General features: G+C 42.3%; 1 protein-coding gene, 2 long non-coding RNA genes and 6 other non-coding genes across 11 annotated transcripts; 2 read left to right on the top strand and 7 right to left on the bottom strand.

The window, feature by feature from the left end:
* Positions 1 to 65,374: 65,374 nt before the first annotated feature.
* mib1 (MIB E3 ubiquitin protein ligase 1) lies at positions 65,375 to 242,344 on the bottom strand. 2 transcript variants are annotated; one of them, XM_067980727.1, is made up of 21 exons: positions 241,980 to 242,344; positions 228,545 to 228,716; positions 226,654 to 226,783; positions 209,744 to 209,848; positions 204,554 to 204,620; positions 199,299 to 199,503; positions 198,991 to 199,174; positions 194,197 to 194,341; positions 191,254 to 191,387; positions 179,955 to 180,062; positions 173,770 to 173,967; positions 171,953 to 172,104; positions 111,093 to 111,225; positions 109,509 to 109,595; positions 108,350 to 108,511; positions 87,142 to 87,323; positions 85,713 to 85,905; positions 84,912 to 84,990; positions 77,634 to 77,720; positions 73,188 to 73,288; positions 65,375 to 69,306 (listed from the first exon to the last, which is right to left on the bottom strand). In XM_067980727.1, exons 1-21 carry the CDS (start codon positions 242,206 to 242,208, stop codon positions 69,166 to 69,168), a joined length of 2,994 nt encoding a protein of 997 aa, XP_067836828.1. In that variant the 5' UTR covers positions 242,209 to 242,344; the 3' UTR covers positions 65,375 to 69,165. The 2 variants fall into 2 exon arrangements, with proteins under 2 accessions (XP_067836828.1, XP_067836827.1); XM_067980726.1 differs by having other exon boundaries at positions 77,607 to 77,720; positions 241,980 to 242,343.
* On the top strand, positions 151,581 to 165,479 carry LOC137317135 (uncharacterized). The gene is made up of 2 exons (XR_010961634.1): positions 151,581 to 153,589; positions 162,316 to 165,479. It is a non-coding gene; the product is annotated as an uncharacterized lncRNA (long non-coding RNA).
* Positions 179,397 to 230,658, top strand: LOC137317146 (uncharacterized). Of its 2 annotated transcripts, none has more exons than XR_010961635.1 (3): positions 179,397 to 179,508; positions 180,464 to 180,615; positions 230,307 to 230,658. It is a non-coding gene; the product is annotated as an uncharacterized lncRNA (long non-coding RNA). The 2 variants fall into 2 exon arrangements; XR_010961636.1 differs by lacking the exon at positions 230,307 to 230,658 and adding an exon at positions 198,993 to 199,608.
* An 11,842-nt stretch (positions 242,345 to 254,186) lies between the features above and the next one.
* On the bottom strand, positions 254,187 to 254,301 carry LOC137320337 (U5 spliceosomal RNA). Its single transcript, XR_010962493.1, has one exon. It is a non-coding gene; the product is annotated as a U5 spliceosomal RNA (small nuclear RNA).
* A 6,361-nt stretch (positions 254,302 to 260,662) lies between these two features.
* On the bottom strand, positions 260,663 to 260,777 carry LOC137320318 (U5 spliceosomal RNA). The gene has a single exon (XR_010962477.1). It is a non-coding gene; the product is annotated as a U5 spliceosomal RNA (small nuclear RNA).
* A 6,014-nt stretch (positions 260,778 to 266,791) lies between these two features.
* Positions 266,792 to 266,906, bottom strand: LOC137320330 (U5 spliceosomal RNA). The gene has a single exon (XR_010962487.1). It is a non-coding gene; the product is annotated as a U5 spliceosomal RNA (small nuclear RNA).
* Positions 266,907 to 273,100: 6,194 nt separating this feature from the next.
* LOC137320289 (U5 spliceosomal RNA) lies at positions 273,101 to 273,215 on the bottom strand. Its single transcript, XR_010962451.1, has one exon. It is a non-coding gene; the product is annotated as a U5 spliceosomal RNA (small nuclear RNA).
* Positions 273,216 to 279,189: 5,974 nt separating this feature from the next.
* LOC137320317 (U5 spliceosomal RNA) lies at positions 279,190 to 279,304 on the bottom strand. The gene has a single exon (XR_010962476.1). It is a non-coding gene; the product is annotated as a U5 spliceosomal RNA (small nuclear RNA).
* Positions 279,305 to 287,054: 7,750 nt separating this feature from the next.
* LOC137320316 (U5 spliceosomal RNA) lies at positions 287,055 to 287,169 on the bottom strand. The gene has a single exon (XR_010962475.1). It is a non-coding gene; the product is annotated as a U5 spliceosomal RNA (small nuclear RNA).
* Positions 287,170 to 288,358: the final 1,189 nt, after the last annotated feature.

Here is a 288,358-nt window from a genome sequence, read left to right as displayed (position 1 = left end):
ACAGGACACACAACCATGCACCAGCACAGATATTCACACTTTGGTGAGTCCTGTTAGGCAGATAATTGGGTTGTCACCTGGTGCTTCACCGCTCAAAAGTGAGCACGAGCAGACACTGGTGGCAGGGACAGTTGTGGAGAGTCTGCGTTGGGGGGGCGCACTCCTCTCCAAGCTCTGAGCAGCTGGACACAGACGTTGAACCCCGGGGGCCATTGTTGAGAAGGAGAATGATTGAGGTACAGCTGCAACTTTGCGAGGTACTGGAAAACATGCCACACACTGTCCACAATAGTGGAGAGGACGGAGGAGTCCAACTCCATCACTAGTGGAGTGGTGGCACAGTTAAGCACAATAATGTCTGCGATGGAGTGAATGGTAGCCTCCATTGAGCTTCAAGCACGGCTCTCAAATGAGTCCATTGAGGCCACGACAACAGCTCTGCGGACTCTGGATGCCAATATGTCTGCCGCCTTAAACAGTCAAACAGATACTTTAGCCGTGGCCTTACAACACGGCACATCTGTTCACTAACCTGCTGTCCAGCAGAGTGGTGGGAGTGATGTTGCACCAGCCTGGGAGAGGGATGATGGCGAAAGGAGACATGGTAGTGGGGACTCCACTCAAAGTGCTCCTACGTTTCATCCATTGTCCCCCCCCTCAACCAGTACCCACAATGCTGACTCCTCTCCCGATGGCCAAGTCTGCCCTACACAGGTGCAGGTGAATCAATCTTTGGCGGGACCCTCACGGGTTCCAAAACCCAGAGGTCTTTGGCCAAGAGCACTCTCTGCAGTCAGGGCAGGGATCTGAGCAACCTGTCACTACTCTCAGCTGCATCATGTAGGAACAGTAGAAAGGGTCGCGACCGCAACCCGGCTTTATTTCCGGGTTTAACGTTGGCGCATAAAAGTACAGGCTTCCCACTGGGAATGCAATGTCTGAAAATTTTGCAGTTGCGACCCAAAAAACCAACTATTTTCAACTCCCACCCGCCCCCAACCCACCCAATCTTGGGGTTTAAAATCACCCCCTTTGTATCCGTTTTCACAGTGGAGGAAGAGGACAAAATACCAGGGAACCTAAAAATAAGTCTAGGGTTATATAAATTTAAGTAAATATAAGTTTAAAAAATGGTAATGGAGAAAATAACGTGACTTAAGATAGTCAAATCTCCAGGATCTGATGGTTTCCCCCTCAGGCTATTAAAAGAAACAGGTGAGAAAATTGCAGATGCAATAATCATAATTTTCCAAAACATTCTAGATTCAGGAATTGTGCCTTTTGGATTAGAAAATTGCAAATGGCACCCCATTATTTAAGAAGGGAGGGAGAACGAAACCAGGTAACTATAGACCCATCAGTTTAACATCACTTGTGGGGAAATTACTAGAATATATTGTCAGAGATAGTGACTGAGAACTTGGACAAGTATGAGCTGATCAAAGAGAATCAGCATTAATTTGTGAAGGGCAGGTCATGTCTGACTAATTTAGGTGAACATTTTGAGGAGATCACTAGCATGGTGGATGGGGGAGTGTCTATGGATGCTGTCTATATGGACTTCCAGAAGGCATTGATAAGATTCCACGCAACAGATTATTAGCAAAAATGAAAGTGCATAGAATTAGAAGTAGCCTTGTGATATGGGTTGGTAATTGGTTGGGAGGTAGAAGACAGAGAGTATGAGTAAAGGGAATGTTCTCTGATTGGCGGGATATGACAAGTGCCATACCATAGGGATCTGGTCTGGGGCCTCAGCTTTTCACCATATATTTTAATGACTTGGATGAAAGAATAGAGAGTTGTATATCCAAGTTTGCAGTTGACACTAGGTTAGGAGGCACAGTAAGTTATGTGGCTGGGAACAGAAAGTTACAAAGGGACATAGACAGACTAAGTGAGTGGGCAAAACTATGGCAGATGGAGTCCAATGTGACATCATCCACTTTGGATCCAAGAAAGACAAATCTGAGTATTTTTCTTAATGATGAGAGGCTAGTCACTGTGGAGGGGTAAAGGGATTTGGGTGTCCATGTACACAAATCATTAAATGCTACTGCAAAGGTACAAAAAGTAAGCAAAAAGGCTAATGGAATGTTGGCCTTTATCTCAAGGGGATTGGAATTCAAAAGTGAGGAAGTGATGCTTCAGTTAGACGGAGCCTCAGTCAGACCCCATCTGGTGTACTGTGTTCAGTTTTGGGCACTGAACCTCAGGAAAGATATATTGGCCTTAGAGGGGGTGCAGCACACATTCACCAGAAAATTACCAGGAGCTTAAATGTTTCAGTTATAAGGACGTTTGAGGATTTTATCGATAACTTTTCAGATAAATAGTCAAAGCTAAACAAGATTTATGAATGTGAAATTGTCCCACAATTTCTTCATCCTCCCCTCCAATTCCTTAGGCCATAGCAAACTGAGATACCTACCATTAAACTGAGATTGTACAATTAGTACCAGCAGACCAATTGTTTTAGCCTGCTCCTGTCCTACCAAACTAATGTCCTCTTATCTTGATTTATCCTTTGCCCCCTTGTTCAGTTTTTACCCATCTTCATCCGTGACTCTGCTGATGCCCTCTGAGACTTTAACAATTCAGTTACACCTAGCTGAACTTGTTCTCACCTTGAGCAACTTCTCTTTTAACTCCACTCACTTCCTTCAAATAATAGGTATTGCTATGGGAATCTGCATGAGTCCCAGCTATGTCTGTCTTTTTGTAGGATATGTCGAATACTCTTTAGGGATAATTGCACAATCCTGCGCTCACAACAGGGACCCATATGCAAAGTGAGTGTGGGTCACAGAATCAGAGTTTCAGCGTTGTAGCCCTATCTCTGTCCCATGCTCCCTGCAAGTGCACAGAAGATCGTGAAATTACCTCTGTAGTTCCAATCCTACTCAGGTCCCCTCCTTGACTTCTTCTTCCTGTTGATTGTGCTGGTGCTGCTTCCAATTTCCACCCATCCATCACCTTTATATGATCCCTCCTTGATTCCTCCCTTTTTGGTTTTCTTTCTCCATTTCTGGTGATGGGTTTGCCACAGATATCTATTACAAGCCCACTGACTCCCATGACAATATTGATTATGCTTCTTTCCATCCCTTTAAGAACTCCATCCTTTCTTCTGTTTCTCCATCTCTCCAGAGCTTCTGAAATGTTCTCCCTTTTCCTCAGATGAGGTTTCCCCTCCACAGTGGTCGACAGGACCCTTGAACATGTCCATCCCATGTCCATCTGTTCTCACCTCGTTCCTCCTCTCACAACAGGGTGTCTCTTGTACTCACATTCTACCCCACCTGCCTCCACATTCGCCAGATCATCTTCCTCCACTTCTGGCTCCACAGCATGAACTCACGACCAAGATCATCTTCCTCTCCATTCCCCTCTCTGCTTTGCGATGGGTTTGTTCCCTCTGGGATACCCTTGTTCATTCTTCCATTAGCCCTGCTTCCAGCTACCCTTCCCCTGACATCTTCCCATGCAACTGCAGGAAATGCAACACCTGCCCATTTACATCTTCCCATAGTACTGTCCAGGGCCCAAACAATCCTTCCATGTGAGACAGCAATTTAGATGTACTTCTTGCAATCTAGTATACTGGATTCGCTATTCAGAGTGTGGCCTCCTCTACATCGGACAGACCAAAATTTGTATTAAATGACCACTTTGTTGAACACCTCTGTTCTGTCTGCAAGTGTGACTCTGGCCTCCCTGTGGCTCACCACTTAAACTCCCATTCCCTCTTCATATTCGACCTGCTAAACTGCTCCAACCAGGCTGAATGCAAGCTTCAGTAACAGTAGGAATTACTCCACGATCCTACGGTACCAGCAGAGAAACCACATCCACAGGGAGTGTGCGTTGGAGAGAGGGCTACAATACAGTAGCTCTGACCTATGTTCCCTGCATATTCCTGCCGGAAGAACGGGATCAGGAATCACCCCAAGTATACCATCTTTATTTTGGATGCCTGTAGTCCTCTAGCCTGAAAATTGATTTCAGATCTTAGCTATATCTTCCTTTTTTGTTGTCGCAGGAACGAGTGCTGTGGGATGGGTCTTTTGGCGTCTGGGAGGAGAGGAGAGGAGGGGGGCTTGACATTTTGCGTGTAGACCCTTCATCAGAGAACAGGCAGTGCTGGCAGCAGGGATATGTGCCTGTGATGTTGGCCTGCTTTTTCTCTTTTCGGGACTGGTGGACCTACTGTATTTCCAGCATTTTTTGATTTTGTTTCAGACTTCCTTCATATGTAGGTTTTTCTTTTTCCGGTTTCCTCCCAATTTTCTTGGCTTTTTGTTTGTGTAAGCCTCTCCAATGTCTTTGCATCCTCTTAACAGTTTCACATTCTTTTGTTCTTTGAATGTCTTTCCATTGCTGCACGGAGACCATCTTTTGTGTCATCTATCAGTTTTCTATTTAGTCAGTTGTAGGTGATTCAACCCATTAGCTCCCTCATTGTGAACATCCGGTGTCTCTGTTGTTTCTATTCTGTTGCCTTTTTTCTATTATTCCAACCGTACTAAAATGTTTGCTTATTGTTTAAGTTTTCAATTCTGATGAAGGGTATACATATTAAGCGTTAACCTGTCTTTTCTCTTTACAGATGCTGACTTACCTGTGTATTTCCGAAATGTTCTGTTTTCATTTCATAGCACCATTTGAAATTCAGTTTCAGTTTTTATTGTTTGTTCCCATTTCAATAAAATTTAAAAAAAATGTTTTATTACTTGTTCCTGTTTCAATAAAATTGTTCTTCATCTCGTCATTGTATTTTTATTGTACATGTAATAGAACAGGTCAATAACTATTCTACTCTTAGCCATCAAAAAACTGTCTACCTTGGCTATCTATCAGGTGGGAAAATAAAACTTATATTGTTATAGGTAGCTGTGTTGAACAGGCTCTGTTTGTGGACTGTGCCACTGCCCTGACAATTTGTTGTTAATGCTTAGCAGATCATGTGCAGGAACAGGGCACAAGAATAGCCACACCCACGGAGGCCTACTCTACCTGGCTGCAAGTCACAATCCTGAAAAAATGATTGCAAAAACATATTTATACAAAAGCTAATTGAACATTGTGACAGCAGCCAGAATTAACTTACACAATCACATTTTTGCCTTTGAAAGCAAAGAAATATATTTTCCCCTCGACACACACAAAGCAAAACAGAAGAGCTCAAACCTTTACATTCCCAGAATGCAATGCATAAATGAACTATTAACCTTGGCGTGCCCACTTTAAGGTTGACACATCATCATTAGAGTTTCAACAAAAAAAATCAATAATGCTGATTTAAGGATTTGTGGGAGCTTTTAACATAACCTATGAGAAACAAACAAATGACCTCCAGAAAAGTTAATAAGTAACACATTTATCAAATTTTATAGCCACGGGCTTGTACCCAAATCAATAGTCATTCTACAAATACCTGAGAGCTGTGGGTATAAAACTATGGAAGGGTCAGTAAAGCTGCTTTTCTAAAAATAAGAAAATAAAACAGCACTGATAAGAATGTTTTATATTTAAGTTTGCACTTACTGCATTCGCTTTACTCATGTCCATTACGGTGCATATATTTTTTTAAAATTACATTGTGTTCCACATTCTCAATTATAAAACTGAGGGGTGTTTAAAAAGCAGTCACTCATTGAAGGAAACAATAAGCTAAAAATACTGCTCAGGAAAAATGCAGCATTAAGATCTATGCAACCTGCTTTAATCTTTTGAGAAACTATTTATGCACTAAATAGCTTAACCCCCCACCCCGTCCACAGTTTGTTCATTATTGTGAAGGAAGAACAAATGTATAAAGGTTGGACCCAGTGTTAAGAAGGGAGAGGGTGTCAAGCTCTCCCTGTTTCCCAACCAACTACCCCACCCCCCACCATATGAAAGAATATTTTCAGCTTCTTGCTTTGGATTCATTTAGGTGTGCAGTCCTACTCATTAATATTTAAATGAGGTAACAATGATAAGTTTGAAGATGTATATCCACATTATATCCATTATGTTGTGCAAACTCTGAAACCCACACCTTGCCAACAGACAATAAACCATTAGTTAATTAAACATCTGGTAATAAAGGTTTATTAAATTCTGCCGTATTTCCTATGGCAGTTGTCAACTGCTATATGGAAAAGGCCAAGTGATAGCTGGCTATAGATCCCACTAGGTTTTGAAAATGGTCCGATATCTTGTGCTTCTATTACATTGCCCATAATTTAAAATTCAGGCAGACTTGGAGAAAAATATTTTGAAAATGGGATACAAATTTAAAATATTTTTTTCTATTTTGCACCCTACAGGAGATCTTCCAACTTGCCTTCATTTTGAGTAAGTTGCCTTTAAACCTATTGGTGTTGGGAATGTTGTCCACTGACATTGGAAGAGGAGAGAAAATAAATTACAAAATGGAGAGTGAGAAAAATAAAAGAGTTACACTTTTTTTACTGGTTATATACCTAAAACCTGCTGAATGTATCTGACAGAAACATTGGATGTGGGTGGCATGTTAGGTTATTTTGGCACTGCTTCAGATAGATATCTAACCAAGGTATGGTTTTTCCTTTCCTTCTCCTTCTTCCCTTCCATCATGCCATCAGCATACAAAGTTCTCAACTATCATACATTGACTATGCCGCTCACCCATTGCGGATAAGTGCCACATAAAATTATATAGCACCACTGATGCAATGACTCAGGCATTATATGAAAAGACACCAGCTAATGAGATGGCATGCATTGTGGCCCACCAGATCCTTCGCAATCTCTCAGGATTAGCTTGGCTGTTCACCATTAAATCTGCCTTGACCAGCTAAAATAAAATATTCCCTCTCCCTCTCTATAGCCAAATCATTACTCCAGAATCACCTGAAGGGAAAGAGAAGTTGCAAACTCTTTTTCTCCACTACAAATCACCTCCTTCCAGCTCCCTTATCATTCTCACATCAGACACTAGTTGTAAGGAGGTCATGGATTTCTTTGGGCAGAAATTTCAACTTCGGCAGGGTAGTAACACGAGTGAGATCGAATTGGCCACCCATTATACCCATCCAATCTTCCTTCCCATTGAAGTCAATTAAAAGAAAAATCGGGCGGGGTGTGTAATGGGCGGCCGATCTGATATCACCCATTTTACGCTTTAGCTCCAGTTGATAGCCCCGACGTTTGACTCCAAAATTAAGGTTATCTGGTCAGCTGCCTCAGCCTCCTCCAGCATCTCTGCCCGTCCCTATTGCTGCCACCACACCCCTGTTCCAGCCTCACAACAGTCTATAGCTTCTCCCCCACCTCCAACCCAGCTCTCACACTTTCAAAAAGTCAAATGTTGGCCTCTCTGCTCTCTCCAGCTATGGCCCCATCTCCAACCTCTCTAAAGTTCTGCAATGAGTCATTGCCACAAAACTCCATGGCCACCTTTCTACCACTCCCTTTTTGAATTCCTTCAGTCTGACTTCCAACCTGCCTGATGCTTCGGTCAAATTCATCAACAACATTCAAGGTAATTGGGCAGCATTATCCCTCCTTGACCTTGTCCTGCTCCACAGCTTTCGAGGATATGGGGAGGGAGGGGGAATGCACATAGACTAGAATTGAAAGAACTGAGGGTGCATGTTGGGGCGTAGGGGAGTGCAAAGCCATAGAGGAATTTGAAGATGAAGATTTTTAAATTAATGCACTGAGGTATGTGGAGGCAAGGATAGGGAAGATAGTTGGGTGGGATTTTGTATGGAATAGGGCAAAGGTGGCAGAGATCTAATTAAGTTGGAGTTTATATAGGTGGAGCTTAAAAGGCCGAGAAAAGGCATTGGAGGAATCGAGTGTGAAAGTAGAAAAAGTGGATGAAGGTTTCAGCAAAAGTGGGGTGAGGTAAGGATGGAAATAGGTAATGTTCTGGAGACAGACTTGGCAATGGACTGGACATGGGGTCTGAAACTACACTCAGGGTCGAGCAGGACACCAAGGTTTTCCACCCATTGGGTTGAGGTTAAATGGGAATCCAGGGAGAGGGATAGAATTAGGAACTAATGTGCAGAGTTTCTGGTAGAGGACAAACAAAATGGCTTCTGGCTCATCCATGACTTGATGTTGGATAGTCAGTCAACAAGCAATAGTCGTGGAATCAAGGGTGGTAGTGGAGAGGTATAGCTGGATATCGCTGCACACATATTAGAGCTGACCCTATGCTTATGGATCATGTCATTGAAGGGCAACATATAGATGAAGAATAAGAGGGGGCCGAGAATGGAACCTTTAGGTGCACTGGAGGTGACCATGCAGGTAAAGGAGGAGAAACTATGGCAGAAGATGTGCTGACTATGTTGGGATAGGTAGGCCTGGAACCATGAGAGGGCAGTAACACCGAGGTGAGACAAGGAGACAAGGTGGTGAAAGAGGATAGTGTGCTGGCCTTCACCTATCTTGCCTTCACACTCTGGAACTCCCTCTCTAGACCTCTCAGCCTTCTTTCACCTTCAAAAGCCTTCTTAAAACCTATCTTTTCAAAAGCACTTTTGGGCTCCCCTAACCTCCCTACTGCTCTTGCTTGGGTCACTTCCCCTACTGTGAAGCACTTTGAGACATTTTGCTGTGTTAAAGGTGCTACATGTTGTAAGTGAACAACAGCTGGATGGAAAGGGATGCACTTTTTCCGGTAGACTAGTTTTGTTTTTAGTACAGCAAAAAAGATAGTTGATTTTCAGGCTAATTTACCGAATCCAATATTCTTTTGGAAAGTTAAATGACCCAAGGCAGCTGAATGTGAAGCTGAATGCCTGAGTTGCTGCATGACAAAGTCCAAATGTGGAAGTTTACGAAACAGTTAAACACTCAATTCCACAAACCAAAAGACATGGCTGCTGTTGCCTCCCTCTGATGGTCATTTCATATTTCCATGCAGCAGATCCCTTCTATTCCACACGCACACCCGCCCCCCAATCCCCCCTCCCCCATTTACATTGGTCACTGTGCAAGGACTTGCAAAAACTGATATTTGAGATCAAAATAATAACACTGTAAACCAATAATCACTGCACATGAGGAAGCACCCTTACTTGGCTGCATACACATGAGGAATACTCTGAATGCACACTCTTTTTTAATTCATTTTTTTAAAAACTTCATAGATTTCTTCAGACAACGCAATAGCCATTGGAAAAAAATCCTCACTGGGCAGGAATATGAAATGACCACAGGACGGAACAAATGAGTTAGGGAGGTGAGAGCATTTTCCCACAAAGTTGTAAACGGGACAGTTTTTGGGTGCAGCAGGTATAAAGACATTGGAATCAAAAGTGAATCTGACATTTAGGTACAAGAGAGCACTGAAGGCCAGCAAGTTCATAATAGAAAAGCAGAATTCAAAACCTTATTATGTGGGTACAATAAAGATAAAAATGATATAAGCAACTTGCTAAATTATGCAGCGTAATAGTTAAATATCAAATGAACTCTGAGAAGCCATGTTTGCCTCAATGAATATTTGACCCTGCCTAACCCTGGCTCCCAGACAGCCCTAATGCAGTGACTCTTCCTGTCAATCACCCTTTGGCATCTTCTCAGCACCTCCTTCTGACAGTATACAGAGATCAAAATTACAATACAAAGGAATCAGCCACATCTCACCTGTGATTGAAGCAGAACATTAAACTATAAAATTCTTTATTTTTTTCATATGAATTTTTAGCAAGGCCAAGGATTGCAAATTTAAAATGGAACTCTGAAAGGAACTCTTTTGTCTTGAGGGTTGAATTTAAGCAATGCGCAATACTGTCTGGAATTAGCAAAAGTGAAATGGACCGTCTGTGTTTATATTATTACCTATAAACAAAACTTAATTAGGTTTAAAAGCAAAATACTGCAGATGCTGGAAATCTGAAATAAAAACAGAAAATGTTGGAAAGTCAGGCAGCATCTGTGGAGAAAGAAACAGAGGTAATGGGGTAAATTTTAACCCCGAAGAACGGGTGGGTTGGGGGCGGGTGGACAGTGAAAATTCTCCCATTTCGGAGCGGGACCTCATCCCGGCTCCAACAAGCCGACTTCCGGGTTTGACCCAGACACATCTGGGTGCGTGTGCGCTTATGAAACCAGGAAACCCCACACAATATTTAAAGGGCCTTCTTGGTGGCAGAGGCAGGGCGCTTCCTCCTGTCAGCGGGGTACAATGTTTCCCTCCTGCACCTCCAGCAAGGGGTAACCGGGGTGCTGGCCTCATCCTTTGCTGTTCCATATCTTCACATTTCTTCTTTCTACCCCAAAATCCATGGTTGCAATGTCCCTTTAAATACTTCAGTTCCCAGCACGTCATTCGGGTGCGCAGTACGCCCGCTGTGCAGCTTGGAGACGCAAAACCCGTAAGTCAAATTAAGGGCCTTCAATTGAGTCGCAATCACTCGAGAAAACAGATGAAAAATTCACCCGGGTTTTCCACCCGTGTATTGACCCCCCGGCTAAATTCCCGGTATGTTAAAATTTACCCTAACATTCAGGTCAATGATCTGACGAAAGTTACCGACTTGAAACCTTAACTCTGTTTCTTTCTCCACAGATGCTGCCTGACTTGACGAGTATTTCCAGCATTTTCTGTTAATTAGGTTTAAATTGTCGAGCTAGTTCCTCAGGTTTGTGAAATGATAACATGTGGAAGCAAGTTTACCAGTGCGAGGAGAAACAGAGCTCACCGTCTGTGATTTCAACCACTATTAAATGGTGTTATGATAGATAGAAGGTCCCAGATGCTTTGTTTCAGACTTGACCTATCAAACATCTCTCCAGATTACGGTTGGGTTACTATTCACAACCACATCTTTACAGGTGTTAGAAATAATTAATATTAAAATCACAAGCCTGTTAAGAAATAAGCAGAACCTTCTTTAAAGAAACATTTGGAGGATGAAACATTTAATTTTTTTTTATTATTCGTTCATGGGATGTGGGCGTCGCTGGCAAGGCTAGCATTTATTGCCTATCCCTAATTGCCTTTGGGAAGGTGGTGGTGAGCCATCTTAATCAGTCTGGCTTGATCGACAGCTCTGTGCTCAAAAGCGACTCTGGCTGGGATGTAGTCTGCAGGCTGACAGCCGTTCTCGGTTGTGTTGATGGCAATAATGGGCCCAATGGAGAAAACAGGAACATCATTGCTCTTTTATACAAAGATTGTATCAGGAAGGCTAGCAGTTTATTGGATGGTGTAAGAAACATACTCTAGAGAAGTAAATTCTTGTGGACTCGTTTAAATCTGTTATTTTTACAGGTATTAATACCACTAGTTTCTTACCATTTTCTTTTACTGTACTGCATATTTTATTCTTGCAATAAATTAGTTTGAACCTGAATGGCAGTGTGATAATTTCCTACTGCTTCCTGTGATATTTTTCAGCACCAAAATTCATTTAAATTTAGCATCATTTTATTAAAAAAATGATGGGCCAGAACTTGCGCAGAACGGCCTGGTAACGATCACTGCAGCTCCTGTGAATTAAATTAACGAATGTTCTTGCTGCGTCGACTTGCTTGATTTCGAACTTTTAAAAAATTGTACGCTATCATCTCGGCCTCTGAGCAGAGTCCGATGATGCACAGGGAACAGTCTGTGAGAATAGAAGACACGCCCACAAAATCTGTCAGGAAGAGAAATCACGCCCGCAAGCAAGCAGACTTCATTCATTTAAAGTAAGTATTCCGGAAATCATTGTAAGAAAATTTTAAAATTTTTTTAAATAAAAAGCCAAAGAAATTATTGAATAATTAAAGAGACAGAAGGGAAAATTTTTTTTAAAAATTAATTTTTTTTTTAAATGACCAAAAACTATTAAAACAAGGAGTAATGTGAGACTCCACATTTTTTAAATTAAATTTTCTAGTTGTTTGGCAATCAGGAAGAGTTATCGCGCTTTTAAAACTTTAGACCTGGTATTTTTAAGCGTACCTGGTTGGTGACATAATTAGTTACTTTCCAGCTGGGCAGATGAGCAAGTTTGCAATTTTTCAGTGATTTCAATGATTGTAGCGTGTGATATCCCTTTAATTTGCAGCTGTCAAATCGCCAGCGAACCAATAGGAGTAAGTTCACAATTTCCGCGTTTTAGTGTGCAAACCCGGGAACTTGCTCCTTCGATTCACCATTAAAAACGAAGAGCGCTGTTGAGCTCCTCCATTATTTCAGGAGCAATTTCTGCCCCGATAAATCCAAGTTACTGCGATGTTGTATCAATCAATCTCCACCCCACTCTCACTCTGACCTCTCTGTCCTCGGCCTCTTACACCTTTCCAATGAAGCTCCACGTAAACTCAAGGAACAGCACTTCATCTTCCGATTAGGCACTTTACAACCTTCCGGCCCCAGCAATGTCAACAACTTCAGATCATAACCACTGCTCCCATTTTTTCGGACAGCAGATGCTGGTAATGGTTCTGCTCTGGACCCATCTTTTGTTTATTTATTGTCCTATTACCACCCACGTTTTGCCTTGCTCCATCATCCCTTTTGTCATTTAATCGCTCCTGCCCTCCATCCTATGACAGACCTTCCCTTTTGTTCTTTCCTCCCCTCTCCCTTCCCCCTGGCTCTGTACTTGCTTATACACTGTTAAATCTCTAACTTCTTCCAGTTCTGATGAAAGGTCATCGACCTGAAACGCTGGGGGTAATTTTAACCCTCAAGAATGGGTGGGCTAGGGGCGGGTGGGTAGTAAAAATAGTTGAATTCTTCAGCTGGACCACATCCCGGCTCCAATGCACCCACCTCGGGGTTTAACCCAGGCGTGTTTGGATGCACGTGCGCAACAGAAACCCAGAAATCCCGTCCCCACTTAAAGCCACCTGGCCGATACTTAAAGGGGCAATGTACCTCATTGCGATAGTTGAGGCACTTAAATTTTTGTGTATTAGAAATGTAAAACGAATTTAACCTAACCTGTTTGGGTTTTCCATTGCTTCTGATGTACGTCAGATGAAAGCAGACGAGAAGGGCCGGATCCATGAGGTGAGTGCCTTTATCGCACTGCTAGTGGGCCCAGATAAGCAGGAGTGGGGGTGACTCCCCACCACCACCCCCCCAATGATGGGGGACCCCCCCGATTGTAATCCCTCCCCCCCAATCTTCTCCAAGACCCACCCAATGTTGTTCATGTCCCCCGCCCCCCCCGTCCCCACGATTACTTTCATGGTCCACAATCTCTCTCTCTCTCCCTCCCTCCCTCTTCTCCAATTCGCAGATCCTATCCCTCCTGACGGGCAGCCAGCCTATCAATCAGAGTGCGACACTCTCACTTGTCTTCCAGGTTCCCCATCCGCATATGTACGCTCATGCTGGGTTCCCAGCTCCGAGTTAAAATCATGCCCTTTAACTCTGTTTCTCTGCCCACAGATGCTGCCTGACCTGCTGAGTATTTCCAGCATTTCCTGTTTTTGTTTCAGATTTCCAGCATCCCCAGTATTTTGCTTTTGACAGAATAGAATTGGCTGACTGCTTGGCCCCTGATCCCAAAACGGTGACCCTAGAAATATTAATGAGAGAATAGATCAGTAACAATTTCTTTTGAAAATAACCGTTGTTTTTTTTCCCCTTCTACTAGAGATGCCACCTCTGTTTGTATTATTGTTAATAAATAAAACCTAATCAAATTTAAGTTGTCTGGCTAGTACCTCAGGTTTGTGAAATGATCACATATGGAAGTTTGGTGCTGTGAGGGAAAGCAGTGTCAGTGTCCGTGATTGCAACCACCAATAATGGGTGTCACACCAGATGGAAGGTCCACCTCGGCTCTCCATTACCTTGTCCAGTGGCTATTCTTCATGTGTAAATTTTGGCAGTTGGTGTCAGCATGTTATTCAATGAAAGAGGGTATCACAGGCAGGACCGATCCTGTTCTTACCCACCATCCGCCAGCACGGGTTATCTTATAACAACCAGGACCAGGAATCCGGGCTGGCTTTAAACAAAAGCCACAGATTAGTGAGACATCTGGCATGATTTTTATATAGAAGTTGGAATGGAGTTGGTGGGAGGGGGTGAAAATTGAACGCGAAACCCAGAAGTGAAGTTGGTGGGTCGCAATCTGCAATCGCGAGAGCAATAAACTTTACTTTTTTTTATTCGTTCATGGGATGTGGGTGCGCTGGCAAGGCCAGCATTTATTGCCCTTCCCTAATTGAGCTTGAGAAGGTGGTGGTGAGCCACCTTCTTGACTGAGTGGCTTGCTAGGCCATTTCAGAGGGTGATTAAGAATCAACCACATTGCTGTGGGTCTGGAGTCACATATAGGCCAGACCGGGTGAGGACAGCAGGTTTCCTTCCCTAAAGGACATTAGTGAACCAGATGGGTTTTAATGAAAATCTGGTAGTTTCGTGGCCACCATTACTAATACTGTTTTTTTTAAATTCCAGATTATTTAATTAATTGAATTTAAATTCCTCAGCTGCCGGTGGAGATTTGAACTCATTACTCCGGATTATTAGTCCAGGCCTCTGGATTACTAGTCCAGTAACATAACCACCATGCTACCGTACCCAGTTTCAAGTTGCATACTATGGCTTTTGGGCGGGAAATGGAGAGGAGGGAGGGAGAGATCAAAGGCCTTGGAAGACATCAGGGAGGGAGGCCATGGAGGACATCACGGGCTGAGAGATTATCAGATCACCAGAGGATCGGAGGACGCCGCCAGAGGATCGGAGGGCGCCGCCAGAGGATCGGAGGGCGCCGCCAGAGGATCGGAGGGCGCCGCCAGAGGATCGGAGGGCGCCGCCAGAGGATCGGAGGGCGCCGCCAGAGGATCGGAGGACGCCGCCAGAGGATCGGAGGGCGCCGCCAGAGGATCGGAGGGCGCCGCCAGAGGATCGGAGGGCGCCGCCAGAGGATCGGAGTACAGGAGGAGTCGGAGGTATGAAAGGGTCTTGGCCATTGCGGGGGGAGGGCGGCAGCCGATCGCGGGGGTCCAATCATGGCAGGTGAGCTTGTTGGGCCTGGATAAAGCACTCCTGCGCCTCTGGGCCAACAAGCAGTGCAATAAAGGCACTCGCCTCGTGGATCCGGCCCTTCTCGCCTGCTTTGACCTTACGTGGATCAGAAGTGATGGGAAACCTGAACAGGTAAGATTAAATTTGTTTTATATTTCTAATACACAAAAAATGAAGTGCCTCAACTATCACAATGAGGTACATTGCCCTTTTAAGTATCGGCCTCCTGGCTTTAAGTGGGGGTGGAACTTCCCGGTTTCTGTTACATGCACGCATCCTAACATGTGGGTTAAACCTGGAAGTGGGTGCATTGGAGCCGGCATGCGGTCCCACTGAAGAATTCAACTATTTTAATAACTAATCCGCACACTCCCCCAGCCCACCTATTCTTGGGGGTTAAAATTTCCCCCATCAAGTCAGTAACATTTTACTAATTTTTATTGTTTAAATACACTGACTTCTGTTATGCAAGAAAAACTGACAGGGATTAGAAATTCTCTCGTTTGCATCCTCCAAACCAGAAATCTGCTCCAGCTAAATACGCCATGACTCACAGCACCAGGCACTGTGCCCTTCATCCCATGTCTGTTTTAGTCACGGGAAAAAGCCTTTGCTGATAATGAAAAAAAGGCCAAAAGAGATGCAAACTTGAAATATGTTGTTTAAATTATTGCAGGAAACTTCCAAATGTACAAATAATACTTATTCAGGTAATTATCAACCAGCTCGCTGGCAGACAAAGAATAAAATGAAAATTATTATACATTATTGCAAAATATAGGACTATTCATTCAAAATGAGCTCTGTTTACTTTTTATTTCAATAAAAATGCATGTGCCCAAGCTTCGTCAGAAAGGATTTTATAAAAATGCTAATTTTTCAATAAAAACATGAGAAGTGCAACCTCAAATCTCAACAATCCTAAACTAGTTACAGTACCAAATATAACAGAAGCCTTTCAACAAAACGCAACTCTCCACAGTTCAGGGATAGGGAGGATTTGAGTGACGGACTTTGGCACCACCACCATCACTGCCCATTCTATAATTAGCCACCAAGAGCTGCACATTCATAATATAGGAGTGGACACTGAACAGCACTTTATTTATGCCCTTTCCTAAGGAGGAAAATACTGGGATTGCAAAGTGCTCCATCTAGCAGTCAAACTAAGAACTGGCAAAGCTCACAGACTGATTGGGCATGATGTTAGCATGGTGGCGGGGACTCAGCGGGTGGGTAATTGGTCGCGTGAGAAACCCAGAAATAATTACAGCGTGTCAGGTTTGAGCGATCGCAACTGAATTGAAGGGAATTAATTTTACTTCTGGGTTTCGTGTCTCCGAGCTGCACAGCGGGCGTACTGCGAACCCGCATGATGTGCTGTGAACTGGAGTATTTAAAGGGCAAAAATGGATTTTGAAGGGGAATGAAGGAGCAACTAAAATGGAGTAACACAGAGATAAGGCAGCACTCAGGTTCAGTGACGTTTCCCTTGAGGTGCTACTGGCTGGTGTGAGAAGCAGGAGGGTCGTTCTATACCCAGTTGACAGGAGGAAGCGACCTGCTTCTGCCACCAAGAAGGCATGGCTGGAGGTGGCAGAGGAGCTGAGCAGCAGGAGCACGGTGCCCAGGTCTTGGATTCAGTGCAGGAAGCGGTTTAATGCCCTAACCAGGTGAGTACATTTGCTCATTCACCTACATCCTGTGAAAAGAACATCCCTCCCTCACTCTGTCTTGCCAAGCCTACTCCATCACATCACTCCTCACTCTCATTTAAGTTTCATCATCAACTAACCTTCACTTTCTGTGCATTTCTCCACCTCCCCATTTGTGAACCCACCACTGTCACTCACCCCAATCCTGATGCAATGTGATGAATCTGTCTGATACTCACCCTCTGATGCATCTGTTTAATTGGCAGCCTTACCTAAAGCAATGCATCCATTGGGTAACCACATCACCTTCAGTCACTCACAGGCCTGTTCGTTCTCTCCTTGTAGGAGTAGAGAGCGCAAAACGCAAGGGAGAGGAGTAGAACTGGAGGTGGACCACCGCAAATAGTCCAGTTGGCAGACGCAGAGGAGGAGGCATTGGACATCAGTCGCACCATTGCATGCCTGGCTGTCGGAGACGGAGAGTCTGGCAACCCACAGATGGCTGGTGACAGAACTTTAACATCCTTCACACATATAATGAATGGATGTTATCAATGATTGACCTGTTCCACATCTCAATATGATCATTGGAAAGATTGTCAGTTCTCTGATGAATAATTAATATTGGTTTATGTTGTCTTCCAGGGCCTTCACGGATTCAAGAAGAGTCATCTGCTATGGAATTATGCAATTCCTCAGAGGAGCTCATTCCTTCTGAGGGTGGACCGTGAAATGACATACAGCCATGCACCAGCACAGATACTCGCACTTCGGTGGATCTTGTTAGAGAGTTAGTTGGGTTATCACCTGGTGATTCACCACTCACAAGTGAGCACAAGCAGACACTGGTGGCAGGGGCAGCTGTGGAAAGTCTGCGTCGAGCGGCGCACTCCTCTCCAAGCTCTGCTCAGCTGGACACAGATGCTGAACCCCGGGGGCCATCATTGAGATTGAGAATGATTGAGTTACAGCTGCACCTTTGCGAGGTACTGGAAAATGTGCCACGCACACTCTCCGCAATAGCGGAGAGGATGGAGGAGTCCAACTCCATCGTTGGTGGAGTGGTGGCGCAGGTAAATGGAGAGAATGCTAGCCTCCATTGAGCTTCAAGCACGGCTCGCAAATGTGTCCGTTCAGGCACTAGCAATGGCCGTGCGGATTCTGGATGCCAACATGTCTGCCGTTGTAAACAGGCAGACAGATATTTTAGCCGTGGCCTTAGAACGCGGCACATCTGTTCACCAACCTGCTGTCCAGCAGAGTGGTGGGAGTGATGTTGCGCTGGCCGGGGAGAGGGATGATGGCGAAAGAGGACATGGAAGTGGGGACTCCACTCAAAGCGCTCCCACTTCTCACCCATTGTCCCCCCCACTCAACTAATCCCCTCAATGCTGCCTCCTCTCCCGATGGCCAAGTCTGTCCCTGCACAGGTGCAGGTGGAGCAGTCTTTGGCCGGGCCCTCACGGGCTCCAATACCCAGAAGTCGTAGGCCGAGAGCATCTTAGCAGTCAGGGCAGGGACCTAAGCAATCTGCCACTACCTCTGCTGAAGCCACAAGGGATGCACCATGTCGAAGCAGTAGGAAGAGAAAGGTAAAGGTATTGTAATTCACCAAGGGTGTTTGACAAAATGTCATGTTATTGATTTATATATTTTTTTCTTTATGTCACATTAAATGTAATAATTATCACCACCACTGCCACATCTTGCCGATTCTTGAGTCCCTTTTGTGAATTCGCCCTTTCATGTGCTTCATCATGAACACCAAGACTTGATGACACCCATTGAGCGGGTGTTCAGTGGGTGAATGTGTGGTTGAAGGACTGGTTTGTGCAAACCGGGGGGTGGGGGTGGGGGGGTTGCTGGTGGTGATGGTGGTTGTTCCAGGCAGCCTGAGTATTTCAAAGTCTTCAATTTTCAGATCTCACTATGAGAACCTGTTAGAGATGAGGGAATCCCTGGCATCACGAACAGCAATGTGCACCACTGCACTGGCGATGGGTTCCCCATCTTCATTTTTCTCCTCGTCCTCATCCATGTCCTCCTCCTCCTCTTCCTCTTCTTCAATGTTGCCGACAGATGAGGATGCTTCATAAGCACATTCCACCTCCTCCACCTGTAACCCTCTCTGCTGAACAATGTTATGCAGGACGCAGCACGTGACGATCATTCTGCACACCCTCGTTGGCAAGCACTGAAGATCGATCCAGGCACCCGAGGCGCATCTTGACCATTCCTTTGGCTTGTTCAATGACAGACCTGGTGGTGATGTGACTCTGGTTGTACCGCTGCTGTGCCTCGTTGATGGGGTTTCTCACAGGTGTCATGAGTCACGTCTGCAGGGGGTATCCCTTGTCTCCAAGGAGCCAGCCCTTAAGTCTGTCTTGTGTATGGAAGCCTGAGTAGGCACTGCTTCTCAGAGAGGTCTAGGAAGCTCAGGCTCTACCTGTTGACCCTCTCACGTGGGTAGTGCCTCCTGCGACCTCGGCCCCTCCATTAGTTCCCTCTCTGCTCTTCTCCAGATCCTTGTTGCGCACCTCTGTCTTGTGCAACTTCAGATCCCAGAAATGCACAACGTGCCTGCCGCAGATGCTGATGTGCCTCCTCCTCAGATGTACTGTGGAATAGATCCATTACGCAACCCCCAACACCCTGATGATGTCAGTTTGAGGGGCTCCAAAATGTAGGTAAATATGTGTGTACATAAGAATTCTCAGTCTCAACAAAGAAATCTCTGTCTAAACACTAAGAACTCCCAGCCAAATGTTTGTCTGAGGGAACTGAGTGCCCAGCTGAAATACCTCACCTTTTATTGAGATGTGTCAATCACTGGTTTAAAGGGCCAAATGAGCTTCGGCTGCAACTCGCCTCCGTTTCTATGGTGTGTTTCAGAAGCCACGGGACACACGTTCAGGAGAAGTTAAATTCAATTCTGTTGCCGAATCCACAAAAAGTTAATCACCTTAAGTCTTTCAAGTACCTGAATTGACCCTTTAAATATCAGCCCACGGCTGGACCTCTGGGTGTTTGTTGCACGCGTATTGTAATCCTGGATTAAACCCGGAAGTGGGCGAGTTGGACCCAGGATGTGGTCCTGCTACAAAAAGCTGTCACTTTAACCTCCCACCCTCCCCAACCCACCCATTCTTGGGGGTTAAAATTGTAACCAGATTATATCAGTACAAATCCTCTTGGATTCAGAAGATAGTTATGCATGAGGAAGGCCTTTCTGTCCATCTTAGATCATCCATCCAGAAAATTCGTACTATCCCCTACTGCAGCATCTAATTTTTTCTTGTGATTCCAGAGTTTTTGCCTCCACTACTCTATACTAAAGTCTATTCAATGTGATCACTTTGTGGGAAGAAGAACTTCTTGATATCAGTCCTAAATTTGCCTTTGACTAGTTTGAATGTGCATCTCCTTGTTCTACTCCCACAGTTTAACATAAAGTAATATCACCAATTTACTTTTCCCATTTCCTTGACTACCTTATATACCTCTATAAGATCACCTCTCAGACACCTCCTTGCCAGGTTGACAAATTGGTTTCTTTAGTCTTTCCTCATAACTCAGACAAGGATCAGCCTCGTGGCTCATCTTTTCACTACTTCCAGTATCTGAATGTTTTTCTTGGTGTCTGGAACCGAACACAATACTCAAGGTGCGGTCTGACCAAGCCACTGTACAATTTGATCACGACTTCCTCTGACTTATATTCTACTGTTTTAACTATGTAGTTCAACATTCTATTGGCCTTCTTGATTGCTATTCTGCAATGGTTGGACATGTTGAGGGTCGAGTCTGCTAAGACACCTGTCATTTTCATCTTCATCCTTAGCTACTTCAACACCATTCACAAAGTACGCGTGTCACTCATTCCTACGTGCAGTACTTCACATTTCACCTGACGTTGTTCAACCTATGTACATATTTCGTCCAGCTCATTCTATAATTTGTGAGCTGCTTCTTCTGATTACACTGCCCCTCTTAGTTTGATATCATCTGCAAATTTCTGAATCCAAATCATTAATGTAAATTAGAAACGGTAATGGTTCCAACACCAGGTCCTGGAGCACCACACTCAGTACTTATTTCCCATTCCAACATAAATCCTCTAACAAGTACCTGCTGTTTTTTTTAAACACTGTAGCCAATTTCTTATCCTTTCTCAAGATTTATCATGAATCCCCACAGCTTTAAGTTTAACGAATGGTGTTTCATGTGGAACCTTGTCAAAAGCCTTTTGGAAGTGACAACCCAGGTGGACTGTGGAAAATCCCACGATTTGGCGTACGCCAAATCGTGGGATTTTCCACAGTCCACCTGGGTTGTCACTTCCTAAAAGAAGTCAAGAAGGTTGGTACAAACTTGCATTTACATAGTGCCTATCACAACCTCAGAACATTCCAAAGCACTTCACAGCCAATGAATTACTTTTAAAGTGCAGTCACTGTGGTAATGTAGGGAAACACAGCAACCAATTTACACACAGCAAGGTCCCAAACGCAGCGGTGAGATAAATGACCAGATAATCTGTTTTGGTGATGTTAGTTGAGGCAGGACACTCTTCTTCGAATAGTGTAATAGGATCTTTTACATCCACCTGAGGGCAGATGGGGCCGTGGTTTAGTAACTCATCTGAAGGACTTCTAACAACACAATACTCTTCAAGTGTCAGCCTAGATCATATTCTCACATCTTTGGGTTTATTATTGTATAGATAATCCTCAAGTTTACTCTAATTCCTGGCCCAAATTAGTTGATTTTAACTCAGTGTCGGAGGTGGTTGCCACAATTGGCCTCAAGCATTGTCCAGCTGTGGAAGGTAAAATTGGCCAGAGCTCCCACTCCAGATTGTTATTCAGTGACTGCCTTTGGAATTGTGTCTGGGTGGCTATTCGATGAGGACAAGTTTGTACTGAGCTGTGGTGATTAGCCTGCTGACACCTACTGTTCAGCTCACACATGACGTTTGAGTGTAGCCCATGGAATCATACACAAGCAATTGTTGCTTTCTTCAAGAGAAGGGTAAGGAGAGATACTGAAAAGGAAAATATGAGAGTCATGGATTGAATTTGTTAATGTTTCTCCCTCTACCAACACCACCAAAAGAAGGTTAACCGGTCATTCATATCATTGGTGTTAGTGGAATTGTGCTGTGTATAAAATGGCTGCTTTGTTTGTCTACATATAAGTCACTGCACTTCAAGTTAATGTATTATATGTGAATCAATCACTTAGAGAGATAGATGAGGGATAATATAATTGCTAATCTGTCGTTCTTTCTTTTAGGACTCAAGTGTGAGTGACAATCTCTGAATGAGAATCCAATGCTCTAAAAATGGAGTCACTTATGCCCTCAGAGTCTGTGCAGTATAATAGTGGTAAAATCATCATATTGAGTTTTACTGTCAACACTATGTTGATGACATTCATTCCTACCAAAACATATGTTAATATAACATACATGACTTTGGGAGACATTGACTCGAACATGCTGTGCCTCTTGAGGGGTAGGATGTAGATTTGTGCCCACAGACCTACAAATAGAAAGTTGCCAAGCCCAACAATTTAAGCAATGGAAGGACATTTCCCTACAGAAAAGAGGGAAATATCAGTGAAACTAGTCACCACGAGGAACTCACTCACATCCTAGTGAATAGGTCAACAGTGATAGTGGTGGAGATTTGGGAACAAGGGTTTCACCATCCCAGGGAATGGTGCCCAGCAGAAGAATTCTAAAATAGAACAAATAAATCCAGTGTTGTTCATGTTTAGTATTTGTTATTTGCAAACTTTATTTAATCTGTAAAAATAGCTTTTGTCATTTCGTTCGAGATGAAGTTACAGCACAAGTTTACATTTTATCTATTGAAAGGCCATTCACTTTGATGTTTTCTAATTTCTTTAATATTTTCCTAATTTTTGTTAAACTCTTTCCATTTATTAATGTGCCAAGGTGAGAGGGAAGGTGCAAGGTTTGATTCTCCCTCTCTGCTGAGTTCCAGTTTCTAGCTGCACTGCACAGGGGAAACTGCTGGAAGAAGGCGAGGATGGGGCTCGGGTAAGAAATCCTATTTTTTTTTATTCGTTCATGGGATATGGGCATCGCTGGCGAGGCCAGCATTTATTGCCCATCCCTATAATGAGCTTAGATGAGCTTTCGACCACATATCCATCATCAAGAGTGCCTACTTCCACCTCCGCAACATCGCCTATCTCCGCCCCTTCCTCAGCTCATCTGCTGCTGAAACCCTCATCCATGCTTTTGTTACCTCTAGACTCAACTATTCCAATGTTCTCCTGGCTGGCATCCCATCTTTCACCCTCCATAAACTTGAGCTCATCCAAAACTCTGGTGCCCGTATCCTAACTCGCACCAAGTCCCGTTCACCCATCACCCTTGTGCTCGCTGACCTACATTGGCTCCCAGTCCGGGAACGCCTCGATTTTAAAATTCTCATCCTTGTTTTCAAATCCCTCCATGGTCTCACCCATCTCTATCTCTGTAACCTCCTCCAGCCCTACAAGCCTCCGAGATCTCTGCGCTCCTCCGATTCTTGCCTCTTGCGCATCCCTGATTTTAATCGCTCCACCATTGGTGGACGTGCCTTCAGCTGCCTAGGCCCTAAGCTCTGGAATTCCCTCCCTAAACCTCTCTACCTCTCTCTCTTCCCTCAAGATGCTGCTTAAAACCTACCTCTTTGACCAAGCTTTTGGTCACCTGTCCTAATAGCTCCTTATATGGGTCAGTGTCAAATTTTGTTTGATAACGCTCCTGTGAAGCGTGTTGGGACATTTTACTACATTAAAGGTGCTATATAAATGCAAGTTGTTGTAGTTGTTGATATGGAATCTCCACTAGTCTGTTCTCATGTGACTCCTGTCAGCAGACTAACAATTTTATTGGCAATGCTTCGAGCACCTTACTCTCTCTGACACATGAATGGCATGGTGCAGAAAGGGCCAGTGAAGGGAGAAAATCTCATTGGGTAGATACCTTGTAAGAACACTGAGATTATATACCCTGACAAGAATACTTATCAAGGGCACCAGACAAAACTTAATTCCTCACCTTAACTCCTAGTCAAGGAATGGTCTGGGTTTGCTACCCAGTTTATGCCTGGGATTGAATGATGCCTAAATTTGGCATGCAGTACTGTTTTACATTAACCAATTTGGATGATAATAGCATTTACACTACCAAGCTCCCATCAGGATCTGCACAAGCTACTGAATGAATTAATCCTTTCTTGCCAATTATCAGTCAGACAATTTCATGAACAAACAATTGTTTATCAATTCTAGAATCAGAATTAGCAGCACTTAAACATTGAGTATGCAAATAATTCATTGTTAGGGTTAATTGATGACATTAATGAGGTAAAAAAAAGGCAGTTCAGTTACGTTATAGTAATTCAGCATTAATTACTTGCTGATTTTCAATTTACAGTTGAAATTAGTGTCTGAGATTGATATAAATTGTGAGAATAATTTAGGATTAGACTTCTTAGATAGCTGACAAGTTAATATTAGATAACCAGTCTTGAACAGATTAAAGTCTCTATGCTTGAAGTTCAAAATGTTTCCAGGAATTATATATTGCCTTTAGGAGCTGGCACAAATGAACTGCTTGCCTCACTTCCTTTGGGAGGATGGTGTGAACCTTATAAAACATCAAAATGATGAACCATTCCTCCTTGATCCTCCGTTCCTGAGTAAATTCACCTTCTGTGCCAGTAGTTGTATCTGGACTAGTTGGCTTAAATCTCACCTCCCTTGATCTCAGGGAAACAGATACGTCTAAGTGACACACTTACATCTGCTTGTATCTAGCTGGTATGGCCATACAATCTTAACTTCTGTAACCCCCTGTGTCAGAAATACACTTTCCAATCTTTCAGACACCCTTCTGTATATACTAAACAAAGTACTACTAAAAGAACTAGAACTAAACTAAGCACGAAGGGATGAAGACGGACAATTGAAGACTGAACTTTAGTGTCAAAAACACGTTTTGTTTGTATAAGCCTTCATGGTTAAATTAGCATTAACGATTTCCTTTCCTAGCATTCAGTCATACTGCTGACCATATTTTGAGGACATATTTAAGGGCATTTCTCCTACAACTTCAAAGAAAGAAAATATTAAAGTAAAGCGTTGTTATGTGAAAAATTAAAAATTTGAAAATTTTAAAATATGTAAGTTTTTTTCTTTTAAAAACAGAATTATATGAACAATTAAATTACTATTTTTGATAAGACTAACAATGCAACATAAGGATGGAATCACAAAGATGATCGATCAAGAATACGTGCAGTGGATGAAATAAATCCTTGGCTAGAAACTGCCTGATCATATGCTGAAGAAGCCAATGTGATCCCTGGAATTAGGGTCACCTCAGGTCCAAGATAAAAATTGCTCTCATTTCCTGGTATCAGAATTTCCCAAGCTATAGCAAGAACAGCCATGAAGGAATACAGATGGAATTGCCAACCCTTTTTTTGGGGGGCGGGGGCAATGAAGCAGTGTGCCCAGTATAAAAACCTTCAATTTGTTAGTGCCAGTGTCCCTGAGAAAGTGTAGGAGGTCTGACTGGGCTATGGGTCTCCTATGTGCATATTGCTCACAGTATTTCAGGAAAGACGACCCGCAAGTCTGGAGGAACTGGTCGTGACAAGGACACAGGAAGCACATATTGTTTTCCGGAATCCTTATCTTGCTTAAATTTCTATTGAATAACCGGTAGTTAAAATGTGCACAATGAGTTATTTTACTTTTAGGATTAAATGTCAAAACAGAGACACCGAAGAGCTATCGTATGTGAGGAAAATAGTTTCCTCCATTGCTGGCTGTTTACTATCAGTAGGGAATAACAGATGCCATTGCCTGCTGACGTCATCGAGGACAAGTTACAAGCTGACCAAAATAAGTTAAAAGGTTCCCCATTTAAATTAAATATAACAATTATTGTGGAAATTCCATGATGTATTTTACATTTAGGAATACAGAAACATACAAGATCAGAAAGGTCCATTGAAGTCCATCCTGCAAATGAATATGGTGAATCTTCCAGACTCCCGTTGTAACAGAAGCATAAATTATCTAACTGCAGTCAATTTAACACGTACTGCAACTCAATGGAGAAACAATTGCAATAACAATAAAGAGGCAGTAGACATGAGGATAAAGGCATCTCTAACAATGCAACTGTCCCTCACTCACTGCTGTGAGAATATCATGTGCTGAAGTCCTGGATTAGGCCTTATACCCACCATCATCTGACTCAGATGCAAGGTTGCTCCTAACAAGGTGAAGAGTATATTAATTTGCTATACTATGCTGGTACTTGGTATGATTAAATAATATGCTGAAGTGCTGAGAGTGATTTGCTTCCTTATTTTGAACTGACTGTAGGTGTTCAGTCCACATCGGTTTCTATAGAGAATTTAGAAGTTTGCATGCACGGAATATAAACAATCTTGACCCAGGTGGTCAAGAAGGCTGGAAAGTGGGTGGAGTGTTATTGGGTTATTCCTGTTGAATCGACCTAGTTTGCATGCAACACATGCTATGCTGCAGAGTGCTTTATATTTAATAACGTACCCATTTTGAACCATTGCAGTTGTTTCAATGACCTGTCGGGTTAAATTTATGATATTTAAGCAAAAAGTTTTGTTGCAGAAATAGTTTGTGCTTTGAAGTTCACCCTCTGAAAGAACACTTCTCACAGAGCTCAGCAAGTTTTCTTATGCACTGCTTGATCAATCTACTGACATTGAATGTAACCGTTTTATCCATTGGCACTGGAACTTTTCTTTTATCCATAAGCTCAAGGGATATAATAATACAAACATAGATTGCAACTTGGGAGCTGTAAATAATAGGTTATTATTTCTTGAGATATATACAAGTTGCAAAGCATAGTATGTGCTCAATCACCCTCTGGGCAACATTTTACTGCTATACCTCTCAGACACAATTAAGATACTGGTATAAAATATAATGACAGCTAGAAAGAGCTGCAAACAAAAATCACAGCTGCCTTCATTAATATAATGCACAAGTACACTCTTCACGGCTGACAGCAAGAGAGACCAGTTCTACTGATCTTCACAGATGATGCAGACTGTTTTGATCAAGTAATTGTAAATATTGTGGGCTTGGCCAAATCATTTTAGCTTTATTTTATTGTCAAAACTTGCCAGTAGAGATAGGCAACTGAGCTTGGATTAGACATAACCCTAAAGGATCGAACTTTAAGACAGGTCCAAAACACGAGCAATTGTGCAAAACTTAGCTCAGCTTCAACCTTTTAGTCAGTTCAGGGGTGGATTAAGAAACAAGGATTCTGTAATTTCAAGAAGAAAAACACTTTGGCTGCTTTTGTTATATATCAGTTTTTTTCTGTCTAACATTTTCAAGTTGCTGTGCAATTCCAAGAAAAACCTGCTCAGTAAACAGAATTATTTTGTGCTTTTCTGGTAAACAGATCATTCTGTTTGGATATAAAATTGCAGACTCCTCCACATCTCTCGTGCCACTCTGCAGGGAAGTTAGCAAGGATTGTGCAATAGAGATGATTAACAGCCCTGTTTGAAATATCCTATAAGAGGACCTTAAATCAGCAGCTTATCTGTTAATAGATATCTAATCACAAATTCAGCATACCTGTCTTTTTCAAATTGAAAATAGAATTTTGGCAACTACATCAGAACGGTATTTAAAATGTTCTTGTACATTTTAAACTCCTTCTGCTCTCTCCTGCAGTCTTCAGTTAGGGTATTCTTGACCGTCATCTTCTTCATGCCCCCTACAAAGTGCCAGCCTTCAACAGCAGACAAATGTGCTCCCCACAAGACTGGACAACATTTACCTATTGAGTTAAGAGTAAATGTTGTTCAAGGCTGCAATTAAGAGTTTGAGTCTTCTCGGTGGGAATCCAGTACTCTGCTACTAGAGCTATTGGAAACAAATGATTCTGAATCACTTAATTAAATTGTGACATGTTAACACATTCAAATATGGGCTCGATTTTCCATTGGATACAAGGGCATAAACGTTATTTTAATTTTAGGTAAATAATGATTGCACCAGGTAGTAATAAATTGTAAAGACAGTTAAAAATATATATACATGTTACATGTTAACTTGCCCTTCTGTTAGGAACCTGTTGTTACTGCTTCAAGCAAGGGGCACACTAATTTTGATCTATATTTATTAGTTTTTGTGTACCATGCACAGTTTCAAAACCTGAGCACAGTCAACTTTGTTTTGAGGGAATAAAGCTTTTACCCTTGGACTACCAGCAATTCCAGTAATAAAACTACTCAACAATGCTCCGCTACCACCAACTAGTGGGAAGGATATAGAGGAACAAATTTGCAGGGAAATTACAGAGAGGTGCAAAAGCCATAGAGTAGTGATAACGGAGGACTGCAACAATCCTAATATAGACTGGGATAATAATAATATAAGGTGCAAAGAAGGGGAGGAATTTTTGAAGTGCGTTGAGGAGAAATTTCTTGACCAGTACGTTTCCAGCCCAACGAGGAAGGAGGCATTGCTGGATTTGCTTCTGGAGAATGAGACGGGCCAAGTGGAGCAAGTGTCAGTGGGGGAACATTTAGGGAACAGTGATCATAGTATCATAAGGTTTAGAATAGCTATGGAAAAGGGCATGGACCACTCTAAAGTAAAAATGCTCAATTGGAGGAGGGCCAATTTCAGTGAGATGAGAACACATCTGGAATTGGAATCAAAGATTGGCAGGCAAAACTGTAATTGAACAATGGGCGGCCTTTAAGGAGGAGATGGTTCAGATACAGTCTAGGTACATTCCCACTAGGGAGAAAGGTACGGCAACTAATGCCAGAGCTCCCTGGATGACAAAAGAGATAGTGAGTAAGGTGAAGCTGAAAAAAGGGGCATATTACAGATGTCAGGTTGATAACACAAGTGAGAACCAGACTGAATATAGAAAGTTCAGAGGGGAAGTGAAAAAGGAAATAAGAGGGGCAAAGAGAGAGTATGAGAATAAACTGGCGGCCAACATAAAAGGTAATCCAAAATCTTCTATAGGCATGTAAACAGTAAGCAGGTAGTAAGAGGAGGAATGGGGCCGATTAGGGACCATAAAGGAAATCTACTCATGGATGCAGAGGGCATGGCCGAGGTACTAAATGTGTACTTTGCATTTGTCTTTACCAAGGAAAAAGATGCTGCCAGAGTCTCAGTAAAGGAAGATGTAGTTGAAATACTGGATGGGCTAAAAATTGATAAAGAGGAGGTACTGGAAAGGCTGGCTGTACTTAAAGTAGGTAAGTCACCCCGTCTGGATGGGATGCATCCTAGGTTGTTGAGGGAATTAAGAGTGGAAATTGTGGAGGTACTGGCCATAATTTTCCAAACATCCCTAGATACGGGGGCCAGAGGACTGGAGAATTGCAAATGTTACACCCTTGTTCAAAAAAGGGTGTAAGGATAAACCTTGCAACTACAGGCCAGTCAGTTTATCGTTAATGGTGGGGAAACTTTTAGAAACGATAATCCGGGACAGAATTAGCAGTCACTTGGATAGAATGGATTTGTTAAAGGCAAATCGTGTTTTTTTTTATTCGTTCACAGGATGTGGGCGCCGCTGGCAAGGCCAGCATTTATTGCCCATTCCTAATTGCCCTTGAGAAGGTGGTGGTGAGCCGCCTTCTTGAACCGCTGCAGTCCGTGTGGTGACGGTTCTCCCACAGTGCTGTTAGGAAGCGAGTTCCAGGATTTTGACCCAGCGACAATGAAGGAACGGCGATATATTTCCAAGTCGGGATGGTGTGTGACTTGGAGGGGAACGTGCAGGTGGTGTTGTTCCCATGTGCCTGCTGCTCTTGTCCTTCTAGGTGGTAGAGGTCGTGGGTTTGGGTTTAACTAAATTGATAGAGTTTTTTGATGAGGTAACAGAGAGAGTAGATGAGGGCAATACAGTTGATGTGATGTATATGGACTTTCAAAAGGTGTTTGGTAAAGTGCCGCATAATAGGCTTGTTCAAGATTGAAGCCTAGGGAATAAAAGGGGCAGTAGCAGCATGGATACAGAATTGGCTAAGTAACAGGAAGCAGAGAGTAGTGGTGAACGGTTGTTTTTAAGACTGGAGGGAGGTGTACAGTGGTGTTCCCCAGGTGTCGGTACTAGGACCACTGTTTTTCTTGATATATATTAATGACTTGGACTTGGGTATACAGGGCACAATTTCCAAATTTGCAGATGACACAAAATTTGGAAGTGTAGTGAACAATGAGGAGGATAGTGATAGACTTCAAGAGATTACAGACAGGTTGGTGGCATGGGCGGGCGCATGGCAGATTAAATTTAATGCAGAAAAATGCGAAGTGATACATTTTGGTAGGAAGAATGAGGAGACACAATATAAACTAAAGGGCACGATCCCCTCCAAGTCACACACCATCCCAACTTGGAAATATATCGCCGTTCCTTCATTGTAAAATTCTAAAAGGGGTATAGGAACAGAGAGATCCAGGGGTATATGTACACAAATCGTTGAAGGTTGAGAAAGCGGTTTAAAAAGCATACGGGATCCTGGGTTATATAATTAGAGGCATAGCACAAAAGCAATGACGTCATGATGAATCTTTATAAAACACTCGTTCGGCCACAACCGGAGTATTGTGCCAAGTTCTGGGCACCGCACTTTAGGAAAGACGTAAAGACCTTAGAGGGAGTGCAGTAGAGATTTACTAGAATGCTTCCAGGGATGAGGGTCTTTAGTTGCATGGACAGGCTGGAGGAGCTGGGTTGTTCTCCTTGGAACAGAGACGGTTGCGAGGAGATTTGATAGAGATATTCAAAATCATGAAGGGCCTAGACAGAGTAGATAGAGAGAATCAGTTCCCATGGTGGAAGGGTCAAGAACCAAAGAACATAGATTTAAGGTGATTGACAAAAGAACCAAAAGGTGATATGAGGAAAAACTTTTTTACACAATGAGTGGTTAGGATCTGGAATGCACTGCCAGAGCGGGTGGTGGAGGCAGATTCAATCAAGGCTTTCAAAAGGGAACTGGATAAGTACTTGAAAGGAAAAAATTTGCATGGCTATAGGAATAGGGCAGGGGAGTGGGACTAGCTGGATTGCTCTTGCCTGGAGCCGGCACGGACTCAATGGGCCGAATGGCCTCCTTCTGTACTGTAACCTATGGTTCTATGAATATATCAGGTATAACTGTTACTGTAATATTAATGCTAAAAAGGGAAAATAAACACAATTTTAATTAATAATTAAATCACTTTAAATCTGTTTACCCAATCATTCCTTTCTCCTAATTGACCACCCCAGCAGTCTACTCTCAATCATCAGCAAAATGATGGAAGGTGTCGTCGACAGTGCTATCAAGCGGCACTTACTCACCAATAACCTGCTCACCGATGCTCAGTTTGGATTCCGCCAGGACCACTCGGCTCCAGACCTCATTACAGCCTTGGTCCAAACATGCACAAAAGAGCTGAATTCCAGAGGTGAGTTGAGAGTGACTGTCCTTGACATCAAAGCTGCACTTGACCGAGTGTGGCACCAAGGAGCCCTAGTAAAATTGAAGTCAATGGGAATCAGGGGGAAATCTCTTCAGTGGCTGGAGTCATACCTAGCACAAAGGAAGATGGTAGTGTTTGTTGGAGGCCAATCATCTCAGCCCCAGGACATTGCTGCAGGAGTTCCTCAGGGCAGTGTCCTAGGCCCAACCATCTTCAGCTGCTTCATCAATGATCTTCCCTCCATCATAAGGTCAGAAATGGGGATGTTCGCTGATGATTGCACAGTGTTCAGTTCCATTCGCAACCCCTCAGATAATGAAGCAGTCCGAGCCCGCATGCAGCAAGACCTGGACAACGTCCAGGCTTGGGCTCATAAGTGGCAAGTAACATTCGCGCCAGACAAATGCCAGGCAATGACCATCTCCAACAAGAGAGAGTCTAACCACCTCCCCTTGACATTCAACGGCATTACCATCGCCGAATCGCCCACCATCAACATCCTGGGGGTCACCATTGACCAGAAACTTAACTGGACCAGCCACATAAATACTATGGCTACAAGAGCAGGTCAGAGGCTGGGTATTCTGCGGCGAGTGACTCACCTCCTGACTCCCCAAAGCCTTTCCATCATCTACATGGCACAAGTCAGGAGTGTGATGGAATACTCTCCACTTGCCTGGATGAGTGCAGCTCCAACAACACTCAAGAAGCTCGACACCATCCAGGACAAAGCAGCCCGCTTGTTTGGCACCCCATCCACCACCCTAAACATTCACTCCCTTCACCACTGGCGCACAGTGGCTGCAGTGTGTACCATCCACAGGATGCACTGCAGCAACTCGCCAAGGCTTCTTCGACAGCACCTCCCAAACCCGCAACCTCTACCACCTGGAAGGACAAGAGCAGCAGACACATGGGAACAACACCACCTGCACGTTCCCCTCCAAGTCACACACCATCCCGACTTGGAAATATATCGCCGTTCTTTCATCGTCGCTGGGTCAAAATCCTGGAACTCCCTTCCTAACAGCATTGTGGGAGAACCTTCACCACACGGACTGCAGCGGTTCAAGAAGGCGGCTCACCACCACCTTCTCAAGGGCAATTAGGGATGGGCAATAAATTCTGGCCTTGCCAGCGACGCCCACATCCCATGAACGAATTTTTAAAAAAATTGACATTTCCATTCTAAAAAAAAACATTCTTTTTTTAAAAAAATGACATTTATTTTTTTTTCAAAAGACATTCTTTCTGTTTCCCATTAATTCTTACCAGCCATTTCAAAGGTGGAATTAATTTTTTTTTTAAAAGATCTTTGGTCCCACTATTGGCGGCCGTGCTTTCAGTCATCTAGGAATTCCTAAACTAAACCCCATTGCCTCTTCACCTATCTCCCCTCCTTTAAGACCCAATTTAAAGCCTACCTCTTTATCAAGCTTTTGGTTACCCCTCCTAATATCTCCTTTTTTGGCTCAATATCCATTTTTTGATTACATCTCTGTGAAGCGCTTTGGGACGGTTTTCTATGTTAAAGGTGCTATATAACTACAAGCTGCTGTTGTTTATACTTGCAGTGATGTTAAAAATGGAGGGGGAAGGGGTTACAAGCATTAAGTCTTGACATATTCTGTGAATAAATGTAAGGATTACAACGCAAAATCATCGAGCAGAAATTGATAGCCAAGTTCCGCACCCATGAGGACGGCCTCAACCGGGATCTTGGGTTCATGTCACGCTACATGTAACCCCACCAGCGAAAAAAAGTTATCTGTTTTTAATACAACTGGTCATTCTCTCTCTCTCTCTCTGTCTTTGTGATTTGACCCGTTGTGTATTCAGTATTCTTGGATGTAATGTTTCCCTGACTAACTTGTATGAACACCATCCACTCCTTTGATTGCTGTGATTATCTCTCTGCCGAGGTGTGATAAAGGGCAGTTAGAAAGATTATCTGTAATCACCAGGCATTGTTCTCTGACTATATATGCTGTGCCTTTATGGAACCCTTCACTCACCTGACGAAGGAGCAAAGCTCCGAAAGCTTGTGATTTCAAATAAAGCTATTGGACTATAACCTGGTGTTGTACGACTCCTTACATTTGTCCACCCCAGTCCATCACCGGCATCTCCACATCACATACTCTGTGAATGGTCAGTCTTGCCATCAATCAAAAAACCATTCTAGAACCTATATGTACAAAAGCAAGAAGCTGTAGCCTGCTACCTTGTTGAGTCTCTTCAGTTAATAGTGATAAATATTTGTACCTGCATAAATATAAAGTTCAGTCTTGCATGGAAAAAAGTTGTTACCGGCATTTCAAACACAGGAAATGGCACACCCCACACCCCCCTTCTTATAAAAGGGGGGCCTAATTTAAAAAAAAAGCTGCTTAACAGGGCAGGAAAATAATCAGAAATAGCTTTTGTCCAAAAGAAAAAAAAACACAGGAAATGCTGTTGTACAGACAATTTTAATTATCTTTTTTTCTAAACGTTGCAACTTATTCTGCATTTCTTATGTTAGTTTATTTTCAACCGTAAGTGATCAGTTTTGTGAGCGAATGAGATGGTGGCCAAAAGGATTTTAGAAAAATATTTGGAGCGATTTAATTGTCTCCCCTTCTCTTTTCTTTTATTGGATATTTTGCTGTCTGCTTTTGCTTTATATGTTGCTTTTATTCATCCCTCATTGTTTCATAGATCCCCAATAGTTTCTCATTTTCTACTAATTTTCCTCATTTTTGATTTGTCCATTCCCTGCCTCTTTTGCTGTTTTACGAACACAAAATTTAAGCCAATAAATTTTCAATATGATGCACTAAATGATAGAAAACTGTAAGATTAATTAAGTCACACAGGAAATAAATAATCACTCCTCTGATGCCTCAGCAAGTCATCCCGTGAGTAGCTAAGCTATACAGACCAGGAAGTTGCCAGGTGTGATGCCCAGGTTGTGCTGATATAACTGATCTTAGCCGGGTTAAGAGCAAGAAAATTACCATCCGATAGCTTTTGCCACAAGTGCGTGGGTGGACATTCGGTGACGGGGGGGGGATTAGACTCGGCTCTGATGCCCTCACAGTAAAATAGCCAGTCAAAACCTACCGTCGAGGCTCAGATGTGAATAATGGCCATTTGGGAAAGGTCCTGGGAAGCAGCCATAGGAAGTTTGTATCTTTAGGAGAGGAAGAGGGGAGGGGAGAAAAATGGAAAAGATAAAAAGTTCTTAAATAGTCTCTGACATTATTCACATTCCAAAATTATAAATTAATTTACAATAATATCAATGCTACCAATTTTTAAAATCTGATCACAGCATGTGCTGAAATTAAAAGTAAAGACTAGTGTTGATACTGAGGACACGTGAGATAATCTAATTTGCTGCTGTTTTTAATGGTTTAATTTTGTGAACTTCTATAATGGAGTTCTATCGGAGTCTCTGGGTGTATTTTTGTATGTATCTATGATTACAGAATAGTTTTGGCATCACAGTATTCAAATAAAAAGTCAGACCTATGCTGGCACACTTGGACATGCTGGCAAAAGCAGGAAACAGCTTAAGGGACCTGGGCAATGAGTGGAAAATAGATGGAGCGAAACAAATGAGTGTACTGTGCAACAGAGTGAGAGTGTGGTGTCCAAGATAGGGATACCACTTTAAGAGCTTGTTGACCTTAATTGCCTTTAATGACTCCCAGCCTGGGAGAATAAAAGGCTACAGAAATAGTTCACTGGGAGAGGAGGGTTTAAGATAATACTGGTGATGATCTTGTTGATTGCTGTAAGTAAAGACCCCCTTGTGGGTGAATAAACTATGCTGGTTTGCATACCATAGTCTGTGTATCTAATGAACCACTGGCTCCTGGCCCTGCATCAGGTTGTTACAATTAGTGTCAGAAATGGGACTGTGTCTCCAAGTAAAAGAAATATTGAGGGAACTGGTGTGGGCCAATTGGACCACTGTGGCACAACAGGAAATCCAATAGGAAACTAATTGGATTATGGAGGCTGAGATCCAGGTATTGGTACTGAGACTAGGGTTGGGAGGATCCAAGGTGACAGACTCACTGCCTATCTGGCATAAGGTGACTCAGGATGATGATGTGGCGATGTATCCTCTGGCCTTTGAATGATGTGCTAAGTGAGAAGAGTGGCCAAAACAGTGGGCAGAAATTGTGCCTCCCTTTTTGGTAGGAGATGCACAAAAAGTGTACTTTGACTTGGACCCAATGAAGACAGATAATTACCAGCTGCTGAAGGTGGAAATCCTGGCCTATACTGGAGTAACACCCATGGTGGGAGCTTGACTGTTTCAAACCTGGACCTTATGAGGTGGGGAAACCTCCAAGGTTACAGATGTATGACCTGATTCACCTGGCCCAGCAATGGCTGCTGCCTAAGACAAATAACCCAGTGAAGATCGTGGAGCTGATTGTCATGGACTGGTTCATCTGAGCCCTACCCCCAAATATCAGGAGAGGGCTTTGGCAAGGAGAAACAACCGACACACAGGAGTTGGTGGCTGTAGTAGAGCGACATCCGGCAGAGGAACTGGCTTGTGATTAAGAGAATGCTCCTTACAGGACCCTTTGCTGCCCTGAAGACATGTGGCGATCTGGGTAAAACAATATGGGGGTACTAAAGTGCAGCAAGAAGCTGTGAAGGGACATGTTAATTGATGTTATTGTTGTGATGGGTTAGGGAATATTGCCAGACAATGTCTTAACATCCCATGGACTGCAATCTGGCAAACCAGAACTCAGCCTCTGAGGTTGATTTTCTTTATTGCACTAGTGCAAACTGTGAGCCAAGTAGAAGCCACCCATTGTTTTTTTTGAAACTCATTAAGTTAAATGGTAAAAGTCACTGCGTTGACTGATTCCAGCAGCGCTGTGACCTTGGTAGTCACCAATCTGGTCTGACCTTCCCAGTTACTTCATGGGTCCAAAACAGGGGTCTGGTGTGTGCATGGGGATGTGTGGTACTATCCCATTACTACGGTGACTAGAGTATGACCGGAAGAGTCAGGTGATTACAGTAGGTGTAATTCCAGGCCTCCCTCACCCAGTGATTCTGGGAAGGGATCTTCTGGAATTTGAAGTCCTCATTCGAAACTAGGTTCAGAATAGGTCCGTGTCGGACACTGACGCCAATGAGGAGTTTGCTTAATTTTCTGCGTGGACCCCGACCTATTTTGGGGTGGGGAAGAAACAAAAATTTAAAGGCAAGCCATTGATGAGCGGTGAGATAGCCTTAGGGCCTGAGATAGATTAACACAAACTCTGGAGAGGACTGAGCAGAACAAGAAGCTGGAAGACTACTTCAAGCTGGACGAAAGAGAGGAAGTGCTCCGGGAGTGTCGGAAAGGCTTTGCAAAAAGTCTTCTGCTGTCAGGATGTGTGTTGAAGACCTTGAGAGAGGAACGAGCTGGCGTAGAAGGTGCAAGAGTTGGACACCGAGATTGCAGAGCTGAACTCTCAAAACCAGAGCCTCTAGTCAGTCTATGAAACCCACAAGCAGACCCACATTGAAGAGATGGTAGCTCTTCAAATAAAGCAAGAGATGACTGACGGTCAAAGGAAGCAATCCATGGTCAATGAGATTGAAGGTGACTTAGAAAAGTACAGGAACAAGTTGGCCAGTCCCAACAAGCATTCTTGGAATAACGAGACTCTCCAGGAGCTGGATGTCAACACTAGTGTCTGCCCCAAGCGAACCAGTAAATCGGATGACACAAGTGAGGAGGAAGATCTTGAACAGGATAGTGGCAGCAACAGCATGGAAGGGGATGGCAGCGAATTCCTGCCAATGTACTTTTCCGAAACGTACATGAAGTATCTTGCAGAAAGTCTGTGGAGCATGAACAAACGGGAATTGATCAGGGTACCCGGAGCTAGAAAAGTGTCTGACTAGGTTTGAAGATGAGAACAACCAGCTGGAAGGGAAGGAGCTAGCCAGGAGTGACAGGCGTCTGACTGCGAACAGAATCTCCAGCTTCACCGGTTCGACAAGACCCAGAAGAAAGCCTTAAGAAGTCAAAGGAGCTGAACACCAGAGTTTTCAGATGGGAATGTTGTGCCCTACGACAGAAATTGTTCGAGCCCTGGCTCTTTGCTGATGGGGGCGATATAAGAATGGTATCTGAGATAGGTTAAGAGGTTGTTGACCTTATTTGCCTTTAATGACTCCCAGCTTGGGAGAATAAAAGACTGGGGAAATGGGTTTAGTGGGAGAGGGGAGTCTGAGGAGGAAGGACCTAAGATAATACCTGTGGCTGTCTTGTTGATTGCTGTAACTAAAGACCAATCATGGGTGAATAAACTATGCTAGTCTGTGTCTAACTTACCACTGGGTCCTAGCCCTGCATTAGCTTGTTACAACCACAATGTATAGGAGAGAGTAACTTGTTCAGAAGTTGTGCCATGGAAGAGGTATGACAGCAAATTGGGCTGAAATGACCAATTTCCATTATTGGTCAAATGTGCTGTGCTTAATTGTCAAATGATTCATGCTAAATTTTAGAGATACTGAAAAGTTTCATTACAATGTTGAGAAAATGGGTGGAACTACACACAGAAGCAATTGCATCTTAGAACAAATAACAGCATAAAGTAATAAATCATTTGTGAATATTATTTGAACATTGAGATTAATTTGTCACTAATTGCTTTCACTTTTTTTAAAATTATGTAATTTGGACATGCCTGTTGCTATGGTCTGTGGGAAGGTACTCTCTTGTGGGTAGATATCATGGCCAATATCAACAACCAGGGCACTCTATTTAAAGTTTGATAAGATTCTCACTGAAGGATTAAATTTGGGACATCACTAAAATTACCAGAACAGAACCTGCACTGGATACTATTGTGCTTTAAATATCTAATAAATTACAAACCTTGCTCTTGAATAAAAATCTTCATTTTATGTTCACTTTCTCCTTGTCCAGCTACTCCAAACTCTGAGCACAGCACTCTAACTGTGATCTAACCAAGATTCTAGAGAAGTTTAACATTAACTTTTCTATTCCTCTAGAAATGAATCCCAGTGCTTTGTTTGTATTTTTTTTAGTGGCCTTGTTAACATGTGTTGTTACTTTTAATTTGTGAATCTGTACCCCCAGATTTTGCTGCTCCTCTACCTCATTTAGACTTATTTTCCAAGGAGTATGTAGCCTCATTTCACTTACCAAAATGTTAACTGATATTGAAATTAATTTGCCATTTACATGCCTATTCTGCAAGTTTATTAATGTCTTGTATTTTGTCAGTCTTCCTCAGTATTAACTATTCCAGCCCCCCCACCACCACCAAATTTGGTGCTTTCTGCAAATTTTGAAATTGTACTCTTGATTTGAGTCCAAATTGTTAATGGCAGTCCCAGTATTGATCTCTGTAGAACACCATGTCCCACCTTCTACCCTACTGTTTTCTGTTTTGTAGCTAGCTTGCTATCCATTCTGCTACTTGTCCTGACTCCCAATGCTCTGACCTTAGTCATTAGTCTACTATGCAGTACCTTATCGAAGGCCTTTTGAAAATCCAAACAGATTACATCTATTGCATTACTAGGTAACTTTTTTTAAACTTGTGAAAATACACTTTACATTTAAAATGTTTTTATTAAAGCAACTTATTTTCAAATCCTTTCTGTGGAAAAATGGTCAAAAAATCCTTATACATGACCATCTTTATCTACATACCCTCATCACCCTCAGTCCATTCCTACCCAGCTTTAAAAAGATTTTCCATGTATAAACTATACAATTTTGGGGGTGGGGGTGCAGAAATCCTTCCACTTTTTGGTTTGTTAAGTTGTTAACTGAGAATTGCAACTGACCATTCAGCAGATGCAAATATAAACAGCTTCCTAGCTCTTGCAAACTAATTTCTGCATCATACATTGAAGTGAAGCATAAACTCTACTCCCTTCCCCATTTTTCTGCTCTCTTATGGCAGTGGGATGGGAAGCAAGTTACCTGGTCCCAGGCCTCTGCTGCTCTCGTCAGCTACAGGAAGTGCAGGAGAGCAGTAACATCTGGCCTCCACTTAGAACTTCTCGACAGCAGTATGGTGGATCAAACCAGAACTTTGCGTGAGGCTGCATGTTGGTGCTCCAATGGTAATGTGTTCTATTGCTATGCCAAGAAAATCTACACTGTCACATATTGCTATTGTAAGAACAGGACTGGTGAATTGATTACAGTACTCAGCTATCACTTTATACTTTTAAAATGTCATTTATTCCACCATTAAAGGTGACTGTTCCTACCTTCATTTTAATAATTCATAATAGCCATTTGAATAAAAGATGTGCATAATCAAAAATGATTATAGAAAAATAAGCAACTTGTGACTTAATAACATAAATAGGAGCAGGAGTAGGCCAATCGGCCCCTCGAGCCTGCTCCGCCATTCAATAAGATCATGGCTGATCTGATCCTAACCTCAAATCTAAATTCATGTCCAATTTCCTGCCCGCTCCCCGTAACCCCTGATTCCCTTTACTTCTAGGAAACTGTCTATTTCTGTTTTAAATTTATTTAATGATGTAGCTTCCACAGCTTCCTGGGGCAGCAAATTCCACAGACCTACCACCCTCTGAGTGAAGAAGTTTCTCCTCATCTCAGTTTTGAAAGAGCAGCCCCTTATTCTAAGATTATGCCCCCTAGTTCTAGTTTCACCCATCCTTGGGAACATCCTTACCGCATCCACCCAATCAAGCCCCTTCACAATCTTATATGTTTCAATAAGATCGCCTCTCATTCTTCTGAACTCCAATGAGTAGAGTCCCAATCTACTCAACCTCTCCTCATATGTCCACCCCCTCATCCCTGGGATTAACCGAGTGAACCTTCTTTGTACTGCCTCGAGAGCAAGTATGTCTTTTCTTAAGTATGGACACCAAAACTGTATGCAGTATTCCAGGTGCGGTCTCACCAATACCTTGTATAACTGCAGCAATACCTCCCTGTTTTTATATTCTATCCCCCTAGCAATAAAAGCCAACATTCCATTGGCCTTCTTGATCACCTGCTGCACCTGCAAACTAACTTTTTGATTTTCTTGCACTAGGACCCCCAGATCCCTTTGTACTGCAGTACTTTCCAGTTGCTCGCCATTAAGATAATAACTTGCTCTCTGATTTTTCCTGCCATAGTGCATAACGTCACATTTTCCAATATTGTATTGCATCTGCCAAATCTCCGCCCACTCACCCAGCCTGTCTATATCCCCTTGTAGGTTTTTTTATGTCCTCCTCACTCTCCACTTTCCCTCCATCTTTGTATCATCTGCAAACTTTGATATGTTACACTCGGTCCCCTCCTCCAAATCGTTAATATAGATTGTAAAGAGTTGGGGACCCAGCACCGACCCCTGCGGAACACCACTGGCTACAGGTTGCCAATCCGAGAATGTACCATTTATCCCAACTCTCTGCTTCCTGTTAGATAACCAATCCTCCACCCATGCCAGAATATTACCCCCAATCCAATGATTCTTTATCTTGAGCAATAATATAACTTGGGTTACAATATAATGTCACATTCTTCTGAAACTATTGATCCCCTTCATTTATCTTTCACTCCCTATAAAATTTTTACAAAAAAGGATTTGCATTGCATTCTGAAATGACCTGTGAAAACTTTAATGTGGAAGATTAACTTTCTCCTTTTGCAATGTTAATTTTTTAATTAACTTATTTTAATTTTACTTTTGTCCTTCAGAGTTACTACATTTGGTCTATCATGAAGATAACTGCTTTCACCTGGAAACCTGAATGGATTATACTTGTCTTCCAGGTCAAAGACACTTATCTGTGCTAATTTTAAAACTGTATCTGTAAAGGGTGTGGAATAACACATTAGGCCTCCTTTCCCTCCCTCCCTCCCCCCACCCATCAGCTAGTTGGCTAGTTGTCGGAGCTGATAGCAATTAGCTATTTGGAACTCTGCCCTATGCAATAAATGCACAGGATCGTGGGAGCCTTAAAATGAAGTACAGGTGCCAACTGTCACAGGTTCAAACTCCAATGATAGCAAAGAAAAAATCCAAACCTGCATAAGCCATGTTAAGCTCAACTGAATAAATTTTCAGATAAAGATGTTTAAATCTCATCCAGGTCTTTGTCACTTTATTCCTACCTCATATGCAACAAAAAGTAAAGGCACAACTATTGTACTTGAAAGTCCCCAGTAGGATTGACTTTACTGCCATCATGTGGAACACACAGCAAACAGTCTCAATTAGAAATGCATGTGAATCAAGCATGTGTCAACCACTTGGCATTCAGTACTGCAAGGCCAGCTATTTTTCATTTGTGATTAATAATTTATCAATCCTTAATGAGTTATTGCTGAGACAGTTGTACTAGGAATAAAATCTCCTGAAATAAGTTAACCTTGGTGTTTTCCATTTATTAACATGATAAATAAACTTGAATCATTTTTTAAACATAAAATGTTTTAGATTTAAATCTATCTATAATTGCTGATTGACAGATGCTTTATAGACACATACAGATTCTTTTGATCCTTTTTTATTCTTGACTTGAAAGGATTTTCCCCTTTTTCGGTCCTCCCATTATGTGTAACTTCCCAAGTAAAGTGGAAAGACGGGAGCTGCTCACAGATCTCTGGTGAGCCAAATCTGTAAAGTATCACTAGGCATATGTGAGTGTGGCTAGGGATATCTCATGGATTTGTTTCTCCCTGTGGTGAAATGTTTAGCCTCCATTGTCCAGCACTCCTAGAAATGCCAACAATGCAGCAACACACAGTTTACAAACTCACACATGAACATATATATGACTATCTGCATTTGATGAAATCAAGCCTAGTCCTTGGTGAAGGTGAGCTCAGACAAATTCCCTTTTTGGGAAGTTGATTTATTAAGTATAAATGCTGTGAGAAGAGAGTGGGCAAATGTGCCATATGGTGAAGCATTAGACCACATAAACCAGGAATGTGCCAGGTATGATTTCTGTTCTGCCATGAGTCTGCCACTCTCAGCAAGGTTGGTGTTATAAATTCAGGCCTGCTGTAGATACCTGCTCAGATCCAGTGGCCTCAGTCACTCCTGCGAGCCATCTGGCGGTCTTACTTTTTGTGGGTGTTGACTCTCATTGCCCTGTATGTACTTGTACGATAATGTAACTGGGGGAGCAACGATAATTCCCCTTGTGACCTGAATCAGATAATCATATCTTTCACATGTATACTTTTTAGATCTATCCAAAAGCAGACTGAGTTAATTTTAGATGAGGTGAGGCTTGATACAAATCATTAAGCTATTTTGTTTCACAGTAGCATACGGAGCAAGAGTTATGATTAGATTCACTTAGTTCAATTGGTACAACTTATTTTTGGGTAGTTATACAAAATAAAGAACATGCATGCTTCCCCACATCATTGGGTGCTCCTACTTGACTTTAACAAAGGTCTTATTATCTTCCAGTATTTTTCTTTGTCATCCTCACTGCTAACATGTAGGTCTTTGTTCCCCTTTTTCCTATCCCCACAGGAAGTTGGAGTTTGGTTTCTGACCTATCCCCCTTGTACAGAGCCCAGAACCTGCTACCACACTCGAAACTAGCTTCGTGCAAAGCTCAACAGGAAGGTACGTTCCATCCCCTATGGTGCAACCATTTTTTTTTATTCGTTCACGGGATGTGGGCGTCGCTGGCAAGGCCGGCATTTATTGCCCATCCCTAATTGCCCTTGAGAAGGTGGTGGTGAGCCGCCTTCTTAAACCGCTGCAGTCCGTGTGGTGACGGTTCTCCCACAATGCTGTTAGGAAGGGAGTTCCAGGATTTTGACCCAGCGACAATGAAGGAACGGCGATATATTTCCAAGTCGGGATGGTGTGTGACTTGGAGGGGAACGTGCAGGTGGTGTTGTTCCCATGCGCCTGCTGCCCTTGTCCTTCTAGGTGGTAGAGGTCGCGGGTTTGGGAGGTGCTGTCGAAGAAGCCTTGGCGAGTTGCTGCAGTGCATCCTGTGGATGGTGCACACTGCAGCCACAGTGCGCCGGTGGTGAAGGAAGTGAATGTTTAGGGTGGTGGATGGGGTGCCAATCAAGCGGGCTGCTTTATCTTGGGTGGTGTCGAGCTTCTTGAGTGTTGTTGGAGCTGCACTCATCCAGGCAAGTGGAGAGTATTCCATCACACTCCGGACTTGTGCCTTGTAGATGGTGGAAAGGCTTTGGGGAGTCAGGAGGTGAGTCACTCGCCGCAGAATACCCAGCCTCTGACCTGCTCTCGTAGCCACAGTATTTATATGGCTGGTCCAGTTAAGTTTCTGGTCAATGGTGACCCCCAGGATGTTGATGGTGGGGGATTCGGTGATGGTAATGCCGTTGAATGTCAAGGGGAGGTGGTTAGACTCTCTCTTGTTGGAGATGGTCATTGCCTGGCACTTATCTGGCGCGAATGTTACTTGCCACTTATCAGCCCAAGCCTGGATGTTGTCCAGGTCTTGCTGCATGCGGGCTCGGACTGCTTCATTATCTGAGGGGTTGCGAATGGAACTGAACACTGTGCAGTCATCAGCGAACATCCCCATTTCTGACCTTATGATGGAGGGAAGGTCATTGATGAAGCAGCTGAAGATGGTTGGGCCTAGGACACTGCCCTGAGGAACTCCTGCAGCAATGCCCTGGGGCTGAGATGCTTGGCCTCCAACAACCACTACCATCTTCCTTTGTGCTAGGTATGACTCCAGCCACTGGAGAGTTTTCCCCCTGATTCCCATTGACTTCAATTTTACTAGGGCTCCTTGGTGCCACACTCGGTCAAATGCTGCCTTGATGTCAAGGGCAGTCACTCTCACCTCACCTCTGGAATTCAGCTCTTTTGTCCATGTTTGGACCAAGGCTGTAATGAGGTCTGGAGCCGAGTGGTCCTGGCAGAACCCAAACTGAGCATCGGTGAGCAGGTTATTGGTGAGTAAGTGCCGCTTGATAGCACTGTCGACGACACCTTCCATCACTTTGCTGATGATTGAGAGTAGACTGATGGGGCGGTAATTGGCCGGATTGGATTTGTCCTGCTTTTTGTGGACAGGACATACCTGGGCAATTTTCCACATTGTCGGGTGGATGCCAGTGTTGTAGCTGTACTGGAACAGCTTGGCTAGAGGCGCAGCTAGTTCTGGAGCACAAGTCTTCAGCACTACAGCTGGGATGTTGTCGGGGCCCATAGCCTTTGCTGTATCCAGTGCACTCAGCCGTTTCTTGATATCACCTGACGAAGGAGGAAGCCTCCGAAAGCTTGTGATTTCAAATAAAACTGTTGGACTATAACCTGGTGTTGTAAGAGTCCTTACAATTGTTGACTGACTTTAATACACATTCTACAAATGTCTTCAGCCTTCCTTTTTAAACCCGGGCAAATCTTTATTGTTTTAAACCCCAATACTTAAAAGTAACACTTTTCCATTTTTTGGAAAAATGGTCAAAAAAATCCTGAAATGTGACAGTTGATGATGGAGCAGCCCAACACAACAAAGACTGATAAACTAACTGGTCAGTCATTTTATTACAACGTTGGGGGATCTTGCTGTGTGCAAAATGGCCTCTACATAATAATCACTGCAGTTCAAAATAGCTCATTGAATGTGAAGAGCTTTGAGAGACACATGATAAGGCACTATTTAATCTAAGTCTTTCTGTTTTTCTTTTCTCAATTGGTGTCCCTGCTCTTGTGTTAGGGAGTAGAAAAATTACCAAGGTTCCTGCTGCTGGTTGTTATCTAAAATACAACTCCCTTTCCTGAAAGTCAGCATAAATCTTGTTCAAACTGTTTGTTACTTCTTTCTACAACATTCTGGAATTTTGAACTCAAAAGTTACCAAGAAATGGTGTATTGAAAGAGAGTGGAGTCTACAATATGTTGAGATCAGATTGAGTTACGTATTTTTTTTTTAAAAAAGCGTAAGACACAGAAATATTACTTATATAAATGCTGCTTTTACCCTATAACGCTACCACTAAAAGTAGCCCTAACTTCAGTAGTAGCACTGTAATGTAAATGGCCATCTCAAAAGGTGGTTTTGCCTCACCTGACACAATGAGCAAAATCAAAGCACCACCTTAAAAAGCTGGTGGCACCAGTCACTTTTTTTGCTAGTTTGGAGTGGGTTTTGTGCTGCTGGCTTGTAAGGACCATTTTCCAACAGTTGGAGAAACTGCAGCTAGAAAATGAGGTCATTGTTGTTTTTGGGTTATTGGTATCTACAAGATAAATGATGCAGCTACTGGGGCCTGGCAACCAATCCAAACGGAACTGCTGCTATTTGAATTGGTTACGTGTAATATAAAAGCGCCATAAGGTTTTCAATGATCCCACCCACAGCTCTATCTCATCTGGTTTTGGATTCAGCAACCTCAATTCATTAGAGTATAAGAAGTTATAAAGCTCTCTAGAGTTGAACTGAATCCAAATGTAATGATTTCATTGACATTCCCAGTTACACTGCAGTTTGTAGCCCATATAACCCAGAGTCCATTTACCTTTGGCGTTATACACAGTCAAGTTCTTTTTTTTTTAAAAACCCAACCCTGGGAGGAATCAACTCTTGCTTTTACAGTAAAAAAAGGAAAAGCTGCAAGTGCTAAAAATCTGATGGAGTATACACCTAAAATGTCTTCACCTCTTTAGAGTCTGATCTGTTTTGTATTTCCAGCATTTTTTGTTTTTATTTCTTTAACTGTGTAGCTTTTATTTCTTGCTTTAACAGTGTAGCTTATCACATTATTTCATATAAACTGCTTTTAATATAGCCTTGATGTGGAGATGCCGGTGATGGACTGGGGTTACAAATGTAAGGAATCTTACAACACCAGGTTATAGTCCAACTGTTTTATTTGAAAATCACAAGCTTTCGGAGGCTTTCTCCTTCATCAGGTGAGCGAGTGTGGGATTCCAAGGAAGGTTACCGCATTTATATTCAGAACAATACCTGGTGATTACAGATAATCTTTCCAACTGCCCGTTGTCAAGGCAATCCAAGTGTTCAGACAGAGAGATGTTACCTACAGGACCACCGAATATGCAAACGGCCAGAACAAAAGACAGAGAGAGAGAGAGAGAGAAACATCCGAAAGGAAGAGAAAGACAGAGAATGACCCGTTGTCTTAAAAACAGATAACTTTTTTTCGCTGGTGGGGTGAGCTATTAACTAGTAATTTGGTAACAATAGGCCATTTGATAGATTATACTAAAACTCAATTTACATGTGTAAGTTAGAAAGTATAGTTTCCTCACGTTTCAAACACAAGTCCAACTTGGAGAGTATGGCTGTTATACAAATAATGGATGCAATGTAAATTTGGTGAACAAAATCTTTACTTGAACAACATGCATTTACATAGTGCCACAGTAAAATGTCCCAAGGTGCTTCACAGGAACATTATCAAACACAATTTGACACTGAGCCACATGAGATATTAGGACAGGTGAAAAAAATTGGTCAATGGAGGTTTTAAGAAGTGTCTTAAAGGAGCAGAGAGAAGTTTAGGGAGGAATTCCAGTGCTTGGGGCCTAGGCAGCTGAAGAAGTGGCCACCAATGGTGGAACGAATAAAATTGGGGATGCACAAGAGGCAAGAATTGGAGGAGTGCAGGGTTGTAGGTTAGAGATAGGGAGGGTAAGGTCATGGAGGGATTTTAGAAAGGATAAGAATTTTAAAATCGGTGTTATTGGACCTGGAGCCAATGTAGGTCAGCGAGCACTGGGATGATGGGTGAACAGGACTTGATGTGAGTTAGGATACGGCAGCAGAGTTTTGGACGAGCTCAAATTTATGGAGGGTGGAAGATGGGAGGCTGGCCAGGAGAGCATTGGAATAGTCATCCAATAGGTAACAAAGGCATGAATGAGGATTTCAGAACCAAGACTCAACCATTGAAGAATATAGGGCCTCTGTTGATCCAAATTTACTCCCTAAGGTATATTGTAATAGACTTAATTTTATGTGATATCAACTGTAGTTTACTGAATTAAATATAGCCTTTATGTATCATTGTCACACAGAAATAATTCTGTTTAATACTAGTAGCCTGCACAAAGTACCACTTTTCAAGAAAAACATCAAAAGTAGGTGATATAGTATTAGCATTTTCACTTTTACATCAGTTACTGTTTCATTTATATGGAGCATTTTTAAAGTTAGTTACTTTTATTATAAATTAAATTGACCTGCATATATATTCCTCCCTCCCTTCTCCCCCCCCCCCCCCCCGCAATTCATTTGTGCTTTAAAATATCTGTACTAGGAACAGGATTAGGCCATTCAGCCCCTCGTGCCTGCTCCGCCATTTGATAAGATCATGGCTGATCTGTGATCTAACTCCATATACCTGCCTTTGGCCCATATCCCTTAATACCTTTGGTTGCCAAAAAGCTATCTATCTCAGATTTAAATTTAGCAATTGAGCTAGTATCAATTGCCGTTTGCGGAAGAGAGTTCCAAACTTCTACAACCCTTTGTGTGTAGAAATGTTTTCTAATCTCACTCCTGAAAGGTCTGGCTCTAATTTTTAGACTGTGCCCCCTACTCCTAAAATCCCCAACCAGCGGAAATAGTTTCTCTCTATCCATCCTATCTGTTCCCCTTAATATCTTAAACTTCGATCAGATCACCCCTTAACCTTCGAAACTCTAGAGAATACAACCCCAATTTGTGTAATCTCTCCTCGTAACTTAACCCTTGAAGTCCGGGTATCATTCTAGTAAACCTACGCTGCACTCCCTCCAAGGCCAATATGTCCTTCCGAAGGTGCGGTGCCCAGAACTGCTCACAGTACTCCAGGTGCAGTCTAACCAGGGTTTTGTATAGCTGCAGCATAACTTCTGCCCCCTTGCACTCTAGTCTTCTAGATATAAAGGCCAATATTCCATTAGCGGAGTGACATGTGCAATTTTCCAATCTAGAGGGACCGTTCCTGAATCTAGAGAACTTTGAAAGATTATAGTTTGGGCATCCGTAATGTGCTCACCTACTTCCTTTTAAAACCCTGGGATGGAAACCATCTGGTCCTGGGGATTTGTCACTCTTTAGTGCTATTATTTTCTTCATTACTGTTGCTTTACTTATGTTAATTTTATCGAGTCCCTGTCCCCGATTCAATATTAGTTTTCTTGGGATTTCCGGCATGCTATCCTCTTTTTCGACTTTAAATACTGACGCAAAGTAATTGTTCAACATGTCTGCCATTTCCCCATTGTCAATGACAATATCCCCACTTTCAGTTTTTAAGGGGCCAACACTGCTCCTGACCACCCTCTTTTTCCTAAATTAACTATAAAAGTTCTTCGTATTGGTTTTGATATCCCTTGCGAGTTTCTTTTCATACACTCTTTTTGTAGCCCTATCTGTTTTGTGACCCTTTGTTGATCTTTGTATCTTTCCCATTCACCAGGATCTGTGCCATTTTTTGCCTTTTTGTATGCCCTTTCCTTATGTCTTATACTGTCCCTTACCTCTTTACTTGCCAAAAAAAAGTAGTCATGGACAACCAGAGTTCTTGCCCCTCAGGGGTATAAACAGATTCTGTATCTCGTTAAATGTTTCTTTAAACATTTCCCACTGATCAGTCGTTTTACCCATTAACAGATTTGCCCAGTTTACTGTGGACAGTCTCTGTCTCATCCCATTGATGTGGAGATGCCGGTGATGGACTGGGGTGGACAAATGTAAGGAATCTTACAACACCAGGTTATAGTCCAACAAATTTATTTTAAAATCACAAACTTTCGGAGATTATCCCCTTCGTCAGGTGAATGAGTGAAAAGGTTCTCAAATCGCATATCTTATACTAGGCTGGGACAGCATCACACCAATCAAAAGGTGTCGTTGTTATTCAAACAGGCCAGTCACTGAGAACAGCACGTCCCAGTACACTGGATATCCATTGTGTCAATTACACAGACAGACAGAAAGAAACCCAAATGGCAGAGAGAGAGGGAATATTAAAAACATAATTTTTTCCCCCTTTTTTTTGCTGGTGGGGTTATGTGTAGCATAGTCCGCACCCATGAGGACAGCCTCAACTGGGATCTTGGGTTCATGTCACGCTACACATAACCCCACCAGCAAAAAAAGGGGGAAAAAATTATGTTTTTAATATTCCCTCTCTCTCTGCCATTTGGGTCTCTTTCTGTCTGTCTGTGTAATTGACACAATGTATATCCAGTGTACTGGGACGTGCTGTTCTCCGTGACTGGCCTGTTTGAATAACAACGACACCTTTTTAATTGGTGTGATGCTGTCCCAGCCTAGTATAAGATATGTAATTTGAGAACCTTTTCACTCATTCACCTGACGAAGGGGATAATCTCCGAAAGCTTGTGATTTTAAAATAAATTTGTTGGACTATAACCTGGTGTTGTAAGATTCCTTGCATTCATCCCATTGAAATCGGCCTTGCCCAAGTCTAGAATCTTAGTTGATTCAGTTTTTTACCTTTCAAACACTACACTGAACTCGATCATGTTATGATCACTATTGGATAAATGTTCACACACAGTTAAGCCGTTAACCAAATCTGGTTCATTACTAAATCTAGTATGGCTTGCCCCCTTGTTGCCTCGAGGACATACTGCTGCAGAAAACTCTCTCAGACACACTCAAGAAATTCACTACCTTTCTGACAGTTGCTAGTCTGCTTTTCCCAATCTATGTGAAGGTTAAAGTCCCCCATTAAGACCACTATGCCTTTCTTACACGTTTGTCTAATCTCTGCATTTATACAATCTAGCACTTCAGAGCTGCTGCCAGGGCTCCTGTATGCAACTCCTACTATAGTCTTAGATCCTTTCCTATTTCTCAATTCAACCCATAAGGTCTCTGTTGGCTGCTTACCTCTCGTTCTATCCCCCTTTATCATTGAAGTGATTTCATCTGTAATCATTAAGGCTACTCCTCCCCCTCTTCCATTTTCCCTATCTCTCCTGTAGACCTTATAACCCGGCATAATTAGTTCCCAATCCTGAACATCCTGCAGCCAAGTCTCAGTAATAGCTATCATGTCATACCCTCCAATTTGAATTTGAACCTGTAGTTCATTTAATTTATTCCTTATACTCCGTGCATTTGTATATAGAACTCTTAGTTGGGCCACACACCCTAGCCTGACCTTCAGCTTTGATGCTGGGTTAATCGCCTTACGCCTTCTAGTTTTTATTTTATCTGTTGTGCCTAAAGTACACTTTCTTTCCGCTGCTCTACGCTTTTCCCTTTCACTTGTTCTTGAACAACTGTTTGTACTATTTGTATTGTAGATTTCCCCTGGGTCTTCCCCTCTCTTGCTGCTCTCAACTTTATTCCCTTCTGACTCCCCGCTCAGGTTCCCATCCCCCTGCCACTCTAGTTTAAACCTTCCCCAACAGCACTAGCAAACACCCCCGTGAGGACATTGGTCCCGCTTGTACAGGTCCCACCTTCTCCAGAACCGGTCCCAATGTCCCAGGAATCTAAATCCCTCCCACCCTCCTCCATCATCCCTGCAGCCACACATTCATCCTGTCTATTCTCCTGTTCCTATACTCACTAGCACGTGGCACTGGTAGTAATCCTGAGATCACTACCTTTTGAAGTCCTGCTTTTTAATTTATCTCCTAACTCCTTAAATTCACCTTGCAGGACCTCATCCCTTTTTTTAAACCTATGTCGTTGGTACCGATATGGACCACGACTACTGGCTGTTCACCCTCCCCCTCCAGAATGCCCTGCAGCTCAGCTACTGGTAATTGTTAGTAGCAGGTCTTGGACAGTATGAGTGGATTGAATATATAGTTAAGCATTCCAGCTTAATGAAAGTATCTCTACTGATGTTGACTCAGCTTTCTCATATCAATAGGTTCAGTAACTCCTCAGACAGAATTTTCCCTAGTGATGTCATTTCACTACTTAAACAAGATTATCCTAAAAATCAACAGAAATAGGAAAAACAAACACAAAATGTTATAACAGGTTAATTTTTTTTAAGGGTTGCTGATGTTGAGACTGACTCTAACCTGAATGTGCTACATTTCATTATTTAGGTATCCAGTAAATAAAGAAAAATACACAATTTATGAAGCCAAAATTGCCTTGTCTCAACAGAGGAAAATTAACCTTTCTATACCTCTGTTACCTTTTTGAGATGGGTAATTTGTTACTAAGTGTGTCCTGTCCACAAAAAACAGGACAAATCCAATCCGGCCAATTACCGCCCCATCAGTCTACTCTCAATCATCAGCAAAGTGATGGAAGGTGTCGACGACAGTGCTATCAAGCGGCACTTACTCACCAATAATCTGCTCAGCGATGTTCGGTTTGGGTTCTGCCAGGACCACTTGGCTCCAGACCTCATTACAGCCTTGGTCCAAACGTAGACAAGAGCTGAATTCCAGAGGTAAGGTGAGAGTGACTGCCCTTGACATCAAGGCAGCATTTGACCGAGTGTGGCACCAAGGAGCCCTAGTATAATTGAATTCAATGGGAATTGGGGGGGAAAACACTCCAGGTGTTAGTCATACCTAGCACAAAGGAAGATGGTAGTGGTTGTTGGAAGCCAATCATCTCAGCCCCAGAACATTGCTGCAGGAGTTCCTCAGGGCAGTGTCCTAGGCCCAACCATCTTCAGCTGCTTCATCAATGACCTTCCCTCCATCATAAGGTCAGAAATGGGGATGTTCACTGATGATTGCACAGTGTTCAGTTCCTTTCGCAACCCCTCAGATAACGAAGCAGTCCGTGCCTGCATACAGCAAGACCTGGTCAACATCCAGGCTTGGGCTGATAAATGGCAAGTAACATTCACGCCAGGCAATGACCATCTCCAAGAGAGAGTCTAACCACCTCCCCTTGACATTCAATGGCATTACCATCGCCGAATCCCCCACCATCAATGTCCTGGGGGTCACCATTGACCAGAATCTTAATTGGACCAGCCACATAAATACTGTGGCTACAAGAGCAGGTCAGAGGCTGGGTATTCTGCAGCGAGTGACTCACCTCCTGATTCCTCAAAGCCTTTCCACCATCAACAAGGCACAAGTCAGGAGTGTGATGGAATACTCTCCACTTGCCTGGATGAGTGCAGCTCCAACAAAACAAGCAGCTCGACACCATCCAGGACAAAGCAGCCCACTTGATTGGCACCCCATCCACCACCCTAAACATTCACTCCCTTCGCCACCGACGCATCGTGGCTGCAGTGTGTACCATCCACAGGATGCACTGCAGCAACTCGCCCAGGCTTCTTCGACAGCATCTCCCAAACCTGCAACCTCCACCACCTAGAAGAATATGGGCAGCAGGCACATGGGAACAACACCACCTGCACGTTCCCCTTCAAGTCTCACACCATCCAAACTTGGAAATATATTGCTGTTCCTTCATCGTCGCTGGGTCAAAATCCTGGAACTCCCTAACAGCATCGTGGGAGAACCTTCACCACAAGGACTGCAGCGGTTCACCACCACCTTCTCAAGGGCAATTAGGGATAGGCAATAAATGCTGGCTTTGCCAGCACCGCCCACGTCCCATGAACAAATAATTTTTTTTAAATTCAATGCATGTACTGGTGTGTCAGTCAGAGCAAGACAGCAGTGGGGAGATTCAAATCGGAAGCCTGCATACTTCCTTAATCCTACCCTAACTGTCAGTAAGTACAATATTATTTTTTTTTTCTGGGTTGTTTCGAAAGTCCTGATCTTCACAAACTAAAATCTTGCAAATCATTTTTTATACTAACCAAAATATAGGGGCAGAAATTGGTATGCGTATGCCTGTTTATCGGGTGTAAAATGGATATAAAACAGGCACATTGCTAACCAATTTAGCAGTGGGATGGCCTGTGCCCAGTCTCTGCAGGCATTTGGCCCACTGCTAAATTTGTTGAGCCTTTTTTTTAGGTAGCTGCAGGTGTTGGGCACTCTGCATATGTTAATCAGGGGCCTAACATCCATTGAAGTATTCCTCTGTAAAATTTGTTTCCAATGAGCGAGGCAGGCGTTGGGCCTACCTGTTCAGGATTCTTCAGTGGCCCTCCACATTCATCGTCATCATCCACCCACCCACCACCGCGCCCCCCCCACCCCAATCTGGAATGCACTGCCCAAGGGGGTGGTGGAGGCAGATTCAATCATGGCCTTCAAAAGGAAACTGGATAAGTAATTGAAAGGAAAAACATTGCAGGGCTACGGGGATAGGGCGGGGGAGTGGGACTAGCTGGATTGCTCTTGCATAGAGCCGGCGCGGACTTGATGGGCCAAATGGCCTCCTTCCATGCTGTAACTTTTCTATGATTTCTATTTTTGCTGGGGTCGAGGGTTAAAATCGACCCCCAAGTTTTTGTAATACTTCACATCTAAGTTCTTTTTAAAAAAAAACTTATGGCAACTCCAACTCCAGCAGGGTAAGAAAACCATTGTAAATTCTGAAAAATTAACCAAAAGTATTGAAAATTTCTTGACAGGGACAATCATCTATCACCACTTAATATCAGTTCTCCTTGTATTACAGCACAATAAGTGCATTTGACTTAATGGAAATGTGGTTAATATTAAATATATACAAGTCAGGGTATAGTTAATTTTTTTGTGCCCCAGATTATATTTTGCTTTACTTTGACTTTAGCACTGACAGGCCAAATAAAGTGTTTTAATTTCAAAATGTTTGCAGAACATCAAGCCAAACTCGTAATTGTACCTAATTCAATTGCATATAGCAAAAGTCTATAGTCATTATTAGAATAATAGGACCATTTACATCAACTGCTTGCGTTTATAGATCATCTTTAATGTAGAAAAATGTCTCAAGGTGCTTCAGAGGCATAATCAGAAAAAAAAATGGATACCGACCCAAGGGAGACATTTGGAGGGGTGACATGTGGGGTTTAAAGAGGGTCTTAAAGGAGGAGAGGGCGGTGAAGAGTCGGAGCAGTTTAGGGAGGGAATTCCAGAGCATGTGGCGTAGGGGGCTGAATGCAAGGCTACCACTGGTTGGAGGAACTGAGAAGTGGCAGGGTTGTAGGGCTGGAGTAGGTTAGAGGTGGGGAGGGATGAAGCCATAAAGAGAGATTTAAACACGATGAGAATTTTAAATTGGAGGCGGCGGGGGACTGGGAGCCAATGCAAGTGAGCAACGACAGGGCCAGTGAGTGGGATTTGGTGCAGGATAGGATACTGGCAGCAGAATTTTAGATGAGCTGAACTTGGAGGGTGAAGTATGGGAAACCAGCCAGGCGAGCAATGGAATAGTCAACATTGGAGGTGACAAAAGCATAGACGATGGTATTAGCAGCAGATGGGTTGAGGTAGGAGTGGAAATGGGCGATATTACGAAAGCAGAAGTAGGTGGTCTTTGTAATGGAGAGGATATGGGGTTGGAAGCCGAGCTAAGGCACTAATAGGGTGACGAGATTGCAAACAGTCTAGTTTAGCCTGAGGTGGTAGGGGAGACGGATGGAATTGATTTCAAGGGTAGGGAGTTTTTGGCAGGAGTTGAAAATGATAGCTGCCCAATATTTAGCTGGAGGAAATTTTGGCTTATCCAAGACTGGATGTCAGACAAGCAGTCTGACAAAACAGAGGCAGTGGACGGGTTGAGAGAAGTAATGCAGAGGTGGGGCTGGGTGTCATCAGCATACATGTGGAATCTGACGATGTGCCTTTGGGTGATGTTGCCAAAGGGCAGCATATAGATGAGAAATAGGAGGTGGCCAAGGATAGATCCTTGGGGGACTCGAGGTAACAGTGTGGGGGTGAGAAGAGAAGCCATTGCTGGAGATGCTTTGGCTATGATCAGATAGGTAAGCGTAGAACCAAGTGAGGGCAGTCCCACTGAGGTGTTAAGAGGATGGTGTGGTGGATAGTGTCAAAGAGGACTAGGACGGATAACGCACCATGGTCATAGAGGATTTCATTTGTTGACTTTGGTTAGCGCCGTTTTGGTGCTGTGGCGGGGATGGAAACCTGATTGAAAAGATTCAAACATGGAGTTGAAGAAAAGATGGGCAAGGATTTGGAAGGTGACAATAGGCTCCAGAGCTTGAGAGGAAAGAGAAGTTGGAGATTGAGAGATTGTCTTTGCAAAGACAGAGGGGTTAAAAGTGTTTTTTGAGGGGGGAAATGACCACAGTTTAGACCGGAAATATTGACTGACTAATTTTTGTTTCTCTACAGGTGCTGTCTGACCTAAATATTTCCAGCTTTTTCTGTTTTGAGTAATGAGTGCTTCACATAGTGATCCCTAAGCACATCCATCCACATTAACAATCCTGAATATCATCTTCCCCAGTCTCTGCAAATATATGCCCTCCCACCACAATCAACAATTACACAGTTGCTAAACAGACCATTCATTTCATCTCAGATTTAAATCTACAATGCCACTACAGCAACACTGAGTACAATGCTAATGAGGTGCCACCACATTTTATTGTCCTACATTGTTTGGTTCCTACTATTCAACAGTGTTTTCCAGTGGTGCCTGATTGCAGTGGTGCTTTAAATTGGTACTTCCCAATGTTTGGGGAGCATGAGAGGTGGCTGACTGCTGTACATCAGTCAAATGTTCCTGAAATGGTGGTAGTCGTCAATCTTCATGAGTATGGGCCTGAGTGTGACTAGCTACAGGCTGCTCCACTTCAGCTCATATTCTTAATTCCCCACATGGCGTTTTCATGAACTACATTAGTCAGCAAGGAAGCACGTCCCCACAAAGGGGAGAGGGAAAGAAAACTGGAATGCAAGTTAACACATAGCATTTTTACACACAAGCTAGTGTATAGTTACAGAGCAAAAGACTTGGACCAAAAGAACTACTCACTCATATGAAAAGAATGATGGGTGACCTGAAAATTGAAAGGCAGGGATTAGGAAGGGGAGGGGAAAAGAGATTTAGAGATAATAAATTTGTACATTTATGTATTTAATACTACAGGGTAACAACTCTGCTGTAGGATGAGATTAAACTCAACAGTCGGCAGCATGTGTTAAGTAATAAATTATGCCTTATTTGGTTGTTCTGTAGACAGTAGAAAATTCTACAAATAATCTTGCTTCTAACTTTATGTGGAAACATTTCTGCAGGAAAATGTACCTAGATTTCTACCAGCAGGTTTCAAATTTCCATGTAAATAGTATCATTCCTCAAGATGGGGTAAAAAGGCAAGCAAAATGAATATTTTATGAAGTATCAATGAAAAAATTTTCAGGAGTATCGAATGAGTATTTGTGGGTACCTTAAAATGTCCATTGTTGAAATATTTCCATTTATTTTGCATATTATTGCACATAAACATACCATTTCATACAAATTATTGTTCATTTTTAAAAAATGTCACCCCATCCTCCCAAATTTTTGGCATCCCATCTTATAAGCAATTCCCAAATCTGCACTCTAGCTGACTTTGTACCAAAAAAAATGGTACCATCCAACGTGTTGTTTGGCGCTATCACTGTGCTAAATACGATAGATTCAGAACGGATCTAGCAGCTCAAAACTGGGCATCCATGAGGCACTGTGGGCCATCAGCAGCAGCAGAATTGTATTCCAGCACAATCTGTAACCTCATGGCCCGGCATATTCCTCACTCTACCATTACCAACAAGCCAGGGGATCAACCCTGGTTCAATGAGGAGTGTAGAAGAGCATGCCAGGAGCAGCACCAGGCGTACTTCAAAATGAGGTGCCAACCTGGTGAAGCTACAACTCTGGACTACATGCATGCTAAACAGCGGAAGCAATATGCTATAGACAGAGCTAAGCGATTCCACAACCAACGGATCAGATCAAAGCTCTGCAGTCCTGCCACATCCAGTTGTGAATGGTGGTGGACAATTAAACAACTAACGGGAGGAGGAGACTCTGTAAACATCCCCATCCTCAATGATGGCGGTGTCCATCACGTGAGTGCAAAAGACAAGGCTGAAGCGTTTGCAACTACCTTCAGCCAGAAATGCCGAGTGGATGATCCATCTCTGCCTCCTCCCAATATCCCCACCATCACAGAAGCCAGTCTTCAGCCAATTCGATTCACTCCACGTGATATCAAGAAATGGCTGAGTGCACTCGATACAACAAAGGCTATGGGCCCCGACAGCATCCCGGCTGTAGTGCTGAAGACTTGTGCTCCAGAACTAGCTGCGCCTCTAGCCAAATTGTTCCAGTACAGCTACAATACTGGCTTGATCGGGTGGATGCGGTAAGGATGTTCCCAAGGATGGGTGAAACTAAAATGAGGGGGCATAATCTTAGAATAAGGGGCTGCTCTTTCAAAACTGAGATGAGGAGAAACTTCTTCACTCAGAGGGTGGTAGGTCTGTGGAATTTGCTGCCCCAGGAAGCTGTGGAAGCTACATCATTAAATAAATTTAAAACAGAAATAGACAGTTTCCTAGAAGTAAAGGGAATTAGGGGGTACGGGGAGCGGGCAGGAAATTGGACATGATTTTAGATTTGAGGTTAGGACCAGATCAGCCATGATCTTATTGAATGGCGGAGCAGGCTCGAGGGGCCGATTGGCCTACTCCTGCTCCTATTTCTTATGTTCTTATGTTCTTATCTACCCGACAATGTGGAAAATTGCCCAGGTATGTCCTGTCCACAAAAAGCAGGACAAATCCAATCCGGCCAATTACCGCCCCATCAGTCTACTCTCAATCATCAGCAAAGTGATGGAAGGTGTCGTTGACAGTGCTATCAAGTGGCACTTACTCACCAATGACCTGCTCACCGATGCTCAGTTTGGGTTCCGCCAGGACCACTCGGCTCCAGACCTCATTACAGCCTTGGTCCAAACATGGACAAAAGAGCTGAATTCCAGAGGTGAGATGAGAGTGACTGCCCTTGACATCAAGGCAGCATTTGACTGAGTGTGGCACCAAGGAGCCCTAGTAAAATTGAAGTCAATGGGAATCAGGGGGAAAACTCTCCAGTGGCTGGAGTCATACCTCGCACAAAGGAAGATGGTAGTGGTTGTTGGAGGCCAATCATCTCAGCCCCAAGACATTGCTGCAGGAGTTCCTCAGGGCAGTGTCTTAGGCCCAACCATCTTCAGCTGCTTCATCAATGACCTTCCCTCCATCATAAGGTCAGAAATGGGGATGTTCGCTGATGATTGCACAGTGTTCAGTTCCATTCGCAACCCCTCAGATAATGAAGCAGTCCATGCCCGCATGCAGCAAGACCTGGACAACATCCAGGCTTGGGCTGGCAAGTAACATTTGCGCCAGACAAGTGCCAGGCAATGACCATCTCCAACAAGAGAGAGTCTAACCACCTCCCCATGACATTCAACAGCATTACCATCGCCGAATCCTCAACCATCAACATCCTGGGGGTCACCATTAACCAGAAACTTAACTGGACCAGCCACATAAATACTGTGGCTACAAGAGCAGGTCAGAGGCTGGGTATGCTGTGGAGAGTGACTCACCTCCTGACTCCCCAAAGCCTTTCCACCATCTACAAGGCACAAGTCAGGAGTGTGATGGAATACTCTCCACTTGCCTGGATGAGTGCAGCTCTAACAACACTCAAAAAGCTCGACACCATCCAGGACAAAGCAGCCCGCTTGATTGGCACCCCATCCACCACCCTGCAGTGTGTACCATCCACAGGATGCATTGCAGCAACTTGCCAAGGCTTCTTCGACAGCACCTCCCAAACCCGCGACCTCTACCACCTAGAAGGACAACACCACCTGCACGTTCTCCTCCAAGTCACACACCATCCCGACTTGGAAATATATTGCCGTTCCTTCATCGTCGCTGGGTCAAAATACTGGAACTCCCTTCCTAACAGCACTGTGGGAGAACCTTCACCACACGGACTGCAGCAGTTCAAGGCGACGGCTCACCACCACCTTCTCAAGGGCAATTAGGGATGGGCAATAAATGCCGGCCTCGCCAGCAACGCCCACATCCCATGAACAAATAAAAAAAAAACATTACACGCAAAATGCAAATACACTTTTTCAACAGGGAAACAAAAGCAGTTTATTTTTACCCTATAGTGCAACCCAGATTTAATACTGACAATTTTATATGGCTGTGATGTAACAGGAAAATGCTGGGAATCAACACTTTCACTCTGGCTATTACAATGGAATTAGACATCAGATGCATAGCCAAAACATAACGCAAAGTAATACATTCCACTGGTTGATAATGGTTTACTTAACATTGTGACCAAACCAAAAATAAAAACCTGCTTAGACTGGCAGATATTCTTGATTCCATCACTCTTGTGCTTGCTGACCTACATTGGCTCCTGGTCCGGCAACAACTCGATTTTAAAATTCTCATCCTTGTTTTCAAATCCCTCCATGGCCTCGCCCCTCCCTATCTCTGTAATTTCCTCCAGCTCTCCAACACTCAGATCTATGAGCTCCTCCAATTCTGGCCTCTATAAGCATCCCCAATTTTCATCGCTCCACCATTTGCTGCCATGCCTTCAGCTGCCTAGGCCCTAAGCTCTGGAATTTCCACCCTAAACCTTACCACCTCTCTTTCCTCCTTTAAGATGCTTCTTAAAAACTACCTCTTTGACTAAATTCTGGTCACCTGTCCTAATGTGTATACTAATACTAGTATGTGGCTTGGTGTCAAATTTCGTTTAATATCACTCCAGTGAAGCGATTTGGGATGTTTCACAACATTAAAGGCATTATATAAATGCATCTTGTTTTTGATCAATTTGAAGCATTTCAAGCTCTTTTAGGGAGTTTTGATAAGCCATATACTCCAAGTTGATTATGTGATGTAGAAATGCTGTGCAAGTACTACTCGTGGATGCCAAATGCTGGAAATCCATAGTTGATGTCCAAATTCAAAGTGGCAAAGCATTTAATGGCACCAAAACCAGAACATCAACAATGAAAGAAACTGCAAAAACAAATAAGCTAGTGATAATTGGTGTAACAGAATATAAGCAAATAACTAAAACATCAAGCAGGTGTCCCTCAATGGCCCTATGGGTAAACTCTATCTGGTTTTGATAAAAGGCCATACTGACCAGGAAGATCCAAGGTGTCATTCGTGGTCTGTATTTATCCGCTTTCAGCAGGGATAACACGAGGGGTACTGTAATTTGCTTCAGCACCCTTTGACAAGAGAGGGGAGAGAAAACCAGCCAGTGTTTCTCATTCCTGATTGCGATCCAATGAAAGTGCATGGGGGTAATTTTGACCTTCACCACTTGAGCACTAAACTGGCGGAGTGGGGTGGATCATCCGCCTAAACTTCATTTTCACTGAAATTGGTAAAAAGTCGGCGATTTCTACAACGGATGGATGATGCCCCAGTGCTGAAGACAAAAATAACACCCCTTGCACCCCCCGCACCGTGTATGGGTGTTGGGCAAGAACAAGCTTGGTTGTGGTCCCTCCCCACCATCAAACATCAGTCACTGTCTGGCACCACACATGAAAAATGACCACTTGAGCCAATTGAATCCTGCCATACCTATGGAATTTTGGCCCAGTACAAGTCAGTAGTTTTAGGAGAGAAAATTGGACCAACTTTAAAAAAAAATACATGGTTGAATAACCTTTCTTGGTCTGAGGCAACAATAACAAACTGAAGTGCAAATCCAAAATAAGGCTTTGTATGCAGTGTACGCTAGGGAGATCATCTGACACACATTACCACCGTAAGAATAAATGTTAGAAGGATCAGTCTCCTCCGCTGACTGTTCATTATATGGAAGATGAATTATTTTCCCACAAGTTCCTCTGAAAATATCCAAAACCATTTTCTTCTGTGTTGTGCAAAAATCTAGTCTGTAACACTACGGTCTAGAAATCTGATCGCCCGGGTGCTTTGGGCTGCACGCCTGTGTGGGGGGAGGGGGGCAGAGGAAGAGAGCCGATAACCAGCGTCTATGGCGCCAATTAAAGGCAGCCAGGACTTCTTAAAGGAGGTGCATTCTGGCTGCAGATACACCAGAGAAACTTTTGGAAGGAGAGATATGGCCTCCTACATAGAGCCCTCCTCCTCAATCTTCTGGCAGTTGCTTCTGCTTTCTGGAGTCTTTTTTGCTGCCCCCATCCTCTAGCCCCTAAGGCTTCCCTACCAAACCGCATTTGGCTTCAGCCAAACTATGCGAGGCAGCCCAAAAAAGTGCAAGATCAGCAAAATCTTGCTCTGTCTGGACAAAGTGAACTTTCCAGAGTGATAAAACACACCACAAAAATGTCCAGAAGGTAACAGTCAGCCTGAAATGATAAACCAGCATGTAACCTGTAAGTACGCCATGATCCCTTTGAATACTGATGGAGAGGGGGTTCTCCCTGCAGGGCGAGTTCAGCACGTGATGAATGAAACATAGAAAAACATAGACATAGAAAACAGAGAATAGGAGCAGGAGTAGGCCATTCGGGCCTTCGAGCCTGCTCTGCCATTCAATATGATCATGGCTGATCCTCTATCTTAATACCATATTCCCGCTCTCTCCCCTTACCCCTTGATGCCTTTTGTGTCTAGAAATCTATCTATCTATCTTAAATATATTCCACAGGCCTCCACAGCCTTCTGTGGTAGAGAATTCCACAGGTTCACCACCCTCTGAGTGAAGAAATTTCTGCTCATCTCAGTCCTAAATGTCCTACCCTGTATCCTGAGACTGTGACCCCTGGTTCTGGACCCTCAGCCAGGGGAAACATCCTCCCTGCATCCAGTCTATCTAGCCCTGTCAGAATTTTATACGTTTCAATGAGATCCCCTCTCATTCTTCTAAACTCGAGTGAATACAGGCCAAGTCGACCCAATCTCTCCTCATTCGACAGTCCTGCCATCCCAGGAATTAGTCTGGTGAACCTTCGCTCACTCCCTCTCTAGCAACTATATCCTTTCTTAGGTAAGGAGATCAAAACTGCACACAAATACTCCAGGTGTGGTCTCACCCAAGGCCCTGTAAAACTGCAGTAAGACATCCTTGCTCCTGTACTCAAATCCTCTTGCAATGAAGGCCAACATACCATTTGCCTTCCTAACTGCTTGCTACACCTGCATGTTTGATTTCAGTGACTGGTGTACGAGGACACCCAGGTCCCTTTGTACATCAATATTTCTCAACCTATCACCATTTAAATAATACTCTGCCTTTCTATTTTTCCTCTTAAGTGATAATTTCACATTTATCCATGTTATACTGCTTCTGCCATGTATTTGCTCACTCACTCAACTTGTCTAAATTACCTTGAAGCCTCTTTGCATCCTCCTCACAACTCACGAACCCACCTATTTTTGTGTTGTCAGCAAACTTGGAAATATTACATTTGGCTCCCTCATTCAAATCATTGATATATATTGTGATTAGCTTGGGCCCAAGCACTGATCCCTGCAGTACCCCACTAGTCACTATCTGCCACCCCGAAATAGACCCATTTATTCCTACTGTTTCCTGTCTGTTAACCAATTTTCAATCCATGCCAGTATATTACCCCCAATCCCAAGTGCTTTAATTCTGCATACCTCTTATGTGGGACTTTATCAAAGGCCTTCTGAAAATCCAAATACACCACATCCACTGGTTCTTCCTTATCTATTCTATTAGTTACATCCTAAAAAAACTCCAGTAGGTTTGTCAAATACGATTTCCCTTTCATAAATGTAAGCATACTACAATGAATGCAAACTATTTATTCCATTTCTCTTACTCTTCTCTCCCTTTATTTCTTCCTCCACTCTGGTTTTTACAATGTATGTATCTCTCAATCCTGTCAATTATTTCAAATATTTTTTTCGTATTGCTCAATATCAATTTTTGTATTGTTTTCTGACCCTTCATCATTCAAGTTCTTATCCATCAACTAAACCCTCCATTGCAGGAACATACATCACCTTGAATCAGTTCAGCAAAGAGTAACTTGCATTTACTTTAATGACACCTTTAATGTACAAAACATCCCAAGACACATCACAGTGGTGTGAGGGAAAAAAAAAAGCTGAGCTAAAGGAGGTGAGATTAGGAGAGGTGGCCAAAGCTTGGTTCAACAGGTGGGTTAAAGAAAAAAAGGGAGGTGAAGACACAATGGAGCTTAGGGAGGGAATTCTAGAAGGTGCAACCTTGGTAGCTGAAGGCATAGCTGCTTATGCTAGGACAAAGGGAGGGGCTGCACAAGTCAGAGGAATGGAGAATTAGGATGGAGTTGTAGGGCAGGTGGTCACAGATATAGGGAAGCCATAGAAATATTTAAACACAAGGAATAAATTTGAGGTGTTGGAGAACCAAAGTAGTTTAGCAAGAAAGGGGCAATTGTGGAGGTTTTAATACAGTCAGCAGAGTTTTGAATTAATTGAAGTTTACAGAGGGTGGAGCAAGGGAGGCCAGCCAGGGGAGCTTTGGAGTAATCGAGACTGCGGGTAAGAAAGGCAGGTATGAGGGTTTCAGCAGTAGATGGATCAGATAGGGAGGAAAAGATGGGTGACGTTATGGTGATAGTAGATTGTCTTTGTGATAGAGAGGATATGGGGTTGAAAGCTCAGTTTGGAATTGAACAGAACACCAAGGTTGCAAACAATCTGGTTCACCAAGGGAGGAAGAATGGTGGTGAGGGTACAGGTTTATGGCAGGAACCAGACAATGGTTTTTCCCAATGTTTAGCTGGAGGAATTTAAGGCTTCTCCAAGACTGGATATCAAAAAAAGCAGTGTTATAACACAGAGGCAGTGGAGGGGTTGAGAGAGATGGTGGAGAGGCAAGGAGAACACTGGGGCTATTGAGTCTAGACTGATAAAAGCATGGATAAGGGTTTCTGTGGCAATATGGCTGAGGAAGAGGTAGAGACAAGCAATGTTACAAAGGTGCAAGTCAGTGGGTCTTGGTGATATGGAGTTTGAAGTTCAGATCTGAGTGAAACAGAACACTAATGCTTTATATGGTCTGGGTAAGTCTGATTGAGTGGCTGGGAAGTGGGATGGAGTTTGTAACAGAAGCAGAATGTATTGTGGGGACCAAATATGATGGCTTCAGTTAGCCCTATGATCAGATCTAGAAAAAGTTCAGCAAAGATGCATGCAAGTAGTTGTCAGCATCAGCACAACAGCAGTTGCTCCACCATTACTACTGTACTTTCATGGTGAACTTTTATGCTCCAGGTGAAGGATGTTAATGCTGGTGTATGAAGCACTATTCTACTTTGGGCACCTAGTGCAACATCAAGTACTCCCAGGTCAGATATAGCCAAGCAACCTTGTGAAAAGCATATCCTATTGCACCAGTGTAATTTTTTCCCACTCAATCATCAACTTGACCTTGCTAAGAATAATAATGTTTCTGAACAGTGGAGAATTTTATATTGTGGAATTGTGCCTATAAGAAATGAACTGACTAGTCAAATTCATTTCATGAGGGACCTTTACAGCTGTCATAGGGAAGAGATTTCATCCCAATAATGTGGGCTCAATGCAAACAATACTCAAATTGACTGCACCATGCTGTAATGAACCATGTACTGAATTACATAAATTTTAAACTTTGTTCTAACTTATTAAAAATACTTTGAAACCAAAATTATATTTTACATTACTTACACCGAGGTAAATATTCAGCTAATTAATTTAATGTGCAAATAATTCAATATTATATGGACAAACTGATATACAGAAGCATGAATAACGGATAAGGTTAGAAGTGGGTCATTTGAGCTCTCAATTTAAAAATGCAGACTATAGTCAGTAATCTGTAAAGGCAGACATGTAAAACATCTCTTGTATTAATTTGAGAAAAAGTGCTCAAATGTTGTTTTCCTTTTTGGACATGCTGTAATCTTCCACAACAATATGCTATATCGCAGGCTTAAAACAGGGGCATTCACATTACTTATATGTTTTTTTAAAAAACATGATTTAATGCAGCGTTCATAAATACAGACTGAATAAATGCAGGGGAGACTCACATGAGGGGAAATGACTAATCATATAAAGTTGAAGTATGTTGTACTGCAAAAGTTATTTAAAATTCTGTTCTGATACAAACATCCTACTTTTGTTCATCCAAGGCACAAGTACATCCCATGTGAAGAGAAGCATCACTTGCCCTCAATGTCATGCTCTTCAACACTTTTTATATTCTTCCTGTAGGTCTGGCTGAACTTCAAGACCACTTACAAATTCTGCACTCGTGATGATGGAACAGTGTTGGTTATGCCTGTGTTATAGTTTTGAAAGGTTTCCCTTGTTTTCTTAGATTTGAAATCATGTCAGGCAGGTTAACCAAGGAATATAAATGAGTCTTTATTTCTAATGCTTTGACTTGGTTGTGCAATTTTCATTGACAAAGCACAGTACTGCTGCATTCAGACACTACACAGCGTAGCAAAAAGATGAGCAGACAGTTTGGTCAGAAATCACCCCTTTTAATGGGCAAGTTCTCAGATTTTTCCCCCCAAAACCAGAATTAGTACTAATAGTTAAATGGGGGCAATTTTCCCTTTAAAACAAATAACAAAGGCAACAAAACATTTATCTCAAAAGGGGGGAAATTGAATTCAAAATGTCCACTTATCCATTAGTAACCAACATTCGAATGACAAAATATGAAGTGATTTGATAAAACAAGAGTACTTTCAATTCAATTAGCATGAACATTACAAAAATTTCATTATATAATTATAAGCAACCCTACTTACTACTACGGCACTATGATGAATAACCAGTAAGTCAAGAATGACTTACTAACTTTACACACAGATCGATTCTATCACGAGTAAAGTAATGTAAGTAATATTAGTGTAAAGTAATATTAGTGTAAGAAGCTTATTGTTGGAGAATAAGCACCCAACAGAAAAAGATACTACGTCACTTGCAGTTAAAGCAAAATACTAAATAAATAAGATAAATACAAAGCAGCTTATCTTGTTCTACAACCAGTTCTTGTTTTTATGAAACCATACTTTTGGAATATGAATATGTTTCACAGTTGATGAATCACCTACACAAAAGGCAAAGCAAACTTGCAGTTACATCTAAAACTGCACAAACCAAAGGCAAAATTAATAAAAGCTTATAGTTTGTGAAATGATTCTCATCTCAATTTGAACCAATCATTTGATAGAATATCTACTGTAAGTAATGGAGCCGGAGTAAAGACTGGGATTTCCCTCACCCTCACTGCAGTCAGACCTTTAGGCTCAATACAGCCACTGATGATGGGGTATATTTCCCACTCCAACATTCACAGAAATCCCTCCATATCATGAGAATAATGGTTGGAATGTTGCCAATCTTTCAATGACAATAAATGCAGCCAGCAAGAGGCATTCACAGACTATTAGAAAGATGTGAAGCTTCCCTGTCTTCAGGTTACCAAGTAGAACCAAGAGTTTAGAATTGGCATCTGAAATCATTAATTTTAATTATGAAATGCAATTTGACAAGAAATGTTATTGTAAAAATCCTCTTATCGCTATCTTAATTTCCAACTGATTTTTTTTAAATGCAAAATATTAGTACGATAAAACTAACTCCTAAAGAGTTAGTTAAAATTATTCAACCATTTTAATATATTGTAAAACATTTCAGAGGTTGCATTATCATATAATCCTAAAAATAAAACTGATTTAGCTGTAAAATTAAAATGAGAAAAATCAGTATCATGCAAGTTGCTAAATTCTCAAAATACCACAAAGCTGTTTAAAAAAAAAAATCGGCTTATACATTAACAAGACACAAAAAAACGGCATACATATCCAGACTTGCTACAGTAATATGGAAAAAGCTTCATCTTGCATTTCAGAAATCACAACACTGATATAAGCTGTGCAATCTGCTGCTAGGCATTCAGTGACCATTTAGAATTATTGTGGTGGTTGGAAGAAGCTTTTCATTTCAAAATAACTTCAAGACAGTAAATCTAGCAATGTTATCAATGTGCGTCCTGAGTCATGATCTGCCTGAACCAAACTACGGAGGTTTGCACACCTCAAAGAGATTTCACGGTCTTTAGTAATTTTATATATAAAACGCCAGCTTATTAAATTGTAAATAGCTTTTAATTCTGTTTCCGAACCGTTTCCTGATCCACTTTCCTTAACTGTGCATTGCTTTCCCTGCCGACTGTTTTGGATCTCCAAGATGTAATATTCTATTTCAGCAGAAAAGAGATGTTAAGCGAGCTATATGAATGTAACAGCAGTTTTTCGTGGCAGAAATCAAATGTAACAGTACATGTAAGACAATAAGTGGTTGGTGTAACAATGCAATGTAGAAGGGTAAACATCAGTTGGTTTGGAGCCAAAATGTACGAATAGCATTAGGAAGGCACAAACAAAACAAGGAAGTGTGAACATCAGTTATCCATCCCCAACTAAATTTCATACAATATACTCCTACATGTTTTTAAAAATTAACTTCTTCCCTAAAAGTCATAGAGCCACGGTGAATTGACTACACAGACAAGATGGTTTGTAATTAAAGATCATCACTGCTTGGGCAGCCCAGTGGTGCAAATGCATTGGTGCACTAATGCATTATGCCATTGATTGCTGGAATTTGGACTGCCAACTATAATTCTACAATGAGCTCCTGATTTTAGTTCGGCTATATAGAGAGGTGCTGCTGAACACAGACTAGGCACTTCATCAGAGAGAGGAGAAAAGAAAACCTGCTCTTGCACACCAGCCTATAAAAAATATCAAACATCAAAATGGCTCTATGATGATCAATGTATGCAAGAATAGAATGGGAGCAAGATCAGAATTCAAATTAGTACATATTAATGCATCTGAACATGCAAAAATCTATGGGATTACTTGGCTCCAGAAATTAACAGAATAATTTACTATTTCCATTGGCTTATGAATTTGCGGTCCAGACCCCAAAACATCTTAAACTCGGTTTTAGAAGAGCAATATTTTCAACCCCTTTCAACTTGCAATTACTATAAACCTCAGATCTATTTTCTTACTTTTACAGCACACATTGTTGCACGCCCTCTTGTAGACTTTACTGCATTTAAACTCAGTCTAAAGCACTACTACTAATCATCTGTCCCAAATTTTGATAAATGCCAACTTGCCAACCCAGAACAGGGGGCTACTAAAGCTAGGTATTGTTACAGATTTCTAATGCAGCCGATCATGTTCCTTTGGAGGATAGGCTCCACAAAATGCACCAGAAAAACTATATAAAGACATTTTTATAATGGATGCCAGTTTTATGTAGTAAAATTGATGAACATACTGCAGTAACAAAAATTCCGTAGCATATACAAAATCCATTTTAGCTGTTTAAAATTCCCAACTATACAGGATAGCGCCCAATTAATTTGCTGAGGTATTATTCAGGCTAAAGCAAGAGACTTTAAACACCTGTATGCAAGATAAGGTAAGGGGACGCTTAACTAAATTGTCAAATTCTAAATGGTAAAACCAATTTAACGTTATATGCTCTTCAACTGGGCTGCTGAACTCCGCATCGAGGAGGATCTGTTGCCTATGTGTATAAGTGATTAACCGCAGAAAATTACTATCTTAGCTAATGGCTTCTAAACTGTGTCATGTATACGGATGTGTTAAGCTCAAAAACAGCAAAAAAAAGCATGCAAGACAGGACAGAAATGTGTCTGAATAGTGAACTTATTTTTCAAGAAGTGATGCATACTTTTTGAAGTTGCTAAAATAATAAGTTTAAACAGCTAGCTTCTGTTGTATTTACTTTCCCACAACAAAAAGACCTTCATTTTCTGCTTTCCTGTTGTAGCCTACAGAACCCTTTTATTCGCCACAGAAATGTAATCAGGTGCTTTAGGACCTAAGCTTAGAGCTGGTAGAATCTTTCCAAACACGTCTCATCAATAAAGCTTTTTAATGACTGCTAGTAGAGCTAGGCATACAAATTTAAGATCTTCCGTATTGTAACATTATGACATAGAAAAGGCTCTAGAGTTTAAGATGATCCAACTGCCATAGCACAAAGAGAAAAGAACTACCCAAAATAATTTATTTGCAAATATGATACAGGTGTGGTTGTTGTAATGTTCTGTTTTGTATTCAGACAATACTCTCTCAGTTTAATACAGTAGAATCCTACGCTCTATGGCTTTGCGGCAGATAGGGCATTCACTCATTCGATCGCCACAAAGCTGACACGTCCCATGTCCGCAGAGGAAGATCATGTTCTTCAAGCGATCGAGGCATACAGGGCACATTGTCTGAAACAGAAAACACTACTTCAATCACTGCTAGCTATTTGTACTTCAGCACACAATACACTGAGCATTTTGACAGAACATTACTTTGACAGTTTAGTTTTTTATAATTTATTGGTATATACTGGGATTATACCAAAATCAAATAAGTGATTGTGCATAATAGGAATTTTGTTGCGTATGTGAAAGACTTACAACTATGAACGCTGCATGAGGATTTTATGGCAATACATAAATGTAGATTGTTTTACAGAGAAATATGCAACTACTTCACATAGGCAAGATGTTCTCAGTAAACTAAACTATTTCATGCAATCTGTAGCCAAACCAGTAGAACCTGTCTGCCACAAACAATTGGGCACAAATTACTTAATGATGATACTGTAATAAAAATAGCCAATATTTCTTGATATTTTATTTCAGATTTCCAGCATCTGCAGTATTTTGCTTTTGATTTCTTGATACTACAGCAGCTTAAAGACCCTTAATGAAACATTGGACAGTCAGTAGGCAAATCAGAAATGTATATTAAAAGAGGACTCTCGCATCTCTCTAGGCTCACATTTGCTTAGCGATATATATCCCTATAAAAATTTTGTAGGATATTTACTTGTTGGCACAAAATTCTACTTACATGTGTTGAGAAAATACTTCAAATTTAGTATCAGTATACATGATTGCAGTAGAAACATTCCACAGAACCTGTTTAAACACATGTAGCTACATAATTGGTAGCCATTTATTACTTATACATACCAATAAATGTTTTAATTTTACAATTCGAAGTTTTAGCATCAAACCCAGCTATTTCTTTTCATCATCTGGGTGTTTGACACATGCAGACATTTGTCACCATGCTTAATAATCTCCAAACAAAGTTTATAGAGAAACCTGCACAGGTAAAGTTTCTGTTTGCCTGAATTGAAGTGCATACTCTCTCTTAGAAAGGATACATCCCATTTAAGTCCAGTCAGCTTAGTAGGGTGGCAACAGCCAAATTGTAGGGACGCCCCCTCAGTGTATACAGAGGTACGGTTAGAGTTTAACAAGCAAATACAATACGGCTAATGATTATCTAGCATTAGTAAGATTCTTGCTGCTTATCCAGCCAAGACACGCTACGCATTGGGGCACTGGCTTGTAGGGTTACCTGGAGTTCATTGGGAAGAATCCAGTCCCCATTCACAGGACTACTCCTTCCACGTCCCATTAATGAGCTAGGCCAGGTGGATCATGGGATGTGGGCATCGCTGGCAAGGCCGGCATTTATTGCCTATCTCTAATTGCCCTAGAGAAGGTGGTGATGAGCCACCGCCAGTTCATGTGGTGAAGGTTCTCCCACAGTGCTGTTAGGTAAGGAGTTCCAGGATTTTGACCCAGTGGCGATGAAGGAACGGCGATATATTTCCAAGTCGGGATGGTGTGTGACTTGGAGGGGAACTTGCAGGTGGTGTTGTTCCCATGTGCCTGCTGCCCTTGTCCTTTTAGGTGGTAGAGGTCGCAGGTTTGGGAGGTGCTGTTGAAGAAGCCTTGGTGAGTTGCTGCGGTGCATCCTGTGGATGGTACACACTGCAGTCACTGTGCACCGGTGGTGAAGGGAGTGAATGTTTAGGGTGGTGGATGGGGTGCCAATCAAGCGGGCTGCTTTGTCCTGAATGGTGTCGAGCTTCTTGAGTGTTGTTGGAGCTGCACTCATCCAAGCAAGTGGAGAGTACTCCATCACACTCCTGACTTTTGCCTTGTAGATGGTGGAAAGGCTTTGGGGAGTCAGGAGGTGAGTCACTCGCCGCAGAATACCCAGCCTCTGACCTGCTCTCGTAGCCACAGTAATTAAATGGCTGGTCCAGTTACGTTTCTGGTCAATGGTGACCCCCAGGATGTTGATGGTGGGGGATTCGGCGATGGTAATGCTATTGAATGTCAAGGGGAGGTGGTTAGACTCTCTCTTGTTGGAGATGGTCGTTGCCTGGCACTTATCTGGCACGAATGTTACTTGCCACTTATCAGCCCAAGCCTGGATGTTGTCCAGGTCTTGCTGCATGCGGGCTCGGAGTGCTTCATTATTTGAGGGGTTGCGAATGGAACTGAACACTGTGCAATCATCAGTGAACATCCCCATTTCTGACCTTATGATGGAGGGAAGGTCATTGATGAAGCAGCTGAAGATGGTTGGGCCTAGGACACTGCCCTGAGGAACTCCTGCAGCAATGCCCTGGGGCTGAGATGATTGGCCGCCAACAACCACTATCACCTTCCTTTGTGCTAGGTATGACTCCAGCCACTGGAGAATTTTCCCCCTGATTCCCATTGACTTCAATTTTACTAGGGCTCCTTGGTGCCACACTTGGTCAAATGCTGCCTTTATCATTACTGCTTGAATCCTGGTCATTAAGTTGTGGAAAAAGTGATCAAGGACACACATCCTTCAGTTTCCCCTCTCCATATAAAAGGAAGCGACATTGATTTGGCCCTTAGAATCACAGAATCTTACAGCACCGGAGGCCGCCATTTGGCCTGTCGTGCCTGTGCCGGCTCTTCGTTCTCTTTTTCTCTTCTACCCCCAGCAAAAGACCGAGAAAGATTTGTTATATATCACATGAATAATTAGGTATAAACCAGCAGCCTACAACTCCACGTCATCAGTATACTCCAATACTTCAAAGGTCAGAGGTGGGGATGTTCGCTGATGATTGCACAGTGTTCAGTTCCATTTGCAACCCCAGATAATGAAGCAGTCCGTGCCCGCATGCAGCAAGACCTGGACAACATCCAGGCTTGGGCTGATAAGTGGCAAGTAACATTCGTGCCAGGCAATGACCATCTCCAACAAGAGAGAGTCTAACCACCTCCCCTTGACATTCAACGGTATTACCATCACCGAATCCCCCACCATCAACATCCTGGGGGTCACTAATGACCAGAAACTTAACTGGACCAGCCACATAAATATTGTGGCTACAAGAGCAGGTCAGAAGCTGGGTATTCTGCGGCGAGTGACTCACCTCCTGACTCTGCAAAGCCTTTCCACCATCCACAAGGCACAAGTCAGGAGTGTGATGGAATACTCTCCATTTGCCTGGATGAGTGCAGCTCCAACAACACTCAAGAAGCTCGACACCATCCAGGACAAAGCAGCCCACTTGATTGGCACCTCATCCACCACTGGCGCACCGTGGCTGCAGTGTGTACCATCTATAGGATGCACTGCAGCAACTCGCCAAGGCTTCTTTGACAGCGCCTCCCAAACCCGCGACCTCTACCACCTAGATGGACAAGGGCAACAGGCGCATGGGAACACCACCACCTGCACGTTCTCCTCCAAGTCACACACCATCCTGACTTGGAATTATATCGCCGTTCCTTCATTGTCACTGGGTCAAAATCCTGGAACTCCCTACCGAACAGCACTCTGGGAGAACCTTCACCACATGGACTGCAGATGTTCAAGGTGGCGGCTCACCACCACCTTCTCGAGGGCAATTAGGGAGGGACAATAAATGCTGGCTTTGCCAGTGACACCCACATCCCATGAATGAATAAAAAAAACAGCTTTCCTCTTTCAAGGCTGCTATCAATTTAGAAGATAGGCTAACCTGTAGAAATCAGCAAGAGCTTTTTTTTTTAAAAAGTAGATGAGGATTGAAGTTGAACTCAGAATGGATAATTGGTAGTCTGTCAGAATCCCCTCTGAATGCACAACTTTCTAATCCACTTTATTGGTGTATTTTACAAAATTATATATGAGCATAATAAAAATACATTTTTAGTCTGTCACAGCAATGCTACTCTTAGTTATTTCTCATCTCCCTAAACGTTTGGTTTTCTGGAGTTCTCAAAGCAGAAATTGCATCTAAATCATTGTTTCATTTTCTGTAGCATTTTACCTGTTCCTTGATATCCTGTAACTGTTGCTGGAGCTTCTGCACATCTGCATTGACATTGGTATTGTTTTTGTCTCGCTGAAGAGGTGTAATGTTTCCACTACCTGCAATACAAGTAAACTCCTAAAGAGCCCATTTTGCACAAAGATTTTCAATATGGCTTTTCAATGGTTTAACAACAGTGGACACATATGACTAATAATAACCACACACAGTATCATCTACAAAGAGCATTACTTGGTAATGATAAAAATATTGAAATTAGATATTTTCACCTAGTTACCTAATATTTCATAGTAGTGATGCAGGACTTCATCTAACTGTGTCAATAGAGCTTTCTCTCATCTTCAAGAATATCCTGCTATTTCTTTTCATCTTACTATGTTGCTAAAGAGGTCTCTTGTCATAGTTTCAAAGATCCTCATTACCTCCATTCATCTCCCAGTAAGCAAATGAAAGCCCTTCCCACTGCTTCAACTCATCCCGTACCATGGTAGAAGAGGTCCTATCGGTACAATATGAATATACAAGTCTCCTCCTGTCTCTGAAGATTCTTTTACTCCCCCATTTACTCCCTAGTGGCCCAAATAAGTTCTCATAACATCTCCAGTGTAGGGTTAGAAAAATCCTTCATTAACCCCATTTGTCCCCAGCTGTGTCTGTTGGTTGACACGGAGCTCTGTCAAGCATGCTGCTTGAACCAGTTTGGTCATCTGGCTTGATGGTGATGGAGGAGTGGGGATATGCCAGGCCATGACGTTGTAGATTGTGTCGGTATACAATTCTGCTGCTGCTGATAGCCCGCCTCACGGATGCCCAATTTTGTGCTGCTAGATCTGTCCTTAATCTATCCTACTTAGCATGGTGGTAATGCCACACGACATGATGGAGGGTATCCTATATGTGAAGACAGAACTTGGTCTCCACGTGAACTGTGTGGGGTTCAGTCCTACTAATGCTGTCATGGACACATCTGCGATAGGTAGATTGGTGAGGATGAAGTCAAGTAAGTTATTCCCTCATGTTGGTTCTCTCACCACCTGCTGCAAGCCCAGTCTGGCAACAATGTCCTTCAAGACTCAGCCAGCTTGGTCAGTGGTGGCCACTCCTGGTGATGGTCATTAAATACATTCTGTGCCCTTGCGAACCTCAGTATTTCCTCCATAGAAGCGTACTGATTCATCAGCTGCGGGAGGGCAGTACGTGGTAATCAGCATAAGCTATCCATGCCCACATACGATCTGAAGCCATGAGACATCATGAAGTCCGAAGTCAATGTTGAGGACTCCCATGGCGACTTAACACACCCCCACCCCGACCGTATACCACTGTGCCCCCACCTCTGGTGGGTCTGTCCTGCTGGTGGGGCAGGACATACCCAGGAATAGTGATGGAAGAGTCTGGGATGTTGGCTGATAAGCATGATTCTATGAGTATGACAATGTCAGGCTCTTACTCGAATAGTCTGCGGGACAGTTCTCCCAACTTTGGCACCAGTTTCCAGATGTTAGTGTGGAGGATTTTGCACAGTCGAATGGGCTGAGTGTGCCTTTGTCGTGTCCCGATTTAATGCCTCGGTTGCAGCTGAGTGGTCCGTCTGGTTTTATTTATACGTTTAACTGAGCATCACATGGTACACCAGTCTGAATTCCTCCATTTCCACACTCTCCATTCTTGTGTCCTCGAAGTGAGATTGCCACTCTGTTAAATTGTGGACAGTTTTGTGCAAATTGCACCCACTAGGAACTGGTTGAAATTTCCAAACTAAGATACAGCTGGGTAGAAATTAGTCTGGACTGGTGTGAATTCAGGCTACAGGTGTGAAAGCATCTGATAAGAGATCCCCAGACTAACATTTTAAAACAATAAACCAGCACTTTTGACAGATAAAGGGGGTGATTTTAACCCCCAAGAACGGGTGCGTTGGGGGTGAGGGGGAGTTGAAAATAGTTGTTTTTCTGGTTCGCGACTGCAAGATTTTACGCGCCCAATTTAAACCAGGAAATAAAGCCGGGTTGCGGTCGTGACCCAAAAAACAACTATTTTCAACTCCCACCCACCCCCAACCCACCTGTTCTTGGGGGGTTAAAATCACCCCCAAAGCCTTTATAAATGTAGCAAAGTATCTGAGGAAGTTGTCCAAAATCAATTTAATGGAACAGGTAATCACGATATTTAAAACTTTTATCTGCCAAAACTATTTCTATATAAAGGAAAGGCTCTCAGTGTGATAGGTTTTCTTCAGGGAAGGCTGACTGGAAAACTCAAGTGATGAAGTTATGAACAAGTCGTACATGTCTAGTGATTTTCCAATTGTTGGCCAAACAGTTTTCTATTAAAAAAAGTTGTTGGTTACTTTTGAAGGAACCATTTATGCACGAGATGGAGAGGACATCGATGTCGTATAGATGATTATTCTTAGTTGAGACTGATTGAAAAAAAGAATCTTGCCACCACAGAAGTGACTGCACGTAACAAAGAGACAACTCAGGGAGAGGTAGAAAACCTCAGTTCAGACTAGAAGACTGTTCTGTGAGGTGTTTTACTATGATAAAGGGTGATATAAATGAAAGTTGTTGTTGGTGGTGTTGTCGAATCAGAGGTGGGACTTGAGTGAAGTGATCTTGTCAACAACAACTTGCATTTATGTAGCGCCATTAATGTAGAAAAACGTCCCAAAACACTTCACAGAAGTGTAATTGTCCAATGATATGTGGCCAATGAGTAGATAAATAAAATGTATGGGCAATGAATCCAGTAACAATGAAAATCCTGGCGAGGCATGGATGACTGTACAGCAAGACCCATACTATATAGTATGTCATGTCATTCTTTGTAGAAATAGTACGAGTTTCTGATCTGTGGCAAGAACAGTACCAGACTGGGCAATGTGGTCAAGAAGAAGCCAGGCTGAGCTCTGCCAAAGGCGATGGAAGAAATTTATGAGGGACTAGGGGGAGCAAGAACCCAATTTTCACAGGGAGTGGCACAAAAGAGTACAATCCAGACTATGATGATGTTAAGCAATCAATATTATTTAACATATATTTACCTTTTATCAGACCATTTGATAGCTACTCAGCTACCTTAAATTGTCAGCTACCTTAAATTGTCAGAAGTACACTGGAGTATGTAATTACAATCACCTTTAATGCACAGGTCCCACTGTAGTTCAATCCCTATTAATGTTGTGCAGTCACGACAGATACATTTTAAAATATTGTATTATAGCATATTTCTAAAAGATTAGTGACATCTAGTGGTTGTGATAGGGTGATACACCAACTTTTTCTCAAATTACTTTGTCAATGGCTACCTTGACAGCTGTTCATTAAAAGGGTAATTATCCACTATTCCTGATGCAAAGTAGCATACACCAGGAGTGTATATCAGAATATCTTGGTGTAAAGGATAGAGCATGTTACATAGCCTGCCTGATTTCCATCCATTAAAGGGCACACTATCCTCCACACCCCATATTCTGATGGGCACATCTGGTATGCGCTGCTCTACACAATGAGCATAAAAGCAGAAAATTACCCGTCATCTTTGATACTTTCATCAACATAAAGATTAGCAAAGCTGGAGCACATTTTGCTACTCATCGTGAGTACATTTAAGACTTAATATGCAGCCATAAAATCACTATACAAAATTGAGGCTGGGGGCGCGGTGAAATCATCCCAGGTTCCCATCCTTCATTGCTAACACCCCTGCAGGAAATATGCATTTGTGGGTGATAGGTGAGTACAGTCTAAGCTCAGTTGTGATGCCCTCTACAACGGAATAGCCCATCGACACTGGCTGTCTAGGCTCACTCATGAGGATCATACTGCAACCTTCAGGAAAGAAGGCAAAGCAATTTTTTTAAAAAGCAAAACTATAGAAGGATCGTTTTTTTTTGTTAAAGGCTGCAATACCTACCAACAACAGAGATTATTAGGTACCCTGGTCCTAATATAAACATACGGTAATCTCTTCCTTCTACATTATGTGGCAGATTCTATTTGTTTGAAAGTAATATTGTGTGACTCACATGGTACCTTGATCAAACAGATAGTCACAAATCTGCAGAAAAACTCATTTTTTAAAGATTTGGTAAACTCTTTCACTTGACCATATTGTGTAGGCAAACAAGCTAATTATAGTCTTGCATTCTTCTAACAAAAAAAATAATTTTGCTTTTCTAAATTAAATTTGATTTTGTTCATCTTTTGATAAAATTGTAACCGAGTTGGTGTCACATACACATTAATACAGTCACATTGCCACATAAGTGAAAATAGGATTGATTGTACAAATTAAGGCTCACATATACATTGGGTTAATTCTTCATTCGTGGACAAAAACAAAATCTGGATTTAATATGCAATGAAAATCATAAAAAAATGAAAAATGGATTGTGGATAAGAAGTCACTCACTAAGATCATCATTGGAATCTTCCGTACCTTTCCCACCACAACACATGATAAAAGGCACTCTTCGCTCCACGACAGCCCGGCACTGTACACACTTTTTCATTAGGCTCGCACAATCTGAGAATATTAAAAATAATATCCATTTAAGTATATATACATATTCTAGTTATGTTAAACTTGTATAGGACTTTGGATAGACCACACTTGGAGTATTGTGAACAGTTCTGATCTCCGTAATAGAAAGGATATAGAGGTATTGGAGAAGGTGCAAAAGAGATTCACAAGGATGATACCAGAACTGAGAGGATATCCTTATCAGGAAAGGCAGAACAGGTTGGGGCTCTTTTCTCTAGAAAAGAGAAGGCTGAGGGGACCTGATAGAGGTCTTTAAGATAATGACAGGGTTTAATATGGTAGATGCGGAGAAAATGATTGTGGGGAAAGAAAATTGCATGAACCGGATCAACGGATGAACATATGTAAAATGAACAAATAATAAATAAATTTCATAATTTTGGGATTTCTGCTATATGTAAGCTATCCCTTGTGTAAAGAGCATTTTCTAAAATGCCATCACATTTATATTCCCCTGTAAATCAATAATAATGGTATTTTAAAGGATTTTTATCAATAATAAATGTTTGTTAAATTGACTCAGTCTGGAAATATCACATTGTTGACACCTGATCATAATGGGACATCTAAGTAAAATCAACAGCTGCAAATTATAAACTTTTGGTTACCATAAGGAGAATGGCCAGAAACTAGATTTCAATTTTACTCAAAGCTAGATTTACTTATGCATGCATTTGATTTCCATAATTAGCTATTTCTGTTTAAAAACTAAATGCAATACAAATGAACTTAAAACTGGCTTGATCTTTACATACTGATCTTGCAGACCTCTGGGTAACACAATTGGTGCAACATTGTTCTTACAACACTGGGTTCAAATCCAGCACTGACCATCCCTATACTGGTTGTTCGATTCAGATGAAAATGAAACATCCAGAAATACAAGACACTGAGCCCTAAACTGGAAACAAGCAGCTCCCATTAAAGCTGTATACTATAACAGATGCTAAATATTGAACCCTTTGTATACAGCATATATCTTGGTGTTAATATTTGAATATAAGAACAATTTTTTTAATAAAGATCAAGGGATGGAAATTCATCTGGGCCCCTTTATCGGGTGATCGTGACAAGTGTGGAATCGGGGGAGCACTCCTGCTCCTCCTGACTTTTTCTAAAAAAAAATGTTTAAAAAACGTACCTTTTGTTGTTGGCCGCAGCAGCCGCTGAAGACTCCTGAGCAAAACAAATCTCCTATAGGGGAGTTAGGCCTCTACTTAACATATGCAAGGGGCCCAAAGCCCATTTTAGGCAGACGCTTGGGACGCCTCAAAAAACAGGCCCGATGAATTCAGCAGAGGCCCGAATGCGCGCAGGCCATCCCAGTGCTAAATTTTTCAGCGTTGTGCCCATTTTCAAAGGCGGGTAAATGGAGTCGAGGGGCAGATCAGCCTTGATCTAATTGAATGGCGGAGCAGGATCAAGGGGCTGAATGGCCTACTTCTGTTTCTAATATTCCGATGTGTTACACCCGAGAAAGGGGAACAACACATACCAATTTCTACCTCTAATTGTCATGACAGCGTGCAGCTGCAGACAATTTTACAACACATATGTATCCTGGTCAATTCATCTGATGAAAGGTAATTGTGGAATTATGGAAAGGGTTACACGAGACCACAAACAGCTTTACTTTATTTAAATGGATTTATGAATGCTCAACCAGTAAAAGAGGGAAAAATGAAAAACTTGTAGAGCGATTCAATCTATCTTTATAACCAAATTGTGGGCAATGCAGGTGAATAAGAATTTCAGAAATAGTTCATATGGCAAGTACTGATATCTATACAAGACATTAGGAAGATTGAAGATGTTGATGAAGCACCAGCCATCAAACAGACCACCTCAAACTAACAGATGATCATCTGATTTCTACATTACCAACTTCCCTATGATTTTAGATATAAGAACTTGCTTGCCTGTTAGAAGTGCATGAGTAGGAGGCAAAGTGAACGGCTCAAATACAGAACAAACATACAGAACGTAACTTTTTATGTGAATTAGTGAGCTCAAAATAAAGACAGCTATATTTTGGAGGTTTAAATTAGAGAGGGACTCCTCCATAGAAGCAAAAAGATCATTAGAATTTCTTGGTTTCAAAGAACTGTGAAAATGTATATTTTATTGCTGCTCAAGAAGTATGAAAAATTATAGTAATTTTTTTTAAAAATGGAAGTGAAAAGTTGACGGAGAAAAGAAAAACTTGTCAATTACAAATATAGAACTTTGTACAACTAAGATCCTCAGTTTTCAGATAAGCTTATAGCGGGATTGTTGTAAAGCATAACTGCTGTATTCCCCATAGATTATGTAGTAATATACGAAGACGCCTTAGCGAAGGTTTTTGCTCAAAGAGGAGGAATTACTGTGCTGGGGTGGATGGCAGAAAACGGGGCAGAACCATTTTTGTTAGGTAAAGGTATCAAGAGATATGGAACAAAGGCGGAAAAATGGAATTGAGGTGCAGATCAGCCGTGATCTATTTGAGAGGCGGAGCAGGCCCGAGGGGCTGAATGGCCTACTCCTATTCCTTTTGTTCCTAGATCCATTATCAAAGGTATAGGAAATTCTGGGGGGCAGGCACTTCTGCCTGCCCTACTTATGTTTCAGCAGCAGTGTGGGGGAGTTCCTAGGCTACAATGGGGAACTCACGGGATAGACCCGGCAGTGCCTATGTCTGGTGAGAGCAAGCATTGGTTTCGTTCTGGGCCACAAATGGGCCTCAGCAGTAGTTAAAAAAGTGGCTCACTGTAATCGGAGTCACGGCGGTTTGAGCAACAACAGGTCTGGTCAGTAGACCTACTAGCACGAGATACTCGTGAAGGACTTTGATAACCCTTTAAGGCTTTGGTCTGTTCAAATCTCTGGCTTCCCTCTCTGGTGCCATTCCGAGATTCTTCTGGACATGTTTGGTGGGCCACCCCCGTTATGCATCAACAGGCTCCTCATATTCAAATAACCCCATCTACGGAATTTGGCATGGGGTCATGGAAGGGTCAAAGGGGCAGGCAGAAAATCTGCCCTGCTCCATTTCCACTAGTGCAATGGCGCCACAAATTTTTCCCCTTTAACTTCTGTGGAAGACACCATGGGCTCGAATTTAGCAGGCCTGCGGGTTCCCAGCGGGTGGTCCTCCGGGAGCGTCGAAAACGCGAACGGCGAAATTAGTGGGTTGCCCACGCGATCGTAGCAGGCAATCCACTAATAGGATCCAATTACCTGCTCCTCCGGGGCCCACGGCGCTGGCCTGTGCGTCGGTCGGGCTGCGCATGCACAGTAAGATCTGTCAGCTGGAGGCTCTCTAGTTAAAGGGGCAGTCCTCCACTGACAGATGCTGCAACCAATGGGACAAATTGCAGCATGGAGCAGCCCAGGGGGAAGGCTGCTCCCAGTTTAATGATGCCTCACCCCAGGTATCATCAGATGGGGTGAGGAGGAGGGGGAGGACACAGATCTTCCCCCCGGCGGGCGGGAGGAAGCGGCCTGCCTCTGCCACCAAGAAGGCCTGGCTCGAGGTGGCAGAGGGGGTCACCTGCGCCACCAACATATCGCCCACCTGCATACAGTGCAGGAGTCGCTGCAATGACCGCAGTAGGTCAGCCGCAGTGAGAACACGAAGTCTTTCCCCTACACTCCGTCTGCCACAACACTGCCCCCACCCCAAATCTCCTTCGGCACCGCCAACACTATTCTGTCACATCACCCTTCATGCCCACTCACACCCCATCCTCATCTTACCTCCACCTACTCACCTCGCCAGTACTCATCCTGCCACTAACACGCGACCCAATCCTCATACAATCTCATGGCTCCATCCCATACTCACCCTCTCGTGCATCTCCCTCACGGCCAGCCTCACTCAATCTGCCACCACCTGTGCTGCAGCCACAGGGCATGCATCACATATGTGCAGTAGGCAGGGTAAGGCAAACGTCTCGTCAGCATGAAGGGGGTGCACAAGGGTGTCTGAGGGTTTGTCATGGGTGTTACCCATATTGAATTTCAGAGCCACAAACAGCACACATTATATTGACACCACCACTGCCATGTCTCCGCGAATCCTGTCCATTGTGTCCAATAATGCCCGCTCCTGGGTATCACTATGAGGACCCACCACTGATGCCACCCATCGTGTTACTGCAGAGTAGGTGCAGGTGTATTTGCAGGGCTCGTCCGCGCAGACGACTGAGAGACATCGGCGGTGTAGCCGGCTGCACCCTGGAAGGATGCGGAGGAGAAGGTGTGGAGGACAGTGGTGACTTTGCCAGCGACAGGTAAGCAGTTGGTGCTGGGGCCAGCCAGGAGCAGCTTGGCATGAAAGAGGCTGCAGATCTCCACGACTACATGTCGAGCGAATCTGCGCCTCCCTGTGCACTGCTGCTCGGAGAGGTCCGGGGAGCTGCGCCTCGGTCTGTGGACCCTGTGGCGAAGGTAGTGCCCTCCCTCCTGCTGTGCAGGTGGGCGTGCAACCACACCGTGTTGGGGGGATCCACGTCTCTGCGGCGGACGGCGTGGACTGCGAGGCTGCTGGTGCTGGTCATGCTCTTCGTCCTCCGAGGGTGTCCACACACCACCCAACTGGCAGGTGTTGGTCTGAGGGGTTGTGCAGGGTAGGTGTGTGGGTCCTCGGACTGGGGCTGCGGTTTCGTGTCGGTCTGTCCTCTGGCTTGGCCGGGGGGTGGTGGGGGGCAGGGGTTGCCCTATGTGACGCGGTGGCCTCCTGCGTGGGTGAGGGCTCTCCCCCGTGGAGCGCACCTTGGCACCTGCCACAGGCTGCTGGCTGCAACACGCCTGGTTTGAAGGGTCCTGTTTCCCCCAGTGTGGGAAACTGACTGCCTTGAACGTAAAATCCCACACTTCCTCTTTTGACAGCTGCTTCAGCTCATTAACTGACCACAACGAGCAAGTTAAGTGCTCTCAAGTGGAACCCCGCTGGCTTTAATTGCCTGCGGGATTCCCACCAGCGTGGCTTTCGCGCGTAGCCCCGCACGTCAGCGCGGTACCCGGAAGTGGCCGGGATTTCGTCCGAATCCGGTCACGTGATCGGAGATCGGGATTTTCGGGGCCCCCCCGCTGGAAACCCGCAGGTAACCCGACCCTAAAATCGAGCCCCATATCTAAAATGAACTTTGTCAGTAAAGCTTATAAGCCATGGGATAGACAAGCACCAGTCAATTGGTGAGATAGTGATGCTGACTCAGTTCTGCCTGGACCACCCTTTTGTACTAGAGGAGATGGATTATCAAGTCTGTCTACCCTGGCAAGTATACTGAAATGAACTGGTATGGTACTAGCAATAATTGATTCTTGGTTTTGTTGAACTTCTTGAAATTTTGCACATGGAGTTCCAAAAAAATAAAAAGGTTTAGACCAGCTGAATCAAAGCTGGTCACATTGGGATACATGGGCGCTTGCCATGGTGTCTTGGAGGCCACATAAAAGGTTTAAATCCATGTTTCCATTAATTGCCTACGTCTCAAAATTCAGTGAAAAAAATAATAAACACAAATATGACTGAGTGTCAGGGCATTGAGGACCAGATTGCCGGGACGTAGAAGCCACAGTTTAGACAGGAAGTCAAAAAATCCCAAATTATTCGCACAGTTTTGTGCTGCACATAAACCTGGAAGTGAGTTACATTTAAAGCATGTCAGACAACCTACACTATAGCAAATCAAACCTGATGAGCTTTAAATGCCTGATAACAGGACCACCATAATTTATAATGTGGCACCAGCACTGGTGGTGACAAGTTTACATAGACAGTTTCCTTATAAATGTGAACGTGGGAATTTATAATGGAAATATATAAAAGTAAAGACTTTAAAGTGGGGACTAAATTAGTCTGCATGCCTTGGTTCAATTATCCTCCAACGTCCAGCTTTGCTTCACCTGAAGAGTACACTGGATCTTGACTCCATGGAGCCAAAGGAGATTAAATACTATCTTCCAACAATTTAGGTAGCGGTATTACAATTCTCAAAAAACATAATCTTAAGAGTTTATCCTTCTCCTCTCTCGAGTTAAAGTTAGGTTAGGTGGTTTGTGTTAATTGTATCCGTATGATTTATATCAATTAGCGTTAATTGTATTCAGGTGGTGCATATCAATTGGGGACTCTCTTGTATCCACTTATATGAGAGCTTATCTAGGGTGTGGGGTGGGTAACGTGGATCTCTGTGAATAAAAGCAACTGAAGGCTAGGCTCTAGTATTCTATCCTTCACCACCTGGCTATCCAATTTATTACAGTTTGGGCAGGAGGGTAGTCGTCCCTTCTTGTGTTCATATTTTCATATAATGCTGAAGCTTCTGTTGCACTGGAGCCTGCCAATTCTATTTGGCTCACGCTTTTAATTACTTCTTGTCCTGTTTTCTCTACCCCTAACCCCAATACCTGGTTGTTTTGTAATCCCTGGCTCCGGTTATGGTAGTGGGATCGGTCCTGGTTCCTATGAGATTATGGCTCTCTATTTTAGGGTTGTTTGCTCGGGGGATGCGATTTATTTAAATGTTGGGGGTTGGGTTTTAGCATTAGGAGTTGGGGTTGGGTGCATATTCTGGATCAGGACAGGAGTAGGGTTAATGGTAGTTAGGGAGAGGGCTAGGATTAGGATTAGGAGGTAGTTTAGGGATGGAGTTTCGGGTTAGGGTCAGGATTAGGATTATGGTTGCGGGTATTTTAGGGTTAGGGTTTTGGGTTAGAGTCCAGATCAGAGTTCAGAGTGGTTCGGATCAGAACAAGGAATACAGGTGGGTGTATATTTTAGAGTTAGGGTTTTGGGTTTGGGTCAGGTTTAAGGGTTGGTATTAAATTTAAGGAAAAGCAGCATTTCAGAAAAAATAACTTTTTTGACTTTTCACCCAATGGTCCACTTTTATCAAATGTATTGCTACAAAAATTAATTTTTCTTTTATAAACTCGTATCGATATTATTCGTAAGGAAACATTTTCTTTGAATTGTCTGCTAAGGGATAATAAAATTTGGTATGCGCTTGTGGAATATTTATATTTGTAGGCTTATATAGTAATCATCACAAACAGGTATATGGCGAGTTAAAACTTCAGTGAGAAGACAATGTTCCAGCTATTGCTTGGTTTACATTCATAGAAACATGTAAATGTTAGAAAATGCCAATTCACAGCATTGAGAATTAAACTCATTACACTCACTCTCACAGGCGCACATGTGACCACAAGGCTGAAAAAGCACTGCTGCCTTCTTGTCAGAGCATACCACGCATTCCTCAATCTGTGGGTAATCAAACACACGTCATGTTAGTATGGAAATTAAGATTTAACTAGCAATTCACCCACTGTGAATTAGCTTAAACTTTTGCAGTATATAATCTGATTGAAAATTACAAGATTTTAATAGGGTTAATGTTTGCATCAAAAAATAATGTATGTCAGGAAAAAGGGGCAATATGTGACAGTTCTTAACTAACTCGCATAACAACCTCATCAGTATAAAGATAACACAGCATAAATAATCTTATGCGAAAAAGAAATAAAAGTACAATTAGGCTTAAATATATATATACCTAATTAATGTAGATCAGATTCAGTGACAACAGACAAAACAAGCTGTGCAGCATGCTAAACCACCAAGACATGGGCTTGCTCCTGCATCCTCAATACTACAAAATTTCAACTTGATTTACATCAACGGAAATAAAGTATGGAGTGGGGCTGGGGGTGGAGGGAGGGGGAGGAGAGAAAAAAGTAAAAATGAATAAGTGTTCAGGAGAGGATGGACAGATATCAATCCATCCCTATGTAATAACCAACCCCGCCTCCCCCGAGGCCTAATTCAGAGTAGCACTGGTGATACTTGGTAGCACTTGCCCTCTCAAATGTAGTCAGTGCAGGGAGATCTAATTGAGAAAGAAGTGGAAAAAAGGACACTACTCTCAGGGGCCAGATGAGGTAGGGTAGACAGACATACAGAAAAGTTACACTAATTCCTTTTACCTTTGTTCGAGACTGAACCTGGTCTTTACAGATTAAGCATTTTTTAACACGTGGTGAACAGAGGGAACAAGTAGCAATGTGTCCACAAGGTCCAAACAAAGTGTCGCGTTTCATATCCGAACAAACCATGCACTCTTCCAAAGTCTCTGTGTCATTGTTAATCATAGAAGGACTACGCGATCCCACCTGTCCACTGAAATAAGAAAACCATTTATTTAAAATTCCTATCATAATTGCATCAGTTCCCTGTTAAGATCAAATATTAAAATCAAATCCTCAAATTCAAGTCACATCAAGCACACTACCATAGGGTAGGTGTTTATCAGCAATCCTTCAAAGCTTGCTCCCCCACGCCCCACAACCCCCCACAATCACTCCTGAAGGCATTGACTCTTTGGCAGGGTATGGATCCTGGGGCAACATTTGCCCTCGGGTATTTTACCAAGTGGTTTTTATTCATTTGCAAACCTTGATATGCGCACTTCCAGCAGGATAGTAATCAGGACTGGATAAGCTGCCTAATTTTCCACTCCCTAACCGTGGGACACTAAAGGCAACTGTAGCACTTCAATCGCCTGCTGAGATTAGCTAATTCAGCACAGACCAGGGATCAAATCTGGGATGCATAGCTCATCTAGTCACTGCATCAACTCATTGAGCCTACTTTTAAAAAATATTGTGTACACAAAATCTCTATTTCTTCCTTTGGTCTCTCAAAGACTTTTGAGAGACCAAAGGAAGTGCCAGTTATGGCGGAGATATCAGGAATTGTTACAGGTATCGGGAACTGAAAAGCATTTGAAATGCAATCTGCATCCTGTGCTGTTATGGCATGAAGCATTGGTGCTCTAACACACCATGCCAATGCACTACACCCGCTTTCACAGTAAATATATTTAAAATTTTTAAAACCCTGCATATTCCAAAACAGTGTAATCTTCCCCCACCTCCCTCCCTCAAATGATCTGGACAAGATTGGGGCTTTGCTGTGCACAGAATCACAGGCACAAACCTTTGCCCCACCACTCCTCTATGGCAGAGCTAACAGGTACATGAATTCTTTGAGCCAAGGAGACGCCTTTATAGGTTTCATTATATGCATTATAAGGATGTGTTCACAAAAAACAACAAATAAAATTTTATTACTGTGCTAGGGCAACAACCTTGCAACATTTGTTGGTACAATGACAAGTCTTTATCTTTATTGCTGAGTACTTAACCCACTACCACCCGATATTTTTAATGGCTTGCCTGGTTCTCTAAACATACTATAAGCTCACTACCAACAATAAAAATCAAAAGTTAATGTTAATCAGTTTTTTAAAAAAAGCTAAGCTTCACAAATATTTAAAATCATTACAGTGAGTTGACAAAATGAATTTATCTTGTGACTGCAACAACTGCGCCAAACTAATATTGGTACACAAACCTGACTTTCTCTTTGTGACATTTTGCCAGGACCTTACAGAGGTTTGGATCTGGGCAAAGGTCAAGTGGTGACTGTCCTTTCTTGTTGCGAATAGCAAGATCTGCTCCATTTGCGGCTAGGAAGCAAGCAATAGAAGCTGCACTCTTTTTATCTGCTCCTTGTGTCCCAAGGCCCATAAGCAACTGAAAAAGGAGGAAATAATTACAAGTTTTCATAAAGCATGATCAAAATGCTAAATATTTGGAGGCTTTTAAAAAAAAGCTGCAGACAAAAAAAAACTTTCTACTTATAACTTGCAGGATTATTTTAGTTTAAAGACTAAATCACAGATACATCCAATTTTGTCTCGCATTACAATAATTTCCTATTGCTTTAGTTGATCAGCTCAATGTAACAATCATAACATATTTGAACAGCTATACGCCAACAATTTATCATTTGATAAGTTTGTGGGCTCCTGTTAAAGGAAATCTCCTCAGAATTAAAATACAAGGTATGGCATAACATCCTATTTAAGTTTTTTTTAAAAAATCAGTTGTGCACATAAAAATTTGATGTGGATCCATTCCGCTATTCATTCATTTCTGTCTTAAATATACATTTATATTCAACAGTGTTGCTGTGTTCTCTAAAAATTGCAAAACCTGTTTCACCACCCAAGCAATTGTAAACCAAGATCAATTACTACTGAAAGCTGTTAGAATAGCATTTCAGTACGATTTGTATACCCAACTCGAATAAGATCATCTGCAATGCAAAGCCATTCACATTACTATTTCCATCTCAGTTGGAAAAATGCTTTAATATACTTTTAGGAAATTAAAATTGCCTCACAAAAACTTTGCAAATATCACATCTGGCTAAAAGGAAAAACAAAGGTAGCTTATCCGCTGACGAGACTACCAAAATTTTATCCTTCATAGAGTCAGTTAAAACAAGAGATGGGGCCCGATATTAGGAGGGTGGTGGGTTCGCAGCGGGGGGTCGACTGGGCGCGTGGGTAACGCGCCCGGTGAAGTCAGGGTGCTCCGCACGCAATCACAGGCTAATTGCAGCCACTTACCTTGGCTTCCGGGTTTCGCGCTGGAAAGCTGCGCAGCTGTGCAGCATAGGCTGTCAGCTGGAGGAGCTCTCTTTAAAGGGGCAGTCCTCCACTGACTGATGCTGCAGACAATAGGAAAAATTACAGCATGGAACAGCCCAGGGGGAAGGCTGCTCCCAGGTTTAATGATGCCTCACTCCAGGTATTATTTGGATGGGGTGAGGAAGAGCGGGAGGACAGAGATCTTCCCCGCGGCGGGCGGAAGTGGCCTGCCTCTGCCACCAAGGCGGCCTGGCTCGAGGTGGCAGAGGTGGTCACCTGCACCACCAACATATCACCCACCTGCATACAGTGCAGGAGGCCCTTAAATGACCAAAGTAAGTCAGCCGAAGTGAGTATACTTACTCATTCCCCTACACTCCGTCTGCCACATCACCGCCCCCACCCCACATCTACCTTCTGCACTGCCAACACTACTCTATCACATCACTCCTCATACCCACTCAAACCTCATCCTCATCTTACCTGCACTTACTCACCTCGCCAGTACTCATCCCACCACTACCACTCAACCCAATCATCATACAATCTCATGGCTCTATCTCATACTCACCCTCTCGTGCATCTCTTTCACGGTCAACCTCACTCAACTTGCCACTACCTGTGCTGCAGCCACAGGGCATGCATCACATATGTGCAGTAGGAAGCGTAAGGCAAACGTGCCGTGAGCATGATGGGGATGCACAAGGGTGTTTGAGGGTTTGTCATGGTTTTTACTTATTTTTAATTTCTGATCAACTCACATAACATATTATATCATCACCACTACTACCACATCTTTGCGAATCTTGTTTGGTTTGTGCAATAATGCCCTTTCCTGAGGATCACTATGAAGACCCACAACTGATGCCACCCATTGTGTCACTGCAGAGTGGCTGTAGGTGTATTTGCAGGGCTCTTTTGTGCAGATGACTGAGAGACGTCGGCGATGTCCCCAGTGGCACCCTGGAAGGATCCAGAGGAGAAGTTGTTGAGGGCAGCAGTGACTTTGACAGCGACAGGTAAGAAGATGGTGCTCGGGCCAGCCGGGAGCAACTCGGCATGAAGGAGGCTGCAGATGTCCACGACTACATGTCGAGTGACTCTGAGCCTCCGTGTGCACTGCTGCTCAGAGAGGTCCAGGAAGCTGAGCCTCGGTCTGTGGACCCTGTGGCGAGGGTAGTGCCCTCTGCGACGCATCTCTCTCTGCGCTTGTCCTCCCCCCTGCTGTGCAGGTGGATGTGTCACAGCACTGTGTTGTGGAGCTCCACGTGTCAGAGGTGGACAGCGTGGCCGGCGAGGCTGGTGATGCTGTTCCTCCTCCGAGGAGGTCATGACTGCAGCTACGGCGGCCACCATCCGTAAGATGTACATCTGAGGGGGTCCGCAAGGTAGGTAAATGTGTCTGGACACCGGAGTAAGTGTGCAAGTTGGTAAATTTTATTGTTAGGAGGAGGGTGGTGGAGGCCAAACTTTATCCAAAGTGACAGAGTGGCCTCCTGCAATGAGCGAGGGTCTCCCCGCCCCACCTGTCAAATGGACCTTTGCAGCTGCCACACGCTGATGGCTGCAACACGTCCATTTCAACTGGGAGCGTTTCCCCTAGTACGGGAAACAATCCCAGTTGTTTGGAAAATCCCACCCCTCCTAAAATATCATGTTAACCAGGTCTGTAAATGACCTGAAGTATCGAAATAATTACCTTAACTGGCATCCCGCCGGCTTTAATTGCCGACGGGAGTCCCACATGCGGGGGCTGCACGCGCGTGTCAGTGCGTCACTGGGGAACCCGGAAGTGGACGGGTTGGAGCCGGGCTCCAGACCCGCCCCGGGAATCGCCGATTTTCGCAGCCCCCCCACCCCCGTCATGAACGCACCCGCTCGGGGGTGTGAAAATCGAGCCCATGATCTCACCAAAATGTCTTTCCTTCAAAAGGAAATTCTGGGCTTTAATTGGGGCCAACTCTTGTTAACAAATAAAGTAACTTTAAAAGGAATAAGAACATAAGAAATAGGAGCAGGAGTAGGCCAATCGGCCCCTCGAGCCTGCTCCGCCATTCAATAAGATCATGGCTGATCTGATCCTAACCTCAAATCTAAATTCATGTCCAATTTCCTGCCCGCTCCCCGTAACCCCTAATTCCCTTTACTTCTAGGAAACTGTCTATTTCTGTTTTAAATTTATTTAATGATGTAGCTTCCACAGCTTCCTGGGGCAGCAAATTCCACAGACCTACCACCCTCTGAGTGAAGAAGTTTCTCCTCATCTCAGTTTTGAAAGAGCAGCCCCTTATTCTAAGATTATGCCCCCTAGTTCTAGTTTCACCCATCCTTGGGAACATCCTTACCGCATCCACCCGATCAAGCCCCTTCACAATCTTATATGTTTCAATAAGATCGCCTCTCATTCCTCTGAACTCCAATGAGTAGAGTCCCAATCTACTCAACCTCTCCTCATATGTCCGCCCCCTCATCCCCGAGATTAACCGAGTGAACCTTCTTTGTACTGCCTCGAGAGCAAGTATGTCTCTTCTTAAGTATGGACACCAAAACTGTATGCAGTATTCCAGGTGCGGTCTCACCAATACCTTATATAACTGCAGCAATACCTCCCTGTTTTTATATTCTATCCCCCTAGCAATAAAAGCCAACATTCCGTTGGCCTTCTTGATCACCTGCTGCACTTGCATACTAACTTTTTGATTTTCTTGCACTAGGACCCCCAGATCCCTTTGTACTGCAGTACTTTCCAGTTTCTCGCCATTAAGATAATAACTTGCTCTCTGATTTTTCCTGCCAAAGTGCATAACCTCACATTTTCCAATATGGTATTGCATCTGCCAAATCTCCGCCCACTCACCCAGCCTGTCTATATCCCCTTGCAGGTTTTTTATGTCCTCCTCACTCTCTACTTTCCCTCCCATCTTTGTATCATCTGCAAACTTTGATATGTTACACTCAGTCCCCTCCTCCAAATCGTTAATATAGATTTTAAAGAGTTGGGGACCCAGCATCGACCCCTGCAGAACACCACTGGCTACTGGTTGCCAGTCCGAGAATGAACCATTTATCCCAACTCTCTGCTTCCTGTTAGATAACCAATCCTCCACCCATGCCAGAATATTACCCCCAATCCAGTGATTCTTTATCTTGAGCAATAATCTTTTATGTGGCACCTTGTCGAATGCCTTCTGGAAGTCTAAATACACTACGTTCACTGGTTCCCCTTTATCCACCTTGTACGTTATGTCCTCAAAGAACTCAAGCAAATTTGTCAGACATGACTTCCCCTTCATAAAGCCATGCTGACTTTGTCCTATTAAATTATGTTTATCCAAATGTTCCGCTATTGTCTCCTTAATAATAGACTCCAAAATTTTACCCACCACAGATGTTAGGCTAACTGGTCTATAATTTCCAGCCTTCTGCCTACTACCCTTTTTAAATAAGGGTGTTACATTAGCAGTTTTCCAATCTGCCGGGTCCTTTGCCGAGTCCAGAGAATTTTGGAAAATTATTACCAAAGCATCCACAATCCCCACTGCCACTTCCCTCAAGACCCTAGGATGTAAGCCATCAGGTCCAGGGGATTTATCCGCCTTGAGTCCCATTAATTTACTGAGCACCAATTCCTTAGCGATTTTAATCATATTTAGCTCCTCCCCCCCGAGAGCCCCCTGTTTGTCCAGTGTTGGGATATTCTTAGTGTCCTCTACCGTAAAGACTGAAACAAAATATTTGTTCAGCATTTTTACCATCTCCATGTTTCCCACCATTAATTTCCCGGTCTCATCCTCTAAGGGACCTACGTTTGCCTTAGCCACCCTTTTTCTTTTTATATAACTATAGAAACGCTTGCTATCTGTTTTTATATTTTTTGCTAATTTATTTTCATAATCTATCTTCCCTTTATTAATCACAGGCAAGTATTGGAGGAGGAATAGCAGAGACAAAGAAACTAAAGCACAGCTTAGCAGCCTTGTCCACAAAGTGATTACATAAAACATCTATTATACATTAAAAACAGTAGGTGGGTCACAGCATTGCACACTTCCTATCTCAACTGGTGCTATTAAAAATCCCATTATAAAAATGCTCAGATTTATCTGCAATAACTGTAGGTGCTGCGATAGGGGTTTTCAATGTTAAGCTTTTCTAACATTAATAATATCATAACGCTTTGCCGATAATACCTTAACTCAGGAACAAACTTGAATAAATTGGTGCCTGTTCAGTAGTGTAGAAATCTTGCCAGTACAGCATTTCATAACTGTTTTTTCTATTAAAAAAAATTGGGACCTCTTCAAACTTGAAATATCAGATCATTTACATCTTCCCCCACTAAGATAATTTCTCCCCACTTCTAACTGAGGTACATTTCCTATTCTTCCTTTCCACCAATAGAGGCAGTTTCCTCCACCCCTGCAATCTTCCCTGGGCCCCTCCCCTTTTTCTATCCTCTCCTCTTCCTCCACCTTGTTCAAATTATCCCACCCTGCTTCACCTGAAAGCAGCACTTGGTCCTGTCGACACCACAGGAGATCAGCTAGTATGTATGAAAAGTAATGAGATAAAGAATTACATTTACATGGCATCTCATCACTTGTCTCAGGAACGTTCTCAAAGTTGTTCATATGCGATGAATTAATTTGAAGTATAGTAACTTACATAGCCAAAAGTACCAGTCATTTTGTACACACGAAGATCCCAGCAATGAGATGAATAAGCAGTTAATGTGTTGGTTGATTGTGAAATGTTAGATCGGGTCCAGGAGAACTCTGTACTCTTCTTCGAATAGTATCATGGGCTTTTTAACATCCAAATGATTCACCAGGTCACTATTTATGGACAGATGCAACTATACATTTGTGAAAGGAAACCAGCATTTAGTGAGTACCTTTATAAAGCTTGTCCAAAAACGAACCCCACGTGTGAGGTAGTAAAGTAACATTTACAGGGGGACAATGTTCCTAACATATGGGTTTTCCAAATAAACCCAGTGTTGGATTACTGGAAAATCTGGTGCAATTGGATATGGACATTTTAATCAAAATATAAAGGAACTGCTCACAAGACTAGCCTCATTCCAGTTTACTTCGGCTTCTGTGGTATGGGGGGACATCTTAAAACTGAAAATGTCAATTTTTCTGACTTGCAAACAGATTCTAAGCCATCATGGAATTATTTCCTGTGCAATGTGGCATCAGCAACAAAAGTCAGTTCTAAAGAGTGTCCTGGATAGAAAATAAAAAGGAACAGATTTTTCATGAGAAGCTTTCAGCTCTACACTCAATCTGTCCTCCAAGTCTCTTACGATGCTGCTTTGTGTAAAAAAAATACCTTCTCACTCAGTGTTACTCCTTGTTCAATATCCAGTCTCTGATGAGTACCTCACACACATTTCTCTCGACCCTTCTACTGCCTCGAATTTGTCAGGCTACTTGTCCAACATCCAGTATTGGATGAGCAGAAATTTCCTCCAATTAAATATAAGGAAGATCGAAGCCATCGTCTTCAGTCCCCGCCACAAACTCCGTTCCCTAGCCACTGGCTCCATCCCTCTCCCTGGCCACTGTCTGAGGCTGAACCAGACTGTTCACAACCTTGGCGTCCTATTTGACCCCGAGATAAGCTTCCGACCCCATATCCGCTCCATCACTAAGACCACCTACTTCCACCTCCGTATCATCACCCATCTCCACCCCCTGCCTCAGCTCATCTGCTGCTGAAACCCTCATCCATACCTTTGTTACCTCTAGACTTGACTATTCCAATGCTTTGCCGGCTGGCCTCCCACCTTGCACCCTCCATAAACTTGAGTTCATCCAAACCTCTGCTGCCCGTATCTTAAATTGCACCAAGCCCCATTCATCCATCACCCTTGTGTTCACTTAATTGCATTGGCTTCTGGTCCAGCAATGCCTTGATTTTAAAATCCCTTCATGGCCTCACCCTTTATTTCTGTAACCTCCTCCAGCCCTACAACCCTCCGAGATCTCTACACTCCCCCAATTCTGGCCTCTTGCGCATTCCCAATTTTAATCGCTCCATCATTGGCGGCCGTGCCTTCAGTTGCCAAGACCTAGACCACTAATTTCCACCTCCGTAACATCACCTGTCTCCGCCCCTGCCTCAGCTCATCTGCTGCTGAAACCTTCATCCATGCGTTTGTTACCTCCAGACTGGACTATTCCAATGCTCTCCTGGCCGGCCTCCCATCTTCCACCCTCCATAAACTTGAGCACATCCAAAATTCTGCTGCCCGTATCCGAACTCGCACCAGGTCCCATAGTCCTATCACCCGTGCTCGCTGACCTACACTGGCCACCGGTCCGGGAACACCTCGATTTTAAAATTCTCATCCTTGTTTTCAAATCCCTCCATGGCCTCGCCCCTCCTTATCTGTGACCTCCTCCAGCCCTACAACCCTCCGAGATCTCTTCCTCCTCCAATACTTGCCTCTTGCGCATCCCCGATTTTAATCACTCCACCATTGGTGGCCGTGCCTTCAGCTGTCTTAGCCCTAAGCTCTGGAATTCCCTCCCTAAATCTCTCCACCTTTCTCCTGCTTTAAGACACTCCTTAAAACCTACCTCTTTGGCCAAGCTTTTGGTCACCTGTCCTAATATCTCCCTATGTGGCTTGGTGGCAAATTTTGTTTGATAATGCTCCTGTGAAGCACCTTAGGACATTGTACTACGCTAAAGACATTATAGAAATGCAAGTTGCTGTTGTTGTAGTAATTTCTTTCAGCTAAATTCTGGGAAAATCAAAGTCTTCGGCCCTTGGCTCAAAGTCTGTACCCTTGCACCGACTCCGTCCTCTTCCTTGCCAACTGTTTCAGGCTGAACAAGAGTGCTTGTAACCTCGGTATCCCGTTCAACCCTGAGCTGACTTTCTGAATTTATATTCCCTCCATCACAAAGACCACCTACTTCTACCTTCATAACATCATCCGTTTCTGTCCGTCTGTTGTTGAAACCCTCACCCACGCCTTTGTCACCATCAGACTCAACCAATCCAATAATCTCCTGGACCGCCGACCATCCTTCATCCTCCATAAATCTTAGCTCTTCCAAAACGATGCTGCCATTTTCCTATCTAGCATCAAATCTTGCTTGTCCACCACCTTGTCCTCGTTGACGTATATTGGCTTCTGGTCCAATAATACTTCAAATTTAAAATTCTGATCTTCATTTTTTTTTGGCAGATATCCAAAAGTGGCCACATGCTAGCTTGTTGAACAGTGTAACAACTTCTTGCATTTATATAGCGCTTAAGTAAAAATAAAAGTCAGAAGTGGTTTACAGCGGTATAGAGAAAAATGGATGCCAAGCTAAAGGAGGAAAGATTAAGATGAGTGACAAAATGCTTAGTAAAAAAGGCAGCTTATAAGGAGGGTCATGAAGGGGGAGAGGGAGATGGAGAAGCAAACGATTTAGAGGAGGAATTTCATAGTGTAGGGCTTAGATGGCTCAAGGGATGGCTGCCAAAGTTGGGGCAAAGGAGGGGGAATGCACAAGAGGCTGGATTCAGGAATGGATTTGGTGAAAGTCTGTGGGGCTGGAGGAGGTTGTAGAGGTGGGGATAGGCAAGGCGATGGAGGGATTTAAACAAAAATCTTACCCAGGCAATATCTGAATGAGGTACAAATTTTGTATTTCGTTCACTTTTCTTCTACATAAAACTACCTCCAAGGGAGCTCATGGATCTTTATCTTCAACATAATCAACATCTGTGCAGCTGCCTTGCTGTATTCTCCCCTTCCTCACTCCCAAGGCCCTGTCCTCCACACAGTCACACCCACTGCAGTCCTGAATTCCCATCTTTTTGCAGCTTCTCCCCTATTTCCTAGTTTGATCTCTCTCAACTCAACCACTCCATAGAATCATAGAAAGGTTACAGCACGGAAGGAGGCCATTTGGCCCATCGAGTCCGCGCCGGCTCTATACAAGAGCAATCCAGCTAGTCCCACTCCCCCGACCTATCCCCGTAGCCCTGCAAATATTTTCCTTTCAAGTACTTACCCAGTTCCCTTTTGAAGGCCATGATTGAATCTGCCTCCACCACCCCCTTGGGCAGTGCATTCCAGATCCTAACCACTCACTGTGTAAAAAAGTTTTTCTTCATGTCACTTTTGGTTCTTTTGCCAATCACCTTAAATATACGTCCTCTGGTTATTGACCCTTCCGCCAGTGGGAACAGTTTCTCTCTATATCTATTCTGTCTAGATCCTTCATGATTTTGAATACCTCTATCAAATCTCCGCTCAACAGTCTCTGTCACAAGGAGAACAATCCCAGCTTCTCCAGTCTATCCACATAACTAAAGTCCCTCATCCCTGGAATCATTCCAGTAAATCTCTTCTGCACCCTCTCTAAGGTCTTCACATCTTTCCTAAACTGTTCCAGAACTGGACACAATACTCCAGTTGTGGCCGAACCAGTGTTTTATAAAGGTTCATCATGACTTCCATACATTGTACATCATGGGCCCGATATTACCATGGTGGCGGGTTTGTGGCCGGGGGGGGGGGGGGGGGTAGATTGGGCGCGTGGGTAACGCGCCCGGTGAAATCAGTCTGCTCCGCGCGCAATCACAGGCTGATTGGATCCACTTACCTGTTCTTCCGGGTTCCCCGCTGCTGATCTGCGCGGCGGGCGGACTGCGCATGTACAGTAAGGTCTGTCAGCTGGAGGAGCTCTATTTAAAGGGGCAGTCCTCCACTGACTGATACTGCAAGAAATAGGAAAAATTACAGCATGGAGCAGCCCAGGGGGAAGGCTGCTCCCAGGTTTAATGATGCCTCACTCCAGCTCCTATTGGATGGGGTGAGGAGGAGGGGGAGGACAGAGATCTTCCCCCCGGCGGGTGGGAGGAAGCGGCCTGCCTCTGCCACCTAGGAGGCCTGGCTCGAGGTGGCAGAGGAGGTCACCTGCACCACCAACATATCGCGCACCAGCATACAGTGCAGGAGGCGCTGCAATGACCTAAGTAGGTCAGCCAAAGTGAGTACACTTACTCATTCCCCTACACTCCATCTGCCACATCACCGCCCCCACCCCACATCTCCTTCTGCAGAGCCAACACTACTCTGTCACGTCAGTCCTCACACCCACTCAAACCTTATCCTCATCTTACCTGCACTTACTAACCTCGCCAGTACTCATCCCGCCACTACCACTCAACCCAATGCTCATACAATCTCATGGCTCTATCTCATACTCACCCTCTCATGCATCTCTTTCACAGTCAGCCTCACTCAACCTGCCACTACCTGTGCTGCAGCCACAGGGCATGCATCACTTTTATGCAGTAGGAAGCGTAAGGCAAACGTGCCGTGAGCATGAAGGGGATGCACAAGGGTGTTTGAGGGTTTGTCATGGTTTTTACTTATATTTAATTTCTGATCAACTCACATTACATATTATATTGTCACTGCAGAGTGGGTGAAGGTGTATTTGCAGGGCTCTTTTGTGCAAATGACTGAGAGACGTCGGCGATGTCCCCGGTGGCACCCTGGAAAGATGCGGAGGAGAAGTTGTGTATGTCACAGCACTGTGTTGTGGAGCTCCACGTGTCAGAGGTGGACGGCATGGCCGGCAAGGCTGGTGATGCTGTTCGCCCTCCGAGGAGGTCATGACTGCAGCTACAGTGGCCCCCATCTGGAAGATGTACATCTGAGGGAGTCCGCAAGGTAGGTACATGTGTCTGGACACCGGTGTAAGTGTGCAAGTTGGTGAATTTTATTGTTAAGAGGAGGGTGGTGGAGGCCAAACTTTGTCCAAAGTGACAGAGTAGCCTCCTGCAATGCGTGAGGGTCTCCCCCCACCACCTGTCAAATGGACCTTTGCAGCTGCCACAGGCTGATGGCTGCAACATGTCCATTTCAACTGGGAGCGTTTCCCCCAGTACAGGAAACAGTCCCAGTCAGTTGCAAAATCCCATCCCTGCTAAAATAACAGGTCAATCAGGTCTGTAAACAACCTGAAGTAGCTGTTCAATTACCTTAAGTGTCACCCCTTTAATTGCCGTCGGGAGTCCCACATGCGGGGGCTGCGCGCGCATGTCAGCGCGTCAGTGGGGAACCCGGAAATGGGGCGGGTTGGAGCCGGGCTCCCGCCCCGCCCCTGGAATCCCCGATTTTTGCAGCCCCCCCGCCACGAACGCACCCGATCGCGGGTGCGAAAATCGAGCCCCATGCCTCTATTTATAAAACACAGGATCCCATATGCTTTTTTAACTGCTTTCTCAACTTGCCCTGCCACCTTCAACAATTTGTGTACATATACCCCCAGATCTCTCTGTTCCTGTAACCCTTTTAGAGATGTGCACTCTAGTTTATATTGCCTCTCCTCGTTCTTCCTACCGAAATGTATCACTTCGCATTTTTCTGCGTTAAATTTCATCTGCCACATGTCCATCCACGTCACCAGCCTGTCTATATCCTCTTGAAGTCTATCACTATCCTCCTCACTGTTTACTCCCTTCCAAGTTTTGTGTCATCTGCAAATTTAGAAATTGTGCCCTGTACATCCAAGTCCAAGTCATATCAAGAAAAGTAGTGGTCCCAACCCTTGGGGAACACCACTGCACACCTCCCTCCAGTCTGAGAAACAACTGTTCACCACTACTCTGTTTCCTGTCACTTAGCCAATTCTGTATCCATGTTGCTACTGCCCCCTTTGTTCCATGGGCCTCAATCTTGATGATGAACCTACCATGTGGCACTTTATGAAACACCTTTTGAAAGTCCATATACACATCAACTACACTGCCCTTATCTATTCTCTGTTACCTCATCAAAAAACTCTCAGTTAAACACGATTTGCCTTTAACAAATCCATGCTGGCTTTCCCTAATCAATCCACACTCATCCAAGTGACTGTTAATTCTGTCCCGGATTATCATTTCTAAAAGTTTCTTGATCAAGGGTGCAACATTTGCAATTCTCCAGTCCTCTGGCACCACCCCCGTGAGGCCCACTTCTTACTCCCTTGATATCCTACCCACCTAACTCCTGACCATCCAGCTCTCCTTCCTGGCCCCCATCCTAGCTGATGTTGTAAACAGTTCGCTCGCCGCACATGACTTCTTCCTCAAAAAATACTGTCAATACTTCCATCCATGCTGGCTATCATCCTATCTCCAAACTCCCTTTTTTCTATTTAAGGTTCTTGATTGTGTTGTTGCCTCCTAGTTCTGTGTCTACATCTCCCAAAACTCTCTGCTCAAATCCTTCCAGTCCGGCTTCCACTCTTTCAGCTCCGAAACGGCCCTAACCAAAGTAATGAATGACATCCTTGATGAATGTGACAGTGGTGTATTCTCTCCCCTCGATCGCCCCAAAATGTCCAGCTCAATTGACTGAGCCATCTTCCTCAAACACCTCTCCTCTGTCGCCTAGCTCTGTGGGACTTCCCTCACGTGGTTCCAATCCTACCTATCCAAATTTAGACAGTGAATTTTCAGCAACTGCTTCTCTTCTTTCCTTCACACAGTCAACTCTAGAGTCCTCCAAGAATCTATCCATGGCCCTCCTTATTCTCATTTACATACAACGCCTTGGTGAATCATCCACAGGCACAGGGTCAACTTTCATATTTACACTGATGACACTGCGCTCTCCCTCTCTCAACTACCCTGACTGCCAATGTGTTGTCAAACTGCTTGTCTAACATTTAGTCTCGAATGAGTCATTATTTCCTCCGGCTCAACACTGGAAAGACTGAAGCTTTATCTTTGGTCCCCATTGCAAACTCCTGATTGCATCCTCCTCTCCAGCCAATGCCTCACTCTGAACTGGGCCATTGGGAATGTTGGTGTCCTGCTCGACTCTGAGCTGAGTTTCAGATCTCATAATCCTTGTCATCAAAAAGACTGTTGATTTCCAGCCCCGTTGGCAACAAAACCTTTACACATGCCTTTGTAACCTCCAGATTCAACTACAACAGTCTTCTTGCTTGGCCTCCCAACTTCCACAACACTAACATGTCCAATGCTGCATATATCCTTGTCCATATGAAGTCCCACTCGCCCACCACCCCACCTCACTGACTTACACTGAGTCCCCGAACCCAGCCCATTAAATTTAAAATCCTCATCCAAATTTTTTAATCCCTTTGTGGTTTCACCCCTCCCTATTTTTGCAATCTGTTCTAGCCCTATATTCCACTAAACACTCCGTTCTTCTGACTCCAGCCTATTACACAGCCCCCTCCCTTTGCCCCACCAATGGTGGCAAAGCTTGGGTCCTGTTCTCTGAAATTCTTCCTTGAATCTCTCCAGCCCTCGCCCTAACTTCGAAAACCTTCTCAAAACCTATCGCTGACCAAGTTTTCGATCACACCTCTTAGTATCTGCCTTTCTGGCTTGCCAGCCATTTTCATTCCGCCTAGCTGTGAAGTGTCTTAGGACCTTTTTTATGTTTAAGATACTGTATAAATGGAGGGTGCTGTTTTTTTTTAAAACAGTGGAATAGATGTTGCATTTGATTTCACCTACAGATACATAGAACAGGTGGCAGTATGGTGCTGCCATGCTACCTTGGTGTCACCTGGCATTGAGTACAAGTAGACGCTTCCAATTCCAAACCATTCCCAATGCTTTCTACTTGTGCTCGCCACAAAAGTTACCTTGTACAGGTGAGCTTGCTCTTCCCATAATCCAAAACCTGACCTAATATACAAAGTAACTAGGATGCAGCATGCTCAGGACAAACAATTAGCACTTTTATTGTTACTGGATAGGAGGCGGGAATGCCACCATGTCTCACATAAGCTACACCAAGCACATTTGTAATAAAGCTAAACTATTCAATAGGTTGTATTACAAACTGAGTTAGTTAGAGTAGCAAACACTATAAATGAGATATGAAAGGTTAAATGAAAATAAGTCAGATGAGCTTCTTTGACTGTTCCTGCAGAACTTGAGAAAAGTACTTTTTCCAGAAAGGAACAAGTCACATAGGCAGAAGTGCATAGAGCAGTTTTGTCCTATATGTTAGCCATAAGTGGCTAATTGAGAATCCAGATGTGGCTAATTGTATTTCTAATTAGTAAATTAAAAAATGAAGAGACAGTCTTGGGTATGCGATCTCAATAGTCGTAATTGCACGGCGTACCAATGTGTGCTTCAAGTTTTTTCTCCACTTGTTGGTAAAATGAGAGAGAGCTTTTTTGATTGTCAGGAGTGCTTTACTTCCTTGGTTACAGAATGGCAGTAGATGTATGTTAAGTAAAAAAACACATGCGAAGTACATTTACCTGTATTGTGAGAGTGCAAGTTTTCTACTAAAATTAGTGCATGTAGCTAGTCAGCAATTTCTATTGGACAAGGCTGGCATAAAGCCATTTTCTGTTCCCAGGCTTCACGGCAACACATAAAACCCTTTGAAAAACAGGTTCTGGCTTTGAAGGTTGTTCTGCGAGACAGAGGTATTCTGCCACACGTTGCCCACCATGATATTCACAGCCTACAAGCACAAAGACCCAAGCACGGGAACATGTGGTGTTTTATGAGCATTGTAAATATACATTGTTTGTGTTTTAAGCCATTGATATATTCTGATGACAGCTGGTTCAAAACAAGCAGCAATTGTCTCTGTAGTACATTCAAACGTAACAACTTTGCAATCAAAATATTGGGCCAAATTTTGCTGTAGGAGGACATCTAATGGCGTCTGCCGTTAGTTAGATTTGCACCTTTAGGTTTGAAAATTTCTTGCGTGGCGAGTTGCTGAACGTGCGAGAGGGTAGTAGTACAGCGAAGGACACCAGGAATCTAGGACCTGAATGAACAGGGCAAGCAACTGTGTATCTCCTTAACCAGATTGAAGGAATGTGAAATTAACAGCACAAGGAATGAGAAGGAAGTGTAAAACAGAGTGAGTGAATTCAATATCAAATCAGGTACAGAAAGTTAGATTAAGAGGAGAAAAAAAAGAGACAGAAAAAAGTAAATAAAAAAGTTTTGATTTTAAATTTGACATTTTTAAAATCTACAATAATTAAAACCTGAAGGAATGAGACTCCACACTTGTCATAGTTCATTTTCAGTCCCAGAAAGGTTGATTGGCAGTAATTAACACTTCTCACGTCATTAAAAGAGTACTTAGGCTTGGACAAGACTTAACTTTTTGTGGCGAGTTTAGTTTGTATCTACCACGCAAATACAGGAACTTCACGCCATTCAATGCACATCAATGGTGAGGCAACAAGATGCTGTTTTCACAAAGCTAATGGCAGAGCGGCGCAACTCAGACATGGACTTTTGGATATTTGAGTTTAACCGTACATTTACCCCTTGCCTGAAGTTGATGTACCATCTGCGCATAAATAACAGCGAGTGCCATTAGCCTCACCATTATCTTGACAGGAAAATCTGGGCCAGTAAGAATACATCGTTGCCATCAAAAGGTTCACTACAGACATCCGGGTCCCGATTCTGCAAGGCCCCACAAGTGCCGCTGGTAGGAAAAATCAGGAATCTGACCTCACCTGACTGATTCATGGTGTGCTGGATGTAATGTGGATAATTTGGAGGCAAATAATGAGCCCAGCAACCAGCATGCCTGCCTGCATGTTAATATTTAAATACCAATGAAAAGGCTCCTATGCCAAATTATGTCTTCTGGCAAGACTCCCTCAAAAAAAAAATACACTCAGGGGAGTCCTACGACCTGGGTTCTTGAAAGGAGGCTTTTGAGAATTAATTATTGTTTTAAAAAAAAATTAGGTGGATTTTGCTGCATTTTGGTTTTGCTGGGTAGTCCTCCATTTTTGCATTTCTTCCCCCAAAATTTTGTTTCATTATTCCTGATTACTGCTGGCTTTGACTTTGCACCATCAGGATGACTAGTCCTTTTAGGGATTCCAAACACACTTTGTAACGAAGATGAGGAAGAGGACTTTATGATGGTCAAACAGCATAATGTTTTCATGCCTACCAAATCCTTCCAAGCAACTCCAGGAGACATGTGCCACATCAGACAATCTGCAATTCACACATGTATCAAAAGCAAGTGACAATTGCTATGTTTGATTGAGGAAACACTTTAATCACTTGTCATGTGGACACCAAAACTGGACAGAACACAGAGCTTTCAATGGGTATCAAAGTTCCCTTGACTGCAAAGAGTAAAACTTGGTACCCATGTGGGCATCAAGCCTCTTAATATCAACCCCATGCCTTCATGAACAGAAAGGTTTTGCATTCAATTTATGTTCAGGTGCAGCTGGTCACAAATACAACAACCTACATGTTAGTGGTGATCATCCAGGAAACAGCCATGACGCCTTGATTTTGTGGTATTTCATGATGCCTGTGTTATTTGGAGAAGAATTACTATACAGATGGCTCTTAGGAGAACAGAGCTTTGGTCTGCATTCACTATTGCTGATCCCACTCAAACTCACCAACAGAGGAGTATCCAGGTCTGGACACCTCAGCAACTTTGGATGCCATCTCCACCTTCAAGCAGCTTAGGCACATGAAGGTGGGCAACGGTTATGTGCAATGCTTCAAATGGTACATCCTTGAGCTTGCAGCAATTCACAACTTAAATTTGTCCCATGTTTGATGGGCCCCACAAGAAATGTGTGCAAAAGTGAGCACACTTATCTTTGCTATCCTGATACCAGAAAACTTCATCCTCATTTGCAGTTATGCATCCAGAGCCTGTGTGACTGCATTGTCTTGGCTGGTGACCTCCCTCAACACAACTGGTACTTATGCTTTCATTGGAGGGTTGCCTTGAACCTCAAATAGAGCTACCCTCTTTTGTGCATCTCCTGCAGCAGAACCTACAACTCTGCTGTGCCATTTTGAACAGTTAGTCCACTTTTCTGCCACTAACACCCTTCCATTTTTATAGTGAGGTGCAGCCCTAAGAGGTGCTTGCCTCATTTGATTTTCCAATCTAGGTCAAAGCTCCCTAAGCAAGTTTCCCTGTGCTAGTGGCCTATTCAAATTGGTGGGGGTGGAGATGGAAAGGCAAGAGAAGAGAAATGGATCCCCATTGCAAAATTTGGTATGACCACACCCTACAGTTGCACCTGTGCCATGGGTGCACACGGACGTAGTTTTGTCAGGATTGCAAAATTATGGCTTATTGTCTCTAAGCCAAAATTGCGGCTTTTTAAATGAATATGACAACAACTTACATATATATAGCGCCTTTAATATAGTAAAATGTCCCAACACGCTTCACAGCAGGGTAATAAGACAAAAAAAACTGACATCGAGCCAAAGAAGGAGACATGAGGACAGGTGGCCAAAACCTTGGTTAAAGAGGTAGGTTTTAAGGAGTGTCTTGAAGGAGGGAAGAGGTGGAGGGGTTTATGAAGGGAATTCCAGAGCTTAAGGCCTAGACAGCTGAAGGCATGGCCACCAACGGTGGGGCGAAGGAAGTCAGGGGTACGTACTTTTTATTTTAAGTGTAATATCTCAAATTTAATTTCAACTAAGAGACAAAGCAAAAACAAAAGAAGAAACCATTTTTTTTGTCACACAGCAGACTCTTCAAACATGGGCGAGAGAATTTCAAGACCAGTTTAAGTGTAGAGGTCAGCCTCCTGCATTTTCCTCAGGCTTTACTGAGAAATTTTGCCCTCATTTAGGTTGATTTTACAAAATTATGCTCTTGGTATAGAGTTTCGAAAGCTAGGAGTGCTCCAGTAATGGCAAAAACGCAGCCCGATTTGAAATAGGAGCAAGTTCTTTGCCTACTTATTAGGCAATTTAAGATTTCAGAGGAATTCAGCTTATCCAAAACTCTGCTGCCTGTAACCTATCCTGTACTAACTCCCACTCACCCATCACCCCTGTGCTTGCTGACCTACATTATCTCCTGGTCCCGCAACACTCCAAATTTAAAATTCTTAGCCTGTGTTTAAATCCCTATATGACCTTACCCCTCCCTATCTATGTAACCTCCTCTAGCCCTGCAACCCTCAGAGAACTTTGCGTTTCTCCAACTCTGGCCTCTTGTGCATCCCAAAGTATCTTCAGCTGTCTAGGCCCTAAAGGTTTGGAATTCCCTCCATAAACCTCAGACTCACCACCTCCCTCTCCTCCTTAAAACCCATCTCTTTGACCAAGCTTTTGGTCACGTCCTCTATTATCTCCTTTTTTGGCTTGGTGGTGATTCTTGTCCAATTACACTTCTGTGAAGCACATTGGAACATTTTTCTTCGTTAAAGGTACGATATAAATGTAAGCTGTTGAACTGACCAGTTATTGAAAGCTGTATACATTTTCTTCTTAATGTAACTATTGAGCTACCTTATCTTCAACATGTGATGCAGCACTGGCATATGGGGATGTTTATAAACTAACTTTTAGTAACATTTAATTTTGATTGAAATAGACCACTCTGTTGAGAGGGGGAAATTTCCCTACAATATGTTGACGGAATGTTGTGAGCTTCAGAGTTCTTGAAAAGTTATTTCATTTTCAGTTGTTGTAGATGCAAAATAAATAATACATCAGAGAAATTGAGACAGTGTTTCTTTAAGTTCTTATGATGTCATAAAAAGAAAAAAAAACTGTAAATATAAGAAATCAGATATAAAAATGTAAAGTTGCATTAAGACAAAAACAATCACCTTTAAGTAATATTAACAGCCTGCAGAAAACTGAAGTCAATATTCAAATAAGATTTTTTTTAAACATAAGTACGTCCATCTTGGCAATTGATGCCAAAGAATGTTTCTGCTAGTGATGTAATCTGTTCACTAATATGTATATTACCCAGAGGAAATGTGCTTATCAAAGCTTTTTATCATTTTAGGCTTCTAAACATTATTCAGGAGACTCTATAAATCTCCTTCTCAGAGTCTGCTATTTTGGATCCATGCCAGCATGGAGACGCAGCAGCTGTGTGTTTTCTCACCCGCCAGCCTGACCCCACTTCCCTGTTGATGCACAGTCTGGGTCAATCACAACAGACTCGCCATCACAACTGAGATTTGATACGACACATAACCTCAAGATGAACCAAAATCAATTTCATGTGCATTTACTCTATTTTAACAGAAAAACTCTGGCAGATAACATTCATAACTAGAGCCATTGAAAACTAAAAAAAATCACTGTAATGCTCCTTTAGGATTAGACTACTGATTGAGTGTTCTTGACAACTTTGCTCAAACCCAGGAGAAGTTAGTTTTAATTGTATTCGTTTGTTTCATGACTGCTTTAATTTTTTTTAAATTGGCTATAGTTTGTCCTACTGAAACCAAAGAAAACAAATTGGACTGTGACAAACAACAAGCTTCTAGAATGCGCTAAACCTAAGGAATGGTGCCAAAAAATGGGGAACAAATACAGAACTTAAAGCCTTGCGGCTGCATGCCCTTTAATATCATGTGCCTCGATTCTCATGTCTTTTTTATGCCACTTCATTACATGCCTTCTGATAATCCATACAGAAAACATACATTGCATTCCCTTTCACTATACTCTTGACAGTGCAACACCTCTGTTCAAGAGAGGAAAAGAATAAACAAAGAAATTCGAGGCCAATTAGTTTTATCTCCGTTGTGGATAAACTTCATGAACCCATAATGTGAGATGAAATTAGTAAACAGGGCATGGACTAAAAAGGGATTCTCAGCAGGATTTGTAACGAGCAGATTGTGCTTGACTAAGATAATTGAATTTTTTGAGGAAATCAGACTGCATAATAAAAGGGAATGGGGTGGACTTCGTACATATGGATTTTTCAGAACGTCTTTGATAAAATGGACACCAATAGTGTCACATCATCCAAATTAATGTTTTATGAATCGCTCGACACATCCACCCGATCACAAAACAGTCAATAAAATTTCCCTTTTCCATACTCAAATCTCAAGACAAGTTTTACTGAATGTCCATCTTACCTATCTAAATTAACAAGTAGACATTATGTTTTAATTTTTATGATTAACTGAACAGCGGAGTTAATATACTGCCTCCCATTACACCTCTTAGGAGCTATATGAACCCATAGGAACAGGAGTAGGCTTTTCAGCCCCTTAAGCCTGTTCCACCATTCTATTAGATCATGGCTGATCTATACTTAAACTCAATTTACTGCCTTTGCTCCATATTCCTTGATACCCTTACCTAATAAAAATCTATCAATCGCAGTCTTAAAAATTTCAATTGACTCAACATACACAGCCTTTTGGGGTAGGGCGTTCCAGATTTCTATTACCCCTTGTGTGAAAAAGTACTTCCTGTTTTCATTCCTAAATGGCCATGGTCTCATTTTAAGATTATGCCCCCTTGTTCTGGTATTGTTATGGTGAATATGCACTATACCCCCTCCAAGGCCAATATATATTTCCTGAGGTTCGGCGGCCAAACTGAACACAGTTCTTCAGATGGGGTCTGACCAAGGCTCTGTATGACTGAAGCTCTTTCCCTCTTGTTCAATCCATCCCTCTGATGCATGGCATGCACCTAAATTGCAGTCCAACTGCATGCCCTCATACATCCAAGTCCCCAAGCATGTCCACTTCATTTGCCTCCATAAAACAGTACTGTTCTCTCCTGCCCTCACAATGACATATATATTCAGGGAATGTTCCTGAGAAGTGGATCTACCTTCTGTGAGAAAATATAGCCTTCTTGCATTCGCAAACATATTGAATAATTCCAGTCATAACAGATTGGTTTCTGAGCATTAAGGCGACATTGTTTTCTGAATATTTATTTTGTCATCGATTGAACAGGTAAATTTATCAGCACATTTTGAAGGAGTGGGGGAAGAAAACTTGACAACTATGAAGCAGGAGGTAACATCTCCAGCCATTGCTTCCCTGCAGCAGTGTGGTTGAAATCAAGAAATTAACACAAGGGAATTACAAGTATAAATTCGAATGCCTTCACTCCATTACATTCTTTGGTACAGAATTTCTGAAAGAAAGATACAGGTAACCTGGACACCTTATTTTCATAAATATTAAACAATAGCTATGTTCTTTGCCATAATATTCAATTTGTTAAAACTGGTCTTACTTTAAAGAAATTAAAGCACATATACTCAAGAAGAGTAGCCATCTATATACATAACAGATATACGATTGAGATATAACATTGTTTTATGCAACTAAAAATTAGAGAAAAAAATGTATTTACTGTGTTCTTGGAGGGCTCCCAGCCACTATCTACTTTGCCCACATCCTGCATATCTTGCAGTTGGCGGAGTTGACATAAGGTATGGTGTCGCAGGGCTTCATGGAGAGGTGTATCTCCATCTTTATCCTGGATGTCCAATTTTGCAGCAGCACGAACCAGTAGCTTAAAAAAAGATTAGAAATCTAGCAGTTATTACTTTTCCTCCTGAAAGCCAATGTTTTCAAATGTTATTTTATCAACTCTAAATTGGATGAATATTGGTTCTGATAATCAAAACTCATTTTATGTTGATATTTTTAAACCCAGCTTTCAGTTAGATTAAAATTGAATTAACAAATTGGAACAGGATATAAAGCAGAGGTGTGAATGAAAATTTCCTATAAATACATACATAGTTCTGCTACACAGAGAGAAACAGAAGCAGTTATATGATAAATAGTGGCATTTTGGTGAGATTTTACTTACATTGCCAATGACTACCACAAGCACTAAAACAGCAATTTGTGGTCAGTTGTTTCATCACAGTAGTTGTTGGGTGCAAGAACACAAAATACTACAGCAATGTGTCTTTGACACAATATTACATTTTGTTGCTCTTGGATAGAAGTTGCATGTGTGTGGAAGGCTAGTAATACATCACAATCACACCTTAAGAGTCCAAAAAACAGCAGCGAGGGGTACTGAGCTCTCAGGTCATGCTTCTTTGAAAACCTGTGGAGAGGAAAGTTGTTGCAGGTATTGTGTCCTGTCCCCCCCCCCATTCTTGATTTATTTTTAATATGATTAATTATAAATTTTAATTATATGGTGCATTGCAGGGAGGCAAGGGGAACCAACAGGGACTGAAAAAAAATCAGTAATGTGATTGGTTTCTTTTTCGTGAATGTAAATTTTCTTCAAGATAGTGAAGTATTTGGTATTTCTGAGAGTTGAAGTTTTTTTTTTAATAGATTTTAGTACACGTACAATTTGAACCAATCAGCATATTTGTGACCTATGGACACAAACATTTGGTCTTATAAATGCATCAGATACATGCCATTATATTACATACATAGTTAGACTATAGAATTATATTATTTTTGAAAACACATCATTTTCCTTAACAGCCAATTTGCACTAATTCACCATTTCTTACATTTTACACAGATTATCTTACCCGAACAATTTGAGTGTGCTGACGCTCAACAGCGAGATGCAATGCAGTTTGCTGGTTTACATTCTGGATATCCAGGTTAGCACTGCCCTGAAACAAAATGCAACAAATATTTAAACATTTGTGACCTGAGTGACAAATCACACCAATTCTGATTATATAATCTCCCAGTTCTCATTTACAGTATTTTTGCATTATAATTGGGTAGCACAAATAAATAATTACTTTTGTGGTAATCCCAATTTTCTAATTTAGTTGTGGCTAACTAACCAAACATTACTTTTATTTCTGGAATAAATGCTTTGTGTTTTACAAATCGTGGAATATTGTAGGTTTCTAGTGCACCATTCATCTGAACAGTCATACATTTAAATAATTCAAGATCAATCAGAAAAGGGTGCACATCAAGCTAAAAATGTGGCCCCCAGCAAAGCTGCTTATGGTCAGTACATGTATGACAATCCATTTCAATAAGCTTTTCCAATCATTGGATCGATAACCAGTACATCAAGTTCCCCATGTTCCACCAGTCAACATAACAGCAGTGCAATTTGCAGCAATTGCCAGGTTACTCCGACAAGTCCAGGCTGCTATTGACTGCACTCGCATGGTGATTAACGTATTGCTATATGAGCCAGCAACTTATGAACAGGAGAGGGTACCACTCCCTCAGTTGACGTGTAAAATATGCAGGTTCTACATAGCACCCTGATAACAGCCATGATGCGTTCATTCTGCATCACTCCAACATCCTCGCTATTTTTGACCAAGACCAGTAGGTCCAAAGGTGGCTATTAGGGGACAAGGCCTACCCATTATTGCCACAGCTGATGATACTCATTCCACCCACGAATCCTAGCTGGAAAGCGATACAATGAAAGCCATGGGAGCACCAGAGCAGTAATAGAGCAAGCTATTGGTATGCTGAAACGGTGTTTCAGGTGCCTGGATAAACCTAGGAGATTCCTTCAATACCGACCCCATCAAGTCTCCCCTATCACGGTCGTCTGCTGCCTCCTGCATAACCTGGCCTTGTAAGGGGGCCAAGACATCAAGCCAACAGCGGCTGAGGTCATCATCGGAGGAAAAGCCCAAGAACAAGAGGATGCAGGTGAAGCTGCTGCAAGATCTGCACAGCAAGCAGCCAGGGATATTAGGTAGCATCTCATAGACCAGTATTTCCAGCAAAAGATCTGAAACAACACTCTGCATCAACAGTCCTTCAACACCAGCCCATCGTTACCCTCCACATTGCAAGAACCCCCCCCACCACCCCAGATTCTAACCACCATTTGCACAGACGCCACCTGCCACTGAACAGACAACTTGCACTGTTCAGTCACTATAATTTTTAATGCCTTCATAGACTAGCCGTTCACCATGGCCATGTAGTTCTCTTAAGTATTTTCTTACCTAACCTACTGCATCTATGATTTAAAAAACTATAAGTTAGCATTTAGTTTTAGTCACAAATCATTATATTAGTGAATCTACACTTAATAAATCTGTCCTTTTTAAATCATAGCAGTTTTTTTCCCATCATAATGTAAATATTTTCAGCCTATAAACTCTAAGATAAGTCCATACCTGGTGCACCAACAATTCTGCCACTTCAACATGATTGTTAAGTGCTGCTAAATGCAGAGCAGTATACCCATCATCCTTTTTCTCATCCACAATCCACGGCCTTGGGAGTTTGGAAAGTAACACACGCATGGCACTAAAATAATGAAAAAAAATTGTTACGTGAACCATTAATTCCAATTGTCTTCTTTTCCTTACATTCAATTTCAGTACAGTTTGTAACGTACATTTTTAACCACTCAACCTTCTAGCCTTTCACAATTAATGAAAAATGTAAAACTCAGGAAGCCAGAATAAAAATATCACTGAAGAATTATATTCAACTTCACTCTACATTCACTTGATAGTTCAGTGAATTTATCCAGTGAGTAGCACATAGACCAGGAAAATTCTAGGTTATGATTTCCAGTCTGTACTGAGATGATTTAAACCAGGGGAACAGTTAGGGAGCTACATCGTCATCTGATAGGTTCCTGACCCTGATTGTTAGCTAGAAAACTGTACGAGAACAAAGAGTTAATGAGAAATTTGCATACAGCAACAATTAGGCTATAGTTAGACTATTATGTGCAATTTGGGCATTGTATTTATAGAATGGGCATTAAAGTTGTAGATTCACCAAAATGATGCCAGAGATGAGAAACTATAGTTACAAGGAGAGATTAGAGATACTGAGATTATTTCCACTGCAGCAGAGAACACCAAGAAGTGATTTAATACAGATTTTTTAAATTATGAAGAGTTTTGATTGGGTGAATGAGGAAATATTATTTCTGTCACTTGTGGAGTCAGTGAGGAAGGGACATGAATTTAATCACTAAGGGAGTGAGAAGTGAGGTTAGAAGAGGGTTGGTGAGGCATGGAATGCTTCGCGACGAAGAATAGCTGATGCAGAGACCACTGCATCTTTTAAGGAGAAAGTGGATAGATATTTGAAGTAGACAAATGTACAGGCCTACAGGAAGAAAGCAGAGCAGTGGGATTAGTTTTAGATAGCTGTAGCAAAGAGCTGACACAGACATGATAGGTCAAAAGGCCTCCTTTTGTGCTGTAAGCTTCTATGTTTCTATAAATCTTCCTGGAATTGTATATGTTCATGTGGAGAGAACAGGATCGGGCTTGGCTATGACATTCCTCCATTGTTGAACAGCCTGTTGATACTCACTGTCCAGGCTCACTCAAACAATGGTAACTTAGGTGACAGCGCCCGTAGAATCATATCCCAGCAAGGAATCAATACCATCGGTAGAAGTGGAAGTTGGCAGTGAAAAGTTTGGAAAAGTGAAAATATGAAAGAAAATTCATTCTCCAGGCACACCACAATCTAGCAATGTAGATATTAGGCTAACTTGTTTGGATCTCTTATTATATCATTCGTACTTCTGAAACATCAGTTAACCACCCACCCCGCCCCCTGAAAGTCACAAAACCTCTAATAATGGCTTTCCATCCATACTACTATAACTTCTGACTAACTTTGAAAAGAGATCAGGTCACCTGCCTCTAAAATTTACTTACATTAAACTATTAGTTAAATTTATCATTTACATAAAACCACTATTTTCCCTACACTCCACAGCATATACACACACACACACACACACACATACGAGGGGATAAAAATAGCACACAACATACCACGAACTTAATCAAAATTTAATAAGATTAATATTTTGTTGGTAACACAGCGCTGATTTAAGAGCGGGGGTTATAATATTAAACTTTGCAAAGACCCAGCTGTGCCATAAGTATCATTTTTTAAAACTGTCATACAGTCCAGAAATGAAACCTCGCCTGACTCTCTTCTCTCATGTCACTTTTAAGTTATAAGTACTGAATAAATCAATGTATGTAATACAGCTATTTAAACTATAACTACTAAATTAAAAGTCAGCATGAAGAAATTTCCGAAATGTCCTAAATGGCCAATTTTCAATATTATTTTGTTTAATTCATCCATTATGAATAAATCTGAATTGTTGCTTGATTTATTCAGGTTAAATTATATACTCTGCTGTTTCCTCAGGATTTTATCATAAACACCTATGCTGGCACAAAATTATTAGAAACTGTCAGTCACACCCATTCTGAAATAAAAATTAACAGTGCACTGCAGACAAGTTCATTTCTGCAATAGCTCCTTCTACAGCATGACCATAGGTTATATCAGTTTGCACTCCTTTGGCTTTCATTTAGCTTAAAAAGCCAACTTTCAGCTCTTGTTTTAAAAAATAATTGCTCCCACCTCCAAAACTCAGGGCAAGTCAGGAGATAGGAGGTTTAAAAGTTCATCAGAAGAATTAAGGAATGGAAAATATAGATTGGATGATAAAAAAGTAAATTCAAAGTTTAAAAAAAGAGAATTAGAAAGGAGAACAGACTAAAAGGACAAGCAGAATGAAACAGTTTTCAATCAAAATGGTTTTTAAGAGTAGAATTATTACGGTAGTAAAAAAAAACATAAATGGGTAGCTTTATTAATATAATAGTATTTCATCATTGCAAGGGCTGAAAATTTGCAAATTTGTCTGACCATGATGATTGTTATTTTCCTGGACCTGCCAGCAGCATCAATTAGTTAAGCACAATTCAAACTATTATTTACCTCATAACATATAGAATTATGGAATGTACACATGCTTCAGTTAATACAATATATTTTAAGTGAACTGTTGGTTACTGATGCTTAATATTTCTCATTTGTTTTTGCTCCTTCTAGAATTATGCCAATAATGTGCCTAAAGAATGTAGAATTTTGATTTCTCCACAGAAAGTTCCATGAGTAAATTGAAAATTAACTGTACAAAGCTTAGGAGGTGATTTAAACCCTACCTTCCCGGCGGAAACCAGATGGGTGGGCAGTTAAAATCGTCCAGGTTACCTACGCGCCCTGGTGAAACACTGGGAGCTGATGGTTCCCGAGTTTAACTGAATAGGCGGTAAAGACATCCGGCCAAAGCTGGTGAGGTCCTTTATTACACATGTATTAACGTGACACGACTGCAATTTTAACTTGTCTGCGTGAGTGGGAAGCCAGTGAGTTTCCCCATAGGTGAAGATGGCGAGAAAGCGGATCGGAGCCAGAAGAGGCCCAAATAGGAAATTTTAAAAAACAATTTTTCTGTGGAGCCCGGAGGAGCAGGACGCGCCACCCTTTCCCGATTGTGAAACCTCCGCGGGACGGCTCCAGCAGCCGATCCTACCACTTACCTGCTGTCTGCGGGCGGCATGTTTCGCTGTTTCACACTGACTTGCCTGCTAGAATAGGTGGGAAGTCGGCAGGCGGGATTTGAATGAGGCCTGGGAATTAAAATACCTCAGGCCTCATTTTTGGAGCAGCAGGTGAATTTTTAACTCTCACCGCTATTCACCCGCCAATAACTGGCCCGGAGTTAAAACCGGGTCTTTAGTCCTGCCAAACTTATTGGTTAAGTCTACAACTTTTCAGTCTTAGATCTGAACAAATGTAAGGAGTCCCCAGTCCATCACCGGCATCTCCACATCATTAGATCTGAACAGCATAGCAATGTAAAAAATCCTTGATGGTAACCATTCTGTTTGTCACAAAATTCTGCTATATATACTCTGAACTAATGTAGGTATTCTTCATAGGTATCAATACATCTGGGATTATTCATCAAGGGCACCCAACATCAAGCACTCTGATTAAGTACGGCATTACCAGTTGCTTCCTCCATACATAACAGCCTGAAAAACTAGCAAATCTGACCAACACTTTAAAAAAACTGAAATAGACAAAATAAAGCTGATAGTTCAAAAACAACCCAAAAATCAAAGCGTATGACACGTGAAAGCAAGTAATTACACTGAAAGCGCTGTGTGCATGAGCATGTAATTTAAACTGTGAAGATACCCAACATTCTTTCACTAAGTATATGAAAACCTGCAAATAGACACAAATGTTGACGGCAGATTTATTTTTTGAGGGAGGGGAATTGGGGGCATGCTTTTTGACTTCTCTCTACCCCCTTCACATTGCTGCTCTGGCTACTCCTCTCACCTCCCCATTATCCAAGTGGACTGGTGTTCCTGGCTTCTCCTTTTCTCTTTCGCTTCCCCTCCCCAAGTGCCGCAATTAGCTTCTCCTTTCTTTCCTTCCTCCCACCCCTCCAGTGCTGCTCCTTGCTTCAATTCTTTCTCCCCACTTCCTGGCTTCACCTATCCCTCCACAAATGCTGCGGCTTTCTATCCAGCTTTCAACCCTCAAGTTCTGTTTGTGCCGTTTTCTCTTTCCCAAAGGGCTCTCAGCTAGATGAAAATCTAGATTCCAGAGGTGGAAGGCCTCATTTAGGGAAGGAAACCCACCGTTCTTACCCACTCTGGCCTAAATATAACTGCAGTCCTACACCAATGTGGTTGACTTTTAACTGACCTTTGAAGTAGTCTAGCAAGCCACTCAGTTATATCAAACCACTAAATTCCCTACCTAACAGCATTATGGAGCACCTTCATCACACAGACTGCAGTGGTTCAAGAAGGTGGCCCACTTTCAGTTAGGGATGGGTAATAAATGCTGGCCTTGCCAGCGATGCCCACATCCCATGAACTAATTAAAAAAAACATGAATTTGCAGCTTTCTCTGTAAACTAGGTTCTACTTCAGTGCCCAAACGGACCACTTTTCAAGAGTATGATTTCAAAATTTCATTGTAATACAAGGCTGAAATACTACAATCAAATTATATATTCTTTAATGCACAGCACGAAGCCTTGAAGGGTCTTTTGGACCTGGAGATCATACTGAGGTCAGTGTATTTTTTTTTATTATTCATTCTTTGATGTGGGCATCGCTGGTAAGGCTGGCATTTATTGCCTGTCCCTAGTTACCCTTGAGAAGGTGGTGGTGAGCCACCTTCTTGAACTGCTGCAGTCCTTATGTTGAAGGTTCTCCCACAGTGCTGTTAGGAAGGGAGTTCCAGGATTTTGACCCAGCGACGATAAAGGAACGGCGATATATTTCCAAGTCGGGATGTTGTGTGACTTGGAGGGGAATGTGCAGGTGGTGGTGTTCCCATGTGCCTGCTGCCCTTGTCTTTCTAGGTAGTAGAGGCGTGGGAGGTGCTGTCAAAGAAGCCTTGGCGAGTTGCTGCAGTGCATCCTGTGGATGGTACACACTGCAGCCACGATGCGCCAGTGGTGAAGGGAGTGAATGTTTAGGGTGGTGGTTGGGGTGCCAGTCAAGCGGGCTGCTTTGTCCTGGATGGTGTCGAGCCTCTTGAGTGTTGTTGGAGCTGCACTCATCCAGGTAAGTGGAGAGTATTCCATCACACTCCTGACTTGTGCCTTGTAGATAGTGGAAAGGCTTTGGGGAGTCAAGAGATGAGTCACTCATCGCAGAATACCCAGCCTCTAACCCGCTCTTGTAGCCACAGTATTTATGTGGCTGGTACAGTTAAGTTTCTGGTCAATGGTGACCCCCAGGATGTTGATGGTGGGGGATTCAGCGATGGTAATGCCGTTAAATGTCAAGGGGAGGTGGTTAGACTCTCTCTTGTTGGAGATGGTCATTGCCTGGCACTTGTCTGGCACGAATGTTATTTGCCACTTATCAGCCCAAGCCTGGATGTTGTCCAGGTCTTGCAGCGTGCAGGCACGGACTGCTTCATTACCTGAGGGATTGCGAATGGAACTGAACACTGTGCAATCATCAGCGAACATCCCCATTTTTGACCTTATAGGATGGAAGGTCATTGATGAAGCAGCTGAAGATGGTTGGGCCGAGGACACTGCCCTGAGGAACTCCTGCAGCAATGTCCTGGGGCTGAGATGATTGGCCTCCAACAACCACTACCATCTTCCTTTGTGCTAGGTATGACTCCAGCCATTGGAGAATTTTCTCCCGGATTCCCATTGACTTCAACTTTACTAGGGCTCCTTGGTGCCACACACAGTCAAATGCTGCCTTGAGGGCAGTCACTCTCACCTCACCTCTGGAATTCAGCTCTTTTGTCCATGTTTGGACCAAGGCTGTAATGAGGTCTGGAGCCGAGTGGTCCTGGCGGAAGCCAAACGGAGTATCGGTGAGCAGGTTATTGGTGAGTAAGTGCCGCTTGATAGCACCGTCAACGACACCTTCCATCACTTTGCTGATGATTGAGAGTAGACTGATGGAGCGGTAACTGGCCGGATTGGATTTGTGCTGCTTTTTGTGGACTTGGGCAATTTTCCACATTGTCGGGTGGATGCCAGTGTTGTAGCTGTACTGGAACAGTTTGGCGAGAGGCGCAGCTAGTTCTGGAGCACAAGCCTTCAGCACTACAGCCGGGATCTTGTCAGGCCCATAGCCTTTGCTGTAACCAGTGCACTCAGCCGTTTCTTGATGTCACATGGAGTGAATCGAATTGGCTGAAAACTGGCTTCTGTGATGGTAGGGATATCGGGAGGAGGCAGAGATGGATCATCCACTCGGCACTTCTGGCTGAAGATGGTTGCAAATGCTTCAGAGCCTTGTCTTTTGCACTCACATGCTGGACTCCGCCATCATTGAGGATGGGGATGTTTACAGAGCCTCCTCCTCCCATTAGTTGTTTATTTGTCCACCACCATTCACGACTGGATGTGGCAGGACTGCAGAGCTTTGATCTGATCCGTTGGTTGTGGAATCGCTTAGCTCTGTCTATAGCATGTTGCTTCCGCTGTTTAGCATGCATGTAGTCCAGAGTTGTAGCTTCACCAGGTTGGCACCTCATTTTTAAGTATGCCTGGTGCTGCTCCTGGCATGCTCTTCTACACTTCTCATTGAACCAGGGTTGATCCCCTGTCTTGTTGGTAATGGTAGAGTGAGGAATATGCCAGGCCATGAGGTTGCAGATTGTGCTGGAATACAATTCTGCTGCTGCTGATGGCCCACAGCGCCTCATGGATGCCCAGTTGAGCTGCTAGATCTGTTCTGAATCTATCCCATTTAGCACGGTGGTGGTGCCACACAGCACATTGGATGGTGTCCTCAGTGCAAAGACGGGACTTCGTCTCCACAAGGACAGTGCGGTGGTTACTCCTACCAATACTGTCATGGACAGATGCATCTGCGACAGGTAGATTGGTGAGGACGAGATCAAGTAGGTTTTTCCCTTGCGTTGGTTCGCTCGCCACCTGCCGCAGGCCCAGTCTGGCAGCTATGTACTTCAGGACGCTGCCAGCTCGGTCAGTAGTGGTGCTACCGAGCCACTCTTGGTGATGGACATTGAGGTCCCCCACCCAGAGTACATTCTGTGCCCTTGCTACCTTCAGTGATTCCTCCAAGTGGTACTCAACATGGAGGAGGACTGATTCATCAGCTGAAGGATGGCAGTAGGTGGTAATCAGCAGGAGGTTTCCTTGCCCATGTTTGACCTGATGCCATGAGATTTCATGGGGTCCGGAGTCAATGTTGAGGACTCCCAGGGCCACTCCCTCCTGACTGTATATCTCTGTACCGCCAACTCTGTCTGTTCTGCCGGTGGGACAGGACATACCCAGGGATGGTGATGGAAGAGTCTGGGACGTTGGCTGAAAGGTATGATTCTGTGAGTATGGCTATGTCAGGCTGTTGCTTGACTGGTGTGTGGGACAGCTCTCCCAATTTTGGCACAAGTCCCCAGATGTTAGTGAGGAGGACTTTGCAGGGTCGACTGGGCTTGGTTTACCTTTGTCGTGTCCGGTGCCTAGTGGTCTGTCCAGTTTTATTCTTATTGTGACTTTCTGTAGTGAGATTGTAAAACAGAGTGGCTTGCTCGGCCATTTCAGAGGGCGATTAAGAATCAACCACATTGCTGTGGATCTGGAGTCACATATAGGCCAGACCGGGTAAGGACAGCAGGTTTTTACAACAATCCGGTAGTTTCATGGCTACCATTACTGATACTAGTTTTTTAATTCCAGATTTTATTTAATTAATTGAATTTAAATTCCCCAGTGGCAGAATTTGAATTCATGACTCCAGATTATTAGTCCAGGCCTCTGGATATTTTTTTCAAAAAATATACTTTATTCATAAAATTTGTAGCAAAACATACAATACAGTTGTCATATCACATTCCAAACGTACACAATACAGATTATACCAGTAACATAACCACTATGCTATCGTATCTGTATGTTCTTTACATAAAGCTGTTCTTCCCAACCTATGAGCGTACTCCTATGTCATATAGTGACAGAATATCAATGGGGCAAAAAGATAATTATTGTTGCTTTTGTATTTTTTCCCTTTTATCTGAAACCAGCAGAAAAACAAATCTGTTCATTTTTTCTTTAAAAAAAGCCCCATACCTACAGGTTGAAGAAAAACAGATTCTGACTTAAAGTCAAAAGTCTAGAATATATATATTTTTTGTTTTGCTTTCCAATTAAATTTGCCTGATACTGACTGGTGAAGAGCTATAGAGATTGATAGATTTATATTCGAGTCACCAGGGAATGGTCCACAGTTCATTGACCACCAGTCTGGGAAGCACTCCAATTCTGGTCAGTAAAAATTTTGAACATTACTCAAAGGACAAACAGATCTCTGTACCCTTATTCCTTTTAATTAGGTCAGAAATAACACAACCATGTATGCACTTTCAAGTAACTCCTTATCCATATGTAAATATACAGCATCTCTTGTTACAGCTTGTACAGAATAGTCTACTAAATAAGAACATGAGAATTGTTAGGAACTGGAAAAGGCCATTAGGCTCTTTTGGATTGATCTCAACTCAGCCTCCATGTCTACTCACCATATCCCTCAATCTCCTCTTTCTCCAGAAACACATTTCATTGTCTTGTGAACCCATTTATAGTATTCATTTGAATGGCCTTCCCCAGCAACTCATTCCATAAATCTATGAACCTTTGTGTAATATTTTTGTAATGCAGTCTTTACTCCCAGGTAATCCTTAGGAGTTTCAGGATATTCTCTTCACACTGAGCTGCCTGGCCTACTTTTTTTGTTGAAGAACCGTGCATTGTGGACTCAAGGAAGCATATGTTAGAAAAGGTTTAGTATAAATACAAAATATTACAACTTAAGTGTTGACTTGGTTCAATGGTAGTATTTTCACCTGAGTCAGAAGGTAATGAATGCAAGCCCTACTCCAGGACTTCAGCAGATAATCCACACTGCTATTTCAGCACAGCACTGAGTCAGTACTGTATTGCTGGCGGTGCCACCTTTCAGGCGAGGCCCCTGCTGCCCTTTCAAGTGGACGTAAAAGATCTCATGGACCAAAGAGAAGCAGGGGAGTTTTCCCAATGTCCTGGCCAACATTTATCCCTCAACCAATACCACCACAAACAGATTAACTGGCCATTCATCTCTTTGCTGTTTGTGGGATCAAGCTATGTGCAAATTGGCTACCACGTTTATCTACATTACAACAATGATTACACTTCAAAAGTAATTCAATGACTATAAAGATGTCCTGAGGACATGAAAGGCACTATACAAATCCAAGTTCTTTCTTAACTTCAGCAGGAAAAAAATCTTTGAAGACTGTGCCGATATAAAATACACTTTCCTTTCCCCACCCCCCCATATATACTTTCTCTTCCCTCCCCCTCCAAATTAGCTTCAGGCAACATGCAAATCCAAAGAGGTTCTGCAGGCTACTTATTCCCAAACAGCTCCAATGGGGCTCTTGTCCTGACCAGTAGGAGGTGCAAGACATAGCACAGTAAAGCACCAAGAATTTGTTCTGTGTCTTCCCTCTACCATGGTAACACCAAAATCAGAACTTCCTCTTAGGATTGGGTTTTCAGAAAGTAGAGCTACAATTATCAGACATGCCATTATTTCCTCAGTGGATATTTTATACAGCACAACTAACAACCTTACTAAACATCTCCCCATTTTATGAGCACTTGGCCAGCAGACTGCAAGGACACCAGTAGATTGAGAGGGACAAATAGTTTAGTAGAAATTTTTGCCTAATATTAGGATAAAATGAAAGATTGCTAACACACACAATGATGCACTTACAATTACCAGCTCTTGAGCACATAATTTAGGCTGGCACTTCAGTGCATTACTGAGGGAGTATTGTAGTATTAGAGATACTGAACTTGAGATGAAACATTAAAGCAGGGCCCTGTCAGTTCAGGTGGTTTAATTGGACAATAGAAATCTTATGGCATGATTCAAATAAAACAGCAGGGAGTTTACCTAGCATCCTGCAAATATTAGGCCCTCAATCCAACACTATATTTATCTCATTACGGTTTGTGGGACCTATGTACAAAATGGCTGGATGTTCGCATACATAACAGTTACTGCACTTCAAAGTAATTTGTTGTATGGAGTGTTTTGGGACATTTGAAAGATATGGCAAAGCATTTTATAAATTCAAGTTCTTTCTTATTTTCCTTTTATTAGTGTGTATAACACTATCGCTGCCTTATAAACACATTACATTCTTGCAGCTATTTTTCATGTTTTTAAGGCTGCATTTGCCAGCTCAAATAGACTTTCACTTTTGTATTAAAATTTTCTGCTGAATGCAGAAGATCTTGCTCATCAAATGGTTCTGTAAGTCTTTTTAATCCTTTTGAATACCTCTTTCAGTATTTCTCTGTACCTAATCAGTTGACAGAAACAAGATTTTTGGGGTGTCAATACCAAATTAGGTGTTTTGAGATTCAGTCTTGGCTTCAATCCATTCCACAAGTGCAAGATATCACTGAAGACAAACAATTAATGTATAAATATGGGCAGTTCATGAAATAACATTTCACAGATGTGGCCAATACACAATCATACAATGTAGTTCAACACAAATGCACTGGTCAGCAAAATATACAAATGAATATTGTCAAAGTACCTCAATGAATTTGCTTATAAGAAGATACATTGGGACTGAACAGTTAGCTGTAATCAACAATTCTAGCTTAAAACAGCAATGGGTAGCAAATGTGAAGCAATTTCTACAAGCAAAAAAATGTTCTCCATTATGATTCTAATTAGCATCCAGTAATTATAAATTCAACAGTGATAGTTTTCATTCTACAGAAACGCAATAGAATATTAGTTTGTAGCACATTGAAGTTTCTATCACCAATTTATGTATGAGATCTTTTCCCCCTCATGCTTCCACAGAGGGCCGAGAGACAATTTTCCACATTAAAGGTGCTTGTTGAATATAAAACTGTAAAGTACCAGAGAAACACTAGCATTCTAGCTTCACTTCTGCAAATCCATATCGCCACAGCCAGCCCATGTGGGAGAGAGAAGCAAAAGCCTAAGGATTGTTTGGCATGTATCCATGCAGTTCAAATTGGTTAGAGTTGGACCAACTGAAGTCTGAGAACAGGTATCTTGTTTACCATTGCAAATGAACAATAATACTTTAAAATGAATTAGATTATCCCATCCATCAGTTTAGAAAGTTAAATCATTTTCAGCACCAAACATTTATTTCAGCACTCTGTAATGAGAAAACTTATAAAATGGGTGGCCTAAATTTTCATTATAGAATAGTGTTTGGCAATTTGTTTTGATAGCCAGCAGTTCTAATGGTACAAGAACAGTTCTCAGCTAAAAACAACAACCTGAATTCCAGTCTAGGGGTCAAAACTTCTATTGGATCAAAGTCTAGGATTCACTGTTCATTTAATTCAGATTCGAAGAAAGTTTTCCTCGGCAGCGCAACAGGATGGCATGAATATGTCTCTTCATTACTGTTGGTTCTGGGCACTGAACAGTGCTGTTCATGCATAACAGCTACTGCATTTCAAAGTAATTTGTTCTATGGAGTGTTTTGGGATATCTGAAAGATATGGCAAGGCATTTTATAAATTCAAGTTTTTTTTAAAAAAAAACTAGAGCTTGCATAGTCTAACTAGCGAATAACTCCTAAGAGGGAGAAGAAAGAGACAAATTGGGGCAAGGACTGTTTTTGGAGTCATTCTTTGGCTGACTCAGTAATCCCATGCTTGAACCAGACAACCTTGTGTTACTCCAAGGTGCTGTTGATAATCAACCAGCTAGTCTGCCTAATTGTAATCCCACTCCAGATAATTTTGTAAATAATTTGGTGGTCATAGCGGATAAGCTTATGAACGCTTTGTGCTGGCACTGGAAAATATATGAAAGGATGGGACTATAAAAGATTTTGTAATTCATCTAGTCAGTCGTAAAAACTAACAATTGTTCACTCCGTCTGATACCTATCCAAATTGTCTGTAAATTTTTCCATGCTATCTGCCTTCTCTGGTAGTCTATTCCACAAGTTTATCAACTTCTGTGTTAATAGTATCCATGTGATTTATATCAATTAGTGTTAATTGTATTCAGGTGGTGCATATAAATGGATACAAGAGAGTTCTCAATTGATGAGAGCTGATGTGGAGTGTGGTGTGGGTGTAATGTGGAGCTTTGTGAATAAAGGCTTGGAAGCAACTGAAGACTAGGCTCTAGTATTCTATCCTTCACCACCTGACTATCCAATTTATAACATGGTAGCAAAGGACGGTTGCCAAAAGGTGGAGGTTGGGAAAGCACTGTAAGAAAATATTAGCTAACCAAGAGAATACATGAGAGACAGACCTAGCTAATGAGATTAAAAGCCCCACAAAGTAGAAAGATATTGACCCTAACTTAATCAGACACTTAAATCAATAGAGAAGCTGCAGACCCTTAGATTACTGCCCGGGTCAGCTATTGGAGAATCTTTGCTCTGCTTCTGTTTAAACAACAGGAAAGCTGCAAACCCTTAGGAAAACTGCTGTAGTCAGCTATTTTAGAAGAGCCTTTGCTTTGCTTCTGCAAATGTGGTAAGGGCAAAAGGGTAACCTTTGGACTGATTCTGTGACTACCCTAACCACTTTTACGCAGTTAAGAAAATATCATCGTATAGCCCCCACCTGCAGATGAGTACGTGCCGAAGTGCACATTCCTCAGGCAAAAATAGGGTATATAAAAAGAGTGGCTTTTAGTCAGAAATCCCACAGTTGGAGGACGAGGAGAGTTAGACGTATCCAGGAGATCCATGCTGGCTTCAGGTCTAACCCTGTGTAACTCTGAGGAATATCTAGGAACGGGTCATCCGCGCCAGCTGTCCAATCGCCAAATAGGTTATATCATGCTTGTGTAAGATTGTTAGTTACTGCTCAATGATTGTTATATAAAATGATCAAATGCTGTCTGTGAACAATAAAAACCTCAATTCTCTAACCAAAATGGTGTCAGGTCGATTAATTGAAAGGAATCACCATACCAGCGTACAAAATTCCAACTGTACGATTTTCTTTGGACTTAAAACAGAACTTGAAAGCCTAGTGGCCATTATGGAAAATGCCAGAAAGCAAGTTTAAATCATCGAGGTACCATTTCCCTCCAATGTTCTTAGAGTTTGAACCGTATGTATGACCAGTGGAAGAATGAGGTTGATATATGGACACGGGTTACTACTCTGCTAAAGAGAAAACTTGGCGTTGTCGCGTACTGAACAAAATAAAATCAGAAGGAAGGTATTTTAAGAGATGGATGCAGATCTTTTGGATAATGATGAAAGTTTTACCTTTCTAAAAGAATTTCGGGATCAAATCTACAAGAAAAATGACCTGTTAAGTGCCTATGAGGCCTAGTCAGCATTTGATTGACAGATTTCAGAAAACAGACTTTCAGTGGAAGAATAGATCATGGACTTCAACAAATTGTACAAAAGGTTGACAAAGTTCAAATTGGGAATCCCTGGATTGGTACTAGCGTTTAGATTACTAGACTGTGCTAAAGTGTCTCATATGGACAGGCAACTGGTCCTAACTGGCGTCCAGTTCTCGGAAAAGGAGATTCTGTTACATAGGAACATAGGGATATAGGAACAGGAGTAGGCCATTCAGCCTCTCGTGCCTGCTCCGCCATTTGCTAAGATCATGGCTGATCTGTGATCTAGCTCCATATACCTGCCTTTGGTCCATATCCCTTAATACCTTTGGTTGCCAAAAAGCTATCTATCTCACACTTAAATAGCTTTTAAATAGCTTGGATCAAATGTCTGCTGCCTTAAAAAAATTCCTGAGGAAACAGACATTCCCTTCAGCCTTCATGGAACAAATGGGGTCTTCAGCTGTGACACAAAGAATAGACGATTCGATGGTTACCAAGTTTCGAAATGTTCCAGATACTAAACGCAGGCGCCAGTCCAGGTTTCAAAATTTTCAAGAGACTGGACATAGGCATCGATATGGTGGAAGGATTAAAGACAGCCAGATTGGTGATGAAAGCAGGTACAGCAAATCCAGTTATCAAGGGAAGACAAAATTGGGACAGTAATGATGGGAGATTGAATTCCAGGAATGCCCAAGGGGGAAAAAAAAAATCAGTAGATGCTTTAGATGTGACTAAGTATCATTATAAGGCGAATTGGCCAGAGCGAAGATGCAAGGTCTTTGAAATGACGCATGAGGAAAGTAGTTCTAAGGAAGAGGTTGAAGATAATGAGGAAGAGGTTGAAGATAATGAGGAATATGAACAGATTACACTGGTCATGAAGAGTTTTAATCCTGTCATGAATATATTAGTCGTGGATTCCTTTAATTGTGCAGTGTTAGTGCATGTACTTCAACTGTATGCGGGGTAGATTGGTTGAAATGTTATTTTGATTCACTAGGTAGTGAGGATCGACGCAAGCTTAAGGAATATAAAAGTTCTGCATGTTTTAGGTTTGGAGATGACAACACCTTGAGGTCACTCAAGAGAGTAGTAATTCCATGTAAGATAGCTGGAGTAAGCCATTTTATAAGTACGGATATAGTTTCTAGTGAGTTGGCTATGCTTTCGGGTAAACCTTCCATGAAAAAGGCAAAAATGAAACTTGACATGGAACACGATGAGGCAATTATTTTTGGGAAATCGATTGATTTGTAGTTTACCCAGTCAGGGTATTATTGTATCTCCTTAATAAAACCTGATGTTTCTCATCAGTGTGTTAGACAAGTATTAATAGCATCAGGCGATAACGATGAGAGAAAAAAAACCAAAATTGTCTTAAAGCTACATAGACAATTTGCCCACCCTACTTGTCAACGTTTAAAGATCCTGCTAAAAGATGCAGGTGTAGTTGATGAGGAGTACACGAGGCTAACAGAAGAGATTAGTGAGAACTGTGAAATCTGTAAGAAGTATAGATGGATGCCCCCACATCCTATTGTAAGTGTTCCATTAGCACATGACTTTAACAAGGTGGTTGCCATGGATCTAAAGGTATGGGACAAAGACAGAAATGTTTTCATCTTACATTTTATCGACCTGGCTACAAGATTTAGTATTTCTACACTAATATATAGTGAGGAGAAGGTGGTTATTCTAGATAAAATTATGGAAAAATGGATAGGGGCTGGACATGGGACACCAGCAAAGTTTTTGACTGATAATGAAGGTGAATTTGCTAATGCGGAGTTCAGAGATATGTGTGAGAATATGAATATAATTGTCATGAATACAGCATCTGAGAGCCCTTTTAGTAATGGTCTTTGTGAAAGGAATCATGCTGAATAAAATTTTGGCTGATCAAACAGTGTAAATTGTCAACTGTCCTAGCATGGGCAGTTCATGCAAAGAATTCTCTTCAGATGGTTGGAGGAAAGAGTCCTTACCAACTAGCCTATGGGCACAATCCCAAATTACCTTCTGTTCTTTGTGATAATCCTCCTGCTCTAGAAGGTATTACAATTAGTGCCATTTTTTCTGAGCATTTAAATGCTATGCACGCAGGGAGACAGGCTTTTATCAAGGCTGAGGTATCAGAGAAAATTTGTAGAGCACTGAGGCATCGTATTAGACCATTTGAGACAGAGTTCAATTCAAGAGATATGGTATAGTATAAAAGTGATGGTCATGGGGAATGGAAAGGCCCTGGTAAGGCAATAGGCATGATGGTAAGACAGTAATTGTCCAACATGGCAATCAAACTGTTACGGTTCATTCCTCACGATTAATTGGAATAAATTATAAAATCTCAGACTCAACAGTCGATAGAAATAAACAAGGGCACCTTGTGCCTCAGTTGTTCAGGAACCTCATCAAAAGAATCATGAGGTACAAACTAAGGTAGGTCAAGGGCTGGAAAGTGGTAATGTCGGTGATCAACACATGACAGAGCTATCACATCTACAGAATCAAAGTGGGTACACGGGTAACCTATTTTCCAGAGCAGACTAATAAATGGAGGGGTGCGACAATTTTGGGACGTGCAGGTAAAGCTACTGGTAGGTTTAAATTTTGGTTGAATGTTCAGGATGACGGCTGTGCATCGAGGTCCGTGGACTGGCAGAATGGGGTAAAAGAGTGGAAATTACGAATGCAGAGTACAAATAGGGAGTCCAGAAGTGAATCTTATGTCAGAAAACGATCACGAACTAAAGATGAAAGAGCGAGATCTCGCAGTAATAGTCTCTACAGATACAGTAGAGGACGTAGCTTGACGAGGTCAATGAAACAAAGACCACAGAACAGTCACGTAACAGAACTAGAAGCAGAAGTCCTCATGATCTTGAAGTTTTGGTGGCTGCCAATAAACTGGAGGATAAACAAGAGGGGCAAAACAAAGGGAATTAGATAGTTGGAAAGAACTGGGAGTTTATTCTGAGGTAACAGATAAGGGTCAGCCAGTTTTGTCGCATAGATGGGTTTGTACTGAAAAAGTCCTTGCGGATGGGACTTAAGGCTAAAGCAAGGTTGGTAGCTAGGGATTTTGAAGAGAAACTGGGTGATACAGATGTTCAAGTGGGTTCTCCCACTGCTGGAAAAGTAAAGTAATCTTAAAAATCTTTTTGGCTCTTTTTACGAAAATTAAATATAGATAAATGTGTATTTAAGTTCCCAACCTTAGGTGACCCAAAGAAAATGAAGCTAGTTATCTTTAGCGATGCTTCACACGCTAATCTTCCTGATGGGTAGTGTAGTGCAGCTGGTTTCATAGTGTTTCTTATGGGTGAGAATGGGAAATGTTGTCCTTTAGCTTGGGAAGCTAAAAAAAAAAAGGGGGTTGTTAAAAGTACTCTGGCCGCTGAAACACTGGCTCTTGTCGACGCAGTGGATATGGGATTCTATTTGGCAAATATTTTGAGTGACATCCTGTACAATGGGACTAATGAAGATCGTATACCCAATGAATGTTATGTAGACAATCATTCATTTTGGGATAATGTACACTCTACGAATTGACCTTGCTGGCTTGAAACAAATGCTGGAGAGAAAGAAAATCTCTAAAATTAAACAGATGGATTCAAGGCATTAACTTGTTTTACTAAAAGTAGTACATGTACAAAGAAATTAATAGGGGTCCTGGAGAAAAGCCACCTCACACTGTAATGCTTTGAATAATAAATTGTAGAGTTTAGAAGTTTTTGAAATTTCTGTTTGTAATATAAATATATAGATATAGTTTATTTTTTTAATTTAGAGAGAAGGGAATCTGTTAAGTGTATCCATGTGATTTATATCAGTTGTATTCAGGTGGTGCGTAACAATTGGGAACTCTCGTATCCATTTATAAAGAGAGCTAATTTAGGGTGTGGTAGAGACGAGAGAGAGAGAGAGAGAGAAAGAGAGAGAGAGAGAACAGAGAATAAAGGCATTGAAGCCACTGAAGCTGAAGACTAGGCTCTAGTATTCTATCCTTCACCACCTGGCTATCCAATTTATAACATTCTGCATTAAGTAATCAAACCTAAACTGTCCTCTATTACACCAAAATTACAACACGGGAACAGGCCGCTCGGCCCAACCAGTCTATTTTGGCGTTTATCCTTCACACGAACAGTCATCCTAAACCCGTGTGCCAGCCCTGTTCCCATATCTCTTTATTTCCCCTTTCCTTCAACCACCTATCTAACCTATTCTTAAAAGCTGACATGGTGTCTGCTTCAAATACTACTCTGGTAGTGCATTCCACAGCATCACAACCCTCTGTGCAAAAAAGTTTCTCCTGCTCTCTGCCCTAAATCTCTTGCACTTAATCCTATGTCTATGTAGTCAATGGAATCAGGGGGAAAACTCTCCAGTGGCTGGAGTCATACCTAGCACAAAGGAAGATGGAAGTGGTTGTTGGAAGCCAATCATCTCAGCCCCAGGACATTGCTGCAAAAGTTCCTCAGGGCAGTGTTCTAGGCCCAACCATCTTCAGCTGCTTCATCAATGACCTTCCCTCCATCATAAGGTCAGAAATGGGGATGTTCGCTGATGGTTGCACAGTATTCAGTTCCATTTGCAACCTCTCAGATAATGAAGCAGTCCGTGCCCACATGCTGCAAGACCTGGACAACATCCAGGCTTGGGCTGATAAGTGGTAAGTAACATTTGCGCCAGACAAGTGCCAGGCAATGACCATCTCCAACAAGAGAGCATCTAACCACCTCCCGTTGACATTCAGTGGCATTACCATCGCCAAATCCCCCACCATCAACATCCTGGGGGTCACCATTGACCAGAAACTTAACTGGACCAGCCACATAAATACTGTGGCTACAAGAGCAGGTCAGAAGCTGGGTATTCTGTGGCGAGTGTCTCACCTCCAGACTTCCCAAAGCCTTTCCACCATCTACAAGGCACAAGTCAGGAGTGTGATGGAATACTCTCCACTTGCCTGGATGAGTGCAGCTCCAATAACACTCAAGAAGCTCGACACCATCCAGGACAACGCAGCCCGGTTGATTGGCGCCCCATCCACCACCCTAAACATTCACTCCCTTCACCACCGGCACACCGTGGCTGCAGTGTGTACCATCCACAGGATGCACTGCAGCAACTCGCAAAGACTTCTTTGACAGCACCTCCCAAACCCGCGACCTCTACCACCTAGAAGGACAAGGGCAGTAGGCACATGGGAACAATACCATCTGCACGTTCCCCTCCAAGTCACACACCATCCCAACTTGGAAATATAATCGCCATTGCTTCATCGTCGATTTCCTTCAAAATCGTGGAACTCCCTACCTAACAGCACTGTGGGAGAACCTTCACCACACGGACTGCAGTGGTTCAAGAAGGCGGCTCACCACCACCTTCTCAAGGGCATTTAGGGATGGGCGATAAATGCTGGCCTTGCCAGCGATGCTCACATCCCACGAACGAATAAAAAAAAATTTTGCTTCATTCTAGACCGCTCAACCACTGGAAACAGTTTGTTTCTATCTACCATGTTGTATCTCTATCAATCATCCTGTAATCTCTTCCATTCTAATGAAAACAGCTCCAATTTTTCAAGCTTTCTTCAAGTATTTCATCACACCAGGCAGCATCCTAAGGAATCTGCAGTGTTCCCTCTCTCTTGCTTCATCATTCACATAGTGAGCGCCCAAAACTGCACATATTTCTACCACTGTGGTCTTACTACGGTTTTATATAGATTCACTATTACCTCTTGACTTTTATATTCTATGCTTGATCCAGTGTCTCCCAATTATAGAACTTATGGCAAAGGAGAATAGGACCAAATGGATAGCATTTTCAGGGAGCCAGTGCAGGCACAATTGGCTGAATAGCCTCCTTCTATGCTGTAAAAATCTAATTTGAAACATAATACTGGGATTCAATTTATTTATTCCCATCAGGTTCTTGAATAATATTGGCCCTCTTCACCAGGGTAAGCAGTCCCAAACTCTTCAACCTCTTTTAAATAGCTTGTATACCTTAAGGTAGGTATCGGTTTGATGCCCTTTTCTTCACTGCCACCGATGGCTGGATATCATTGCTGCAGTACAGTAAGGAAAGCTGCATGGTTTTAGCCAGTAAAACACTTGCAATAAACCTACATTCGCTTTGGGAAAGGGCGAATAAAGGCGGTCCTCGGCTTTTGCCAATCTGCATCTAAATTCTACAGGTTTAGAGAAATGTACATCTATGGGGGAAGAGAGGGGGTGCGGTTAGTTAGAAAAAGAAGAATGTGTTCTCCAAATCAGGCAAACAGAAACTACTTATGCATGGTGATGTCAGGCACCTCGCTGACCAAAAGAAATAACCTAATAATGCATTCTAGACCTGAAGCAGCACAATCCATTAACAAGTTTCAGAGTCTGCAGTAATTATTGAATAGAGTAGCTTCCCTTTATCTTTAAGAGTGATTGGCTCAGTGGATAAATGTCACACCATGAGGCATACTGAGCTTCCTAGATCCAGGAAGGAGCCAGAAGAAAAAATGGTTGCTCTAGAAATAATCACTGGGAATCATAATAATAATTTACATACAGTATATACTGCTGTACACCACACTATAAATGAACATTACACTGCATCCTTCTGTACTAACATACCTCTGCAAATGAAATGAGAACAGAATAATGCAGGCAATAAGATATGAATATAAGCTACTGATTAATTACTATAGGCATTGGCTGAAACGTTTTGTGTTGGCATTTTTAGATAAATTGCTTGACATTTCTCAGCTAACATCCCATTCTTAACACTGCTGAATGAAATGATGAATTACTCTTCCTCCTCCTGTTGTTACCTAAACTGTGTAGTACACCTCTTATCTTAGCACCCCATGTGTTAATTTAAAGTCCCCAGAAACTTTATGGATTGACTAGCTGGGTTAAGTTTTTTTTGTTTGTCACTGAATTTTCAACCATTCAAAAGGAATTAAAAATGTTGGTCACGTTATTTTTCAATAATAATTTGTTTAGGAACACTGCCAAATAAAACTCATTAATCCAGATTTCTGTTATCCAAACAGTTTGATTATCCAGGCTTCTTAATGGGCTTTCACTTCATCCTTTTTATTCTCAACGATAACATTACATTAAAAGGTGCAGTCATACAATCATCAGTGATGCAAAAGTGAAGGTATAACTCCAGAGTTGGATCCCGACCAGACTCAAATGGAGTGATGCGGAACCCCAGAGGAAGTCATCTCATGCTACATGGAGTATAACATTAATGCTGTGTTAAATCAAGTTTATAAACTGCTCAGGGATCTCCGACACATTTCATAAATTTATCTGGAGCTTAATGTATTAGAGTGCAGACACTTCCACCTGCTATCAAAACATTTAATATTCATTCTCCCTTAGCAGAGTTTTGCATATTCATATCTGATACATGCTTGTGTAGATTTACAATAGGAATACAACATTTTTATAAATTTTAAACATGGGAATCAATTTAAAACACGATTGCCGTTAACAAAAGTGGCAAGAATGGAATCCTTCGAAAAATAATCAATTTAACTAAAATCTGTGTCTTTCTCCTTTCCAACAAAGATGAAACTTACAGGTTTTGGTTCAGAAAACTAAAATTAAAAACGAACCAGTAAGAATCTGATCAAAACAGCTATGTCAAACTTATAGTAATGAGTCAAATTTTGAGCAAAAGGAAACCAATGTTCCTCAAATCAGTTGAAAGCTCTAATTACACAGAGAGTATTCTATATCAAACATGTAATATTTGAAGATTTTTGCAAAATAACATTACTTAGAAATTATAACACGGAAACAGGCCGCTCGGCCCAATCAGTCCATGTTGGTCGTCCCCATGAGCAGTAATCCTATTCCCTTGTGCCTGCTCTGTTCCCGGGACCCTTTATTTCCATTTCTTCACCCACCTATTTAACCTATTCTTAAATGCTGACATCGTCTCTGTTTCACTGAGTCTAGTAGCAAATTCCACAGTCTACCACCCTGTGTCTAAAAACATTTCTCCTGCTCTCAATCCTAAATCTTTTACATTTAATTTTATATTTATATCCTCTTTTTCTAGACCCTTGAATCACTGGAAACAGCAATGGAAAACAACATGTGCAAGGATCATTTTCAGTTTCTTCAGAATCAACTATGTTACTTACTTGAATAAAACAATTGTTTCAATGTGAATAGATTGGAGATAGCAAGGAATAAAATTGGCTCTTCTTTCGAAATCTTGACCGAGAAATGCAATTGCAGTACATTCCAGAGTAGACTAAAGTACTTCAAACTTCTAGAGTGAAGTATTGCAAGGTTACATCTAACAATTGACTTTAAGAGCATATTTTAAATATTAGTACAGTCACTGCTTTCTTACTGAAATATATATGTGCAGCATTAACCACAGTGGTACAATTTGAGTACTGAAATTAAAAATGGCGATATCGCAAACATCCATGTTAGTTATAAAGACATTTCAGAACAGGAGGAAAAAATTTGACACCGAAAAGACCATGAACCTTCAGCACATCTCATGTGAGCTACACAAGTGTCACAGGCAGGAATCATTGTCACACATTAAAATAGGAATCAGCTGTCTGCCGAATCAGCTAGGGATCGGGGTACAATAAACAGAGGCCAACTCATGGAAGAGAAGGTTATTTCAATGTCAGTGAAATAAAAAGACACTTTAATGACCTATGCTAAATAATGAGAACAGCGTCAACAGAACTATCAAAATATTTTACCTATTTTGAAAAACACTAGAACAAGCGAAGAGATCTGAGCACATTTATTTTCTACAGCTAATAAACAGCAGATCCCTAGCTGACACAATGTGTTTTCTTAGACGGGTAAGGGCAGCTTTGATTCTAATCTAAAAACCTCAGCCACTGTGATTCAGACTAAGAATGATGAGATACTAGAAGATTGCTGACACCAGTAGAACTGTGCATAAACATGATTGACCACCTTAATGAGAGGAGGGATTAAGAAAGAACATTGGAGGATGAAAAGAATAATGCAGGTGGAGAAACCTGCAACACTTGGTGTAGTGTAGCCTTCTTGATTACTTTATGTACCTGCACACTAGCTTTCAGTGAGTTGTGTACATGGTTCTTAAATCCCTTTGCTCTTTCACAGCGCCTAGTCTCTCACCATTAAGAAAATATTCCAATTTGTCTTTCTCAGATCCAAAGTGGATGACCTCACACTTCCCCACATGAAACTCCATCTTCCACAGTTTTGCCCACTCCCTTAAAGTCTGTTAATGTCCCTTTGTAACTTCCTTCTCCCATCCACATAATTTACCGTGCCTCCTAACTTAGTATCAGCAGCAAACTTGCATATACAACTCTCTATTTCTTCATCCAAGTCATTAATAAATATGGTGAAAAGGTGAGACCGCAGTACGGATCCCTAGGAAACACCACTTGTCACAGCCTGTCAATCAGAGAACGTTCCCTTTATCCTTACTCTCTGTCTCCTACCTCCCAACCAACAACAACTTGCATTTATATAGCACATTTAATACAGTAAAAACATCTAAAAAGGTACTTAAACCAATTACCAACCTACGTCACAAGGTTGCCTCCAGCTCCGTGCGCTTTCATTTTTACTAATCATCTTATCAAACGCCTTCTGGAAGTCCATATAGACAACATACACAGACACTCCCTTATTCACCATGCTAGTGTTTGCTGCTTTAAACCTGTAAGCTTCACAGAAGTAAACAAAGTCTGAGCTACAGTATGATATATTCCATCCTAATCTTTCAAAATAGTCTTTGGAGAAATTTTACCTTGATTTTTTTTTCTATTTTTCTTCATTTAAAATTGCATTTGGGCCATAGCATTTAGGATTGCTGATGAAAAGGATAAAACAGCGACTCTGGAGTCAAAATATAGACTGCAACATCCGAAAATATTGTTGTAGAAGAACGAACGCTCTTCTCAAATATTGTGAGGAGATCAGACACTCAGCATAACTAAGCTCCATAATAATGCATCACTACTCAATCGCTTCATAATAGTGTCAAATACCATGCTGTTCATGGCTTGTACTTATACAAAGAAACTATTACAAAGCAATTAAAGCTTTTTTCTAGTTTTATTAATAGGTAGTTTATGCATTTAACTCTCCTGCAAATGATACCACAAAAATTCCAGCCTAGTAATCTTAGAAGTAAAATGGTTATGCAATTTTGTGACTGTATTATGAAGAATTGCTTTGCGTATTGGCTTTACCTGTTTAGCAACCCAGCAGCTCAGCACTAAATTTTCAGATGGCTGAGTTTTATTTCCACCTGACATTCAAATTCAGGTAGTTCTCAGATAGTCCATTAGATGGAGGTCTTTACTACAGCAGAAATCTCCATTTAAGAAGAGAAAATGGTCAGGAGCAATCTGACCTTGGAGGTGCACACCACCTATTTGTCAATCATTGGAGTAACATAGATGGTTGTCACAGCTGTTTTAATGAAATGCATACCAGTATTTCACTTGTGGTGGCAGATGATGAATTAACACTTAAGTCTCCTGGATGCTCCAGGACACTTAAAAGTATACTAGCACAACTGAAAACACTGAAGGTGCTTACTCTAGTTTAGGCTTTAGTTACAGTCGGCAATGAATCAGCTGACACCTGCCATGCACAATTAGCAAAATTTACCTAAAAGGCAATCTAGCTGATTGATCCTTGACTCCGAGTCAGCTCCTACTGACTAGCAAATAAACCATTAAATAGCCGATTTAATGGCAGGGAAACTCAGCAAAAAAAATTCAAGCCCCCAAAATGCAAAAAAGATCTTGGTTATACAGAGATAGAAATATAATTCCATGTGATAATCCAAATAACCATATTTGTGCTCTAGGTTAGATTTAATATACAAAGGTTACAATGAAAATACAGTTGATATGAAAGTCACATATAACTTGGAGAGCTGATTTTTGAAAATGTGTAAGTTTATCAAATAGTGGTGGGTAGCATAGTGAAGATGTCAGCCCCAGTGTTTCTCTTTGTGGGGAGGTGCTAACGATGTTTAGGTTATACACTTATTTGGACTTGAGGCAGTCTCATTACTAGCATGCTACATTTAACTTTCATTACCAACCAACCAAATACAAAAAGTATGTCAGTGGAAGGTCACCCTAAGCAGTTATGATGCAACTTGCGTTTTCCACATTACTGAATTTCTAACATCAGCTTGCAGTGCTGCAGGGAAGAGTGAAACAAAGGAAAGTTGCTGATATATTGTCTAGTATGCCAAGGGACTGTCTTGAAATGCCTGTTTTGGGCATTTCTGAAGAGTTGCACCACTCCTTTTTGCAGATATTATTGCTGAAGACTCACCTGGGGTTCTAGTGTGCTCTAGTCACCAAATGGAACAAAGGTTAACCATTGAGATATAATGATGGGTGCCTTAAAGTGGGGCACTAGAGCTCTGCACAGCTCAAGAGGGGATCTCGAAGATGTTGATCTACACTGGTACCGACTAATCTTGTGGAACAAAAAGCATTTTGTTGGTTTTTATTCCAATGTAATTTAGTCTTGTGGTGTACGAAATGCATTTAAACAGTCCTCCTTCATGGTTCAGAACCTGAAAGTATGTAACACAAGGGCTCCCTTCGGCCCATATGAGAGATCCAGGAATGAAAGTGAAATGGATTTGTTGCAAAAAGGAGAAAAGGTTGCAGGGAAGGTTGTATACCTATCTGCCACTGAGCACTCTGGAGGAGGAGGCCTCACAGAAGGCTATCTCTCACGAGAGCCTGGATTAATCAGGTGGTGGGAACAAGTCTGGCACAAGTCATTGGACTTGGACATCTGGAACATCGAGATTGCTGACACGTCATAAGCTCTCCATGTGGTTCCATCCACCACATTTAAAGCAGATGTTTGTCATATAGCCAGTGGAAAATTCAGATTTGGGACAAAAGCTGCCAGGTGGTGTTATCAGGAGGCCACATTTGATAACATGTACCAATATGTCCAGGGTTCTTGGCATGATTGGGATAAGAAAGGAAAGCAAGAAGCTGCTGCTGAAGCTTCACACTTCCAACTAATGAAATCACCATTCAATGGGGTACCGGATGCGATATGCTAAGAGGAAAATGGTGACAATGCGCTCACCAGGTCACTTGAAAAGTTCCCGGTACCTGTTGTCCACCCAGCAAAGGTTCAAACCTACACATCGGTAGTCTACTAACAAATTAATGACTACTCTCCCCACAGTGTCTTCTTGAGGTTAAAATGGCTCCACATCTGACAATCGAACCAAGTCAATCCTCTATAGCAGAGTCTAATCAAAGACCTGAGCCAGACAGGTCCACAGCACTCCTTGGCACTAGCTCATCTGTCAGCCTGGCTCATTAACGGAATCAGGAGGGCCAGGCCTGTCACCAAGGACTGAGATTCTTCCAATTTGGCTCCCGATAACCTTGTACGCTAATGTAGAGTTGGCAAATGTAAAGAATCTTACAACACCAGGTTATAGTCCAACTGTTTTATTTAAAAATCACAAGCTTTCGGAGGCTTTCTCCTTCGTCAGGTGAGCGAGTGTGGGATTCCATGGAAGGTTACCGCATTTATATTCAGAGAACAATACCTGGTGATTACAGATAATCTTTCCAACTGCCCGTTGTCAAGGCAATCAAAGTGCTCAGACAGAGTGATGTTACCTACAGGACCACCAAATACACAAACGGCCAGAACACAAAACAGAGAGAGGGAGAGAAACATCCGAAAGGAAGAGAAAGACAGAGAATGACCCGTTGTGTTAAAAACAGATAACGTTTTTTTCGCTGGTGGGGTTACGTGTAGCGTGACATGAACCCAAGATCCCGGTTGAGGCCGTCCTCATGGGTGCGGAACTTGGCTATCAATTTCTGTTCGACGATTTCGCGTTGTCGTGTGTCTTGAAGGCCGCCTTGGAGAACGCTGACCCGAAGATCGGTGGCTGAATGTCCTTGACTGCTGAAGTGTTCCCCGACTGGGAGGGAACCCTCCTGTCTGGCGATTGTTGCGCGGTGTCCGTTCATCCGTTGTCGCAGTGTCTGCATGGTCTCGCCAATGTACCATGCTCCGGGGCATCCTTTCCTGCAACGTATGAGGTAGACAATGTTGGCCGAGTCACAAGAGTATGAACCATGTACCTGGTGGGTGGTGTCCTCTCGTGTGATGGTGGTGTCTGTGTCGATGATCTGGCATGTCTTGGAGGTTGCCGTGGCAGGGTTGTGTGGTGTCGTGGACGCCGTTCTCCTGAAAGCTAGGTAATTTGCTGCGAACGATGGTCTGTTTGAGGTTGGGTGGCTGTTTAAAGGCGAGTAGTGGAGGTGTGGGGATGGCCTTAGCGAGGTGTTCGTCGTCATCGATGACATGTTGAAGGCTGCGGAGAACATGGCGTAGTTTCTCCGCTCCGGGGAAGTACTGGACGACAAAGGGTACTCTGTTGGTTGCGTCCCGTGTTAGTCTTCTGAGCAGGTCTATGCGATTTTTCGCTGTGGCCCGTCGGAACTGTCGATCGACGAGTCGAGCGTCATATCCCGTTCTTACGAGGGCGTCTTTCAGCGTCTGTAGGTATCCATCGCGTTCCTCCTGACAGCTTGAGCATACATGTCAAGCTTAGGGCTTGGGGTAGCTTAGGGGTAGAGTTGGCAAGCAGTAGAAAGTTTAATAAGTGCTACGTGCTGTTAAGCTGTGTGGTTTTAGCTGATTAAACCTCAGCATTGCTCCTGTGCACATTTTTGGATCCCTATGCTTTGGCTCCTGTTGGCAAGAAGCGTAAGCCCTCTGGAATTGGGTGTGCATCTAAACAGAAAGTACACATTCCATATCGTGCAAAGAGCATGGGTTTCTCTGCATGCCAGACACCTGGCTGGCCAAACAAAAGGGTAAGTTACAGGGAGTAATGCTTCAGGGATGCACTTGTTCACTGGATCAAAGGAACATCAATGCATCCTGGAACCAAACAGAGCAAGTGTCCAGATTTTTCTTTGAGTTGCATTCAGTGGACCTACATGTCACATATAAACAATTAGAATACAAAAAAAACCACAAGTTCAATAAATAGTGTTAAAATAGGAAGTTTTCCACACATTTCCTACATGTGTACGGTATACATCAATGTTTTTGCAAACACAAATTAACCTGAAATCCTCAGGTGTAGCAGGCAGTACAAAGACGACTAAATATAGTTTCAAACTAATGGGCAAAAGAACCTTAGTGTAATCCAATAGAAAGCAAGAAAAAGAAAGTAAGGAAGGTGTTTATATATCACCTTATGTATCCCAGAAATGTCTCCAAGAGCTTTGGGTAAATTACTTTTGCCTATGTAACAAAATGCTAGGCTAAAACAACTTGTTACATAGACAAACATAGCAGCCATTTTGCACACAGATAAATCTCACAATAGCAATGAAATGAATGACCAGTTAATTCATTTTGTTGGTTGAGGGAGGAATATTGGCCAAGTGACTGGAAGAATTCCTGCTCTCATTCAAATAGTACCATGGGATCTTTTAATGTGTTTCAGTTTGGCCCAGAGGCAGCACTCGCTCAAGCCAGAAGGTCATGGGCTCATGCCCAGGAGGACAAAACATTAAATGAATCAAATCTGGAACAAAAAAATCTCTATATTCTTGCGATGCTTTTCTACATTAAAGGTGCTATATAAATGCAAGTTGTTCTTGTTATTGTTATATTGTACATTCTTCCACATCACATCCAACATTTTCTACTTCCCCCTCACTAAAATTTACATTTAATAAACTGCTTTTAAAATACTAAATAGGGCAATATAGTTAAAAAAAACACTTCAAGAAAGCGAACTGATGTCCCACCCTGAGGTTTGATTTAAGACTTCATGCATAGGCAACACAGGTGGCAAAAAATAATTCAAGAACTGGCACAATCACAGTCAAGGCCATATGAACTGCCACTCAAGTTACAAAAAGCAGTCGTATATGATGGGGATATTAGGATTTTGGTCAAGTATAATGATGGGTGTTGCCCAACCTTGGGGATCACTGCCCGGCCATCCGCACAAGTCCTTGGTACCCATAATCTGAATCCCATAGATTAATTGCTGCTTTCAAGTTACTAATAAGCACCCAATATCTAACAGCCCTTTCTCCATAACCATCATGGAAACCTTCATCTTGTTTCAAAACAAAAATGCTGAAAAAGTTACGGATGCACAGTTTTTCAGAGAAAAAAAAAGTTAAAATTGAGAACATATTTTTTTAAAAAAACAATTTCAACATTCCTCCTTTGGATCTTCATTTAAAATGATAATGCATAACCCAGTACTTCGAGAAATTTATAAAATAAAGTTCTTAGTGACTTATAGTGTAGCTAACGCTCTAATTCCAGCAGTTCAAGCCAGACAGTGCCTTTTTTTTTGTGCATGGCTGTCAATCAAATTCTCCCAGATCAGACATCTCAGGACATGTGTTCTTATATGTATACACAGAGTTCTGCTCTTGGCATTACAATTTCAAATATTATGACCGCAAGACATTCACTCTCACAAAACATTTTAAACAATTCTGTACAAGTTCATTAAAGTGCCCAGGGCCCTAGTGTTGCAAAAACAGCAGTATAACTGCATCATTATTTCAAAATGGTTAGTTTTATTCCTTCGCCCTTAAACTATTGGCCAGTGAAGATTTACCACATAGTTAAAACAGAAAGATTGGCATTTCTCCATGCTATAAGATGATGGCAAAAATATTATTAGCTCCCATCACACATTTCAACAGCAGTAGATCTTATTTTAAAAATGCATTAAAAACAGAGTTTCATACCTAAGTACACTATTAACACTCCCTCTTATTTTGTTAAACTTGATTCTTGCTCACAAACAAATTAAAATTTACATTTCAGATTAGTTGACAAGATTTAATCAGTCATTTCCGATATGGCAGGAAAATTGTAATCACAAAGCAAGCTCTATTTTGCAATCCACAGTACAAACACATTATGTTATATCAAACATACAACCAAATTCAGAAATACAGATAACATCAAGAAATAATAGGTATTATCTGAATGTTAAGGTCATAAACTCGTATTTGTGGGACTAAAATTCCACAATTTTACAAGCCATATACAAAAGCAACTTGCATTTATACAACATGTTTAATATAGAAAAATGTTCCAATGCACCTCACAAAGTAGTAAAGGAGCAGGTGCTGAACCTTTGCAAGGTCAGTGAAAAAGATGCATTTTGAGAATGCTTTTAATAATGGGGGACAGAAGTAGAGAAGGTTAAGGAGGAAATTCCAAAGAGTGGGATTGAGGCAACTGAAGGTTCTGCCACCAAAGGTTCAGCAGAAGGAGGGGAGAGATGCACAAGAGGTCAGAGTCAGAGGACGCGGCAAGGGATGTAAGTTGCAGAGGTAGGGTCGGCAGGTCCAAGTAAGGATTTGTAGACGAGGAAGAGGTTTTTAAATATAATCCATTGGTCAACAGGGAGGCAACATAGGTCAGTGAGTATAGAAGTAACAGCTGAGTGGAACTTAGTACAGGACAGCACGTGTGCAGTGGAGTTTTAGACAATAAGGAGTTTATGGAGTCAGGAAGTCAGCAAGGAAGAGCACTGGTGAAATTGGGTCTAGATGCAGTGAAGGCACAGATAAGAGTTTTGGTGACAGTGGGGGCGGAGTTTAGTAATCTGAGCAAGCAGAGAGAGGTAAGGAGTTGATGGCAAGGAAGTAGAATATTAGTTGAGGGGCAAAACCTATGGATTCAGTCTTCCAGATGTTCAATTGCAGGAAATTCTGTCTCATTCATCACTTAATGTCAGATAGGCAATCTGACGACAGAGATGGTGATGGGGAGCACTGATAGAGAGGTAAAGCTGTCTGTCATCAGCATACATATGCAAGCTAACACTGTATTTAAAGATGACGTTACCAGGAGCAGCATGTAGATGGGGAGGGTCATGAATGGAACCTTGAGGAACTCAAGAAAAGACTGTGTGGGAACTTGAAAATGCACTAGCTGCATCGAGATAGTTAGGAATGAAACCACACAAGGCCACTAAAGTGGACAATGCAGGAGAAGGTACAAGGCAGTGGAGATCTCTGAAGACAAGGAGGGGGATTTTGAATTCAATGTGCTCAGGGACAGGGAGCCAATGTATGTCGACGAGGATGACAGCAATGGGCAGGTGGGATTTTGTGTGGGATCTTGTGTGGGATCAGATGTGGACAGCACAGTTCTGGATGCATTGGAGTTTATGTAAGGTGGAGCTCGGGAGTTCAAAAAGTAGGGTCTAATGGTGACGAAGTAGTGGATAAGGATTTCAGTGGCAGTGGTGTTGATGTAGCTGTTGACACAGATGATTTTTCCAAGGTGGAAGTAGCCTGTATTGGTGATGAACCAGATGTGGGTTTTGAAGCACAGCTCAGGGTTGCACATGACACTGAGGCTGCGTGGAGTTGGATTGAACTTGAGCAGGTATCCAGGAAGGGGAATAGGATCAGGAGCTAGGTTTGTAGGTAAAGATTACTTAATTTTTTTTCAGTGTTGCTTTTTCACACTACAAATGGATGAGACCATATATTACAAGCAGGTGTTGCATTTCAGAAGCTTTCAATTGCAAACATTCTTATCGAAGTTTATCAAATAGTTTTTGCTCGTGTAGAGGTTAAACACCAACATAGTTGGTGCTCGAGCTCCGGATTTCTTAGCTTGAGCAGCATCTGGCGTCACTGCAGTGTATCCACGAGGCTGAGAGGTACGCGGATAGCATGTTTCAGGAGGTGGTCACCCCACAGCTTAAGAGTGCAGGGAGAGAGGGAATGGGTGACTGCCAGACAGACATGGAGGACCAGGCAGGTAGTGCAGGCTTTTCGAGTGCATCTCGCTCTCTAACCAGTATTCAATTCTGAATACTAGTGAGGGAGAGGGTTCCTCTATGGAGTGCAGCCAGAGCCAAGACCATAGCACCATGGGTGGCTTAGCTGTACAGGGGGTTGGCTGGGGGGAGGGGGAGGGAAAAGAGGAGGAGGAGAAAGGTCAGGAGAGCAGTAGTGATAGGGAAGTCTATAGTTAGGGGAGCTGACAGGTGTTTCTGCGGCCGCTGGTATGTTGCCAACCTGGTGCCAGCATCAAGGATGTCACTGAGCAGCTGCAGAACATTCTTGGGGGGGGGGGGGGGGGGGGGGGGAGAAAAAGAGAGTGAACAGCCAGAGGTCGTGGTCCATATCAGTACCAATGACATAGGTAGAAAGAGGGATGAGGCCCTGCAGGCAGATTTTAAGGAGTTAGGAAATATATTAAGAAGCAAGGAAAGATATTAAGAAGCAGGACCTCAAAGGTAGTAATCACCGGATTACTTCCGGTGCCATGCACTAGCGAGTATAGAAATAGGAGGATAGAGCAGATGAATGCGTGGCTGGAGAAATGGTGCAGAAGGGAGGGCTTTAGATTCCTGGAGCATAGGGACCAGTTCTGGGGAAGGTGGGACCTGTACAGGTCAGATGGGTTGCACCTCAACGGAGCTGGGACCAATGTCCTCGCGGGGAGGTTCGCTAGTGCTTTTGGTGGGGGGGGTTAAACTAATTTAGGAGGAGGATGGGCACCAGGGTGTAACATTGGAAAGGAGAAACAAGGGGCACAAAGGATCAGGAGAGAAAGATAGCACTAGAGCAAGTAATAGTACAGTATTAGGTGGAATCAGACTAAGAGGGAATACAAGAAAGTGTAGGATTGGTTTGCAGTGCATGTGTGTAAACGCACGAAGTGTGGTAAACAAGGTTGTGGCGATAACGGAGACCTGGCTCAAAAAAAGGCAGGATTGGGTACTAAATATTCCTGGATAAAAAGGTGTTCAGGAGAGATAGGAAAGGAAAGAAAGGAGGGGGGTTTGCAGTATTGATTAAGGAGAATATTGCAGTACTGGAGAGGATATCCTGGAGGGGTCAAGGACAGAATCTATTTGGTTAGAATTAAGAAATAAAAGACCGTGTCATTACACTACTGGGTGTATTCTATAGGACACCAACTAGTGGAAAGGATACAGGGGAGCAATTTTGGAGGGAAATTATAAAGAGGTGCAAAAGCCATACAGTAGTGATAATGGGAGATTTCAACTATCCTAATATTGACTGGGATAACAATAATAAGGGGCAAAGAGGGGGAGGAATTTTTGAAATGTGTACAGGATAACTTTCTTGAACAGTACGTTTCCGGCCCAACTAGAAAGAAGGCACTGCTGAACCTGGTTCTAGGGAAGGAGGTGGGCCAAGTGGAGCAAGGGTCAGTGGAGGAGCATTTAGTAAGCAGCGATCATAGTATCATAAAGTTTAGAATAGTTATGGAAAAGGTCACGGACCACTCTAAAGTAAAAATACTCAAATGGAGGAGGGCCAATTTCAATGGGATAAGAACAGATCTGGCCCGGGTAAATTGGAATCAAAGATTGGCAGGCAAAACTGTATTGGAACAGTGGGCAGCCTTTAAAGAGGAGATGATTCGGGTATAGTCTAGGCACATTCCCACGAGGCAGAAAGGTAGAGCAACTAAAGCTAGAGCTCCCTGGATGACAAGAGAGATAGTGAGTAAGATGAAACGGAAAAAAGGGACATATAACAGATGGCAGGTTGATAACACAAGTGAGAAACAGGCAGAATATAGAAAGTTCAGAGGTTCAAGTGAAAAAGGAAGTAAGAGGGGCAAAGAGAGAGTAGGAGAATAGACTGGTGGCCAACATAAAAGGGAATCCAAAAGCTTCTACAGGTATGTAAACAGTTAATGGATAGTAAGAGGAGGTGTGGGGCTGGTTAGGGACCATGAAGGAGATCTACTCATGGAGGCAGAGGGGACGGCTGAGGTACTAAATAAGTACTTTGCATCTTTCCTTACCAAGGAAGAAGATGCTGCAACAGTCTCAGTAAAGGTAGATATAGTTGAGATACTGGATGGGCTAAAAATTGATAGAGGTACTAGAAAGGCGAGCTGTACTTAAAAGTAGATAAGTCACCCAGTCCGGATGGGATACATCCTAGGTTGCTGAGGGAAGTAAGGGTGCAAATTGCGAAGGTACTGGCCATAATCTTCCAAACATCCGTAAATACACGGACGGTGCCAGAGGACTGGAGAATTGCAAATGTTACACCCTTGTTCAAAAAAGGGTGTAAGGATAAACCCAGCAACTATAGGCCAGTCAGCTTAACCACTGTGGTGGGGAAACTTTTAGAAACGATAATCCGGGACAGAATTAACAGTCACTTAGACAAGTGTGGATTGATTAGGGAAAGCCAGCACAGATTTGTTGAAGGCACATCGTGTTTAACTAAGCTGAGAGTTTTTTGATGAGGTAACAGAGATGGTAGATCAGGGCAATGCAGTTGATGTGGTGTATATGGACTTTTAAAAGGCGTTTGATAAAGTGCCGCATGGTAGGCGAGTCATCAAGATTGCGGCCCATGGAATAAAGGGGGCAGTAGCAACATGGATACAGGATTGGCTAAGTGACAGGAAACAGACAGTAGAGGTGAACAGTTGTTTTTCAGATTGGAGGGAGATATACAGTAGTGTTCCCCAGGGGTCGGTGCTGGGACCACTGCTTTTCTTGATATATATTAATGACTTGGACTTGGGTGTACAGGAGCAAAATTTCAAAATTTGCAGATGACACAAAACTTGAAAGGGTAGTGTACAGTGAGGAGGATAGTGATCGACTTCAAGAGGATGGGCGGACATGTGGCAGATGAAATTTAACGCAGAAAAATGCGAAGTGACACTTTTCGGTAGGAAGAACAAGGAAAGGCAATATAAATAGAGGGCACAACTCTAAAAGAGGTACAGGAACAGAGAGATCTGGGGGTATATGTGCACAAATTGTTGAAGGTGACAGGGCAGGTTGAGAAAGCGGTTAAAAAAGCATACTGGATCCTGGGCTTTATAAATAGAGGCATAGAGTACTAAAGGAACAAAGTTATGTTGAACCTTTATAAAACACTGGTTCGGCCGCAACTGGAGTATTGTGTCCAGTTCAGGGCACCGCATTTTAGCAAAGATGTGAAGGCCTTAGAGAGGGCGGAGAAGAGATTTACTAGAATAATTCCAGGGATGAAGGACTTTAGTTGCGTGGATAGACTGGAGAAGCTGGAGTTCTCCTTGGAACAGAGAAGGTTGCAAGGAGATTTGATAGAGGTATTCAAATCATGAAGGGTCTAAACAGAGTAGATAGAGAGAAACTGTTCCCATTGGCGGAAGAACCAGAGGGCATAGATTAAAGGTAACATGAGGAAAACATTTTTTAACACAGCGAGTGGTTGGGGTCTGAAATGCACTGCCCGAGGGGTGGTGGAGACAGATTCAATCATGGTGTTCAAAAGGCAACTAGATAAGTACTTGAAAGGGAAAAATTTGCAGGGTTACGGGGATAGGGCGAGGGAGCGGGACTAGCTGGATTGCCCTTGCATAGAGCAGGCACAGAATCGATGGGCTGAATGGCCTCCTTCCTATCTATGATTCATCGACTGGTTCGGTTGAATGGTCTGTTTCTATGTTGTAATTTCTATGTAATTGCATACTTTTAAAGAATTGTTTGCCTAATCGTACTCTTATATTTGAGAAATCCGAACACCCTGAAGTCACACAAGTCAAAAGTTACCATTTAATTTATATGCATTTATATGGGGGTGTGAAATGAGAAATCAGGATTAACCGGTAGCCTCTCCTCTGTTTATAGATTTTGAACAGCAGACTGCAGAGAAAGGATAATGCAATCAACTTGGAGGTTTTTGCTTCACAAGATAGAAATTTGTGTTTATGCTTTGAGACAGACTTATAGGGCACCCTTATTAACTGTAGGGTGTACATGCCAGATGAAAGTCACATTGTGCAGAATGAAGAATGTGTTAAAAGATTAATGTAAAGGATGCAGTGTGCCTCAACACTTTTCATTTGCTCTTCCAAGAACCAAACCCCTAACAACTGCAGTGTAAAAAATGACAAAAGTCTTACACTAGGGGATTAGATTATTGGCACTGATCTTCTTATGGATTGCAACTGCTGTCATTCCTGGCTGTACTGACTTACGTTGCACAAATTCAGCTGTTAGCTTAAGTTACATTTTTAATAAATTGAACCTGAAAGAAGAATGAACTTGCATTTAAAAAGCACCTTTCAAGACCTCAGGATGTCCCAAAGCGCTTTACAATCAATTAAGTACTTTTTTTTAAGTATAATCACCATTGTAATGTAGGAAACGCAGCAGCCAATTTGTACACAGCAAGGTCCAATGAACAGCGATGAGATAATGACCAGATAATCTGCTTTAGTGATGTTGGTTAAGGGATAATTATTGGCCAGGACACTGGGGAAGATTCCTCTGTTCTTCTTCTAAAAGTGCCATGGGATCTTTTATGTCCCACGAGAGGGTAGATGGGCCTTGGTTTAACATCTCATCTGAAAGACGACACCTCAGATAGTGCAGGCCTCAGTATTGCACTAAAGTGTCTGCCTAGATTATGTGCTCAAATCTCTGCAGTGGGACTTCTGACTCAGAGGCGAGAGTGCTACCACTGAGCCAAAGCTCACTCCTAAACCTGATCCGCCAAACTTCCCCCATACATGCTATCCGCTCCTTCAATACCAGCTTACTCCTTGTTCCATCTATTTCATTAGCACCAATGCCTTTCTCACTTTAAAAGCCTTCTAAAAGCTCTTTGCACCTTGCTTGTGCACCATTAGCTCTCTTTTCCTTTTATCCCTTCTGCTCAACATCCTCCCTTTGCTCATCGCCCTTTAAAGCACTCAAGATGTCCAAGTTAAGATCACTATAGAAATACAGGTTGTTGATTTTACTTCCCAAGATTAGATCTTTTGATTTATTTATGCAGTTAAATCAGTAAAACTTTGAAGTGCCTTTTTAATTTATAAAGGTTGGGTGTTTGCAACCCACAACTGAAACTGCCCTTCTCATTATTACAAGATAGTGCTCTCGACAATCCTGCCCTCTCTCTGTACTGCACTGAATTATCAACTTATATTATGTGCTCAAGTCCTGGAGTAAAGCTTCAACCTACAACCTTCTCAGAGATGAGAAAGCTACCACCTGAGCCAAATTGACACTTTAATCTGATATTTTTTGTTTTCACTTCAACTATATTTATTAAGTGCAAACAAAATATCAAATGATGGAGGTAGCAGTGGGTGTAGTGCAACTAGCTAATGTTCCTGGGCTAGGGAGAAGAAAAACTGGTCAGGAGACATGCTCCCAGTAAACTATACAGCAAACTATGGCCCAGATTTTCCTGGGGACTAGAGCCATTATAATAATGCATCTATGTCATTGGGACCCTTGAACGATACAAAGAAAGAGGGAATTATAGAGTAAATGACTTACGCCATCATGGCGCTCCATATTTTCCTCGGTCTTTTGCGCCACCTCGCAGTCACCCCTTGCTGAAAACAGTTGGAAGCTAATTTTCATAACTCCACCCCCCCCCCCCCCCCCCCAATGAAAACAATGGTGATCGCGATTTTGCTGGATTCTCGCCAGTTAGTCTTAAAAATAATGGCAGTGGTGGCCTGGCAGCAACGTCATTTATAGCTGATACATTGACTTTAAAAAAAATTGCTTGCACGATTTATCATAAGGCTAGGGAACAGACTCAGCAAAACCGAGGAATATGCGTACTCAAATTCATGATACTTTAATAACGTGGTCTTAATGGAAACAAGCCAGCTGATTCCACCGAGATGAGATTGGCCTGGTGAAAGTAGCACTTTTGATGAGTGCCATGTTTCAGCTTTGCATAAAAGCTGGTTTTAAGACTTTGCATTGCCACCCTGTTTATATATTTGTTGAATCGCTGGGAAACAATGACCTCTCCACTTTCAATTCACCGCCATGGCGTATTTTAATTAGAAATGCAGGAAAACTTGGAGGAACTTAGACAGCAAGATGGGCTTGATAGATAGTTAAATTTACGGTGTACGTTGCCGATCTCACCGTGGCAGGAAAATCTGGGCCCATGTTGAATTGCACATATATGCACAATGGGACAAGACAGTCTCGCGATCACTGAAGCTGACCTACATAGTCAAAATAATCTGCTCACATTCACAGCTTCAGGCTCACATATGAAGAATGGACCGAGAATGTTGTATGAAGTACCACAGACATATTTGGACCACAGTATAGGTTGATGCCTTTAGCAGAGAAGTAACAAAATTTGAAGAAAAATAAATATTCAGCAAATGCTGCTTTTTTTTTGCTTATATGAGGGGTAGTGCTGCATGGACACAAACTGTCATGCAGTCAAAGGTTTGCATGTGGAACAGAGTATTAACAGACATAATTCTGCTGTTACCCCAAAAGTGACAATCCCCCGTCCCCCAATTGACACAATTAAGTAATCTATTTGAATAAATACGGACTTAGATTTCTGTGGCCTGTTGTAAGAAAATATCAAAATATCTTTAACATAAAAGTGTCAGCCATAGCTCAGAGGTAGCACTCTGAGTCAGAAGGTGTGGGTTCAAGTCCCACTCCAGAGACTTGAGCACATAATCTAGGCTGACACTTCAGTGCAGTTCTGAGGGAGTGCTGCACTGTCGGAGGTGCCGTCACACTGAGGCCCTGTCTGCATGGTGGACGTAAAAGATCCCATGACACTATTTCGAAGAAGAGTAGAGGAGCTCTCCTGGTATCCTGGCCAATATTTATGCTTCAACCATCACCTAAAACAGATTATCTGGTCACTATCTTATTGTTGTTTGTGGGAGCTTGCTGTGCACAAATTGGCTGCCACATTTCCCATATTACAACAGTGACTTCACTTCAAAAGTACTTCATTGGCTATAAATCACTTTGGGACATCCTGAGGTCATGAAAGGCGCTATATAAATGCAAGCTTTTCATTTTTCTTTCTAAAAAAGGCCTAGACACTTTCTGGATGGGAACTGGAATTGGAATCTGAGCTGGGGAAGAAAGATGAGAAAAGATATGATAAAAAAAATGTCTGGGGATTGAGAACGTTTTTAAAAAGGTGGAGTGAGAAGTGGAACAGCAGAGATGTCTATGGAAAGAGTCAGTAGTAGTCCAGACAGTAGAATTGAGGCAGCTGAAGGGTCTACCACCAGTGGTGGGATGAAGGGGGAGGGGGTAGGGAGAGGTGGGAAAGACTGATGGATGAATGGAAGGAATTAAAGGATTGGAGCATTTCAGAGAGAGCTATAGGCCTGGAGGAGCTTTGCAGAAGTAGAGTGGGGCAAAGCTGTGAATTGATTTAGGAGGAGAATTAGAGCTAACCTGGATATTTTTTGTTAAATTATGAAGTAGAATTTTATTTAAAGATAGATAATTTGGTCCAAAAACGAAATTGATATGACTGGTACAGACTAATTTCAATTTAGTGACCAGATTTTGTTAAAATTTGCTAAATTGTTTAAGACTATAAGCAATAATTGACTTTATAATAAATTTAGGAGTATAGACAAACAGGAACAGGGTACTGAGTTAGACGATCAGCCATGATCATTTTGAATGGCAGAGCAGGCCGAAGGGCATACTCTTGCTCCTATTTTCTATGTTTCTATGAAGACTCATCTTTAGCCCTTTAGTTCAAAAGGAAAACAAAAAACAATGGTTGTAGTTACAGACTGGATGTTTTACAGTTACAAAAAAAAATGAAGGCATGTTGTAAGACTTCTAATTGGTCTAGGGTAGCTTTTGTTGTCTTCAGCCTCTTCCCTCCCTTCCCTCATACGTAAATAGGCTGCAATGCAAATCCACAAAAACTTCCAGGCTGTTTAGTAGTCTGTATTGAACATTTGACTTCCTACTGCAAGAATTTTGTTCTTAATTCTTCCAAGTACAAAAGAGGATATCTTGAGCTGGTCTAGGCAACAGAAAGCATTAGTCCTACAGTATCTTCAATGTTTAAATACAGTCTGCAAGATCTTGTATAATATTGGGTTTCACTTTGTTCTACATCAGCCACTGCTAGACAGCAGCAGATAAATCGACATTCACAATATAAATTTAACCTTCAGCACAGAACCTTTTTTTGCCTCTATAGTAAAATATTGCACATATCTTCAGGGGTATCAAATCCCTAATAAAAAATAAGTTATGATAAAATCCACACCTGATCCAAGGTCAATAAAATAGTTATCCTATGCTTCAAAACGAAAAAAAATGTAAGCCTCAATGATTTATGAAACATCATGTTGCTCTTAGTAGATTTTCATAGCAAACAATATTTAAACAAGAAGGCTGCAAGAATGTTTCTCGCAGCAACTATGCACCTACAAGCTTTAAGTATGCTACAATCCTCACAATAATTTTCAAGATACTTGCTATGGCAAGCAAACGACTTAACATACATTTTCCAGAATCTCTGCAATAGTACCTCTGGACTAGGCACAGTTTTTCACAATTCTTTTATTACTTTACAATGATAAGAAATCAAGTTACACAATCCATTCTCTTGGTGGTAGATTTTTCCCACTTTCTCCCAGCTGACACTTTCCCTTGGTTCTAGCATTCATATCCTCTGCAGTGCTTCTAAGTATAGTGCGGATTGCATCAGACTCTACCATGTGCAGCACAGGAACACTGAAAAGCCAGGAAACATTAGTAGAAACATGAGAGACTGCTTTATTTGGCTCAACTAAAAATAGAAGCCAAATGGCACAGCCTTGTCAGGGATCTGCAGGATAAGCAATCAATAGGCTGAGCACACGATAGAACTCCCCCAGCTCTTGGATCGACAATCGACAGCTGAAAGGCTATTTTTTGCTATGGTTGACTAAATATGGTCAGGGAGGGAGCGATACTGGAGAGCTTGGTTGCCTGGTAGTGCATGTTTCAAATGCTTAGCTGACTATAAAACTAGAGCAGTTTGGTTTTGCCTTCTGAGTGTAAAATGTGTCCAGCAGCTTTGCGTGTATGGAAGCCCTGACCTCAGTAGCAGACCTGACCTCTGAAGAAACATAGTAGTCTCTAACAGATGTTCAATCCATACGTAAAGCCAGAAGTGAGAAGTGACGCAGTGCAGCGTCGAAGCAGGCAGAAGATCCATCTTTCCAACTAAAGTGTCGAACCTTTCTCGGCATCTTTCTCTCTCCCTCTATCTCTATCTGCTTCTCAGCCTCTGTTAATCACCTGAACAACCACCCTGCAGTGTTCAACTTCTGGCAGGGCAAGCAAAAGGTATTTGTTTCCCAATAATGCAGGCAGAGCTGTATAGTTTATTTTTAAAAAGGAAAGCTGTTACGGCTTGTACAAATTGCCCATGTAAAAACCTTTTTTTCAGGTGCATTAATGATAGAATCATGCTGTAATTTTTTTTAAATCAGTGTCTAACTGATTTGTACCCTTCCCCAGCAAAAGATGGGCTGATTCAGCTACTACAGCAAATGGTTTTGGATGAATGATTGCATCCCTCCCGGTTGTTACTTTGTTTAACTGCAAAATGCTGCATGCTTTTAACAAACTTATTTTGCATTATATAGGGAGGAGGTTCATTTGGTGCTGTCAATGCCAGCTGTTAGCTATATGCATGTGTCCCCCAAAATGTCATCCCTGTTCAAGTGCAAATGTAAAGCTGTAAATTCAATTGTATAAGATTTGGGTTGAGCTTAAAACATTTATAAAAATGTGAAAGTCTCAGTCCTCAGTCAACAGTAATTGTAATCTTCAACAAAATTGTACTTTTAACAGAAGAAAGATAATCGGTTCATGCCTACGTTTAGGTTCTGAGCAATAATTTGTTGTAGTTAGTTTTTAAAAAATGAGTTTATATGCATGAAACTAGCAGAAATGGCTGCGACAAGAACAACCTATTTTAAATACGCCTGCTGGATTTTTTTTTTATGCTGCAGTGCTGTGGCTGTCCTGCTATTGTACTAACTACAACTCAGATTTGTTCAGCCTCTTAACTTTTTTAAAAAAATAATGTACTGCAGGAATTTCATTACAATGATTATCCCTCCATTCAATAGTCCGTGAAATTTCTTGAATATGATGCAATTGTCCAGAAGAACACAAGACATTTATGGAAATAATACAGCTGAAAGCACTGTGCTATATACAAAGCACTGTTAGCAGTTTAATGGTTGATAAATTTCAAGTATGTCTGAACCACATATTTGAACACCAACTTCAATTTACATTTTTATGGTCTTCAGTTGATTATTTGAAAACAACGTTTTTGCCTCCAAGGCAGTATTTACTTGTGGAATCTGAGCAACGGAAAAAGTTAATTAGCGGCAAGCTGTTCATTTCAGATTTGTATGCAAATCAGTATTGATCTGGAAAGCCTGGAATGGACTTATGCCTCTTCGTTCTCACCTCCCCCACCCCAAAAAAGAGTGGACAAGGAAAGTGCAATATTAAAGAAATGCTGAAGCAGCATTAAATTTCCATGCTACATATAGTTTGCTTATAGTCTAAATCCCATACATAGTAGCTGCTTATATTGTGTGATCACTTCAAATATCACCAGCATTGAAATATTGGGAGATGTTTGAAGCACAACAACGAGGCTATGCGAAGTAGAAAGACAAATCAGGAATGGACTAATATCTGTTACTCATATTGACACCAAAAGATCAAAGAAGACGAGTCTCTGAAGGACACCACTCCACAGACAGATTCTAAATGGATAGAAGAAGTTCTTTTAACTTTATGTATACAAACAAAAATGGACCATAAGGAGAAAAAACAAGGTTAAAAAAATGATGAAAAAAATCCTCGAGTGCACAAACACAGGCCACATCATAAATGGAACTTTGAAATGCATTCAAAAGGAACAACCTAATTTCTGCAGCAAAGGGCACTCAAAGTTTGGATAAATAGACAACAGAAAGTGAACTACAGCTGCTGGCATTTGATTCTGGGTTGGTGAAAGTTTAACTTCTACGCCTGCCATTTTTCAGGTAATCGACAAAATTGCTTTGGGGCAAGTTGCATTTTTGCCATATATAGTGTAGTAACTCCATTCTGTAATATTTCCGCCATGTTAAGTACAGCTTTTTTATTCCTCGCAATATCTGCTAACAATAAAAAAAAGTGACCTTATTGTGCTTCAGCAAACAGGTGAACCTTATAACAAGATGCATTGTTTTAAGCATTCATATTCAAGACAGATGATCTGCAAATGTCTTCCCTGCCTGGAACACATACTTCTTTATATGCCCATATGAACCTAAACAGCTATGGAATGTAAAGAAGTATGTATTTCTGGTAGGCCGTGAACAACCAAGAAGAACACAAGGGCACATAAAGTGGACCAAAACATACAATGGAAAACACACGGCCCTTGCACGGCTGTTGTGTAGGCAAGATATACTCCAATGCTTTTTTTTTCCCATACTGCATTCAAAACACAATTTACAAGTAAACAAACTTGGTTGAAAAGGAATAAAAGCCACTGACCAATATTTTCTGCTTTATCCAATGCAATTAAATAAAAAGCACAACAGGAAACTGTGGACCTAAGCATCACGCTTTAAACCAGCTGTCCATTAATTTTATCACCCAGTAGAATTGTAAATGCACAAATTGAACACATAATTAAAGACTGTAGCTAAAATTACTATAAGATATACAAATTTATTTTACTCTTAAAATCATACAACAGAATCTAAGATCCAGAAATATTAAAAATTAAATGTTTTCTAGCACAAAAGTGGTAATATCAAACAGAAAATGTTAAGTATATAGGACAATGTGCAGTTTCTTTTAAACTTAATTTAGCTACTGTGCATTTAAGTAAAACATCCAATGGACTCTAAATTACAGTAGTTACTGGGCTGAGAACAAAGTATGCAATTCCAGCATCACAATCTAGAATTCCACAGAACATTCAACACAGTGCAGAATAGGGTAAAGCAGAGCTTGTGTTATTAGTTCTATTCTTAATACACTTACAAAAACTATATATTGGATATTCACAGCAACTGAGTATTTTTAACATATGAATATAGTATTCCTTTGGGTGATTAGATTAGTTCTTGAACTTCTTAAATTGTTTTATTTCTTGTTTGTTCAATACAACCAAGGATTCCTTCCTTTCATTTATTCCCCCAACACACGAAAGTTATTTGAAAGGATGCAGAACAAAATTACAAAATGAAGGCCAGTAATTCTCAGTGGGTAAAATGAAATGATTTGCAAGTTAAACTAAAATCAGAACCTATAATAATGGGTTTAGCTATTTTAGTTTACTTTTAATATACCATTCCATTAGTCTGTATAATAAACCTCACAATGCCTGTGTTAATTTAAAAATCATGAATGACAGATTGCTCTTAAAAAACAGAAACTGCAATATAATATTTTAAAAGTGTGATAAGTTTTTTAATTCATTAAATGGAGAGTTTTTCAAATGTTAGTCACAGCATTTGCATAGAGTTGCAACTCATTCAGCATATTAATAGATTAAACAGTAACTAATAGTTTTCCAGAGCTCACAAGTTTATTAAAAAGCCAAAGTCCAAAAACTTCCAAAATCCAAACAATACTTAAATTTGGAGGAAAGAGATAGGTGAAATAGTCTTAACATACTACTGTTTAGAATACTGTACTCCTTTCTCAGTTTTTACAGTGCATATTAGATTCAGGATATCTGCAGTCTTAATTTTTGAAGGTTGAATTAATGTTGCATCAGTTTAGCTAAGTGTATGTGCAATCAGATTTCAAAATATTTACCAAATAAACCTGAAGTCCCTGTACATTCTTCTGCATGGAAATTAATTGTACAGTTTCTGCAAATTTGAAAACTTCCCATGAAGTTAGTAACTTTTATGATTGAGTTAATGAATGAGTTAACAACTTCAACTATTTGAGGAATTCAAAAATTAGTCCATTCCACAATTCCACATGCCTTCACTGTCCTTCCAACGTCACAATCTGTCCTTCCCTTTTCCTGAAGCTGAAAATGCAGTTTTATATTTTCACAGAACAATTTAAAATTGTAAAATAAACTGCAACTCCAGTACATAAGCATTTTATGACTTAAAATTCTAAAAACAGTAAAATCTGCAATAAATCGCATGCTATTTGTATTTTTAATAGCAATTTGGTTCAGTTGCAGCAGCATAAGATTCTTTAAATGGCTTAAAACATTATATTGTTCCTATTCATGTTTTTCAAAGCTGTTGTTCACTAACATTCACTAATCCTTGTTGAATGTTTCAGTAATTAAGCTCGATTAACAAAAAAGAACTGCACATTTAGCTTTTTTCACCTCCCTCCCCCCACCACCATTTTTGAACTGACAATGCAGACTTTTCCAGGCCATCTCTGCCAGCCAACTGATTTTGATTGTTCATAGCTTCACAGATTAAAAACAAAAAGGGAACTTCTATTGTGGACACCAACTGTTACCATTAACTCAGTTTGAATCAAATTTCAGAACATCAAGCTATGCTTATTAAAAATTGTACAGTACAACCAACTGTGAACAGAGACACTAGGCTGTTAACTTGGTAAATATTTTATAACCTGATTGCACACTCCCAAAGTATGTTCCTCAATAACATATCCACACTAAGTATTGCTTTAAGTTTGTCATACTGACCTGCATAGCATAACACTGCAGGAATCTATCAAGAAACAGACAGAACAGTTTGTCACAAGCCAATTTCTCAAATAGTTTAGCCACTAAAAAGTGTGAAAACTTAAATGCACTGGGTAAAGTGTGAAAAATGAGAGCACAATAATATTTTATACGTCTACCCAAGTACTGTAGCAAGAAGTCAGTAAAATTAAAAGTTACTAAAAAGTAAATTCTAAGAAACACTTAAACAAATTATTACAACCTCTCTCAAGTTCCTGCAACTGACACTCCTGTGTGCAAAAGATGTGCACACTGGATAAACATACATACAAATATAAAGCAAGATGATATTTTCACAGACCAGTTCCAAGATGTTACAAACAGTACACAGAATTTCATGCTAATAAGAGATATTTATAGTTTATATTTCTACAACTGTTCACATTCTTTACTTAATGGCAAGTTTGACATTCTCTAAAGCTTTACAGACTTAGCAAATAAAAGTATTAATTGTAGGAGCTTATCTCACTTATCAATGCAACATAACTAAGAATACTATACTGCTAGTCTGAAGTCAATACAAAGTGATTATATTTAACTGAGAACACTGCAGCAGTTTCTGCATCTTATCAGAAAAACAAGATTGTATTTTCTTTATTACAAATGTACCAGAAACTGAGGTATTTTATTGCATGTACACTTGGCTTGTATTCAAGGAATGTTTTTGACCACCTTAATTGAAAAATATTTTCAGAATCTGAAAAGTACCCTCCAGTGCTCAAAGTCATGAGCTCTGGCTATATTCAAGTTTTGTATGTAATCCCAAACACAAATACAGGGAACTACAAAATAGCACTTTAAAAATCACTGGATTACAGAGGTTGCATGTGGAGAATCAATGATTTTGAATAACTGTGGACACTCCTTTTTTGGAAACAAATACTTCTTTAATAGCATTGTTTCAATCAAGTATCCAAAATGTCACATCTCTCAATCTGACCAATCCATTCAACAGATAAAACAGAAGTCTGAGCATTTGCTGACACCATTGTAATTCAAAGATTTTCAGTCGTCTGATTGACATGGTGAACAGATGTTGACATTATGAAGTATTACACTGTGTGTTCCAATATCTCTTCATGCCCGGATAAGGCCATTGCATGAAAGTGCACTGCTCTTCAACCAGGCACCACAGCAGTCTAAGCTGCCCAAGAACACTACCACAGTGGATATTAATAGCACCAATTTACAGCTGACTTTGTCACTGCTGTTTCAGTTACACTGCACCTATATCAACTGGCAGTGATAGTGTGCCAACAGACTTAATTTAAAAATATGTACACTTTACTAGGACAAGAAATGACTCTAAAAGATGTGATATCAGACATTATGATCCACACAGAATAATGTTTCCATTTATCAATTGAAACATTTTCAACAAAGCAATCCTGTTAAAACAACTGCTAAAGTGATCCAAAGAACCTCTAAGGATGAGGCTGTTTAAGTAAGTCTGAGTTTAAGGCCAAGGATATAGAGATGAACTGTACAAACAGTTCCACCAAGGGGGAGGGGGTGGGGGTTAGCAGGAAACACCATTACAAAATGAAACAAACATTCACCTTTGTAACGCAGCATCAGTATTGATTAAATGGTACTTGTGAGATTTGCTATGATTTTTAGTGTCATTAGTCAATTACGTTAGGACAAGATTTGTGTAATGGATTATATGGACATTCAAATGGTATTGAGGCAGCCACTGGAAATTAAACTTCAACATAACTGCCACCTTCTCCCCCACCACCAAAGTCCAACCTGGATTTGAACTCGGGGAAAAAGTCCAGAGCTTTGATATCGTGTCTGATCCCACGCTGAGCTTCGCACTCCAAACCCGGTCATTTCCTAAGACCAATGTCTTCCACCTTTATAAAAGTTATCTGTTTACACTCCCATCTAAACCTTAATCCATGCTTTAATCACCTTGAGGATTGACTTCAACAAAATCCTGGTCCTCATCAGCTTTGCTCCATGCTAGCTGAGCAACCTTCTCTAGCAGTATGGCCCTGCAGGCACCTCCACTCCTCTGACACTGGATTACCAGTTGCAGCCACTGCCTTTGTTCCAACATTGGAAGCGAATCTCTCAGGCACAATGCCCCTGCCCCTTGGAATTCACTCCCAAAATCACATTGCCTTGCTACTTCCCTCCCTTCAAACACCTCTTCAAATTTTCTCCTTTCACTGCTAGTTGTCCACTTTTCCTTCTTGTTAAGTGTTCCAAGACATTTAAACAAGGAACTCTATATAGATGCAAGTTGTTGTTACTGCACCACAAAGTCCTAAAATGTCTACGTTCTTGCATTTTACATTCAGTACATCTAAAGACGTCCTAATTTATCCCACCTAGCCACCTTAAATAGGTAAATATGATTTTGAACATTTGATTTTAATAATCTTTCACGAAATGTTTCATCTAGTTTCTTCAAACATGAATTTTGAATGTCATAAGAATGATTAAAAACAGATCAAACAATGAAGCTCAATATTTTCTTCTTCAGTGTAACTTTCATCTCCAACCAAAGCACACTTTGGAATAAAATTAAAAAGATACATTCAAAAGTGGCACTTGATATTTTTACATTATCCTATGTAGAATTAAGGACCAAACAATGTACATTTTCAGGTAAAAAAAATAAATCAAGTCTTTGAGGCAAACATATTCAAAGTTACTGACAGAACTAACACAGAGACAATAACATTTAAAAGTCAGAAAATTAGAATATTCAGCATGCTGTGTTTATTGTTAACCAAGCTGCTGTGATACTATTTTACATTTTCAATGAAACACCAAGTAATTAAGGATGGAAACACTTGCAAGGAAAATCAAGTGGAAAAAAGTCCAATGTGTGTGCTGCCTCTCTAGAAGAGATTTTACGCTTTTTGGCCAACTTCTCAACAGCCAATGCTTTGCTAAAGCTGGTAAAATGGAACCAAATCAACTTTTCAATGGATTTGGTCCCCTTCAACCAGCTGTAGCTATGCATTGATCACAACCAGAAGGAGGAGTGCAAATATCTACTCATGTCATTACCACTGGTACATTACCAATTCATCAACCCAGAGGCCTTGGTCAGCTAATGCATTATTTAATGTAAATTATTTCCAAAGATTTGATTTTTATATTAAGATCCAAAACAAACCACTTGTACAAGAAACAACTCCAAACCCAATGCTATGTCCTTGCTTTCATTGCAATTGGTATTTGTCTGTATATTTGTTTATACTGAAAACACACTGTATAGATGTATCGTATTTTAACTGAAATTAACTATGGAGCTAAAAGTCATTCATATGAACTGGTGTCGTGAAATTCCATTGTGTGAACGATTCAATGATAACCATTTTTGTTATGTTCCATTAAAGAAAAAACGACTAAAGATAAAATCTCTACTTTAAAGTTTTTAAAATGCATGATTAAAAAGGTACTGGAATATTTATCACTGATGGTGATCATTATATAAAACATGATACAGCCTCTGAAGCATTAAAACGAACAGAAAAAAAAGCTATATTGGCTGTCCCATCTAGAGGGTGACTGACTGAATGACACATTAATCCATATAGAGAGGATGTGCAACACAGTTTTGACAAGCGCAAAGCATAAACAAAAATCATAACATATCAGACAAGTTAAAGGAATACTACACAGGAGAGCTGAAACATCTTTTATGCAGTACCCCAAATTTTAGATCAAAAGCAAAATGCTGGAACAGTACAATCTTAAAAGTCATTAACTTGAAAAAAATACATTGGGGTTATGACATTTGGATTGATGCAATAGCTGTACTGCCATATGAATACAGCCACATATTTTGCAAAAATTCTTACTGGATTGAGGAAAAAACCTGTCTATAACATTTTTGGAACCAAATATATTTTAATATCAGTACTAAAATGTTCATGAATTTAATACAGCATTCAGTACAAACTACAAATTTTGATTTAGAAAATCTGCCTTTCATTTGGAAAATGATACATATATGCAAAATAACATTATATCTACAAATAAAAATGTTATATTGCATTGAGATCAATTTGAAGTAATTAAACAATACTAGAGTAATGGGAAAATCTTGCTATAATCCCTTCTCCCTAAAATATATACACAACAATAAAATGAAAAATGCTGCTCTTTTCAACAGATTTCAAATCTTGAAACAGCATATGCAAGAAGAGTACTTGACATGCAAAAAGTCAATGTTTAGCTAGCATATCTGGATTCAGAGATAGTAAGTAACTCAAATATATTCCTGCGAATGTGTTAATGGTTCTACAGCAGTACCCTTGAACATCCTTTTGTCACCTTCATAGAGGTACTCTCAGACATCTGCAATGCAGTTACAGCTACTGACTGACACGAGTTGAACAGTGCATTCATTACTCAGGATAGGAACTGAATAAAGCGTATCAGGGAATTAGATGAGTAGCGATTGCAAGTGAAAACATTGGATTTGAGATTAAATTTTAAACAGAATGCGAATAATTCTAGATTTTAGCTAAAATAATGACCCAAATCTTCCTGGAAAAATAACAGCAAGTTCATGACACGTCATTATTAATGCGCCAAATGGCCAGCAAGTTCAGGCGAAGAGGAGATACGGAGTGAATTGCGAATCGCCATAACTTGGTCGATTTACGCCGCTCCACCATTTGCCTCGCACAAACGGCAGCTCACCCTCAACCTCCCCGTTATTTTTAAGAACTTGCTGGATTTTCACATTAAACTCGAATTAAACTCACCACAGGAAATTAGGGCTTGGATTTAACAGAGTAAGTACCCTTTTAACGACGGGATAATTGTTAATACAATGCCAATCAACCTCTCTGGCCCAGGAAGAGAATAATTTTGCTTCTGAAGAAAACAATTTAAACTATTGAATTTCATTGCTGCTTGTGGTAAATTGTTGAGATTTTATAAATCTCTTTTTTTCCTCTCTCTTAGTTCAATCTTTCTTTCCCTCTTGTTCCGTACTAGATTTGACTCTAATTCACCCTTCTCCATCGTTCCAGTTTCTTTCTCAATCCTTAATCTTCATTGGTTAAGGAGATAAGACTGTTGGTCCCGGAATTCACTAATGTTCCAGATGTCCCGTTGCCCTCACCAAGCTGTTATCAGCTCGCACTTCCAGCAACTTACAAAGCAAAAAATGTTTGAGCTTAGGGTGCAGGAAAAAGTCTAACTAATGGCGCATGTCACGAGATGCCCCGCCCCAACAAGATTTGGCCCATTAAAGTAACTACTCTAATTTTATACAACTTTCAAACTTACATATATGGTCAGGCTTACTATAAAGGTAGTGCATTTTCACAGTGCACCAACAAAGAGTGTTTATAAGCTTTGCACCACCCATTCCAACCACCATTACATTGGCTGCCTGGTTCAATTAGTACATTCCACGTGCACATGATATACATGCAATGGATCAAGTGGCAAGCAAAACAGAGGATAGCAACTAAAAAGGAGGCATTTAACAATATAAAGAAGCTTCTATACAACCAACTGTAAAATCAAGCTGATTAGAAGCATGATGATAGTGTTACGGATATTCAAAAGGGGGTGAGGGGAAACACAGACTGTAGCAACTACAGACCCATTAGTCTTTGTTCAATCCAGAGTAAAATAATGGAATTGATCAGAAGTACACTTGATCATCTATACAATAACAACTTTAATTAACAGCAACCAATATGGGTTCAGAAGGGGACGATCCTGCCTGGCCAATCTCCTTGACTTCTTGAGGAAGTTACATCCCAAGTGAACTGAGTTAAGTCCTATGACCTGTTGTATCTAGACTTCCTGAAGGTATTTGACAACAGTCCACACAAAAGGCTTTTAGTTAATCATCAAATTAAGGGGATTCAGGGTAAATCGTGGGTATAAGAAATTGGCAGAAGGTAGAAAACAACTGGTACTTATTAAAGAAGTTACATCCAGGTTTGGTGGAGGAGTGGTGTGCTCCAGGATTCAAGTTGGGGCCACTGCTGTTTCTAATCTGCATACATGATTTGGACTCAGGAAGCCAATGCAAATTATTCATTTTTGCAGGTGACTGACAGATGAAACTAGGAGAGCCAGTAGAATTGGAGAAGGCAGCTCAAAAATTACAGAATGAGCCAGACAAAATAAAGTGGGCAGAACAACGACAGATGAAGTTTAATCCTGACAAATGTAAAGAACTACACAGAAAGAAAAAAGAAAGAAATTGCACTTACATAGTGCTTTTTACAACTTCAAGGACATCCAAAAACACTTCATAGCCAATGAAGAACTTTTGAAGTGTAATCGCTGTTGTAATGTAGGCGAACAGCAGCCAATTTGCACACAGATTTACGACCAGATAATCTGTTTTACTGATGTTGGTTGAGGGATAAATGTTGGCCAGGACACTGGTAGAATTTCCCTGCTCTTCTTCGAATAGTGCCATGGGAGCTTTGATCTGTCGACTCGAGAAGGCAAATGGGGCCTCCTTTTAACACATCATCTGAAAACTGCACTGAAGTATCAGCCTAGATTATGTGCTCGTCTCTGAAATGGGGCTCAAACCCTTGATCTTCTGACGCAGAGGCTAGAGTGCCATCAGTGAGCCAAGCCTGACATCTATAAAAAAAAGAGCGAACTACCAGCATTAACAGAATGTGGTATGTACTGATGCCATGCAAGACAGAACACCTTAAAGCAATGAAAGTATGTTTTGGCTGCGACTGGAGAGATCCTGATGGGATGAGGAATGACGAAAAATGGGCAACACATACTCCATGAATGATGTTGAAAACGCTAAGAATGAAGTTGACAAAGACCCAGGAGTTTTACTAGATTCAGGGCTCAACATGTCCAACCAATATAAAACAGCAATCAACAAAGAGAATGTTGAACTACGTTACCAAAAAGAACAGAACATAAGTCAGAGATAGGACATCAGCTGATGTACCTAAAACTTCAAATTGCTAGCTACAATCCTGGATATTATAATGGGAGTTAGGAGGTTGAACATGGATGGACCAAATAGCCTTTTCTCATCCTTAACTTTTCTTATGTTCTTTTAAAGTCGTTTACATAGTACAAGTCAAGAGCCAAATATTGGGCATTACACATAAAAACCCTAGACACAAATGTCAATCTCAATCCATTACTCCTAGGTCCAGTCCTTAGAATACCTGTACCAACACTAACGAGGGTGCAGGCAGCAACGCCAATCCTGAGGGTTATGGTGTGAGCCCTTCTATACCAGTATAAATACACTATCAGAGTCAAATAAATAATCAGTGATATGTTCAGTATTAAGTTCTAACTGTAAGTATCAAAGTAAAATGCAGGTCATCTTGTCGAAATATGGTACAGAAAAAGTTAAATCCAGAAAGTGAGAGGGTAAATCAGGGGATCGCAGGTTTAATCTAGTAAAAGGTAAATTTAGAATCAGCATCAGGAAGAGGTGATGAACACTTGGAATTGACTCCCATGTAGAGTAGGGATGGTGAAAACCTCGGAATCATTTAAGAAACAATTGGAATTTGCAATGGAGAGACTTTAAGAATTTTCTAGAAGGATGAGCCGAGATGAGCTAAATGGCCTCTCACATCCGGAATTATCTTGTGTACTCAACAACACCGTACAGGTGTACAAAATTGGACCTTGAACACTGAAGAAAAAAAATTGGAGACATTTGAATTATGGTGCTACAGGCATAATGAAAATTAGTTCGATAAGAATAACAACTAATGACAAGGTCCTTGAACTAGCACAAGAGGAAAGAACTGATGGAGGTGGTTATGACAGGAAAAATTACAAATTTTTTCAGGAGTCAAAAGGAAAGATGCTGGTCTTAGATCAAGAGGTAGGAAAAGAAAGAAGCTACATTATGGGAAGGAATATCAGGATCGAGAGAGAGGGGCAAGCGCGAGAGCTTGCGAGGGAACGAGAGCGAGCATATAAATATATTGATCAACTCACAAGTGGCTAAATTACTAGTTAGTTGTATGGATCATCCATCCAAAATGTAAACGTAAATAACGTGGGATGTGAACTTTATTTTTAAATATTAAAAACTGTTTCATTTCATAAGCAATTTGCTATGTATTCAAAACTATCATTATAGCACCATAAAAAGTGGTATTATAGCTGGTGGTGAACAGTTTATATAAAAAACCATGACAAGTCAGTACATTCTACAAATATGAACAGAGTAAATTAATGGAATGTACAAGTTATGCATCATTAATTACACTGCTGAAAACCAGTTTCACTGCAAACACTGTAGCTGGAATGGAAGCACAGGGAATAGAAGTTGATTCAGCTTTGCTTTAAAATGTTACTTATGCGTAGCATCAATTTTTTTTTTACAGCTTAGGAAAAAGCAATGCAGTAAACAAAGCATGAACATGAACCTGGAGTGGAGTGACTTCACCTCACTTGGTTCTCACATTTAAATTCTGTACAAAACATGACCAGCCATTGACTTTTCCTACTATAAACACATCTTGTTCCAACTTAAGTCACTTTTATTGTAAAGTATCTTCACTAAAATTTCTTTAATAAAACTGAGAAGTTAAGAGCTGTCATGTGATATTTCCTGCATGAAAAAACATGGGATTAGAGGCTTCCCCAAATGCTCAGTTGATTAAGGCAGTGAGTAGTCGAGTTATACAGACCAGGAATGTTCCAGCTTTGAACCTTTTGTGTGGGCAGAGTTACCACTGGGAGCAGAAGTAGCACCACTACCTTTGAATGGTCTCAGTCCTCCTGAGTTAGAGGCATAAATTGGCCAGGGATCCCATCCTATTGCTATCCAGTAGTCCCTAATGAAGCGTGCACATGTGGATTAGGCTCTACTCTGATGCCCTCTATGATTGAATAGCCTGATAAACATATTGTTTACACTCAAACATCGGGACCAGGTGCCTGTGGAGTCATGCCCATGCAGAGGACTCAATGCTTTCAGATCGAGAGGACAGGAGGGGAGAGAAAATTGGTGGGAAAAAGGAACAAAAAATACTGTCTTGAATTGTGGTCAAGTATTTTAAACTGTGTGGTGCAGAAACATTTGCCTACCCTGTAGCATTTCATTACCACTATAAATGTTATAAATATCTTTGTCCTGTACTTATAACAAAAAGGCATTAACTCTAGGAAGGGCTGCAACTCTGCTATTTACTCTCAAAATAAGTATGAGTCTCATCTAGATTTCCTTAAAATAAAAACAAAAATGAACTATTTCACTACCTTGGTATGTTTTGTCTGATCTAGCTCAGGTAACTAAATCACAGAATTTAAAGAACAGGAGACGACCATTTCACCCATCTGACCTGTGCCAGTGCTCCTCAATTAAAACTATCCACTCGAGTCACAGATGCCCGCCTTTTTTTCTAGATCTTTTTACATTCTTCCCTTTCAAATACATATCAAATTCCTTTTTACATGATGTTAGTCTCTGCTTTCATAGTCATTTATAGCACATCAGAGACGACTCCATGTTTGAACCTCTCCAATCAGGTTCCCGCCCCTGCCACAGCACTAAAACACCCCAAATCAAATGCACAAATGACATCCTCTTTGTTTGTGGTGTACTATCCCCCGACCTAATGCAGCCTTTGACACAGTTGACCACAGTATCCTCCTCCAACGCCTCTCCTTCGTTGTAAAGCTGAGTGGGACTGCCCTCACTTGGCTCCATGTTTACCGAGACAAACGCAGTCAGAGCATCTCCTGCGATGGCTTCTCCTCCTACCCTCACACCATTACCTCTAGAGTCCCCAAAGGATCTATCCTTGGCTCCCTCCTATTCCCCAACTGCGTGCTGTCCCTCTGCAATGTCATCCAAGGACACGGTATCAGGTTCCATATGTACGCCGATAACACCTACATCTACTACTTCACCACCTCTCTATATCTCCCCACTACGTGTATCGCCAACCTGCTTATCAGACATCAATCCTGGATAAGCACCAGTTAAACACTGGGAAGGCCGAAGGCACCGATTCCATCCCCCTCCCCAGCCAGTGTCTCAGGTTGAAAGAGACTGTTCGCAACCTCAGCGTCCAATATGACCCTGAGCCAAGCTTCGGACTCCATATCCTCTCCATCATAAGACTACCTACTTCCACCTCCGTAACAGAATATTCTCCACTTGCCTGGATGAGTGCAGCTCCAACAACACTCAGGAAGCTCAACACCATCCAGGACAAAGCGGCCCACTTGCTTGATTGGCACCCCATCCACCACCCTAAACATCCACTCCCTTCACCACCGCCGCAACATGGCTGCAGTGTGTACCATCTACAGGATGCACTGTAGCAAATCGCCAAGGCTTCTTCAACAGCACCTCCCAAACCCCCAACCTCTACCACCTAGAAGGACAAGGGAACAACATAACCTGCACATTCCCCTCCAAGTCACACACCATCCCAACTTAGAAATATATCACCATTCCTTCATCGTCGCTGGGTCAAAATCCTGGAACTCCCTACCTAACAGCACTGCGGGAGTACCTTCACCACATGGACTGCAGCGGTTCAAGGCAGCGGCTCACCACCACCTTCTCAAGAGCAATTAGGGATGGGCAATGAATGCTGGCCTTACCAGCGACGCCCACATCCCATGAACGAATAAAAAATAAACATCGCCTGTCCCCGCCCCAGTCCATCTGCTGCCAAAGTGCTCATCCATGCAGTTGTTACCTCCAGACTCGAATATTTCAAATGCTGTCTTGGCCAGCCTCCACCCTCCATAAACTTCAGCTTACCCAAAACTCTGCTGCCTGTATACAAAAATGAGAAAGTCTCACTCACCCATCACCCATCACCCATGTGCTCGCTAATCTACAATGGCTCCCGGTCACCCAATGCCTCGAATATAACATTCTGATTCTCATGTTCAAATCCTTTCACGGCTTCACTTCTCCCCATCTCTAACTCCCCCAGCTCAACAAACCTCCGAGAACTCTGTGTTCCTTCAACTCTGGCCTCTTGTACACCACCCACTCTCTTCACTCCAGCATAGATGGCCGTGCCTGCAGCCATCGGGAATTCCCTCCCTGAACCTCTCCTCCTTCCTCTCTTTCTTTAAAACCATCTTAAAACCTACCTCTTTGACCAAGCTTTTAGCCACCCCTCCTAATCTCTCCTCCTATGGCTTGATGTCAATTTTGTCTGATTACGCTTCCATGAAGCGCCGTGGTACGTTTTTATACGTTCAAGATGCTATATGGAGGAAAGTTATTGTTGTAGTAGTAAAGCAGTCAGTGTTCCAATAATCCCCGTATAGAAATATTTCTTCCAACTTTCACTCTCATTCTTCTCGTGATCATCCTGAATCTATGCCTCTTGACACTAATTTGCCAACCATTAAATCTTTCATAATTCTGAAAGCTTCTAGTAGATCCCCCCTTTACTCTCTGTTCCAGACTTTACATGGTATCTTAACATCTTTTGAAAATCCATATATACACAACATTCCCTGCACTCCCTGTATCTTCACACAGATTTCCTCAACAAATTCAAATGCTGACCATTCTTAATTAGCCATGTCTTTCTAAATGTTCACTAAATTATCCCATATTATCGACTCAAAGTTTACCCAAAATAAGGCAAGACTAAATGGATTATAATTTCCTGGCTTATTCTTTCCCCCTTTTGTATTCTGAGATGCATATCATCACAGCCTTGTGACATTTCTATCTTTAGTTCTATTAAATTTTTAATAGTATTCTTTGGAATATTTTTCTTTAGAAGTGGCTCTTCCTAAATCCTACTCAGTTACTCCTATAATCCTAGTTTCACTTCCCTCTGTAAAAACTGATAAAGTATCAAGTATCCTCATTGTTCCCTCACTCTCAAGTATAGGATGCTCCTCTTCGTCTTTAAATGATACCACCCCTTCTTTGACAATATTCTTCTTATGCTTCTTTTTATTTTGTATTCTGTTTTCTTCTGTATTATTTGTGCTATAGTTTTCATATGGCTCTTTTTGCTCTAACCTCTTTTTTGTTGGAACCCCTGCTTTTAGGAACATAGGAACAGGAGTAGGCCATTTAGCACTTCGAGCCTGTTCCTCCATTCAATGAGATCATGGCTGATCTATGACATAACTCCATGGGCATAATTTTAGCCCGGGTCGGGGGTGGTTCTGGGTTTCTCGGACGCCCTTACAATTTTGACATAAGGACGTCATTTTTTTCTTTTTTTTTAAGACCGGTTTCCCGCCTGACTAGCCAGCCTAATTGACAGGCTGGCTCTCAGTTGGACAGGAGAAGAGCCAGGAAGAAGACGTGTTCAGTTAGGTATTAGATTTTAGGCCGGGGGTGCGGGGGGGGGGGGGGGGGTCGCTGCAAGTGTGCTTGATGGGCCTGGGGAAGTACTCCTGCGCCTCCGGGTCCAAAAGCTGTGCTATAAAACCTGCAGTTTCAGGCCTTCTCGCCTCCGTTCACGTGGCGTAAAGGCGACGGCCCGGGAATCCCAGCCCCCAGTAACTAACATAAAAAATAGCTTTGTCAGATTAGTCAGGCTTGACCTACCTTTTACAAATCCATGCTGGCTCTCTCTGATCAGCTGAAAATTTTCACTGTGTTCAGTCACTCTATCCTTAATTGTAGACTCTAGTAATTTCCTGACAACAGATGTTAGGCTAACAGGTCTATAATTCCTTGGTTTCCCTCTCTCTCCTTTCTTAAACAGCGGCATGACATTTGCAATTTTCCAATCTAAAGGAATGGTTCCTGAATCAAGAGAACTTTGGAAGATTAAAGTTCGGACTTGTGCAATATTCTCATCTACGTCCTTTAAAGCCCTGGGATGGAAACCATCTGGTCCTGGGGATTTGTCACTCTTTAGTTCCATTATTTTCTTTGATGTACCACCTCTATTCCTGGTTGGAATATATTTAACCTGTATCTTATCCATCTCACATTTACAATACCTCCCACTGCTGGTCAGCTGTTTGATTTGCCATTTTTTCCCAATACATAATATGGGCTAGGTTCTCTTTCATGCTAATTTCCAGTCTAATACCTTCATTTTGGGCTCCTCTTTTTCTTCATCTATTTTCGCTTATGGTCACTATTTCTCAAGTGTTGTTTTACCTTCATGTCACTTATTTGGCCATTTCTTCATTACTTAAAACCAAATCTAGCACTGCATCCTTCCTTGTGGACATACAACATACTGAATCAAAGCTCCCTAGATTCAGGAATTGTGCCTATGGATTGGAAAATTGCAAATGTCACTTCATTATTTAAGAAGGGAGTGAGAAAGCAGGTAACTATAGACCATCCATGTAACATCAATTGTGGGGAAGTTACTGGAATATATCAGAGATGAAGTGACGGGGAACCTCGGCGAGTAGGAGGTAATCAAAGATTCAGGAGATCAGAAAAATTTAAATCAGGGCAAAATGCTGCCCAACAATGAGAAAAGAACACATGAAGGGTGGAAAACGAAAGTATCGGCATTAAAAAAAAATTAAAGTGTTAAGTAACTGACAACCTACCTGTTAGCTGGAGTGGAGCGTCAGGTAGAACAGCTCTACAGAGAGACCCAGAGGCCAGAGCATGCAACTGCAAGCAGGCTCGCTTCTCTTCTTGCTATTAAATATCAGGTACTGTGTGACGCCAGGCATTATGCATTGCGACAGGTAAGCAGTGACACCGTTAACATTAAAAACACCTATCAGAGCAGCTACAGGCATCACATCTGGACCTTTTTTAAAAAATATATAATGGAATTTCTCATAGGACCAGGTTGACAAAGAAGTTTTCAAATAAAGCATGTGCCCAATGTACTGAACTTAATATATAAAGATTAAATAACAGTAAATATTTTTAAAGCATTCAAGAAGCTTTAAAGCTCATTTCTATAAATCAGAACTGAATTTTTTTTTTAAATCACAAAAAGTGAAAGCCAGTAATTTCCTGCTGGTTCCAATCATCTTGAGATAATCTGTTTTCTCCCCAAAGAGAGCAGCCCTTAATCAAGGTAGCTGCCAATCGAGAGAAATTAAGAGCTTTTAGCTTCTAACTGACCTCAGAATGTGCCTATCAAGACAACTTTCCCACAGCAATCACCTCAGCAGTGGCCTAAAAAGGGACAGGCTGGGATTTAAAGTAAAGGTCAAAATTATGCTCCCGACCTAGACTACTCATGAGCAACAGAAGAGGAAATCATCTGATACATATACAACAGTATTATGTGTAACTTGTGTCCATCACACTTCACATTGTCAAAGGTACTACAACAACAACTCGCATTTATATTGCAATGTTAACGTAGAAAAATGTCCCAAGGTGCTTCACAGGAGCGCAATCAGACAATAAAATTGACACCAAGCCAAAGAATATGACATTAGGACAGGTGACCAAAAGCTTGGTCAAAGAGGTAGGTTTTAAGGAGTGGCTTAAAGGAGGAGAGAGAAGTAGAGAAGCGGAGAGGTTCAGGGAGGGAACTCCAGAGCTTAGGGTCTAGGCAGCTGAAGGCACAGCCGCCAATGGTGGGCCGAAGGAAACTGGGGATGCACAAGAGGCCAGAATTGGAGGAGCACAGAGTTCTCAGAGGGTTGGAGGGCTGGAGGAGGTAACAGAGATGAGGAGGGGTATAGCCATGGAGGGATTTGAACACAAGGATGAGAATTAATTTTTTTTTAAATCAAAGCTTTCAGGGGCTGGGAGCCAACGTAGGTCAGCAAGCACAGGGGTGATGGGTGAACGGGACTTAGTGTAAGTTAGGATAAGGGTAGCAGAGCTTTTAATGAGCTCAAATTTAAGGTACATAAAAAAAGTTATTTCTCACTGGTTTTCTCTAACTCAGAGCTTTGAAACGTAAATCTTCCAATCTGCAAACTTCTTTCAGCATCAGCAACTAAACTAATCTCAGGCATATGTTTGTTTACAGCAATTAGTCTTTGTGGTCTTAAAAGGATAGCTCAACCTTAGCACACCTTTAACTTCGCAGCACAATAGTACTTAGTCGGTTACATATTTAACACTGCTGTTGTAATAAAACATATCCAACTGACTATGAGCAACACCATGGAACATCCCTGATAGAATTTGAAAAATTTACATCTTCACTTGCAGTCCTGGGGCTGAAAATCACTGTGTTCAGCTCCAGGTGTAGTACTGCACTTGTCAACTGTAACTTGCAATGTTGTGGCAAAGACACAGTACCAGACACAGAGCCTCAGTAAACATCTCACCTGAAAGACAATTTCAAAAATACAGTATTCCCTCAGTACTGCATTGAACTGGCATCCTAGATTTTGCTCAGGTCATAGAGTGGGGTTTGAACCCACAACTTTCTGACTCAAGCCAGGGTGCTACCAACTTAGCCAGTTGACAGTTGAGCTTGATGCTTTGCAAAATTTTTAACAACAGCCTACTCCTTATATGCAATCCTGACAAATTCATAGCAAGATTCAAATATATGCAAATTGTTATGGAGAAGTTGAAAGATATGCAATTCTAAATTTAAGCAATTAGTTTGTTCAACCAGATATATAAAAGAATTCCACTGTATGTTACTGAATGTAATGGAATTCAATAAAAATATCTATAATCTTTATAGATTTTGAAACTTTACTGAATCACCACAACACAAAAACCCACAATAGAGTTTAAATCCTCAGGTCATAAAAAGTCATGATCACTAATTAGGACACACAGAGAATATCCACAATTACCCATAATCAAGAATAGCCATACCTGGGGTTTCCTCGCAGTGCAGCATGATGAAGAGCATTGAAACCATTGTTGTTAGTGATTGTTACATCTGCACCAGATTCTAGCAACACAGAGAGCATATCATCACGTTTTTTGCTTATTGCATCATGAAGAGGTGTGTCACCTTCAGAGTCCTGCCGAAATAACAACAAAAGTTTGTGCTTAGAGAATGGTACAAGAGTTCTCGTGACTAAGCAGTGACATGCTTGTAGAAAAATATTAAAATAGCTTCACTCTCTATTAAGATTTAAGTTCCTTCAAAGAATACTTTCTCAAGATGTAGTAATCTATACTGAGTTAATACTCTAGTCCCTGCTTAAACAAGTTAGATTTAACAAAAATGCATTAATTTACTTTTTAAAAAAAACTACTACTTGAATAAAAGCTTGACAACATATTTGCTAAGCTGAATCCTTTGGGATTTATAGTATTTTGCATGTGAACAGAATATAAGCAACAAGCTTTTATTTTATTTGGAGAATATAATGAACATAGAGATGTTCTATGATGTGCTAATTCTAAATTACATCATTTATTATTCATAATTGACAGCATCAGCTTTGTTACAAATGAGCAACAAAACTGATGCGGTCAATTATGAATAATAAGTAAGTGTAATTTAGAATTAGCACATCATAGAACATTTATTTGAGAACATTATGAGGACCATTCAGTGGAAAGCTTTCAAAACTGGCTGAGATTGTCTACAACATTTTTCACTTATGCTCCAAATATTTTGAATTATTGATGCCAATGAGTGCTGAGACATGGGTGCTCTGAGTTCCCAAATTCAACTGCGTTGTTGAGGGAGTGGAGAGCTGGTTTCAGAACAATGTAAAAGGGAGGCCTAGTGGTATGTGGCCCAAGGATAATACCTACAGGGAAAGAGGAAAGAAAATAAAGAATAAAGGGAATTTCATACAAACTTCTTTTAATCCTCATGGAACCACTTTGATTTACTACTTTTGTAACTTAATGCAAACTTTAAACTCTATGGTTTTAAACTAATTCATACACAGCTCTTAGATAAACATTATTAGACAGTGAAAAGGTAATACCTTTTAGGCAAAACAAGGCTACAGACAGAAGATAGTCAGTATGCTGAATTTTGAAAATATGAATAATTATACTATTACATCTGGAACAGCCCTGCACATTTAAGGATTATGTCTGGATCATGAATCATGGAGAACCAGCAGTGTCTTGGCTCAGATCCTAGGCTTTTAAACTATCACAATTAAAAAAAAGTCAATGTAGTCGATGGAAAGGAAAATCAGGCGGGGTGTATAATCAGCAGCCAATCCGACAACACCAATTTTATGCCCCCACAAAAATGAAAAGTTCTGCCTCGACCTTTCTCAGTGGGAAGCATAATCAACATCACAAAATTCAGGCGAGAACATTTATTATGAAAAACAGGAATTATAAGTGCCTGCAAAGCTTAAGGAATCAAGAATAGTTTTACAAATAAAAAATAACTTAATTCCATATTGATGTCATCCAGAATCCAAGAGAACAAAATTTCAGGTTTAAATTTTTATACTAAATTTGTGCCTTTGTTGGAGAAAATGCAATAAAGGTGCCTCATCCAATCTACAATGTGATATTTAGCATTGTTCAAAAAAAAGTGCCTAAAAGGCATTAAAAATTAACCTAAGTTTTAGAACTATTAAAAATAGAATTTGATAGCATAACATGAAAATAAATGCCAAGAGATGTAACCCAAAAATGGTAAATTAATGAACTCTAATCTTTTACACTTCAATTTGAATATCTAGGTCATACAATCCATTTCTTACCTGAAGACTTGGATGGCATCCAAGATCTAGTAAGGTCTTAACAACTTGTAAATGACCTTTGTTTACAGCAATGTGTAATGGAGTCTGCCTTCGTTTGTTTCGAGCATTTAGATCTGATCCTCCTCGGTGCAAAACATCAATTACAGCTCCTTCATCCCCAAACGCTGCATGGTGAACAGCTCGGTCCCCATCTTTATCCTTTAATTAAAGAAACCCAATAACATAAGCATGGCAAAGAAGTCATGTAGCACACTGCAAAAAATAGCCTTGTAATGCATTGGCACCTGGTACTTCACCTGCTTCAACCACTGCACATTTTATCCTAAATTGCTTTCATCTTTCTCTAGTTTCTCTCCTATCTCCCCTCATGCACTCTCCAAGCTCATCTTGACCACGAGACCCACCTTCTGTTCCCTCGACCCTATTCCCACTAAACTGCTGACCACCCAACTTCTCTTCCTGGCCTCCCATATTAGCTGATATTGTTAACGGTTCCCTCTCCTCGGGTACTGTCACCCTCCCTTTTAAATCTGGCATCATCACCCCCCTCCTCAAAAAACCCACCCTTAATCCCTTTGTCCTTGCAAATTACTGCCCCATCTCCAACCTCCCTTTCCTCTCCAAAGTCCTTGAACGTGTCGTCGCCTCCCAAATCCGTGCTCGTCTTTCCCACAACTCCATGTTTGAATCCCTCCAATCAGTTTTCTGCCCCTGCCACTGTACTGAAATGGCTCTTATCAAAGTCACAAATTACATCATATGCGACTGTGACCGTGGTAAACTATCCCTCCTCATCCTTCTCGAACTGTCTGCAGCCTTTGACACGGTTGACCACACCATCCTCCTCCAATGCCTCTCCTCCATCGTCCAGCTGGGAGGGACTGCGCTCGCCTGATCCCATTCCTATCTATCCAGCCATAGCCAGAGAATCACCTGCAATGGCTTCTCTTCCTGTTCCCGCACCATTACCTCTGGAGTCCCCCGAGGATCTATCCTTAGCCCCTCCTATTTCTCAGCTACATGCTGCCCCTCAGCAACATCATCTGAAAACATGTCAGATTCCACACGTACGCTGATGATAACCAGCTCTAACTCACCACCACCTCTCTCGACCCCTGCATTATCTCATTTGTCACACCGCTTGTCCGACATCTAGTATTAGATGAGCAAATAATTCCTCCAACTAAATATTGGGAAAACTGAAGCCATTGTCTTTGGTCTCCGCTGCAAACTCTCTTCCCCAGCCACCAACTCCATCCCTCTCCCTGGCCACTGTCCGAGGCTGAACCAGACCGTTCGCAACCTTGGCATCCTATTTCATCCTGATATGAGCTTCCGACCACATATCCGCTCAATCACCAAGACCGCCTACTTCCACCTCCATAACAATCGCCCGTCTCCGCCCCTGCTTCAGCTCATCTGCTGCTGAAACCCTAATCCATGCCTTTGTTAACCTCTAGACTCGACTATTCCAAATCCTGGCTGGTCTCCCATCTTGCACCCTCCATAAACTTGAGCTCATCCAAAACTCTGCTGCCCGTATCCTAAGTCGCACCAAGTCCCATTCACCCATCACCCCTCTACTCGCTGACCTACTTGGCTCCCGGTCCGGGAATGCCTCAACTGTAAAATTCTCATTCTTGTTTTCAAATCTCTCCATGGCCTCGTCCCTCCCTATCTCTGTAACCTCCTGCAGCCCTACAACCCTCCGAGATCTCTGCGCTCCTCCAATTCTTGCCTCTTGCGCATCCCCGATTTTAATCACTCCACCATTGGCAGCCGTGCCTTCAGCTGCCTAGGCCCTAAGCTCTGGAAAAGCTTCCCTGAACCTCTTTGCCTCACTACCTCTCTCCCCTCCTTTAAGACGTTCCTTAAAACCTAACTCTTTAACTAAGCTTTTGGTCACCTTTCCAAATATCTCCTTACGCGGCTCGGTGTCAAATTTTGTTTGATAACGCTCCTGTGAAGCCCCTTGGGACGTTTCACTACGTTAATGGCGCTATATAAATGTAAGTTGTTGTTGTTGTGATCTTTCAATCTTTCAACATTTGTGACAGGAGCCACCTAGTCATTTCCACTGCACTATGACCAAAATAAAAATTTACTCTAAAGATTTTCCTGAACATATTCAAAATGTAATGAATGGAAGTTATGTGAAACACTAAAAACATGCATCTCGATTTCTTCCACACACTCCAATTAGTTCAGCACAACCAATGCAGTCATACAAACAGAAACAACTAATTCAGCCACATAAACAGATCAAATACAATTTCAAAAAAACAAAGTCTTTATGGGTTGAGGCAAGGAGTGAAAAGGAGCATGCAACAATACTGGATGTCCTTTAAAAGATTGTCAAATTGTTTTGAAAGAAACTGAAAACAACTGCAGACAATTCAGAAAGGTGTGTAGAAATAATTGGGTAATTAAAGTTCCCCATTACCATCTCCATAAGAGAGTGGGGGTCACATCAGGCAGGGATTTAATGGAGAGGGATTTATAACATGCATTCAAGAATCTTTTCTGAATCAATACATAACAGAAAGTATGTAATACTTGACTTGGCTCTGGGTAATGAACTGGAACAGGTCAGCAACATGAAGTTAGAAGAAAAATTAGGGCCAAGCGATCATAATATAATTAGCGCTAATATTAAGAGAAAGGAAAATAGAAAAAAGGGAAAAATAGTTGATTGATTAGAAAACAGCAAACTACAGAAGAATGAAAGATGACAACCTAAATAAATTGGAGAAAAAAGTGGAGCAACAGCAGGAAGTGTGAGATTATTGAGCACCTTCTAGGAACACTCCAATTTTGAAAAAATTGATCTCCATCTAAGGTTATAGCTCAATAGATAAACAGTCTGATCAAAATGGAACTGGACACTAGACACCATTCCTAGGTGCGTAAATGCATTAAAACCTTGAAGTTAGTAGATGGGTTAAATACAACAGTAAAGAGGTCATGATGACTCTGTACAAAATGACCATTGGGTCACATCTGGAATACTGCATAGTTTTGAGTTCCTCACAATAAGGATTTTAACATCCCTGGAAAAAGGAACTCAGACTTCCCAGGGAAATCTCAGGATAATAGTAAGGTTGAGGAGTCTTGAGTTATGAGGAAAAGCTAGAGCAAATAAGGGTCTTATTTTCTCAAACAGAGAAGATTCAGGGGGAATTTGAAGTGTTTAAAATGGTAAAAGGAGCAGAGAAGATAAAGATAGATATTTTCCTCTGATAATTAAGAAAAAACCAAAATGGCCATGATCTGGAGAAGCACAAAATAGATAAGAGGGGGAAGAGCAGTAGAAACATTTTCACATAGTTACTAGGATATGGAATGTTTTGCCACAGCGAATGATCAATATTCAATTGAGCACAGTACTCAAACAGGTGCGAGATAATTAAATATGAAAGGGTATTTAGAGAAAGCAGGATAATAGGACTGCATAAAATCAACCCACGAAAAGGTCCTGAATTCAGCACAGGAAGGAAGGGCCAAGTGAACTCTTCTTGCACTAAAATTGCTATGTTTCTAAATGTGTGGTAGTGCAAAGCATGGCTGAAATATAAACCAGTGATTCAGATCATAAGAGCATAAGAAACAGGAGCAGAAGTAGGCCATACAGCCCCTCGAGCCTGCTCCGCCATTCAATAAGATCATGGCTGATCTTCGACCTCAATTCCACTTTCTCGTCTGATCCCCATATCCCTTCCTCGTGAGTCCAAAAATCTATCTATCTCAGCCATGAATATACTCAATGCCACAGCAGCCACAACCCTTTGGGGTTGTGAATTCCAAAGACTCACAGCTTTCAGTGAAGAAATTCCTCCTCATCTCAGTCTTAAATGGCTAATCCCTTATCCTGAGACTCCGCCCCCTAGTTCTAGACTCTCCAGCCAGGGGGAACAACCTCTCAGCATCTATCTTGTCAAGTCCCCTCAGAATCTTACATGTTTCAATGAGATCACCTCTCATTCTTCTAAACTCGAGAGAATATAGGTCTATTTTACTCAATATAATCACCAACAAAACAACAAAAGCAAAGATATAAATTGAACCCCCAAATACTGTTGAGCCTCAACATGCTTTTACCATGTTAGTAGGACTGCTTTAATTGGGGAAAAATAATTTACCTCTTGAGCACATTTGCCTTCATTTAGCGGGAAGAACAATCTGAACTGTGAATTTTTTCATGTGGCACTACAGCTCAACATTTGTTGATGGGAAGCATTTTTAACAGGCCAGGATAGGTCACAACTTTTAATTCCCCAAAATGAAATATCCTGCCATCAAGGGGCACTCCTTCAAGCTGGGTCATTAAAGAAACATAATATGGCATGAATCAAATGAATCTCCTTTTACTGATCTCATAGTATTTATGACCCTTTCTGCCAACTCGGGTGCTTCTTCTCCTTTTCTTGCACCTTGCATGTGTGTAGTGTTTCCTCACACTGGCATTGTCGCTCCTTTTCTTCAACTTTGCACTTAAGAGTTCCTTTTTAGCCTCTAATTTAAGCATTAACTGGTGTGCACTGGCTTTAGTTTTCCTTCCCTGCTCCTGCTGGAATGCATTTCATCTTGCTGCTTAGCTGATTCCAGTCTTATTCCAGTTTCCTGTTTCTCCACTACAGAAATTCTGAACATGTGCTCACAGTAATCGCTGTTTGCTTCTGATGATTTACTGAAAAATGTAAACTTTAAACAGCCCTTTTGGTCTGTTAGTGATATTAATCTCACCATGGCTGCTACCAATTATTACAGTTTGTGCTTTCTCCCAACACTTCACCACAAAAAGGCAGCCTAAGTCCCCTATGAACTGAAACTTGTACTTTCATGTCTGCTGTTTCAGAGTGTACAACAGGATTAACAGATACCTTTTTATTGTGATATGGCCATTGGAAATCATGTGGTTTGCTCACGGCATTCTTCAAAAGGTGAAAAGCGCAACAATGTCAGATATAGACTAAAATGAATAGCAGTATTTACTTACAAATATAGATGCAGCAACACATAGGAAGTTACTTAACATACACTATTTAAATTGAAGGAATCAGTTAGAATATCTTTTTCAGAACATATTTCGTACACAGCCTGAAAAATGGCCAGACTCTTGGATGAAACAAATGTTCCATAGACCTTCACAATGAATAGTTGTATGAGGATGATGTGAATGACCAATCCAGAGACTTCAGATCCCTAGGTAGAACTGAAGATATTGAGAGAAGTCTCTAGTGCATAATGGAATAAAAGCCACAAGGGGCAGGAATGGACAAAAACAATGGAGCAGACAATGACCGGTGAGCAGGTATTCATTCACACAATGTTTGTTTACCCAGGGCCTGTTTGTGCTTTGATCAAGTACAACCTAATTACACACAAGGCAAGCCTCTGTATCCTGACTAATATATAGTTCTAATAATCTGGCCTGATCCCACAGACCATCCATCTCCAGCCTCCAATCTGAAATTGGGTTAAGGGAAGATAGCTTCCATTTTACCTCTAAAATCGTAGGGCATAAAATGCAGAACTCTCCTTTGTCACAGTTAATAAATCAAATTTTCATTGTTCCATAATGAAACAGAATATGCCAGAGGCAATATGCTGACTTGAAGGACTGAACATAAAGACAATAGATCCCTTGACTAGGAGAGTCACTGAAGATGTACCACTGAAGTTATTGTGCCAAAGAATTTCAGATTGCTTGATCCTTTAGCCACCTACTAAGGAGAGCAGGTACTGAACTACTATTCAACACAAAAGTAACTTTAAAATACAAACCAAAAATAATACCCAAATTAGAAAAATACGTAACTAATCAGGCCAAACTGCAATATTTTCTGACATATTCCCATTAATCCAGCCTTTCTATCACATTGCCACATCTTGCTGCTCCCATCTACACTTGTATAATCAGTACAAAAATCTCCACTCAGTAGCAACGGCTTCTCGACTCCTGTTAATTTCAGAGCTATTTATACAGCTAACCACTATTCTTTTGTGCTCATATCTGATTTTTAAACCAAGGAGCCATTATTTGCTCTTGTAGCACCATGTGCTGATGTGCCAAGCAGCAGTTCAATGTGGCAGCTAATAAGTTTAGGGCTGATGCTAGAATACAATACAATATGAACAATAATTTTATGTAAATGCCAACAATTTAAAGAATCCAAAGAACCTACCTCAGCTTCCAAGTCAACACTGTGTTTGAGAAGAAGTTTCAGAACATCTACGTGTCCATTCTGGCTAGCTGCCTGCATTGCAGTGTGTCCTGCACACTGACCATTCACCTGCAAGTTTAACACAATAAAACGAACAATCATTTTCTGTCATCATGTAAATTCATAAACACTGTTCTTTCCCAACTCTAAAATAACATTTCCAACTTAAAAGCTTTAAGGCAAATTTCATTATGAAAAATGAAGTTCTACACGGAACTTCAACAAACTATTGAGAAATAATAGCTCCCTTAAATCCACTTTTGGAGAGTCATATTTGGCTACCATAAAATCATTAATATGCTTTAAAATAAATAATTGAAAGCAGTTCCCATAATTAATTACTTTTGATGTACAATAACGATTATATAGCCAAATGCAGCAGCCATTTTGTGCCGAGAATGTTCTACAAACAGCAAAGAGATGAATGACCAGTTAACTTTTTTTTGTGGTCTTGCTTAAATATTGGCCAGGAGACGGAGAATTCCTGCTTTTCCTCGAATAGTGCCATGGGATCTTCAACATCCACTGGGAAGTGGGATTTTGGTTAAATCTCTCATCCAAAGGATAGCAACTCCAACAATGCAGATGGCATCTCTTCTTCAACACTGCACTGGAGTGTCAGGTATGGATTATGAAGTCAAACCCTGATAAGAGGCACTGAAACCCACAAGTTTCTGACCTAGAGGAAAAGGGTACTACCAAATGAGCCAAGCTGGCATCGATGGAAAATGTCTATAGGGCCACCTCCATTAGGGCAGAAAACACTGGTGGGAGTAGTCTACAGGCCTCCTAACAGTAGCTATACTGTTAGAGTATTAATCAAGAAATAATAGGAGCTTGTAACAAAGGTAATGCAATAATGGTGGAGGACTTTAATCTTCATATAGACTGGACAAATCAAATTAGCAAAGGTAGTTTGGAAGACGAGTTCATGGAATGCATTCGAGACAGTTTCCTAGAACAATACGTCACGGAACCAACCAGGGAACAGGCTATTTTAGATCTTGTCTTGTGTAATGAGGCAGGGTTAATTAGTAATCTCATAGTAAGGGATTCTCTGGGGAAGAGTGATCACAATATGACAGAATTTCACATTGAGTTCGAGAGTGATGTACTTAAGTCAGAAACTAGAGTCTTAAACTTAAATAAAGCCAATTACATAGTATGAGGGGCGAGTTGGCTACTGTAGATTGGGAAATTAGATAAAAAGGTATGACAGTAGTTAAGCAATGGCAAACATTTAAATATTTCATAATTCTCAATGAACAAATATTAAATTGAGAAATAAAAACTCCAGGGTAAAAGTGATCCATCCGTAGGAACAGACAGGCGTTTCTGTGGCCGTAAACGTGACTCCAGGATGGTTTGTTGCCTCCCTGGTGCCAGGGTCATGGATGTCACTGAGCGGCTACAGGGCATTCTCAAGGGGGAGGGTGAGCAGGCAGAGGTCGTGGTCCACATTGGGACCAACGACATAGGTAGGAAGGGAGATGAGGTCCTGCATCAAGAATTTAGGGAGCTAGGTAGCAGATTAAAGAGCAGGACCTCAAAGGTTGTAATCTCTGGATTACTCCCAGTGCCACGGGCTAGTGAGTATAGAAATAGGAGGATAGAACAGATGAATGCGTGGCTAAAGAGTTGGTGCAGGAGGGAGGGTTTCAGTTTCCTGGATCACTGGGCCTGCTTCTGGGGAAGGTGGGACTTGTACAAGTCGGACGGGTTGCACCTGAACCAGAGCGGGACAAATATCCTTGCGGGGAGGTTTGCTAGCACTGTTGGGGGGGGTTTAAACTAACTTGGCAGGGGGATGGGATACAGAGTGGAGCTACAATAGGGGGTGATGTGCAGCCAAATATAGAGAAAAAAACAAGTCAGCTTGGAAAACAGGGCAAATATGTGAGGGCAAGGCTGGATGGCATCTATTTTAATGCAAGGAGTCTTGCGAATAAGGTGGATGAACTGAAGGTGTTGATAAACACATGGGAGTATGATATTGTTGCTGTCACAGAGACATGGTTGAGGGAGGGGCAAGACTGGCAGCTCAATATTCCGGGGTACAGAATCTTCAGGCGAGACAGAGGGGGAGGTATAAGAGGAGGGGGGGTCGCAATATTAATTAAAGAATCAATTACGGCAATAAGGAGGGATGATATATTAGCAGGTTCCTCTAATGAGGCCATATGGGTGGAGCTTAAAAACAAAAAGGGGGCAAGCACTTTGATGGGAGTGTACTATAGGCCCCCAAACAGTCAGGGGGAGATAGAGGAACAGATATGTAGGCAAATCTCAGAAAATTGTGCAAATAATAGGGTAATAATAGTGGGGGATTTCAACTTCCCCAATATTAACTGGGATACTCAGAGTGTAAAAGGCTTAGAGGGTACAAAATTCTTAACGTGCATCCAGGAGAGCTTTTTGAGCCAGCATGTAGAAAGTCCTACAAGAGAGGGGGCGGTACTGGACCTAATTCTAGGGAATGTGGCCGGCCAAGTGGAAGAAGTGCTAGTAGGTGAGCACTTTGGTGAGAGTGACCATAATTCGGTGAGATTTAAGGTGGTCATGGAAAAGGACAGGGAGGGGCCGGAAATAAAGGTTCTAAATTGGGGGAAGGCCGATTTTAATAGGATACGGCAGGATCTGGCCAAAATGGACTGGGATCAGCTGCTTGTAGGAAAATCCGCATCGGAGCAATGGGAGTCTTTCAGAAGGGAGATTGAGACCATACAATGGCAACATGTTCCTGTAAAGGTCAAGGGTGGTTCCAAGACCTCCAGGGAACCTTGGATGTCAGGGGATATACGAGAATGGATTAGGAAAAAAAGGAGGGCTTTTGGCAGATACAAAAGGCTAAAGACGGAGGAAGCCCTAGAGGAGTACAAAAAGTGCAGGGGGATACTTAAAAAAGAAATTAGGAGATCAAGGAGGGGCCATGAAATAACACTGGCGAGCAAAATAAAGGAAAATCCTAAGATGTTTTATAAGTATATTAAGGGTAAGAGGATGACTAGGGAAAAAATAGGGCCCATTAGGGACAAAAATGGCAATCTGTGTGTGGAGCCGGCAGATGTAGGAGGGGTTCTAAATGAATTTTTTGCATCTGTTTTCACTATGGAGAAGGACGATGTAGACATAGAAATACGGCAGGGGGACTGTGATATACTCGAACATATTAACATCGAGCGGGAGGAGGTATTGGCGGTTTTAGCAGGCCTAAAAATGGATAAATCGCCAGGCCCGGACGAAATGTATCCCAGGCTACTGTGTGAGGCAAAGGAGGAGATTGCGGGGGCTCTGACACATATATTCAGAACCTCTCTGGCCACAGGGGATGTGCCAGAGGACTGGAGAACCGCTAATGTAATACCATTATTCAAGAAGGGGAGTAGGGAAAAACCGGGGAACTACAGGCCAGTGAGCCTAACATCAGTGGTAGGAAAATTATTGGAAAAAATTCTGAAGGACAAAATTAGTCTCCACTTGGAGAAGCAAGGATTAATCAGGGATGGTCAACATGGCTTTGTCAAGGGAAGATCATGTCTGACTAATTTGATTGAATTTTTTGAGGGGGTGACTAGGCGTGTGGATGAGGGTAACGCAGTGGATGTGGTATACATGGATTTCAGTAAGGCCTTCGATAAAGTCCCCCACAGGAGACTGGTCAAGAAGGTACGAGCCCATGGAATCCAGGGTGCCTTGGCACTTTGGATACAAAACTGGCTTAGTGGCAGAAGGCAGAGGGTGATGGTCGAAGGTTGTTTTTGTGACTGGAAGCCTGTGGCCAGTGGGGTACCACAGGGATCGGTGCTGGGTCCCTTGCTGTTTGTGGTCTACATTAACGACTTGGATATGAATGTAAAAGGTATGATCAGTAAGTTCGCTGATGATACAAAGATTGGTAGGGTGGTAAATAGCGAGGAGGATAGCCTCAGTCTGCAGGACGATATAGATGGGTTGGTCAGATGGGCGGAACAGTGGCAAATGGAATTTAACCCGGAAAAGTGCGAGGTGATGCACTTTGGAGGGACTAACAAGGCAAGGGAATACACAATGAATGGGAGGACCCTAGGCAAGACAGAGGGTCAGAGGGATCTTGGTGTGCAAGTTCACAGATCCCTGAAGGCGGCGGAACAGGTAGATAAGGTGGTAAAGAAGGCATATGGGATACTTGCCTTTATTAGCCGAGGCATAGAATATAAGAGCAAGGAGGTTATGATGGAGCTGTATAAAACACTGGTTAGGCCACAGCTGGAGTACTGTGTGCAGTTCTGGTCGCCACACTACAGGAAGGATGTGATCGCTTTGGAGAGGGTGCAGAGGAGATTCACCAGGATGTTACCAGGGCTGGAGCGCTTCAGCTATGAAGAGAGACTGGGAAGATTGGGTTTGTTTTCCTTGGAGCAGAGGAGGCTGAGGGGGGACATGATTGAGGTGTACAAAATTATGAGGGGCACAGATAGGATGGATACTAAGGAGCTTTTTCCCTTTGTTGAGGGTTCTATAACAAGGGGACATAGATTCAAGGTAAAAGGCGGGAGGTTTAGAGGGGATTTGAGAAAGAACTTTTTCACCCAGAGGGTGGTTGGAGTCTGGAACTCACTGTCTGAAAGGGTTGTGGAGGCAGGAACCCTCACAACATTCAAGAAGCATTTGGATGAGCACTTGAAATGCCATAGCATACAAGGCTACGGACCAAATGCTGGAATATGGGATTAGAGTAGACAGGGCTTGATGGCCGGCGCGGACACGATGGGCCGAAGGGCCTCTATCCGTGCTGTATAACTCTATGACTCTATGACTATGACTCTATGACTCTAAAGAAGTTAAGGATAGTATTAGACTAAAAGAAGAGGCTTATAATGTTGCCAAGAAGAGCAGTATGCCTGAGGATTGGGAGAGTTTTAGAAACCAACAAAGGATGACTAAAAAATTGATAGAGGGAGAAAATAGAATGAGAGTAAACTAGCAAGAAATATAAAAACAGATTGTAAGAGTATGTAAAAAGGAACAGAGTAGTGAAAGTAAATGTGGGTGCCTTCGAGGCTGAAACCGGAAAAATTATAATGGGGAAAAAGGAAATGGCAGAGACTTAAACAAATATTTTGTATCTGTCTTCACAGTAGAAGTCACAAAAAGCATACCAGAAATAGTGGGGAATTAAGGGTCTAATGAGAGGGAGGAACATAAAGTCATTAATATTAGTAAAGAAAAAGTACTGAAGAAATTAGTGGGACTAAAAGCTGACAAAGTGGATGCATTGATTGTGATCTTCCAAAATTCTCCAGATTCTAGAACGGTCCCAGTGGATTGGAGGGTAGCAAATGTAATACCGCTATTCAAGAAAGGAGGGAGAGAGAAAATAGGGAACTACAGGCCAGTTAGCCTGACATCAGTCATTGGGAAAATGCTGGAATCCATTATTAAGGAAGTGGTAACAGGGTACTTAGAAAATCATGATTATGCAGTATCAACATGGTTTTATGAAAGGGAAATAGTGTTTCACAAACCTATTAAGAGTTTTTTTTGAGAATGTAACTAGCAGGGTAGATAAAAGGGAATCAATGGATGTAGTATATTTGGATTTTCAAAAGGCATTTGATAAGGTGCCACACAAAAGGTTGTTACACAAGATAAGGGCTCACGGGGTTGGGGGTAATATATTAACATGGATAAAAGATTAGTTAACGGACAGAAAACAGAGGATAGGAATAAATGGGTCATTTTCAGATTAGCAGGCTGTAACTAGTGGGGTGCCGCAAGGAACAGTGCTTGGGCCTCAGCTATTTACAATCTATATTAATGACTTAGATGAAAGGACCGAATATAATGTATCCAAGTTTGCTGACAATACAAAGCTAGGTGGGAAAGTAAGTTGTGAGGCGGACACAGAGTCTGCAAAGGGATATAGATAGGTTAAGTGAGTGGGCAAGAAGATGGCAGATGGAGTAAAATGTGAGATTAATCACTTTGGTAGGAAGAACAGAAAAACATAATTTTTTAAATGGTGAGAAACTATCATATGTTGGTGTTCAGAGGGATTTGGGTGTCCTTGTCCACAAAACACAGAAAGTTAACATGCAAGTACAGCAAGCAATTAGGAAGGCAAATTCTAGAGGTCAACAACACAGCAAAATTGGTTTAAATCTCAAAACAGGTAGATAGATGTTCTTCAATTTTATCAAGTCCCAACTGATTCTAGGTCTTTATTGCAAGGGGGTTGGAGTACAAGAGTAAGGAAGTCTTGCTACAATTGCACAGGGCTTTGGTGAGACAACACCTGGGACTATTGTGTACTTTTGGTCTCTTTCCCTAAGGAAGAATATACTTGCTTTAGAGGCGCTGCAACAAACGTTCACTAGAATGATTCCTGGGATGAGAGGGTTGTCCAATGAGTGATTGAGTAGAGTGGGCTTGTACTCTCTGGAGTTTAGAAGAATGAGAGGTGATCTCATTGAAACGTATTAAAATTCTTAGAGGGCTTGTCAGGGTAGATGTGGAGAGGCTGTTTCCCGTGGCTAGAGAGTCTAGAACTAGGGGGCACAGTCTCAGGATAAAGGGCGGGCAATTTAGGACTGAGATGAGGAGGAATTTCTTCACTCAGAGGGTGGTGAATCTCTGGAATTCTCTATCCCAAAGGGCTGTGGATGCTCAGTCATCGAGTATATTCAACACTGAGATCGATAGATTTTTGGACACTAAGGGAATCAAGGGATATGGGGATTGGGCAAGAAAGTGGAGTTGAGGTCGAAGATCAGCCATGATCTGATTAAATGGTAGAGCAAGCTTGAGGGCCTATTTCTTATGTTCTTGTGCTCTTAGATTCCAACTAAACACTAGAGATGAAAATTTGACCTTCAACAAAAATTCCCAAATCCATAACATGAAACGGTCCAACAAAGAAGTATTTTAGCATAGTTTCTCGTATTAAAGTCTGCGTATTGGTCAAACTTCTACTTCACAAGACAATCAGAATATGTTTGGTATTATATCACTAATACAAGAATCATACTACACCCAGTTATGTATGTGTTTCTTCACTGCATTGTTACTTACATTAGAATTACGTGGTATGTAACAGGTTAATGTAGCACTTCAATTTTATCAAGTCCCAACTGATTCTAGGTTATTCATACTAATGAATCTTCAGCAAGAAACACCTATGCTTGGAACACTCATGGGGTTCAACTTAATTGATTCACCAACACACAGCACAGTACTATGCAATGATAAGTCACTGGCCTACAAACTCACTAGAATGACAACCATACTATTTTAGTTTTTTTTTTGAAAACATATAGATTTAACGTAGGGCAGGCCAATCGAAGCAGCTCCTGCACAAATTCTAGAGGTCAACAACACAGCAAAATTGGTTTAAATCTCAAAACAGGTAGATAGATGTTCTGCAAGTTACAGAATAGTGTGCAAAAGGAATCTAAAACAGGCCATGGAAACTTTAAAAGGAGGTAGGAAAAATTGGGTGGCACAATGGGTTAGATACTTGCCTTTTCACCTCAGTAACTAAAAGTCTGGGTGGCTGCAAGGTCTCCACATGAAATCGGTTTGAGCAGTCTTAATCCATTTCCTACTGAGCATGGGCCCACATCACAAATTGCCTTAATGTAGGACTCATTGGCAGCGTCACTCAGAAGCCACAAGGCGGCTGATGTGGGAAATGGAAAACGGTCACAATGGTGCTGTAGGGAGTGCTCTAAGCCATGTTACTGAGGAAGTGTATGGCAGCTTTATTCTGCATCGAATTGTGCTAGACCTGGCCTGAGGGAAACGCTGGATCCTGACACTCGGTTTCTGAAATGAAAACGGTCCCATTCCTTGCAAATAATATCCCTTACCTTGATGCGCACAGAAAAAAAAAATCTATATGCCCAAAAATATATTTCTGTAGGATAATTATAAATTCTTACTTTGAAATGGTTACACTGCCACTCATCATATTCTTGCACAACTCAACCAAAAACAATTTCACATTTACTAGATGGACAATATTAAATGAGTTGAGTAACAAAGCAAGAAAAATTAGTAAGCATTTTATACTTTGGTATTAAAAACAATTTGTTTAATCTAGAACCATCTGGGATATAGTTTTGTACTTATAATTCCAAGTAGATTTTTGCTTGAAAAAAATTAAATTATCCAATAATTCAAAAGCTATTTAAATGAAACAGCACAGGAGCCATTTTCTGCTTGAAAGAAAATCAAATTAACAAAATTTGTGTTTAGTATCTTCAAATTAAAAGGAGTAGACTGTACTATTGTTTGATGTGGTAGAATGGAATTCTATACTTGGACGTGCAAGTGTTTATGCAAAGCTATTTCAGAACTATTTGCAAATTGAATAGACTATTTCATTGGGCCTTCTGTAGTAATTCTAAACCCTTGGCTTTCACTTTTATCAGCTTGAACAAAACACCACACTCATGAAAATGAGTTTAGAGTTTACAATTGGAACAAATTCTGTCACCTTGTGGCAAATCTACACCATTACAACTGCAGAATTATTTAATTTATTCAACCCCTGGCTATAATTCCACACACACACACACACACACAGATATTTCAATACATTTTAAACACTTCAAGCAGGACTTTAGTTTATTTAAAATGAGAAATATACAACAATGCTTTGAAATTTTAAAAATTAGGATCCCAGAGATATTTTTTAGTCTTTACTCTGCTCTTGACCAAGTCAATGCAGCATTTTTCTGTGCTGTCTCAAGCTCGGGTTCACTGGATCGAACTTGACTGAAACTGTAGGATGTATTATGAAGGAAAGCGGGTCGAACTGAAGGTAGGTGATAACACTAAGCAAAATGACCTTAGCGTAACGAGATGTTAGATTTCACAAAGTAGCAACTTCATTTTTTATTTTAAAAAAGTGATGCAACATCCACATCCTCCATTTTAACAACTTGCATTTAGATTGCACTTTTAATGTAGTAAAACGTCTCAAGGCGCTTCACAAGAGCAGTATCAAACAAAATTTGACACCAAGCTACAGAAGGGCAGGTGATCAAAAGCTTGGTCAAGCAGGTAGATTTTAAGGAGCGTCTTAAAGGAGGAACGATAAAGAGGCGGAGAGGTTTAGGGAGGGAGTGCCAGAGCAAAGGGTCTAGGCAGCTGAAGGCATGATCGCCAATGGTTGAGCGATGAAAATTGGGGATGTGCAAGAGGCCACAATTGAAGGAGCGGAGAGATCTGAGGGTTGTAGGGCTGGAAGAGGTTACAGAGATAGGGAGGGGCGAGGCCACGGAGGGACTTGAAAACAAGGATGAGAAATTTAAAATCGAGGCATTGCCGGACCAGGAACCAATATAGATCAGCAAGCAATATTATGGCATTTCGCTGTTTTAAATTGAAAGCTTTTTTTAAAAAAATACGTTCATGGGATGTGGGCGTCACTAGCAAGGCCAGCATTTATTGCCCATCCCTACTTGCCCTTGAGAAGGTGGTGGTGAGTCGCCTTCTTGAACCGCATGCCGTCCACGTGGTGAAGCTTCTCCCACAGTGCTGTTAGGAAGGGAGTTCCAGGTTTTTGACCCAGCGACGATGAAGGAACGGCGATATATTTCCAAGTCGGGATGACGTGTCACTTGGAGGGGAATGTGCAGGTGGGTTGTTCCCATGCGCCTGCTGCCCTTGTCCTTCTAGGTAGTAGAGGTCACGGGTTTGGGAGGTGCTGTCGAAGAAGCCTTGGCGAGTTGCTGCAGTGCATCCTGTAGAGGGTACACACTGCAGCCATGGTGCGCCGGTGGTGAAGGGAGTGAATGTTTAGGGTGGTGGATGGGGTGCCAATCAAGCAGGCTGCTTTGTCCTGGATGGTGTCGAGCTTCTTGAGTGCTGTTGGAGCTGCACTCATCCTGGCAAGTGGAGAGTATTCCATTACACTCCTGTCTTGTGCCTTGTAGATGGTGGAAAGGCTTTGGGGAGTCAGGAGGCGAGTCAATCGCGCAGAATACTCAGCCTCTGACCTGTTCTTGTAGCCACAGTATTTATGTAGCTGGTCTAGTTAAGTTTCTGGTCAATGGTGACCCCCAGGATGTTGATGGTGGGGGATTCAGCGATGGCAACGCTGTTGAATGTCAAGGGGAAGAGGTTAGACTCTCCCTTGTTGGAGATGGTCATTGCCTGGCAATTGTCTGGCGCGAATGTTACTCGCCACTTATCAGCCCAAGCCTGGATGTTGTCCAGGTCTTGCTGCACGCGGACACAGACTGCTTCATTATCTATGGGGTTGCGAATGGAACTGAACACTGTGCAATCATCAGTGAACATCCCCATTTCTGACCTTATGATGGAGGGAAGGTCATTGATGAAACAGCTGAAGATGGTTGGGCCCAGGACAATGCTTTGAGGAACTCCTGCAGCAATGTCCTGGGGCTGAGATGATTGGCCTCCAATAACCACTAACATCTTCCTTTGTACTGGGTATCACTCCAGCCACTGGAGAGTTTTCCCCCTGATTCCCATTGACTTCAATTTTACTAGGGCTCCTTCGTGTCACACTCAGTAAAATGCTGCCTTGATGTCAAGGGCAGTCACTCTCACCTCACCTCTGGAATTCAGCTCTTTTGTCCATGTTTGGACCAAGGCTGTAATGACGTCTGGGGCCGAGTGGTCCTGGCAGAACCCAAACTGAGCATCGGTGAGCAGGTCATTGGTAAGTGAGTGCCGCTTGATAGCACGGTCGACAACACCTTCCATCACTTTGCTGATGATTGAGAGTAGACTGATGGTGGTAATTGGCCGGATTGGATTTGTCCTGCTTTTTGCGGAGAGTACTGACAAGCTGTGCCACATTGTGAAGTGCAGATTGAATACAACACACTGCTTTTTTTATTAATCCCTTCCTTTTCCTATCTGTGGGAAGAAGCCTGAACTCCTCTTGGCATCTCTCCACACCAGTGGATTGGGGCCCAGCAGAATCAGAGTCAATGCCCAGACTGCACAAGTGCCTTCTGTTGGCTTCTTCGAAGTGGCCCTGCCAAAGGCCAATTAGCAGGTCATTCAGCCTACTGATCACAGGCAGCACGTTACTCAAGGAAACTAGAAGGATGAAAATTAAAGGGTAAATACCCATTTAAAATATCACTGTGGCAATCTTTTGGACTTTTTTTACATATTTTTAAAGCTACATTAATATCTGCCTCAGAATTTTTTTTTCCTCTGTCCCAACTGTCACAAAATAAAAAATAAATATATTAGCAGGTTTGCACAAAGGAGTAAGATGTGTACTCAAAAGACTCACATCAACATCTGGTCGTCCCAATATTTCTTCCACTTTCGCAACATCACCATTAGCAGCAGCTTTAACGAGTTCTTCATTGATGTCTCCAGACTCCTGCGTTTCAAATAGTTTTTTCAACAGTTGGGACAGACGCTCTGATAAAACAAAAATTTGTAGACAGAACACGTTAAGCCTCCAATCCAACAAAGCATAAAACTTTTTTCCTTAATTTTTTAAATAACTAATTCATTCCCATGGAATTGCTCAAGAGCTGAGAAGCAGAGGCTCAGGAGTGAGCAGGACTGCAATGTCAAGGCAGGGCAGGAAGTGAATGTTAACCAAGGGCCTAGATCGATGAGAGATCATTAGGTGCAAGGACAGTGTCAGATGTAAGATGGGAAGACAGTAGCAACTAAGTGACAACGTCCATCGCACTGGAGCCGCGGGAAGTGAGAAGCAAGGGCAGCAAGTAGTACTGGAAGTCTTAGGGTTAGAAATTTATTGGCAGGTATTGGAGATAAATTATGACTTCCTGCTTGTTTTTGTGGTATGTGCAGATTAAAGCACCAATCTGTAATGCTGGCTGAAAGGGAGCTCTAATTTTTTTTGTCTAGTTTCTGATTGCTTTCCACAGCAAACACTCTGAATCAATCAACCACAAAGGAAAGCTCAATTTCTATTCCCCAATAGGTAACAAGGAGGATCGATGAGGGTAATGCGTTTGATGTAGTGTACATGGATTTTAGCAAGGCTTTTGACAAGGTCCCACATGGCAGACTGGTCAAAAAAGTAAAAGCCCATGGGATCCAAGGGAAATTAGCAAATTGGATCCAAAATTGGCTCAGTGGCAGAAAGCAAAGGGTAATTGTTGAAGGGTGTTTTTGTGACTGGAAGGCTGTTTCCAGTGGGGTCCCGCAAGGCTCAGTAGTAGATCCCTTACTTTTTGGACTTGAATGTGGGGGGGCTTGATTAAAAAGTTTGCAGATGATACAAAAATTAGCCGTGTGGTTGATAGTGAGGAAGAAAGCTGTAGACTGCAGGAAGATATCAATGAACTGGTCAGGTGGGCAGAAAAGTGGCAAATGGAATTCAATCCGGAGAAGTGAGGTAATGCATTTGGGGAGGGCAAACAAGATAAGGAATACACAATAAATGGGAGGATACTGAGAGGTGTAGAGGAACAAGGGGACCTTGGAGTGCATGTCCACAGATCCCTGAAGGTAGCAGGACAGGTAGATAAGGTGGTTAAAAAGGCATACCAGATACTTTCCTTTATTAGCCGAGGCATAGAATATAAGAGCAGGGAGGTTATGCTAGAACTGAATAAAACATTGGTTAAGCCACAGCTTGAGTACTGCGTACAGTCCTGGTTACATTACAGGAAAGATGGTACAGAGGAGATTTACGAGGATGTTGCCAGGGCTGGAGAATTTTAGCTATGTGAAAAGATTGGATAGGCTGGGGTTGTTTTCTTTGGAACAAAGGAGGCTGAGGGGAGATTTAATTGAGGAGTATAAAATTACGAGGGGCCTAGATAGAGTGGATAGGGAGGACCTATTTCCCTTAGCAGAGGGGTCAGTGACCAGGGGGCATAAATTTAAAGTAATTGGTAGAAGGATTAGATGGGAGTTGAGGAGAAATTTTTTCACCAGAGGGTGGTGGGTGTCTGGAACCCACTGCTAGAAGGGGTGGTAGAGGCAGAAACCCTCAACTCATTTAAAAAGTACTAGGAGGTGCACGTGAAGTGCCGTAACCTAAAGGGCTACGGACCAAATGCTGGAAAGTGGGATTAAGCTGGATAGCTCTTTTTCGGCCGGTACGGACACGATGGGCCGAATGGCCTCCTTCTGTGCCATAACTTTCTAATAAAAAGGAACTGGTTCAATGTTTCTGGTGTGAAAAGGCATCAATTACAAAACTGATACATAAGCTGAACAAGCAGAGTCTCTACATATGCACTCCAGTCACATTATGGGGAGACCCCTTAATTTAGATATTTTTCAGGGGCCTAATAAACTTTGCATTCAACTTATGTGCATTCTCCCAGCACCCTCCATGCCCAGTTACCTAGGGAGCAAGGGTCCAATGCAGGACTGTTCTCAAGTCACGCCTGGCAACCTTTGGCACCTTTCTTACTCTTTGCTTCCATCAGACTCCTCTCACCTGTCCTTTGCTCTTACTTGCCATCACTGGTCGGCTGCTCAGCAGCCAGTGCTCGGCACTTTCTGGCTCTTCGCCTCTATCAATCCCTTCCCGCCATTCTCAACATCCCACCCCAGGTGTCGGCCACTCACCAGCACATTCTCGGCCATCAGCCTGCTCCATACAGGCCGGTGACATTTCAGGCCTGGACCTCCTTATTTTGCTGTCCCACTATTTTCTCCTTACATCCAAGGCCTGCATTTCTCAGTCTGAGGGGTCATTTTCACTTTTTAATAGCAGTTCAACATGCACTAAAATTTAAATAGAGTGAAGGGAAATAGGTTGTTCGGGGGCTGGGGATATTAAGGGGCAGAGTGGAATGCTAAATAGGCAAAAGAGGCACTGTCAAATGTTAGGGAGGTGCAGTAGTAAAGAGAGATTTTAGGGGTAATACAGAAACTGATGCTAGTTATATTGCACCAATATTTTTCGAGTTACGTGAACTATGAGCTGCAATGATAATGCACACTCATTGCTCTGGAGCGGAGGGGCAGGGTGAGCTGCACATGCACATACTGAAATGCATGTACGGAACACTGCTTACAAACATTTAACTGTTGGTGACATTGTCAATGATTAAAACAAAATTAAGCAAACCATTTCTTGGAAGTGTTCTCATTTTCACTGATGCTGAATTGCAGGGACAGCAATAAACTGCCCTTTCAGCACCAGTGATCAACACCGACATAGTATAACTGTGGTATACAACAAGGAAACATGAAGAAAAAGACGAACACCACTTGTTCAGAAGCTGATATGTACCACCAGATGCATTGCTCACTGCAGATCCAGCTGATGCCACCTTAGTAACAGCTGCAGGGTTGTATGTCCAAGATGTACCACAAACCTCTACTTTCAGATCACTGTCAGAGTAAATCTGTTGGACGCGCCCAACTTTCCCCAAAGTCTGTGTATTAAAACAAAATTGTTTAACAGTTTAGACAATAAGCTAGTAGCATTGGGTGGTGGAACAATTTCATTATTTTCAATACTGTACTTAATTTGCACTTGTACCCTATAGCAGCCAAATTTGGCAATGGAGCACTTTACTTTCAAAGCATCCTGGTCAGATTGGTGTATTTCTCATTCTCATATCCAAGCTCTACAATGATGTGACAAGATTTCAAAACTACAGTTGGCTTAAGCTGTTACAAGGTCATATACATATCACTATTTCCGTGCGACATATTTTCCAAAAAGATTATGAACATATGACTGAGAACGAACCCAGTCATGTACTCATTTTACCCTGATATTAATGTTTTAACCTCATTACTCTCAAAGTGCTTTTCAAATTTTAGCTGATGTTCACGAGCGTCTAACTAGTTTGACCAAATTTATACAGAAAAACGATAAAGGATTGAAGATAGTTTTTCCGTTCTTGCTCTTCTCTTTTTCATAGCATATTGTAAAGCCTTCCTCTCCTTATAAAAAAATCAGAACCCCTTCTATAGTGGAATAGTATTTCTTCAGAGTATTTTTACTTTTCAATGCTCTGAATTCAGAATTGTTCCTTCTTTCTGGATACTTCACAGCATTTATAATAGATCAGAAACTTGTAAATGTTATATGGACACATTTGCTGCAGTTCCCCTATAGTATATTAAATGCAGAAGGTAGTACAATCACCACAAGTCCTTGCAACATTTTGACAGTTTTCAAAAGCACAACTTTTTCTGCTGCAGCCACACAACTCAGGAAGTAAGAGCATAGTTCTAGAAACATGGAAATGGAGTGCAAATAGCAAAAACAACAGAGGGAGAAAGGAGCAAAACTGCAAGGAATAAAAGAGCAACTGAGTAGCAGACTGGATTCCCAATAAGAGGGCAGCTGTCCTCTAAACACTTAAATTGAGTACATGTTTGACAGCACACTGGATTTATACTCCATGCGGTGTCAAACTGAAGCAGTGAAAGTCTACTCCTTCTAAGGAGCACCTTTCCTTTTTATTCCAGATTCAGGTCAGGCCCCGACACAGAGTTTACACTGCCAGTTCAGCATAAGAACATAAGAAATAGGAGCAGAAGACCATAAGGCCTCTTGAGTCTGCTCCGCCATTCAATACAATCATGGCTGATCTTTGACCTCAAATACACTTTCCCGCCCTATCCCCATTTCCCTTGATGTTCTATCAATCTCCGTCTTGTATATACTCAATGACTGAGCATCCACAGCCCTCTGGGATAGCGAATTCCGAAGATTCACAACCCTCTGAGTGAAGAAATTTCTCCTCGGTCCTAAATGGCCGACCCCTTATCTTGAGACTATGATCCCTAATTCTAGACTTTCCAGCCAGGGGAAACAACCTCTCTGCATCTACTCTGTCAAGCCCTTTAAGATTTTAAACATCTCAATGAGATCACCTCTCATTCTTCTAAACTCGAGAATATAGGCCCATTTTACACAATCTCTCCGATAGGACAACCCTCTCATGCCAGGAATCAATCTAGTGAACCTTCGTTGCACCCCCTCTAAGTATATCTAAGTAAGAATACCAAAACTGTACACAGTACTCCAGGTGTGGCCTCACCAGAGCCTTATATTACTGCAGCAAGACCTCCTTACTCTTCTACTCCAACCCCCTTGCAATAAAGGCTAACATACTATTTGCTTTCCTAATTGCTTTCTGTACCTGCACGTTAACTTTCTGTGATTCGTGTACCAGGATACCGAAATCCCTCTGGCTACTGACATTTTTTTTATTTTTTTTTTTAAGTCTTTCACCTTTTAAAAAATATTCTGCTTTTCTATTTTTCCTACCAAAGTGGATAATTTCACATTTCCCCACATTACATTCCATCTGCCACCTTTTTGCCCACTTAACCTGTCTATCTCCTTTTGCAGACTCTTTGCATCCTCCTCACAGCTTACCTTCCCACCTAGCTTTGTATCGTCAGCATACATTGCACTGGATTCCTTCATCTAAGTCATTGATATACATTGTAAACAGCTGAGGCCCAAGCACTGATCCTTGCAGCACCCGACCAGCTAAAACCTGCCAACACAAAAATAACCCGTTTATTCCTACTCTGTTTTCTGTCTGTTAGCCAATCCTCAATCCATGCTAATATATTAATTCCAACCCCATGAGCCCTTATCTTGTGTAACAACCTTCTGTGTGGCACCTTATTGAATGCCTTTTGAAAGGCATTCCACTGATTCCCCTTCATCTACGTTGCTAGTTACACCCTCAAAAATCTTCAATAGATTTGCCAAACACGATTTCCCCTTCATAAAACCATGTTGACTCTGCCTAATCAGATTATGATTTTCTAAGAGCCCTGTTACTACGTCCTTAATAATAGATTCTAGCATTTTCCCTACTACTGAATGTCAGGCTAACTAGCCTTTAGTTCCCGGTTTTCTCTCTCCCTCCTTTCTTGAATAGCGGGGTAACATTTGCTACGTTCCAAACCACGGGGACCGTTTTGGAATCTAGGGGATTCTGGAAGATCAAAACCAATGCATTCACTTTCTCTGCAGCCACCTCTTTTAAAACCCTAGGATGTAGGCCATCAGATCTAGGGGATTTGTAGGCTTTTAGTCCCATTAATTTCTCCAGTACTTTTTCTTTACCAATCTTAATTACTTTAAGTTCCTCACTCTCATTAGACCCTTGGTTCCCCACAACCAAGGTATGTTTTTTGTGCCTTCTAATGTGAAATAGAAAATATTTCTTTAACATCTCTGCCATTTCCTTATTCCCCATTATAGTTTCTCCTGTCTCAGCCTCTAAGGGACCAACTTTTACTTCCCCTAATCGCTTCCTTTTTATATACCTATAGAAACTATCACATGTTGTTATATTTCTTGCTAATTTACTCTCATATTCTATTTTCTCCCTCTTTATCAATTGCTTCGTCATCATTTGGTGATTTCTAAAACCCTCCCAATCCTCAGGCTTACTACTCTTTTTGGCAACATTGTAAGCCTCTTCTTTTAATCTGATACTATCCTTAACTTCTCTAGTTAGCCACGTTGGATCACTTTTCCCATGGAGTTTTTATTCCTCAAGGGAATGTATATTTGTTGAGAATTATGAATTATTTCTTTAAATGTTTACCATTGCTTATCTACGGTCATATCTTTTAATCTAATTTCCCAGTCTACTTTAGCCAACTCGCCCCTCATACCAATGTAATTGGCTTTGTTTAAGTCCGAAACGAGGGTCTTAAATTTAACTACATCACTCTCAAACTCAATATGAAATTCTATCATATTATGATCACTCTGCCCCAGAGGGTCCTTAACTCTAAGATTACTAATTAACACTGTCTCATTATGCAATACTAGATCTAAAATAGCCTGTTCCTCAACAAATTGTTCTAGAAAACTGTCTTGAATGCATTCCATGAACTTGTCCTCCAAACTACTTTTGCCAATTTGATTTGCCCAGTCTATACCAAGATTAAAGTTGCCCACGATTATTGCATTACCCTTGTTACATGCTCCTCTAATTACGTGATTTATACTCTGACCAACGCTATAAGTACTGTTGGGGGGCTTATAAACTACTCCCACCAGTGTTTTCTGTCCCTTGTTATTTCTTAGCTCCACCCATACTGATTCTACATCCTGATTTTCTAAGCTAAGGTCCTTTCTTACTACTGTCTTTATCTCATCCTTTATTATCAGGGTTACCCACCCCCCCAACCCCACCTTTTCCATTTTGCCTATCTTTCTAAAAGTCAAGTACCCTGGAATATTTAGTTCCCAACCTTGGTCACCCTGCAACCACGTCTCAGTAATGACAACTAGATCAAACCCATTTATCTCTATTTATACCATTAATTCATCTATCTTGTTACGAATGCTTCAAGCATTCAGATATAGCACCTTTAATTTTAACTTTTTACTATTTTTCCCTGATTTGATCTTAGTCACCAATGCCCTATTACCTTTGTTAAACTCTTTGTCCCTTCCTAACACGGCTTGTTTTTAATCCAAATCGCTACTCTGCTATACAGCCTTGACTTTTCTCTTTAGACTTACAAATTTACCCTTACCTGAGCCCTCCCCCCAACTCTTATTAGTTTAAAGCTCTATCTACCGCCCTAGTTATTCGATTCGCCAGGACACTGGTCCCAGCTCCGTTTAAGTGGAGCCCGTCCTAACGGATCAGCTCCCTTTTTCCCCAGTACTGGTGCCAGTGCCCCATGAATTGAAAGCCCTGCTTCCCAAACCACCCTTTCAGCCACACAGTTAACCATCTAATCTGTTTGACCCTACGCCAATTTGTGCGTGGCTCAGGTAGTAATCCAGAGATTATTACCTTTGAGATTCTGCTTTTTAATTTGGACCCTAGCTCCTCAAACTCCCTCAGCAGAACCTCATTCCTAGTTCTACCTATGTCATTGGTTCCTACGTGGACCACAACAACTGAATCCTCTCCCTCCTTCTCCAAGTTCTTCTCCAGCCGCGAAGAGATGTCCTTAACCCTGGCACCGGGCAGGCAACATAGCATCTGTGCAAAACTGAAATTGCTCCACCACTGACAGTAAAATGGCAATGTAAATGCAATCTAAAATGTAGCTAAGAAAAGTAATTTCTACTTACAGGGAGCATAGCTTCAGCCCATTCTCCATGACCTCGCTGAAGAAGCTTGATTCTCTCCAAGTCATAACAGATTTGAACCAGGTCACCAACATTAAACTGTGACGATCCACCTTCCGCTCCCTGAACTGCCTCTCCACTTCTAACCACATTAGCCTTTGTAAGAACTGCAGGATTGAATGTCCACCTATGGATATAAAAATACTCATTTAGAAGCTTAACTTCAAGAACCAAAGTGCTGTATGCTGAAGACCTGTTTGACATATTTCACTACCCGTGTGGTTTACTCTTCTGATACTTTTCCTACATACCTGTTGCCACTTGGATACTGTACTACAATGTCGTGATCTTCATCAATGCCACAGACTGTGCCAGTGGTGGTTAATGTCTCAAACATACCATCAGTCCAACCACCGTGCCCATGTTGCAACGACTGGACAATCTCTAGATCCAGATCAATATTTACAAGATCGCCAATCTGTAAACCACCAGGGTTCCGACTCCCATTTTGTTCACCTGGTGACATCATTTTTACAAGAAGAAAAATAAAGTATCAAAGGATCAGAGTACATACCAATACCTTGAAAAAAGTATATATTCATAGAGCAATGTCTCAAAATAAAACAAACTCAATCTTGTAATAGAAAATGGTCTCAACAATGAAATGTGCATCAATGCTGACACCTGGTGATCAAATTATTAACAAAATATTTTCATTCAAGCCCAGGAATATCACTGATCAAATTACTATTGGCAGTAGAAGATACTCAAGTGAATGGGTTAATAACCTTATAGTACAAAGTGATGTTGAATAGAATTGTATACAAGTGCATGTGCTTTTTAAGAAAAATTTGCACAACCTACAGAGCTAGTGTGGAAGCACTACATTAATTAGGCACCACGAAAACTGCAAAAGCAGCAAAATGGTTTAGCACAATTGGCAACCATTTTAGCTCTCCTATTTGTGAAACTACCTCATACTGTTAACAGGGTTATTTCACATCAGGACAAACCACCAAGTGTACAGCTAAACTAGTTATTAATTTGGACCGAAAGATCAGTAACTCAAACACCTTTTAGACTACTTTCTTTTTGCCAAGTACTTAATAATGGGATTTAAACAGAAGGAAAAAGCTGCAGTGTGGTTGTTTGTCACAAGAGGCTGATATGCAATGTACCACCTAAAGAGACTTAGTTACTACTTAAGTAAATGGTAATGCTAAGGGCAACTGCTTGCTGTTTAATTTGCACCCACATTTCCCCAAAAATACCAAAGGTAACCTCAAAGAGATACCCTCACCCTTTCAGTCTTAGAGACCCATTTGAGGCTTCCGATCTCCTAAGCTGCTCCAGTGATACTGGTTAAAAGCATGTCTTAAAACTGCTCCATTAATTTAAATAGGAGCTATAGATGTGAGCCACCCAGCACACCGAAGTCATCCAAATCTATAAAGAAAACCCTGCCAGCTAAATATGCAACTGTTTTGTTCCTCTCTTCAGCTTATTTCTATGTAGAAGAATCGCCTTTCATACAGGAGTATTGTGCTGAGGGTGGGTGGGGGGGGGGGGGGGGGGGGGAAGACAATTGAATTCCTGGTAAATTTCCAATTTTAATAAAGCTATTACCAGCATCCCTATGGAAACTGGGCACAGCGCAAGAAAGGTTAATTTCAAAAGACACATACTGAAGTCAAAAACAGGGAAGGAAAGACTTAAATTTGCCCGCTAGTAAAATGCATCCTTGGATAAATAAGAAGCTTCTCCACTTATTGCGGAATTCTCACGGCATTACCATTAATACTTGCCAATCATCTCCTTGTGGTGTCTCAAAGTATAATTACCTGATAAGTAACGGTTTAGCACTGAACTTATGCCCATTAGGAAATGCACAAAATTTCACTTTTTTTATTCATTCTCTGGATGTGAGCATCGCTGGCAAAGCCAGCATTTATTGCCCATCCGTAGTTGCCCTTGGGAAGGTGGTGGCAAGCCTTCTTTTTGAACCACTGCAGTCTATATGGTGAAGGTACTCCCACAGTGCTGTTAGGTAGGGAGTTCCAGGATTTTGACCTAGCAACAATTAAGGAACGGCGATATACGGCCACGTCAGGATTGCGTGTGGTTTGGAGGGGAACTTGGAGGTGATGGTGTTCCCAGGTACCTACTGCCCTTGTCCTTCTAGGTGGTGGAGTTGTGGGTTTGAGAGGTGCTGCCGAAGACTTAGCGAGTTGCTGCAGTGCATCCTCTAGATAGTACACACTGCAGCCACTGTGCGCCAATGGTGGAGGCGGTGATTGTTTAAGGCAGTGGATGGGGTACCAATCAAGCAGACTGCTTTGTCCGGATACAATCCCCACCGCTTAGAGCGGGCACGTTCGTGCGAATGCGATTTGCCCACTATACGCAATTGCCAGTATAATGTGGTAGCGTTAATAAAATTAAAAATCATACTGTTCAAAAGTAATTTTGTTGTGTGAAGTGCCTTGACTTTTTGACCTGATGGGTTGCTATGTCGATGCAGTTGTTCTTTTAGTCATTAATGAAATGGGTTTGCAATATGCCTTACACTTTGTCTAGTTTTAAGATTTTGTAGATGTTGCTATTCCGGTCATAACAAATTTTCTGTTTAGATGCTTGTTTAAAAGAAAAGACATGAAATGTATTTTTGTGTCTGGCATAAATAAAATTACAAGTGTTGTATTACTGCTATAATATCCCCACAATATCAACATGTCTGATTTTCTTTCACTAGCTTATGAAAGACTGCTGGAGTAAATTGAACTTAATTTTTTTTTTAAAAAACAATCTATATATAATTCATAAGAAAAATTTGGAGGCAGTGTTCGGGGATACTAAACCTGCATTTTAAATTGTAGCCTAAGGGTAGTGAAGTCTGCCTCAATAAGGCTCTTTTATTACAATAAGTGCAGGAGGTGCTATTTACTTATGCTTGTTCTTGCATTCTGTGCATCTTAAAGAGGTGCAAATAGTGAGTAAACACAGAAGTTTCTGCCGAAATAAATGGAGCACTTAAGACGCTAAAACCGGCAACTTTGAAATTAACGTTAATGCAAATGGATAATGGTTATCACTTTTTTCACCGATGTAAGCGACTGCCCATTTTAAACCTGGATATTTTAAGTGGTGGGGCTGCAGCGTTCAGCTTCTTGAGTGTTGTTGGAGCTGCACCCATCCAGGCTGTGGAGAGTATTCTATCACACTCCCAACTTGTGCCTTGCAGGCAGTAAAAAGGCTTTGGGGAGTCAGGTGGTGAGCCACTCCCCGCAGAATAACCAGCATCTGACCTGCTCTAGTAGCCATGGAACATGTGTGACTGGTCCATTTCAATTTCTGATCATAGTAACCCCCAGGATGTTGGTGGTGGGGAACTCAGTGATGCTGAGGGGAGGCGGGTATGCTCTCTCTTGTTGGAGATGGTCATTGCCTGACACTTGTGTGGTTCTAATGTTACTTATCAGCCCAAGCCTGGATGTTGTCCAGGTCTTACTGCTTGCGGGCATGAACTGCTTCATTATCCAAGGGGTTGCAAATGGGGCTGAACACTTTGCCATCATCAGCGAACAGCCCCATTTCTGACTTTATGAAGGGAAGGTCACTGATGAAGCAGCTAAAGATAGTTGGACCTAGGACACTGCTCTGAGAAACTCCTGCAGCTATGTCCTGGGGCTGAGATAATTGGCCTCCAATGGCCACAACCATCTTCCTTTGTTCCAAGTATGACTCCAGCCATTGGAGAGCTTTCCCTCCAATCTCCATTGACTTCGGTTTTACAAGGACTCCTTGGTGCCACACTCTGTCAAATGCTGCCTAGATGTCAAAGGCAAGCACTCTTGCCTCAACTCTGGAATTTAGCTAGTGTCCACGTTTGGACTAAGACTGTAATGCGATCTGCAGCCAAGTTGTTTTGGCAGAACCCAAACTAAGCATCAGTGAGCAGCTTATTGATGAGTAAGTGTCGTTTGATAACATTGTTGACCACTCCTTCCATCACTTTGCTGATGATTCAGAGTAGGTTGATGGGGCGGTAATTGGCCGGATTGGATTTGTCCTGATTTTTGTGGACAGGACATACTTGTCGTTATTGTTGGGTAGATGCCGGTGTTGTAGCTGTACTGGAACAGCATAGCTAAGGGTACGGCTAGTTCTGGAGCACAGTTCTTCAGCATTATAGGCGGGATATTGTCGGGCCCCATAGACTTTGCTGTGTCCAGTGCATTCAGTCATTTCTTTATGTCACACAGAGTCAATCAGATTACCTGAAGACTGGCATTTGTGATGGTGGGAATCTCAGGAGGTGACAGAGGAGGATCATCCATTCGATACCTCTAGCTGAAAATGGTTACAAACACTTCAGCCTCTTTTTTTGCACTCACATGCTGAGCTCTGCTATCTTTGTGGATGGGGAGGTTCATGGAGCCTCCTCCTCCCATTAGCTGCTCAATTTTCGACCAACATTCGATATGGCAGGACTGCAGAGCTATGACCAGATCTGTTGGTTGTGGGATCACTTAGCTCTGTCCCTAGCATGCTGTTTCTGCTGTTAAGCATGCATGTAGTCTTGTAATATAGCTTCACCTAGTTATACCTCATTTTCAGGTAAGCCTGGTGTTGCTCCTGGCATGCTCTTCTACACTCCTCATTTAACCAGTGTTAGTCATCTGACTTGATGGTGATGGAGAAGTGAAGGATATGCTGGGCCATGAGGTTACAGACTGTGGTGGAATACAATTCTGCTGCTGCTGATGGTCTACAACGCTTCACGGATGCCCAGTTTTGAGTTGCTAGGTCTGTTCTTAATCTATCCCACTTAGCTCAGTGGTAGTGACACGACATGATGGAGGGTGTCCTCAGTGTGAAGACGGGTCTCGTTCTCCACAAGGACTGTACGGTGGTCACTTCTATCAACAGTGTTACAGACAGGTGTATCTGCGACAAGTAGATTGGTGAGGACGAGCTCAAATAGGACAATCATCATCTAAGGTTTTCATCCAATTCATCTGTACTGGATATAAATCCATTGGTTCTTTCTGGAGGTGGCACAGTTACTTAACCGCCGCCGGCACTCGGCATTGACTAGGTCCGGGTAGTACCATCTATTGTTATTACAATAGCAGGTTTTAATACCTGACCTCCAGAAAGTACCAATGGCTTCAGGCAGATGAGCGGCTGCAGGAGGGTGGTGGAACCCTTGATGGAGGAAGTGCCATCAAAAGGTGACGAGCTAATCCTTGAATTGGCCAAAAGCATCTATAACCTGCAAGCCATGATGCATCTGCAGTACATAAGTCAATGAAAGAGCAACCATGGACAGTTCAAAACACAACACCAAGGTTCAGGCCCCTGCCTTAAGAATTAAGATCATGCATGAAGAACAGAGGTGTGGAGCACAGTCATAGGAGCGCAGAAGATTGGCAACTGATGATGGTGGATATAAACCCAGATCCCAGGGGTTAAAAAGTCAGCATACTAAACCACTATGCTGTGCATTCATTCAATTTGCTTGAGTTTTGAGTCCTTCTTATGAAAAATGCCTGTAGTTACATACCTAGCACAGGACAATGATCTCTGTAAAAGGAACCTCCTTTTGCATCCTGGACACATTTCAAGTCAGACTGGTTAAAAGGGAGAAAAAAAATCATATTAATGCTCTTAAATTATATACCTATCATACACAGACACACAAAACAGGTTAAAAATGAAGGTTTCACTCTCCCACCCTAGTTAATAGTAAAATAAAAAGCAGAACTTCCCAGATGGGGCTCAGGGGCTTCATCCTGTATGTGGCTAGGCAAAACAGACCATATAAGCTCCAGGTTCAATTACTGCTCAGTGTTGACTTAGCTGATCTCAGGTACTGTAACAGTACGGGCACTACAATTGCACTTGGCCAGGGTTAAGGAAGGAGGGAAAGCAGAAAAACACAGCAATGGCTTTCAATTATCCAATGATCCAGTTCGAATTGCATGAATGTGGATGTTGGGTTAGGGCTTGTTCAGGCTTGGCTCTGATGCCCTACACAGTCGAATAGACAATCAAGGCTCACACAATTAATAAACGTCCCCAGGACAAGGCACCAAAAGTGATTAAAGCTCCTGCAACCTTCACCATGGGTATAGTGGTGTAATAGTTATGTTACTGGACTAGTAATCCAGAGGCCTCAACTAATAATCAAGAGAGCACGAGTTCAAAATCCCACCAAAGCAGTTTGAGATTTTGAGCTCTTTTAAAAACAATCTGGAAATAAAAAGCTGGTTTCAGTAAAAATGACCATGGAGCTGTCGGATTGTCGTAAAAACCCAACTGGTTCACTGATGTCCTTTAGGGAAGGAAACCTGCCATCTTTATCCAGTCCGGCCTACACGTGACTTCAGTCCCACACCAACACAGTTGACTCATTACTGCCATTTGTTTGAAACCGCTTGCAGCGGTTCAAGGCGATGGCCCACCGTCACCTTCTATGGGCAACTAGGGATAGGCAATAAATGGCAGCCTTGCCAATGACGCCCAAACCCTGAGAATAATTTTTTTTAAACTTAGCAATGTCAACAATGTCAAGAAAATAAGGAAGGAAATGATCAGGAAAAGTGAAGGAAATAAGACCGAAATAATAGTGGGAAAATATTTGCTCTCCTTCTCCACCAAGATGGATTGACTGCAACAGAACTTTTCTTCCAAACAAGCGACCTCAGGCAAAGCTTCTCCGTACAGCTCAAAACTTTCAATAAACAGCCACAGAATGTTGTTTCCATGTCGCAGCTTTGGAATGCAAAGTATCCACCTAGCCATTTTCTAGTGAGAATTTAAAATGTAGCCCTAAATTCACTTCAAACCATGTATGAAGTAAATGCCATTCCTTTAAAATTTTGAGAAGAATGAAGTTTTAACATTTATTTGTTACTTTATTTAGTAGTCTGGGTTTATTAGAGTATGCTGGGTTGACTCTCTGACATTGTGTTTTTACCTTGAATAAACATCACTGAATGCCAACACATGTTTCTCCTGCAATCAAAAGCACTTATCAAAATAAATGGAACAATCGCCACACAGCGGAACAATAGAGAACCACTTTTCCCCGGGCCTTAAATTCTGCGATTGGAATAACAAACCCCTTCTGCGTCCTGCTAAACACCATTCAGTGTTCTGCTTCTTGACACATAGCACCAGTGTCAGTCTCCAACCTCGCTACCTACAATTACAGAGATATAAAGAACAGCAAAGGAAGACAAAAAAGATAGTAAGAGCTACAAAAAGGGAATACGAAAAGAAACTTGCAAGGGTTATCAAGATTAACACAAAGTTTTTACAATTATATTAGAAGAAAAAGGGTAGTCAAGGGTAATGTGGACTCTTTAAAAACAGATACAGGTAATATTGCAAATGAAAATAAGGAAATGGCAGACTTGTTGAATAATTACTGTGTGTCAGTCTTTACAGTAGAGGAAGAGGATATACCTGACATTCCAGGGAAACTAATAATGAATTAAGGACTGGAACTCATTAAAGTTAACATAAGCAAAAAAACAGTATTAGAAAAAATAATGGCACCAAAGACTGACAAATCCCCAAGACCTGATGGTTTCCACCCCAGGGTTTTAACGGAAATAAGTGAGGAAATTGCAGATGCTTTAGCCATAATTTTCCAAAGTTCTTTCAATTCAAGAATTGTCCCTTTAGATTGGAAAATTGCAAAATGTAACTCCATTATGTAAGAAAGGTGAGAGACAGAAACCAGGATATTATAGACCTGTTAGTCGAACATCTGTTGTGGGGAAGTTATTGGAATTTATAATTAAGGACAGCATGACTGAGCACATAGAGAAACTTGAGCTGATTAGAGAGAGCCAACATGGATTTGTAAAGGGTAGGTCATGTCTAATGAACCTAACTGAATTTTTTGAGGAAGTAACTAAAGTAGTAGAGAGGGGAATGTCTATGGATGTAGTTTATATGGACTTCCTGAAGGCATTCAATAAGGTTCCACTTAAGAGACTGTTAGCTAAAATTAAAGCTCATGGAATTGAAGGCAAATTATTGACCAGGTTAGGAGATTGGTTAGGCGGAAGAAGACAGCGTTTAGGGATAATGGGTATGTACTCCAATTGGAAGGAAGTGACTAGTGGTGTCCCACAAAGGTCTGTGCTGGGGCCTCAACTATTCACTATATTTATTAATGACTTAGATAACACAAGAGAGCGCCATATATCCAGGTTTACAAATGACACAAAGTTTGGTGGCATAGTAAGTAGTGTGGACAGGAGCATAAAATTACAAAGAGACATTGATAGATTAAGTGAGTGGGCAAAACTGTGGCAGATGGATTTCAATGCAGGTATTGGTGAGGTCATCCATTTTGGACCAAAAAAGGATAGATCCAAGTATTTTTTATGGTGAAAAGCTAGGAACAGTAGAGGTCCGAAGAGATTTAGGGGTCCATGTACACAGATCACTAAAATGTAGTGGTCAGGTACAAAAATAGTGAAAAAGGCTAATGGAATATTAGCCTTTATATCGAGAGGGCTAGAATATAAAGGAGAGGAAGTTTTGCTACAGCTATACAAAGCCCTGGTAAGACCACGTCTGGAGTACAGTTCTGGGCACTGCACCTTAGAGAGGGCATATTGGCCTTGGAAGGAGTGCAGTGCAGATTCACCAGAATGTTACCATGGCTCTAAAGATTAAATTATGAGGAGAGTACATAAACTAGGCTTTTATTCCCTGGAGTATAGACGATTAAGGGGTGATTTGATTGGAGTTTTTAGGATTTTGAAAGGAATTGATATGGTAAGATAGAGAGAAACCTTTTCCGCTGGTGGGGGGATCTAGGACAAGGAGACATAACCTTAAAATCAGAGCCAGGTCTTTCAGGAGAGAAGTTAGGAAACTCTTCCTCACACAAAGGATGGCAGAAGTGTGGAACGCTCAACCACAAAAAGCAGATGCTTGCTCAATTAATAATTTTAAATCTGAGAGCGATAGATTTTTGCTAGCCCAGGGTAGTAAGGGATATGGAGTCAAGGCGCGTGGATGGAGTTAGGGTACAGATCAGCCATGATCTCAGTGAATGGCAGAACAGGCTCGAGGGGGCTGAATGGCCTACTCTTGTTGCTAATTATTCTCAGCCGGGTATCTATCACATCTAAACCTTCCCGGAGACATGAAGGGGGTGGGGGGCTCCATTTGACTGATCACCAGAAAGCATAGGCAAGATCAAGACTGGCATGAATCCACAATTCCATACTGCCACCACACCTCACCGATGCACTAATCAACCTCAGAATATAAGCAATATTAGGAGTCAGATTTTTGTTTTTCTTCTTGCCTATGAGATGAGAAACAGTTTAAAACTGCAAGAATGGGAGACCTGAAATACACAATAAATTGAAATAAGACAAACAGCATGTGTGTAATTAATCTCAAGCAAATTAATCCAGAACTAAAATAATGTACATTATAAGTTATATTCTAAAGTTTTGCTTGATTACCTCTTGAGGCAGAGAAAAGCTTCCTTCAAAACAATAAATAAATGAGTTGGGGTTCATGAAGGAATGGGCTTGATGGACTGAATATTTGTTTCAATTTAAGAAAATGCCAATCAAGCCTGTGCTGCACTAAAAACTCTCAATTTTGTTGCTTTTAAAAAAAATTATTGCTTTTGTTCCAATCTCAGATAAGCACTTAAACCAATTTACTGATTCCTTTTATGCCACAATGAGATAATTTACCACAGAATAATGCAACATTCACATTGTGTTTTACAATGCACAACGTTGAAGGTGGCAGGGCAGGTTGAGAAAGCAGTTAAAAAGGCATATGGGATCCTGGGCTTTATAAATAGAGACATAGAGTACAAAAGCAAGGAAGTCACGCTGAACCTTTAAAAAACACTGGTTCGACCACAACTGGAGTATTGTGTCCAATTCTGAGCACCGCTCTTGAGGCATGATGTGAAGGCCTTACAGAGGGGTGCAGAAAAGATTTACTAGAATGATTCCAGGGATGAGGGACTTTAGTTACATGGATAGACTGGAGAAACTGGGGTTGTTCTCCTTGGAACAGAGAAGATTGAGAGATTTGATAGAGGTATTTAAAATCATGAAGGGTCTAGACAGTATAGAGAGATAAACTGTTCCCAATGGTGGAAGGGTCAAGAACCAGAGGACATAGATTTAAAGTGAATGGCAAAAGAAACAAAGGTGACATGAGGAAAAACTTTTTTACACAGCGAGTGGTTATGATCTGGAATGCATTGCATGAGAGGGTGGTAGAGGCAGATTCAATCGTGGCTTTCAAAAGGGAACTGGATATGTACTTGAAAGGAAAAAATTTGCAGGGCTATGGGGATAGGGCGGGGGAGTGGGACTAGCTGGATTACTCTTGCATTGAGCCGGCACAGACTCGATGGGCCAAATGGCCTCTTTCCATGCTGTAAACTTTCTATGATTCTGTTTGCTTGGTGTGTGCAAAGGAGTTCAAATATACAAACAGGAGATGGAAAATTTTAACTCTAAATTACAACTATAGAGTATAAACACAAACTTCATTCGTGATTTTTACGAAGACCAATTTTTGATTTGATCAATATGCACGATCCCATTCATTAATGAAGGCTGAATATTACTTTAGTACAGTGCCTTTTTAAGTGTCACATCACAGTCAACACTCTATATAGCACATGCTTAGAACACCCAAACTCTTCAACCAGAAAATGCATAATTGTAGTGCTGACCCTACTTACCATGCCCTCAAACCCCACTCTGTATAAGTTCTTGGCTCCATTGTCCCACAGAACATATGCTGCACTGTGAGGGCTAGAGGCACTCCAATCTTGGATTTCAGTCACCTAGAAAATAAGACAAACAGTCACATCCCTACAGTACTATTAAAACCATTATGCAGAGTTTCAATGTATAAATTGGAGGGGGAAGGACAAAAGGGGTGTAAAAGACTGGAAAATCACTTCAGGGTGGGGGGAAAACACCACAACTACATCGGTGGGGGAAACTGTGAAAATTCACGGGGGGGGGGGGGGGGCAGGATTACCATGGAAGGTGCTAGATGCAAGGAGGGGTTGTGTCAGTGGGAGAGCACAGAAAACTAGCTTGGGGTGCTGGCAAAGTGTCTCAGCAGGGGAGGTAGTGAAAAAGTGAAAGAACTACAACAGGAGAAATAAGGACTTTGACTGGGACGGGGTGTGGGATTCCTGTATGGAAAACAACGTCCTGGATTCTTTGTCTGAATATAAAGAATGCTGATGCTTACACAAATGTCTCTGCTTTTCAAAGGGATTTTCACACGTTCACCACCTATTTTCAGAATTACCTCAATGTGATGCTGTCTCCAAGAGTGATGGTGGCTGTCCAGAGCCAGTGGCAACAAGCTCACAGCCAGTCCAGCGACCAAGGGGAGGAAAGGGAACAAGCTCATTGCAGGCAGTGTAATTTTAAGAGAATTGCAAGATGGGGAGGAGGATGGTTTCGGCGGCAAGGGAAATGAGTTTGAGGCGTGGGCCGAAGGCAATGGCTTTGGTCTATTCAACGATTAACTGGAGGAAATGTCTGCTCATCCAGGACTGAATGTTAGATAAGCAGGCTGACAATACAGAAGCAGTGGAGGAGCTGAGACGGCTGGTGGTGAGGTAGAACTGGGTGTCCTCAGTGCACCTGTGGAACCTGACTTCATGTCTTTGGATGATATCACCGAGGGGCAGCATGCATATGAGAAATAGGAGGGAACCAAGGATGTATCCTGGGGGAACTCGAGATAACTGCGTAGGGGTGGGAAGAGAAAACACTGCAGGAGATTCTCTGGCTACGATTGGATAGGTAAGTGTGGAACGGGTGAAGGCAGTCCACTCAACTTGATAACGGAGGAGAGGTGTTGGATGAGGATGGCGTGATCATCCGTGTCATAGGATGCAGAGAGGTCAAGCAGCATGAGGAGGCATAATGCACCATGGTCACAGTCATAGAGGAAGTTATTTATGACTTTGATTAGGGCTGTTTTGGTGCTGTGGCAGGGTTGGAAACCTGATTGGAGAGCTTCAAACATGGAGTTTCGGGAAATCTAGGCACAGATTTGGGAGATGTAAACTCGTTCAAGGACTGAGGTCCATAAGAACTAGGAGCAGGCTCCACCATTAAATAAGACTGGCTGATCTATGACCTCAACTCCACTTTCCCACCCAATCCCCATTCCCCTTGATTCCCTAAGAGTCCAAAAATCTATCGACCTCACAACTGAGCATCCACAGCTCTCTGGGGTAGAGCATACCAAAGATTTATACCCCCGAGTGAAGAAATTCCTCCTCATCTCAGTCCTAAATGGCTGACCCCTTATCTTGAGACTATGACCCTGAGTTCTAGACTCTGCAGCTAGAGGAAACAGCCTCTCAGCATCTATCCTGTCAAGAAAGTGATGTTGGAGATGGGGAGGTAGTCTGCAAAGACAGAGGAGTCAAGAGTGGGCTTTTTGAGGACAGGGCTGATGATGGGGGAGGGACAGTACCTGAGGCGAGGGAACCATTTACAATGTCAGCTAGCATGGGTGCCAGTTTAGTGGGAATAGGGTCGAGAGAACAGGAGGTGGGTCTCATTGACAAGGTGAGCTCAGAGAGGGCTTGAGGAGAGATTGGAGAGAAACTAGAGAAAGATGCGGGACCAGGGCTAGGGCAGCTGAACGGATAGTCTTAATCTTAGTGACAAAGAAGTCCATAAGCTCCTTGCACTTTTTGCTGGAGGTGAGGGTGGAGGGGGCAGTGAGAGGGGTTTAAGGAGATAATTTGATTACTTGTCTTCCATCTAGTCTCAGGACAAAGGGATTTAAATATGTATTTTCTCAGCTTCCACAGATATTAAAATACGGGATATTTGCTACCGAGGGACTCGTATCTCATGCTCCATCAACAGATTCAATATGAGTGCTTTGGCTCTTTCTTGGGATCAGATTAATCTGCTCCTCCTGGACATGCTGAGAGACTTTATCTCCTCTACTGAATAACCTTACTTGATCACTTTTCAGAACAGACCAAGCAACTGTGTTAAGTGATTTATTCATTCATCCTTCACAAGTTTGCCCTCAAAACATTACGTAACAGGAGCAACAATTTCAGTTCCATGATTATGTTTGCATATTCAGCTAGTATGACAAATTTAACATCTCAAATAGATATTAAAAAGTAACAATCATATGATTCATGTGACAGACATGTCATACCCTCTTTAACGTGGGGGGGGGGGGCATGAAGAAGGGGTCTGGTATGGGGAAATTTAGAAATCTAATGAGAAAGTTAAGACAATAGAACAGTGTAGTGACTTGGGTGAAGATAAGCAGAGTGTGGCAGGAAGGGACAGAGAGTTTACCAATAATAATGCAACAACAAGAAAGGTCAAAGCAGGAAAAAAAATGGGAAAGAGTCAAAATTAAAGGCTCTTTATCTGAATGAACAGAGCATTCGTAACAAGATAAGATGAATTAATTGCACAAATAGAGATAAATGGGTTTGACCTAATAGCCATTACAGAGACATAGTTGCAAAATGACCAAGGTTGGGAACTAAATATTCCAGGGTACATGACATTTAGAAAGGACCGGCAGAATGGAAAAGGAGGGGGTGTAGCCCTAATAATAAAGGATGACGTAAGGACAGTGGTGAGAAAGGATGTTGGCTCGGAAGATCAGAAAGTAGAATCAGCATGGGTGGAAATAAGAAATAACAAAGGGCAGAAAACGCTGGTGGGAGTAGTTTATAGACCCCCAATAGTATCTATATCATTGGACTGAGTATTAACCGTGAAATAATAGGAGCTTGTAACAAAGATAATGCAGTAATCATGGGGGACTTAATCTGCATATAGACTAGGCAAATCAAATTGGTAATGGTAGTTTGGAAGACGAGTTCACAGAATGTATTCGAGACGTTTCCTAGAGCAATACATCAGGAAACTGACCAGGGAACAGGCTATTTTAGATCTTGCATTGTGTAATGAGATAGGGTTAATTAGTAATCGCACAGTAAAAGAACTTCAGGGGAAGAGCGATCATAATATATAGAATTTCATATCGAGTTTGAAAGTAACGTACTTAAGCCAGAAACTAGAGTCTTAAACTTAAATAAAGCCAATTACATAGGTATGAGGGGCAAGCTGTCAAAGGTAGATTGGGAAATTAAACTAAAGGGTTTGACAGTTGAAAAGCAATGGCAAATATTTAAAGAACTATTTCAATATTCTCAACAAATATACATTCCATTGAGAAATAAAAACTCCACAGGAAAAGTGATCCATTCGTGGCTAACTAAAGTTAAGGAGAGTATTAGATTGAATGAAGAGGCCTATAATGTTGCCAAGAAGAGTAATAAGGCTGGGGACTGGGAGAGTTTTAGAAACCAACAAAGGACGACCAAAAAATTGATAAAAAGGGAGAAAATAGAATATGAAAGTAAACAAGCAAGAATTATAAAATCGGATAAGAGCTTCTACGAGTATGTAAAAAGGAAGAGTACCAAAAGTAAACGTTGGTCCCTTAGAGGCTGAGACAGGAGAAATTATAATGGGGAAATCAGGAAATGGCAGAAATGTTAAACAAATATTTTGTATCTCGTCACAGTAGAAGATGCAAAAAGCATATCAAAAATAGTGGGGAATCAAGGGGTAAATGAAAGTGAGGAACTTATAGTAATTAATATCACTAGAGAAAAAGTACTGGACAAACTAATGGGACTAAAAGTCGACAAATCCTATGGACCTGATGGCCTACATCGGAGAGTTCTAAAAGAGGTGGCTGCAGAGATAGTGGATGCATTGGTTATGATTTTCCAAAATTCTCCAGATTCTGTAATGGTCCCAGTGGATTGGAGGGCAGCAAATGTTACCCCACTCTTCAAGAGAGGGAGAGAGAAAACAGCGAACTATAGGCCAGTTAGCCTGACATTAGTCATCGGGAAAATGCTGGAATCCATTATTAAGGAAGTGGTAACAGGGCACTTAGAAAATCATAATGTGATTAGGCAGAGTCAACATGATTTTATGAAAGGGAAATAGTGTTTGACAAACCTATTAAGAGTTTTTTGAGAATGTAACTAGCAGGGTAGATAAAGGAGAACCAGTGGATGTAGTTTATTTGGATTTTCAAAAGGCATTCGATAAGGTGCCACGTAAAAGATTGTTACCCCTAACCCCATGAGCCCTTACCTTGTGTAATATATTAGCATGGATAGAGGATTGGTTAAAGGACAGAAAACAGAGAGTAGGGATAAACAGGTCATTCTCAGGTTGGCAGGCTGTAACTAGTGGGGTGCCGCAAGGATCAATGCTTGAGCCTCAGCTATTTACAATCTATATTAATGACTTAGATGAAGGGACCAAGTGTAATGTATCCAAGTTTGCTGACTATACAAAGCTAGAAGGGAAAGTAAGCTGTGAGGAGGACGCAAAGAGTCTGCAAAGGGATATAGACAGCTTAAGTGAGTGGGCAAGAAGGTGGCAGGTAGAGTATAATGTGGCGAAATGTAAGGTTATTCACTTTGGTAGGAAGAATAGAAAAACAGAATATTTTTTAAAATGGTGAAAAACTATTAAATGTTGGTGTTCAGAGAGACTTGGGTGTCCTCGTACAAGAAACAAAAAGTTAGTATGCAGGTACAGCAGGCAATTAGGAAGCAAATGGAATGTTGGCCTTTATTGTAAGTGGGTTGGAGTACAAAAGTAAGGAAGTCTTACTACAATTGTACAGGACATTGGTGAGACCTCACCTGGAGTACTGTGTACAGTTTTGGTCTCCTTATCGAAGGAAGGAAATACTTGCCTTAGAGGCGGTGCAACAAAGGTTCACTAGATTAATTCCTGGGATGAGAGGGCTGTCCTATAAAGAGAGGTTGAGTAGAATGGGCCTATTCTCTCTGGAGTTTAGAAGAATGAGAGGTGATCTCATTGAAACATATAAGATTATGAGGCGGCTTGACAGGGTAGATGCTGAGAGATTGTTTCCCCTGGCTAGAGAGTCTAGAACTAGGGGGCACAATCGCAGGATATGGGGTCGGCCATTCAAGACTGAGATAGGGAGGAAATTCTTCATGCAGTGGGTTGTGAATCTTTGGAATTCTCTACCCCAGATGGCTGTGGATGCTGAGTCAATGAATATATTCAAGGCTGAGATAGTTAGATTTTTGGACTCTAGGGGAATCAAGGGATATGGGGATTGGCCAGGAAAGTGGAGTTGAGGTCAAAGATCAGCCATGATCTGATTGAATGGCGGAGCAGGCTCAAGGGGCCGTATGGCCAATCCTGTTCCTATTTCTTATGTTCTTATGTAATGTAAGCTGCACAATATGCTTAACATTTCTTGGGCAATAATTTTTTCAAGAAAATAAACCTAGTTAACTATGCTTAGATTTTTCAGTCTTTGGATAACATAGCACAAGAAATTTTCAAATCACTCAGTGATTTTAATGAGGAACTTTTGTGGACTTTCACCAGTTCTCTCCTACAAGTGGTGCGCTGTTTATGATGCCTATGTTTCTGAAAATCTGGGCCATACTTTAGCCTGCACAAAATAGTCTAGCATTGTGAATATTTTTCACTTTGCAAATCAACCAGAAACATTTTACAAGTTCTCCAGTAATCAATTTACCATGAATGAGATTAATCTTAGACTTGGGTGTGCTAACTAAGTGGGGCCAAGAGCAAAATCCGTGAGTTTCAGATTATAAATGGTAGTTTTAAGAAAACAGTTTTCACAAGTGAATTTGTCGGAAAAAAACTGAGCCATAACAGTGAGCATCATCCCTGGATAAGTGAACAACCTGCTCCCAAATCTCTGCCAATGCCATTCTGTAATCAGTATCGCATGGGGTGATCCTCCTACTCAGTCTTTCGTGGGGAAAGAGGGAATTACCCAGGTCTCCTTCCTCCTTAAAAGGGCATATCTGAAATCAATGACAGGCTAAGATTTACAACTCTGTATTCCACCACCTCCTTAACTGAGTATATGGATGTTTCAATACACTGAGCCACCAATCAATTTCCAAGAACACGTTTAGAAATATACATCAACAAAACAAAGCACAAAGCTTGTCTGTTCAAATCTCCACCAATTTTCGATGGTCCAACATGCTTGAGAATTGCAGTTCTATTGCACGTACAACTGCACGATTAGTCTACAATTAGTGTACAATTAGCCTATAGAGAAAGCATTGTTCAAAAGAAATGTAATAGTCATATTTCATCCCAAATTTTCTTGATAATGGGAAGTATTTACTTGGTTATTTGTATCAGAAATCTGGACAGACTGTATTTAATGACTGTAGGTAGCTAAACTGTAAAATGGTTTTATGTGGAAAATACAAAAGCAGCTGTTGGATGCTCAGATTTTCCACGGATAATACAGCACTTAACAAGGAAGGAATTTCTGTCTAAAGTTCCTGCTGTTCTAACTTCCTATCGTTGCACGAATTTTAAATGTATGTAAACTTCTGATTTGTATATATGCAAATTTCCTTTTGTAATTTACAAAGTAGATACTTTGTATATACAAAGTAGAAATTCAACAAAACTTTTAAACATTCCCAGCAAAAGGCACCTGTAGAGAATGTTGTGGAAATCTTAAAATGCGGTGAGAACGGGCACCAAACTGTCACTATAAACTGAAGTAGTTCAATTTGAAGAGATGAGCTTATAAAACAAAATGCACATGCAGCTATCATGACAAGCTTTCATAAACCTCAAGAGTATCCAAACCTCAAACTGTCAGTTTAAACCTTAACAAGTCAGTGTTCCAGCACTTACATGTATGAGTGTACAATTGCTAACTGTGCTAAGAACAGATATCTCCTATGCTGCTAGGACCACCAAACAGACAAATTCATGGACATTGCAACAGCACTGACCGTTCAAACTCCTGGTCCCCTGCTGATTAACTTCTGTTCAGCAAGGAACAAAGGGAGCAGGAGACTTGCAAATTGGCACAGGAGTCAAGAGTACAGAAGGAAGACAAAACATTGATGTCAGGCCAGGTTTAGGAATACAGGTACTGTATTCATAGAATACGCAGGCAGCTTGAGAGAGCAGGAGACTGATGCTGGAGAGCACGAGACAGTGCAAGTGGACCAGGAGCATAAGTCTCCATATTTTGACATCTCACTATGTCAAGATTCTTCCCAATTCACTTGGATTTTAATATATTTAGGCTCCATTTTATAACGTGCATCTGATATCTCACCCATTTTTCAATGTTATGTTGTATACAAACAGACCGCGGTGATTTTTGAAAAGAATAGTATGCATTAACTATTTTTGACCCATTTTCCAACTTAACAAGGTGCATATTATATGCAAAAAAAATCAGTAAATTCAGTAAAAACCAGGAGTTAAATGTAACCTTATGTCCAACTAGATATTTATCATAGTTAAGACACTGTAAAGGCTTGAAGCCGATCAAAAACAAAGTGACACAGTGCAAGTTGCTGCTAAAAGGATAACATACTTACTAAATCATAGAATTTTACAGCACAGAAGAAAGCCATTTGATCAATTTCACCTGCGCCTGCTCTTCGAACGAGCTATCCGACCCCTACCCCTTCCCCATTTTCTTTAAAATAATTTTTCTTCTTCATTTATGCATTTCTCTTTTAAAACTTATGTATTCTGCTTCCACCAACATTTCTCGTAGGGTATTTCATTCCCTAATAACCCCTTTAACAAAAAGAAATCTCCTAAGCTCTCCCTTTGTTCTTTTGTGAATCTTAAATTATACCCTCTAGTTACCAGTAAAAATAGTATAGTTTCAGCTTAGTATTAACTTACCTAAATTTCAAGTTTTTCAATAGAATCCCCATTCATTATGAAGCAATGTTCCAGAATAGCCTTACTATAAATATTTGAGAATAACCACCAATTCTGTTAGAAATTTTGTTAATTTTTAAAAAATTGTTCCTCAACAACTTATTCTGGAAATGTTCTCCCCTCCTATCTTTCCTCTGGGGAAATTATTGACTTCTTGCTGGTGTAGTATAGTCAGTTACCCTCTGGAAATGTGCCCAACTGGCTATTATGCATGCGTAAGCCTCGACAGCAAGCATCAGACTATTAAACCGCAAAATCGGTTGCATCACAGGAAATGCCGGTCATGTCCTCACTCAATATTCACACACGCACTTCCAGCAGAAGCAGCTAAATAGCGATCAAAAACAAGAAGCCTGAACAATTTTCCCCAAACTAGCACAGAAGCCAATTATAAAAAATCCCCCACTGCGGCATAAAACCCACCAACAAATGTTGAGCTGCAGCACAACATGAAAAATTTCACAGTTCAGATTGTTCTTCCTGCTAAATGAGGGCAAATGTGCTCAAGAGGTAAATTATTTTTCCCCAATTAAAGCAGTCCTACTAACATGGTAAAAGTATGCTTAGGCTCAACAGTATTTGGGGGTTTAATTTATATCTCTGCTTTTGTTGTTTTGTTGGTGATTATATTAGGAACATAATTAGGCCATTCAGCCCCTCGTGCCTGCTCCGCCATTTGATTAGATCATGGCTGATCTGTAATCTAACTCCATATACCTGCCTTTGGCCCATATCCCTTAATACCTTTGGTATTGAGTAAAATAGGCCTATATTCTCTGGAGTTTAGAAGAATGAAGGGTGATCTCATTGAAACATAAAAGATCCTGAGGGGGCTTAACAGGGTATATACTGAGAGGATGTGCCCCATGGCTGGAGAGTCTAGAACTAGGGGGCAGAGTCTCAGGATAAGGGGTCGGCCATTTAAGACTGAGATGAGGAGGAATTTCTTCACTCAGAGGGTTGTGAATCTTTGAAATTGTCTACCCCAGCGGGGTGTGGATGCTGAGGCATTGAGTATATTCAAGGCTGAGATAGATAGATTTTTGGACTCCAGGGGATTCAAGGAATATGGGGATTGGGCGGGAAAGTGGAGTTGAGGTCGATGATCAGCCATGAATGGCTGAATTGAATGGCAGTGCAGGCTCAAGGGGCAGTATGGCCTACTCCTGCTCCTATTTCTTATGTTCTTATAAACCACAAAGATGATAATAGACCTGATTAATGAGGCAGCTATGTTATTTTCGATCTAAAAAGAATTATCAACGGGAAACAGAAGAGCAAACTCCCATGAATACTCGAGGCCTTATCCTGGACTATTCCTTTAATCTAAAAGTGTCACTTTTGTCAATTCCCCACCTACTGTGATTTTAATTTGCCTATCTACACATGATTTCTTTGCAACTTCAACTGGTTGTCAATGGATGCAAGAAGATAATAAAGAATTTTGAACCATTTATCATGGATATCGTTTATTATACAAGTAGTATTTTTTTCTTTATCCACAGCACTTCAAATTTTGACAACACTGCTTACACTGGATTCTAAGTTTTATCGTAAAGGAACTATGCCCCGAAGTGTAGCATCTCTTTTCACCCAGTATCTAACCCCCATATAGTTTCTCACCAACACACTTTCTCAGCATTTTCTCTCTCAAGTGATGGACATATCACATTCAATTTCAACAATGAATTTAATTGCATTATCCCACAACTTCCAATAAAATCCATAGAATCATAGAAGTTTACAACATGGAAACAGGCTCTTCGGCCCAACATGTCCATGTCGTCCAGTTTATACCACTAAGCTAGTCCCAATTGCCTGCACTTGGCCCATATCCCTCTATACCCATCTTACCTATGTAACTGTCCAAATGCTTTTTAAAAGACAAAATTGTACCCGCCTCCACTACTGCCTCTGGCAGCTCGTTCCAGACACTCACCACCCTTTGAGTGAAAAAATTGCCCCTCTGGACCCTTTTGTATCTCTCCCCTCTCACCTTAAATCTATGCCCCCTTGTTATAGACTCCTCTACCTTTGGGAAAAGATTTTGGCTATCTACCTTATCTATGCCCCTCATTATTTTATAGACTTCTATAAGATCACCCCTTAACCTCCTACTCTCCAGGGGAAAAAGTCCCAGTCTATCCAACCTCTCCCTATAAGTCAAACGCCTTACTAATGTCTTGTACAACTTCAACAAGACATCCCAACTCCTGTATTCAATAGCTCACTACCATTGGTCTTGCTCCCTTCCTATCAGGCTTTGTCATCTGTAATTTTTGAGTTACAATATAAAAAGGAAAATCACTTCAAACAGGAAGCTTCTCAACATAATTTTAGCTCTTCATAGTTAACTTTTTAACTATCAAGACATATTTTGATCATATTAGCTTCTCCTGTCAGAATTCAGAACAGTTCCAATTAAGTTCCAGTTCAAACAGTACATTTCTTTGATTCGAGGCAGTTGCACTAACACAACAAAATGAATAAATTTCAATAACGCTGCTCTTTTAAAGAAATTGTTACACTAGAGATTTCTTTGTTCTGAAATATTAGCAATGGAAATTAAGTCTCTGCATGCAAGGAAAATATTTTCTGAGAAGTTATACATATGGAAGCAATGAAGCAGAAATTCACAAGATAATTATGGATGTGCAAGGCCATTCAGCCCATCGCAATTCATACATCCAAAGTAGCCTACAGTTCTCCCCACTGCAGTATCCAATTGGTTCTTACACGATTCCAGGGTTTTCACCTCCACTACTCAGGAGGTCATTCCATGTATTGATGACTCTTTACATGAAGAACTTCTTGATATCAATCTTAAATTTATCCTTTACTAGTTTGAACCTGTGTCCCCTGTCCTATTCCCACAGGGTTTTCCGGATTTACCTTTTCCATACCGTTTACTACTTTGTATACATCTAATAAGATCTCCTCTCAGACACCTCATTTTCAGGATGAAAAGCCCAACTTTCTTCATAGCTCAGATAGATCATTGACACTCGTTTCAACCTTGCTTTTCTTCTCTGCGCTGCCTCTAGTGGTTGAATGTCTGCTTTGTGTCTCAGTAACTAGAAATGGATACAATACTCAACAGTGTGGTCTGACCAGAGCTCTATATAGTTTTATCATGACTTCCTCTGACTTGTATTTTGGTTATACAGTGCAAGCTTCTATTGGTTTTGCTGTCAATTGCTACTTTTCATATGTTGGACATGTTGTGCATTAAATCTATTAAGAATCCTAGGTCTCTTTCAACTTCATCCTTAATTATTTCAACACCATTCATGGGGTTTGTGTGTGCTTGTTTTCCTTCCTACGTGCAGTACTTTACACTTATTTTAAATGTATTTATTATTAAATTTCATCTGCCATTTTTTGCTCACAAATATTTTATCCAACTCATTTTGTAATTTCTGATCTACTTCCTCAGGTTTCACTGCCCCTCCTAGTTTGGCATCATCTATAAATTTTACAAGTTTGCGTTGAGATTCTAAATCCAAGATTTGTAGGGTTTATTTATCACTAAATTGCAGATATACGTCTTTGTTGCCCTCTTGAAAGCTACCTGAATGAAATAAAAATGTAATGACAATCCCTTGGTATTCACGTGTTAAGAAATCCCACTTCAGGAAGTCCAATATACAGAGAAGCTGAAAACGTTACATCAGTGTACCGAGGCAAAATGTTTGTACTTAAAAATAGGCAAGCTCCTTGGATAGCTCATTGAGTTTATCTAATGATCAGGAAAGTCCTAGATTCACCCCTTGAGCAATACTGACTTAACTGATTTCAGCCAGTAGAGACACTATAGTTGGCCTCAGCACCCTGAGATATGAACAGGAAATAATCAACTGGAGGAGGGAAATCAGTTAGCATTCCTGATATTAATTGATATCTGTTAATCCCTTCTAGAAAGTATACTTCTATAAATGTCAAGTGAGAGCAGGATCAAGCTCAGCTGTGAAGCCCTCTCCATAGTTGAATGCCCTGCTGACAGCAATTGTCTGCTTTCACAAACAAAGGATGGCCACTTGAGGGCAGCACTGAAGGGTACTGGCACCTATGGAAACATATGCAGTAGACACTTTTGGGAGCAAAGGCAAGAAAAATGGGCATTTTTCTTAACAAAAGGACACAAATATTAAAACACTTCTTTGAATATACTGAAAAAGTCAATGCTAACATTAAAAATATATATAAAAATGGATTAGGACTGTTACCAGAATATTTAAGTGAACAAATAAAATCACTTGTACAAGAGCCTGATATTATAGCTCACATTTTTACACATCTGCACTACTAGCATGTTGGAGAGTCAATGATAAAGAATACATAAGTTGTCTTGTATTAACTAGTTTTTGGATAATGTCATTATTGTGTCACTTATTTTTACTGATCAGGGGCCAAAGATTTGAATACAAGAATTTTGGCAGGAAATTAATTTGGCTCCCAAACTCCTCCTACTCACAATCAAAATGAACAGCTGGGAGGAGCAGCAGTGGTAGCATTTTCTACAGGGAATAAATATACATTACTTCGTTTAGTGCACAGACTTCCTTTAATTTGGAACAGAGTTAAAAATCAAAACCATAGATTATACACCATCGCAGGCCAGAAATTACAGTCTTCACACCCAACTAACATCAAAGTCTTGTCTAGACTTCATTCCTTAAAGTATTAATCATACCACTTGTAATAACAATATTGCATTTAGATATTTCCAGCAGGGTACGGTTATACATTATATAAAAACTATACAAGAACAACTGGATCCAGATCTGACTAGATTACCTATTTCAGTATTCCTCAACGTTCCTCTTCCACTGACCATACCATTCAATTCTGACAACCATGTCTTATCTGACACTGCACACCTTTCACTCCACTATCGCCTCCTCTCCCCATCTAAAACAAGTAATGAGTATTCTTTTTATAAAAGTTGCTCCAATTCATTAGTTATTTGTTTCTTACATATACATTAGGGATACAAGCACTTTTTTTAAAAATTAGTTTATTAAAATAGTGACAATTGTTACCTTTAACTTTCATTCTTCACACCTGCATAAGCATCCATAGATAATGTTAAATACTGAAGCAGATAAAGTTCCCTCGTGTAGAAAATTTCATAGGTTACTGCAAACATGAGAACTTAAAAATGTTCCTACATCATCAGCCGTCATACTGTAGTTTCAGGCTTTGGTCAACAGGCAGTGCTGTGAAGCATGTTTCAGAACTCTTTCCTCCACCCACCACCATTTTGTATATTCTGTAAAACAGTTATATTTTTTAATCTTTAAATGTATATTTTTAATTTTATATAGTTATTTTAATTATTCAGTCTCTTTTCCCCTCTCTTCCTTGCTCAATTTTTATCTGTTTAGCACCCAACCACCTAGTGGACCACCTACTCCGAGCCCAACCACAAATACTTCCAGGTCCACCACTATGGCAGCTTTGCTCAGCCTTTAGCCACTCTAAATCTCTGAACAGTTCTTCGGCCTTTTGTGGGTTGGAGGTCCAGGCTTTATTTTGGACATTAGAAACCAAAATAACGCTTTGAATAAAATTATATATTTCACAATAACATGATTAAATTTACCCATTGGATTGTCTTGTGGGTTTTAACACCTTTATTAAAGTTTTTACTTCAAGGCCTCAGCTCATCTCAAAAGCCTGGGCTTCTACTGGTTATTTTCCCCCCAATAATTAGCTTGAGCTTCCAATCGTATCTGTACATTCTCATCATGCATTTCCAAGCATACAATCTGTGCACTGAGAATGCACATTCTGCAGATTTTCCCAGCATGCAATCTATACATCAACTTGAGTTAATGACTTTCATTTTGTGAGGATTTGACAGCTTCTTTGGTCTTTCCAGAAACGGGAGATTTAATTCTCAAAGATTTATTTTGAGCAAGTGATTGCATTTATCAACAATTGCTACAAACTCCTCACAAATTGAAAACACTTGGACTCAGCAGCACCTGTGATTGTGTTTTTTGCTGATAGATGAGAAAAGAAAAGATGTGTCAAAATCTATTTTTTTTTAAAAAAGTCACTTGTGTTTTTATTGCCGTTGGAAATTCAGTTACAAAATTTCTCTTCTGAACTATTTTGAGGCTTCAGAATTTTTTCATATAAAAACTTGGAAACTGCATAAAACATGAACTAAGAATTCTATGAAGTCATTTTTTTCATGGAAATGTACATTCTTTAAACTGTATTAAATCAGCGAACTCAACAACAGTGCACTAAAAAGGTAAATTTTCTGCTCGTGGCACACCTTAGGAGTGCATATCAGTGATTTGTGCACCCTCAAGTGCATGGTTTTTCATAAAGTGCAATCTCCTAAAATGCACCCTTTTGGTGGTGCCAGAAGCGCAGCTGCAGAACATTTACCCTTAAATGCTTTAAGGCAGGAACATAAAGACCGCTGACGATGGGAGTGGTGGCGGAGGGTACGAGAGCTTAAAGCAGTACATGATCACATAAACTTGTACTTGAAAATGTCTACAAATAACATCCAAAAGTCATGGCAATTATCAAACTGTGTAAGGAATACATCTTAAAGAGTATTTTAACCCCATTGGGCTGACTCTATCTTTGTTTTCCAGTAACATATGTACCTTGATGCATTTCACTGCTTCTGAGTATTCCTCAACTTGTAAATAAATGTATCAGTTTTAGTCTGAGTGCATTGGTCTGATACTGTGGTATTAACTGCCTTTTGAAATATTATGGCTGGATTCCCTTCCAAGTCCTCTACCAGTTCTCCCAGACCTTATACATGGATTTCCCTCCCCTGCCACCACCCCCCCCATCAAAGTGCTGCCAAAACCTGGCCCCCTCTGTTACCAGACCACAGAACCTCTCTTCCTCAGTGGTGCCAAACCCCAAGATCCTATGCTGTCTCTATGAGCTTGTCAGAGGAAGATGCTGATTGGCGGGAACGCAGTATTAGTTTAATGGTCCATAACAGGCCATGGGTAATTTGAGTCCCATTCTCTTCACACCCCCTCCCACAAGTCTACAAGACATTGCTCCACTCCAATAGTGCCAGATCCCAGCAACCCCTAATACTGCCAGACTCTGGCCCCAAGTACTGGAAGTTCAAAATAAGATTTAAACAGAAGAACTCAGAAGAGAGAGCATAGGATCTTGGGGTTTGGTCTGATACCACAATATCAGACCAATGAACTCAGACTAAAACTTTATTTACAGGTTGAGGAATACTCAGAAGCAGTGAAATACAGCAAGGTACTGGAAAACAAAGACAGAGTCAGCCCAATGAAGTTAAAATACTCTAAAATTTATTCCTTACACACTTTGATAATCACCATGACTTTTGTTTGTTAGTTGTACTTGAAAAGGTCAACTATCAACAAGTACAGTAGAACAGCTAAATACTGCAACAACTGATCATGAGAATGGCTCCGAGCGCGCTTGGCTTGAGCCAAGAAGCACTCGAGGCACATAAGCAGGTGACATGGCAGGGGAAGCATTTAGGCCAGACAAGTGAGGTGGACCAAGGAGCACTTGGGCTGAGCAAGCAGATGGGCTGTGAAGAACTTAGGCCAAGTGAGCAAGCAGGCAGGGTATTAGCCACTCAGTCCAGGCAGGCTAAGAAACACTCCATCCAGTTGAATCAAGCACTTGAGGGAGCAAGCAAGTAGACAAGCAGAAAAATACTTGGGCTAAGCAGACAGTCAAACAGGTGAGCCACAGAGCACTTGCACTGGCTGGGCCCAGCGAGCAAGTTGGTTGTAAAAGCACTCAGGCTAGGTGGGTGGGTGGCCAGAAGACATTCACAATGCCCCACCCAGATTCGTTCCGACCATCTTGCCACAGGTTCCCATCCAAGTCCTTCTTTACCTGCAATTTTCTCAAACTGATGTTGCACATTTCAGCTCTTCAAATGTATTTTCAGTTATTAGTTAGCAGTAGAAGGTCTGAACTCTGCCACAGCTGATGAGAAAACCACAGATCAATAGGATTCAGCCGGGACCTCAGCACAGGCTAGTACCAACTCCAGGAGGATTGGGCCATATTCCCAAGGACTCCAAAACAGCTGAGGTCAAGAGTACTGGGATTGAGTCAGGTCAGGTCACTCAGCAGGGCTGGTGGGTGCAGCCAAAATGAATAGTGGATGTGCGTGCCTTAATTAGCATGGACTGCCGTTAAGTGAGAAACCAGGACATTTGCAGGAAAAAAAATTAACAGTTAAGTTAACATGTCAGCCCTGGACATGTGACATCCTGAGATGTGATACTTTCAACTGTGTTGCTTTTCAACCGCTTATGACTGGTGCATTCTAGATCAATTTCAAGATGACATAATTTTCCGTTAAAATGTGAAGAGAATTTTCAAAGTGTAAACATTCTAAAGCAACACCTCAAAGACCATTGATCACTATCTCCAACCTCCCTGAAATCAAACCATAAAGGAACACAGCAAACCATGAAACATCTTTTTACTTCTGTTCTATTTTTAATGAATAGTATAAACAGAATGCAATCCACAGACCCGTGAAATCAAATTTACACATCACTTGAGGTGCCGACCATAATTCAATCTCAACTGCCTCTCATCAGTTACATTACAGTTGATGGCAAAGTGCATTAAATATAAAAACATCAAGCACAGATGTGCATTTTATCCACCATCATTCTGATGCCACCTTGGTGCTAACTCAGCAAAAGAATGACATCAGTTGTAGGTCACCACTGCAACAATACCATCAAATAATCAACTAATACCTTGACTACCGAACAAATCCCAATCATCGTTAAAACAGACTGCTCACCTTTCCCCTGCGTCCATTGCCCCCATCTTGGTCCTCCCACTGCCAGTCCACTCCACGCACCACTCGTGCGCCAGCAAAAATCCCTCTTGCAGTTATCTTCTTTGACTTCCGTCGAGACTCCAGCAAAACTCTAATCAAAAGAAAACAAATATTAAATTCTTGAAAAAAAAAGAAAAACTGGAATTAATTTGGATTTCCATACAGCCCAGAAAGACCATAGTCTCCTCCCTCCCCCCATTATTAAAAAAAAGTGTCTTCTCTTTAGGTCTCCCTACGTCAGGGATATCCATACTTTGGGAGCAATGGGCCACAACTAGTGAGTGGATAATGTACAGTTAAATCGCCTTTCAGTCAGGCAAAATCAAGATTAAACATCATATTCAACTCACAATTTACTTTGGTTTTCTTGAAGTCTTGAGCCATGCCCTTTTCATCTAACAACAAATGATCAGAAGTAGCATATTCTGGACATTAGTAATGTACAAATGCACTTCTCTTTGACAATGCTGAGTGAGTTGCTGCGACCCAGCCAACCAAAAGCCATTGATTGAAAGGAGAATAAGATCAAATGCCACTGCCACCTTCAGGTCCTAGGTTCTCTGGAATGTATTATAAGGTCTCTCCACAGATGGTTCAAAAATACTAAATTCATAACACTCTTCACTTTGGAATACAGAATTATCACATGCAACGGCTCAATGTGCCAAATGGCCTCCTCCTGTGCTGTAACCATTATATGATTAAACCCTCTACCTTTGATCATATAACTGATAACTTCCCACCTGAGACAAGTTCTGAGTCCAGCAAATCTTTTTTGAAAGCCACAAGTGAGCCATATTCATTCAACACGCAATGGATTGGACATCGTAATTCCAAACCATACACCATTCCCTTGTCCAGAGAGCAGGTAGACATTCTAATTTCAAGCCCTAGTTGGTGCAATCTTGATCCAGCAAAAAAGTCCCAGATTTGCTTCTCACTTGGTTAAGAGGAGCTTTTACATGGCCACGATGGAACTGAACCAGTACCGTGGCTATCTGTGCATATTACATGTTTTTGGCAAATAATCAACAGTAATTGAAATGAAATAGGATCTGGTTTACCAATGGAGTTAAGGATGAAGATGTCACACAGTACACTGAGCTTAACAATGAAACCCTGGAAATAAGAATCTGAAAGGGACAAACTAAAAAAAAAACTGAATTTCAGCCACCCTGGTTATAAACACGTTATTTTTCTCCAGATGTCATTCTGATTGTGATGTGGGGAAAGAAATCAGTTTCTACACTATCTAGCAGCTCTGACCTGTTGTAAATACAGATTTAACCTCTACATGTCACTAGACCAGCTTCCTCCCCCTATTTTCTTCTATGGGCAATGACTCCTTGCTGGGGTAGAGTTCCACACATACGAAAGTGGCTATTATCCAAGTACAAGCATCATTAATATGTACTGGCAGATTATGTGACCAGGAATGGAAGACAGCTGATCCCAATCTTGTCCTCACCAAACATCTACACACTACCAATAGAGTGGCTAAATGGTGACCAGGACCAGGAATTTCTGGCTGATTTTCCTCTCCCCAACCAAGGGTCACCAAGACCAATCATAGTGGTCCTAACACAAACCTCGCTGAGGTAAGCTAACTCAGCAAGATCAGGGATCAAACCTGGGACACTGGTGGTCTGCACAGCTCAGCTGCTCGCTGGATGAATTCATCAAGCCATCGGGAAGCTATTTCTACCCATTTTAATAGCGAGGCTAATGGCATGAACTAACCAATTAAAACATTCTAGAGTGCTGAAATTTTGCATGACAGGATAAGATCACCAAAGTATACAGGATGACCAGATAAGGCTTCCACCAACCCACAATTCTTCTGTACACTTACCTCTCACTCCCAGGAATGGTGATTCTATAGAACCTGTGCCTCAGATGGTGCTTATCGCCATGGTAGCAAACTGTGCAAAGGTCATAATTAGTACACTCTGCACACTTCCAGCGAATGCCAATAATCGGCTGCTGACGACACGTATCACACATTGTCCCATCATGCTTGATCCCTTTAAGAAATGTTTAACAAAAAAAAGTGTTAGCCTAAGTTCTGATGTGGGTTGAGTATTAAGACAGCTTTGTCTTTATGTATGCCCAGAAATCTAGAACCACACAGATCAGGAAGATCCCAGATTCCTGGTCTGTGCTGAAATAACTAATCTCAGTCATTTATTGGCACCATAAATAGCCTTAGTATCCCGAGGCTGCATAGAGGGTGGGATTAAAAAGAAAGAACAAATGGGAAAATCAGTCAGGAATTCCACTCCTTCTTGCTATCCAGTGTCCTCCACTGGCAAGTGTGCAAGTGTAGAACTTGAATGTTGAGCCATGCATGCCAGTACTTGTTTGGTCCAGACTATCCTACCCACATCAGACAAAAAAAAAATTGAAAGTTTTAAAAACAGATGCCTGATGGACATCTTTTTAAGCCAAATCATGTTTGCCATTCCATCATACAAGGCATCCACCAATTGAGACCATCTGATGAAATTTAAAAACTGTGCTTGTTTTCACCGCACAAAAATGATCCAGATCTTTAAAAAGTCACATATAGATAAAATAAATTCAAGTAACCAATTTAACCTAAATGATAATTACAGAACTAGGGATCAGGAAGAAACTGGGTGACCCAAAAGAGAAGTTGAAGATTAGAAGAAACTTTGGGAGGATGGGAGAAGAAACAAGTTACTACTCTCAACTCCATTAAATTTATTTTATATAATAAAAAATTAACAACTCACTAAAAAAAGATGCTTTTTCTGGATCCGCAGGTGCCTCTCTGGTTGACTGCCACTGAACTGTAAGATTAGCATCTTTCTTGCTCCTGAATACTGATCCTAGCCCTCAAACACATGGTAAAGGGTCAGCACCAGCTGGGTTTTTGATAATCAGTAGAATTGACATTCTGAGCAAAAAGAATGCTAAACCAGCTCACTTCTATGGTGGCTAACCAGACAGGAAGCCAACGGAGCAATCATCAGAAGAGGCTTTTCCAGCTGAGGCACAATATTGCAGGTCTGAAAATTGCTAACACATATTAAATGTAAATATCTGCCACCAAAAATGAGCAGAGAATGATTCATAAAAAAAGTTTTGTAGGAGAAAGGAGTACTTTACACTGATATCCTCCTGTAAGATCATGTCAATGAATTGCTTTACAAAGGCCCTTGATGAATATCTACAGAATTGAAAGTTATAATGGGCAAATATAGACATAAATGGAACATGATGGTACCAGTCCTATTGGAACTTTGGGAAAATGTATCTTGTTAAGATTGAATAACAGAGAATGTAATGTTAGATCGATATCCTGGACTTTTCACTTAATTACCTATGGGGGAATGGAAGGGGTCAGAGAAATTTCACAGTTATCTTACAATTTAATCTGTGGTTATTGACCTTGCTCAAGAGATCAATAAATGTTACATGACAATACAAACTAAACTTATCTGTTGGAAGGAGGATGCTTGATTTGCTACCTGGCCTTATCTCATTCAGTGCTTACTTTTAAGTTCCACTACAGATAAGTCAATTGAAACGCTGCACTGATTGAAAGGCTGGTTAAGACAAAGAACTAACTACAGTCTTCATTTCTTCAGATCACGAGCCAGACTTGAAACTGAATGCAAACTCTGCTAAAAAAGACACGCGATCCGGATACCCTAGGGTAGAAAAAAAATTGCTGTACTATACCCCTTGTTGTAAGTGTATTAACTTCAGCTGAAATCAGATTCCCTGCGATGTCCTCCATAACTGAATAGCCCATGGAAGTTCACTGACAGGGCCATTGGCAATCACTGAACCATGTTGCAGCACAAGTAACGTCAAGATGATGGGGCGAGAAATACAGATCTTAGGAATGTACAAGAGCAAAGAGACCACCGCAGACCATCTGGCCAGTCCCAAGATATTTAAACAGTGAAGACAACAAACTCTTTCTATGTACCTGAACCAGGACAAACATTTCTGAAACTGAGTTCTGAAACAAGAATTGTTAACTTAAATCATTTGTGGTCTGTCTTCTATTTTGATTTTTTTCCCCAATATCTTTAATAGAGAAAGCTAAAGTTGGGGAAAAACTGTCTGAGAGCAATTACTGAGTTCAACAATGTGATGAAACTAAATTAACAATTAAAATTACAGTGTCATCAGGACAGCTAAAGTTAATGATTATATTGAATCTAATGATGTTAAGATAATTCAGCTCCTGGATAATTTTGGACTTAAATGACCTCTCCCCACTGGCTCCCCCAATGTCCTCATCAACACTCAAAATTTAACAAAAATTAGCTGTACAACTTAGTGTGTTATATTTTTTTCCCCTTGCATCTTCAACCAGCCATGAACATGGAAACACTTAGACAAATAAGAGGGTTTCAAGCCTCTGATAACCTGGTTTTCATCATTAAAATAGGCACCAAGTAAAATTCTCGCCAAAGCCACTCTATACTGCAGAATTGTTTCTAATTGAAGCTGTGGTTCCCAGGGATCCATTTCCATCCTCATTTACACTGTGCAGCCTTTTTTAAAACTCATTTACAATCGCAAGCTATACCCAGTTTAGGTTCCGCCAGGACCACTTGGCTCCAGACCTCATTACAGCCTTGGTCGAAACATGGACAAAAGAGCTGAATTTCAGAGGTGAGGTGAGAGTGACTGCCCTTGACATCAAGGTAGCATTTGACAGTGTGGCACCAAGGAGCCCTAGTAAAATTGAAGTCAATGGGAATTAGGGGAAAAACTCTCCAGTGGCTGGAGTCATACCTAGCACAAAGGAAGATGGTAGTGCTTGTTGGAGGCCAATCATCTCAGCCCCAGGACATCACTGCAGGAGTTCCTCAGGGCAGTGTTCTAGGCCCAACCATCTTCAGCTGCTTCATCATAAGGTCAGAAGTGGGGATATTTGCTGATAATTGCACAGTGTTCAGTTCCATTCGCAACCCCTCAGGTAATGCAGCAGTCCTTGTCCGCATGCAGCAAGACCTGGACAACCTCCAGGCTTGGGCTGATAAGTGGCAAGTAACATTCGCGCCAGATAAGTGCCAGGCAATGACCATCTCCAACAAAAGAGAGTCTAACCACCTCCCCTTGACATTCAACGGCATTACAATCACCGAATCCCCCACCATCAACATCCTGGGGGTCACCATTGACCAGAAACTAAGCTTAACACTGTGGCTACAAGAGCAGGTCAGAGGCTGGGTATTCTGCAGTGAGTGACTCACCTCCTGACTCCCCAAAGCCTTTCCACCATCTACAAGGCACAAGTCAGGAGTGTGATGGAATACTCTCCACTTGCCTGGATGAGTACAGCTCCAACAACACTCAAGTAGCTCGACACCACCCAGGACAAAGCAACCCATTTGATTGGCACCCCATTCACCACCTTAAACATTCACTCCCTTCACCACCGGCACACTGTGGCTGCAGTGTGTACCATCCACAGGATGCACTGCAGCAACTCGCCAAGGCTTCTTCGACAGCACTTCCCGAACCCGTGGCCTCTACCACCTAGAAGGACAAGGGCAGCAGCCACAAGGAAACAACACCACCTGCATGTTCCCCTCCAAGTCACACACCATCCCAACTTGGAAATATATCGCCGTTCCTTCATCGTCGCTGGGTCAAAATCCTGGAACTCCCTTCCTAACAGCACTGTGGGAGAACCTTCATCACACGGACTGCAGCGGTTCAAGAAGGCGGCTCACCACCACCTTCTCAAGGGCAATTAGGGATGGGCAATAAATGCTGGCCTCGCCAGCGACGCCCAATCCCATGAATGGATAAAAAAATCTGAAACTGCTTTCTAACAACCAAGCTTCGCACAGTGTAACCACTTAAAAGCTGCCCTTAAGGAAAATACAGCAAGTTAAAGTTGCTTAATTCAAATTCTGATAATTAAAAAAAAATTAGCATTAAATTCCCACTTTACTGTTATTTAATAAATTATTGGAGAGTTTCATTTTTTAGCACAAACAATTTTGAATCATCAGTCATCAGTTTTGACTTTCACTTAGATCAGCAGCTGTAACTATGTATTTTTTTTCTATACAACCTAACTTACAAACAAAATATAGTTGAACGGGCTGTTCTGCGTGATCAGGTGCTAGTCAAGGGACAAATTTTCAATAAAAATCAGAGCATTTCCATTTATTCCTACAAGGTTGCATACATAAAAGGGCACTAAATTCCAAAGTGTACTTCAAATTTATTATGTGAATAAACTATATCCAAGGGCTTCCAGGAATAAAATTTCTACCAAAGTTGTATGATTATTACATTTAAAATGCTGCTGAATGCAGAAAAAAAAAGGATGCAATAATCTTGTTGGAGCTTGTACAAACAGACTGCATTTGCAGCCTCGCATGCCTAAAAGAAAATGTATTTCAAACTCAAAGTGACATGTATACAGGGTGTAACAAGACTGTTTACAAAAGAAAATTCCAAAGCTCCGGGGTTTGCCACTAATGTCTGTTCTAATTTAACTACAGAAAGTTTATATGGATGGTACAAAACATGAATGGTTTCACTGCTATGTAACAGCTTATTCAAATCTTTACCATAGTTGCACACAAGTTTATTCTATGCTGAAGTTATTCTTTAGGCTCTCTTGCTTGGCAGGAGCAACAATTACTGAAAAAAACTCATTTTTATTTGATTAGCTAGATGTCTGGTATGTGGCAAAACACATCACCATGTAAGCAGTTTCTGTTTGCTTGAGAATTTAAATGCTCTCCATGAAGGGAGATACCCTCGTAGCATGACCAAAGAGCTTATGGAAAGTTGGGAACAGCCATGGTTTAGAGGATTCCACCCCACCAAAGTGTTTGCATAGGGATATTGCTGGAGTTTAACTATGCAGCCTGCCAGTGCAGAGCACCTGTAAGCTTCCTGCTACTTCCAAAATACCAGCCATGTTAATGTTCTAGATATCCAAGTCTAATACTATTCACCAACTGCTTGCTCCCTTTATCCTCACGCAAAGGACTATGACAAAGACATCTTTCCCCCTTGAGGCCGACACCCCTCTCGCGTGCTGAGCAACAGATCAGTATAGGTGGGATCCCCCTCCACAGACATTCCTTTTTTTTTTGCCGTAAGTTCATGTCAGAGTTTATCCTGGATCTAACACAATGGCCAAAGGAAGCCCTTCCACTGCATGGCTTGGAACTCTGAAGCCACAAGCTTAACGTGCATTAAGACATTACAAAAAGTAATCAAAAAGTCTAATGGAATGTTGGCTTTTATCTCAAGAGGGTTGGATTACAAAGGGGAGGGAGTTATGCTTTAGATGTACAAAGCCTTGGTCAGACCCCATTTGGAGTATTGAATTCAGTTCTGGGCACCGCACCACAGGAAGGATATATCAGCCTTAGAGTGTGTACAGCACTGCTTCACCAGAATGATGATGGGACTTAAAGGGTTAAAGTATGAAGACAGATTGCATAAACTTGGGTTGTATTCCCTTAAGTTTAGATGGTTGAGGGGTGATTTAATTCAGGTGTTTAAAACGATAAAATGATTCGATACAGAGAAGCTATTTCCTCTGGCGGGGGAATCCAGATCAAGGGGGCGCAATCTTAATGTTAAAGCTAGGCCATTCAGCAGTGAAATCAGGAAGCACATTTTCACACAAAGGGTGGTGGAAATATGGAAGTCTCTCCCTCAAAAGGCTGTGGGTGCTAGGTTAACTGAAAATTTCAGGACTGAGATCGACAGATTTATATTAAGCAAGGGTATCCAGGGATATGCGTCAAAGGCGAGCAAATGGAGTTGAGGTGCAGATCAGCCATGATCTGATTGAATGGCGAAACGGGGAAATTGTAGCCATAAATCCATTTTTAACAACACTACAATAAATCACAACCAAGAACTGTGCCTTTCAATTAACTGTTCCCTAACTGGTTTATTGTCAAAACTGTTGTTTTAAAGTTACAATATTTCAATAGCACCTCCAATACCACTGTGGTTAACTGCACTCCCTGCTAGTGTCATGAGTTATACAGAGTTGGAAGGTCCCTGATTAATTCCCTATTGTGTGCTAAGCTAACTGATCTTAGCTGGAAAGGCAGTAGAGACACTACAACTGGCCTCAGTGTCACTGGGTTGGAAAGGGGAAGAATTTTTTAAAAATCAGCCAGGGTTCCCACTCATGACTCTGCTAGAAAATGAAGTCTGATGAACACTGGAATGGGTGCCCCAAAGCAAGTTGCCTGCCAACAATCACTGTCTAGATCTGCATATGAAGAACACTCACTTGGACAAGCTACTAGAGGACAGCTGGTCTTTATGGAACTATAAGCCAGCATGGTTCAGGGCATCAGAAGGAAGGAAAGAAGATTGGAGGACAAAAGAAAAGTTATTTCTGAACACCCACACCATCTGTTCAGTGCGAGTTTAGAACTTCAGCCAATAATCAGATAATGCAGAACATCCTCCAGTTACGATTCACATAGGGGACATCATAGCTGATTAGGATTATCAATTGGACTTACAAAACAAAATGTAAACTGATGGTGAGTAACTTCATTTGCAAACGCTGAAAATTTTACTCTCTTTCAAAATGGCATAAATTATATAATTTCAGGACTCAATTGTTGAGTTCTGTAGATTTCTTCAATACAAAAATTGAAGATGGATGCAACTTCGGAACTATTTATACATGACTAAAAATGCAAGATAGCATATCCGAGAGATCACATTTAAGTTCTGCCTCTCAACTGAAATTGATACTTCGCATTTAGTGGAGAGGAAATTTCACAATTGCTCAATGGATTAGTAAAGCCCCTAATAGGGCTGCACTAGGGGAAATGCTGAATTGTGCCCTATCATAAGCGTGCCTGCTGCAAACCAATCAAGGTGTTTTTGGGTTAGGTCACTTTTTCTGTAAAGTTGTGAATCAATGGAAGCACATATCCTCATTGACATTAACCTACTCTCTCGCTACCAGAATGTGTTGTAGGGTTTCTAAAAATGGACCTAGGATATGGATCTCCAGGAAAGTGGTCTGGACTGCTTAATATATTCCCATTTCTAGACTGAGTCCATAAACTGCAAACTCTGACTGGTATATTCCCCACAAGTGCCTAATCCACATGTTTATAGTGGGAAGGGTGGGATTTCATCAAAGTGGGAGGATGCATCATCTTGCTGCCAGCAACAGTAGCTGCGCTAATCTGAGCATTCAAGGCAGATCTTGCTCCCCTGGTCTAGCAGACAGGAGAATGAATCTTAGAGAACATCAGTGCTACTTGTGATCTTTGTAGGATGCTGTGCCATTTCCCAAAAGATGGGACTTGGGGGCAAGACCAGGTGTGTACAGAAATGGCACATCTTCTCTAGCATTCATCTAACGAAATGGGCAGAATCTATCAAGTTGATATTCACCACAAGTACCATATCTCAAGTCCGTGTTGACTCAAACTACCAAGCGGTACTTATAAAGGATTGTTCTATGACTCCCAGTCACTATTATTTTATTTGGTGACCTAAATTTCACACCCCTGCCCCTTTTAGACTTTGAGAGTACTATCCATATGGTGAATGCAAAAGGCAAAGATAAATGCTTGAGTATCTTGGGTGTTGAGAGAGTAGCTCAAGAGGGATACTCCTCAGGCCTGTACAAATATGCACAATTAGGCTATCAGTGTACTCTCTGAAAATACCATGTTGAGAATATACACTAGCACACAACTTCCATTTTTATAAATTACGGTTTTGAAAATTTTAAGTTATACCTGGACCGCTAATTGCTAAATGATTGCAATTCGAAATAGGAAAATTGGCAATCTATTTTTTGTAATGTTTAGTCCCTTGAAATAAAATTACCTTAAAAAAGTCCCGCAGGCAGGCTGTAGTCACTGAATTATATTTGCAATCAAACATGGTGAGTAAATCAACATGCATAGCACCAGGAGCTCAACACATTGACTGATCAAGAGATAAAGAACTGGCATTTACGTAGAGCCTTTCACACCCTCGTAGCCAAGAATTACTTTTGAAGTGTAGCCATTATTGTTTGTAGGTACTCGCAGCAGCCAATTTAAGGACAGCAAGGTCTCAAACAGTAAATGAGATAAATAGCCAGTTAATCTGTTTTTGACGCCGTTGGTTAAGGGATGAATAATGGCCAGGACGACACACCAGCTCCTCTTCAAGTAGCATCGTGACAACTTCTTCAAAGATCCCACGGCAGACAGGGCCTCAGTTTAACATCTCCTCTGAAAGACAGCACCTCTGACAACACAGCACTCTCTCAGTGCTGCACTGAAGTATCAGCATAGATTATGCGCTAAAGTCATGGAGTGGAACTTAAGCCCACAAACTTCTGACTCAGAGGTGAAAGTTATACCAACTGAGCCAAATTGACACTTTGGAAGGGAGAAGGGCTGACTTAGAAAGCATGGCAGGAAGGCAAGCAGGTAAGAAACACTGACACAGTAAGACTTGGCCTGAAAAAATAAACGCAATTATCCCCTTGATTGTCATTGTTTTTTGTCATGACAAATACCTTGCTCTAATTATTTATTGTGCATTATCTGCACAATACTGTTATTTTCTATCAGTTACAGGATATCACTGAAATCCAGAGTAATGCAATATAATTTCTAATCCTACAATAACGACACCTTATATTAACTGCATGAATTGTCCCCATTATCGCTGTCGCGCATCACAAAAAAAAACTTTCCCACCAACTCTACAATTCTTAATCCTTCAATTTTTTTTTAAACATTTCCTCACGGAACATGGGTGACACTGGCAAAGCTTAATTTACCGCCCATCCCCAGTTGCTCTGGTGGTGGGCATTCTTCAACCACTACAGTCCTTGTGGCAATGGTACTCCCACAATGATATCAGGTAGCGAATTCCAGGATATTGACCCAGTGATAATGAAGGAACAGTGATATTTTTCCAAGTCAGGACAACATGCTACTTGAAGTCAATGGTGTCCCCATGATATTGCTGCTCTTGTTCTTGACAGTGGCAGGGGTTGCATGGGAGGATGGTGCTATTACAGTAACCTTGGTGAGCTACTGCAGTACATCTTGTAGATCGTACATACTGCACCCACAGTGCTTTACCGATGGAGGGGGTGGATAAAGTCCAGTGGCAGGAGTGGCAATCAAACAAACTGCTCCGTTATGGATGTTGTTGAGATTTGAGAGTTGTTGCAGCTGCACCCAACCAGGCAAGGGGCAAGTATTCCATCACCCTCCTGACTTGAGCATCGTGGATGGTGGAGAGGCTTTCAGAGGTCAACAGGTAAGCCGCAGAACATCCAGCCTTTTCTCTGCTCTTGCAGCCACAATGTTGATACGGCTGTTGATATGGCTGGTTCATAAGACCATAAGAGATAGGAGCAGGAGTAGGCCATTCGGCCCCTCGAGCCTGCTCCACCATTTGATGAGATCACGGCTGATCTGATTTTTACCTCAACTCCACTTTCCCGCCCTTTCCCCATATCCTTTGACTCCCTTGCTGATCAAAAATTTGTCCAACCCAGCCTTGAATGTATTCAATGACTCAGCCTCCACAGCTTTTTAGGGTAAAGAATTCCAAAGATTCACGACCCTCTGGGAGAAGAAATTTCTCCTCATTTCCATCTTAAACAGGTGACCCCTTATTCTGAGACCATGCTCCCTAGTTTTAGATTCCCTCATGAGGTGTAACATCCTCTCAGCATCTACCCCATCGAGTCCCCTCAGAATCTTGTAGTCAATGGCGTTAGATGTTGCTAGTGGGGGAACTCTTCGATTGTGGTGCTGTTGAAAGTGAGGTGGAGGTGGCTGAGCTTTTTCTTAGACATTGGCTGACACTTATGTGCCATAAGTGTTACCTGCCACTTGTCCTCCCAAGCATGCATGTTATCCAAGTTCCTGCTGCAGACTGTACATGGGCTGCTTCATTGCCACAGGAGTTGTGAATGAAGCTCAACATTGAAATCATTAGCACACAGCCCCATTCCTGACTATAATGGAGAGAAGGTCATTGATTAAACAGTTGAAGACAGTTGAGCTAAGGATGCTTACCTGAGAAACTCTTATAGCTATGTCCTGAGTCTGCATTGATTGGCCCCCTTTGGGGGCATGATTCCAGCCATTAGAGGGTTTACCCTTTGACCCTGCCCCCACCCCAATTGACCTCAGTTTTCCTAAGGCTCCTTGGTGCCACACTCAGTTGAATGCTGCATGTGTTGTGCTCATTCTGCCCTGTTTATAAAGCAGGGTGGATTCAACAATAATCAGAAGACTGGAGAAGGTCCATGGTCAGACTGAGGAAGCCAAATGCGAACAATGAAAAGCTATGCTTGCACACATCTCACACGTGTGCAATTTCATACATCACAAATGTGGCTTTAACAGTTTGACAATGCCTTCTTCAATTTCAGCAGAAAATCCATTCAATCCAACAATGTTGAAAGTGCATTACTAGACTTCACGGGCCAGCTGACAGCTAACCTTCCAGATACTACCACTGCCATCAGAAGCAACTGTGTAGTATAAATGCACAACAGTAGTTTCAAGTCTAACTTCATCTCAAAAGTTCAGATACAATCAACTACCTGAGCAATACACTGATGGAGCTGAGAGATTACTATCTTGAAAACACTCCTGGTTAGGTTTATTCATCTAAAATCAATCAAGCCCATCCGAGCATTAATCTCTCCAAAGTTTTCATAAAAAAACAAAATTCTTGATTATACAGGAGATTGGTAGCTAGGTTTCTGATGACAGCACATTTTCTAAGTTACATCATAACAAATCAATGCACAATGCCCCTATTTCATACATTTATAACATGATGTAGTCATTGAACATTACTCACCACAGAAAAAAAAAAGTGAATTTCAAACACATGTATCTATTTTGGTAGTATTAACAAAAAAAATCCATAGGTTAAAAATGTGGTTTATGTTTTTTCAAGCTTTAATTCAGATGAGGGAAACCAAAGGAACTGGGTGAAATACACCGATGCCACCACTGAGAAATGAAATGTCATAATGGTAATCAAATAATGAGGTATTAATTTAAAGTCTGCCAGCAGAGTTATGCTCATGGATAGAACACATTTTATTAGCCAGCTGGTCTTATTGCTGCAGTAAAGCAGCAATCATACTTCTATAATTTCTACTAGATCAGATTATACTAGTAAAATTTAAAAACTATAGATTTTTTAATCAAAGTTTTCTGGATTTACAAGACCTATCATTTGCATACTTGCCAGTATGATTATTCACCAACTACACTCCAGATAGGAACAGGAGTAGGCCATTTAGCCCCTCGAGCCTGTTCCACCATGCAATGAGATCATGGCAGATCTGTGACCTAACTCCATGTACCCGCCTTAACCCCATATCCCTTAACACCTTTGGTTAACAAAAATCTATCAATCTCAGATTTAAAATTAACAATTGAGTTAGCATCAACTGCCACTTGCGGAAGAGAGTTCCAAACTTCTACCACCTTTTGCGCGTAGAAGTGTTTAACTTCACTCCTGAAAGTCCTAGCTCTAATTTTTAGGCTCATTCCCCTAGTCTTAGACTCCCCAGCCAGCGCAAATATTTTCTCTCTATCTACCCTATCAGTTCCCCTTAATATCTTGAAAACTTTGATCAAATCACCTCTTAATCTTCTAAATTCCAGGGAATACAACCCTAGTTTGTGTAATCTCTCCTCATAATTTAAACCTCAGAGTCCAGGTATCATTCTAGTAAATCTACGGTGCACTCCCTCCAAGGCTAATATATCCTTCCTAAGGTGTGGTGCCCAGAACTAAACACAGTATTCCAGGTGTGGTCTAACCAGGGCTTTGTACAGCTGTAGCATAACTTCTACCCACTTGTATTCTGGTCCTCTAGATATAAAGGCCAGCATTCCATTAGCCTTTTTGATTATTTTCTGTACCTGTCCATGACATTTTAATGATCTATGCACATGAACCCCATAGTCTCTTTGGACCACCACTATTTCAAGCTTTTCACTATTTAGAAAGTACTCCGATCTATCTTTTTTAAGTCCAAAGTGGATGTCCTCACACGTGCCTACACTGAAATCCATTTGTCACAGTTTTGCCCATTCACTTATTCTATTACTATCTCTGTAATTTTCTGCTTCTATCTACACTGCTTACAATGCTGCTTATCTTTGTTTCATCAGCAAAGTTGGATATGTGGCTCTCTATCCAGTCATCTAAGTCGTTAATAAGTACAGTAAATAATTGAGGCCCCAACACAGATCCCTGTACGGATGAGGAAGGTCATCACCCCATCCTACCTCATCCATTCACAAAAAAATCCCAGATCACAAAAAGCCCTGCAGATAATTCAAAATTGAAGGTGTATAAATAACTTATAAGTGAAGTGGGTTAAAAATGTGTAATCAAGGTAAGATTTCATTAAGGCACATGACTTAAGTTTTAATGAAAACCAATTAATGCCAAGTCCAGAAAAATAAATGGCAGTTTAAATCATGTGTAAGATACACAAGTTATGCTTCAAAAGATCAAAAAATTGTAGCAATGGTAGGAGGGAGAAGGGAAGAAAGCATCATAAATCCATTAAGAATACTGCACTTTTTAATTAAAACATGATAAGATTGTTCAATCACAGCTTGTTTTTAATTTTGGAACAGTTCTGTTTACATCAGGAGATGGTCAGATCCAACCACAATGTGCAGTGTTTACACACAACTTAATGTACCCCTGCCCCAACCAACTCAAGGCAAAAATAAATTTCATGAAAACTTAGAAAAGACATGATCAGAGTAATTAAAGCAGGAAGTAAACAGGAAGAGGGGTTGCACAAAGCTGCAATTAACACAAGAACAGAAAAGAAGGCAGAAGCCTTTGTCATGTGTTAATTTCCAAAATATTAACATATAACTTGGTTACTTCAACAAGTCAGTTTCAATAACCCAGTTAGTTACTTTCACAAATTCCACTGTGTCTAAACAATGAAGTTATTCCAGCATTCATTTTCAATAGCAGTCACTCCAATATGTCAATAATTATTCAGCCCCTCAACTGTAGCAACAGCAATAATAAGTATTTACTTCAATTATTAATGTTGTTTCCGTTATTTATATTTCAATTTTAACTAATTAGGACAAAATTAATGAGCACTTGAATAATTGATTTACTTCCAATAGCAGTCACTTTAATTGTGAATCTCACTCTTTCCCTCCCCCCGGGCAGGCCTGCACGGAGCAGGTTTCAGACAGGCTGAAGACAATGAGCCGGCCGGCCGGCCTCCCTCCCTCGCCTGCTCTTACCTGTGGGCGCGCTGTCCAGTATGCGCAGGTCGTAGGCGCCCGAACAGCGGTAGTTGGCGGCGGTCCCGTTATCCCACACCACCACCACCTCCTCGGGGCTCTCGAAGCTCCTGACGGTGCCCACATGCCCCTCTCCTCCGTCTTGTTTGCCCCACTTCCAGTCCGGCCCCCGCACCACTCGAGCCCCGACTCCCTCCATCATCACCCGGTTATTCCTGGAGCCGCTCATCCCGGGCCCGTGGAGGGCGGCTGCAGCCCTGAGTCCGGCGCGGGTTGAACGGGACCCGCTCACGCTCACGCTCCGCTCGGTCGCGCGCACCGGCCGCCGCTGCGATTTGACGAAACCGGTTTTTTTTTTGTTGGGAAATCCGGGAACTCGAGGGAGGGGGAGGGGGAGGGGGGGAGCTGAGGACGGTACCGCGCATGTGCAATTACAGCCTGTTAACTGCAACGCCGCCATCTTTAATGCTCCGAAAGCTTGTGAATTTAAAATAAAATTGCTGGACTATAACTTGGTGTTGTAAAATTGTTTACAATTGTCAACCCCAGTCCATCACCGGCATCTCCACATCATCTTTAATGTGGGCAAAGGCAGCTGTTGGCACGGTCATGGCCATGGTCATTTATCGACCACCTTTAACGGCGAAAAGCGACGCCCCAAAGGTACCTCACAGACGAGAATTGGACCTCGAGTCAAAGGAGGATATATTAGGAGAGGTGACTACAAGCTTGGTTTCATAAACGGGTCTTAAAGACGCACACAGAGAGAGAGAGAGAGGTGAAGGGGTTTACAACAAGAAGTTGCATTTATATAGCGCCTTTAAAATATCCCAAGGCGCTTTATCAGACATTAGGACAGGGGACCAAAAGCTTGGGCAAACAGGTAGATCTTAAGGGAGGCGGAGAGGTTTACGGAGGGAATTCCAGAGCTTAGGGCCTAGGCAGCTGAGAGCAGGACTGCCAGTGGTGGAGCGATTAAAATTAGAGATGCGTATGAGACCAGAATTGGAGGAGCGCAGAGATCTCGGAGGGTTGTGGGGTTGGAGGAGGTCACAGAGATAAGGAGGGGCGAGGCCAGGGAGGGATTTGAAAACAAGGATGAGAATTTTAAAATCGAGGCATTGCCGGACTGGGAGCCAATTTAGGTCAGCGAGTACAGGGGTGATGGATGAACTGGACTTGATGCGAGTTTGGATATGGGCAGAGTTTTGGATGAGCTCAAGTTTATGCCAGGGTGGAAGATGGGAGGCCGGCCTGGAGAGAATTGGAATAGTCGAGTCTGGAGGTAACAAAGGCATGGATGAGGATTTCAGTAACAGATGACCTGAGGCGGGGCGGAGATGGGTGATGTTACAGAGGTGAAAGTAGGCAGCTTAGTGATGGAGAAGATATGAGGTCTGAAGCTCAGCTCAGGGTCAAATAGGACGCCAAGGTTGCGAACGGTCTGGTTCAGCCTCAGACAGTGGCCAGGGAGAGGGATGGAGTCAGTGGCTGGGGAATGGAGTTTGTGGCAGGGACCAAAGACAATGGCTTCAGTCTTCCCAATATTTAGTTGGAGGAAATATCTGCTCATCCAATACTGGATGTCGGACAAGCAGCGTGACAAATCAGGCAGTGAGGGGTTGAGAGAGGTGCTGGTGAGGTAGAATTGGGTGTCATCAGCGTATGTGTGGAATCCCAGAACTTAGGACCATGACGGCTGAAGGCACAAGAGGCCAGAGTCAGGAACACAAGAGTTTTAGGGGTGGAGGAGGTTACAGAGATAGGAGCGAGGCCATGAAGGGACTTAAACATGAGGGGGACCAGGAGCCAAGGTTTGCAATGACAGTAGCGATGGGTGAGCGGGACGTGGTGCGGGTTAGGATACAAGCAGCAGAGTTTAGAATGAGCTGAACTTTATGGATGGTTGAGGATGAGAAGCTGGCCAGGAGAGCATTTGAATGGTTGAGTCTGGAGATGACAAAGGCATGGATAAAGTTTTCAGCAGCAGATGGACTTGGGTTGTTTCACTTCCATCTTTCGAAACACTGCCAGCACATCTCCAGCAAAAGGTTCTCTTCCCACTCTGGCACTGTCATCTCCGGACTCCCCAAGATTGCATACTTAGCGCTCTGCTCTTCATCATCTACATGCTTTCCATTGGCTACATCATCCATTGTCACAGTGTCAACTTTCATATGTATTCTGATGACATCCAGCTCTACCTCTTCAGTACCTCCCTTAGTCTGCACTTCATGTTCCAACTATTCCTGCCCTATAACTCCGCTTCTCCTGAAGGCTACATTATGTGAAACATCATGGAAAAACAACCAGTTTTGTAATAAAAAGTTTGCAGTGATAGATTTGTATAATACTGATCGATGTTTACAAAGGGAATCTTGTCCAAGTGTAGCCTTAAGGTGAAGTAGGGTTCGAGGCAAGGAGATAATTCAATCAGGAGGGAAGAACGTAATTCAGTCCCCACCCTGTCCTTATTTTTTATCTAATACTTTGATGTAATATTCTTATATTTATGGCTAAATAACAATTTTTTTTAGCAATTTGGGAAACAGAAAGGTAAGAGCCAATTTTAACCTCACCACCCCACCCCCCCGCCCCGAAAACAACCTAGTGGGAATGCTATAAACAGGGAGGGGGATTTGAGTTGCTTGCCCTCCCCCAACCATTTTTATTTACCTGACTTAAGACATAGGAAGGCCGTCTGCTGCTGAGGAGCGGGTCCTAATTTAAATTGCAGTGCCATGTCCCAATGATGTAATTGGGACATGTACACCATTTTAACTGCGGGCCTGACTATGGCCCACACAGTCTCCAGCCCGCCAGTCATAGCTGGCGGCAGCAAAGATCCAGGCCCAGGTAAGTGCTTTTCAAAAAGTAACGGTTCTTTGTGGGCCAGGAGGAACAGGAATGTTCCTCCTGGCCCCACAACGATACCTTGGGCCTCCTTTGCCCTGGAGTTCCCAACTCTCAACAATTGTGGACTTGCCAACATTCCCCCCCACCCCCAAACCATAATTACCTTGCTGGGACTGTTTCCGTGGGTCCCCAGCAATGGTCTCACCCCCGCACCAATTTTGACTCCCGCCCGCCGGTAATGACGTCATTCCTGTCAGCTTCAGGCGGAAATCAGAGTCGGGGCATGTAAATGTGGCCCGGGAGTTAAAATATCCCGGGCCTCACACTCCAGGGAACTGGATGGTTCACAGCCCACCTCGGCCCCCAATTCCCACCCGAGTTAGACGAGGTCCTGTAGAGTTGATTGCAGTGTAAGAGTATTTCTGCAGTACAGGCTGTGGAGCTGAGAGACACAAAATTAAGGTGACACAGTGCCACTACTGGTGGAAGGCTGCAATTACAAGGCTAAATTGCACATTCCAAGGTCCAGGACTACGTGCTCAGGGATGCACTGAGGCTGGGTGCGGCCGCCGCAAAGGCTCTGTGGGGCTGCAATCAGGAAAAAACCCCTCAGGCAGAATGTAAAATTCAAATTGATGTACCTGTAATGAATCTGTAATGTACCTGTAATGAATCTGTAATCAATAATCTGTATTGAGTGTAATGCAATGAGGCACCCTAGACTGTCATGAACTGTAATTATGTACAATGTGTTCATTGAACTGTACTTAATGTAACCTGCAAATTGTATAATCTGTATTGTGTACGTTTGGAATGTGATATGACAACTGTATTGTATGTATTGCTGTAAATTTTATGAATGAAATATATTTTTTGGAAAAAAAATTACAAGATTAAATTGGCAGTTTCCATTCTAAATGTGGACATAGGAAACACTGGTCCAGATGGATTGCATTCATGTATACGCCAAGAAACTAGGGAAGAGATAGCAGAAGCACTAATATGTTGCGTAGTCACGAGAAAATTCCAGTGAACACGGCTCATCAAAATTAAGTTCATCTCATGTGCCCCATGTATTCAAAAGCTGCTTCTATATTATGCTTAGTGGGCTGCCGGTTCACTGCACATGAGTCTCACACAGCTGGTGCCACCTCCAGAGTAAAATTGCCACGTCAAACACAAGAAGGCAGTCTTCCCAGCTGCTGGCCTTAGCAAATCTGGCAAGTTTACTCTGAGGTGGCTGCTGGCTGCACAAGATCTGAACATCAGGGACTGACTGTCCTAGCACTCCACTAAGTGCATTATAAAAGCAGCGAAAGAAACTACTGTCATTTTAGGCAGGCACAAAATACTCACATACAAATAAAGCTCAACCAAAATTTTATTTCCATAGTGTATTAATGAAATAAGTATTTTCTGGTTCTCAAAAAAATTGATAATGATTTAAAAAGAACTTCTAATGCTAGAAATTAGAAATAAAAACAGAAAATACATAGCAAGTCTGTAAGCAACTTAGTTCTGACAAAAAGTCTACACTCAAAACATTGACCCAAATTTTCTCTTTTCAGATGCTGACAGACTTGCTGTATATTTCCAACATTTTATGACAATAGACTGTTTATTAACTTTGTTGGTCAATAAAATTAATAATTATGATGAGAGGTAAGCAGGCAGTGGAGACTTTATGGGTAGAATTAAGAAATAGAAAAGATTTAAGACGAGTGGGAGTTGTAAATAGGCACCCTGGTAGCAGCTGTGAAGTGGTAGAATGTGTAAATGCAGAGAATAGACAAGCACATAGCAAAGGCAGTGTGGTTTTAATGGGGGATTTTAACTTTCATATTGATTGGGATAAGCAGATGAGCTCATGTCAGAATGGTAGCGAATTTCTTGAGTGTGTTCAAGGCAGCTTTCTGCAACATTATGTTCTAGAACCAAAAAAGAAGGCCATATTAGATTTAATAATGAATAATGAGCCAGATTTAGTTAATAGTCTAATGGTGCATGAACATATATCTAATAGCAATCATAATATGATCGAGTTCAACGTTGTGTTTGAAAGGGAGAAACAAGTATAGCAACATCCATACTCCAAGGTCCAGGGGTACGTGCTGTGAAATGCACTGTGAAGTGAGGTGCAGCCTACACTTAGGCTGTATGGGGAAAGGCTACCGTGTAAACACATCCCACCGTTGTGTTGCACAGAATGTAACATATGTACTGCATTTTGAATTGTAGTAATAGGATCATATTGTGTACGATCTGTATTGTTTTGAATAGTACTGCTTGGAATTGTGATTTTTACATTGAACTGTGTGTATCATAAAATTTCATGAAATCAAGTATATTTTGAAATAAAAAGAAAGCTCAGCAGTTTCCGCCAGCGAGCAAACCGTATTTTAGTTCATATAGGAAGCCATTGACAAAATGAGAGCAGACAGAGCTCAGAGCCGTGCATGGAAAGGAGTCAATTGAGGGATCCACTCCAAAATCTAGCATCCATTTCACTGCACTCAAATTTTTCTGCTCAAATTTATATTTGACCGTAGAAACTAGACTTGTTGATGTAACTGTGGTGTTAATTTTAACTGTTGATCCATTAAATATCTGTATTACACTTTCATTGCTGGAGTCTATAATCAAGGATAGGGTGACTGAACACCTCGAGAATTTTCAGTTAATCAGGGAGAGCCAGCATGGATTTGTGAAAGCGAGGTCGTGCCTGACAAACCTGACTTAATTTTTTGAAGAGGTGCCTAAAGTAGTGGACAGGGGAATTCAATGGAGGTTATTTAAATGGACTTCCAGAAGGCATTTGATAAGGTCCCACATAAGAGACTGTTAGCGAAGTTAGAAGCCCATGGAATCGAGGGAAAAGTACGGACTTGGTTAGGAAATTGGCTGAGCGAAAGGCGACAGAGAGTAGGGATAATGGGTAAGTATTCACATTGGCAGGATGTGACTAGTGAAGTCCCGCAGGGATCTGTCTTGGGGCCTCAATTATTCACAATATTTATTAACAACTTAGACGAAGGCTCAGAAAGTCTCATATCCAAGTTTGCCGATGACACAAAGATTGGTGGCATTGTAAGCAGTGTAGATGAAAACATAAAATTACAAAGGGATATTGATAGATTAGGTGAATGGGCAAAACTGTGGCAAATGGAATTCAATGTAGGTAAATGTGAGGTCATCCACTTTGGATCAAAAAAGGATAGAACAGGGTACTTTCCAAATGGTAAAAAGTTAAAAACAATGGATGTCCAAAGGGACTTAGGGGTTCAGGTACATAGATCATTGAAGTGTCATGAACAGGTGCAGAAAATAATCAAGAAGGCGAATGGAATGCTGGCCTTGATATCGAGAGGACTGGAGTACAAGGGGGCAGATGTTATGCTGCAGCTATACAAAACCCTGGTTAGACTGCACCTGGAGTACTGTGAGCAGTTCTGGGCACCGTACCTTCGGAAGAACATATTGGCCTTGGAGGGAGTGCAGCGTAGGTTTACGAGAATGATACCCGGACTTCAAGGGGTAAGTTACGAGGAGAGATTACACAAATTGGGGTTGTATTCTCTAGAGTTTACAAGGTTAAGGGGTGATCTGATCGAAGTTTATAAGATATTAAGGGGAACGGATAGGGTGGATGGAGAGAAACTATTTCCACTGGTTGGGGATTCGAGGAGTAGGGGGCACAGTCTAAAATTAGAGTCAGACCTTTCAGGAGTGAGATAAGAAAACATTTCGACACACAAAGGGTGGTAGAAGTTTGGAACTCTCTTCCGCAAACGGCAATTGACACTAGCTCAATTGCTAAATTTAAATGTGAGATAGATAGCTTTTTGGCAACCAAAGGTATTAAGGGATATGGGCCAAAGGCAGGTATATGGAGTTAGGTCACAGATCAGCCATGATCTTATCAAATGGCGGAGCAGGCACGAGGGGCTGAATGGCGTACTCCTGTTCCTATGTTCCTCTGTTCCTATTTACGGAATTTATTTGGAAATAACCAAAGGCAAGAAATGAAGGCGCCATTTATTCTTTCAGGGTTCAAATAAAGCAAACCAAAATATTAAAAATAATTCAAACGTACATGTTTACAACATTCACAATTCACTATCTGGGCTTGGGTATAGTCGGCAAAATTTCAAAATTTCCAGATGACACAAATCTTGGAAATGTGGTAAACAGCATGAGGATAGTAGCAGACTTCAGGAGAGAAAGGGTAGAGAGTGGTTAGACACCCAAGGGGCAATGGGAGTATAGAGCATGGTAGGAGGCTGGGAAATGGTGTGAGGTGTGATGTTTGATCAGGGTTAGAGGCCGGGAGGAGGGGAGCATAGTAACAGGCCGGAGGACAGCTCTAGAGGCTGGTGGGGGAGGGGGGTAGTGCCTTTTTTATTTCACAAAAATACAGCTTTCTGCTACAATATGCCCTAGAATCAACAAGGGGTCAGGCCATATTAGATTTAATAATGAGAAATGATCCGGATTTAGTTAACAGTCTAAGTGTGGGTGAACATTTATTTAATAGCGATCATAATATGATCGAGTTTAATGTTGTGTTTAAAAGGAAAAATCCGTAACAGCTACTAAGATTCTAAATTTAGGTAAGGCCGACTTCAACAGGATGAGACAGAGACTGTGCACAATAAACTGGGCAAATCTGTCCCTTACTGGATTGTTTTTCCCACCCACCCCCTTCCACTGACCTGGCAGGGCGCTCCAATGATCACGAAGGTCAGGCCCCAGGACGAGCAAGTAGAATCAGCTATAAACAGTTGGAGCTTTGCTGATATAGAGGTGGATCCTAACGCTGGCCGGAGACCTGTCTAACACCTGTTTCCAGAAGGGTAAAAACAAGTTTTTTGCAGCGGACACAGTGGCCATACCAGGAAGGGAGCATCGAGGAGACCAATCAAACCCCGACACTCAACCCTGAGACTTTCCCTCAGCACCAGAGCCAATGGAAAGTGAACCACCGGTGGAAGAAAGATGGACGACACAGAAAATGAAAAAGAAGTCCTGAAAGATCAGAGGAACTGGCGACAAAGGTGGGACTAGCAGCAAGAAATGCTTAGAGTCCGAAATGGGCAACAGCGGCTACTCCTCGGCTGACAAAAAGTGAAAAGGGCAGAGTCCCAAGTACCCTCAAAGGAAGAGGCAAAACGCAACAGTAGCCATTGACAGAGATAGCAGGTTCCAGCTCCAGGAACTCGGGAGCAATAAGACCCAGCTCTGGGGCACCGGGAGGAGCGACACGCCCAGCGCACCCGAACTCCAGGACGCCGGGAGAAACGACGCGGAGAGCGATGTCCCGCAGTTGCGAGCAACTGGGAGCAACGACGTGGAAGGCGAGGTCCCCCAAATCTGGGACACTGGGTGAAGTGACATGGAGAATGAGGTCCCCTAACTCCGGGACGCTGGGTGAAGAGACGTGGAGAGTGAGGTCCCCTAACTCCGGGACGCTGGGTGAAGAGACGTGGAGAGTGAGGTCGCTCAACTCCGGGACGCTGGGTGAAGCGACGTGGAGAGTGAGGTCCCCCAACACTGGGCAATCAGGAGCAGCACAACAGTCGCAGAGAGCAAACCAAAAACAAAGGCCGAAGAACCGGAACTGGTTGTGGACCACCACACGAGACCCCGCTGACGACCCCCGAGCGCGGACACTCCCCCGGTGGAGGACAGGCCTCGTTCCTCAGCCGAAGGACCGTCCAGAAGTTCCTGCACACCACGCAAATGCAGAATCTGCACCAAGGATGGAAATGGAAGGTAATGAAGATCCCAGACGGATGTAATTGAAGCACTTTAAAGTTTATCCTTTTAGTATTTTTTAAATGGCTTTAAAAATTGCATCCATAAACATGCAGAGTGTTAAATGGACTATACCAAAAGCTGCGACCCTGAACTACCTGTCCAGGGTGAGGGGGAACCTGCCGTTCTTGCAGGAGTGCGGGATCCCGCATCTGAGCAACTACCGGCATGTGAACCCACAGACAGTTGATATAGTCGGGAGGCAACAATAGTCGTTCCTCAGGCCTGGGGATTCTGCTGCAAAGAGGCCAATTCACCATCACCAAGGTTAAGAAGGGCCGCCTGCTCGTAGCGGATATTCTGTATAAGAACGTCCCGCTCCGACTGATCAATGTGTACGTCCCGACCTCCTTCCCGGACCCCCGACTCTATCAAAACCCTGCATAATTTTTAACACCTCGATTAAATCTCATCCTAAAATTCTCTGCTCTAAGGAGAACAATCCCAGCTTCTCTACTCTCTCAACATAACTGAAGTTCCTCATCCCTGGTACTATTCGAGTAAATCTCATATGTTCCCTCTCCAAGGCCTTGACATCCCTCCGAAACTGTGGTGCTCATAATTGGACACGACAATCCAGTTGAGGTCTCACCAGTGATTTTTAAAGGTTTCGCATAACTTCTTTGGTTTGTATTCCATGCCTCTATTTATAAAGCCCAGGATCCTGTATGCTTCTACAACAACTTTATCAACTTGTCCTGCACCTCAAAGGTTTGTGTATTTGAACTCCCAGGTCCCTCTGTCCCTACACCCTCTTTAAAATTTACTTTATATTACCTCTTCTCATTTCTCCTTCCAAAATGCATCACTTCACGCTTTTCTGCATTAAATTTAATATCCCATGTGTCTTCCCATTTCACCAGTCTGTTTATGTCCTCCTGCAGTCTGCAGCTATCCTCCTCACCGTTTACTACATTTCCAACTTTACATGAGGTTTCAATCCCTGCAACAGCACTGAAATGGCCCTTATCAAAGTCAAATATGACATCCTATGTGGCTGTGACTGTAGTAAACTATCCCACCTCATCCTTCTCGAACTGTCTGCAGCCTTTGACATGGTTGACCACACCATCCTCCTCCAACGCCTCTCCTCCGTCATCCAGTTGGGTTCGACTGCCCTTGCCTGATTCCATTCCTATCTATCCAGTCATCGCCACAGGATCACCTGCTATGGCTTCTCTTTGCGCTCCCGCCCCATTACCTCTGGAGTCCCCCAAGGATCTATCTTGGCCCCTCCTATTTCTCATCTACATGCTGCCCCTCAGCAACATCATCCGAAAACATGTCTGGTTCCACATGTACGCTGAAGACAACCAGCTCTACCACACCACCACCTCGCTCGACACCTCCACTGCCTTTGATTTGCCACATTGCTTCTCCGACATCCAGTACAGGATGAGCAAAAATTCCCTCCAACTAAATATTGTGAAGACCCAAGCCATTGTCTTTGGTCCCCGCTACTAACTCCATTCCCTAGCCACCGACACCATCCCTCTCCCTGGCCACTGTCTGAGGCTGAATCAGACCGTTCGCAACCTTGTGTCCTACTTGATCCTGAGATCAACTTCCAACCCCATATCCGCTCCATCACCAAGACTGCCTACTTCCACCTACATAACATCGCCCTTCTCCTCCCCTGCCTCAGCATATCTGCTGCTGAAACCCTCATCCATGCTTTTGTCACCTCTAGACTTGACTATTCCAATGCTCTCCTGGCTGACCTCCCATCTTCCACTCTCCATAAACTTGAGCTAATTCAAAACTCTTCTGCCCATAGCCTTACTCGCACCAAGTCCCGTTCACCCATCACCCCTGTGCTCACTGACCTACATTGGCTCCAGATCCGGCAATGCCTCGATTTTAAAATTCTCATCCTTGCTTTCAAATCCCTCCTTGACTTCGCCCCTCCTTATCTCTGTAACCTTCTCCAGCCCTACAACCTTCCAAGATCTTCGCCCTCCTCCAATCCTGGCTTCTTACACATCCCCGATTTTAATCACTCCACCATTGGTGACTATGCTTTCAGCTGCCTAGGCCCTAAGCTCTGGAATTCTCTCCCTAACCCTCTCCGCCACTCTCTCCTCCTTTAAGACGTTCATTAAAACATACTCTTTTGACCAAGCTTTGTTCTAACATCGTGTGGCTTGGTGTCAAATTTTGTTTGATAATGCTCCTGTGAAGCACCTTGGGACGTTTTACTACATTCCAGGCGCTATATAAATGCAAGTTATTGTTGTCATCTGCAAATTTTGAAATTGTCTAGACAATTCATTCACAATGAGTGGGATACAGACACTTTTAAAATAAAATATATCTTAAGGAACAATAAATACAACCACAACTACAATTTACATTTATATAGCGCCTTTAACATAGAAAAACGTCTCTATGGGCTTCACAGGAGCGTAAACAGACAAAAATTGACACAGAGTCAAAGAAGGAGACATTAGAACAAGTGACCAAAAGCTTGGTGATAGCGGTAGGTTTTTAGGCGCGCCTTAAATGAGGAGAGTGGTGAAGGCAGAGGTGGAGGAAATTCCAGAGTTTATGGCCTAGATGGCTGAGGCATGGCCGGCAATGGTGGGGTGAAAAAAGTGGGGTATGCACAAAAGGCCAGAGGTGGAGCAACCCAGAGTTCTCGGAGGGTTGTATAGCTGGAGGAAGTTATGATGATAGGGAGGGGGCGAGGCCATGGAGTGATTTGAACACGAGGATGAGAATTTAATGTCATCTTCAAAATCCACCTCAGCCTCACCACCTTTTACAACTCCTCCAGCCTCACATCTCATCCTGCACTGTGACTCCAATCTCTGTGCATCACCCCCCTCCCTCTGCCCCACCACTGGCACATGAGCTCGACTAAAGTCAGTTTTACAGCACAGAGGCCACCACCCAGCCCATCTAGGCCAGTTATTTGAAACATGTACCACCTAATCCCAAATATTTAACACATTGCAATTTCAGAGAGTATCCAATACCCAAGCACTTTGCAGCCTAACTAATGAACCGAAAGATGATGTGGAGATGCCGCTGATGGAGTGGGGTTGACAAATGTAAAGAATCTTACAACACCAGGTTATAGTCCAACAGTTTTGTTTGAAAATCACAAGCTTTCGGAGATTATCTCCTTCGTCAGGTGAGTGAGTGGGATTCCTTGAACGTTTCGCATTTATAGTCAGAGAACAATACCTGGTGATTACAGATAATCGTTCCAACTATCATCACTCACCTGACGAAGGAGGTAATCATCAGGCATTGTTGTGTGATTTATAAATGCGATAGGTTCGAGGATTTCATTTCCACATTCACCTGAGGAAGGAGGAAGCCTCCGAAAGCTTGTGGATTTTAAAATAAAATTGTTGGACTATAACTTGGTGGAGTAAAATTGTTTACAATTGTCAACCCCAATCCATCACCAGCATCTCCACATCAAATAAAACTGTTGGACTATAACCTGGTGTTGTAAGATTCTTTACATTAATGAATCTAAAGACACAGCTACAAACTAAAGATAAATCTTTCTTTCAGCAATAAATCAGCCCCACAAAAGCAGGGCATCAAAAAATTACTTAAAAACTCCAAATGCTCCTCTCCACAGAAATCTTTAGTAAAAGGCGAAAGATTTATACGATCTGAAGAGAAAGCAGAGTAATCTAAAGACTCAACCTCAGCTCCTTGCTCCTAAGCGATGACATACCTCTTTAACATTGTACTGAGATGCTAGCACTAAGATCCAGAGAAAACATATTACCACAGATCAACACAGCAAGTGGAAAAGTAATGACAATCTTCAATCTCCGTGAAAGCTACAGTCAAACCTGAAGTTTATTTTGCTTTTTTGCAAAGTACTATGTAGAACATTATGGGTATGTAAATGAGCTCTGAGCTTTGTGGAGGCTGGGTTTACAGTGACGTGTTCAATTCTTACTTGGGTAGAAGTTTACTTCATATGTTTATACTGTCTCTGTATTTGAACTTTCATATGAGAAATTTTAATCAGCAGTTTCCGTTAGTGAACAAACCGTATTTTGGTTCATACAGGAAGCCATTGATTTAATGAGAGCAGATACAGAGCTCAGAGCCGTGTATTGAAAGGAGGCAACTGAGGGATTCACTCCAAAATCTAGTATCCATTTCATTGTGCTCAAATTTTTCTGCTGAAATTTATATTTGACTGTAGAAACTAGACTTGTTGATGTATCTGTGGTGTTAATTTTAACTGTTGATCCATTCAATATCTGTATTCCACTTTCATTTACGGAATTTATTTGGAAATAACCAAAGGCAAGAAATGAAGGCGCCATTTATTCTTTCAGGGTTGAAACAAAGTAAACCAAAATATTAAAATTACTTCAAACGTACATGTTTACAACATTCACAATTCACTATCTGGGCTTGGATATAGTGGGCAAAACTTCAAAATTTCCAGATGACACAAATCTTGGAACTGTAGTAAACAGTGTGAGGATAGTAGCAGACTTCAGGAGAGAAAGGGTAGAGAGTGGTTAGACACCCAAGGGGCAATGGGAGTATAGAGCATGGTAGGAGGCTGGGAAATGGTGTGAGGTGTGATGTTTGATCAGGGTTAGAGGCCGGGAGGAGGGGAGCATAGTAACAGGCCGGAGGACAGCCCTAGAGGCTGGTGGCTTTCTGCTACAATATGCCCTAGAATCAACATGGGGTCAGGCCATATTAGATTTAATAATGAGAAATGAGCCGAATTTAGTTAACAGTCCAAGTGTGGGTTAACATTTATTGAATAGCGATCATAATATGATCGAGTTTAATGTTGTGTTTAAAAGGGAAAAATCCGTAACAGCTACTAAGATTCTAAATTTAGGTAAGGCCGACTTCAACAGGATGAGACAGAGACTGTGCACAATAAACTGGGCAAATCTGTCCCTTACTGGATTGTTTTTCCCACCCACCCCCTTCCACTGACCTGGCAGGGCGCTCCAATGATCACGAAGGTCAGGCCCCAGGACGAGCAAGTAGAATCAGCTATAAACAGTTGGAGCTTTGCTGATATAGAGGTGGATCCGAACGCTGGCCGGAGACCTGTCTAACACCTGTTTCCAGAAGGGTAAAAACAAGTTTTTTGCAGTGGACGCAGTGGCCATACCAGGAAGGGAGCATCGAGGAGACCAATCAAACCCCGACACTCAACCCTGAGACTCTCCCTCAGCACCAGAGCCAATGGAAAGTGAACCACCGGCGGAAGAAAGATGGACGACACAGAAAATGAAAAAGAAGTCCTGAAAGATCAGAGGAACTGGCGACAAAGGTGGGACCAGCAGCAAGAAATGCTTAGAGTCCGAAATGGGCAACAGCGGCTACTCCTCGGCTGACGAAAAGTGAAAAGGGCAGAGTCCCAAGTACCCTCAAAGGAAGAGGCAAAACGCAACAGTAGCCATTGACAGAGATAGCAGGTTCCAGCTCCAGGAACTCGGGAGCAATAAGACCCAGCTCTGGGGCACCGGGAGGAGCGACACGCCCAGCGCACCCGAACTCCAGGACGCCGGGAGAAACGACGCGGAGAGCGAAGTCCCCCCATTGCGAGCAACTGGGAGCAACGACGTGGAAGGCGAGGTCCCCCAAATCTGGGACACTGGGTGAAGTGACAGGGAGAATGAGGTCCCCTAACTCCGGGACGCTGGGTGAAGCGACGTGGAGAGTGAGGTCCCCCAAATCTGGGACACTGGGTGAAGAGACGTGGAGAGTAAGGTCCCCTAACTCCGGGACGCTGGGTGAAGAGACGTGGAGAGTGAGGTCGCTCAACTCCGGGACGCTGGGTGAAGCGATGTGGAGAGTGAGGTCCCCCAACACTGGGCAATCAGGAGCAGCACAACAGTCGCAGAGAGCAAACCAAAAACAAAGGCCGAAGAACCGGAACTGGTTGTGGACCACCACACGAGACCCCGCTGACGACCCCCGAGCGCGGACACTCCCCCGGTGGAGGACAGGCCTCGTTCCTCAGCCGAAGGACCGTCCAGAAGTTCCTGCACACCACGCAAATGCAGAATCTGCACCAAGGATGGAAATAGAAGGTAATGAAGATCCCAGACGGATGTAATTGAAGTACCTTAAAGTTTATCCTTTTAGTATTTTTTAAATGGCTTTAAAAATTGCATCCATAAACATGCAGAGTGTTAAATGGACTATACCAAAAGCTGCGACCCTGAACTACCTGTCCAGGGTGAGGGGGAACCTGCCGTTCTTGCAGGAGTGCGGGATCCCGCATCTGAGCAACTACCGGCATGTGAACCCACAGACAGTTGATATAGTCGGGAGGCAACAATAGTCGTTCCTCGGGCCTGGGGATTCTACTGCAAAGAGGCCAATTCACCATCACCAAGGTTAAGAAGGGCCGCCTGCTCATAGCGGATATTCTGTATAAGAACGTCCCGCTCCGTCTGATCAATGTGTACGTCCCGACCTCCTTCCCGGACCCCCGACTCTATCAAAACCCTGCATAATTTTTAACACCTCTATTAAATCTCATCCTAAAATTCTCTGCTCTAAGGAGAACAATCCCAGCTTCTCTACTCTCTCAATATAACTGAAGTTCCTCATCCCTGGTACTATTCGAGTAAATCTCCTATGTTCCCTCTCCAAGGCCTTGACATCCCTCCGAAACTGTGTTGCTCATAATTGGACACGACAATCCAGTTGAGGTCTCACCAGTGATTTTTAAAGGTTTCGCATAACTTCTTTGGTTTGTATTCCATGCCTCTATTTATAAAGCCCAGGATCCTGTATGCTTCTACAACAACTTTATCAACTTGTCCTGCACCTCAAAGATTTGTGTATTTTAACTCCCAGGTCCCTCTGTCCCTGCACCCTCTTTAAAATTTAGTTTATTTTACCTCTTCTCATTTCTCCTTCCAAAATGCATCACTTCACGCTTTTCTGCATTAAATTTAATATCCCATGTGTCTTCCCATTTCACCAGTCTGTTTATGTCCTCCTGCAGTCTGCAGCTATCCTCCTCACCGTTTACTACATTTCCAACTTTACATGAGGTTTCAATCCCTGCAACAGCACTGAAATGGCCCTTATCAAAGTCAAATATGACATCCTATGTGGCTGTGACTGTAGTAAACTATCCCACCTCATCCTTCTCGAACTGTCTGCAGCCTTTGACACGGTTGACCACACCATCCTCCTCCAACGCCTCTCCTCCGTCATCCGGTTGGGTTCGACTGCCCTTGCCTGATTCCATTCCTATCTATCCAGTCATCGCCACAGGATCACCTGCTATGGCTTCTCTTTGCGCTCCCGCCCCATTACCTCTGGAGTCCCCCAAGGATCTATCTTGGCCCCTCCTATTTCTCATCTACATGCTGCCCCTCAGCAACATCATCCGAAAACATGTCTGGTTCCACATGTACGCTGAAGACAACCAGCTCCACCACACCACCACCTCGCTCGACCCCTCCACTGCCTTTGATTTGCCACATTGCTTCTCCGACATCCAGTACAGGATGAGCAAAAATTCCCTCCAACTAAATATTGTGAAGACCCAAGCCATTGTCTTTGGTCCCCGCTACTAACTCCATTCCCTCGCCACCGACACCATCCCTCTCCCTGGCCACTGTCTGAGGCTGAATCAGACCGTTCGCAACCTTGTGTCCTACTTGATCCTGAGATCAACTTCCAACCCCATATCCGCTCCATCACCAAGACTGCCTACTTCCACCTACATAACATCGCCCTTCTCCTCCCCTGCCTCAGCATATCTGCTGCTGAAACCCTCATCCATGCTTTTGTCACCTCTAGACTTGACTATTCCAATGCTCTCCTGGCTGACCTCCCATCTTCCACTCTCCATAAACTTGAGCTAATTCAAAACTCTTCTGCCCATAGCCTTACTCGCACCAAGTCCCGTTCACCCATCACCCCTGTGCTCACTGACCTACATTGGCTCCAGATCCGGCAATGCCTCGATTTTAAAATTCTCATCCTTGCTTTCAAATCCCTCCTTGACTTCGCCCCTCCTTATCTCTGTAACCTTCTCCAGCCCTACAACCTTCCAAGATCTTCGCCCTCCTCCAATCCTGGCTTCTTGCACATCCCCGATTTTAATCACTCCACCATTGGTGGCTATGCTTTCAGCTGCCTAGGCCCTAAGCTCTGGAATTCTCTCCCTAACCCTCTCCGCCACTCTCTCCTCCTATAAGACGTTCATTAAAACATACTCTTTTTGACCAAGCTTTGTTCTAACATCGTGTGGCTTGGTGTCAAATTTTGTTTGATAATGCTCCTGTGAAGCACCTTGGGACGTTTTAGAACATAAGAACATAAGAAATTGGAGCAGGAGTAGGCCAATCGGCCCCTCGAGCCTGCTCCGCCATTCAATAAGATCATGGCTGATCTGATCCCAACCACAAATCTAAAGAACACAAGAAGTCGGAGCAGGACCCGGCCACATAGCCCCTGGGCCCTCTCCGCCACCCACAGGGCATTGACCGATCCGAACTCAGCTTCATGTCCAATTTCCTGCCCGCTCCCCATAACCCCTAATTCCCTTTACTTCTAGGAAACTGTCTATTTCTGTTTTAAATTTATCTAATGATGTAGCTTCCACAGCTTCCTGGGGCAGCAAATTCCACAGACCTACCACCCTCTGAGTGAAGAAGTTTCTCCTCATCTCAGTTTTGAAAGAGCAGCCCCTTATATAAATGCAAGTTATTGTTGTCATCTGCAAATTTTGAAATTGTCCAGACAATTCATTCACAATGAGTGGGATACAGACACTTTTAAAATAAAATATATCTTAAGGAACAATAAATACAACCACAACTACAATTTACATTTATATAGCGCCTTTAACATAGAAAAACGTCTCTATGGGCTTCACAGGAGCGTAAACAGACAAAAATTGACACAGAGTCAAAGAAGGAGACATTAGAACAAGTGACCAAAAGCTTGGTGATAGCGGTAGGTTTTTAGGCGCGCCTTAAATGAGGAGAGTGGTGAAGGCAGAGGTGGAGGAAATTCCAGAGTTTATGGCCTAGATGGCTGAGGCATGGCCGGCAATGGTGGGGTGAAAAAAGTGGGGTGAAAAAAGTGGGGTATGCACAAAAGGCCAGAGGTGGAGCAACCCAGAGTTCTCGGAGGGTTGTATAGCTGGAGGAAGTTATGATGATAGGGAGGGGGCGAGGCCATGGAGTGATTTGAACACGAGGATGAGAATTTAATGTCATCTTCAAAATCCACCTCAGCCTCACCACCTTTTACAACTCCTCCAGCCTCACATCTCATCCTGCACTGTGACTCCAATCTCTGTGCATCACCCCCCTCCCTCTGCCCCACCACTGGCACATGAGCTCGACTAAAGTCAGTTTTACAGCACAGAGGCCACCACCCAGCCCATCTAGGCCAGTTATTTGAAACATGTACCACCTAATCCCAAATATTTAACACATTGCAATTTCAGAGAGTATCCAATACCCAAGCACTTTGCAGCCTAACTAATGAACCGAAAGATGATGTGGAGATGCCGCTGATGGAGTGGGGTTGACAAATGTAAAGAATCTTACAACACCAGGTTATAGTCCAACAGTTTTGTTTGAAAATCACAAGCTTTCGGAGATTATCTCCTTCGTCAGGTGAGTGAGTGGGATTCCTTGAACGTTTCGCATTTATAGTCAGAGAACAATACCTGGTGATTACAGATAATCGTTCCAACTATCATCACTCACCTGACGAAGGAGGTCATCACCAGGCATTGTTCTGTGATTTATAAATGCGATAGGTTCGAGGATTTCATTTCCACATTCACCTGAGGAAGGAGGAAGCCTCCGAAAGCTTGTGGATTTTAAAATAAAATTGTTGGACTATAACTTGGTGGAGTAAAATTGTTTACAATTGTCAACCCCAGTCCATCACCAGCATCTCCACATCAAATAAAACTGTTGGATGATAACCTGGTGTTGTAAGATTCTTTACATTAATTAATCTAAAGACACAGCTAACAAACTAAAGATAAATCTTTCTTTCAGCAATAAATCAGCCCCACAAAAGCAGGGCATCAAAAAATTACTTAAAAACTCCAAATGCTCCTCTCCACGGAAATCTTTAGTAAAAGGCGAAAGATTTATACGATCTGAAGAGAAAGCAGAGTAATCTAAAGACTCAACCTCAGCTCCTTGCTCCTAAGCGATGACATACCTCTTTAACATTGTACTGAGATGCTCGCACTAAGATCCAGAGAAAACATATTACCACAGATCAACACAGCAAGTGGAAAAGTAATGACAATCTTCAATCTCCGTGAAAGCTACGGTCAAACCTGAAGTTTATTTTGCTTTTTTGCAAAGTACTATGTAGAACATTATGGGTATGTAAATAAGCTCTGAGCTTTGTGGAGGCTGGGTTTACAGTGACGTGTTCAATTCTTACTTGGGTAGAAGTTTACTTCATATGTTTATACTGTCTCTGTATTTGAACTTTCATATGAGAAATTTTAATCAGCAGTTTCCGTTAGTGAACAAACCGTATTTTGGTTCATACAGGAAGCCATTGATTTAATGAGAGCAGATACAGAGCTCAGAGCCGTGTATTGAAAGGAGGCAACTGAGGGATTCACTCCAAAATCTAGTATCCATTTCATTGTGCTCAAATTTTTCTGCTGACATTTATATTTGACTGTAGAAACTAGACTTGTTGATGTATCTGTGGTGTTAATTTTAACTGTTGATCCATTAAATATCTGTATTCCACTTTCATTTACGGAATTTATTTGGAAATAACCAAAGGCAAGAAATGAAGGCGCCATTTATTCTTTCAGGGTTGAAACAAAGTAAACCAAAATATTAAAATTACTTCAAACGTACATGTTTACAACATTCACAATTCACTATCTGGGCTTGGACATCGTGGGCAAAACTTCAAAATTTCCAGATGACACAAATCTTGGAACTGTAGTAAACAGTGTGAGGATAGTAGCAGACTTCAGGAGAGAAAGGGTAGAGAGTGGTTAGACACCCAAGGGGCAATGGGAGTATAGAGCATGGTAGGAGGCTGGGAAATGGTGTGAGGTGTGATGTTTGATCAGGGTTAGAGGCCGGGAGGAGGGGAGCATAGGAACAGGCCAGAGGACAGCTCGAGAGGCTGGTGGGGGAGGGGGGTAGTGTCTTTTTTATTTCACAAAAATACAGCTTTCTGCTACAATATGCCCTAGAATCAACAAGGGGTCAGGCCATATTAGATTTAATAATGAGAAATGAGCCGGATTTAGTTAACAGTCTAAGTGTGGGTGAACATTTATTTAATAGCGATCATAATATGATCGAGTTTAATGTTGTGTTTAAAAGGGAAAAATCCGTAACAGCTACTAAGATTCTAAATTTAGGTAAGGCCGACATCAACAGGATGAGACAGAGACTGTGCACAATAAACTGGGCAAATCTGTCCCTTACTGGATTGTTTTTCCCACCCACCCCCTTCCACTGACCTGGCAGGGCGCTCCAATGATCACGAAGGTCAGGCCCCAGGACGAGCAAGTAGAATCAGCTATAAACAGTTGGAGCTTTGCTGATATAGAGGTGGATCCGAACGCTGGCCGGAGACCTGTCTAACACCTGTTTCCAGAAGGGTAAAAACAAGTTTTTTGCAGTGGACGCAGTGGCCATACCAGGAAGGGAGCATCGAGGAGACCAATCAAACCCCGACACTCAACCCTGAGACTCTCCCTCAGCACCAGAGCCAATGGAAAGTGAACCACCGGCGGAAGAAAGATGGACGACACAGAAAATGAAAAAGAAGTCCTGAAAGATCAGAGGAACTGGCGACAAAGGTGGGACCAGCAGCAAGAAATGCTTAGAGTCCGAAATGGGCAACAGCGGCTACTCCTCGGCTGACGAAAAGTGAAAAGGGCAGAGTCCCAAGTACCTTCAAAGGAAGAGGCAAAACGCAACAGTAGCCATTGACAGAGATAGCAGGTTCCAGCTCCAGGAACTCGGGAGCAATAAGACCCAGCTCTGGGGCACCGGGAGGAGCGACACGCCCAGCGCACCCGAACTCCAGGACGCCGGGAGAAACGACGCGGAGAGCGAAGTCCCCCCATTGCGAGCAACTGGGAGCAACGACGTGGAAGGCGAGGTCCCCCAAATCTGGGACACTGGGTGAAGTGACAGGGAGAATGAGGTCCCCTAACTCTGGGACGCTGGGTGAAGCGACGTGGAGAGTGAGGTCCCCCAAATCTGGGACACTGGGTGAAGAGACGTGGAGAGTAAGGTCCCCTAACTCCGGGACGCTGGGTGAAGAGACGTGGAGAGTGAGGTCCCCTAACTCCGGGACGCTGGGTGAAGCGATGTGGAGAGTGAGGTCCCCCAACACTGGGCAATCAGGAGCAGCACAACAGTCGCAGAGAGCAAACCAAAAACAAAGGCCGAAGAACCGGAACTGGTTGTGGACCACCATACGAGACCCCGCTGACGACCCCCGAGCGCGGACACTCCCCCGGTGGAGGACAGGCCTCGTTCCTCAGCCGAAGGACCGTCCAGAAGTTCCTGCACACCACGCAAATGCAGAATCTGCACCAAGGATGGAAATAGAAGGTAATGAAGATCCCAGACGGATGTAATTGAAGCACCTTAAAGTTTATCCTTTTAGTATTTTTTAAATGGCTTTAAAAATTGCATCCATAAACATGCAGAGTGTTAAATGGACTATACCAAAAGCTGCGACCCTGAACTACCTGTCCAGGGTGAGGGGGAACCTGCCGTTCTTGCAGGAGTGCGGGATCCCGCATCTGAGCAACTACCGGCATGTGAACCCACAGACAGTTGATATAGTCGGGAGGCAACAATAGTCGTTCCTCGGGCCTGGGGATTCTACTGCAAAGAGGCCAATTCACCATCACCAAGGTTAAGAAGGGCCGCCTGCTCATAGCGGATATTCTGTATAAGAACGTCCCGCTCCGTCTGATCAATGTGTACGTCCCGACCTCCTTCCCGGACCCCCGACTCTATCAAAACCCTGCATAATTTTTAACACCTCTATTAAATCTCATCCTAAAATTCTCTGCTCTAAGGAGAACAATCCCAGCTTCTCTACTCTCTCAACATAACTGAAGTTCCTCATCCCTGGTACTATTCGAGTAAATCTCCTATGTTCCCTCTCCAAGGCCTTGACATCCCTCCGAAACTGTGGTGCTCATAATTGGACACGACAATCCAGTTGAGGTCTCACCAGTGATTTTTAAAGGTTTCGCATAACTTCTTTGGTTTGTATTCCATGCCTCTATTTATAAAGCCCAGGATCCTGTATGCTTCTACAACAACTTTATCAACTTGTCCTGCACCTCAAAGATTTGTGTATTTGAACTCCCAGGTCCCTCTGTCCCTACACCCTCTTTAAAATTTAGTTTATTTTACCTCTTCTCATTTCTCCTTCCAAAATGCATCACTTCACGCTTTTCTGCATTAAATTTAATATCCCATGTGTCTTCCCATTTCACCAGTCTGTTTATGTCCTCCTGCAGTCTGCAGCTATCCTCCTCACCGTTTACTACATTTCCAACTTTACATGAGGTTTCAATCCCTGCAACAGCACTGAAATGGCCCTTATCAAAGTCAAATATGACACCCTATGTGGCTGTGACTGTAGTAAACTATCCCACCTCATCCTTCTCGAACTGTCTGCAGCCTTTGACACGGTTGACCACACCATCCTCCTCCAACGCCTCTCCTCCGTCATCCGGTTGGGTTCGACTGCCCTTGCCTGATTCCATTCCTATCTATCCAGTCATCGCCACAGGATCACCTGCTATGGCTTCTCTTTGCGCTCCCGCCCCATTACCTCTGGAGTCCCCCAAGGATCTATCTTGGCCCCTCCTATTTCTCATCTACATGCTGCCCCTCAGCAACATCATCCGAAAACATGTCTGGTTCCACATGTACGCTGAAGACAACCAGCTCTACCACACCACCACCTCGCTCGACCCCTCCACTGCCTTTGATTTGCCACATTGCTTCTCCGACATCCAGTACAGGATGAGCAAAAATTCCCTCCAACTAAATATTGTGAAGACCCAAGCCATTGTCTTTGGTCCCCGCTACTAACTCCATTCCCTAGCCACCGACACCATCCCTCTCCCTGGCCACTGTCTGAGGCTGAATCAGACCGTTCGCAACCTTGTGTCCTACTTGATCCTGAGATCAACTTCCAACCCCATATCCGCTCCATCACCAAGACTGCCTACTTCCACCTACATAACATCGCCCTTCTCCTCCCCTGCCTCAGCATATCTGCTGCTGAAACCCTCATCCATGCTTTTGTCACCTCTAGACTTGACTATTCCAATGCTCTCCTGGCTGACCTCCCATCTTCCACTCTCCATAAACTTGAGCTAATTCAAAACTCTTCTGCCCATAGCCTTACTCGCACCAAGTCCCGTTCACCCATCACCCCTGTGCTCACTGACCTACATTGGCTCCAGATCCGGCAATGCCTCGATTTTAAAATTCTCATCCTTGCTTTCAAATCCCTCCTTGACTTCGCCCCTCCTTATCTCTGTAACCTTCTCCAGCCCTACAACCTTCCAAGATCTTCGCCCTCCTCCAATCCTGGCTTCTTGCACATCCCCGATTTTAATCACTCCACCATTGGTGGCTATGCTTTCAGCTGCCTAGGCCCTAAGCTCTGGAATTCTCTCCCTAACCCTCTCCGCCACTCTCTCCTCCTTTAAGACGTTCATTAAAACATACTCTTTTGACCAAGCTTTGTTCTAACATCGTGTGGCTTGGTGTCAAATTTTGTTTGATAATGCTCCTGTGAAGCACCTTGGGACGTTTTACTACATTCCAGGCGCTATATAAATGCAAGTTATTGTTGTCATCTGCAAATTTTGAAATTGTCTAGACAATTCATTCACAATGAGTGGGATACAGACACTTTTAAAATAAAATATATCTTAAGGAACAATAAATACAACCACAACTACAATTTACATTTATATAGCGCCTTTAACATAGAAAAACGTCTCTATGGGCTTCACAGGAGCGTAAACAGACAAAAATTGACACAGAGTCAAAGAAGGAGACATTAGAACAAGTGACCAAAAACTTGGTGATAGCGGTAGGTTTTTAGGCGCGCCTTAAATGAGGAGAGTGGTGAAGGCAGAGGTGGAGGAAATTCCAGAGTTTATGGCCTAGATGGCTGAGGCATGGCCGGCAATGGTGGGGTGAAAAAAGTGGGGTATGCACAAAAGGCCAGAGGTGGAGCAACCCAGAGTTCTCGGAGGGTTGTATAGCTGGAGGAAGTTATGATGATAGGGAGGGGGCGAGGCCATGGAGTGATTTGAACACGAGGATGAGAATTTAATGTCATCTTCAAAATCCACCTCAGCCTCACCACCTTTTACAACTCCTCCAGCCTCACATCTCATCCTGCACTGTGACTCCAATCTCTGTGCATCACCCCCCTCCCTCTGCCCCACCACTGGCACATGAGCTCGACTAAAGTCAGTTTTACAGCACAGAGGCCACCACCCAGCCCATCTAGGCCAGTTATTTGAAACATGTACCACCTAATCCCAAATATTTAACACATTGCAATTTCAGAGAGTATCCAATACCCAAGCACTTTGCAGCCTAACTAATGAACCGAAAGATGATGTGGAGATGCCGCTGATGGAGTGGGGTTGACAAATGTAAAGAATCTTACAACACCAGGTTATAGTCCAACAGTTTTGTTTGAAAATCACAAGCTTTCGGAGATTATCTCCTTCGTCAGGTGAGTGAGTGGGATTCCTTGAACGTTTCGCATTTATAGTCAGAGAACAATACCTGGTGATTACAGATAATCGTTCCAACTATCATCACTCACCTGACGAAGGAGGTCATCACCAGGCATTGTTCTGTGATTTATAAATGCGATAGGTTCGAGGATTTCATTTCCACATTCACCTGAGGAAGGAGGAAGCCTCCGAAAGCTTGTGGATTTTAAAATAAAATTGTTGGACTATAACTTGGTGGAGTAAAATTGTTTACAATTGTCAACCCCAGTCCATCACCAGCATCTCCACATCAAATAAAACTGTTGGACGATAACCTGGTGTTGTAAGATTCTTTACATTAATGAATCTAAAGACACAGCTACAAACTAAAGATAAATCTTTCTTTCAGCAATAAATCAGCCCCACAAAAGCAGGGCATCAAAAAATTACTTAAAAACTCCAAATGCTCCTCTCCACGGAAATCTTTAGTAAAAGGCGAAAAATTTATACGATCTGAAGAGAAAGCAGAGTAATCTAAAGACTCAACCTCAGCTCCTTGCTCCTAAGCGATGACATACCTCTTTAACATTGTACTGAGATGCTAGCACTAAGATCCAGAGAAAACATATTACCACAGATCAACACAGCAAGTGGAAAAGTAATGACAATCTTCAATCTCCGTGAAAGCTACAGTCAAACCTGAAGTTTATTTTGCTTTTTTGCAAAGTACTATGTAGAACATTATGGGTATGTAAATGAGCTCTGAGCTTTGTGGAGGCTGGGTTTACAGTGACGTGTTCAATTCTTACTTGGGTAGAAGTTTACTTCATATGTTTATACTGTCTCTGTATTTGAACTTTCATATGAGAAATTTTAATCAGCAGTTTCCGTTAGTGAACAAACCGTATTTTGGTTCATACAGGAAGCCATTGATTTAATGAGAGCAGATACAGAGCTCAGAGCCGTGTATTGAAAGGAGGCAACTGAGGGATTCACTCCAAAATCTAGTATCCATTTCATTGTGCTCAAATTTTTCTGCTGAAATTTATATTTGACTGTAGAAACTAGACTTGTTGATGTATCTGTGGTGTTAATTTTAACTGTTGATCCATTAAATATCTGTATTCCACTTTCATTTACGGAATTTATTTGGAAATAACCAAAGGCAAGAAATGAAGGCGCCATTTATTCTTTCAGGGTTGAAACAAAGTAAACCAAAATATTAAAATTACTTCAAACGTACATGTTTACAACATTCACAATTCACTATCTGGGCTTGGATATATTGGGCAAAACTTCAAAATTTCCAGATGACACAAATCTTGGAACCGTAGTAAACAGTGTGAGGATAGTAGCAGACTTCAGGAGAGAAAGGGTAGAGAGTGGTTAGACACCCAAGGGGCAATGGGAGTATAGAGCATGGTAGGAGGCTGGGAAATGGTGTGAGGTGTGATGTTTGATCAGGGTTAGAGGCCGGGAGGAGGGGAGCATAGTAACAGGCCGGAGGACAGCTCTAGAGGCTGGTGGGGGAGGGGGGTAGTGCCTTTTTTATTTCACAAAAATACAGCTTTCTGCTACAATATGCCCTAGAATCAACAAGGGGTCAGGCCATATTAGATTTAATAATGAGAAATGAGCCGGATTTAGTTAACAGTCTAAGTGTGGGTGAACATTTATTTAATAGCGATCATAATATGATCGAGTTTAATGTTGTGTTTAAAAGGGAAAAATCCGTAACAGCTACTAAGATTCTAAATTTAGGTAAGGCCGACATCAACAGGATGAGACAGAGACTGTGCACAATAAACTGGGCAAATCTGTCCCTTACTGGATTGTTTTTCCCACCCACCCCCTTCCACTGACCTGGCAGGGCGCTCCAATGATCACGAAGGTCAGGCCCCAGGATGAGCAAGTAGAATCAGCTATAAACAGTTGGAGCTTTGCTGATATAGAGGTGGATCCTAACGCTGGCCAGAGACCTGTCTAACACCTGTTTCCAGAAGGGTAAAAACAAGTTTTTTGCAGTGGATACAGTGGTCATACCAGGAAGGGAGCATCGAGGAGACCAATCAAACCCCGACACTCAACCCTGAGACTTTCCCTCAGCACCAGAGCCAATGGAAAGTGAACCACCGGCGGAAGAAAGATGGACGACACAGAAAATGAAAAAGAAGTCCTGAAAGATCAGAGGAACTGGCGACAAAGGTGGGACCAGCAGCAAGAAATGCTTAGAGTCCGAAATGGGCAACAGCGGCTACTCCTCAGCTGACGAAAAGTGAAAAGGGCAGAGTCCCAAGTACCCTCAAAGGAAGAGGCAAAACGCAACAGTAGCCATTGACAGAGACAGCAGGTTCCAGCTCCAGGAACTCGGGAGCAATAAGACCCAACTCTGGGGCACTGGGAGGAGCGACACACCCAGCGCACCCCAACTCCAGGACGCCGGGAGAAACGACGCGGAGAGCGATGTCCCGCAGTTGCGAGCAACCGGGAGCAACAACGTGGAAGGCGAGGTCCCCCAACTCTGGGACACTGGGTGAAGAGACGTGGAGAGTGAGGTCGCCCAACTCCGGGACGCTGGGTGAAGAGACGTGGAGAGTGAGGTCCCCTAACTCCGGGACGCTGGGTGAAGAGACGTGGAGAGTGAGGTCCCCTAACTCGGGGACGCTGGGTGAAGAGACGTGGAGAGTGAGGTCCCCTAACTCCGGGACGCTGGGTGAAGAGACGTGGAGAGTGAGGTCCCCTAACTCCGGGACGCTGGGTGAAGAGACGTGGAGAGTGAGGTCCCCTAACTCCGGGACGCTGGGTGAAGAGACGTGGAGAGTGAGGTCCCCTAACTCCGGGACGCTGGGTGAAGAGACGTGGAGAGTGAGGTCCCCGAACTCCGGGACGCTGGGTGAAGCGACGTGGAGAGTGAGGTCCCCCAACACTGGGCAATCAGGAGCAGCACAACAGTCGCAGAGAGCAAACCAAAAACAAAGGCCGAAGAACCGGAACTGGTTGTGGACCACCACACGAGACCCCGCTGACGACCCCCGAGCGCGGACACTCCCCCGGTGGAGGACAGGCCTCGTTCCTCAGCCGAAGGACCGTCCAGAAGTTCCTGCACACCACGCAAATGCAGAATCTGCACCAAGGATGGAAATGGAAGGTAATGAAGATCCCAGACGGATGTAATTGAAGCACCTTAAAGTTTATCCTTTTAGTATTTTTTAAATGGCTTTAAAAATTGCATCCATAAACATGCAGAGTGTTAAATGGACTATACCAAAAGCTGCGACCCTGAACTACCTGTCCAGGGTGAGGGGGAACCTGCCGTTCTTGCAGGAGTGCGGGATCCCGCATCTGAGCAACTACCGGCATGTGAACCCACAGACAGTTGATATAGTCGGGAGGCAACAATAGTCGTTCCTCGGGCCTGGGGATTCTGCTGCAAAGAGGCCAATTCACCATCACCAAGGTTAAGAAGGGCCGCCTGCTCGTAGCGGATATTCTGTATAAGAACGTCCCGCTCCGTCTGATCAATGTGTACGTCCCGACCTCCTTCCCGGACCCCCGACTCTATCAAAACCCTGCATAATTTTTAACACCTCTATTAAATCTCATCCTAAAATTCTCTGCTCTAAGGAGAACAATCCCAGCTTCTCTACTCTCTCAACATAACTGAAGTTCCTCATCCCTGGTACTATTCGAGTAAATCTCCAATGTTCCCTCTCCAAGGCCTTGACATCCCTCCGAAACTGTGGTGCTCATAATTGGACACGACAATCCAGTTGAGGTCTCACCAGTGATTTTTAAAGGTTTCGCATAACTTCTTTGGTTTGTATTCCATGCCTCTATTTATAAAGCCCAGGATCCTGTATGCTTCTACAACAACTTTATCAACTTGTCCTGCACCTCAAAGATTTGTGTATTTGAACTCCCAGGTCCCTCTGTCCCTACACCCTCTTTAAAATTTACTTTATATTACCTCTTCTCATTTCTCCTTCCAAAATGCATCACTTCACGCTTTTCTGCATTAAATTTAATATCCCATATGTCTTCCCATTTCACCAGTCTGTTTATGTCCTCCTGCAGTCTGCAGCTATCCTCCTCACCGTTCACTACATTTCCAACTTTACATGAGGTTTCAATCCCTGCAACAGCACTGAAATGGCCCTTATCAAAGTCAAATATGACATCCTATGTGGCTGTGACTGTAGTAAACTATCCCACCTCATCCTTCTCGAACTGTCTGCAGCCTTTGACATGGTTGACCACACCATCCTCCTCCAACGCCTCTCCTCCGTCATCCGGTTGGGTTCGACTGCCCTTGCCTGATTCCATTCCTATCTATCCAGTCATCGCCACAGGATCACCTGCTATGGCTTCTCTTTGCGCTCCCGCCCCATTACCTCTGGAGTCCCCCAAGGATCTATCTTGGCCCCTCCTATTTCTCATCTACATGCTGCCCCTCAGCAACATCATCCGAAAACATGTCTGGTTCCACATGTACGCTGAAGACAACCAGCTCTACCACACCACCACCTCGCTCGACCCCTCCACTGCCTTTGATTTGCCACATTGCTTCTCCGACATCCAGTACAGGATGAGCAAAAATTCCCTCCAACTAAATATTGTGAAGACCCAAGCCATTGTCTTTGGTCCCCGCTACTAACTCCATTCCCTAGCCACCGACACCATCCCTCTCCCTGGCCACTGTCTGAGGCTGAATCAGACCGTTCGCAACCTTGTGTCCTACTTGATCCTGAGATCAACTTCCAACCCCATATCCGCTCCATCACCAAGACTGCCTACTTCCACCTACATAACATCGCCCTTCTCCTCCCCTGCCTCAGCATATCTGCTGCTGAAACCCTCATCCATGCTTTTGTCACCTCTAGACTTGACTATTCCAATGCTCTCCTGGCTGACCTCCCATCTTCCACTCTCCATAAACTTGAGCTAATTCAAAACTCTTCTGCCCATAGCCTTACTCGCACCAAGTCCCGTTCACCCATCACCCCTGTGCTCACTGACCTACATTGGCTCCAGATCCGGCAATGCCTCGATTTTAAAATTCTCATCCTTGCTTTCAAATCCCTCCTTGACTTCGCCCCTCCTTATCTCTGTAACCTTCTCCAGCCCTACAACCTTCCAAGATCTTCGCCCTCCTCCAATCCTGGCTTCTTACACATCCCCGATTTTAATCACTCCACCATTGGTGACTATGCTTTCAGCTGCCTAGGCCCTAAGCTCTGGAATTCTCTCCCTAACCCTCTCCGCCACTCTCTCCTCCTTTAAGACGTTCATTAAAACATACTCTTTTGACCAAGCTTTGTTCTAACATCGTGTGGCTTGGTGTCAAATTTTGTTTGATAATGCTCCTGTGAAGCACCTTGGGACGTTTTACTACATTCCAGGCGCTATATAAATGCAAGTTATTGTTGTCATCTGCAAATTTTGAAATTGTCTAGACAATTCATTCACAATGAGTGGGATACAGACACTTTTAAAATAAAATATATCTTAAGGAACAATAAATACAACCACAACTACAATTTACATTTATATAGCGCCTTTAACATAGAAAAACGTCTCTATGGGCTTCACAGGAGCGTAAACAGACAAAAATTGACACAGAGTCAAAGAAGGAGACATTAGAACAAGTGACCAAAAGCTTGGTGATAGCGGTAGGTTTTTAGGCGCGCCTTAAATGAGGAGAGTGGTGAAGGCAGAGGTGGAGGAAATTCCAGAGTTTATGGCCTAGATGGCTGAGGCATGGCCGGCAATGGTGGGGTGAAAAAAGTGGGGTATGCACAAAAGGCCAGAGGTGGAGCAACCCAGAGTTCTCGGAGGGTTGTATAGCTGGAGGAAGTTATGATGATAGGGAGGGGGCGAGGCCATGGAGTGATTTGAACACGAGGATGAGAATTTAATGTCATCTTCAAAATCCACCTCAGCCTCACCACCTTTTACAACTCCTCCAGCCTCACATCTCATCCTGCACCGTGACTCCAATCTCTGTGCATCACCCCCCTCCCTCTGCCCCACCACTGGCACATGAGCTCGACTAAAGTCAGTTTTACAGCACAGAGGCCACCACCCAGCCCATCTAGGCCAGTTATTTGAAACATGTACCACCTAATCCCAAATATTTAACACATTGCAATTTCAGAGAGTATCCAATACCCAAGCACTTTGCAGCCTAACTAATGAACCGAAAGATGATGTGGAGATGCCGCTGATGGAGTGGGGTTGACAAATGTAAAGAATCTTACAACACCAGGTTATAGTCCAACAGTTTTGTTTGAAAATCACAAGCTTTCGGAGATTATCTCCTTCGTCAGGTGAGTGAGTGGGATTCCTTGAACGTTTCGCATTTATAGTCAGAGAACAATACCTGGTGATTACAGATAATCGTTCCAACTATCATCACTCACCTGATGAAGGAGGTAATCATCAGGCATTGTTCTGTGATTTATAAATGCGATAGGTTCGAGGATTTCATTTCCACATTCACCTGAGGAAGGAGGAAGCCTCCGAAAGCTTGTGGATTTTAAAATAAAATTGTTGGACTATAACTTGGTGGAGTAAAATTGTTTACAATTGTCAACCCCAGTCCATCACCAGCATCTCCACATCAAATAAAACTGTTGGACTATAACCTGGTGTTGTAAGATTCTTTACATTAATGAATCTAAAGACACAGCTACAAACTAAAGATAAATCTTTCTTTCAGCAATAAATCAGCCCCACAAAAGCAGGGCATCAAAAAATTACTTAAAAACTCCAAATGCTCCTCTCCACAGAAATCTTTAGTAAAAGGCGAAAGATTTATACAATCTGAAGAGAAAACAGAGTAATCTAAAGACTCAATCTCAGCTCCTTGCTCCTAAGCGATGACATACCTCTTTAACATTGTACTGAGATGCTAGCACTAAGATCCAGAGAAAACATATTACCACAGATCAACACAGCAAGTGGAAAAGTAATGACAATCTTCAATCTCCGTGAAAGCTACAGTCAAACCTGAAGTTTATTTTGCTTTTTTGCAAAGTACTATGTAGAACATTATGGGTATGTAAATGAGCTCTGAGCTTTGTGGAGGCTGGGTTTACAGTGACGTGTTCAATTCTTACTTGGGTAGAAGTTTACTTCATATGTTTATACTGTCTCTGTATTTGAACTTTCATATGAGAAATTTTAATCAGCAGTTTCCGTTAGTGAACAAACCGTATTTTGGTTCATACAGGAAGCCATTGATTTAATGAGAGCAGATACAGAGCTCAGAGCCGTGTATTGAAAGGAGGCAACTGAGGGATTCACTCCAAAATCTAGTATCCATTTCATTGTGCTCAAATTTTTCTGCTGAAATTTATATTTGACTGTAGAAACTAGACTTGTTGATGTATCTGTGGTGTTAATTTTAACTGTTGATCCATTCAATATCTGTATTCCACTTTCATTTACGGAATTTATTTGGAAATAACCAAAGGCAAGAAATGAAGGCGCCATTTATTCTTTCAGGGTTGAAACAAAGTAAACCAAAATATTAAAATTACTTCAAACGTACATGTTTACAACATTCACAATTCACTATCTGGGCTTGGATATAGTGGGCAAAACTTCAAAATTTCCAGATGACAAAAATCTTGGAACTGTAGTAAACAGTGTGAGGACAGTAGCAGACTTCAGGAGAGAAAGGGTAGAGAGTGGTTAGACACCCAAGGGGCAATGGGAGTATAGAGCATGGTAGGAGGCTGGGAAATGGTGTGAGGTGTGATGTTTGATCAGGGTTAGAGGCCGGGAGGAGGGGAGCATAGTAACAGGCCGGAGGACAGCCCTAGAGGCTGGTGGCTTTCTGCTACAATATGCCCTAGAAACAACATGGGGTCAGGCCATATTAGATTTAATAATGAGAAATGAGCCGGATTTAGTTAACAGTCTAAGTGTGGGTTAACATTTATTGAATAGCGATCATAATATGATCGAGTTTAATGTTGTGTTTAAAAGGGAAAAATCCGTAACAGCTACTAAGATTCTAAATTTAGGTAAGGCCGACTTCAACAGGATGAGACAGAGACTGTGCACAATAAACTGGGCAAATCTGTCCCTTACTGGATTGTTTTTCCCACCCACCCCCTTCCACTGACCTGGCAGGGCGCTCCAATGATCACGAAGGTCAGGCCCCAGGACGAGCAAGTAGAATCAGCTATAAACAGTTGGAGCTTTGCTGATATAGAGGTGGATCCGAACGCTGGCCGGAGACCTGTCTAACACCTGTTTCCAGAAGGGTAAAAACAAGTTTTTTGCAGTGGACGCAGTGGCCATACCAGGAAGGGAGCATCGAGGAGACCAATCAAACCCCGACACTCAACCCTGAGACTCTCCCTCAGCACCAGAGCCAATGGAAAGTGAACCACCGGCGGAAGAAAGATGGACGACACAGAAAATGAAAAAGAAGTCCTGAAAGATCAGAGGAACTGGCGACAAAGGTGGGACCAGCAGCAAGAAATGCTTAGAGTCCGAAATGGGCAACAGCGGCTACTCCTCGGCTGACGAAAAGTGAAAAGGGCAGAGTCCCAAGTACCCTCAAAGGAAGAGGCAAAACGCAACAGTAGCCATTGACAGAGATAGCAGGTTCCAGCTCCAGGAACTCGGGAGCAATAAGACCCAGCTCTGGGGCACCGGGAGGAGCGACACGCCCAGCGCACCCGAACTCCAGGACGCCGGGAGAAACGACGCGGAGAGCGAAGTCCCCCCATTGCGAGCAACTGGGAGCAACGACGTGGAAGGCGAGGTCCCCCAAATCTGGGACACTGGGTGAAGTGACAGGGAGAATGAGGTCCCCTAACTCCGGGACGCTGGGTGAAGCGACGTGGAGAGTGAGGTCCCCCAAATCTGGGACACTGGGTGAAGAGACGTGGAGAGTAAGGTCCCCTAACTCCGGGACGCTGGGTGAAGAGACGTGGAGAGTGAGGTCGCTCAACTCCGGGACGCTGGGTGAAGCGATGTGGAGAGTGAGGTCCCCCAACACTGGGCAATCAGGAGCAGCACAACAGTCGCAGAGAGCAAACCAAAAACAAAGGCCGAAGAACCGGAACTGGTTGTGGACCACCACACGAGACCCCGCTGACGACCCCCGAGCGCGGACACTCCCCCGGTGGAGGACAGGCCTCGTTCCTCAGCCGAAGGACCGTCCAGAAGTTCCTGCACACCACGCAAATGCAGAATTTGCACCAAGGATGGAAATAGAAGGTAATGAAGATCCCAGACGGATGTAATTGAAGCACCTTAAAGTTTATCCTTTTAGTATTTTTTAAATGGCTTTAAAAATTGCATCCATAAACATGCAGAGTGTTAAATGGACTATACCAAAAGCTGCGACCCTGAACTACCTGTCCAGGGTGAGGGGGAACCTGCCGTTCTTGCAGGAGTGCGGGATCCCGCATCTGAGCAACTACCGGCATGTGAACCCACAGACAGTTGATATAGTCGGGAGGCAACAATAGTCGTTCCTCGGGCCTGGGGATTCTACTGCAAAGAGGCCAATTCACCATCACCAAGGTTAAGAAGGGCCGCCTGCTCATAGCGGATATTCTGTATAAGAACGTCCCGCTCCGACTGATCAATGTGTACGTCCCGACCTCCTTCCCGGACCCCCGACTCTATCAAAACCCTGCATAATTTTTAACACCTCTATTAAATCTCATCCTAAAATTCTCTGCTCTAAGGAGAACAATCCCAGCTTCTCTACTCTCTCAACATAACTGAAGTTCCTCATCCCTGGTACTATTCGAGTAAATCTCATATGTTCCCTCTCCAAGGCCTTGACATCCCTCCGAAACTGTGGTGCTCATAATTGGACACGACAATCCAGTTGAGGTCTCACCAGTGATTTTTAAAGGTTTCGCATAACTTCTTTGGTTTGTATTCCATGCCTCTATTTATAAAGCCCAGGATCCTGTATGCTTCTACAACAACTTTATCAACTTGTCCTGCACCTCAAAGATTTGTGTATTTGAACTCCCAGGTCCCTCTGTCCCTACACCCTCTTTAAAATTTAGTTTATTTTACCTCTTCTCATTTCTCCTTCCAAAATGCATCACTTCACGCTTTTCTGCATTAAATTTCATATCCCATGTGTCTTCCCATTTCACCAGTCTGTTTATGTCCTCCTGCAGTCTGCAGCTATCCTCCTCACCGTTCACTACATTTCCAACTTTACATGAGGTTTCAATCCCTGCAACAGCACTGAAATGGCCCTTATCAAAGTCAAATATGACATCCTATGTGGCTGTGACTGTAGTAAACTATCCCACCTCATCCTTCTCGAACTGTCTGCAGCCTTTGACATGGTTGACCACACCATCCTCCTCCAACGTCTCTCCTCCGTCATCCAGTTGGGTTCGACTGCCCTTGCCTGATTCCATTCCTATCTATCCAGTCATCGCCACAGGATCACCTGCTATGGCTTCTCTTTGCGCTCCCGCCCCATTACCTCTGGAGTCCCCCAAGGATCTATCTTGGCCCCTCCTATTTCTCATCTACATGCTGCCCCTCAGCAACATCATCCGAAAACATGTCTGGTTCCACATGTACGCTGAAGACAACCAGCTCTACCACACCACCACCTCGCTCGACCCCTCCACTGCCTTTGATTTGCCACATTGCTTCTCCGACATCCAGTACAGGATGAGCAAAAATTCCCTCCAACTAAATATTGTGAAGACCCAAGCCATTGTCTTTGGTCCCCGCTACTAACTCCATTCCCTAGCCACCGACACCATCCCTCTCCCTGGCCACTGTCTGAGGCTGAATCAGACCGTTCGCAACCTTGTGTCCTACTTGATCCTGAGATCAACTTCCAACCCCATATCCGCTCCATCACCAAGACTGCCTACTTCCACCTACATAACATCGCCCTTCTCCTCCCCTGCCTCAGCATATCTGCTGCTGAAACCCTCATCCATGCTTTTGTCACCTCTAGACTTGACTATTCCAATGCTCTCCTGGCTGACCTCCCATCTTCCACTCTCCATAAACTTGAGCTAATTCAAAACTCTTCTGCCCATAGCCTTACTCGCACCAAGTCCCGTTCACCCATCACCCCTGTGCTCACTGACCTACATTGGCTCCAGATCCGGCAATGCCTCGATTTTAAAATTCTCATCCTTGCTTTCAAATCCCTCCTTGACTTCGCCCCTCCTTATCTCTGTAACCTTCTCCAGCCCTACAACCTTCCAAGATCTTCGCCCTCCTCCAATCCTGGCTTCTTACACATCCCCGATTTTAATCACTCCACCATTGGTGACTATGCTTTCAGCTGCCTAGGCCCTAAGCTCTGGAATTCTCTCCCTAACCCTCTCCGCCACTCTCTCCTCCTTTAAGACGTTCATTAAAACATACTCTTTTGACCAAGCTTTGTTCTAACATCGTGTGGCTTGGTGTCAAATTTTGTTTGATAATGCTCCTGTGAAGCACCTTGGGACGTTTTACTACATTCCAGGCGCTATATAAATGCAAGTTATTGTTGTCATCTGCAAATTTTGAAATTGTCTAGACAATTCATTCACAATGAGTGGGATACAGACACTTTTAAAATAAAATATATCTTAAGGAACAATAAATACAACCACAACTACAATTTACATTTATATAGCGCCTTTAACATAGAAAAACGTCTCTATGGGCTTCACAGGAGCGTAAACAGACAAAAATTGACACAGAGTCAAAGAAGGAGACATTAGAACAAGTGACCAAAAGCTTGGTGATAGCGGTAGGTTTTTAGGCGCGCCTTAAATGAGGAGAGTGGTGAAGGCAGAGGTGGAGGAAATTCCAGAGTTTATGGCCTAGATGGCTGAGGCATGGCCGGCAATGGTGGGGTGAAAAAAGTGGGGTATGCACAAAAGGCCAGAGGTGGAGCAACCCAGAGTTCTCGGAGGGTTGTATAGCTGGAGGAAGTTATGATGATAGGGAGGGGGCGAGGCCATGGAGTGATTTGAACACGAGGATGAGAATTTAATGTCATCTTCAAAATCCACCTCAGCCTCACCACCTTTTACAACTCCTCCAGCCTCACATCTCATCCTGCACCGTGACTCCAATCTCTGTGCATCACCCCCCTCCCTCTGCCCCACCACTGGCACATGAGCTCGACTAAAGTCAGTTTTACAGCACAGAGGCCACCACCCAGCCCATCTAGGCCAGTTATTTGAAACATGTACCACCTAATCCCAAATATTTAACACATTGCAATTTCAGAGAGTATCCAATACCCAAGCACTTTGCAGCCTAACTAATGAACCGAAAGATGATGTGGAGATGCCGCTGATGGAGTGGGGTTGACAAATGTAAAGAATCTTACAACACCAGGTTATAGTCCAACAGTTTTGTTTGAAAATCACAAGCTTTCGGAGATTATCTCCTTCGTCAGGTGAGTGAGTGGGATTCCTTGAACGTTTCGCATTTATAGTCAGAGAACAATACCTGGTGATTACAGATAATCGTTCCAACTATCATCACTCACCTGACGAAGGAGGTCATCACCAGGCATTGTTCTGTGATTTATAAATGCGATAGGTTCGAGGATTTCATTTCCACATTCACCTGAGGAAGGAGGAAGCCTCCGAAAGCTTGTGGATTTTAAAATAAAATTGTTGGACTATAACTTGGTGGAGTAAAATTGTTTACAATTGTCAACCCCAATCCATCACCAGCATCTCCACATCAAATAAAACTGTTGGACTATAACCTGGTGTTGTAAGATTCTTTACATTAATGAATCTAAAGACACAGCTACAAACTAAAGATAAATCTTTCTTTCAGCAATAAATCAGCCCCACAAAAGCAGGGCATCAAAAAATTACTTAAAAACTCCAAATGCTCCTCTCCACGGAAATCTTTAGTAAAAGGCGAAAGATTTATACGATCTGAAGAGAAAGCAGAGTAATCTAAAGACTCAACCTCAGCTCCTTGCTCCTAAGCGATGACATACCTCTTTAACATTGTACTGAGATGCTCGCACTAAGATCCAGAGAAAACATATTGCCACAGATCAACACAGCAAGTGGAAAAGTAATGACAATCTTCAATCTCCGTGAAAGCTACGGTCAAACCTGAAGTTTATTTTGCTTTTTTGCAAAGTACTATGTAGAACATTATGGGTATGTAAATGAGCTCTGAGCTTTGTGGAGGCTGGGTTTCCAGTGATGTGTTCAATTCTTACTTGGGTCGAAGTTTACTTCATATGTTTATACTGTCTCTGTGTTTGAACTTTCAGATGAGAAATTTTAATCAGCAATTTCTGCTAGTGAACACAGTGTATTTTGGTTCATACAGGAAGCCATTGATTTAATGAGAGCAGAGACAGAGCTCAGAGCCGTGCATGGAAAGGAGGCAATTGAGGGATTCACTCCAAAATCTAGTATCCATTTCATTGTGCTCAAATTTTTCTGCTGAAATTTATATTTGACTGTAGAAACTAGACTTGTTGATGTATCTGTGGTGTTAATTTTAACTGTTGATCCATTCAATATCTGTATTCCACTTTCATTTACGGAATTTATTTGGAAATAACCAAAGGCAAGAAATGAAGGCGCCATTTATTCTTTCAGGGTTGAAACAAAGTAATCCAAAATATTAAAATTACTTCAAACGTACATGTTTACAACATTCACAATTCACTATCTCCGCTTGGATATAGTGGGCAAAACTTCAAAATTTCCAGATGACACAAATCTTGGAACTGTAGTAAACAGCGTGAGGATAGTAGCAGACTTCAGGAGAGAAAGGGTAGAGAGTGGTTAGACACCCAAGGGGCAATGGGAGTATAGAGCCTGGTAGGAGGCTGGGAAATGGTGTGAGGTGTGATGTTTGATCAGGGTTAGAGGCCGGGAGGAGGGGAGCATAGTAACAGGCTTGTGGGGGAGGGGGGTAGTGTCTTTTTTATTTCACAAAAATACAGCTTTCTGCTACAATATGCCCTAGAATCAACAAGGGGTCAGGCCATATTTGATTTAATAATGAGAAATGAGCCGGATTTAGTTAACAGTCTAAGTGTGGGTGAACATTTATTTAATAGCGATCATAATATGATCGAGTTTAATGTTGTGTTTAAAAGGGAAAAATCCGTAACAGCTACTAAGATTCTAAATTTAGGTAAGGCCGACTTCAACCGGATGAGACAGAGACTGTGCACAATAAACTGGGCAAATCTGTCCCTTACTGGATTGTTTTTCCCACCCACCCCCTTCCACTGACCTGGCAGGGCGCTCCAATGATCACGAAGGTCAGGCCCCAGGATGAGCAAGTAGAATCAGCTATAAACAGTTGGAGCTTTGCTGATATAGAGGTGGATCCTAACGCTGGCCGGAGACCTGTCTAACACCTGTTTCCAGAAGGGTAAAAACAAGTTTTTTGCAGTGGACACAGTGGCCATACCAGGAAGGGAGCATCGAGGAGACCAATCAAACCCCGACACTCAACCCTGAGACTCTCCCTCAGCACCAGAGCCAATGGAAAGTGAACCACCGGTGGAAGAAAGATGGACGACACAGAAAATGAAAAAGAAGTCCTGAAAGATCAGAGGAACTGGCGACAAAGGTGGGACCAGCAGCAAGAAATGCTTAGAGTCCGAAATGGGCAACAGCAGCTACTCCTCGGCTGACGAAAAGTGAAAAGGACAGAGTCCCAAGTACCCTCAAAGGAAGAGGCAAAACGCAACAGTAGCCATTGACAGAGATAGCAGGTTCCAGCTCCAGGAACTCGGGAGCAATAAGACCCAGCTCTGGGGCACCGGGAGGAGCGACACGCCCAGCGCACCCCAACTCCAGGACGCCGGGAGAAACGACGAGGAGAGCGAAGTCCCCCAATTGCGAGCAACTGGGAGCAACGACGTGGAAGGCGAGGTCCCCCAACTCCAGGACGCTGGGCGAAGCGACATGGAGAGTGAGGTCCCCTAACTCCGGGACGCTGGGTGAAGTGACGTGGAGAGTGAGGTCCCCCAACTCCAGGACGCTGGGTGAAGCAACATGGAGAGTGAGGTCCCCCAACTCTGGGACGCTGGGTGAAGCGACGTGGAGAGTGAGGTCCCCCAACTCCGGGACGCTGGGTGAAGCAACATGGAGAGTGAGGTCCCCCAACTCTGGGACGCTGGGTGAAGCGACGTGGAGAGTAAGGTCCCCTAACTCCAGGACGCTGGCTGAAGTGACGTGGAGAGTGAGGTCCCCCAACTCCGGGACACTGGGTGAAGTGACGTGGAGAGTGAGGTCCCCCAACTCCGGGACGCTGGGTGAACCAACATGGAGAGTGAGGTCCCCTAACTCCAGGACGCTGGGTGAAGTGACGTGGAGAGTGAGGTCGCCCAACTCCGGGACACTGGGTGAAGTGACGTGGAGAGTGAGGTCCCCTAACTCCAGGACGCTGGGTGAAGTGACGTGGAGAGTGAGGTCCCCAACTCCGGGACGCTGGGTGAAGTGACGTGGAGAGTGAGGTCCCCCAACACTGGGCAATCAGGAGCAGCACAACAGTCGCAGAGAGCGAACCACCAACAAAGGCCGAAGAACCGGAACTGGTTGTGGACCTCATAGACACACCACCCCACGAGACCCCGCTGACGACCCCCGAGCGCGGACTCTCCCCCGGTGGAGGACAGGCCTCGTTCCTCTGACGAAGGACCGTCCAGAAGTTCCTGCACATCACGCAAATGCAGAATCTGCACCAAGGGATGGAAATGGAAGGTAATAAAGATCCCAGACTGATGTAATTGAAGAACCTTAATGTTTATCCTTTTAGTATTTTTTAAATGGCTTTAAAAATTGCATCCATAAACGTGCAGAGTGTTAAATGGACTAAACCAAAAGCTGCGACCCTGAACTAACTGTCCAGGGGGGGAACCTGCCGTTCTTGCAGGAGTGCGGGATCCCGCATCTGAGCAACTACTGGCATGTGAACCCACAGAGAGTTGATGTAGTCGGGAGGCAACAATCGTCATTCCTCAGGCCTGGGGATTCTGCTGCAAAGAGGCCAATTCACCATCACCAAGGTTAAGAAGGGCCGCCTGCTCGTAGCGGATATTCTGTATAAGAACATCCCGCTCCGACTGATCAATGTGTACGTCCCGACCTCCTTCCCAGACCCCCGACTCTATCAAAACCCTGCATTATTATTAACACCTCTATTAAATCTCGACTTAAAATTCTCTGCTCTAAGGAGAACAATCCCAGCTTCTCTGCTCTCTCAACATAACTGAAGTTCCTCATCCCTGGTACTATTCTAGTAAATCTCATATGTTCCCTCTCCAAGGCCTTGACATCCCTCCGAAACTGAGGTGCCCATAATTGAACACAATAATCCAATTGAGGTCTAACCAGTGAATTTTAAAGGTTTCGCATAACTTCTTTGGTTTGTATTCCATGCCTCTATTTATAAAGCCCAGGATCCTGTATGCTCCTTTAACAACTTTATCAACTTGTCTTGCCACCTTCAAAGATTTGTGTATTTGAACCCCAAGGTTCCTCTGTCCCTACACCCTCTTTAAAATTTACTTTATATTACCTCTTCTCATTTCTCCTTCCAAAATGCATCACTTCACGCTTTTCTGCATTAAATTTAATATCCCATATGTCTTCCCATTTCACCAGTCTGTTTATGTCCTCCTGCAGTCTGCAGCTATCCTCCTCACTGTTTACTACATTTCCAACTTTACATGAGGTTTCAATCCCTGCAACAGCACTGAAATGGCCCTTATCAAAGTCAAATATGACATCCTATGTGGCTGTGACTGTAGTAAACTATCCCACCTCATCCTTCTCGAACTGTCTGCAGCCTTTGACATGGTTGACCACACCATCCTCCTCCAACGCCTCTCCTCCGTCATCCAGTTGGGTTCGACTGCCCTTGCCTGATTCCATTCCTATCTATCCAGTCATCGCCACAGGATCACCTGCTATGGCTTCTCTTTGCGCTCCCGCCCCATTACCTCTGGAGTCCCCCAAGGATCTATCTTGGCCCCTCCTATTTCTCATCTACATGCTGCCCCTCAGCAACATCATCCGAAAACATGTCTAATTTTAATCGCTCCACCATTGGTGGCTATGCTTTCAGCTGCCTAGGCCCTAAGCTCTGGAATTCTCTCCCTAACCCTCTCCGCCACTCTCTCCTCCTTTAAGATGCTCATTAAAACATACTCTTTTCAACAAGCTTTGTTCTAACATCGTGTGGCTTGGTGTCAAATTTTGTTTGATAACACTTCTGTGAAGCACCTTGGGACATTTTACTACATTCCAGGCGCTATATAAATGCAAGTTATTGTTGTCATCTGCAAACTTTGAAATTATCGAGACAATTCCTTCACAATGAGTGGGATACAGACACTTTTTGAAATAAAATATATCTCAAGGAACAATAAATACAACCACAACTACAATTTACATTTATATAGCGCCTTTAACATAGAAAAACGTCTCTATGGGCTTCACAGGAGCGTAAACAGACAAAAATTGACACAGAGTCAAAGAAGGAGACATTAGAACAAGTGACCAAAAGCTTGGTGATAGCGGTAGGTTTTAAGGAGCGCCTTAAATGAGGAGAGAGGTGAAGGCAGAGGTGGAGGAAATTCCAGAGTTTATGGCCTAGATGGCTGAGGCATGGCCGGCAATGGTGGGGTGAAAAAAGTGGGGTGAAAAAAGTGGGGTATGCACAAAAGGCCAGAGGTGGAGCAACCCAGAGTTCTCGGAGGGTTGTACAGCTGGAGGAAGTTATGATGATAGGGAGGGGGCGAGGCCATGGAGTGATTTGAACACGAGGATGAGAATTTAATGTCATCTTCAAAATCCACCTCAGCCTCACCACCTTTTACAACTCCTCCAGCCTCACATCTCATCCTGCACCATGACTCCAATCTCTGTGCATCACCCCCCTCCCTCTGCCCCACCACTGGCACATGAGCCCTACTAAAGTCAGTTGTTCAGCACAGGAGGCCACCACCCAGCCCATCCTAGGGTGAGATCCTAAATGAATATTTCGCATCGGTATTTACGGTTCAGAAAGGCATGGATGTTAGGGAACTTGGGGAAATAAATAGTGATGTCTTGAGGAGTGTACATATTACAGAGAGGGAGGTGCTGGAAGTCTTAACGCGCATCAAGGTAGATAAATCTCCGGGACCTGATGAAATGTATCCCAGGACGTTATGGGAGGTTAGGGAGGAAATTGCGGGTCCCCTAGCAGAGATATTTGAATCATCCACCGCTACAGGTGAGGTGCCTGAAGATTGGAGGGTAGCAAATGTTGTGCCTTTGTTTAAGAAGGGCGGCAGGGAAAAGCCTGGGAACTACAGACCGGTGAGCCTGACATCTGTAGTGGGTAAGTTGTTAGAGGGTATTCTGAGAGACAGGATCTACGGGCATTTGGAGAGGCAGGGACTGATTAGGAACAGTCAGCATGGTTTTGTGAGAGGAAAATCATGTCTCACGAATTTGATTGAGTTTTTTGAAGGGGTAACCAAGAAGATAGATGAGGGCTGTGCAGTAGACGTGGTCTACATGGACTTTAGCAAAGCCTTTGACAAGGTACCGCATGGTAGGTTGTTACATAAGGTTAAATCTCACGGGATCCAAGGTGAGGTAGCCAATTGGATACAACATTGGCTTGACGACAGAAGACAGAGGGTGGGTGTAGAGGGTTGTTTTTCAAATTGGAGGCCTGTGACCAGCGGTGTGCCTCAGGGATCGGTGCTGGGTCCGCTGTTATTTGTTATTTATATTAATGATTTGGATGAGAATTTAGGAGGCATGGTTAGTAAGTTTGCAGATGACACCAAGATTGGTGGCATTGTGGACAGTGAAGAAGGTTATCTAGGATTGCAACGGGATCTTGATAAATTGGGCCAGTGGGCCGATGAATGGCAGATGGAGTTTAATTTAGATAAATGTGAGGTGATGCATTTTGGTAGATCGAATCGGGCCAGGACCTACTCCGTTAACGGTAGGGCGTTGGGGAGAGTTATAGAACAAAGAGATCTAGGAGTACAGGTTCATAGCTCCTTGAAAGTGGAGTCACAGGTGGATAGGGTGGTGAAGAAGGCATTCAGCTTGCTTGGTTTCATTGGTCAGAACATTGAATACAGGAGTTGGGATGTCTTGTTGAAGTTGTACAAGACGTTAGTTAGGCCACACTTGGAATACTGTGTACAGTTCTGGTCACCCTATTATAGAAAGGATATTATTAAACTAGAAAGAGTGCAGAAAAGATTTACTAGGATGCTGCTGGGACTTGATGGTTTGACTTATAGGGAGAGGTTAGATAGACTGGGACTTTTTTCCCTGGAGAGTAGGAGGTTGAGGGGTGATCTTATACAAGTCTATAAAATAATGAGGGGCATAGATAAGGTAGATAGTCAAAATCTTTTCCCAAAGGTAGGGGAGTCTATAACGAGGGGGCATAGATTTAAGGTGAGAGGGGAGAGATACAAAAGGGTCCAGAGGGGCAATTTTTTCACTCAAAGGGTGGTGAGTGTCTGGAACGAGCTGCCAGAGGCAGTAGTAGAGGCGGGTACAATTTTGTCTTTTAAAAAGCATTTGGACAGTTCCATGGGTAAGATGGGTATAGAGGGATATGGGCCAAGTGCAGGCAATTGGGACGAGCTTAGTGGTATAAACTGGGCGACATGGACATGTTGGGCCGAAGGGCCTGTTTCCATGTTGTAAACTTCTATGATTCTATGATTCTATCGAGGCCAGTTATTTGAAAAATGTAAGGAGTCGCACAACACCAGGTTATAGTCCAACAGCTTTATTTGAAATCACAAGCTTTCGGAGCTTTGCTCCTTCGTCAGGTGAAGTGAAGAGTTACATAAAGGCACAGCATATATAGTCAGAGAACAATGCCTGGTGATTACAGATAATCTTTCGAACTGCCCGTTATCACACCTCGGCAGAGAGATAATCACAGCAATTAAAGGAGTTAATGGTGTTCAAACAGGATAGTCAGGGAAACATTACATCCAAGAATACTGAGGTGGGGTCACCAGGGGTCAAATGTAGCAGATGCTGGGGTTTGTATTAAAAACAGATAACTTTTTTTTGCTGGAAATCGCAGCAGGTCCAGCCACATCTGTGTATGGAGAACAAGCCAACTACGCCTTGAGTCTGGATGACTCGACGTCAGGTGGGGTTACATGTGGCGTGACATGAACCCAAGATCCCGGTTGAGGCCGTCCTCATGGGTGCGGAACTTGGCTATCAATTTCTTTGATATAATGTTTCCCTGATTAACCTGTTTGAACACCATTGACTGCTTTGATTGCTGTGATTATCTCTCTGCCGAGGTGTGATAAAGGGCAGTTAGAAAGATTATCCATAATCACCAGGCATTGTTCTCTGACTCGCTATGCTGTGCCTTTATGTAACTCTTCACTTCACCTGACGAAGGAGCAAAGCTCCAAAAGCTTGTGATTTCAAATAAAGCTGTTGGACTATAACCTGGTGTTGTGCGACTCCTTGCATTTGTCCACCCCAGTCCATCACCGGCATCTCCACATCATAGTTATTAGAAACACATACCACCTAATCCCAAAAATTTAAATATTTAACACATTGCAATTTTAGAGAGTATCCAATACCCAAGCACTTGGCAACCTAACTAATGAATCTAAAGACATACCTACAACTAAAGATAAATCTTTCTTTCAGCAATAAATCAGCCCCACAAAAGCAGGGCATCAAAAAATTACTTAAAAACTCCAAATGCTCCTCTCCACGGAAATCTTTAGTAAAAGGCGAAAGATTTATACGATCTGAAGAGAAAGCAGAGTAATCTAAAGACTCAACCTCAGCTCCTTGCTCCTAAGCGATGACATACCTCTTTAACATTGTACTAAGCCGCTAGCACTAAGATCCAGAGAAAACATATTACCACAGATCAACACAGCAAGTGGAAAAGTAATGACAATCTTCAATCTCCGTGAAAGCTACAGTCAAACCTGAAGTTTATTTTGCTTTTTTGCAAAGTACTACGTAGAACCTTAGGGGTATGTAAATAAGCTCTGAGCTTTGTGGAGGCTGGTTGACAGTGACGTGTTCAATTCTTACTTGGGTAGAAGTTCACTTCATATGTTTATACTGTCTCTGTGTTTGAACTTTCATATGAGAAATTTTAATTAGCAGTTTCTGCTAGTGAACAAACTGTATTTTGGTTCATACAGGAAGCCATTGACGCAATTACAGCAGAGACAGAGCTCAGAGCTGTGCATGGAAAGTAGTCAATTGAGGGATCCACTCCAAAATCTAATATCCATTTCATTGTGCTCAAATTTATATTTGGCCATAGAAACTAGACTTGTTGATGTATCTGTGGTGTTAATTTTAACTGTTGATCCATTCAATATCTGTATTCCACTTTCATTTACGGAATTTATTTGGAAATAACCAAATGCAAGAAATGAAGGCGCGTTTATTCTTTTGGGGTGAAATAAAGCAAACCAAAATATTAAAATACTTCAAACGTACATGTTTACAACATTCACAATTCACTATCTGGACTTGGGTATAGGGGGCAAAATTTCAAAATTTCCAGATGACACAAATCTTGGAAATGTGGTAAACAGTGTGAGGATAGTAGCAGACTTCAGGAGAGAAAGGGTAGAGAGTGGTTAGACACCCAAGGGGCAATGGGAGTATAGAGCATGGTAGGAGGCTGGGAAATGGTGTGAGGTGTGATGTTTGATCAGGGTTAGAGGTCGGGAGAAGGGGAGCATAGTAACAGGCAGGAGGAGAGCTCCAGAGGCTGGTGGGGGAGGGGGGTAGTGTCTTTTTTATTTCAAAAAAATACATTGAAATCAATGTTGAGTCCAGCAGGTTGGAAAGAGCCTAATCGAAAGATGAGGTGCTGTTCCTTGAGCTTCATTGGAATAGTGTAAGAGGCCGATGACAGAGAGGTCAGAGTGGCAGTAGGACAGGGAATTAAAATGGCAAGCAGCCGGCAGGTCAGGGTCAGTTCCTAATAT

This window comes from Heptranchias perlo, chromosome 3 (assembly GCF_035084215.1).
Source record: "Heptranchias perlo isolate sHepPer1 chromosome 3, sHepPer1.hap1, whole genome shotgun sequence".
NCBI lineage: Eukaryota > Metazoa > Chordata > Chondrichthyes > Hexanchiformes > Hexanchidae > Heptranchias > Heptranchias perlo.
The sequence above is the reverse complement of the archived record's forward strand: the minus strand, read 5'-3'. Positions and strand labels throughout refer to the sequence as shown.

Coding starts and splice junctions, on each gene's coding strand:
- mib1 (XM_067980726.1), bottom strand. CDS start 242,208: ATGAGCGGCTCCAGGAATAACCGGGTGATGATGGAGGGAGTCGGGGCT. Junction 191,388..194,196: donor AGTGAGCAATGCATCTGGTG/GTACATATCAGC, acceptor TTGTTTTATCAG/AGCGTCTGTCCCAACTGTTG. Junction 180,063..191,253: donor TGGGACGACCAGATGTTGAT/GTGAGTCTTTTG, acceptor TTAAACTTGCAG/GTGAATGGTCAGTGTGCAGG.